At 38.8% G+C, this 288,358-nt stretch overlaps 2 protein-coding genes and 2 pseudogenes across 3 annotated transcripts; 2 read left to right on the top strand and 2 right to left on the bottom strand.

The window, feature by feature from the left end:
• Positions 1-13,949: 13,949 nt before the first annotated feature.
• On the bottom strand, positions 13,950-16,042 carry LOC123818151 (annotated as a pseudogene).
• A 5,142-nt stretch (positions 16,043-21,184) lies between these two features.
• Positions 21,185-39,182, top strand: ARL14EPL (ADP ribosylation factor like GTPase 14 effector protein like). Of its 2 annotated transcripts, none has more exons than XM_045838110.1 (4): positions 21,185-21,271; positions 32,170-32,287; positions 35,523-35,662; positions 38,568-39,182. In XM_045838110.1, the coding sequence occupies exons 2-4, from the start codon at positions 32,192-32,194 to the stop codon at positions 38,788-38,790; spliced, it is 459 nt and encodes a 152-aa protein (XP_045694066.1). In that variant the 5' UTR covers positions 21,185-21,271; positions 32,170-32,191; the 3' UTR covers positions 38,791-39,182. The 2 variants fall into 2 exon arrangements, with proteins under 2 accessions (XP_045694066.1, XP_045694065.1); XM_045838109.1 differs by having other exon boundaries at positions 21,191-21,294.
• A 17,762-nt stretch (positions 39,183-56,944) lies between these two features.
• Positions 56,945-213,130, top strand: COMMD10 (COMM domain containing 10). Its single transcript, XM_045838092.1, has 7 exons — positions 56,945-57,066; positions 58,047-58,137; positions 69,425-69,535; positions 72,133-72,288; positions 93,308-93,418; positions 211,569-211,628; positions 212,337-213,130. The coding sequence occupies exons 1-7, from the start codon at positions 57,026-57,028 to the stop codon at positions 212,373-212,375; spliced, it is 609 nt and encodes a 202-aa protein (XP_045694048.1). The 5' UTR covers positions 56,945-57,025; the 3' UTR covers positions 212,376-213,130.
• Positions 71,478-71,774, bottom strand: LOC123818147 (annotated as a pseudogene).
• Positions 213,131-288,358: the final 75,228 nt, after the last annotated feature.

Here is a 288,358-nt window from a genome sequence, read left to right on the forward strand (position 1 = left end):
GGATCCAGTCAGAAAAACAGAAACCAGATGATTTTTTGTTTGTTTTACTAAACAGATTTTAATGTTAGGGATTTGTTTAACAGCTATCAAGAAGTGAACATGCAGACGAAGACCCCTAAATTAGACACAGAAAATACTTCTCTCGCTTACAGCTGGAGAATAAAGGGCAAAGGTTGGAGTTACTAGAATGTGGAAGCTTGGACTAGGCAGCACAAGATTTTGTTTTGTCTGGTCCACCCTGATGTCCTCATTCCAAATCTCAGGATTTCATTCCTTTCCAGTCAATGCCCCAACTCTCACTGTAGAGATTTAGCAATGCTGTGAATTCAACTTACATTGTGATGATGCATTATACAGAGTAGCTACCAGAATTAAGAGATTTTTTTAGAACAGCCTTTGAAGTTCTTGGGTTCTTTATCACTTGAGATGCTTACTTTTTTTTTTTCCTGTAATTGTCCCATTCCATATCCTTGCAGTCACAGTGGTTAAACACAACAGCCAGTGGGTCCCAGAAGCCACTTGCTTAGGTAAGCTCCCCATTGTAATCAATCACAGGTGATTACCTGATTACCCAGGGGTCAGCACTGTGTCTTTAAGGACAGAGTGTGATCAGAGTCTCACCTTGAGATTCTGCTCCTTGGGAGTCAGCTGGTATCAGCCAGGGGCCAGTCAGGAAAACAGTAATCAGACCAGTTTTTTGTTTTTTTAAACTATGAGAACTTATTATAAAACATTGCTATATAAGGAACTGAAAAAGACAAAAGAGTAACACTGAGCAAACACCAAGATAGGAACTGCAAGAAATAGCTAACACTCCTAGTGTTACAGAACACAAGGGGGGCCTGGGATGATATACTATTATTGAAAGGAGGCCCCAGGTCCATTATGCCCGCTGCCCTAGGAAAGATGTCTCTCAACGCCAGAGATTCGTGAAAAGGAAAGGAAATGTTTATTTAATGCTATACTAACTTAAAGTAGTGACCTAATGTCTTTGTCAAAAATCCTAAAGTCCCTTAAAACACCCACAAACAGACACAGTCCTTCCTTCCTTCCCCCTTTGCCCAGTCCAGAGTACCATATCTCAGGAAAGGAAATAGAAGTCCATGGCTCAGGCAGTCCTCTGGTTCTTAGTTAGTCCTCCATCTTGACTGGGAGACCTCCCTGGGTTCCCAGCACCCTCAGCTGAGTTGCTGGGATCTCTGCTAAAACCAGGTGGTGGTTCCCCTTCTGAAGCTGTGGGAATCTCCACTCTGTCAAGGCCACATGGTTCTCTCTCCTAAAGCAGCATGGTTCTCCCTCTCAATGGCCGAGGTCCTCCCCATTCTGCTAAAGCCGCATGGTTCTCCCCTCTCAGGGCTGCGCATGGCTCTCCTTCCTAAAGCAGCACGGTTCTCCTCTTCCAATGGCTGAGGTCCTCTCCATTCTGCTAAGGCCGCATGGTTCCCTTTCAATGGCTGCGCATGGCTCTCCTTCCTAAAGCAGCATGGTTTTCCCTCTCTGGCTGAGGTCCTCCCCATTCTGCTAAAGCCGCATGGTTCTCTCCCTCTCTGGGATGTGGGAGTCTCCACTCTGCTAAAGACGCATGGCTCTCCTTCTCAAAGCAGCATGGTTCTCTCTCAATGGCTGAGGTCCTCCCTATTCTGCTAAAGCTACATGGTTCTCTTTCCTAATGGCCGCCAAGTCTGGGTTTTAAATCCCCGCGGCCAATCTTCCTCTGCAGCCTCATTTCCGACTCCTCCCACATTTGGCTTCACATGCCAGAATTCATATCCTTCCAGCTTTACTGGACTGCCATCATGAGTCTGGGCAGGTGTGGCCCCATGTCTTGGAGCCAATCTTTTCCGAGCTCCCACGCAGGCGCTGTAGCTTGGGGGATCTGCCCCCAGTCACGTCTTGGTGGGGAAGTTACTTCCATTCCCCTGGCTCAGATATGATCACAGCTATTTAACATATCCATGCAACCAGCCAAAGGCTATAGATATGTTAAATGACCACACCAGAGCTTAGCTGCAAGGCTGTTGCTATGCAAAATAGCTCTCAATGGCCCTGCTCCATTTGTCCCTTCCCCCAACCCACACCGTGGGGAGGCGGGGGTGGAGACATCTTAAAATCTCCTGGACACCTTAAGTTCTGGACCCCATTTCAAATGCCCATTTGGGGTCCCCCCTCTTGGCTGCACCCTGTAACACCAGGGCAGGGTCAACAAAGGGAAGGAATGGGTTATTTAAAATCTAGAAGCTGGTGCTGCTGCCTCAAAAGCTCAGAGAAAGGGGTCCAGTAGACCTTGAGGAGGGGAATGGCTTGAGTGGTGCAGATGATCCAGGAATTCAGATTATGGCTTCTTGGTGCTGGACCTGGACCTCTGAGGAGGTGGCTCTGGCAATGCGCTGTATCTGTGAAGAGACACGCTAGGTTGGGCCTGGGAGGTTGGGGGCGTTGCAGCGGTGAATCTGAGCACTGGAATCCAGCAGCCACAAGTCAGTGATAAGGGTCACTAGTGAGGTGGTGGTGCTAGAAACCGGAAGCGAGTAGCAAGTAGCCAGCACCTTCTCCCTCCTCCAGTTTTCCATTGCCCCTCCATGCCCCCTGTTGCTAAAGCGGAAATGCCGTTTGCAGCTCTCAGTCCTTACACGATGCAGTGGCGAATAAAAAGGTGCATTTGGAATCGAGAGAGTGGCTTAATAACTAGCTCAGGTCAGTATAATTATTCTGATTTTGATATGTGGAGAAACAAGAAGCTTAGGGCCAAGGCAGAAGCCAGAGTTAAGAGCCAACCTGTTTACTGCCAAACCTTATTTGCTTTGTGTATTTCTCTTACCTGTTAAATTAGGACATGGTTACGATACTATTGTATGCTGAGAAGCTTGACCTGAAAGATTTTAATCCATACACATCTATGAACCAGAACTATCAGGTGTCAAGTAAGCAGCTCTTAGAAATAACTATTCAAAACAAAATTTTCTAAGAATAATTTTATTTATTTTATTTTATTTTTTAAAGATTTTTATTTATGTTTTATTTTTTTAATTACTTTATTGTTGTTCAATTACAGTTGTCTGCATTTTCCTCCCACCCCAGCCCAAACCACCTCCCTCCCTTGCTTCCACCCTCCCCCTTGGTTTTCTCCATGTGTCCTTTACAGTAGTTCCTAAAAACCCTTCTCCCTGCTGTCCCCTCCCCTCTCCTCTCTGGCTATTGTTAGCTTGTTCTTAATTTCAATGTCTCTGCTTATATTTTGTTTGCTTTTTTCTTTTGTTGACTAGGTTCCAGTTAAAGGTGAGATCATATGGTATTTGTCCCTCACCGCCTGGCTTATTTCACTTAGCATAATGCTCTTCAGTTCTATCCATGCTGTTACAAAGGGTATAAGCTCCTTCTAAGAATAATTTTTAAAACAGACTTAAACTTGGACTTGTATTGCAAAGAAACTTGAGGTAAATTTATTTAAGTAGATTGTTGTGTCTACTGTGCAAACAGTATTTAGACAGATTTTTAAGGGACCATAAAATTAACTAGCTTCCTGCTATCAAATCACCATTTGTATAATTTATAATTGCATTTAAAAATTATAGACTATACTGGCACTACTGTCTAATGATATTTTATTGATATCCCTAGTAAAGTAAAAGTTACTGATATAAATATAACCCAAGAATATACTTATACTACTCATGAAAGCTAGCTTCAGTTAACTGCTGAGTTCTTATAGTTTTCATAAACCATATGCATAAAAAGGATTGAAATGAATCCAAAGTTTAAAAGATCAGAAGCTTAATTCAGTATAAATTCTAAATGCTCTAAATGTCAAATTGGTATTGAATTTATTGATGCATAAATAAATTTGGAATAGCTTTATTGAATTGCTTTAAAATCAATTAACTATTTTTATTTGCTTTTTATGTAGTTCTCCATTTCAAAAAGGAAGCTCTTCATCTCTCAGCATCTCTCTTAGCAGTAGTAAAGCGTAGTAAAGTGAAAGTATTACAATGCATTACAGGTTTTTCTGGGGCTTTTGGGAAGTATTTTATGGATTCCATAGGTGTTGATTCTGCCAGCCACCACAGACGTAGGAGTGTAGATTTGGGGTAAAGAGAAGGCCTAGTGTGGCTCTTGTCCAAACCCCCACTTCAATTAGATTGGCTTCAGTTTTGTTGCTTTCATATATTGGGATTTTTTAGAGAATAATATAAAAACAATGTTTGCAAACTGATGGATGATCTCCAAAGCCCTTTCCTGACACAATATCATATAACAACTACGTCTCCATTCCTCAAGATTCTTCTACACAGATCATCTTACTCTGTAGCCTCTGTAGGTCCCACACATCCATTCTTCAAAGGCCCCTTACTTACCTCTCAAGTAACTCACCTTTGATTGTACAAGAGGTCAAACCAGTTTTATTTAACAGATGTGAAATTTCTGTGGCAAATGTCCATCTTGATGGATCCTTAGACACTGAAAAACATATCCTTCACATGGCATTTTTAAAGTACTAAAGGTTATTCTTTTGAATCCTGTTTTAATTCTGAATTAGGGTATTTGCACCATCTGCCAAACATATTTACTTTGTATATATTATGAGAGAACTGTACATTTATTCTCAGAGGTATCTTTAAAATATTTATTAATATTTTTAAATTATAAAGTTTGATTCACTTTTCCCATTTCAAGTAATTTATTTTTTTAAATTTATTGTTCTTCAGTCACAGTTGTCCTGCATTTTTCCCCATTGCTCACCCCACCCCATCCCCCCTACTCGCACAGCCAATCACCACCCCCCCATCCCCCCCACCCCCCACTTGCCCATGCCCATGTGTCCTTTATTCGTGTTTCTTTGCTTGCCCCTTTCCCTTCTTTCCCCTGTTACTCTCCTTCCCCCTCCCCTCTGGTCACTGTCTGTTTGTTCTTTATTTCAGTGTCTCTGGTTATATTTTCCTCATTTGTTTGTTGTGTTGATTAGGTTCCACTTATAAGTGAGATCATATGGTACTTCTCTTTCACCACCTGGCTTATTTCACTTAGCATAATGCTCTCCAGTTCCATCCATGCTCTTGTGGAAGGTAGTGGTTCCTTTTTACTTTCTGCTGTGTAGAATTCCATTGTGTAAATGTACCATAGTTTTTTGATCCACTTATTTACTGATGGGCACTTAGGATGTTTCTAGCACTTGGTTACTGTCAATAGTGCTGCTGTGAACATTGGGGTGCATAAGTTCTTTCGAATTGGTGATTTGGGATTCTTCGGGTACAGTCCCAGCAATGGAATTGCTGGATCAAAAGGCAGTTCCAGCTTTAGTTGTTTTTTTTTTTTTTTGAGAAAATTCCATACTGTTTTCCCCAGTGGCTGCACCAGTCTGCATTCCCACCAACAGTGTCCTATTGAATTTATTGGGGTGATGTTGGTTTACAAAACCGTAAAGGTTTAAGTGTGCAACTCAACAACCATCTGCACATTGTATCATGAACCCATCACCCCAAACGAAGTCTGTTTCCATCCCCATTTATACCACCTTAGCCCACCTCTACCTATTTCAACCCCCCTTACACACTGGCAATCACCACACTGTTATCTGTGTCTGTGTGTGTATATATATGTGTGTGTGTGCATCTATATCTATACTTATACCTATATCTATCTATCTATAATGGTTTTTGCTTAATCCCTTCACCTTCTTTTATCCAGTCCCCCAATCTCCTCCCCTCTGACAGCGCTCAGCCTGTTCCATGTATCCATGCCTTTGATTCTGTTTTGTTCATGTTTATGTTTTGGTGTTCTTTGGATAAATTCCCAGAAGTGGAATCACTGGGTCATAAGACTGTTCCATTTTTACTTTTTTTGAGGTAACTCCACACTGATTTCCACAGTAGCTGCACCACTCTGCATTCCCATCAACAGTGCACCAGGGTTCTTCCCCTTTCTCCACATCCTCACCAGTACTTGTTGTTTGCTGATTTATCAATGATAGTCTTTCTAACAGATGTGAGAAAGGGTATCACATCTAGCCTTACTTTATATGTGATAGCCTTTCTATATCCCACTATAGTTTTCCCACGGTAGTTTTAATTTGCATTTCTCTGATGATTAGTGATGTTGAACATCTTTTTGTATGTCTATTGGCCACCTGTATGTTTCCCTTGGTGAAGCATCAGTTCAGATCCTTTGCCCATTTATTAATTAGATTGTTTTTTGGTGTTGAGTTTTATAAGTTTTTTATAAATTTTGGGTATTAATCTCTTATCAGATGAATTACTGGAGAATATGTTCTCCCATTCAGTGGGTTGTTTTTTCATTTTGTTGATGGATTCCTTTGCTGTGCAAAAACTTTTTAGTTTGATCTAGTCTCATTTCTTTATCTTTTCTTTTGTTTCCCTTGACTGAGGAGACATGTCAGGAAAATACTGGTATGAGAAGTGTTGCTCTGATGTGGTCTGTAGCTGTCCATGGAGTGCACAAGCTCTGGGGTTCCCAGGGTGGTACAGGCCAAGGTAAGCCTCCACCTGTGTTCTGCCTGGGGCCATCATCTACATGAGCTATAAAGCAATCAGCAGATGGCTGCTAATTGTTTTGAATGGAGGTTATCAGGCAAAGCCAAGCTGTGAACCTAGGCTGGCTGCTGCCAATGCCAGGCCTGGGGCCACTTATCAAGAGGTTCGTGGTCTGGAAGCTTGCTAAGACCCGCTGTTGCTTTTTGAGAGGCAGTTCTGAATCATGAGCCAAACAGCCATTCCTTTGGAAAAGCCACTGTTAACAGCTTAGTTTGGCCCATACATTGGGTGGGTGAGAACGTCAGAGGATCTCCAGCATGGGGCAAATAGTGTTAGCCAGGCTAGTAGAGTCTCAGATGTGGTACCCGCCAGCTGGCTCTGTGGCTCTATTGGGGGAGGGATCAGAAAAGGAACAATCGCTTCTGCCTGCCTATCTGGGAGAAATCTGTCCCCCAGCTCTTGACTTGATGCCAGACACATCAGTTCCTCCCCTTATGTCACTGGTGCCTCCCACTGGTACCTTTCATTGGTGTCACTAGTTGTTACCCTGGTGGTGAAACCCAGAGGGAGTGAGTCTGAGTAAGTTTGTGTGTGGGTTCTTTAAGAGGAACTGCTTGGGATTCCAGAAGTTTCTTCTACTGACTCAATCCCTACTGGTTTTTGCAGTGAGAACTTATGGGGACTTACCTTCCTGCCACTGGAACCATGGTCTGGGGGGCCTGGTGTGGGCCTGAAACCCCGCGCTCCCTGATATCCCTCCCAAATGTTTATCCACCACACACGGATATGGGATCAACCCACTCTGCCCCTCCTACCACTCTGGATGGATGTGGTTTCTTTAATTCCATAGTTGTCAGAATTCCACTCAATTTGATTTATGACAGTTCTGAATGATGGTTGTTCTATAGTTTCACTGTCATTTTGGTGTGCTTGTGCAAGGAGTTGAGCCATGTTTACCTATGACTACATCTTGATTGGAGGTTTACAATATAGGGTGGCCTTATATAGTAGGTGTCCTGTGGGACCCAGTGATACAATCTTCATCACCTGAGCTGGGTGTTCCAGGAATGTCCCTTATGTGGGTTATGTGGGTCCTCCTGCTGTACTTGAGTCTTGATTTCTGTTGGCCTATTTCTGCATGGTGTCAACACTCAGGCTTGCTGACAGTGAGGACTGACCCACAACTTCAGTGCATGAGCCGCTGTGCAGGTGCTTATCACAAGAAGTGAAATTTGCTTCAGCAGGGTCTGGTGCCTGTGGAGATATTCCTTTGGATATGCTGCTGTTGAAGGTAACTGGATTCTGCTCGAATGTTGTCTGAAGCTGGTCACTGAGTATGTTTGTTCTGGGGCCTCTTGGGAGGGACTCTGGTGCAGTCAAATGTCAGACTCTGCTTGTGACTGGCCCCGAGAAACCTGTTTAAAGCTACAATGTAAACTGTACTTTGTGGCTGCCTCTGCTTGGCCTGGGTGTGTGGAAAGAACCAAGCTGTACACCAAAGACAGCTTTTACTAGCACCTGGCCTGGTGGCAGGTCAGCAAATGTCCCAGGGAATCCTGAAATTTGCCTATACCTGCTTACACTCTTCAGCTGCCTATTAAGCATAGTCACCACTAGATCCTTCAGTGATACTCAAATTGCATAAGGCAGGGTCTCAGTGAGTCACTAGGTAGGGGAGATTAGTACAGATTGATACAGATTCTAACTCCATGCCAGTGCTGGTTCTGAGGCCACTCAGCAAGATCCCATGGTATACTTGTTGGGAACCGCCCTGCCTGGTATCAGAAGCTGTAACCCCTGCCTAGGCTAAGGCTAAGGGAACGCCCCTGGAACCTTAAGCCAGCAAGGAGACAAGCTCATCTCCCTGACTGGAGCAATGCTTCTGCTCCTTCATACTTCACCCTGCCTGGACCCCAATGCTTGGTCGGTTAGCCAATGACGGGTAAGATTCCCCAAGAGGGGAATGATCTAAGACAGGCACGATCACGTGGGAGGCCCCCAAAAGAGGACTTTGGGGGCTACAGCAAAAGGGGGTGATGGACTCTCGCTCTTTGGCTTTGACAAAGCCCAAGTCCTCCTGCTCTGCAAGAAAATCTCTTAATCTCTTGGCTGCCTTACTTCCCTTGCTCCACCTAAGCCTGAAACAATGACAGGGTGGTGCTGCCCTGTGCTGGAAAGGGCGGGTTCCCTGGGTGATCAGGCCTAAGAAAGAACATGTAAATTCCTGTGAAACCTTCTTTGTTTAGAATGCTCTCAGTTGAATGAGAAGGGTCCAAGGAGGAAGCTAATTTGTTCCTTAAAGCCTTACAGTTCTTTGACCCTGACTCAAAATAAACCCTCAGAGTTCCTTGTTGCCTATCTGTTTGATCCTTACTTCCTCGAAATGAGTACTGTACTTTACCTGAATTCTTATGCAAAACGAACCCAATAAAAGCCGGTTTGGATGGTAAATCAGCTCGCTCCCCACTAGAGGGGGTGGCCATTCCATCCCTACTTCTCCACAGAAATTGGTCTGTCTCTGTGCATGTTTTTTCTTGCGTTTCGACGAGCCATCCGCAGCATTCTGTGATCACTGCTGGCCGGTGACCCACACATCAGTATACTAATCAAGCTATGACCCTGGGTACTTGCATACCTTTGTGGTGGGGTAGGGTCTCAAGGAGTCTTCAAGGTGAGACCAGCAGAGTTTATCAGTCCCAAACAGACAAAGATTTGGCCTTGTGAAGGGAGGGCTTTAGAGTCCTTAGGCGTATGAAGGAAAAATGACCCCATCCTAGATCTACACAACTCAGTCTGTTCCAGATCCTGCCAGGATCTTGATCTTAGCAGGGCAGGGCCGCCAGGAGTCAGGAAGATGGGGCTAGTGCATCTCCCACGAGGGGAAGGTGTCAGTCCATCTTGCTGCAAGATGGAGGGTGTGCCCCCTTTGCAGAGCCACACTCTCAATCTGTTCCCAATTCTGCCCAGACCTTGGTGGGGCAGAACAAGCAGCAGTTGGAAGGGTGGATCTGCTGGGTGCCCAGAGAGTGGGGCTAGCAGATCTCTTATGAGAGGGAGGCACCAGTCAGATTCAAGGGACCATGGAGTGAATGGCTACCACCCCAAAGCCACACACCTCATTCACTGACACCCCTTGAGTCTGTACAGACCTCTATACCCTGGCCTAGGCAGCTGACCCCTCAGCAAGGTACAAGCTCTTCAGGGTGGAGCTATAGGGAGTCCAGAGTGTGGAGGTATGGCTTTCCCCCAGGCTATGCCATGTGGAGGGCAGTGCTTCACACCAGAAAGATGGTATTTGCAGTGTAGGAGAGACTCGGCACAAGTGTCCTGGTAGTTGTCCCTTAAGCTCTCTTTTCAGGGCCACAAACCCTAGTCTCTCCTTACATAACTCTGGTATACTCTGTGCTCCCTCCACCAGAGCCCAGGGTGAGTGGCTGTGAGTGAGATTTTGGATGTTGGCCCTTTAGGTGAGTGCCTGTATCTCTCCCTGATGGGAGTCTCAGGGAGTCCCTGAGTCAGGAGCAGACTCCTGTTGTTACAGGGTGCAGCCTAGAGGGGGGACCCCAAATGGGCATTTGAAATGGGGTCCAGAACTTAAGGTGTCCAGGAGATTTTAAGATGTCTCCATCCCCCCAACCCAGGGTGTGGGTTGGGGGGAAGGGACAAATGGAGCAGGGCCATTGAGATCTGTTTTACATAGCAACAGCCTTGCAGCTACCCTCTGGCGTGGTCATTTAACATATCTATAGCCTTTGGCTGGTCGCTTAGATATGTTAAATAGCTGTGATCATCTCCTAGCCAGGGGAATGGAAGTAACTTCCCCACCAAGATGTGACTGGGGGTAGATCCCCCAAGCTACAGCGCCTGCATGGGAGCTCAGAGAAGATTGGCTCCAGGACATGGGGCCACACCTGCCCAGACTCATGATGGCAGCCCAGTAAAGCTGGAAGGATATGAGTTCTGGCAAGTGAAGCCAAGTGTGGGAGGAGCCGGACATGAGGCTGCAGAGGAAGATTGGCCGCGGGGATTTAAAACCCAGACTTGGCGGCCATTGAGAAAGAGAACCACGCGGCTTTGGCAGAGTGGGGACTCTCCCCTTCCCGCAGCCCTGAGAGAGAGAACCACGAGGCCTGGACAGAGTGGGGACCCCCACTGCTTTAGAAGGGGAACCACCACCTGGTTTTAGCAGAGATCCCGGTGACTCAGCCGAGGTTGCCGGGAACCCAGGGAGGTCTCCCAGTCAAGATGGAGGACTAACTAAGAACCAGAGGACTGCCTGAGCCATGGACTTCTATTTCCTTTCCTGAGATACGGTACTCTAGACTGGGCAAAGGGGGAAGGAAGGAAGGACTGTGTCTGTTTGTGGGTGTTTTAAGGGACTTTAGGATTTTTGACAAAGACATTAGGTCACTCCTTTAAGTTAGTATAGCATTAAATAAACATTTCCTTTCCTTTTCATGAATCTCTGGCATTGAGAGACGTCTTGCCTCTGGCGGCGGACATAACGGACCTGGGGGCTTCTTTCAATAATAGTATATTGTCTCAGGCCCCCCTTGTTGTGTTCTGTAACACTGTCTCTCCCTGGTGGATAGAATTTCTGCTGATTTTCATATCCAGGTATTATGTGGGTGCCTCTTTTTGACTCTGGGGCTCTGGGGTGGGGTTGAGATGCTCCGCTTCTCAGGGGTGACCTCTGCAGCTGAGATATTCCTCTGGAATCTCAGCCACTGCCATGGTATTAAGGCCAGTCCTTTTCACATCTCTGCCCTTTCCACTAGTCTTGATGTGACTTCTGTAAATCCTTGGTTATAAGACTTGTCTTAAGCTAGTCTTCAGTTGGTTATTCAGGTTGATTGCTCTATATTTTAGTTTTAATTTCAGTTTGGTCCTGGAGGGAGATGAGTGTTAACATCTACCTACTCCACTGCCATCTTGCATCTTGGTTTGTGTTTTTTTTAAACATAAATTTGAGATCAACATCATGGTGATTTAGGCTGTGGCAGTAGTAAAAGGAAAGTACAAATTGCAGAGATATGACATTTATTGACATTTACTCAGTACCTGCCATGCGTGTGAACCTTATGGTTTACTTTATCTATCATACAAGGCAGAAATCTTAACACTCCAATTTCACAGGGGAGGGTAAGTGTAGAGGAGGGGTGGGGGAGTGGGTTAGAGCCTGGAAAAGTGCTTTATACTGCTCATACTCACATGAAACAGATCCCCAAGTTACCATTCCCAGTGGTAAATGAGGCATTGCTCCTTTTTGTGACTGGTGTAAAGCTCCAGTGTGCTAGTTGCTACAGCACATGCTGTAGAATGAAGAAGTCTTAGATGTTGCCTTGAACTGAGAGAAGTTCAGGAGGGGTGACAAGTGTGTAAATGACTAACTATAATACAGGCTGGACACGTGGAAACAGGGGTGCTTGTTCTGACAGGCAAGAGGGTGGGTTTGACCCTGGCAATTTTTGAAGTACATCGTGATGAGATATAAATGGGTACTGGAGGTAGGATCGTTCCTACCATTTAGTGTCAGGTTAATGGAGGGCATCAAGGACAATGAGGCTGGGAAGACAGACTTAGGTCATGTCATGAAAGGCCTGGAATATCATGTTGAGGATCACAAAGTACCAGAAAGGTTTTGGGGGAGGAAAGTGACATAATGCAACAGAACTTTAGTATGCTATAACTGTGGTAGTGATGTGTGAAGATGTGAAAGACTGAAGGCAGAGAAACCAGGTCAAGGTCCGAAGGCGACCTGGTAAATATTGGTGGGTCGGAGGGGTTGTGTGAAATAGAGATGACAATTCATTATTAATGTACCCAGAAAACAGCACAATCAGAAAACCACAATCCATGAATAATTACTGCTAACTAAAGTACAGTTTGGACTCAATTGTGAAAGAAATCTGAAAGCAAGCATATGGCCCTGTGATCTTTAACAATATGCAGAGCCTTTCAAAATTAAGTAGCACACCCCAAGAGGTCAAGCTGGAAATCCTTTTCTTGGAATTGCATACCTCAGACAGGGTTCCAGCATGCCCCTGGGGTCTGAGAGACATGATGGAATGACGGAGAAAATGAAGCAAAACTGGGCGAGTGCACAGATGAGTCACTCTTGCTGTTGGAGGGGTTTGGTGGGGCAGACAGGGTAGCAGGCAGTCAGCCCTGCAGATGCTGGTCTTGATCAGGGACAGTCCAGGCTTAATTGTAAGTCAGGTACACATGTGAGCCTTGGGTGGAGGCTTATGCCCAGAGCAGGGGGTTGGTGGGAAAATTTTCAAGTGAACATACCTCTACTTGCTCTCCCAGGTCATCCCCCCAGTCCTCTTTCCACTATCCTTCAACAAATAGCTGTTCCAGAAAGAATGGCCTCCATGTAAAGATCACAGATAATCAGAAAAGGTCAGAATGGGGCCTCAGCAAAGGCATGGGGGAGAACAACAATAAATAAGTGTTAAAGAATACATAGCAGAATAAATACACACCATAAAGCAGAAGAAAATATGAATACACTTCTCTGTGGAATAAAAACAATTTTAAAAACATTTCTTCTTTGAAATGAGATCAAATCAGAAATAGGACTTACAAGAGATATGATTTTAAAAACAGAAGATAAAAAGTTAACTGAGCTGGGAGAAATGGAACAAATGAGATCTATATCCACAAATGCTTATATTGGGGGTAAGGTAAATACTAAAAACTAACATACCCCCAAATACAAGGGCATAAAATAGAAAACAAAAATACCAGAAATAAAGAAGGAAGGAAAAAAGCTACCTGTGCTTGTTTTTGTTTTTGACGAGATGAGAACCTGTTTTTGAGAGAAGGCACAAACAGTGTTAGGAATAAGCAGGGAGACACAATTACGGGAGCGGCAGCCATCAGAGAAAACATGATGCTGTGATGAACAGATTTGTATCAATACATTTGAAAACTTGGAAGAAATGGGTGAAGTCCTAGAAAAATGTGGTTTACCAAAACTGTCTCAAGAAGAAAAAATACCCTTTAAATTGTCTAGAATATGCTTTCTTAACAATTGAGTGTGCATATCTTTCTTCTTATCAACAAAGACATTTCCACAATATCATGCTGAAGTGTTAAATTTTTATTTTCCCAGCCTAGCAACTGTATAATATACAATTAATATAAGATGTTAATTTTTTCAGAGTTTTATCTTAGAAAAAATTCCCCAAAGAGGAAATTCTAAGTCAAAATTCCTTTTTTTTTTTTTTTGAGCAAGGTCTAAGAACCCAGTAAGCACCACATTATCCTGGGCTGTAGGGGCCACTGAGGCACTGGGGCCATGGCTCCTGGCACCATGCCTTCCTCAGCCTGCAGGGAGGCAGCCTGTGTCAGAGGTAGAGATGAGGCCTTCAGGGGATACCAAAGCCAGGCAGATGCCTGGCCAAGGACAGGAAGAGCAGGGATCAAGGGTGTATGTCCCTAAGTCCAGCTGGAGCTTTATTTGCTGCCCACCATGATCTTGAGGCACTATAGGACATGTTGAGCAGCTGCGCCATGAGCTGCTTCCTTGGTGGTTGCAGAGCCATGACACATGGTGGTTGGCTGTGTGGGCAGCTCCACCAGCACTGGCAGAGCCCACTCAGGCTCAACTACTCAGTATCCAGGTAGATGACTTTGAAGGCCTGCTCCTAACAGAGATCACTGAGGACACTACACCAAGCAGGACCCAGAGCACCTAAAAAGCCCAGAGGGCACCTGAAGAGGGACAGCATCTTCTCACCAAATTTCACAGGGAATCCCAGAAGCAGCCTGGACTATGGTTCTGAAGTCCATCCACGAGGAAGCCCACACCAGTGGAGAAGTAATTATCATCAGGCTCTGCCTCATTCCCATCCCAGACATCCAGAGGCACCATGTGCACTGGAAGCAGCATTTTGGCTGCTGCATTACGCTTTGCCCGCTTTTTGGAAGTGCCATTGCCAACCTCAATGAAATGTTCCATTAGGCAGGTCATGGTAAACTCTTTGTGGTGGGCTTGTTGGGAACTGCCCTGCCTGGTATCAGAAGCTGTAACCCCCGCCCAGGCTAAGGCTAAGGGAACGCCCTTGGGACCTTAAGCCAGCAAGGAGACAAGCTCATCTCCCTGACTGGAGCAATGCTTCTGCTCCTTCATACTTCACCCTGCCTGGACCCCAATGCTTGGTCGGTTAGCCAATGACGGGTAAGATTCCCCAAGGGAGGAACGACCTAAGACAGGCACGATCACGTGGGAGGCCCCCTAAAGAGGACTTTGGGGACTATGGCAAAAGGGGGTGATGGACTCTCGCTCTTTGGCTTTGACAAAGCCCGAGTCTTCCTGCTCTGCAAAAAAATCTCTTAATCTCTTGGCTGTCTTACTTCTCTTGCTCCACCTAAGCCTGAAACAATGACAGGGTGGTGCCACCCTGTGCTGGAAAGGGCCGGTTCCCTGGGTGATCAGGCCTAAGAAAGAACATGTAAATTCCTGTGAAAACTTCTTTGTTTAGAATGCTCTCAGTTGAATGAGAAGGGCCCAAGGAGGAAGTTAGTTTGTTCCTTAAAGTCTTACAGCTCTTTGACCCTGACTCAAAATAAACCCTCAGAGTTCCTTGTTGCCTATCTGTTTGATCCTTACTTCCTCGAAATGAGTACTGTACTTTACCTGAATTCTTATGCAAAATGAACCCAATAAAAGCCGGTTTGGATGGTAAATCAGCTCGCTCCCCACTAGAGGGGGTGGCCATTCCATCCCTGCTTCTCCACAGAAATTGGTCTGTCTCTGTGCATGTTTTTTCTTGCGTTTCGACGAGCCATCCGCAGCATTCTGTGATCACTACTGGCTGGTGACCCACGCATCATGGGCTGGCCCAGACTCCAGAGTCATCCTGGGCTCAGGCAGCCACTGGCCTTTCTGCACCACCAGCTCCTTCAAAGCCCAACAGGGTTGCACTCAGACTCCTGAGGGGAGACAGGGGCTGCACCTCCATGGGGAGCTCCTGGTTGGGACAGAAGATGGAACAGGAATAGCACCCGCTGCAGCAATAAAAACTGAGACGTCCCGAGGCAGTGAGGAATCTAGAGGAAAACAAGAACTGCTGTGCTCCAGGGCCAGCACCAGGACACTCCCCGCTTTGAGGTGTTTGAGGGCCTCTCCACTGCCTTGTACTTGGCTGTCTTCTTGCTGATGCCCTGTCCTCCCCCTGTCCAAGACTGGAAATATTATACTAATTGCTGGAAGAAGAGGCCTTTATCTTTCCATGAGCTCCCCAAATCAAGCCATACCAGTCAGAACTTTTCCTGAGTCAGACCCCTTTGGTGGAGATTCTTTCTCTGTTGTACTTTCCTCTGGAAAGCCCTTTCTCTCAATAAATAGAGATGGCTGTGCAGCTGGTGTCACCAATGGTGATATGCTGGTGGGCTTGGCCCTGGCCTTTGGGAAGGTTGTACGTAAGCATCTTCCCTATCCTGGCCCCATACTCCTGAAGAAGGCTGATCGGAGTCTTGCCAGGGTTGGCTGCCAGCATTTGCTCTCTACTAGGCAGCCTATAGCCTGTGGGAGTGCTGGAGCCCTGCTCCTCTCGCTCATTCCCTTCTCCATCACCATGGGCGCCATGGTTACTTTAGCCTCCATGTGGCCCCAGTGTCCCCTGACAAGCTAGGGCGGGGCCAAGTCCTGAGTCAAGGTGCCTATTTTCAAGATTTTGTTATACAGTAACTATAAATTTTTAAAGGCATGATGGGAAGGCATTCCTGGAAGAGAGAATAACTGAAACAAGTTTAGTTGCAGCAAATATAAAATATGTCCTGAGAATGGGAAGCTATCCAAGAAAGAAGGAAGTGTACCATGACATTGGTAAATCAAATTAGTAGAGCAATATTATGCTAATGATTATAATTATGCTAACAGTAATATTAAATACTAGTGAATATATAGTAATTGTAGTAATTATAGTAAATAGTAAATGTAATAGTACTAGTAGTAAAACAATTCACTACACTTTATATACATTTATACCGATCTCTGTTCAGGTTAGAAGTTGTGTAAAATTATCTTAATGATTTTCCAAAATGGAGCTGCTGGAGAATCTGAAATTGCATAATTCTGTTTACCTTCCTCTGCTTTGGTATATTTCATTTTCCTGCCAGACACTATTTTTGTCATAGGGAATGACATTTATTAGAGTCTCTGTAAACACAGAGATGCTACTGCAGCACACTTGGGGTTCAGCCTTATCATAACCTGGAAACCCCTCCCACTCTGAATATTCTTCTGAAGTACAGCATGGGGCCAAAATAGGTTTACAGGCCCTGGCCAGGTAGCTCATTTGGTTAGGGCATCATTCGGATGTGCCATGGTGGTGGGTTTGATTCTTTGGTCAGGGTACATGCAAGAAGCAACCAATGAATGCATGAATGGGTAGAACAGCAAAGGGATGTTTCTCTCTCTCATCAATAAATTTTTTAAAAAGTAGTTTTACAATTGTGAGTATGGTAAACAGTTTACTCTTGCATTTTTATTTATTAATTATTATAATATTTTCCAGCTATTGACTGTAAACCTACTTTTGCCCCATCCTGTTTGTAGACTTCTCCTACATAAAACTCTTGTTCACAGCGGCTCTGTTCACCTAGAATGCCCTTCCCACTCCCTTTCTGACTGTCTTTCTCTGCTCACTTTTTAAGATGAACTTAACTGGCCCACTTCTTGGGGGACTTTCCTGATGCCCGCTTCCCAGGGAAAGCCTCCCGTCCCTCCACTCTCACTGCTGGCCCCCGCAGTGTTCTGAGCACTCGTGATGCACATCTTGTGTTTATTTGATTATGTGTCACCTTCTACTAGATTTTTGGGCTCTTTAAAGAGAGGAACCAAGTCTTATTTGTCTTTTAATCTTTAACACAGTGTCTGGCTGATGAAAGGTGTTTAATCAGTGCTTGCTCAGTGAATGATTCACAGTCTTGGTAATAGACATGCTTGAGCATCTCCAGGGACGGAGCCACGCTGGTCCTGGCTCAAATCACCAGCTCCCTCCACTCTGGACCACCGTGGGAATTCCCACTAGGAAGTCTGCCCTTTTCAAAGCACAACTCTTACCATTTCACAGTGTAACAGTACCTGACATTCCCACTGAATAATATATTTTAGAAGTCACTCTATATCACTTCATAGAGATCTTTCTTATCTATTTTCATAGCTGCATAGCATTCCATGTTTATGGTACATGTGAATGTACCAGTTTTTTCAACCACTCCCCTGTGTGTAGCATTCCAATATTTTACAATTGTAAACAGTATGACAATAAATAAGCTTATGAGTTGTGTTACTTTGAAGCATACAAATTTATATATGGATAGCTATAAACTGATAAAATAAGTTAATTCAACTCATAAACATAGACTGTTGCTCTCCAGAAATTAACAGGTAAGGCTGAGGGGCGTTTTAGCATGTGAATGCTTCATTTGAAAAAGAATCCAGTTCTAAATTACATTTAATGTATTCTCTAGAAAACCTGAGAACATCTGAAGAGAAAGAAATATATATTTCTTCATAAAAGTCATGTCAAAAGTATTTACTATACTTTTGGTAAATTTAGTGTGGTATTATTAACTTTGAAAAACACTTTCATCTTTTAAGATTAAATCATCTTTTAAAAACATGATGTCAAAAGTTCTGAAGATATGTCAGTCAAACGCCATTAGTTTGGAAAGCAATTAGATTTGCTTGAGAAACTTGGAAATAATACAGGATAATTACTTTATGTGATTTATTTTCTTTTTTTAAATTGAAGAATTAAGGGGAAGTATCTTTTCTGTGGTGTACTATTTCTCACCAGTTTAATTTTTTTTTTTAAGCTTTCAGTTGGGACTCTTCTTGGTTGGTCATAATCCTTATCCTTTAGAAGATTTTTTCCCCCATCCGGTGTTTAAGAGGATTACTGTCTTTGCATCTGGCCCTTGATAGGTTTGTTCTTTGATGTGCTTAGATCTGTGAAGAGTACCTTCTCCTGTTTATTGTGTAAGGACAAACTGAGACAATGGCCAAAGAATGTATTTGTAAGGCTTGATTCACTGTGGAAAGTCTGGTAGGGTTTTTACCTGCTTCAAAGTTTATCAATCCTTAATTGGCAAGATGTAATTAATAATTCTTAAATGGTAAAATGGCAAACTTTTGACAAGCAAACTATTGTGTAATCTCAAAAATATAGTAATCTCAAAAATATAGTAGTAATCTCAAAAATATAGTAGTTAATGAGTGTAAAGTTCAGATCAAATATACTTAATTCTGGTACCACCTTAAGGTTTCTTTGTTCTTTGCAACAAAAGTAATTAGGAATGAAATGGTAGTTTTTACCCTATAATTCGCACATGAACAGGATGGGCATTAACCTGCAGTAGAATGGTTTTGATGATTCCCCACATAATATCTGAGTCCTAGTGATGGAGGACAATGGTTAGAGGATTGTCATTTAAAGATGAATACATCCTAGACACAACTTACAAACATGGCTTAGTTCTCTCTTTGGACGACAGGTTTTTTTTTTCCTGAGTAGCTTTCTGGCTCAAATACGTATATATATGCTAGCAACTTGCCAGGCTATATGTATATATTATTTACACTAAATACATATATTATTTACATAATATATATGGTACATTATATAATCATATATAGTATTATACATTGTATATAATATATATTATTTACACTGAAGTATAATAATAGCCAGGGGCAGTTTGGTGTTAATATTAGTTGAACATCTGAAGTAGAGATATGGGACTGAACAGTAGAGTCAAACTTAACTCGAGATTTATTTGTTGTTGGAAATGGAAAATGAATAAGCAGAGGAATTATCGTTTCCTGATTTCATATGATTTTAGAATAGACTCATGTTGAAAGAAAGAGTTAATGATGTTTACATCTATAATCACCCCCCTCCCCAAACGCCTCTGTTTTTCCACCTTTCTGCCTCTTGGCCAATATTATTAAAGTGTTAAATTATAGAAGCACCTTAGGGGCCTATGACTTTTTCCCAAGAGGGTTATATGGTTTCTCAGCAAAACAAAGGAAACAAAGCAGTTCAGTTTCTCTTTTTTCCAGTGTCCTTTCCTTCTTTTCATCCAGCGTAAAGGTATGTGGACTTTCCCTTTACCACCTCCTGCTTCGGCTTGACAAGGCAACTCTCATTAAGAAGTAGGGAGTAATAGAACTGTGGAAGGTCATAATTAGAAAGGCACGTCTTTTTCAATGATGCATTTAAACTTGATTGCCTCTGAGTCTGGTAGAGAAAGAAGAGGCGAAAGAAAGCCACCAAATGTTAATTCTGAATATATTGCCATATTAATGTGCTGTAGTTAAGAGTGGGAGAAAATTGGTGTTCTGTTGTTGCAGTGTAGACTGAAATAAAAATGAAAGCAAAAAAAAAGTGAGCATGAAAAAGGGCCTTAGGAATCTGAAAAAAAGAACCTCCACACCTGAAACCTGGGATGAGTGGTTTTGAAGTGTTTTTATCAATATAATGCTGTATTTATCAGGATAATGTGGAGAATGGTCCAATCTTCTGGTCTCTTAAGAAAGAATGTTTTCCTTCCTGGCTTTCCATTGATGCGACAGAGGACACAGATGTGTTTCTAGGTTTTACAATCTTTAAAATTCCAAGGAAGAATGTAAATGTATAATTTGAGTCATCCCGATTATAAATAAGGTGTGAGTAGAGAGGCCCTCAGGGATGCTGATCTGTATGTTACCAGCTCAGGTGGGGGTTTGGTTTCTGAGCAATACCAGATCGCAGGATTCCCGGCGTCAGCAAAAACAACTATGTGGTCGCATTGTGTTCCACTTCTTGTCAAATGCTCTGCTGAGTGCAACTCAAATTATTTTTAAAATATTGAGCTACAGAAGTGTGTGTATGTGTGCGCAGTATATGTGTGTATTGGAATATACAGCAATGTTAATGTGCCTGAAGGAAAATGTATGTATTATAAATAAAGTTGCTTATCAAGCATTAACATTGTTTATCTAAAAACACTTTCCAAGGCTTAAATCAAAATTACTTTTAATTCTTATGGGCAAATGGCAATGAAGATTTTGTTAGAGGTTATTGAGCAGTTTTTGTGACTTGAAAACAGCTGAGGCAGCTGGGAAGGAGAAGCAAGGGAATGGCTTAACTGGTCACCTGCACACCGGGTGTTTCCCTTTACCGCCGAATGTGGACTATGCTCTGGGTGGGGTTTGACTTACCTGGCAGTTATCCCAGCAACCTGTCTTTTCTAGCAAGTATAGAAATAAAGGTCACAGACAGAATGAGATTAAAATAGCCTGACTCTCTACTGTGATTTTTTTTTTAAATAAACACTATTGGTTACATTACTACTGTATTACCCATTTGAATGTTCTCTGTCAGTGTCCATGTGTGCGTCTTTCACTTCTAAATGTGTTTTGAGGGGTGTGTTACGGATAGTGTCTTTGAATAAACCTCTTTATCTGCTACTGAATAAAAGTAGAGGCCACCTTTTGAGCTAGAATTTAAACTTAATACTTTTCTTGCTTGGTAATTTGCTGGTGTACTTAGGGAAAAAGTAGAAAAAATACTTCTTCTACATTATGCAAGACACAGTAAGCTCAACAAAATTCAACTGTCCAGTGGGAGGGGCATCCGAAGATAAGAGTGAGTGATTAAAGTTTGAGTCACTTGGCCTGAGTTTTCCTGGATGACCTAATGAGCAAGAAGATGGACAGCTGGACCTGATGGCGTTTCTATGGGACCCGGTTCCTGAGGCCTCCATGGAGTGAGCAGCATGCCAGGGTGTGTGATTCTGAGGCTTAAAGGTGAACATAACTTAACCTTGATGGCCCCTCTGAGTAAGCCAACTACTTCACCTGATGCTCAGTCTAAGAAACTAATCTATTTCAATCCTGGAGAAGTGCCTAGCCATAGGGCTAGTGCCCTGCAGCTTTTTCTGTAGGTATATTTAAGGATAATTTTGTCTATATGTGATTTTTCATGCTGATATCTGCCTCCAATCCTGAGGTCAGATGCAGTTGATGTGCCTGAATGGGCCCCCCCACCCCCACCCAGCACAGCCTTTGCGGTGTGTGCTGTGAAGGGGCAGCTGAAGGAGAAGGCAAATGTGGGATGATCTGAAGTGCATCTTCCCCTGCTCCTTCTCCAGGCGTTTTTTTTAAAAGGTTCTGTGTGGCTGGCATTGATTACATCCCATCCCTCAGCAATATCTTGTTGTAGAGATGGGGATCATCATTAAAGCAAATCTTGAACAGTGTAACATCCTGAAAGGAGCTTAGTTTGAGGAGCCGTACAAATTTGGGTTTCAAACTCAAGGGGCCAAATGGGCCTCGGTTTCCTCATCCATAAAATACAGATAATAATATCTAGTTCTGAGTGTTGTTATGGAATTAAATGAAGTAATATATGTAGAATGTTCAGCAAAGTGCTTGGCACACTATAGGTGCCTAGTAATTGACATTATTACCATAATATTCATGAGATATTCATTAAGCCCTGACTATATATAATAGTCTAGGCTTGCTGGGGAGGAGGAGTGGTAAACAAGGTGTAAGACTGATTCCAGAGTTATTGATCTAATAGAAATAGGAACTGTCATGTGAAAATTGAAGGAAAACAAGTGTTGTAGACACCATGTACTCCAGTGCTACTCAAGGTTCCTATTTATGATGAGTCAAGGGACTCGGGCCAGAATGTGATTCAATGAACTGCCCCCTCCAGGAAGATGGTCATGCTGTGAAGAAGATGTCAGGTAAACCACCCAATGTATTTAGTGAAGCAGTTGATTTCCATTCTGGCACCTTCCGTGGTCCACACTTGGAGAATTCCTGCTTTTGAAATCTATTATATCGGCCACTTGGGGGAGCCTCTTCTCTTTGTGTTGAACTATATTTAAGATTTTTCACAGGCAATCTGAGATAATGTTAGGACAAAGCAGAATTTATTAAATTGATGTCATATACTTTTTGTTCCATTAAATGCAATAATAAGCTAGGATATACCACATTGCTTCCAGCCTCATGCTTGAAGATGAGCATCTGTAGCCAGAAGCTGTTGTTTTTCAAATCTGTGATCAGATGAGGTGGTGGCAGTGGGTCCCCCTGTCTCTTTGCAGGGCTTCTTGACCATGTTTTCTTGTGTTGTGGACGTCTTTGGCCAACTATTATATCTGTGGGCCATTTCTTAGACTGATATTTTAATCATATAAAATAAAATTTGTAAGGTTACAAAGAAAACCAATTATATTGAAATACATTTATCAAAATGTTAAAAACAATTTGTAATTGTAGATGTGTTTTATTATTAACATATAACAAAACCTAGCATTGAGTCTAAAAACTACCATTATTTTGAAGAAGTGATAAGCACAAATAACATTTTGACATATCTCTAACAACTCTGATGGGTTATGAAAACCTTTGTATTCATAGGAAACAAAGTCACATGTACTGCTAATACTGTTGTGGTTTGTTGGTTACATTATAATAGAAGGAAATGACAGAATTTCAGTTAGAGGTTAGTGAAAATAAATATATATTCTTTGCTCATCCAAGTTCAAGGCCCCCTGCATTCACTCTCTGGTTAAGAACCTCTGCTGAGAGAAAGGGGAGTTCTGAACCATTGTATTGCTTTTCCTGGGAGAGATATTTTGGGCTTGTAATAAAATCCAGTTACAATTTCAGTACCTGGTGAGGTTCTATTTTAATTTTCTTTCACTTTATTTGGAATACAAAGGAGCAAATTTATCCTCTAATCTATTTGTGGAGAGCTACAATCTACAAAAGGTTTAAACAAAGGCATCTCAGGGAGAGATTTGCATAAAATACTTATTTTTCCCAGGGCAGTTAAATGGATGCCTTTTTAGGAAAAGTTCTTGCTTGCAAAGATGATCATAAAGTCAATATCTATTCAGGGTGGGAGGAGGGCAGAATTTGTTACATAAAGAAGCTAGAGGGCTACAGGGCCCCTTTGGGGGTAATTTTCTCAAGGAAGCTATAAACAGAGCCCCAGAGAAAATGGGATCTTGGAATTCTAGAGTGATAAGGAGGCATTTTGGAGCAGAAAGATAGATCAAAGGGGAAGGATTAGTTAGGTATGAGATGTGAGTTGCATTAATGGGAAGGTCTGATAGCTTTGGTCTGAGTAAAAGTATGAGGGGACCTGAGCCTAGACAGGTGGGTTGGAGGTGGTGGTGATGAATTTTCATTGATATTCCAGGGATATAGAATATTATTGGCAAAGGGAGTAAGTGAAATCTTTTAGTAAGAAAATTATAAAGAAATTTCTGATATAGGAATATCAATATGACCATATGCTTTAATTGAATTGGGTGTAGGAAGAAAATATGGACAATAGTTTTAAAATCAGATGGCGAAATGAATGGAGAAAATGATACTTTCTTTGTCTATCCCAATGTCTTTCATAATCACCTAACAATAGGATTCATGTGGAGAACTTATTTATTATACAGGTTAACAAGATTCTGCTCTGCAAATTATAACCCCAGTAGGTCTGGGACTTGTGATTTTTTTCTCTCTCTTTATTTTTATTGTTGTTAAAGTACAGTAGTCTCCATATTCTCCCCACAACTCCCACCCACCCCAGCCATCCCTACCTCCCATCCTCCATCCCAGCACCCTTTGGCTTTGTTCATGGGTCCGTATACATGTTGCTTGATGACCCTTCCCCCTTTTGCCCCCACTGTCTCCTCCCATCTCCCCTCTGATATCTATCAGTGTGTTCTTAACCCATTCATTGTTTAATAGCATGTTATTTAGTCTCCATGAGTTTGAGTGTTTTTGAGTTTTTTCCTTGGGGTTGGTTTCTAGTTTCAGGCCCTTGGGGTCTGAGAAAATGCTTGATATGATTTCAGTTTTCTTGAATTTGTTGAGGCTTGTTTTGTGTCCTACCATGTGGTCTATCTTTGAAAATGTTCCATGTGCATTTGAAAAGAATGTGTATTTTGCTTCTTTGGGATGAAAGGCTCTATATATATCAGTTAAGTCCATTTGACCTAGAACATTGTTCAATGCTGCAATATCCTTGTTGATATTTTGTTTGGAAGATCTGTCCATTTTTGACAATGGGGTGTTAAAATCCCCTAGTATAAGTGTGTTTCTGTCTGTATCTTTCTTGAAGTCCTCCAAAGTTTTCCTTATGTGTTTGGATGCTCCTATATTGCGTAAATATATGTTTATAATGTTTATATCTTCTTGATGGATTCTTTTCTTGAGTATTATTAAGTGTCCTTTTGTGTCTCCTTTACTGCCTTTGTTTTGAAGTCTTTTTTGTCTGATATAAGTATTGCTACCCCAGCTTTTTTTTTTTCCTGTCCATTTGCATGGAATATTTTTTCCAGCTCTTCACTTTCAGTCTGGGTAGGTCTTTTGTTCTGAGGTGGGTCTTTTTTAGGCAGCATGTGTGTGGGTCATGTTTTCTTATCCATTCAGTTACCTTGTATCTTTTGATTGGAGCATTTAATCCATTAACATTTAAGGTTATTATTGATGGGTACTTATTCATTGCCATTTCACTCCCTTTGTACCTTTGTTCCTTTCTCTCTCACTGTTGTTATTAAAGACCCTTTAGCATCTCTTGCAGAGCTGGTTTGGAGCAGATATATTCTTTGAGGCTTCTTTTGTTTGGGAAACTCCTTATTTAGCCTTCCATTTTAATTGAGAGCCTTGCTGGATAGAGTAGTCTTTGGTGCAGGCCTTTGCTTTTCATTACTTGGAATATGTCTTGCCATTCCCTTTTGGCTTGGAGCATTTCCATTGAGAATTCAGCTGCTAGCCTTATTGGAGCTCCCTTGTATGTTACTTCCTGTTTCTCCTTTGCTGCCTTTAAGATTCTCTCTTCATCTTTGAATTTGTTATTTTAATTATGATGTGTCTTGCAGTGGGCCTCTTTGGGTTCCTCTTGATGGGGACCCTCTGTGCTTCCTGGAATTCTGTGACTTTTTCTCTCATCAAATTAGGGAAGTTTTCCATCATTACGTTTTCAGATAGTTTTCTATCCCTTGCTCCTCTCCTTCTCTTTCTGGTGTCCCTATTATACAGATATTACTACATTTCATGTTGTCCTGCAGTTCACTTAGCCCCTTTTCATTCTTTTTGAGTCTTTTTTCCTTTTCTTGGTCTTTCTAGGAGTTTTTTTCTACCTGTCCTCCAGCTCATTGATTCTATCCTCTGCTTCATCAAGCCTGATTTTGATTCCTTCTGCTGTGTTCTTCAGTTCAGAAATTGTATTCTTCATTTCCTCTTGGCTCTTGTTGATAATTTCTATTTCCTTTTTCATGCTGGTATAATTCACAGTAAGTTCCTCATAATCTCCCTGTAGTTTTTGGTAATTCTCACTGAGCTCATTGAGCCTTCTTATAACCATTGTTTTGAACTCAATATATGATAGTTGACTTGCACCTATTTCATTTAGCATTCTTTCTGAGGATTCTTCCTTTTCTTTCTTTTGGGTGAGTATTGTTCCTTTGTCTTCCCATTATTTGTGAGACTCTTCTTGTTTGTCTCTGCTTCTTAAATTGATCTGTTTTGACTCTCTGAGTTTGTGGTGTGAACTTCTTTGGTAGGAAACCTGTGAGATTCATTGGTAGTCTCCTTGATCTACTGAACTTGATGCTCTTGGGATGCCCTTTATGCCATTTATGTTGGTTTTCTGTATGTAATTGGATTTTGATTGTTGTTGGGTCTTTCTTTCATGTGTCCTTACCTCTATGAAGTTGACTGAGGGTCACTCAGCCCACCACTTCTTGTATGCTGTTGTGCATGTCAGAGAAAATCACAAAGCCCAGGGAACAAATCCACATCCACAAAAATATCTGCCCCCACCCACATCCCACTATCAACAGCAAATGAACCAGTATTAATAAGGTTATAAAGAGATTACGACTATTACAAGAAAGAAGAGAAATAAACTATAGTATAAAATCCAGTGACTTAATATGCACAAACTTGGTGGACCAGAAATGAATGTTAAAAAGCTATACAGGAAAGAAAATACTACAAATCATGGAGAAGACAACAGCAGATTTCATCTAGGTAGCCTCTAGTATTTACCACTGTTTTGCCTTTCTGGATCTGCCTCGGGTGATGTCAGATGTTGACCCCATCTGATTTTAAGCAGAGACTGCCAGGGGTCTACAGTTTGTGGCTGTCTCCTTCAATTGTTAATCTAGTTACTCTGCACTCAGCATTCAGGCTCAAACCCCATAGTGTGGAGCAGAATCCCTCCACACTATGGCCCCTGGTGTTGGGGCTATTGTTTCTCTTCAGGCTGCTGCTGGGAGGAGGGGAGTGGTCCTCTTGAGCAGGATGGCTGCTACCATAGGGATGATGACTCAGCACTGGGATCCTGGGGGCTATTCTCTCAGTTCTCTCGCAGAAGCCTCCATCTCTTTTCTCCTCAAGCATCTCTAGTCCATTCTGCCTCCCTTTGTCATGAACCTACTCTCTGACTATCTCCTTCAGTTGTTAATCTAGTCACCCTGCACTCAGCAGTCAGGCTTAAGCACCATAGAGCCAGGGGAGAGTCTCTCCTGGGGTCAGGGCTGTTGTTTTCCTGGGATTTGTCATTTTTAAAGTGGCTCTATGTGATTAAATTTTCAGACAACCTGAAAATACTTTCAAGGAGTTAGTATGACCAGATGAAAAATCACATGTGAGGTTGTCAAAGCAAAAATTGCACTAGACAAAGGCAGTGAAGACTTATTCAATGCTATTGTAATAGGGGAGAAAAACCTGAACTTACCTCCACTTCAACAGGGAGGAAGGAAATACTAGAGTATATTACTTTATGGGAGAGAGATCAGTGGGATGTGTAGAGCACATGACTTGTTCCTGATTTTGTTAATGTTTATTCCTGTGATTTGGCCACCTGTGTTTGGTAATTGGTGCCCACCAGATAGGGATACTATCTTTCCAGTTGATTACATTTCTAAGGGATGGCTCCTAATCCTTGACGAGGACCCTGTTTGGTTGTAAAAGTATGAGAGTCTGGGAGATGATTTACATCTCAATGGGGAAGAAAAAATTTACAATTATAAGTTCTGAACTAAGTGCTGTAAGAAGAGGGAGGTCAGAGGTCTGCAATTAGAAAGAAACTTGTCTGAAGGTTAGTCAAGCTGACCAGAAAAGACACCAGAGTTCAGGTTGCCTGTCACTACCAAGCCCAATAAGCACTGACAGCGACTGAATCTTTATGGGCACTTTATTCAGATGGCCAGTGTTCTGAGAAAATGGCAGGTTCATACTCTAACAGACCATCTTAAATTCCACTTTAGAATGGCCCTTTTTATAAGGAGAACAAAGTGTAGGTAAGGGGATTGCAATTCAGGGAAAAGTTAATTGGATTAAAAAAAAAAAAAGACTTCAGCATTCTCTACCTGGGCTGTGATCATCTCACCCTGGAGTACAGTGGCTCAGATATCATCTTAATTGCTTGCAGTCCTCCTGAGGCACAAAGATGTAACTGCTTACAGTCTGCTGGAGTCAGGGTGGGTCATACCTTCAGTTCCTGAAACAAAAGCTTTTACATGTACTGATTACTAAGCTTATTAGCTATTACCTAAACTAAAATTTTCCAACTCTTAAATCCTCTATCAACAGGAACATTAAGGATTTCTTGGTCAAGGGTAAAGTATTGTCACTTATACTACTGTCTTCAGGGTGGATGACATCTGACAGAGAGTGGAAAGGAAGAATCAATATTGAGAATATAGGAGAGAAAAATCAATATACTTCCTAACCTAGTGTTGGGAATTAATTGGAGAGGGGGATACAGAAAAGTGGGTAGTTGATGTCTAGTGAGCCTAGACATAGGGATGTTGGGAACCGCCCTGCCTGGTATCAGAAGCTGTAACGCCCGCCTAGGCTAAGGCTAAGGGGACGCCCTTGGAACCTTAAGCCAGCAAGGAGACAAAAGCTTATCTCCCTGGCAGGAATGCTGCTTCTGCTGCTTCATTCAAAACTGAACCCCAAAGCTTGGTCGGTTAGCCAAAGACAGGTAAGATTCCCCAAGAGGGGAATGACCTAAGACAGGCACAATCACGTGGGAGGCCTCCCCAAAGAAGGACTCTGGGGGCTACAGCAAAAGGGGGTGATGGACCCTCACTCCTCAGCTTTGACATAGCCTGAGTTCTCTTTGTCTGGGGGAAAATCTCCTTATCTCTTGGTTGCCTTAGTTCCCTTGCTCCACCTAAGCCTAAAACAATGACAGGGTGGTGCAGCTCTGTGCTGAAAAGGGTGGATTCCTCGGGTGATCAGGCCTAAGAAAGAATATGTAAATTCCTGTGAAACCTTCTTTGTTTAGAATGCTCTCAGTTGAATGAGAAGGGTCCAAGAAGGAAGTTAGTTTGTTCCTCAAAGTCTTACAGTTCTTTGACCCTGACTCAAAATAGACCCTCAGAATTCCTTGTTATCTATTATTCTTTACTTCCCCCTAATGAGTACTGTACTTTACCTGAATTACCCTGCAAAACGAGCCCAATAAAAGCAGGTTTGGACAGTAAATCGGCACGCTCCCCACTAGAGGGGGTGGCCATTCTGTCCCTACTTCTCCACAGAAACTGGTCTGTCTCTGTGCATGTTTTTTTATCGTGTGTTTTTCAATGAGCCATCCACAGCGTTCTGTGATCACTGCTGGCCGGTGACCCACTAATCATAGGGAGAATGAAGGTGCATTGATAGAAGTGGAATTTCCTGTTGGCAGGCAGAGTATTGGTGCCAAATGACTCAGGCCAACTTAGTAAAGCATAACTTCTAGTTTCCTCCAGTAGAAACAGGACTCTGTAGCCAGTGCCAGCAGTTGCGGGGAGCAGGGAGGAGAGGGAAAGCAGCAGGGCTGTGGAAGCCTTCTCTGGAGTGTATTCTTTCCTGACAGAATCTGCAGAGCAGCCCTGATCATGCATTTGTGATTACCATCCTGTGTTAGCTTCACCTAAGTAATACCCACACACCCACACACACACATACACGGGCACCCTATATATACACTGAAATATTTCAAAGAAAATTATAGGCATTTTAGCAGCTGAGTTTTATTGAAAAGTAATGACTCCCATTTAGCACAAGCTGTATTAGAAATTTTTCAAGGGACTGAGTGAGGATGACAGTCTAGGGAATTGTTGCGTGGGTCACTGGCCAGCAGTGACCACGGAACGCTGCGGATGGCTCGACGATAAACATGCGAGAAAAAACATGCACAGAGACAAACTAGTTTCTGTGGGGAAGCAGGGACGAAATGGCCACCCCTTTTAGTGAGGAGCGCGCTGATTTACCATCCATACCTGCTTTTATTGGGCTCATTTTGCATAATAATTCAGGTAAAGTACAGTACTCATTAGGGGGAAGTAAGGAACTGTAGAAAACAAGGAACTCTGCCAGTCTATTGAGTTGGGGTCAAAGAGCTGTAAGACTTTGAGGAACAAACTAACTTCCTCCTAAGACCCTTCTCATTCAACTGAGAGCATTCTAAACAAAAAAGGTTTCACAGGAATTTACATATTCTTTCTTAGGCCTGATCACCCAGGGAACCCGCCCTTTCCAGCACAGAGGTGCACCACCCTGTCATTGTTTCAGGCTTAGGTGGAGCAAGGGAACTAAGGCAACCAAGAGATAAGGAGGTTTTCTCCCAGACAAAGAGAGCTCAGGCTATGTCAAAGCTGAGGAGCGAGGGTCCATCACCCCCTTTTGCTGCAGCCCCCCAAGTCCTTCTTTTGGGGGGCCTCCCAAAGTGACCGTGCCTGTCTTAGGTCATTCCCCCCTTGGGGAATCTTACCCATCTTTGGCTAACCGACCAAGCTTTTTGGGGGGTTCAGTTATGAATAAAGCAGCAGAAGCAGCATTCCTGCCAGGGAGATAAGCTTTTGTCTCCTTGCTGGCTTAAGGTTCCAAGGGTGTTCCCTTAGCCTTAGCCTAGGTGGGGGTTTCAGCTTCTGATACCAGTCAGGGCGGTTCCCAACAGGGAATGGTCTCCAAAGAGGAGATAACTGCAACCATGGGAGTGGTTAAGGTATCCACAAACTTACTGGGGATATAGGACATTAATGCGCCTTACCTTTCTTAAGGGAGCGTAAAGGGGGAAAGCAGGGGTGTAGAATTCACAGTCCTCTTAGATAGGAGAAGATGGTCCCAGTGTTCCCCGATCCAGCAAGGTCTGTGGTGCTGACTGTAAAAGGTACTGTTGATTTGCTGATGGAACACCAGCAAAGACAAACATCAGTAATGTGGCCTGGGAAGTGAGATACAGGATTTAAAAGTGAGTGGTAATTCAGAGAAAGAGAAATACCACATGATTTTACTTACTCGTATTTTTCGGACCATAAGATGCACCTAGGTTTTAAAGGAGGAAAATAGAGAAAAAGATTTTGAAGCAAAAAATGTAGTAAAATATTTAATAATATAAATAACATAATATTTTATCAATGTAAATGTAAACAGAACTCAACAGCAGCATTAACAACCATTATGCTTCCCAAATTTGGCGGGGGGAGTGTGTCTTATAGTCCAAAAAATATGGTATATGTGGTACCTAAAAAGCAAAATGAATGAACAAACAAACAATTAAAAAAAGTGAGGGATAAAAAAGAAACCAGGTTTGATCTCCAAAATATATAAAGAACTCACACAACTCTGCTCCAGAAAGACAAACAATCCAATTAAAAAATGGGCAAAGGACCTGAACAGATGCTTCTCCAAGGAGGACATACAGAGGGCCCAGAGACATATGAAAGGATGCTCAGCATCACTAGGCATCAGCGAGATGCAAATTAAAACCACCATGAAATACCACTTCACACTGGTCAGAATGGCCATCATAAACAAATCAACAAACAGCAAGTGCTGGCGAGGTTGTGGAGAAGAGGGAACCCTAGTACACTGTTGGTGGGAATGCAAACTGGTGTAGCCACTGTGAAAAACAGTATGGAATTTCCTCAGAAAGCTAAAAATGGAACTGCCTTTTGACCCAGCAATTCCACTGCTGGGATTATACCCTAAGAATGCTGAAACACCAATTCAAAAGAACCTATGCACCCCAATATTCATAGCAGCATAGTTTACAATAGCCAAGTGCTGGAAGCAACCTAAGTGCCCATCAGTAAATGAATGGACCAAAAAACTGTGGTACATTTACACAATGCAATACTATACAGAAGAAGGAGCTCCTACCCTTCACTACAAGGTGGATGGAACTGGAGAGCATTATGCTAAGTGAAATAAGCCAGTTGGTGAAAGACAAATACCATATGATCTCACTTATAAGTGGAACCTAATCAACAAAACAAACAAGCGAGCAAAATAGAACCAGAGACAGTGAAATACAGATCAAACTGACAGTTACCAGGGGAATGGGGGAGGGGGATAACCCGGGACAGAGGGGAATGGCCATCAGTAACATGTATAATGGACCCATGGACAAAGCCAAAAGGGGGTAGGATTGAGGGTAGGAAGTGAGGGTGGGTGGAGCAGGGGAGGGGTGGGTGGAGCAGGGGAGGGGTGAGAGGAAAGTGGAGACAACTGTGCGTGAACAACAATAAAATAAAAAGAAAGAAACTGGGAAGGCAAGTGGAAGTCTGGCTTTGAAAGAAAGATGTAGGGAGAGAGCAAGGAAGTCACAGGATAAAGTTACTGGAGATGTATATAAAATTAATGTGTTTTGCTTTTTTCTAGTTACTTTTGTTAATGGTCAGAAATGAGTGAACAATCAGAAAAAAACAATTCCACTGAAGAAGAACACACAGATCAAAGTTCTCCTGAGAAAAACTGTGAAATCGGACAAAAGCAACTGGTATGGCATATGGATACTATGATTCCATGGTATTTGGGGAGTTCCTAGCATGGGGATCTTGGAGGCTCCAGGCGTGGGAGAGAAGGTGTGCTCAGTCAAGGCTCCTCAGGAAGGACTTCTGCCTCCCCTCTTAACTGCTCACTGCTAAGCTGCCTCACTTCACCTAGCTCCTCTGTGCTTCTCAGTCTCCTGATTTTTAGCCCCGTGTACTGTGCCCTTTAGAGTAGAATATTTTGCAAAATATGCTCGAGTGTTTTTATTTAACCTTTGGGGTTTTTTTTTCCCTATTATGTGCTAGTCGTGGTCCTAAAACTTGGTATATATTAATTCATCTAATCCTTATCACAAGATACTATTGTTAACCCCATTTCACAAAAGGAGAAACTCAGCTTAGAGAAGTAGGAACTTGCTCAAGACACACCATTACCATGTGGTAGAGGTCAGATTAGAACATAGAATGGCTTACTCTGCTGTCTGTGTTTTCAAACTCTACCTATGCTGCTGAGAATAGTAATAGATGGAACTAGTGTACTCATTTCATAGCTATACCTAAATACAGAATTGTTTCATAAGGTTAAGATTGTGAAACAAATTTGTACACACACACAAATTGGAATTTTAAAAACTTTATATTATTTATATTTCTAATATATTTACATTATTTTGGACTGACCAGACTATTATTAAACTAAATAAACTTTAGAAAAGCCTGAAATTCTGTTACTAATTTGTCACGTAAAATTTATATATTGAAAGATTCTCTTTTGTTTCTAGTATAGTATTTCTTGTATGTGGGGATTGGCAAAAGTAGGTTTATGGTTCTATCTGTAAAAGAGTTTATTCTTTTATTATTATTTATTAATTGTTGTATTATCTTATTTTTTCTTTTACCATACATAGTAACAGAATTTTAATTTCTTTTTAAATTGAATTTAGTGAGGTGATATTGATTAATAAAATTAAATACATTTCAGGTGTACAACTCTATATACAACATCCATATATTGTAGTGTGTTCACCACCCCAAGTCAAATCTCTTTCATCACCATTTATCTCCCTTTACTCTCTTATACAGCCCCCTACCCCCCACTTGCCCCCCTTTTCCTCTGGTAATCACCATACTGTTGTCTGAAACTGAGGTTTTTTTTTTTTTTACTTGTGCTTAATCCTTTCACCTTTTCTACCCAGCTCTGCATACCTTCTCCCCTTCTGATGGCTGGCTGTTCTCTGTATCTCTGAATCTGTCTCTATTTTGTTTGTTAGTTTAAATTTGTTCATTAGGTTCTACATATAAGTAAAATCATATGATACTTGTCTTTTTCTGACTAGCTTATTTCACTTAGCATAATACTCACCGGGTCCATTCATGCTGTTGCAAAAAGTAAGATTCCCTTCTTTCTTATGGGTAAGTGATATTCCATTGTGTAACTGTACCACAGCTTTTTTATTCACTCATCTACTGATGGGCACTTGGACTGCTTCTCTATCTAGGTTATTTATAATAACCTTGCAATGAAAATATGGGTGTATATATTGTTTTTAACTATTTTTATTGAATTTATTGGGGTGACATAGGTTCACAAAACCTACAGGTTTCCAGTGTACAATTTAACAAAACATCATCTGCACACTGCTTCATGTACTCAAAGCCCCAAAGTTTCTTCCAATTCCTATTTATCCCCTTTGGCCACCCCTGCTACCCCTGGTCCCTTTCCCACTGGCTATCACTGCACTGTTGTCTGTGTCTGTATGTTGTATATGGGTTTTTTTCTTAATCTCTTCACCTCTTTTCATCCAGCCTTCCCAATCCCCCTTCCCTCTGATAGCTGACAGTCTGTTCCATATATTCATACCCCTATTTCTATGTTGTTCATCAGTTTCTGCTTTGGGTTCTTTGGAAATATTGGTCCATTTGGTCCAGGACTTTTGTTTGTGAGAGGTTTGTTGTTTTTTTTTTTGTTAATTACTGCTTTGATTTCACTGAGTATAATCTATTTAGATTTTCTGATTCTCCCTGATTCAGTGTTAGAAGATTGTATATTTCTGGTAATTTATCCATTTCATCCAGATTGCCAATTTGTTAGCACATACTTGTTCATAGTATTTTTTTTTTACAATCCTTTGTAATTTTGTTTTATGTCAGTTGTTACTTCTCTGTCACTTTTAACAAGCTTCCAGTTACTTCTCTGACCTTCATACCAGTCTTGATGTGACTTCTTTAAATGTTTGGTCATAAGACTTCTCTTCAGCTAGTCTTCAGATGGCTATCAGGTGGATTGCTCTGTACTTTAGTTGTAATTGCAGGTGGGTTCTGGAAGGAAGTGATGGTAACATCCACCCAGTCTACCACCACCTTGAATCTCCTCTTTGTTGTGTGTTGTATCACTGGCCATACTAACGACTGTAAACCCACTTTTCCCACCCCTTTCTATTAGCCTATATATTTTTGGGCTACTCAGGTTACTTTCTTCTAAAATCCTTCAGAAGAGCATTTCCTTCCCTCATGACATATGTGCTATGTGTTCAAAATAAGTTACCAGGATTGATTGAAGCATCTTCATTACTTGTCCTCCTGATTAGGCCCCCTTTAATTTAGAATGTCCCTAGAGACTTTTGAAAATTTGCACTAACACTCTAGAAAGCCATTCTAACAAGATTTGCTTCCTCAAATTGGAGCTTTGACTGAGAATGTAAACTTCAGTTGGCAGAGTTCTGCATCGGAGCCATGATGGAGCCCACGTTCCAGGCTAGTGAGTAGTTCTGAAATGTCCCCCAGCACTGAAGGGGAGGGCTGTGTGCACTCGGCTCCCCCTGTGACCTGACACACTTTCCCAGGGCTTCTTCAGGTGACAACTGTGAAGGGGCCTTTTCTCCCCTGTCCTTTTCCACCCTAAAGTGCTAATTCTGACTTTCATCCCCATGATATTTGAGAAGACAACTAGTGTTTTGCAGGTGTGAAAAAATTCTGTTCTTATTGGGTTGTTTTTTACATTTTATTATATAAGTTTTATACTATAGATTTTTTGTTGTTGTTCAGAAAAATAACCTAAACTGAGGAGATTTACATCATCATTTGAAACTTAATCAGATTAAGTTTCTGTTTTTTTTCTTCAGGTAATAGTGTCTATCCTTTCATGCCATTACGGTAAAAGTTACAGAAAATTTATTTTGATACAGTGTAAGACTGATTAAACCACCCAGTTCTTACTACTAATACATTTTATTTGTTTCATAGCAACAGATAGAGCGGCAGTTAAGATGCTTGGCATTTCAAAACCCCGGACCACAGGTAGCAGACTTCAATCCTGAAACTCGAGAGCAGAAAAAGAAAGCCCGGATGTCAAAGATGAATGAGTATTTTTCTGCAAAATACAAGTAAGATCCCCATTTACCATATTTGATCTGTGGGATAATAAAATGCATGCATTCTCCTTGGTAAAGTAATCGATGGTTGGTTGACCCTTGTTTATAATTTAAAAATATGTTTTCTAAAGTACAGTATCACCCCATGGTCTGGAAGCTAGTAACTTCAAGAAATAGACTGTAAGCCCAAACTAGAAATCAACTTTTTAAAAGGGTACAGAAAAAATAGGGAGGCTGCAGTGCAGAAGCCCTTGGATTAGAGTAACAACTTTAGTAGAATACAGGATAAAAGGAAGAAAGATATATTATTTGAAAGAGAAATAATGTAACTATGGGAGCAGATTCAGGTATCAAATGGACATGAAGTATCATACAATGATTACTAGTGCATCAGAAGTATAAACTAAGTAAATTATAAAGAAAAAGGTTGATAAATTCTACTACATTAAAATTAAGAATTATACCCATTAAAAGACATCCTAAAAATAATGAGACACAAGTCACAAGGTAGGAGAAGTTACTTATAATTTAAAAGGTTAGTATCCAAAATATGTAGAGAATTCTACAATGTAATAAAAAAATAAACTTCCTCTGAGAAAGATGAACTGAACAGTGAACAGGCATTTCATAGAAGAAAAGGCTAACAAACTCTCAGGATACTGTACCCCATCAATAGCATAGGGAGAAGTGCCCCACTCCCCAGACAGGCAAAGAGTTTAGTCTGATGATACCAGTGTTGATGATGCCATGGGAAATGAATTGACTGTAACATGGTACAGCGGGCCAACCCACGATACAGTGAAGCCACAATAAGTGGACTGCGATATGGCAAAGGATGACTGTATACTTCACTGGTGAGTACCATATAGAATTTTATATGTTGTTCAAGTTACGTAGGTTTAAGAGTGTAGAATGTGTTTAAGAGCATATGAAGTGTTTATAAGAGTGTGGGAAAGGTTAATAAGAGAGTGGGAAAGATTTATAGGGGTGTGGGAAGGGTTTATAAAGCCTTAAAATATATATAAATAATAAAATAAATATAACACCGCTACTTTGTGGATTTTCACATATCGCAGGGGTCTCTGAATGTAACTCCCTCGATCGATGAGGGACCACTGTATTTAAAACAGCTTGGCATTACCTATAACACTTATGGCCTAACATCTTTTTACTCATGAAAAAACTGCTATACACACATTGTACAATAGGGGACATGTTCATGAAGTTTCATAACATCACTACAATAGCAAAGAAAATAAAATAGTAATAATCCAAATGCCCATTTATAATGGAAAAGATAAGTAACTAGTATATTCATACAGTGGAATACATATAGAAGTAAAAATATTTGAATATAGCTACATGCACCATCAGAGATTCATCTCAAATCACGCAATAGAATTAAAAACTCAAATTACAAGAGGAAAAATGCAGTATGCCTGGGCATACATAGACATGTGGCATAACTAAGTAAAATAAGAAGATGGTTTTTATTACATTGAGGTGTGGCTCCTCTCGGAGGGCTGGGTGGAGGGCGGCCATGCATGGGGCATAAAGAGGACCTTGAAGGTACAACACTCATTAAACTGGGCAGTGAGCATACAAGCTGGTTTCATTTTTCTTTTTTATCTTTGTATGTATGTTTTATATACTTTTGTATGTATGATAGTTAAGAATTTTACATAAGATAGTATCAGTGGGCAGGAAACTGTAAAATCTATCTTGATGTCTGAGTTAAGACAAGGGTGTATTTGGGTTAAGGCCTAGGGAGAAGGGAAGAATCTGACTTCTCTTTTGGTTTGATGGCCTCCCACTCCCATAACTCCCGTAATAGATTTTAAATTCAGCTGACGTCTGAATATCCTGATGGGCTTGGGAGTTGGTGGGGGAGCTTCCATTCCATGGAATAAATGCTTCAAATGTAAATCCTTGTTGGAAGGCATTCCACTCAAGTGTGGTAATCAGGCAGCAAGTATACATAATGGTCCTCAACCTCCCCTGCTTTATTAGGAGGGGGAAGAGGACAGAACAGCATCACCTAACTGAAGAGGAAGGGGGGTGTTATGCCTGCTTGGGAACCCAGGATGCAGTTCATAATTTCACAGCCTTTTTTGACTTCATCTGGTAGTAATGGATACAGGCTGCACAAAGACCCTTTTGTTATTCTAAGACTTTCAAGCAGCTCAGTTTTGAAGGATTTATTTCAAATTGGTTGGTTTTGAGAGGGTGTGGGAATTCTTGTGAAAGCCTTTTGCCTCCTGGATGTATTTTAGAGGCTGACAGAGAAAATGTTGGAACCTGAAGCAAGGTGTAGACTCTGGTGCTCTCGTCGGTCCAGAATTCTTACCTCCAATCAGGGTTTACAGCGGATCCCACCACCTAGCCACCTGTTTTCTTCCTCTACACTGGTGAAAAACAGTCAGAAAGGAACAGAAGCTAAGGCACTGTTAGCTAAGGAGTTGTTTATTAATTTACTTTTGTAATGATGATGGCATAGTAACTGAGTAAGGTTCAATGCCTGACATTTAAAAATGTAATGTAGTCTATAGGGCATTTTTCTTAAGAAAGAAAAAAAAAGTACGATTTACTCGGGATAATTCCATCAAGAATGGTTATAATTTAAAGGAAAAATTGGAGCATCTATAGAAGGAATATTTAATCAGTTATTCCTCATAATTTGCTTCGATGGAATAAGTGAAATATTTATTATTCTCGGTGACAAGACTGGCTGCATTGGAAATTGATCACATATGGCGGAATTTCCCAGGACATCATTGCCATATAATGTTCTGAAGTGTTGCTGGGTAATCTCCTCCGTGTAAAAGAGTCATATTAGTGAAGTTTGCTGCACAATAATTTATCCTCAACGTTGAGGAAAATTTCGCTGTCATGTTAGTGTCACTGTTTTCCTTTGTAGAGTTGTGAGGAAGTATGACAAAAGCGGCAGGCTGATCTGCAACGACGCCGACCTGTGCGACTGCCTGGAGAAGAACTGCCTGGGCTGCTTCTACCCCTGCCCCAAGTGCAACTCCAACAAGTGCGGGCCCGAGTGCCGCTGCAGCCGCAAGTGGGTGTATGACGCCATCGTCACCGAGTCTGGAGAGGTCATCAGCATGCTGCCCTTTAACGTCCCGGACTAGGAGCTGTGACAGAGGAATTGATTCGTTTCTTCTCCTTTACATTTAAGTCAACCCCTTTCTTTTGGTGAATTCTAGGGCTGGGGGGGGGGAAATGTTGGAAAAACATACTTAAGAGGCATGTTCTCCAAGCTGTAGAATAAGGTAGCATGGGCAGTCATTCTGTAACCTTCTCACCGCGGCCTCTCGGAGTTCTTCACTTGCACCCAAAGAGGGTGACAGTGAGCGGATCTCGGTTTCTCTCACCAGTGCTCCCAGCTGCACTCTGCCCTCACACCGAAAGTCTCTTTCCTCTTCGCTGGTATCTGGAAAATGTAATTTTAAGATTTTCAGAATTCTGCAGCTGAGAGGTTTTTTTTATAACATAGAACTATAAATTTATGATCTCTAGTTACCCTGAGAATCATACACATCACTAGTTCCAAATCAGAATTGCTATTTGGATTAAAAAAAACAAAACTTGTGACTTTGCATTGTATATTCATAATCTCATTTTATTGTGATTTTAATAACATTAAAATTAAATTTGGTGATACTTGGTAATGTTTTATTAAAAATTTATATTTCACTTATAAAATTGAGAAATAATGACTTACATATCCTAAAAGCCAGTGGTTTATATTGTTTTCATTCAAGCTCAGAATTTTAGATATTTTTTTCAAAAGAAGAAAACTTATACAAAAATGTGTTTATTATATGTTTGAGAATTAAATGTCTTGCTATGCAGTTGAATAGATATATGATATATATATTTTTTTAATCTGGTACACTGTAGGAGTTTACACAAAAGAAAGTAGAACTCAGTCTTCTTGGAATTTGTTTTTATAATCCCATTTACCTCAAGTCATTGGGTCCCATACTTCAGTGTGCATCACAGTTACCTGGAAGACGTGGACCATGGATTTTACTGTCCCATATCCACATTTCATTTGGTCTGGAGCAGGGCTCACGAAGCTGCATTGCCAAGGCGATGCTGATGCTGCTGGTGTGGGGACCACACTTTGAAAACCACTTCTTTACGTTCTACTGGATACTAAATATATGGAGGAGGGAAATGGATACTTCAATAAAAGTTTTTTTTTAATTATTTATAGTATTTAATTTTAAAGTAAACTTTTCAGGGATTATTTTTCCTCCATAGTCATTTTTAAAAGCACTTATTTCTGTATAATCCACCTGTGCCTGGGAAGGTTCCTGATAATTCTGGGCTTGTTATTTGACAGTATGTTTTGAGACTAAAGTAACAAAATCTTAAAAGTCATGCAATCACTACAGCATTCCTGTATGGGTAGCAGGAGAACTCATTCCGTTTTCCACAGAGTTGACTGAGTTTCCCAGATTCCACTCACTTTTCTCACTTACACATTGTGCCACATGCTTCCACTTCATTACATTAACCATCACGGCAACTGTGAGGAAGCCAGGAAATCCAATCACCCACGCCGGGTGCTTCACCAGGAGCGTGCAACCCTGAAACCAGGGAAAGCAGTGGGGGCCTTTGGGTTTTATGTTTTGTTTTGGGAATAGTTGTTATTTTTTAAGTGGTTGACCAAATGAATTGTTTTATTACTTACTCATTTTACAACCATATAATTTTTAAAATTGAAAGTAATCTCACAGGTTGCCTAGATAGTAAATTAGTTAACAGATACTAACAAAGAGGCCGCTCTTTGCCAGGCATCAGGTTAAGGCACAGGGGACCAAGCAGTGAGCAAAACCCGGACGCTTCCTATAGTCACAGGTTTATAGACCAAAACCAGTCATTCTGTTTTGTTTCTAAAACTGAGGGAATGCAGATCCAAGGTGATAGAACTACTCCGTTAAGCACAAACAGAAGAGCTGGCAACCCCGGTGTTGTGAACTCGATGGCTAGGTCAGCATTCCCTCCACGACACCAAGCATTTCCCCTTATTCAGGTGCTTTAATAATACACGTCCCTGAGCCACATCCCAGGCCCAGGGACCACCACCGCTAGGGGTGAGACCTAGGAATCCGTACTTTTAAAATGTTTGTGCCCAGCAAAGGAGACCATCAACAAAATGAAAAGAAAGCCCACTGAATGGGAGGACATATTCACCAATGATTCATCTGATAAGAGATTAACACCCCAAATTTACAAAGAACTTAATACAACTAAACAACAGTCAGTCTTAATTTAAAAAATGGGCAAAGGACCTGAGGAGACACTTCTCCAAAGAGGACATACAGCTGGCCAATAGACATATGAAAAGATGGTCAGTGTCACTAATCATCAGAGAGATGTGAATTAAAACCACAATGAGATACCATCTCACAGCTGTCAGAATGGCTCTCATCAATAAATCAACAAACAAGTTTTGGCAAGGATGTGGAGAAAGGGAAGCACTTTTGTACTGTGGGTGGGAATGCAGATGGGACAGCCACTATGGAAAGCAGTGTGGAGTTACCTCAAAAAATTAAAAATGGACTTGCCTTATGACCCAGTGATTCCACTTCTGGGATTTATCAGAAGAAGCTAGAAACACTGATTCAAAAGACTGTAAGCACCTCTATGTTCATGGCAGTGTTATTTACAACAGCCAAGATTTGGAAGCAGCCCAAGGGTCTGTAAGTGGATGAGTGGATAAGAAAAGCTGTCATACATTTACACAATTGGATACTACTTGACTGTAAAAAAGGAAATCTTACCCCTTTGTGACATCATGGATATGAACCTAGAGAACATTATGCTAAGTGAAGTAAGCCAGTCAAAGAAAGACAAACACCATATGTGTATTTGTGGTATTACAAATGTGGACTCTCATGTGGACTCTCATGTGGACATAATACCACAAATACACACATGTGGACTCATGAGTCCACACGCATGTGAACTCTCATGTGCAAACTGAACTAACAATCAAAATAGAGACAGACTCAAAGAGTCTGACAACTGTTGGGGAAGGGTGGAGGGATTGAGCAAAAGAGAAAAGAAAGAGAAAAACTCATGAATACAGACAGCAGTGTGGTGATTGCCAGGAGTAGGCAGGACGAGGCTGGGGAGGGTATAGCAGCATTAAATGGTAACGAACAGGGACTTGATTGGGGGTGGTGAATACATACACAAGAAGTAAAAATAAATAAAGATAAATAAACACGCACCCCAGGCAAATCTCAGGAGCAAGTAAGTTTGCGAAACACTGCCTTATTGCTAGCTGTCCAATTTTCGTATTAGAAAATAATCTTGGGCAAATGAACACTAAAGCACTTTCCCCTTTTCACTCCTCTTGTCGTTCAGTCTTGAACATTAGATGAGATGATCTGGTTTAAAAGTGTGTTGGCCGATTATGTTGGTAAGTTGTCTGAGTAAGGCAATACATAAAATAAGGTAAAAAAAATGGCACACTTACTAAGCAGACACCTCATACTGCTTTCATTGAAACCTAGCAAGGCATTTCATGAAGTGCTTTTATAGAAGTCAGGTTATTTCATCCTCACCTAATGCCAATGCTAACATTTAGAAAAGCCTCCTGCTCTAAATGCTTATTACAAAAATAAATTTATGCGAATTGTCAGAAACCTATTTTGCAAGTATCTAATTTTATCACAAAGTGAACAAAGCTCTTTAGTTATTTGAACTAAATTCATATTAACAAGGAATGTGGCTGCCCTATCTGATTACATTAACTAAGGAAATTGTCATTTTATTAGGATTTTTCTCTTTCTGCTTGGTTATCTTTTAATGCTGGCAGGGTGTCTAAATGAATATGTGTAGAAATTGTAAGGAAAGCTATTTCATGAAAGGTCATTTCAATATAAAGTTATCCACTGAAGAATTTAGACAGTCATCCTGTACTGATTTACAATTGGAATGCCATGTTACATCAGTTGGCAGAATGACTTTATCAGAGTCTAATTTGTAAGAACTAAAGAATATCTATACAGTGTCCAGACAATCCCCTTGTACGTAACCCCTTTCCCCCACAGTAGCCTGGATCCATTTCAGGTATAAATCTTGGGATACGAACTCACAGAAAAATCACTTAACCTCACCTTTATATATTTCTTTGCTTTTCTGGAAGGTGAACCATGCCGGCCTGGATATTGGTGGATATCAAGACTGTGGTTCTATAACGCTGTGGAGACGCAAACATTTACAGGCGCAGGGCTGCAGTGTTTGGCCACGAAGGTTCTTTGCGAATTACATCCAGGGGGTGGTGCTTTCCATACGGGCAGCACAGCCAAGGACACGGGCTGGGGCTGCACAGCCAGGCAGCCCTGCAAGCAGGTGCCGTTCGTGTGTGGGTTTCCAGCATTCACTGACACTTAGTGTGTTCTAGGCATTGGGTGCTTTGGATTAGCTTATATTCTCATATAAAATGATGAATAGAAAATCTTTCATTCTTGCTTCTTTCTCCTTTTTTTCTTGTTTTCTTCACTCTCCTGGGGTCTATAGCAGCAAAAGACAGCTTTTGGGTTATTTGGGAAAGTGGTCCATATATCTGATCTAGCCTAAGCAGATTTCATACTTTATTTCTTTTCCAGAATCTATACTTCAATCCTAGATTTGGAATATTCTCCTCCATATTCACAGATTTCCTAAAATTCTGCTTTTCTCACAGTATTTTTCTTTACTCTGTGGAAGAAAAATGACTCTCTTATCATAGCTATCCTTGTCTAACAAGGAGCTTCTTATGTGCTTAGAGTTTTAGCAGGTTCTCTCCCCTTCCTTATGTATAGCTCTCTGTTCTCATTAAATTGGCCAATGCTTAGGTGAGATATAACAAACTGAAAGAGATTGGGGACTGAGTTTGCTTTTTCTTCAATAATGAATTCTATAGCCCTGCATGCTTAATAGATACATCACTCCATGATATTCATTCATTCACACATCAAGCACCTCCTATTTGCTACTTTATGAGGTCCTAAGAATACAATGGTTAAGGAAGAAGAAAAAAACAACAAACCCTGAGATATAGGAAGTAGAAAGGAAACCCAGGCCACTTACCATTGCATCCTTCCTGTGTCTGAGGCCCCTGTCCAGCCTGCCTTCCTCTCTCCACATTAGAGTTGTCTTATGTGCTTCATTTACAATGTCAAGCCTTTTTAGCTGTACTTACTGAGAGGAATATAAAAAAGAATGTCTTTCTGGAAGTGGAAGTCTCTTGTTGGGATTTGGTACTAAGGTTATGTGAGCCTCACAATGATTCGTCTTTTTTTCCTTTGACATCTTTCAGATGACATTATTTATCTTTTAAAAAAATATTTGTTGGAACTTGCCAGTGAGGCCATTTCAGCCTGAAGGGGTTTTGTGTTTGTTTGTTTAATAGAAGGTTTTTAAATTATGCATTCATTTATAAAAATAAGTTATAGTGTATTTTCTTCTATTCTCATATTAATTTCAGAGTTATATTTTTCTAGGAATTATCCATTTTATCTAAATTTTCAAATTTGTGAAATAAAGTTATACAAAATAAACATTATCATTTTTCATTACAAAGTATTTTCCCCAAATTTCTGTTATAAACTATTGAAAGGATAAGGCAAACCAGTATCCTTTCAATAAATTCCTTTCCCTCTTAAGTTAGTCAAAGTTGGATTCTTTTGCTTAGAAACAAAACACCCTAAGGCAAGTATCATGCAGAAAACAGAGGTGCTTACATTTAGTTGCAGCCAATGCTTTTCAACAAACTTCTACAAGAAATGCGTTCCTTCCCTTTCGTGAGAAAGAGGGTACATGCCTACCTCCTGATTCAAGAGATGTGAGCTGGAGGCCATCCTGTTTCTTCTCAGCACTGCTGGATCCAGTATGAACCAATAGGCCCCGGCAACGGGAACTGGAAAAAAGTGTTGATACAACTCACAGAATGTTGCCACTGAAATAGAATATAAATTACCCACCTTTGGGGGAGTTACTCCAGACAAGTCCCAGAGAGAGAGTGAGAAATCGGAAGCAGGAGGAATGCTTCTTCTTCGAACTAGTTGAGATTCAGAATCTCATTCTAGCTTTGAAATTTTCTATGCTGTACTTGGCAGCAGAGTAGCATTAAATTCTATGATTTCTATGGTTTTTGCATATGATCTTGGAAAGTGAGTTTCATTTGCATTTTGTAGTTTTTAATCCACTTTCCTAAAAGCTATGTAGAAATGCCCACGCATGGTTTTGGCTCCCTCTGCTGGCCATTCATAGGTACTTTAAGTTTCACACAGGAACAAAAGCAAGACATCACTATTGAAATAGATTTGATACCTTTTTGCTCCAAAATTATAACTGAAAACAAAGAATTCATTTAACAAAAATATACAGTTTAGAAGATACTTCAGATAAAATACATTACTCCCACTGCCTCTTTCTCAAGTTGTCTGTGGTGAAGTTGCCCAGGTACACAGACTGATGATCTCACCTATCCCCATGGCCGGTGGGTCCCCCTGGTTCAGTCAGTTCCTCAGCCATCCTGCACAGCTACTACTTAAATATTTGGCCTCTTTAGCTCATTACCACTTTGTCATCTCAGCAAGGTTTCTTCCTTCTTAGAAATATTAGAGTCCATCCAACCCAGGTAATTTTGACATCCTTATTATCTGCCCTGCCCCAAATCCTCATACAAATCTTACCCAAGCCTCTTCTTGCCTTTATTCCTCTAGGTTCAGAGAAACGATTTCCCTCCTGTCAAAGGCCAGTCAATTGGAATGACCTCTGGATCCCATTTCCTCTGATTCTTCAGGAGCTCTGCTGTATTAGTCTTAGTTATTTCTCCTCTTCCTTTTCTATATGTGTGCACTATTACTCTCTGTTGGGTTTTCATGATCAAGATATAGGCATGCCAATATCACTTAGGGTTTTTATCTGCAAACAGCTCTGGATAATTTAAGCGAGAGAGAGAGAGAGAGAGAGAGAGAAAGAGAGAGAGAGAGAGAGAGAGAGAGACAGGGAGAGGGAGAGAGAGAGAGAAGGCCCATCACGTGTAAGGAAATGTTAAATCCACTTTGGGAAGAACAGGTGCCAGAGCAGCTCTGTGGAGCCGGGTAGCACTGCATCGTGAACAGTTCCAGTTCTCAGGAGCTCAGCTGAGCCAGAGAGATTGAGAGCTGAGCTGTCAGGTGACAAAGTAGTTGATTAAAGCAAAGAACCAAAAGGGAAGAAGCCTTTAATCATTTACTGCCATGGTATAAGCAAGAGGCTAAAACCAGACAAAATGCCAACTCCCCCTGTTCTATTTTCCTCCATGGAGTGGGCACTGGAGGAGGGTAAGTGGATCAGCATAGACAAGGGGGCCATCTCACTGTCTAGCAGCGCTGAGCTAAAGGCTCCTGCAGTTTTATAGACCCTGAGATGGGGGAGCCCCGAGGGGTGAGTGCTAGAAGCTGAAAAGCAGTGGGTATTGAGTCTGGGTGGGGAAAGGTGTCTTTAAGATTTTTTGTCCTCCTGGCAAGGAGGCCTCAGCAGGGATGCCTGAAGAAGACCTGCTCAAGGCCTCAGTTAAGAGACCAAGAAGTGAAGCCACTGGGGCTAAGAATGCAAATATGCCAAGAGCAGGAGCCCAAGGGGGCCTGACTGTACTGTCCCCAGTCTGTAATGCATTGGCTGTGCCCCAAGCTGGTGTGGGGAGAACAGCTTTTCCCTGTGAGGCCTTCCAGGTAAAGCTTTCATAACTGCCTAGGGTCAGGCCTGAACAGTCATACATAGATTTTATAATGAGAGCTGGATAAATCAATTCTAAACTTTTTTTTTTGCCTGGTGTTAGTCATTCAAGTTTTGAAGTCCCTGGGGAGAGTGTCAGGTGGTCTTAGCACAGGTGAAGGAACCCTCCCCCTCAAGTTAGTAGTTCTGCCTACACAGCATTGAGGGTGAGAAAAGATTACTCCAAATAGAAATCAGGGGCAGTTGCAAAAAAAGGTGGAAGAGAAGCGAGGTAGGTCAACTTAGCACCCATGCACTATCCATGCTCAATCTGTCCCTTCTTAGAAAAACCAAAGCAAAACCAATTGTAGAAAAGGTGTCTCTTTGACCTGATACCTAATGCTCACCCTTATCTGAACAGCCAGGCTTCCAGATATAATACTCCACACTCACTGTGTTTGCTCCTCTGTCACTTATTCATTCATTTCCCAGCTTCCCTTACCAAGATCCCCAAGGACCTCACTGTAGTTAAGGCCCAGGGACCTCTCTCTCTCTATTTTTGTTGACCTCCTCTCCCTATTTGATTTTTCAGGCCACACTCTGCTTTTTGGAACCCTCTCAACCCTTGACTGCCCTCCTTCCTCTATGACTGTTCTTCCCAGCCTCTTATGTCGTCATTTTGTTATGAAGTTTCTGTCTTCAGCCCACTTGTACGCTCTGTTAGATCCAGTCTCTCAGCAGCACAGTGGTTAAGAGTTCTGGGTCTTGAGTTAGCGCATGGTGTTCAAATCCTGGCTTTACCCAATACTCACTCCCTGAGTGACCGTGGGAAAGCTACTCACACTCTCATGTGAGTTTCCTTATCTGTTAAAGTTGAACAGCTCTCAGGATTGTTGTGAGAGTTAATGAAATCATGCTTGTAATGCATTTAAAACAATGCCAGGCACACAGTAAGCCGGGCCTGATAAATGGTGGCTATCACTGTGTGTTCAGAGCATCCACCCTTCTCGTGCTCACATAAATCACAGCACTTTTTTTAAAGCTTTGTTTAAACTTTTAAACTTTATCTTTATCTTTTTTTTCTTGGCCTCACATTAGTTTATAAGTCCCTTATAGGGAAGTACTATGCTGTTAAAATACCAGATCCCTAGCATAGAGCTTGGCACAGGGTAGATAAAAAATACACATCGAGTGAAGGTGGAGACATCATCGATTCCATGCTGAGGGGAATGTGGGTGAAGAAGGCATGGTTATGCAAGGTCTGCTGGGTTTCCAGGGTAGTAACACATTTTTTAAATTTAAATATTTCATTATCATTTCTATTTTGTCATTCCCACTTGACAAATGTCCTGAAACCTTGTTTGAATAAAACTCAAGAGACTATCAGACACAAACTTTTCCTTCCCTTTATTATCCCATCACTACCAGCACTACTGTTATCATCACCATCATCCCTGTCTTCAGGCACCTTATACAATCATTGAATAAAAAGCTTCTTGAGCAGTTTGTCCAAGAAAAAAATCCCTGTTGCAAGTTAGATTCCATAGGAAGCAGAATCTGAGCTGACATTAGCATGCTGGAAGATAGTTAAGGGGTGCTCTTGAGTTCAAAACCTGGAAAGAGATGGGAAGGAAGCAGCATTAGGTAGAGGGAGAGGGTGGGCTGCAATGCAGTCATACTATGCATTCAGCTGGCCTCACAGGAGGCTCTGGAGTTGAAACGGTTCTTTGAAGCTGTCCTAGACTGACTTCAGGAAGACCCAGTGGTGTGCTGGAGCTGACTCCTACCAGCTCGGGAAAAGCAATTGTGTGCATCTCTTCTCAAATGTGCATTCATTGATTAAACATTAGTAGGTCGAAATGGGCTGAGGTAGGAGCATTTATACTAGAAATTGGCAAATGCTACAGATTAAGGCTTTTTTTTTTTTTTTCCTTCAGAGAGGTATCAGTAACATTACCAATGGATGGGGACAGGCTGCCCTGAGGGTGGATATGACCTTGGGCTAGGTGGTGCTCTTGAGAGGAAGCAATTCCTAAACAGTTCAGAGCTGTTAGCTAGCAACCCGCCCAGCAGCTGGGGCAATATTTCCCTCCTTCCTGAAGGGGGGGTATGGGTGAGACAGCACAGCATCCACGACGACACTGTCCCCATGATCTATTTGTGCTGCTATGAGCAAGCACAGAGATGACCGTATTTCTGATTTTTATATGGGTCATTCTGGCAGCAGTATTTCCTGTATGGCTCAAAAAGTTCCATATAATTTTTTAAAATAAACTTTATTTTTAGAACAGTTTGAGAAAATAGAAAAATTGCAAAGATAGTACAAAGGGCTCCCATAAACCCCAGCTTCCCTTATTATTAACATGGTATATTTGTTGTGTTTGGTGAACCGATAGTGATTATTATTATCTCAAATCAATATGTTATTTAGCTATATTAGTTTTTTTCCCTAATATCATTTTTTCTGTTTGAGAGTATATCACAAAGGAGAGACTCCTAGGCTCCAGATGCAGAGCTGGGACTGGGCTGGCGTGTTGTCGGAACAAGGAGGAAATAGGGTGAAGAGTTGAAAGATCTGCATGCTTACCTGTGGCTCTAATGAGGTAGGTCATGACCCGTCTGGCTGTTGGACGTGTTAGAAGGACTGCTTTCTCTTTAATAATTCTATGCTGGCTTGAGCTGAAGGAAAATAACTGTGCCCATCTTGTCAATTTACTAATCTAAGCCAAGACTTAGAGAAAACCTTTTAAAACCCCGTCTAAATAAAAGATAGTTACACTGAAGAGATAAATGAGTGCATTCTTTTCAAATGCAATAGTATTAATAATTTATTTTGGACCTTTCCTTTAACACACACAGAAATAAATTTTGGCAATGGTTAATAACTCAATATTATTTATATATTATCATGAGAGTGATATTAATATTTGGATCACCTGAAGTATATTTATTCATATGAACCTCTTTTAATACCTAATATTAAAAAGCTTGAACATATAAGTAATTTATTTTGTTTTTATTACATTTTGAATAATGACTTTACTGTTTTATAAAAATAATACGTTCTCCTATCCAAGTACTAACCAGGCCCAACCCTGCTTAACTTCCGAAATCAGGCAAGATCAGGTGTGTTCAGGGCGGTATGGCCGTAGACTACATTCTCATTATTGGAAATCCAAGCAATACAGAGAAGTACAAGCTAGAAGGTAAAAAATACAGAAAAACTTTATCAACCAGAAGTAATATTGTGAACATCAGCCAAACCAAATTCCAATAATCTCTATATGGATATGTATATCTCAACCTCAGTCTATGTGTGACATATACAACCTATACATAAATATTAAAATTATTTTATTAGACTGGATTGGAGAAGGAAGGTAAACTGAAGAAGTTGCTTTATTTTAGATAGCTGTTTCTTTAACAAATATATGTGCATTCCTAAAGTATCCCTCTAAAGTGGGGGTCACAAATTCAAGTGCCTTCAGGAGCAGTGACAATTTGATTCATGAAGCAAGCTGTAGATATTAAGTTGCTGGTATTGTTTTCAAAATAAAGATTTCTCTGATCACATTGTCTGTCATCACAGTAAGTCAAATAAGTTGGACAATATTTCCACAGCCCATGAGCCATATTCAGACTACAGTTCTGCAGATTGTTACCCTTGTAAAATTTTTTAAAGGATTAAGAAGTCATAGTCAATTTATTTTTAAAGTGATGTATTTAAGGTAGCATGAAAGATTAGGAAATTAGTACTGAAAACTTTATTTCACTTATTTTGTCCATGTTTAAATTAGTTCTCTCAGCATGTGTAAATTTTACATTATCAAATATTAAAATATATATTTAATTTCATAAACATAACTTCCATTTTAACTAAATCTTAGTTCTATATGGATTTGATATTCCCTACGTGCCACAGCACCTCCATTCCTGAGTTTTTAAAATTTTCTTTAATCTCTTAGTTGGCTTGTTTTTAACTATTGGTTTCTCTAAAAAGAACTCATGAAAATTATGAACGCAATCGTGTTTGAGAATACTTGGCTGGACATAATGCATTCTTCCTAAAAGTTGGGAGAAGTCTGAGAAGTGTTCATTCCTTTTCATCTTGTAAGTGACTTACAGTTTTTCCATAGATGCCGGAAAAAATATTTTTCTCTCTTCTGGAATTGGATAATTTTTCTGGAATTTGTCCTAGCATCATCGTTCTATATCACGGTCTTCCAGAAAACAACATGCTCTTTCAGTTTTTCCAACATTATAGGGAGATCGTCTCCTAGCACATATTTGTTGTGACCCGCACCTCCCCCCCCCAACCCCAGTATGGTTTGGCGCTGAGACTTACGATGGCGCACACGCACCACGAAGGTATGAGAAGGTTTATGACTCACAGAACCAGGCTTTCTGGGACAAGTAGGAGAGGCTGCCAAGCGGGTTCAAAAATGGCTTGAGAGAGCTGGGAAGGGTGACTGGCTTGGGATTTCATAGTGGTTAGGCTGTGGGGCTGGGAGGAAGATTCTCCCAGGTAGTCAGGGGCTTGTCGGGTTGGCACTCTTGCCAGTGCCAAAGGAGGGAGCACCTGGGCCTCCTTACCAGCTTGCCCACATGTGGAGTAGAAGGGGAGAGGGAGTGATGGGGACTTGAAAGCTGTCAGCAGTCAAACATCAAAATTGGAATTAGGTTTTCTTTGCCTTTTTTTTCCCCCTCCAACGGCCCTCCTTGTGCCCTTTAACTTGTTTCCTGGGTCCAGGCAGCCCAGCTGGCTCATGTCTTCCAGGGATCACATCTACCTCTGTGACTTTCTAAGTAAACTTTTGCTTGGGTTGGAAAAAAAATGGAGTGAGACTGCTTATGATAGTATTTGAATGTATTTTTGTGTCTATTTGTTGGGTTTTTCGCCTTGGAACAGAGTTATCTTTAGGTTGGCTTTTCTTTGTTCTCAGTATCTACTTTGTGCTTGTCTCTTTCCTTTGCACTTACCATGAATAGCCCTTCCTTTCCGTCAATAATTGTTTGCAATTGCATCATCTGTTCTAATTTATGCATTAGTTAGGAAATGGTGTGCTTTTAGTCCTCAGTTTCTTTCCCTCATTTCGCAATGGCTTTTATATCTAATTTTGTTGTTTTATCAAATTGTCTTGCAGCTCTTGTTTCACTATATTTATTCTCTTATTAAGTTCTATCATAAGGAGCATTCACATGGGATCTTCTTCTGCCTCTTAGGTTATATTTTATTCCTGGTTGATTTTTTAATCTTTTTGTGTTTTGCATGCTGTTTACCTCTATTTCATACAAAGTGTCTGAACACAAATAATGCCCCTTTGTATTACAAAATCATAAACATGTAGTTCTGTAATATAGAAATATCACACTCAAGCACACCATGTGACATTTTAGGTGACATGTTCAAATTGCTGTCCATCTCATGTGAGACATTCATGTACCCCGCCAACCACACTCAAGCAAGCCTTACTGCTGCGGGACCACATATTTTTCTGTAGGGTGATTGCATGGTTGTTGTGCCCTTCCTTCTCATCCTGCTGTGTTTAGCACGGACAGCTCTGCCCAGACCTCTATTTTCTCTGATGTAGTGCCAGAATCTCCTTAGTTCTGTTCCCTTTAACTGTGACATCTCTTTTTCCATCCAGGATGCCAGCTTGATAGCTCAATATGGCATTCTATCTACTTTTCTACAAAAGTTTCACCTCAGTCCCCAGGGGAAGCTGGGGCTGAGGGTAGCATTTGCTGGTGGATTTAATTTTCACTCACTCAACTCTGAGACTGGGTGGGGGCATGTCCAGTCCCTGAGGGTAGGTAGATACTCCACACTTCAGCTGAGCCCTTCGTTAAGTATGGCACCCAGAGCCTCGGATTTCTCCTGAGTCAGCCCTGGTTGTTCACTTCCCTATTTCATTCTCTCACTTCCACTTAGTATGGGGAAGGATCCTAGGGCCTGGGGGTTCAGCCAGTGTTCATTTAACCATGAGTTGGGGAGGTTGAGGGAAGGATTATTTCACTGTGGCTTCACTGTAACCTTTTCTGCTAGATTTTTGCTTCAGAGTCTCTTTTGTTCTTGTGCTCTTTTTTTCAAATTTCTAGATTTTTATTCATCATGTGGCATATTATATATAGTCTTATTTTTTCTGCCCACTGCTCTACTTTTCCCCTTACCTACTTTTCCCCTCACCAAAAGAGTGCCTTCACTGCATCCTGCATTGTCCCTCACAGATTTACATTCTCCAGGGATTTCCCAAGACTTCCCCTGAGCTGACTATTTACCTCCCATTCAGCTCCTCTTCAAACTTGAGGGCTCTATAGAGAGTTCTCATGGCTCTGTGGACAACTTGCAAAGGTACCTGTTTCAATAGGTTGGGAACCACCTTAGACTCCCGCTTACTAATGCAGGTAGATGAAGTTTCTTTTCTTGGCAGACATGTTTTTCAAGTGTATTATTAAGTTATACTTCTTTCCTGATTTGTTTGCTGTTGATGGATTTTTTTTTCTATTGTCTACTTCTGTTGTTTACTATTTTTATTTCCTTAAGGAAATAAAATTACCTAATTCCTTATTGGGTAAAAGAGGATCTGTAATCATGCCTCACTTGATTTGTCTCTATAGAAAGCACCATCTAATTCTTTTCAAATTGTGTTCACTGGTGAAAATTACTGAAGAAACCACTCAATATCTCTCACATCATATGCGTAAACATCAGCCCTGTTAATGGCACTGGCCTCTTGGGGGTAGAATGGAGGGAACTAGGTGTAAATTAAAATGGAGTGGTGACAATTTGAGACGGTTTTCAACTTTAAGTTTGAGAATAGATTAGAAAGGCATCTGTTCATATATCACAGAGTATATTTTTGCTACATTTTAATAAAAGTTTACCTCCTCAACACTTCCCCATCCTCCATTTGGTTAAGGGTAGGTGAACATAAATAATGTTTTTTAGGGGCAGAAGTGGTCTGAAACTTTAATGCTATTTTTTCTCCCCCCTCGTAAGCTTCTTGCTTCCTGTCCACATCACAGGCTGGTATGTAAATATCCAAAGGCTAGATTATAATCATGCATTCTTTATTCTTGATATGTCTTACATTAAATAGGAACCTTCACATAACCAACTCATAAATAAAAATATTTAATTTTAAAACTTCATTCCTCTGAGACTCTGGAGAGAAAAATGTAGAATAAACAATTAAATACTAGCCATTTAGAAGGGTGTTCTTTGTTTTTATCCCAAATGATTCTGTCATACCCACGAGGCAAGTGCTGATTACGGAGCTAAAAACAGGTGAAACACTGGCTGAGTGGTGGTGCGGAGAGCAGGAGTGGTGCACACAATTTGACAATATATATCAAAAGCTTACTTAAAGGTTACTTCAGCTGGACTGGTTTTCCGGGGCTTAGATGTTGTTCTGGTGGGTTACCCTTCCCCCCAAAATATCATTTTCACTTGTAGCTGGAATGTTGACGGGTGGATTTGGACAGGGCTTCTTGGTGCACCCAGGATTTACTTAAGGGTTGGAGGAGACTTCTGGGGAAAAAAGGCTCCGACCTTTCTGCTGAAGTGTTGGAGATATAAATCATGCCTGGGGCGGGGAGGGTGGATGCAGACTGAGGCTAAATTGCAGGAGACCATGTGGAGCCCTTGAGAAGAAACTCACCAAAAGGGAGGGGCTCCAAACAGGACCAAGGTCACACTCAGAAGGAAGTGTTAACTCTCTGGACATGGTGGAGGGCTGTCACCAACCTCACTCCAAGCTGTGCTGGGACAGACCATTTGGTAAAGCAACTGAACTGAAAAGCTACATCACTGAAGAGGTGAAGCACTTAGGACCCAAGCAACTCTTGTGTTGAGATTCCATTCAAGAAATAAAACTCTCTCCAAGTTATAAACCTGCACAGACATGCTCAGCCTCAGAACATCCCAGGCTTCAGTGGGTTGCTTCACTTTCCCAATAATGAGGCTCGTGGGAAAGAACTCTGAACTCTTCCTCTAGTCTTAAAGTCCCTGCCACTTGCTGCCACCCTTGGTAGAGGGTAGGGTAGGAGACAGCTGGCAGTGGGTATGGTTAGGGATTAGGCCATGGACTACTCTTTTCCTACAGCTCCAGGACTTGGTTCCTACTCTACCAGACTTGACGCATGGAAGCTCGAGATATCCCAGTGCTTTTTTAGAGACACCAGGTGACATATCCCAGAAGTACAGGGAAGTATGAGCCCATAGGACAAATTTTGACCAACAAGTCAGAGGAGATATGAAAGACTCTGTAGACAAATGTCCTTGCTTCACTCCTACCTCCTGGCTTTTCCAAGACAAAACAACTCAGTATAATCTCTCTGGAAATATCCTACAGTACCGAGAAATGAACTAGGTTTCAAAGTTGTAACCAGCTGAATAACACATAACCTTGTATTTGTTTTCCTTCTTTCCTTCCTTCCCTTTTGTCTTAACTTGTACTTCCCTGCAATTATAGTGCCCTGTGAAGAACTAACATGCTGTTTTCTAGAGAACCCAGACTAACATAATTTTTTTAAAAAAAGGTGGATTTGATGGAAATTTAAAATGAAGGCAAGAGTATGAAAGAATCTTTGGGGCATTCAGCATGTTTAATAGTCACAATAGATCAGGGGCAGCAGATCTAGGCTCTAGATCCATCATAAAGATGGGATGACAAATTTGGGGGTTAGGGATAAAGTGTGGTTATGGAATTATATCTCCAGGAGGTACATTTCCTGTCTTCTAGCAGGTAACAAGAGGTAAACAATTAATTATAAGGACTTTTTCATGGATACACATGCCTATATTCCAGAGAACCCAGAAATATTTTGGGTGAAGGTCTCATTTAAGGGGTAAAATTATTTACTGCATCAAGCCTTTATAGCAAGTGGCAATAAGAAATGATCACCCATCAGTGGAAATGAAAAAATAAGAATGAGAGGTCTCTGTATCCACTGGAGACTATCTTTCTAAAACCTTAGAAGCCTGTGCTTTGCTTTATAAGGGAGGGTAGAGTGTTTTTTGTACCTATACATCACTTAATTCTCACCACAGTACAGAAGAGCAGACATGGTTCTCACCCCCATTTTGCAGATCAGAAATGGGAAACAGGTTAAATGTTCCAGGTTACATGGATCCAGGACTCAACTCAGTTTGACGCACTTTTGATCAAAATCCTAGCTATGGTTTTGAAAGCAACTGAGGAAGATGGAAAACTTCACTAGAGATTCAAAAGGGTTTTAGCTGGTTAGTGCCTCTACTTCAGGCAATGAATTAAGACACGTGGGAAGTGATTCGAAAGGTGATTTAATTGGGACTCTTTTAAAGTTGTGGCAGGTAGGGTAATGTGTTTGTATCTGAACCTATAATTTATGTAGATTCAACATACACCTTTTTTGCATATTGCAGCACTGGAGAGGATGTGGAGTGTTGTGATACTAAACATATTTGTATAATTGACTCAATTATCCATGTGGGTATTATTGACATTTAATTTGCAATCTGGCTCCTCCTTTCGATTAGGATGTTTTTGGGCTGCTGTAGGAATGCCAACTAATTTAAATAATAATTTAAGTAAAACATAGTTAGGTAGGAAAATTAAATCCAATCTTTTGCCAGCTCCTGAAGATTCTACATCTGAAATGCAACTCTAATCCATCCACTATCTTTTTATTTTCCAATGCCATTTTATTACCACAGGATTTTATTGTTTTCTGTAGATTATTGCAAGTTTCTTATCTGGCTTTTTTCGTTTCCTCTTTCCAGTCCAACTATTATTCTGCTGACAGTAACCTTAAGACAAACAAATAAGCAAAAACAAAAAACCCAGCTCTCATCACAAAAATTTCTTTGCTTGAAAACATTTAATGGCTCTCATTTTTTCACCAGATTAAGTGCACATGCCACAACACGTTACTCAAGGTTTCTTCATGTCACCTGCCCTAATCCTACCTCTGATACCTTGTCACTGTTCCCACCTCCGAATTCCCTTACTGCACTGAAAGTTTTTCTCTGAGGTAAAATACTGTATTTGTGAATCCGCGTTGTCTCCCTACTTACTCTCCTGTGAGATCCTCAGTGGGAATTTTTGTGGTGTTTTATCTGCCCCACCCTGCAGTGCCCGACCCCAAAGGGGAGGGGGAGCAACAAATACTGTCCGTTTCTGCTGCGGGCAAACCCAGGAGGCAGAAATTTTGGTCTTTGGTGTCCCAAGTGCCTGGTATAGTGCTTGACACATAGTAGGCGCTCAACAGTAGGCGCTCAAAGAATACTGTTGAACAAATGAAGGTACGTACACAAACTCCACGTGGCGCCCTGCAGAGCGAGTATATAATATGCATGCATACACACGCCTAAATATACGTATGCTTATACACCCATATTACACGTATAACACATAAAAACACACATCCATACTCAAGTATATATAATTAGTAAATATATAAATATACGTAAATTATATGCGTACAGCCTGAACTCCGAACAGGCTAGAGAGGCAGGGCTGAGGATCGTGTGACAGGACCCAGCGCCGGGTCCGCAGGAGTCCGCAGGCCCAGAGGGAGCTGCGCGGCATGGCCCTTCCGGGTTTCCGTCCTCCGTGGCCGCCATTGGTTGGGCTCGAAGCAGCTGACAGGGAGCGGCTGGGCGTGTGAGCTTCGAGGATGGCGGCGTCCGGGGTACTGATCCTGCGGGAGAGCCCCAGGTAGCTGTCTGGCTGGGCACTTGCGGTAGTCGGCCCCTGGTTGGCGCGGCCGGGTCGGAGCGAGGACGCTTCTGCCGTCTGTCGCCTGGGCGCCCCGCGGGCCCACTGTAGGTCCAGAGGGGGGGGGCGGGGCTGCCCTAGTCGCAGTGCGGGTCCCGCTACAGTGCGTGGGACTGGGGTCCCGCCACCTCGCGGTGGTTCACGTGCGCGGGGTCACGGTGCGCCAGGCCGCTGAGGTCAGCGCTGCCGTCTGTGGAAGCTGTCACTGTTCGCAGGGTGTAGTGTCAGCAGTATCCAGGCCTCCCTGGAGTAATGCTGAGTAACGTGGGAAGGTGTTCCGTTTACGTTTAAATTCTCTTTCTGACCTTTTGATGATGAGAAAGGCTCCCTTTGGTGCTGGACGGTCCTGAAACCTAACACGTGTCAGTATCCCTTTTCCATCAAGACAGAATTAGACCTCAGGCCAGTCGTAATTTGAGAACATTGCTTTTGTTTTCATTTTGTTTATTTTTAGTTAATTTCTGTTTATGGTAGGTAAGATCAGCTGTCCATGGTGGTGATACAAAATTCTCTTCTAAAATAAAATTATTTAAGTAAAAATGACTCCATGCAATGAAAAGTAATTAAATCATAGTGAGTGGTATGTGGATGCTGACAATGTGCTGAAATACTGTGTTGGCCAAAAAGTCCGTTACATTTTTTTTTTGTTAGGAAGGCTCTAGTAGGGCTTAGTTGTCTTTAACTTCATTTGAAACAACTTTATTACATTGTATTGTGACAGCTGTCATATCCGTGTACATTTAAAAAAAAACGCCAGCTGTCATCTGTTTTTCTGTATTTTACTCACGCTTACCTTATAGCAATCAGAGTTGAGATGAAGACTTACAGACAACTTCAGCTATAAACAAGTGTAGCACTAGAGCAAGTACAGTTGCACTTGGAAAGCTCACTTAAAAACTTTGTTTTACTAATTTATTTAGCATGAAAAAAGCAGTGTCGCTGATAAATGCAATAGATATAGGAAGATTTCCACGATTGCTCACCCGAATTCTTCAAAAACTTCACCTGAAGGTTTGTACTTTTGCATTTCTATAATTTACAATACTTCCTTGTGATTTCACTGAAACTGTGCTTCTACTTACAGAACATTTTGCAAAGTGTAGTGTTTCCCATTGTGTCTTTGAGAACACCAGGTCTTTAGAAAGTTTGATAATGTCCCATGGTCAAAAGTTTTTATAGTAAATATTTAAGGGTGGATATCGTGTGCAAAATTTTGCAGATGTGTCTGACCTTGGAACATTTATCATGGTATACATTTTGGGACTAAGGTTCCGTGGAACATGCTTTGGGGAAAATTCTGATTTTTTATGACTTCATTATTCCTTTTAAAAATAATTCTGTGGTATCAGTCAGTATTAATCTTTCATTTAATCTTTGACTTTTATTTCAAGGGTTAGTAATTCACTGCTTGCTCACCAATCTAAGTTAACTTTTTAATCAGGTTATAAAAATTTAACTTCATCAATCACATGTTTATGGAACACCCACTAACTGTTCTGCCTGGTGCCAGGCATCACCATTAAAGAAGAACCTGGACTCTTCCCTCTTTTCTTTCTTGGCTAGGAGTTAGCCCCAAAGTCCTTTCTCCTTCTGAAATGTCTCTCAAATTCAAGTTCTCTTTATAGCCCTAGTTCAGACTCTCATTATTTCTTCTTTGGACAAAATAATGCCTTCAAACTGGCATCTTTAGTCTCTCCCTTCCTATTGCTTCTTCATAATGCTATTTCATTTATCATTTGGATAAAAATATTTATCCAAATACATTTTCCTAAAAAAGAAATGATTATATCAAAGCCATAAATGGTTTTCCTTTGCCCCATGGGAAGAAGTTCAAAATCCTTAACATTGTATTATAACAACATTATAATATAGCCATAACCTATATTCATAATCCCCTTTACAAGTGCTCCAGTCACACTGGACTGTGCTCTTTTACTAGAACGTGCCGTGAATTTTTCAGCTGTGTGTGTGTGTGTGTGTGTGTGTGTGTGTGTGTATGTATTCTCTTTCCTTTACCTACGATGTCCTCCTTCCCTTCTCTAGTGAATAAACTAGTTTTCATCTTTCAGGCATTTTACCTCACTCTCAGCAGTTCTCTCTTCTGTGCTTCTAAAACACTTGGTTCATTATCGCTCCACTTTAGTACTGCATCATCAGCATTTGTTTCATGATTGCAGGGTCTTTCTCTGACCTTGAATACCTTGAGTATTATGTTTTACTCATCTTAATCTTTCTTGTACCTAATAACAATGATACTTATACAATCAGCACTCAATAACTATTCTTGGAGTTAATTCTCTTCTTTGCTATGGGAAACACAAAACAAATGTAAGTCCTTTAAATTCCTGTCTGTAAGGAATTTGCTATTTACAGGTACATTGCTCCCTTTGTGACTGCTACCATTCTACTGGCTTTGCATTATTAGCTCACAGTGGAATTAATCCTTGTGGCAACTTTAGGAAGTAGGTACCATTTCATCTTTATTTTATTGGTGAAGACACTGAGATAGAAGCTAGTTAAATAATTTGCCCACAATCACACAGCTCACTAGTAAGGCAGTCTGTTCCAGAATCTCTCTCTTTAATCCATCACAGTAAACCTCAGAAAAGAGTATGAAATAGTATGTAAATCTGTCTAAAAGTAAATGATGAAGGCAGTTTATACAGAAGTTGTGCTTTGATTCCCTGAGCTGTTAGGTGGCTGCCTTCGTAAGCATACATATAAAACAATGTGGGTCAAACAGTTCTTATATACATCTTTTGTTCTTACTGAGGGAGGATGGAACATTTCCAGGGAAAATTGTGATGTGTATTTTGCCTTCGACCCTGTCAGTCACCTCTGGAGTTGATGATAAGTTAATATTTGTCTTGGAGTAACTGTGGGTGAAGCATTCCAGAGATGCCTGATTGTTGTGCCGTCCAAGGTAGGGGAGTGAAGATGAGGAGGTGTGGTTATTGAGAGCTGAAGCAACTGAGGACAGAAATGTATGTATGTGAGTATTTGCCTTGTGAGAGAATCTGGAAAGGTACAGTTTGGTTTTTTTCCCATGGACAGTTTCAGGGAGTGTTCTTCCAGAAGGGCTTCTGTTGTGATAAGAGCTCTTATCAAGATTTGTAGAGACATTCAGGATCTGCCAGCTTTCTTTTATTTACTTTTTGTCTGTCAGATTGGCCTTTTGCCTTCTGATGAACAGAGCCTTTAGAACAGTGAGACCTGACTAGATTGATGACGTTTAGAGATTTAGTTGCTATACTAAATGATACCAGTTTAGCATATTGATTTTAGCAATCTTACTCTGTTTATGGGCAGAGATAATCTATTTTTGTCCAGATTGGTTCCTTGGAACCGTGGTAGGAGTAAATATGAGGAAACTAAGATAGCTTAGGTATAGAATATGGGCATGCCTAAGCATGGGTCTGGGAGTCCACTTTGAACTGGCCATCTTCCTGGCCAGAGAAATGTACAGGACTGTCCTGCACAAAGAATTGTCCCATCATCCTGTTCATAGAGTCTGAATTGGGAAATACTGAGGGAAGTCAGACCAGTTGCCATAGTTGGGAACTTAGAAATAAACATTTATTGCTTCTGAGTTTCAAAAATAACAGTCACAACTCATGCAATTAAAAAAACAACTCATATACTTTGCTCCTAGGAGAGACTTTTAGCCCCTCACACAAAGCCTGTTAATGTAGCAACACTCTGAGAGGTCAGGTAGCTGGATGTCTAGCAAATGTCTAGCTCTGAGAGGTCAGGTAGCTGGATTCCTGGCATGGTGGACTAGAAACAACCAACTAAGGGTGAAGGTGCTGCTATGATGAAGCATGTAAGGCAGTTTCAGGAATTGCCTATTGATCATGGAATGAAATGGGAGAATTCTGAAAATCAGAAGAACTATAAAGGCACAGAAATCTGAGGGGTGTTTTTACTGAAGTAAAAATTATAGCTGTATCCTAGGAGTTCTTTAGGATACTTCAGCACAGAACTTTGATGCTTGTAATTATGACCTGAGTCAGCATAAGAATTAGTTTAGTCCAATATACTTTGTTTACAAAATTCTAGAGTGGATGCCATATATTTTAGAAACATTTCTTCCAAATTTTTAAAATAAAAGTTCCATTTATTTCATAGATTCATTTGTGAGTACCACTGTACTTCCCTGTGATGATAGAGAAAGGAATCTCGTTAACATACAGGACAATCCCATGTGTAAACCCCAGCATGTGGACGTCCTGAGGAGTGTTTGGTGGTTCCAGTGTGGGGGGTGCTGCTTGTGTTCAGTGCTCTGGGACCTGAAATGTCTCACCCGTGTAGGACAGTTCTTCACACAAAAAAAGTGGTCTCACCTATATGGACCAAAAAAAAAAAAAAAAAGAGGTCACTTGTCTCTGTTTTTATGTGTCTTTTGAACTAGAGTCTGGTATGCCTGAGTGTTACAGAACAGAACAAGGGGGGCCTGGGACGATATACTATTATTTAAAAGGCCCCCAGGTCCGTCATGTCTGCCGCCCGAGGAAAGACGTCTCTCAATGCCAGAGATTCGTGAAAAGGAAAGGAAATGTTTATTTAATGCTATACAAACTTAAAGTAGTGACCTAATGTCTTTATCAAAAATCCCAAAGTCCCCCCAAAACACCCACAAACAGACACAGTCCTTCCTTCCTTCCCCCTTTGCCCAGTCCAGAATACCGTATCTCAGGGAAGGAAAACAAAGTCCATGGCTCAGACAGTCCTCTGGTTCTTAGTTAGTCCTCCTTCTCGACTGGGAGACCTCCCTGGGTTCCTGGCACCCTCGGCTGAGTCGCCAGGATCTCTGCTAAAACCAGGTGGTGGTTCCCCCTTCTAAAGCTGTGCATGGCTCTCCTTCTCAGGGCTGCGCATGGCTCTACTTCTCAGGGCTGTGGGAAGGGGAGAGTCCCCACTCCGTCAAAGCCGTGTGGTTCTCTCTCCTAAAGCAGCACAGTTCTCCCTCAATGGCTGAGGTCCTCCCTATTCTGCTAAAGCCACATGGTTCTCTCTCTCAGGGCTGCGGGAAGGGGAGAGTCCCCACTCTGCCAAAGCCGCGTGGTTCTCCCTCCTAATGGCCGCCAAGTCTGGGTTTTAAATCCCCGCGGCCAATCTTCCTCTGCAGCCTCATTTCCGACTCCTCCCACACTCGGCTTCACTTGCCAGAATTCATATCCTTCCAGCTTTACTGGGCTGCCATCATGAGTCTGGGCAGGTGTGGCCCCATGTCCTGGAGCCAATCTTTTCCGAGCTCCCACGTAGGCGTAGGCGCTGTAGCTTGGGGGATCTGCCCCCAGTCACGTCTTGGTGGGGAAGTTGCTTCCATTCCCCCTGGCTCAGAGATGATCACAGCTATTTAACATGTCTAAGCGACCAGCCAAAGGCTATAGATATGTTAAATGACCACGCCAGAGGGTAGCTGCAAGGCTGTTGCTATGCAAAACAGCTCTCAATGGCCCTGCTCCATTGTCCCTTCCCCCAACCCACACTCTGGGTGGGGGGATGGAGACATCTTAAAATCTCCTGGACACCTTAAGTTCTGGACCCCATTTTAAATGCCCATTTGGGGTCCCCCCTCTTGGCTGCACCCTGTAACATGAGGACATGAATTGTCTGTGTAGCACATAATAGATACTCAGTAAATGTTTTGAATGAGTGAAGATGGAAATTACTATTAATCTTTTTTTTTGGAAATTACTATTATTGTTAACATTTTGAGGTTTTACCTTCTAGCTTTTTTTTCCTAAGTATCCATTAGTTATGGTATTTACTGTTATTTTTCACCTTCATATATTTTAAAATACTGTTTTTAAAAAATGAACTTTTTTTGGCAATGTCCAGATATTGAACTGTGCCATGATTTTGAGATATTGAAATTTATAAATGTCACAGGTGTGCACAGGTGTGCACAGGTAACCAGGTTCTTAGTGATCGAGAACAAAGAATTGAACCGAACACACAAAGTTTATAGCATAAAGAAAGAGGGGAGGTTTATTAAGTGATAGTACATACCACAGGACACGGGAGTGAGCCAGCTCTGAGCAGAGGGAAAAAAAAAGGGCACGTGGGCTGGGGGGATTCTATTCTTATAGGGGCAGAAAACCCCCTGCTAGTCTTTGGCGGGCTTTTCCTGCGCAGGTACAAGGAGTTGGATTTCAAAGCTACTGCGCATGTGTGGTTTCCCATGACTTTCTTGATTGGCTACTGGAGAAGGGAGTCCCACAATGTTATTTCATTATAATGATATTATAATGAATCAGGGGTAGCGCGCAGGCGCATTCTATGATTCAGAGTTGTCCCAGAAAACAGGAACAACCCGTCTTAGGGGGTCTTTGTCATGTATAGGTGTTTTCTACCTCAGCCCTGCGGGGGCCTCGGGAGCTTCCTTCCTGACTACCTCCTGCCTCAACTTCCCCCCTGAGAGACATGGTTCTCAAAAAATCTTTTTGGGGATTGTTGAAGGATGAAGATCCGTCTTCCATAGCTGCTTCAGGCTTAGATTGGACAGTAGACCCTGCCTATTGAGAACCACGGAACTCTCACCCTATTCTATCTAGGTAGGGGTTGAAGAGGAATTCCTGAGGCCGCCGCAGATGCTGTATGTTGGTCAGCTTCGACATCGTTCTCAGGGATTGGTTGGAAACCTTGGAGCGTCATCAGTTTGACGTGGAACTGCTTAAGTCTAGAAGAAACAAATTTAACAAGTAAATTAAATAAGGTCCTAAAAGTAGTAAAATCAGCAGTGTTATTAAGGGCCCTAAGAAGGGTAATAACCATGTTAAGCCAGGGAACCAGGAGGTCAGGGCTTCCTTAATCCCTTGGCCCTGTTGATTATACTTATGTAGCCATTCTGCCTGTTCATAAATTTTCTTTATGTTACTTTCGATCATTCCAGAGTTATTTACATAGGTGCAGCAGGTTTTATTGATAACAGCACATACCCCTCCTTGTTCTGCTAGAAGATAGTCAAGGGCAAGGCGGTTATCCATGACATTTGCCAATGAGTCTACTGATCTTGAGAGTCCAGCTAGAGTACCAGCAGTATCTTTGGAGATTTTTTCTATAATCTTAGTGAGTTCCCATAGAGTGGCCTCATGATAGGCGAAGCCTCCCCAGGGGGGCTGCAGCGGCTATAGTGGCAGCAGCTCCAGCCACTACTAGACCAAAAGCTCATTTTTTTTTCTGCTGAGAGATGGACTCCCAGGACCCATGGTTATATTTATAACGGTAAGGTCTTGGGGTGCCAAGGTCCCTAAGGTACAGTCACCCCCATGTTTAGAGTTGCTGAGATGAGTATAAGCAATAGCTTCTTGAAGTTCTGAATGATCCGTTAGCCAGTTATTGGGAGTCCCACATAGCCAGACAAGCCCTGGGGGTGCTGCAATAACTGTGGCATTAGTGGAGTTATATTTGTTAAGGAGGGCATATGGCAAGGGGGAAAGGCAGTCCTTAAAAGGGCCTAAGTTATTTCCTTGATCTTTCTCCCCTGCAGGAGGTGGTAGAAATTTTGCTAATACTCCTTGAAGAGATTGGTTTAATTTCCAAGTAACACATTTAGAAGTATCGTTTGTATCTGCATTGTGAGTTTTGTCAAAGCAACAATGGGTACTATTAGGAATACAGTTAGAATCATAATTCGGGTAGCATACTATATGTGACCAATTTAAAGGTTTGAAAATTTCTTCCTCAGAAAGATTCTCTAGAAAGCTGGAACTTGAAAGAGAAGCCAGGGCTTTAAATGGGTCAATGGCCCTTGTATGAGTATTATTATAACATGGGGTACATCCCATCATACTGTCGCACTTAAGAGAGGTGCTGGAGTAATTAAATGGCTTTAATTCTAGTGGGGTCATACGGAAACACAAAGGAGGATTTCGCTCCCATGTGACTCTTAAAGAAAAAGAGGAACACGTGTAATTGGCAGAGGAATTCAAAGCACTGATTAAGGATTCATTAGCTATTGGGTAGGCTTTTATATGAGTATTATATCTGGAAGGAGTTTCTGGGTTAGGATGACATATCCAACATTGGGCCAGGTTTTTTCCTGCTGCTAAGGTTTGAGAAGCATTCACTAAAAAATTTTTATCCCATTCCGTTACACAGGGTGCAGGCGAGTAGAGAATGGTTAATAGAAACAACAAAGACATTTTCATTTTAACTGGATTTTAACCAGTAATGCAGTCTTTGCTCTTCCAGGAATCCCTGACTCCCAAACTAGTGGGTTTACTGCATCCAGAACTGAACTTGGGATTTCTTCCTGATTTCAAACACTACTGATTATCATCACCTTACTTAACTCAAATGGCACTTCAGGGAACAACAAGATGGTTCCCATCTGAGCTAAAAGGTCCCGGCCTAACAGAGGAATAGGGCACTGAGGAACAATTAAAAAGGAGTGTTTGAATATTCGACTCTCAAATTGGCAAGTGATAGGGAATGTATAAAAAATATGCCTTAGGATTTCCTTCGACCCCCATTACCTTAACTGATTTGGAGGAAAGAGGTCCAGAGTAAGAGTTAAGGACAGAGTAAGTGGCCCCTGTATCAACAAGAAAGTCGATTTTCTTACCTGCCACATCTAGAGTTACCCAGGGCTCCTCGGTAGAGATGGGAATATGGAGTATTCCCTGGGGCCGACCTGTTCCCCTGGGCACCTTCAGTCCTCAAGAGTAGCCATGGCCTTGGGAGATGACCCCTTTCCACTATGGGAACGGGGGGCAGTCTACCTTCCAGTGCCAGGGATCAGAACTGAAGTTCTTGCATAGAGGACAGGGCCTCGGAGGTGGCTGAGTGCAGTTCTTTGACCAGTGTCCAGGGCGCTTGCACTTATAACAGGTCTGATCCTTTTGCCGCCTCCCCGAGCTCCCCTGATGGGGCTGGTTTCCGCCAATGGCACTACTAAAGGCTAGTGCAAGGAGCTCTGCTTGCCTCTCCCTTTCCTTCTTTCCCTGTTTTCTTTCCTCCAAATCCCTATTGTTAAAGACTGAAAAGGCTGTATCCATGAGCTGATCTAAGGGGGGTCTGCGGGCCCATTTGTAATTTCTGAAGCTTCCTGCGAATATCAGGGGCAGATTGAATTATAAAATGCTGCCCTATCAAGATTCGACCCTCCGGGGATGAAGGGTCCAAGTTTGTATATTTTTGGAAGGCTTCTACTAGTCTGTTTCTGAAGAGAGCTGGGTTTTCTTCCTTGCCCTGAAAGATTTCCCTAACCTTTTCATAATTCACAGGTTTCTTGATGCAGTTTCTCATTCCTGCCAGTAAGCAATCTATCATTGCATCCCTACTCCGGATCCCTGCCTGAGTATTGTATTCCCAGTTAGGTTCCTGGTCCGGGACAGCTTGGGCAGCTGGCTGGTTAGTGCCAGGGTTCTGGGTATGCAGCTGATCTGCATACTTACGAGCCTCCTCCCAGATCCGCTGTTTCTCGTCTGGGGAACAGCAGGTGGTCAGAATTATGTACAAATCCCTCCACGACATACTAAATGCTAGAGTAAGAGTCTGGAAATTACTAGTGAAACGTGAAGGGTCCTCTGAAAAACTCCCTAGCCTGTCTTTACATTGTTGTAAATCAGTTATAGAGAATGGCACTTGTACCCTTATAGCACCTTCAGGGCCTGCTACCTCCCTCAAGGGTAGGAGTGCAGGAGTGGTAGGGAGATAAGAAGCGCCACTTCTAGTATGTCCTGCAGGGCTGGGTTTTTCCTCAGCTGGTGGCTTTAGGTTACCCATAGCATAAGGTGGTGGAGAGGTCGCTCCCTCTAAGGTAGGGGCAGAGACTTCAGAACTCTGGGGTTCCCTTTAATCTCCCTTGAGAGACAGGTGGGGAGCTAAGGAGGGTATCTTCTAATTGATCAACACTTGGGCCTGTAGGTTTTGTCAGGGTGGGGCTGGAGCAAAACGAGGGATCTCGGTACAGAGCCATAAATGCCTGCACGTAAGGAACTTCAGACCATTTGCCTTCCCTCCGGCAAAATAGATCTAGCTGTAGGATAGTATTATAATTTGTGCTCCCATTCTCAGGCCATATCTCTCCACCCCCTAATTTATACTGGGGCCAAACAGTGTTACAAAAGAAAACTAATCTCTTCTTTTTTTAAATTTTTTGGGTCAAATTTATCCCAGTTGCTAAGAATGCAACCCAATGGTGATTTGGAAGGGATGGAAGATGTAGTTCCCATCTCGACTGCGGTGATCCTAAGAGAGAAGGAAAAGAAACAAAGATACTCCTTTGCAGACTAGAGGCGTCCCTCTCTTTGCTGCCCTTAGGAGATTCCTAGTGGGCCATGGGCGTCCCCTGGGATCCCACCGAACTACCAGACGTCTCTGGCGAAAGAGATTCTAGTGAGAAAGATACTCCCTTGCAATCGAGAGGCGTCCCCCCCTTTTCTTGCCTCAGGAGCTTCCTAGTGGGCCACAGGGCGTCCCCTGGGATCCCACCGAACTACCAGACGTCTCTGGCGAAAGAAATCCTAGTGAGTGTCGGCCGACAGAAATCGAAAAAGACTTGAGAGAATCACCACAGTCTACTTTTGTCTCTAACTATTGGGAAGGAACCAGTCCTGCATTCTTGAGCAATTGCCTATAATCCTGAAAATCCCAGACTCTACCCTTGTGGCCCTAGTACATTTCCATTTCTGTATTCTTCATCTACGGGGACCCTCATTTTCCTGTAAGCTTTAAGATCTGGGGCAAAGGAAGTGTCTTACTAGAAAAAAATAATTTCTGGCCCTGTAAACCATTAAGAGGAGCACCAAGATGATCTTATTATAAAATGACTCTTTTCCAGATCACAAAGAAGACCCTTAAATATTCCATGTAATTTTCTAGAGCTTTAAGAAATTGTACCTGTGTCTGAAATCTCCCAGAAGGGACCTCAACGATGTCTAAAACACCACCTTTCATACTGGAGGCGGATCTCATGGAGGGACAATGAACTGAGAGGGGAAAATTAAAATACCCTTATAGAAACAAGTAAACCACCTTAGAATTCCAAATTAAATTAAGTAGGTAAGAGTGGCTCTATGCAGCCATTCTAGTAACCAGCAACCAGCAGGCACCTGTTGTGCAGTTCTGAGCGATGTTGCTGCTTACAATGATAGTATACACGTGGCAAAGATGGGAGTGGCTCATTCCTGCAACTGTACTTAGCGCTAGCCTATCAATGACCCCAAGGTAGATATCTTAGTACAAAGACAGCAGGAACCCTTCATACATAAAAGGCAAGTGGGGTGTGAGTGAAGGTATAAAGATCAGAAGTCAGTTGGGGAGGAAAAGCATAAAAGACTGTCCGTGGGCCTGATGAAAAGAATGCAAAAGGAAGTCACAGTGCAGGTGAGGTGGTGACTGATATCCCGCTTGGAAGGTCCGACTATGCCTACTGGGGGAGTGGCCGCGGGGTGGGGGCAGTGTTTTGTGCTTTCCACAGTGTGCCTGACCGTTGTGCGGACATTTTCTTGTACCTGGCGGGGACTAAGGCTAACCCCTGCTCCGCATCCAAGTTATCCTATCACAGGAGTCTTCAAGCGGCGGGCGCCCTTGTGGCTTTTAACTGCCCGACCTGTGCCCGCAAATTAGCGGCCGACCTTCCATCACGGAACATCAGAGTCACCGAAACAGAATAGGTGATAACGGAAAAGGGCATCCCGGGTGTCAGAGCAGCAAAGGGGGCTTACCACTCCGGTGTCTTCTCCTGGCTGGCTCGCCAAAAACTGTCACAGGTGTGCACAGGTGTGCACAGGTAACCAGGTTCTTAGTGATCGAGAACAAAGAATTGAACCGAACACACAAAGTTTATAGCATAAAGAAAGAGGGGAGGTTTATTAAGTGATAGTACATACCACAGGACACGGGAGTGAGCCAGCTCTGAGCAGAGGAAAAAAAAAGGGCATGTGGGCTGGAAGATTCTATTCTTATAGGGGCAGAAAACCCCCTGCTAGTCTTTGGCGGGCTTTTCCTGCGCAGGTACAAGGAGTTGGATTTCAAAGCTACTGCGCATGCGTGGTTTCCCATGACTTTCTTGATTGGCTACTGGAGAAGGGAGTCCCACAATGTTATTTCATTATAATGATATTATAATGAATCAGGGGTAGTGCGCAGGCGCATTCTATGATTCAGAGTTGTCCCAGAAAACAGGAACAACCCGTCTTAGGGGGTCTTTGTCATGTATAGGTGTTTTCTACCTCAGCCCTGCGGGGCCTCGGGAGCTTCCTTCCTGACTACCTCCTGCCTCATTCTGAGTAGCTGAGTTTTGAATACCTGAATGTATGCTAATAGATTGCTTTTTGTACTGCAGGCTGAGAACAGTTTCAGTGAAGAAGAGGAAGAAAAACTTCAAGCTGCATTTTCTCTAGAGAAACAAGATCTTCACCTAGTTCTTGAAACAGTATCATTCATTTTAGAACAGGTATTTTTATTGCCCCAAAGTTTCTAACCATTGTTGTTTAGTATGTTTGTATTGTTTTGATATGTATACTATTTTTAAAAGTATGCAGATGGAACCTGTGAATATATTTTAATCAAGAATTTTAATGTAGTAAAAAAAAATTTGAATATGTGATTCCCCCCATCCCCACAGTCTTGCATTCTACAAAACAGTCTTAACATTGAGTAGTGTGAAGAAAGTGTTGTGACAATATGAATCAATACTTTATTTACTTGAGACATTTATAAAAGATTTTAATTCATTGTAACTTGGTATAATAACTTGGAAAAATGAATACTCTTTATTTAAACATTTTAATAAATGATTTTGGGGGATTTGACTAAGATGATAAATGGAACATTTAGAAAAGAAGTGGCTGTCAAAGGACTTTGTCATACTGTTTCTTCATACTGAGCTGCCTTTCTGCACCCCTTCTTTTCATCCAAACTCAGTTTGTTCTGCCAGTTCCCTTTAAGTCACATCTCCTTCCCCTGTAGCCTGGCCTTCTTATGCTTGCAGTCTTCTCCTATTTGGATTGCTTTTATCTTTGGCTCATCATAGTAGAGCACTTTGCCTGTCTTTCATTATTTCATGGGTATCACTGATAACTTCCTTCTGTTTTGAATTTGTGGGGGGCCAGGATCTTGTGTGTGCGCCGCATGTGCCTACACATCTTATATAAACCTAGCACATTGCTGGGCTTAAAATGGATTCTCAATAAACTGTTGATTGATTAAATAGAATACTTGTGAAATTAGATTTTAAATAGTACTGGAGCTTCATGAGCATTCTAGTGATAGAGACTGTTAAAAGGACAAGCTGCCAAGTATCTACTACATGCGCACTTACACAGATCGCAGATCATAAAGGCCCCACCCTTGGTGGGCCTTCAGGAGGAAAGGACTATCAGATAAGACAGAGCAGCATGGGGTCTGTGAAGAAGTTGTTCCAGAATAATGTAAGTAACAGAACAGATATCACTGTTAAAATTTTTACTATATTTTATTATATATTATCTAGGAAGTTGATAGAGGGAAGGTAGTTTTGAAAGTGTTTCTTGGAAAATTTTGTTGGGAAACAAAACCATTGTTCACTTTGAAATAGTTAAGTGAAATAAGGAAATGAAAATATTTTTTCTTTCATAATTGAGATTTTATTGGTTGTTCTGAGGATAAGTAAACAGATATTCTAATTTGTACACAATTCTTAACATATGTACCAAAAACCTAGTCATGTAGTTGTGATTCTTTTCTAAACAGTTATTCCAATAACTTTCCAGCTCAAAATTTGTAGGCTAATTTTTCTTAATAGAGCATCAAGTACCAGTGTCTTCAAATGTTAATACATCAAAGTCCCACTAATTCACATTTTACTGTTGTATGTATTACATAATCAAATTTTCAGTCTTTCACAGCACATCAACAAAGTTACTAGGAATACTGGGCTACTACACCAGAGATGTTACAATGTGCGCAAAATTCTGACAGGAGCTAAAATCAAGGAGTAGGTTTCTTGAGGAAACAATTTTATCAAAACACATGGGAATACAAGTAATTTAAAATGCTCAGGACATATTAAATGCATGACTGACTCCAAATTGCCATTTAACATGCTTTGTACTGTATTGTAGGATGTAAAAACTAATGGAATATTAAGCTGACACCCAAGACAATCAAAGATTCTCATATTTATTATCCCGCTGTTTTCTGGCTGTACCAATAAATAAAAAGCAAACTATTTTACCTCTTAAAAAATTTACTTTCAAAAACATGGGATGAGGTTGAATTCCCTCCTTAAAAATGTTCCTAGAACTACTAGAAATGCAAGTTTTTTAACTTGCATTTACAAAATAGTTGATAAAAATATTCCTCTAGATTGTACAAGCAGGGAGAGAGGTACCACTGATAAGGCATAGCATATGATATTAATCAGACTTGGCTTCTTTCTCTTCTGCTTCATCCGAGGCTGAACTCTCCTCAGTTTTAGACTCTGTTTTCTGCAGGTAGATCTTACTTGGGTTCAAGGTTAGCTGCTTTGGCTTGTTTTCCCTTTGCTCCCTTTTCCCTTTCTTTTGCACTTTTTTGTCTGCATATTTATTCTTCCCTGCTGCCTTTTTTGGCTTTGTGTCTACTTTTGAGGAGCAAGCTTAGCTGACAATTTTGCTGATCTGCTTCTTGGGCTCCTCCTTCGTTGCACCCTCTGCGGAACTGACTTTCCTCCTTCCCAAACCTGGGCTGCGTGGTTGCTTGGACCCACAATGGGGCTGGTGGGAGAGCCCAGGAAATAAACTTTTAATTAGGGTACCATTTACATAGCTAAATCATAGAAGTTCAGTGGATTTAGGATTGCTTACATCTCAGATAAAGCTGAAAAAGTTTAGCCTGAATAATTTAGACCACTTAATCTAAAACCTTTCCTTGGAATGGTATATTATTTGTAAAATAGTAAAACTTTTCTGCAATAGAAATGTAAAATATTCCTTTGATTTAAATTATTTAATATTAATTTTGTGTTTGATTATAGATCAAGGCCTCTGTATGAATATTTGAAAAATATGTAATTTTTTTTCTTTTTAATAGGCAGTATATTACAATGTGAAACCAGCAGCTTTGCAGCAGCAGTTAGAGAACATTCATCTTCAACAAGACAAAGCAGAAGCATTTGTCAGTGCTTGGTCTTCCATGGGTCAAGAAACAGTCGAAAAATTCAGGCAGAGGATTCTTGCTCCCCAAAAGGTATAGGTTATATTACCTCAGAGATACTTCTCAGTAATATATAGCATAGATTATTATACCTGAGGGTTTTTAGGGTGATAATATTTTGTGGAGAGGTAGAGACAGGCCAAAAAAAGTTATAGACAGCATTCCTATAAAGTGATTTTCATACATGTTTGCTACCGCAATGTGATTTAATTTTAACTTGCAGTTTAAAATATGTCTCTATTATTTCAGGATAGGAATGAAAATCTTTTTTCCCCTTGAGGCCTTGGATGGAGTTGGTTATTCTTTTAACTGTATATCTATATATAAAACTTACTGTAATTTTACTGAATTACATAATTATTTGTTTCTGTGTTAGTGCCTAGCAGAATGCCTTACATGCAGAAGGTAGTCATTATTTATTGAGTTACAAATAGTGAACAAAATGAACACTTTGGGAGAAATATAAAGCAACAAAATGGTCACAGAACTCTTTAGTTACCTGTAGTCATCCTTAATGGAGGTTAAGATGATCACATAGATTTTGCCCCTTTTTTCCTGAATTAACATACCGGTAATTGATTTTCAGATTTTCAGCCAACTTTGTATTCCTGCATTAAATCCTGGTCATGATGTGTAATCCTTTTTATGGGTTTCTGTATTTGACTTGCTAATAATTTGTTAAATATTTTTCTATCTATGTTCATGAGGAATATTGGTCTGTACTGTTCTGGTGATGTCTTGTTTCTGTCAGGGTGACACTGGCCTTGTAAAATTAGTTGGAAGGTGGTCCCTGCCCTTTTGTTTTCTGGAAGACTTTGAAGGATTGGTATTATTTTGCATTTCAGCAGCATTACAAGAGAGTTCCTGTAGATCCATATCCTTCTCAACACTTGGTATTGTCAGTTGTTTTCATTAAGATCATTGTATTAGGTTTGTAGTGGTATCTTGTGTTTTCATTTGCATTTGCCTAATAATATGTTAATTACCTTTTTATGTGCCATTTATATATTTTTTTGGTCAGGTGTCTATTCAAACATTTTGTCTAACTCTATATCCATATTATGACAAAGAAGTCCTATGGTATAATATAAAGGACTAGTACAGGTGCAAATCCCAGTGTATAGATAGAAATGAATGTGTTTTGTTTTGTTTTTTCTTTTTGGTTGTGTAGAGGGTGTTTCTTTTCTTTCTGTTGAGTTTTGTGAGTGCTTTATATAATGTAGGCATGTCCTTTGTTAGATATTTGATTTACAGATGTTTTTTCCTAGTATATTACATTTCTTTTTATTTTCTTACATGTCTTTTGCAGAGCAAAAGCTTTTAATTCTTTTTTAAAGTGTTCTATAGATTTATGTTTTATGTTTAAGTATAAGGTCCATTTCGAGGTAATTTTGTGTAAGGCGTAAGGTACAGGTCAAAGTTCTTTTTTTCTGCATATGGGTGTTCATTTTTTTCCCACATAATTTGTTGATGACATCACTTTGTCCCTGAATTGCCTTTGCTCCTTGTCAAAAATCATTTGACATTTTTGTGTGGGTCTTTTCTGGACTCTCTGTTTAGTTCCATTATTTGTCTATCTTTATGCCAGTATCACACTGCCTTAATTACTGTAGCTTTGTTAACTTTGTAGTAAGTCTTAAGATCAGGTATTGTGAGTCTGCTATGTTCTTTTTTTTCATTGTTTTGGTTCTAGTTTCTTTACATTTTCTTTTCTATTTTTTTAATCCTTACCTGATGACATTTTTTCATTGCTTTTAGAGAGAGAGGAAGGGGGAGGGGAGAGAGAAAGAAAAACATTGATGTGAGAGAGAAACATCAGTTGGTTGCCTTTCTTATGTGCCCCGACTGACTGGGATCGAACCTGCATCCTAGGTATGTGCCCTAACTGGGAATTGAACCTGATACCTTTCAGTGTACCAGATGATGCTCCAACCAACTGAGCCACACCAGCCAGGGCTCGTTGCATTTTTATATAATTTTAAAACCAGTTTTTCTATATCTCTATATCTATAAAAAATCCTGCTGGGATTTTGATTGAGATTGTTTAATTAATAGGTCACTTTGTAGAGAAATGACTTCTTAACAGTATTGAGTATATCTCTCCATATATTTAGGTCCTTTTTGATTTCTTATGTCAATGTTTTACATTCTTCAGCATACAGATCCTGCATGTATTTTGTTATATTTTACCTGAGTATTTAGTGGTGTTTTTTTTTTGAGTTGTAGATGGTACTACTTTTTTATAATTTTTGTTTTTAACTGTTTATTGCTAGTATATAGAAACAATTGATTTTTATATATTGATCTTGTATTCTATAACCTTGCTAAACTCACTAATTAGTTATTGCATTTTTGTGTGTGGATTTCTTGTGATTTTCTTTGTAGACAGTCATATTGTTCATGAATAGGGACAGTTTTATTTCTTCCTTTCCAGTCTTTTCAGTTTTTATTTGTTTTTCTTGCCTTACTGAACTGAGTAGGACTTATTTTTTTAATTAATTAATTTATTTATAGAGAGGAAAAGGGAGGGAGAAGCGAGGGAGAGAAACATCAACATGTGGTTGCCTCTTATGTTCCCCTTACTGGGGACCTGGTCAGAAAGCCATGTCTGTGCCCTGACTGTGAATCCAACAGGTAACCGTGTCTTTGGTTCACAGGCCAACACTCAGTCCACTGAGCCACACCAGCCAGGGGGGGACTTCTAATACGATGTTAAATAGGGGTGGCACATTGGAAACATCCTGCCTTATTCCCAGGGTTAGAAAGCATTCATTCTGTCATCATTAAGTAGGATATTAGCTATAGGTTTTTAGAAAATGCCCCTTTGCTTTTTATCTCTTTCCATTTCTTTTTGTTTTAACTACATTTTAAGAACTCTTAGGTGTTTTCCACATCACTGCTTCATTTTTCATTTCAGTTTCTACTTTTTTGTATATCCTGTACAGACTTTAAGTTTTCCATTTTATGTCCCTGAAATTCTTTCTTTCAGCCATCTCCATTTAAAAAATCATCACTTGCCTTTTAATATTTGCATGTTCTCTATTTAGAATTTTCTGCTATATTATAGTTATTTTTTTTTGCATTTATATAAGTACAGTTAAAAATATTTCTTTTTCTGCTACTATCAGTAAGTCATTTTTCTGTATCTTCTGGATGATAGGTTTTTTAAAGTTTTATTTCATTCTCATGTTAAGTTGTATTTGTATTAAGTTCTGTTTAAGAAGTGGTTTCCACTTCCGGCAAGATGGAGGCATAGATGGACGCACTGTACCTCCACGCACAACCAAGATTAGAACAACAACAATTTAGAGTCAGAATAACACCCAGAACTGATAGAATTTATCTGAATGGAAGTTGGACAGCCAAGAAGTTGAAGTAGACCCGTTCATCCAGACCGGTAGGAGGGGCAGCGAGGAGGAGCAGGTGTGGGTTGCGGGGCGCAGAGATGGGGAGAACTGGGCGCTTAAGGCAACTGGGAGCACGTAAGCCTTCCGGGACGCAGGACGCGCAAGATTGCAGCGGATGGACCCTGAGTACGCAAGCGGTGGCTGGCAGACCCAGTGAGGTGGCAATTGTGGAACAGGGCAGAGCACGCAACCCAGGATCCCAGGGAAGGGACTGGGGTCGCCGGAGAGTGGAGCTACCACCATTGTTTGCCCCCGCCCCGCATACAACATCACAATCTAGCGACTGGGGTGCCCAGCCCTGGTGAACACCTAAGGCTCCGCCCCTCACCGTAACAAGAGTGACCAGACCGGAAAAAAAAAAAAAAGGAGAGAGAGAGACATGTCTCCAACAGAAGAACAGATCAGTCCCTCAAAACTCATCCTTTTGAGCGACCAAGAAATAGCCAATCTATCAGATGTACAGTTCAAAACACTGGTGATCAGGAAGCTCACGGAATTGGTTAATTTTGGGCACAAATTACATGAAAAAATGCAGGTTACCATAAAAGAGATGAAGGAAGATGCACGGAGAACCAATAGTGAAGGGAAGGAAACTGGGACTCAAAATAATAGAGTGAATCAGAAGGAAGAAAAAAACAACCAAACAGGAAAGAATGGAGAAATAAGAATTCAAAAAAATGAAGAGAAGTTTAGGAACCTCCAGGACATCTTTAAACGTTCCAACATCTGAATTATAGGGGTACCAGAAGGGGAAGAGGAAAAGCAACAGATTGAGCACATATTTGAACAAATAATAAAGGAGAACTTCCCCATTTTGGCAAAGGAAATAGACTTCCAAGAAATCCAGGAAGCTCAGAGAGCCCCCAAAGAAGTTGGACCCAAGAAGAAACACACCAAGGCACATCATAATTACATTAGCCAAGGTAAAAATGAAGGAGAGAATCCTAGAAGCAGCAAGAGATAAGGGGATAGTAACCTACAAAGGAGTTCCCATCAGACTGTCAGCTGATTTCTCCAAAGAGACCTTACAGGCAAGAAGGGGCTGGAAAGAAATATTCCAAGTCATGAAAGACAAGGACCTACATCCCAGATTGCTCTATCCAGCAAAGCTCTCATTTAGAATGGAAGGACAGATAAAGTGCTTCTCGGATAAGGTCAAGTTAAAGGAGTTCATCATCACCAAGCCCTTATTTTATGAAATGGTAAAGGGACTTATCTAAGAAAAGAAGATAAAGAAAAAACATGTATAGTAAAAGGACAGCAAACTCACAATTATTAACAACCACACCTAAAGCGAAACCAAAAGAAACTAAGCAAACAACTAGGACAGGAACAGAACCACAGAAATGGAGATCACATGGAGGGTTAGCAACAGGGGAGTGGGAGGAGGAGAGAGGGGGAAAAGGTACAGAGAATAAGTAGCATAAAAGATAGGTTGAAAATAGATAGGGGGAGGATAAGAATAGTATGGGAAATGTAGAAGCTAAAGAACTTAATAGTATGACACATGGACATGACTAAAGGGGGGGATATGGGTGGGAGAGGGTGTACAGGGTGGAGGGGAGTGAAGGGGGGAAATGGGACAACTGTAATAGCATAATCAATAAAATATATTAAAAAAGTGGTTTAATCAGTTGTCATATGAAATATGCAAAAAGACGTTGGATAAACGTGATTAATTGAATATTGACCTCTTGAGAATACTGGAAATTATTTTTTGTCAACTTAGAATATTTGAAAGTATAGCTAATACATTATTTTAATGCCTTAAATGCTTAATTAAGAAAATAACAAGTATTTCTTGTGTTTATTGTTGATCAACTATTCCATTAAATGCTTTATATCTCATAAAACCCATTAATAATTCTACTTTCTAGTTAAAATAAAATCGGAGTTTAGAGAGATTATATAATTGGTCCATTGTTATGCAGCTGAGTGGCAGAGTTGAGATTTGACACAAGTAGTCACATTCCCAAGCCATCATACTGTACCACCACCTAAATGTTACCTGCAATTTTTTGTGTGCATCAGGCATTAAGAAGGGTGGTTTACATAGTTGTGTGTGGGTGGTTCATGTCTTTGAAAAGGAAGGAAATAAAACTTTAGAAAGTGTAACTTGATCATGTTAACCCAAGTAGTCCGAGATGAAGCTGAGATAGGAAACAGACCTATCTCATAAGCTTTGTTCCTTTTGTGTCATGCTAGCTCTGGCAGCTATGTTATCTTCCTTTTTTGCCCTGATAACCATTTAGAATATGGCCATGTGTGAAAATAGGTCATGTCATGTATATTGTAACAAAATAGACAGCAATGATTTCTTGTGTAATAAATAAAAGGTACATTTACAATGATTGACTTGTTTTAATGGTAGTTTAGGGGCTCACTCACTCATGTGAACTGTCTGGGCAGTGCTTACAGTGGAACATCTGTGGGTAATAATTTTAAATTCAAAGAATCAGATTTAATTAAATAAGTTAAAAAGTCAACAGATGCTTGTTTTTAATTCAGTTTTTAAAAACACCTTCTTATCTTTTATTATTTGAAAATAATCTCAATAGCTTTTTGCAGGATATGATTGAAGAAGGGATGTTTAAATTTTATCTCACTCCCTTATTTTAAAAAAATATATTTTATTTTAACCTCTTTATAGACTTGAGACTGAAATGTCACTACCACTTATTTTAATTTGTATTCTCTTTCTCTCTTTCCCTTTTTAATCAGTGTTGACTGTCAGCAGTGTCCTTGTAAAAGGGTTTTCTGTTTGATTTTTACTATAATACCTATGTGATCACAATGTTTATTAAATTATGGATACCCTTTCAGACAGAACTTTAATACTGTGTTTAATTTTACTCCTGAAATTCTGTTTCTAGTTTCTTTACATACATTTCTACTAAACTAAGTGTACAAACTTATATGTCAAATAGTATTGACATATATATCTGTTTTTTTGAGACCTTAAGGAAAATAATTGTATTTGTTTTATATATTTTTTTCTAAAATAGTTTACATTTCTAATCTAATGATATTTCTTATTTAGAATCAGATGCAATTACGAGAAGTATATGCAAGGCATCTTTAAACTCTCTGAGTAACCTCCTCTTTAAAGACTGCATGTACTGATTCCCTTTCTTAAAATGTATTTATATGTTTGTTAGGAAGCTTTTAAATATAAATGTGACAGTTATATGTGTTTTGAACTTTCAAAGTGTATTTAATGTGATTTTCGCCTGGTATGAGTATTAACTTTACCAACTACATGGCAAAGTTACTCATATCTACTCATTTCATTATATAATGACATTTCATCATATTTCCTGTAGATTCTTGAGAAACCTACATTTTAAAATGGATGGCCAATGTTCTTAAGATAATGTTCCTATAACATTCTTAAAAATATCCCCTTTAAAGCCATTATAATAAGATTAATTTTATTGTTAAGTGTAACAAATACTTGTTTGCTTCATTATTTGTTAAATACCTGTATTTTTTACGGTATTAGAAATGGGGCCCTGGCGTGTATGGCTCAGTTGATTGGGCATTGTTCTGCAAAGTGAAAGGTCTCTGTTTGGATTTCCAGTCAGGACATATGTCTGGGCTGCAGGTTCAGTCCCTGGTAGGGGCGCATATGAGAGGCAACTGATTGATGTTTCTCTCTCACATTGATGTTTCTCTCCCTCTCTTTCACCCTCCCTTCCCCTCTAAAAATATGTAAATAAATTTGTTAAAAAAAGAAATTAGAAATTTGTATTTTATATGGAGTATAAGAAATTAGAAATTTGGATTTAAATGCTTCTTAACATTATCTTCTGTATTTATAGGAAATGTATTTTATTGTAATTATATCCACATAAAACTTAAATTTTTCCCTGCTCTATTACTTTAGTTATTAGCGTGCTATAAATCAAGTCAAAGACAGTTTTCTTATGTGCTAAAATTAACTGAATATAAATGTTTGTGAGGTTTAAATAATGTTATATTTATTTACTACTTTTTAGTGAAGTATAACTTATCTGCAGTAAAATGCAGAGATTTTTAAGTGTTCAATTTGGTGGGTTTTGGAATTTATACCCATTTAATTATCCATGACCAAATATTGAATATTTTCATGACCTGGAAAGTGCCTAGTTTTTTATTTTATTTTATTTTTTATTTTATTCTTGTCTATTCTATTACAGTTGTCCCAATTTTTCCCCCTTTGCCCTCCTCCATCCTGCCCCATCTCCTACTCCCATAGTCCATCCCCCACTCCCATAGTTTAGCCCCCACTCCCGTAGTCCATCCGCATCCTGTTGTCCATGCCCATGGGTCATTCTCACATGTTTTTTGATTACTCCCTCTCCCTTTCTACCATTCCCCCCTACCCACTTCCCTCTGGCAGCTGTCAGTCTGTTCCCTGTTTCCATGTCTCTGGTACTGTTTTGCTTATTAGTTTATTTTGTTCATTATATTCCTCTTGTAAGTGATATCATATGGTATTTATGTTTTACCAACTAGCTTATCTCATTTAGCATAATCTTCTGTTCCATGGATGCTGTCACAAATGGTAGAAATTCCTTCTTTCTTTCTGCTGCATAGTGTTTCATTGTGTAAATATACCACAGTTTTTTAAGCTGCTCATCTACTGATGGGCACTTAGGCTGTTTCCAACACCTGGCTATTGTAAATAGCACTGTTCTAAACATTGGGGTACATAAATTCTTTTGAATTGGTGTCTTAGGATTCTTAGGGTATATTCCCAGCAGCAGAATCACTGGGTCATAAGGCATTTCCATTTTTAGCTTTTTGAGGAAATTCCATACTGTTTTCCATAGTGGCTGCACCAGTCTGCATTCCCACCAACAGTGCAGTAAGGTTCCTTTTTCTCCACATCCTCACTAACACTTGTTTGTTAGTTTATTAATGATACCCATTCTGACAGGTGTGAGGTGATATCTCATTGTGGTTTTAATTTGCATCTTTCTGATGGCTAGTGATGTTGAGCATATTTTCATATGCCTATGGGCCATCTGTATGTCCTCCTTGAACAGATGTCTATTCAAGTCCTCTGCCCATTTTTTGAATGGATTATTTTTCTTCCTGGTGTTGCATCCTGTGAGTTCTTTATATATTTTGGAGATTAAACCCTTGTCCAGTGTATCATTGGGAAATATGTTCTCCTACACAGTCTGTTCTCTTTTCATTTTGATGATGGCTTCCTTAGCTGTGCAGAAGCTTTTTAATTTTATGTAGTCCCATTTGTTTATTCTTTCCTTTGTGTCCTTTGCCCTAGGAGATATATCAACAAAGATATTGCTACATGGGATATCTGAAATTTTCCTGCCTGTGTTTTCCTCTAGGACTTTTATGGTATCATCACTTATATTTAAGTCTTTTATGCATTTTGAGTTTATTCTGGTGTATGGTGTAAGTTGGTGGTCTGGTTTCTTTTTTTTTTTTTTTTTTGCATGTAACAGTGCACTTCTCCCAACACCATTTATTAAAGAGGCTATTTTTATTTCCATTGTATGTTTGTTCCCCCTTTGTGAAATATTAATTGGCCATATAGAGACATGAGTTCATTTCTGGTTTCTCTATTCTGTTGCATTGATCTCTGTGTCTGTTTTTATGCCAGGACCAGACTGTTTTGATTATAGTGGACTTGTGGTATAGTTTGATATCAGGTATTGTGATCCTTCCTACTTTGTTCTCTCTAGATTGCTGTGGCTATTTGGAGTCTTTATTTGTTCCATATAAAGTTTTGAAGTATCTGTTCCACATCTGCGAAATATGCCTTTGGTATTTTAATAGGATTTGTGTTGAACCTATAGATTGCTTTGGTTAGTATGGACATTTTAATGATGTTAAATCTTCCAATGCATGAACAGGGTATATGCTTCCATTTATTTGTATTTTTCTCAATTTCTTTCTTCAGTGTTCTACAGTTTTCTGAATACAGGTCTTTTACCTCTTTGGTTAAGTTTATTCCTAGATACTTTATTTCTTTCTTTTTGCTATAGTAAATGGAATTTTTTCTTAGTTTCTGTTGCTGATATTTCATTGTTCCTGTACAGAAAGCTCATCAATTTCTGAATATTGTCTTTGTATCCTGTTACTTTGCAAATTTGCTTATTAGCTCAAGTAGTTTTTTGGTGGAGTCTATAAGATTCTCTATGTAGGCTATCATGTCTTCTGCAAATAATGACAGTTACCTGCAAGGTAATAATAATACATAATACTTTCTCTTTTCCAATTTGTATCCCTTTTATTTCTTCTTGTCTGATCACTGTGGCTAGAACTTCCAGTACTATGATAAATAAGAGTGGTGAGAGTGGACAGCCTTGTCTAGTTACTGATCATAAGGGAAACACTTTTACTTTTTGCCCATTGAATATGATACTGGCAGAAGGTTTTTTGTATATGGCCTTTATTATGTTGAGGACTGCTCCCTTTATTCCCACTTTGCTGAGTGTTTTTATCATAAATGGGTGCTGTACCTTATCAAATGCCTTTTCTGCATCTATTGATATGATCATGTGATTTTTGTCTTTCATTTTGTTTATGTGGTATATTACATTTATTGATTTGTGAATATTATACCATCCTTGCATCCCTGGGATGAATCCCACTTTATCATGGTGTATGATCTTTTTAATGTATTGTTGGATCTGATTACTACTGTTTTGTTGAAGATTTTCACATGTTTGTCCATCAGAGATATTGGCCTGCATTTTTCTTTCTTTGTTGTGTCTTTAGCTGGTTTTGGGATTAGGATAACCCTGGCCTCATAAAAAGAGTTTGGGTGTCTTTGTTTTTCTTGAATTTTTTGGAATAGTTTGTGAAGGATCAGTTTGCCATCTGGTTCAGGGCTTTTGTGTGTTGGTAGTTTTTTGATTACTGATTCAGTTTCACTAGTTGTTATTGGTCTATTCAGGTTTTTTGCTTCTTCCTGATTCAGTTTTGGAAGGTTGTATGTTTCTAGAAATTTATCAATTTCACCCAGGTTGTCCAATTTCTTGGCATATAGTTGTTCATAGTCATTTTTTACTGTCCTTTGTATTTCTGTGGTATCAGTTATTCTCTTTCATTTCTGATTTAATTTATTTGGGTCTTTTTTTTTTTTGGATGAGCCTGGTTAATGGTTTGTCAATTTTGTTTATCTTTTCCTGAATTCATTGATCTTTTGAATTGTTTTTTTAGTTTCTATTTCATTTAATTCTGTTGTGATCTTGATTATTTCCTTCCTTCTACTTTCTCTGGGCTTTGTTTGTTGTTGTTCCTCTAGTTCTTGTAGATGTAGGAAGGGTTAGGTTGTTTATTTGAAATGTTTCTGTCATTTTTAGGTAGGCGTGTATTGTTATGAACTTCTCTCTCTCAGGACTGCCTTCGCTATGTCCCATAAGTTTGGGGTTGTTGTGTGTTCACTTTTATTTGTTTCCAGATACTTTTTGGTTTCCTCATTGATCTTATTGTTAATCCATTCATTATTTAATAACCTGTTATTCAGCCTCCATGAATTGGGATGTTTTTGAGATTTTTTTCTTGAGGTTCATTTCTAGTTTCAAGCTGTTGTGATCCTAGAAGGTTCTTGATAGGATTTCAGTTTTCTTGAACTCGTTAAGGCTTGTTTCGTGTCCTACCATGTGGTCTGTCTTTGGGAATGATTCATGTGCATTCATGTGCATTTGAGAAGAAAGTGTATTTTGCTTCTTTGGGGTGAAATGTTCTAGAAGTATCAGTTAAGGCCATTTGATCTAGAGTGTCATTCAATTCCGCAATATTTTTGTTGATTTTTATTTGGATGATGTATCCATTGTTGATAGTGGGGTGCTAAAATCTCTTACAATGACTGTATTGCTGTCTACCTCTTTCTTAAAGTCCTCCAATATTTTCTTTATATATTTAGGTGCACCTATATTGGGTACATATGTGTTTACAAGAGTTATATCTTTTTGTTGCACTATTTCCTTGAGTATTATGAAGTATCCCCCTTTGTGTCTTGTTATTGCCTCTGTTTTGAAGTCTGTTTTGTCTGATATAAGTATTGCTGCCCCAGCTGTTTTTTTCATGTCCATTTGTGGGGAATATTTTTTTCTATCACTTCACTTTCAACCTGTGTGTATCTTTTGTTCTGAGGTGGGTCTTTCATGGACAACATATATGTGGGTCATGTTTTCTTATCCATTCAGCTATCCTATGTCTTTTGATAGGAGCATTTAATCCATTTACATTTAAGGTTATTTTTGAGAGGTACTTATTCATTGCCATTTTTTCCTTCTGTAGCTGTGTTCTCCCCCGCCCCCCCCACACACCTCTCCCTCCTCCTCTTCCTTCTTAAAGCAGTCCCCTTTAGCATCTCTTGCAGTGCTGGCTTGGTGGAGATGTACTCTTTTAGTGTAAGGGGAGCTGCCTCCCAGTTACATTATGGGTTTAAGTTATGCATACTTTTTTGGCTTCACTTAGACTAGTCTGCTGTTATTGACATGCAAATTAATTGTTTTTGCATGTAGGTATGGAGCAATTCTGTTATTTATATGTAAAATAATTTTTAATGGCCCTGCTTCATGTCTCCCATCCCCCAGCAAGACTTGTGTGAGGGTGAAATATTTACAGACACCCCAAGTTCTGGACCCCATTATAGATATTCTGCTTTGGGGGGCCCTGGGGCCTCCCAGCTTACATCCTGTTACAACACCATTAGCTGTTGATGAAGCAATCAATTTAAAGAGCTTTAGATCTGAGAGACCCTTGATCAGTCTTATTTGAAACAGAAATGTATTCTCTGCTTTATAAATAATTAGCTAAAACCAGAACCATTAACAAATTAAATAAAGATTTTATTAATGCCAAAGAACTGTGCTGTTAGCAAAATTACTTTTATTATGTCATAGTATTTAAAGATGTGTACTTGCTAAATAATTTTGATATACCTTTTCAGTGTTGCCAATTGTGAGAGTGTTAGTTGAATTACATTAACTTGAACTATTATCTTCATATATTCTTGGTATGTAGAGAGGTGGCAAACGGTTTGAAGGTTGATTCATTGATGTTTTTCTTCAGCACCTTATAACTTGGACATGAAGATCATGACTAGGTATTTTGGCCAAGTTTGTGCGTCAAGGAGTATAATGAAGTTCCATGTCACTCTAGCAGTAAGACTAGGTTGACTTTGTGGCATCTAAACTTGAGGGTATAATTAGTGAGCATGCTTAAATTGTGATATTTGTAGTAAAGCATTTGCACCTCTTATGATTTGGTGTAGCAGCAACATTAAAGAAGGACATTACTTCATTTACTTTTGGATTTTTGATGTCTTTTGGAGACTGCCTAATGGGTAGCCCTATGCAGTGTGATTTGTACAGTATGCTTTGTGGTGGTAGGCAGTCACCTGGGTGCAACATAACTCCAGCATTGATTAAAGAAGTTTATTTATTTGCAACTATGTGATATATGGTAATGCATACATCTATATAATATGGATACTATATTGCATAATGGTCATCTGTGAGATCCTGAAATTGTCTTTATATACTTAAAGATGTCACAGAGAGGGTTCTTTCTCTAGGATGTAGGTAGTTTGGCTTGGTCTTTGGAGGCTTATTGCCTTCTGTTCTTACCAATGACTAGAGGATGACAAAGAAAGGGATAAGTAGCAGGCACATGAAGGAAACTATTGTATCTATACATTCTTCTGTTACATCCTTTAGTATATTGTATCTTTTAAAAAAGTATATCAAATTATAATTTACTTAGTGTAATTAGTATCCTTTTAAATTGTACACTTTAATGAATTTTGATAGCTGTATACCCATGCAATCACTACCATAATCAACATACAGCATTTTCATCACCCTCAAAAATTTCCTCATGCTCCTTGGCGGTCCCCTCCTCCCCTAATCCTAGTCCCAGGATCTGCTTTCTATAAATATAAATTGTGTCTTCTAGGATTTTATAAAAAATGGAATCATGCAAGTGTGCTTTTTTTTTCTGTCTGGCTTCTTCCACTGAGTATGATTTTGAGGTTCATACATGTTGTTGAATGTATTAGTTTTTTTTAAATTCCTGGTTAGTATTTAATCATAAGGATATATCACAACTTGCTTCCATTCACATTGATGGTTTGCAGCTGTTTTGAATAAATCCGTTAACATTCATGTACATACTTTGTATAGTTATATGTTTTAATTTTTCTTGGGTAATACTTAGGGATGGACAGACAGGGTTGTAGGGTAGGTGTATTTATAAGAAACTGCCAGTTTTCTGAAGTGTTTATACTATTTTACATTCTAATCAGCAATTTCTTTATACCCTGGCCACCACTTGGTATTCCCATTCTTTTAAATAATGAGTGTAAGGATATTGAACAAAAGGATGCTGAACATCATTTTATGTGTTTATTGGCCATTTGTATATTTCTTTTGTGAGCTCTCTGTTCAAATCCTTGCCTATTTCTTTATCTTATTAATGAGTGATAAGAACTCTGTATAGTTTGGGTACAAGTCCTTTGTCAGGTATATGTATTGTGAATATTGTATCAGTCTGTGGCTTACCTTTCCTTTTTATTTTTTAAAATATATTTCCCCTGGCTGGCATAGCTCAGTGGATTGAGCATGGGCTGGGAACCAAAGTGTCCCAGGTTCGATTCCCAGCCAGGGTACATGTCTGGTTTGCAGGCCATAACCCCCAGCAACCGCACATTGATATCTCTCTCTCTCTCTCTCTCTCCCCCACTTCCCTCTCTAAAAATAAATAAATAAAAAAAATCTTAAAAAAATATATATATATTTTATTGATTATGCTATTACAATTGTCCTAATTTTTTCCCCTTTGTCTCCTTCTACCTGGTACTCCCTTTCCCTCCAGCAACTCCCCCCTCCACCTTAGTTCATGACCATGCATCATGCATATAAGTTCTTCGGCTTCTCCATTTCCCATACTATTGTTAACATCCCCTGGTCTGTTTTGTACCTACCAATTTATGCTTCTTATTCCCTGCACCTTCCCCCTGCCCCTCATTCTCTCCCTTCCTCCTCCTAGCTGATAACCCTCCAAGTGATCTCCGTATCTATGATTCTGTTCCTGTTCTGTTTGCTTCATTTGCTTTTTTTTTTTAGATTCAGCTGTTGATAGTTGTGAATTTGTTGCTATTTTAATGTTCATATTTTTTATCTTCTTTTTCTTAATAAATCCCTTTAACATTTCATATAATAATGGCTTGGTAATGATGAACTCCTTTAGCTTTAGCCTTGTCTGGGAAGCAATTTATCTGCCCTTCAAGTCTAAATGATAGCTTTGCTGCATAGAGTAATCTAGGTTGTGGGTCTTTGCTTTTCATTGCTTTAAATACTTCTTGCCTGTCCCTTCTAGCCTGCAAAGTTTCTTTTGAGAAATCAGCTGATAGTATTATGGGGGCTCCCTTGTAGATAACTAACTGCTTTTCTCTTGCTGCTTTTAAGATTCTCTTTGTCTTTAACCTTTGGCATTTTAATTATGTTGTGTCTTACAGTGGGCCTCTTTAGATTCATCTTGTTTGGGACTCTCTGTTCTTCCTGTACTTGTATGTCTATTTCCTTCACCAAGTTAGGGAAGTTTTCTATCAATTTTTTTCAAATAGGTTTTGTTTTTTGCTCTCTCTCTTCTTCTTCCAGCCCCCTCATGATGCAACTGTTGGTACACTTGAAGTTGTGCCAAAGGCTCCTAACACTATTCTCATTTTGGGGGGATTCTTTTTTTTTTTTTTTTTGCTGTTCTGATTAAAAGCTTTTTTCTTCCTTTTGTTCCAAATCATTGATCTGATACTCAGTTTCCTCCTCTTCACTGATGGTTCCCTGTAGATTTCTCTTTATTTCACTTAATGTAACCTTCATTTCTCTCTGCATCCTTTTTATGCTGTTGCTATATCAATGACTTCTTTGAGCATCCTGATATAGGTTGGTTATCTCCATATTGTTTAATTCTTTTTCGAGGCTTCTGTTCTTTCATTTGGGTCATATTTCTTTATGTCCTCAATGTGGCAGCCTCCCTGTGTGTGTTTCTGTGTATCAGGTAGAGTTGCTTTGACTCCCTGTCTTAGTAGTGTGGCCTATTGTAGAAGAGCGGACCTGTAAATTGTGTGGGGCAGGGCCTTAGGTGATGGACAGGGCAGGCCAACCTATTTCACTGCTTTGTGTGGAAGGAAGGCTCAGAGAGCAGACAGTGTTGCTGCCTGGCTTATGGAAGTTTGCCTGGGAGGAATCTGTCTTCCAGCACTTGGTCTGTTTCCAATAACCTCACTTTCTCCCCATATGCCATTTGTGCTCTCCCAACCTTTTCCCTGGTGCTGAATCTCAGAGGCAGAGAGTCTGTGTAAGTCCTAAGTCAATGCAGGCCCTTATGAGTCTCCTGATAATCTGGCAGTTTCTTCCACCATCCCAACACCCACTGGTTTTTATAGCCATAAGTTATAGGTATTTATCTTCCTGGTGCTGGATCCCTGGGCTGCTGGGTGCTCTGGTTTGGGGCTGGGATCTCTTGCTCCTGAGGTATCCCTCCCAATGTATATCCACCACACGTGAATGTGGGATCACCCATTCCTCTGCCTCATGCCACTCCCACAGCTCTGCTACTCTCTTTGCCTCTCCACCGCTCTCAGTGTCTCTGCCCCTCCTACCCATCTGGATAAATGTGACTTCTTTAAATCCTTGGTTGTTGGACTTTCTTACAGCTCGATTTTCTGACAGTTCTGGATGATATTTGTTTTGTAGGTTAGATGTAATTTTTTTCTGTAGTAGTGAGTAGGGGAAGTGTGTTTACCTATGCCTCCATCTTGGCTGGAAGGTTCCTTTTTCTTAATGGTGACTTTTGAAGAACAGACTTTTTAATTTTGATGAAGTCCAGTTTAAAATTTTTTTTATGGTTCATGATTTTAATGTTCAATCTAAAATCTTTACCTATCTCAAGATCACAAAGATTTTCTTTTGTGTTTTCTTCTAGAAGTTTGATGGTTTTAGTACTCACATTTAGGTCTGTGAAACATTTTGAGTTCATTTTGTGTTTGGTGTTAGGTAGGGGTTTTTCATTTAGTTTTTATATAGCTGTCTGGTAGTTCCAGCATCACTTACCTTGGCATCTTGTCGGGAGTCAATTGATGAGTCTATATATCTATCCTTTTGCCAGTGCCACATTGTCTTTATTGCTCTAGCTTTATAATAAATCTTACAGTTAGGTAGTGTAGCCTCTCCAACTTTAAAAAAATCACTTTGGCCTTTTTAGGTCATTTGCATTTCCATTTAAATTTTAGAATCATCTTGTCCATTTCTATAAAAAGTGCCTGCTGGGAATTTAATTGGATTGTCCTAAATCTGTAAATCACTTTTGGAAGAATTGACATCTTAACAGTATTGAAATTTTAAATTTATGAATATGGTATATCTCTCCATTTATTGATATCTTCATGTAGTGCAGGAACCCCTAAACGGAGAGCTGCTTAAGTGTTCATGATATTCCAAAAAAAAAAAAAAAAAACCCCACCACCACCAGGTGGACTACCTGATGTGAACATGCCATTTATTACTCAGATTATGGGTGTGCACGGAGGATGGGAGGTTGATATGAGAGAAACCGCATGTCCTCCAGTCTGAGGCTCATTATAAGGGGTTCCAGACAAAGGAGGCACATGTCCTATGCGTGACTCTAAACTACATTACCTCAGTGTGTACCAGCAGAAGGAGGTCAAGTGGTAGTCACAGGACAAGAAGTAGCTCCCAAAAGGAGATAAGGAGGGAGTTACAATACATTCCCAAAACAATACACATTCCTTTTGGCCAGAGGTGCTCTGGCCAGTCATCACCTTTCAAGGTCTTTGCCCATTGATGGGTGATTTATGAGTACACCTGCCCACACCATGCTGAGTGTTTAGGAGTTTATGACCAAAAACAGCATGTCCTCTGTGCCTCACCCTCCCTATTCACCCATTCTTATCCTGAGTGTCTCTTTTTGTTTCCCCCATGAAAAAAGTCCTCAAAGGGAAATGTTTTGTTGATGTGGAAGAGGTGATACAAAAACAGCAGAAGCACTAAAAGGTATCAAAATCAGAGTTCAAAAACTTTTGAGCAGTGGGAAAAAATGTCCTTCCTTTCCTTGTTCCTCCTGTCCTCCCTCCCTTCTACCCATCTTTCCTTCCTTCCTTCTTCCTTGGCAGTCACGTCTGGGCGTCGGGAATTCAATACTTTTTTTTTCTAGCCAGGGTCTGCCTGCTTGATAATTTCATTGGATGTCTGATAGGCATCTCAAACTTAACAATAAAAAAGTAAAATGCTCTTTGGATCATTCTTCTTAAAACTGTTCTTATAGTTTTTCCATATCGATTAATGGTAACTCATTTTTATTTCTCCATTTGCACAGGCCAGTCTGTATCATTTTGCCATTGTTATTTCAAATGAATAAAAAACTAGGATGAAAGTCTGATTTTACTTATAAGTGTAGGTTTCATAAACTTACTGAAATTTGCATAAGGATGGGAATCATTAGTATCCTGAAAGCACACCAGGCTTTCTCTCAAATTGAATGCTTGGTGCATTAAGGCTGATATCTATGTATAGTAAGTCTGTACTTAATATTGTCAATAGGTTCTTTTTTCAATAAATCCTATAAATGTATTTTTTCTTCTTTATGATATTCTTAGTAACATTTTCTTTTTCTAGCTTTCTTTTTTTGAGAATATAGTATATAATACATATAGCGTATGAAATGTGTTGACTGTTTATGTTATCATTAAAGCTTCTGGTCAACAGTAGGCTATTAGTAGTTAAGTTTTGGGGGATTCAAAAGTTACAGGCAGATTTTTTTACTATTCAGGGGTCAGTGCCCCTAACCTCTCTGTAGTTCGAGGGTCAGCTGTACTTGTGTTTTCAGCTTTTCTTTGTCTTTTAGGACATTGACATTTTTGAAGTATACATGCCATTTATTTTATATGACGTTTCTCCATTTTTATTTTTTTGTTGTTTCTTTATGATCAAATTTAGGTTATGTTATTTGGGTAGAAAGCTATGTAAGTAATATTGTGGTCTTTGCAGGATATCAAACCTAGAGTCATGTGATAGCCATTTGCCACTTTTTCGTGGTCTTAATTTTGATCTCTTGGTAAAGATGATGTTTCTTTTCTCCCTTGCATAATTACTTTTTTTCTTTTATAACTAAAAAATGATTGCGGGTAGATATTTGTGACTCTTCATTCCAAATCAAACTTTCACCTCTTAGGTTTAGGATCCATTGCTGATTCTTACTTGAATCAATATCTTGTAACTTTTGATTTTGATATAATTTCAAACTTAGAGAGAAGTTGCAATAATAGCATAAGGAACCTCTATATACTCTTTACTCCAATTCAGTGTTTTATACTTTACATTTTTAATCTGTAAAATGGGGATATAATAAGAGTAGCTATCTCAAGTAGTGTTGATTATGTCTCCTGATTTCACTGAAAAGAGTTTGTTTTTCTTATTGTTCTTTGTGTCTGTAAAGTATTCTTTTATAACTCTAGTTATTCTTCCTATATTTTTTCTTCATTTAAGTTACTTGAATATCAATTATTTTCTGTAAACTATTTTGTGGGTGTGCATATGTATATATGACTACATATGAGCTTAGCAATGTTATTTATTTTTTAAATTAATCTTTCATGTGGTCTTGAGAAAATTATTTTTTAAAACACAAAATTCAGTAGAAAGGCTATGAGATTAAAGAAAGCCAATCCACAAACTCATTTCAGTCATGACTCTTTAAAATTACCTTTCCTTGTGAGTGTTCTTTGATTCATTTTATTTCAACTCAATCCGTACATAAAATGCCTACTCTATTAAAAGATACTATAGAAAAAATTAGGTGATCAAATGCCTTATATTTATAATGCTTTGCAGTTTCCAGAGCACTTTGAATATACATTTTTTTACTTGATATTGTCAGTTACTCAGAAAAGTAGATCCGATAGATTTATTTCCATTTCATATGAGGAAATTGAGGGCTTAGATGTTTGTGACTTAACCAGGGTTGCATAGCTAGTGAACTATAGCTTAAGCATGAACCAAAGCACAAGCTTCAAGTTCTTAATTCTCCCACACCACCTCTCCGCAGTGACTAAGCATACATTAATGTATGCAAAGGACTGACCACAATGGGAGTATGCTTATATTCACTTAAAGCAGTATTTATCTTAAGTGCTTACAAGATAGGAATAGAATCAGTTAAATGAGATCAAAACAGTGCCTTACAGGTTCATATGAATTCCTAGAGGAATTCATATATGCTATATATATATATGCTTGTATATATGCTTATATATATGAGAGTGGTTATATCATATTTTTTTCCTGTCTTCTTGTAGGGTTTATTTTATGTGACTTGAAAATAGTGGTGGGCTGGTATTAGAGACTGTGCTTACTGTAATCAGTGTTAAAGATCAGTACACTAAAAATCGTTACTTAACATGCACTGTTGAACTGATTTTTTACTTGTGGTAGTATAGGTTATGTTTCTGCAATACCTTCCCCCATCTCACCCTGAACTTCTACAAGGTTCAGTGCCAGAGAGAACAGAACTGTATCTTTATTTTCTCATCACATCCTCTCTCAAATAGATAATACTTCCATTGCTCTCGTTCCAATTTGGCACTGCTGTGATTCTGACTGTTGAACAGGCTTTCAAGTTAGCAATTAGTATTCTGGTTAAGTAAAAATTGTTGTGAGGCTGCCATTCTTACCAATGCAACTAAGGTAGTTTTACTAAATCAATTATTAGGGTCATGTTGTCAGAGGCACATGATAATTGCATTTTGTAATACTTCCTTAATTATTGATACATGAGGTTTTCTAGGAATTAAATCTAAAATTTTGTATTCATAATTCTGAGGTTGGTGAAACCAATAATCTATCAAGTCCAATAAAGCCACATTCATGCTGTTTTAGTTTGTCTTTACTATTTTTGCCTTAGGTGATTAAAATTTGCTGTTCTGTTAATTAATAAATTCAAAGGAAATCTTCTAATTAGTTCTGTCATAACTGGGAACCATAGTAACTTAGAGTACTTTAGGAAGCACGATGGTCTATCAGATACCACCTGCTCACTAGAAGATAGCAATTCTTTTGCCTGGCTCTTTTCCAGTCTCACTAACTGTGTCTAAATGTGTGAACCTCTTACCATCTGGGTACTTCAGTTTCCCTCTAAATTAAAAAACCCCTCTGATCTGTCTTCTACCTAGTGCAAGGAGTTTTCAAAGATAATGGAAGGTTATTGAAGTGATTATGATCAATATATACTATTTACTAGTTAAAATAGATAGCTATTTAAAAATCATTGGCTTTAAAACATACTATTTTAAAATAGTAATGTACTATTTAAAAACCATTGACTCTCTTAGTGTATTTTATTGCTTAATCTTAGAACTTTTATTTTTAGAACAGATTGTATTTAAAGACCAGTTTTACTGTTGAATTTGACAAGCATGGCATGAAGCCAATATATGAGCCTAAAGGAGGACTTTGCGGAGTATGCAGGTTAAAGGAGCTCTGGAACTGACTCACCATGAAGTCCAGGCTATCCATATTCATTCCTGCTGAGTGGAGATTCACTTAAAGTTGTTTGTTTTCTTCCTTCTGTATCATCTCATTCTAATCTGCACTTGTGTTTTATAGCTAGAGACGGTCGGATGGCAGCTTAACCTTCAGATGGCTCATTCTGCTCAAGCAAAACTGAAATCTCCTCAAGCTGTGTTACAGCTAGGAGTGAGCAATGAGGATTCAAAGGTAAGACATGGCAACCCATTGAAAGGATGTATTTTTTTCACCAAGTTTTATACTTTATTGTTAGAAAGGTCTTTTTTCTCTGTATAGAAAATTTAAACACAATTCAATTAAAATTAAACAAGGCTTAACAAATGGACAGATCTTTATTTGTGACAGATTTTGATGTCACATTTACGTATCACTTTGTTATTTATTTGAAGAAATAGCTTATCTTGTAAGGTGCCTTTCTTGTAAAACCATTTCATAATGTCCTCTTTTAAATTCTGCAATGGAAAAAATTGGTAGTAGCTATATAAAATTATGATTTTAATGTCTTAGCTATTTGTGGATATTCCTGAGTATTTTGTGGTTTAGGCTGAATACACATGGTAGAGGAAATGTTGTTGTTGTTGTTCAGCCAGTACTAGTGTGTTAAGGTGACCTGAGTTGTATTTGTGCTTTTGTGGGATGTTGTATTTGTGCTTTTGTGGGATGTGTGTGCACGTTTAAATTCCAGCTCCTGCAAAATAGAATTTGGATTAATTTTGTACTGCAGAGTGATTTCTTCTTTATTATTAGTTTCAGAAAACTTGAATGTGTTATCAAAGGTTAAAGAGTTTTATGGAATACTTTTTCTAACTGTAGTATGCAGAGAAATGCATATTTCATATATCAATGAGAGCTATTTTTATATTTTTAAATTTCAATTACCTTTTTAAAAGAGAAAAGGGAGAGTGACTTTTTCTCTAAACAAATGAGACTTTCATTTTAAGACATAGAGTAGCCCTGGCTGGCGTAGCTCAGTGGATTGAGCGCGGGCTGGGAACCAAAGTGTCCCAGGTTCGATTCCCAGCCAAGGGTACATTCCTGGGTTGCAGGCCATAACCCCCAGCAACCGCACATTGATGTTTCTCTCTCTCTCTCTCTATCTCCCTCCCTTCCCTCTCTAAAAAATAAATAAATAAAATATTTAAAAAAAAAGACATAGAGTAGAGGTGAGAATGAGGTAGAAAGTTATGAGGAAGGAGAGATTTCTGTGGCTGGATGTGATCAGAGAATAATGGAAGAAACGCTATTATTTATAACATTTGAAGGATATTGAAGTTTAGAAATAGTGACTGTTTTGTTATACTTTTACTATTTGTTATATCATGCACATTTCTGTCTTCCTAAAGAACTGGGTCCAGTGCTTAGTCCAGGTCACATGTTGAGAAAATTGTAGGCAGTTAAGTTGGGTCCTTTTTTAAAATAAAAGAATTTATTAAATTTATTGAAGTGACATTGGTTAATAAAATTATATAGGTTTTTCAGGTGTACAATTCTGTAGTACATCATCTGTATATTGTATTTTGTGTTTACCACCCAAAATCAAGTCTTATTCCTTCAACATTTATCTACTCTTTACCCTCTGCTACCTCCCTCCCCTTTTCTCTCTGGTAGTCACCATACTGACGTCTTTATCTTTGAGGTTTTTTTTGTTGTTGTTGCTTAATCCCTTCACTATCTTTTTTCACCCAGCTACCGAATACGCTTCCCCTCTACAGCTTTCAGCCTGTTCTCTGTATCTGTGGATCTATTTCTGTTTTGTCTGTTTATTTTGTTCATTTCATTAGATTCCCCATATGAGTGAAATCATATGGTACTTGTCTTTCTCTGGCTATCTTATTTCACTTAGTATAATATTCTCCAGGTCCATTTATGCTGTTGCAAAGGGTAAGATTTTCTTCTTTTTCACTGCCAAGTAATATTCCATTGTGTAAATGTACCACAGCTTTTTATCTACTCATCTATTGATGGGCACTTGGGCTGCTTCCAAATCTTGGCTATTTTAAATAATGCTTCAGTGAACGTAGTAGTGCATATATTCTTTAGAATTAGTGTTTTGGGTTCTTTGGGTAAATTTCCAGAGAGTGAATTGTTGGGTCATAAGGCAGTTCCATTTTTAATTTTTCAAGGTAACTCCATACTGCTTTCCACCATGTCTGCACCAGTCTGCATTCCCACCAACAGTCCATGCGGGTTCCCATTTCTCCACATCCTTGCCAACTCCTGTTTGTTGATTTACTGATGATAGCCATTCTGACAGATATGAGGTGATAATATCTCATTGTGGCTTAATTTGCCTTTCTTTCATGACTAGTGACATTGAGCATGTTTTCATATACCTGTTGGCCATCTGTATGTCCTCTTTGGAGAAGTGTCTTCAGGTCCTTTGCCTATATTTTAATTGGATCAGTCATTTTTTTGATGTTGAGTTGTGTAAGTACTTTATAAATTTTGGATATTAACCCCTTATCAGATGAATCATTGGCGACTATGCTCTCACATTCAGTGGGTTGTCTTTTCAGGTTGTTGATGCTTTCATTTGCTGTCAAAAATGTTTTAGTTTGATTTAGTCCCATTTGTTTATATTATCTTTTGTTTTCCTTGTCTGAAGAGATATATCAAAGAAAAATACATTGCTGTGAGAAACATCCAAGATTTCACTACGTTTTCTTCTAGGATTTTTGTGGTTTCAAGTCTAACATTTAACTCTTTAATGCATTTTGAGTTTTATCTTTATGTATATAAGAAAGTGGTCTAGTTTCTTTTTTTTTCATGTATCTGTCCAATATTCACAGCAATACTTATTGAATAAACTGTTTACCCAGTTTTAGGTTTCTGCGTCCTTTGTGAGATATTGACTATAAAGGTGTGTGTTTATTTCTTGGTTCTTTATTCTCTTCCACTGTTCCACGGGTTCCTAGGTTTCCTTTCTGAGAGCTATTGGTGTATATAGCGAATTTTTTGAACCATAAGATGCACCTAGGCTTTAGAGGAGGAAGATAGGAAAAAAAATTTTGAAGCAAAACATGTGGTAAAATATTTAGTAACATAAATAACATAGGCTGCCCCCCACCCCTGTGAGCCAGGTAAGCTACATTCAGACTATAAGATGCTCCCCTTTCCTCCCAAATTTGGGGGCAAAGTGCATCTTATAGTCCAAAAAATACAGTAAATGCAACTGATTTCAGGATACTTGTTTTGTATCCTGCTACTTTACTGAGTTTATTTACCAATTCCAGTAGTTTTTTTGGTAGAATCTTTAGGGTTCTCCATATATATTATAGTGCCATCTGTAAACAATGATAGTTTTACTTCTTCCTTTTTAATTTGGATACCTTTTATTTCGTCTTCTTGTCTGATTACTGTGGCCAGGACTTAGAGTAATATGTTGAATTAGAGAGGTGAAAATGGACATCCCTGTCTTCTTCCTGATCTTAAGGGAAATGCTTTTAGTTTTTGCTCATTGAGTATGATGTTTGCTGTGGGTTAGTCATATATAGTCTTTATTATGTTGAGTTATGTTCCTTTTGTTCCCATTTTGCTGAGAGTTTTTATCATAAATGGCTGCTGGATTTTATCAATTGCTTTATCTGCATCTATTGTTTTGATCATGTAATTTTTGTCCTTAATTTTGTTTATGTGGTATATCATGGTTATTAATTTCCAGATAGTGTACCAACTTTGCATCCTTAGACTAAATCCTACTTAATCATAGTGTATGATTTTTTAAATCTATTGCTGGATCCAGTTTGCTAATTTTGGCATCTTTGTTGGTCAGGGATATTGGCCTATAATTTTCTTTGTGGTATCTTTCTCTGGTTTTGGAATTAGGATAATGGTTGGCCTCATATAATGAGCTTGGGAGTTTTCCCTCCAATTTAACTTCATGGAATAATTTGAGAAAGATAAGTGTTAGTTTTTCTTTGAGTGTTTAGTAGAACTCCCCTCTGAAGCCCTCTTTGGTATGTTGGGCATTCTTTGATTACTGCTTCAAATTCATTAGTTGTAATTGGTCTATTCAGCTTTTCTGATTATTCCTGATTCAGTTTTAGAAGATTGTATGTTTTTAGGAATTTATCCATTTTGTGCAAATTGTCTAATTTGCTGCCATGTAGTTGACACAATATTTTCTTACAATCCCTTGCATTTCCGTGAAATGCAAGAGAAGTTGTTACTTCTCTTTTATTTCTTATTTTATTTATTTGGGTCCTCTCCCTTTTTCTCTTGGTTAATCTGGTTAAAGGTTTATTCATCTTGTTTAACTTTTCTAAGAACCTGATCTTGGTTTTTATTGGTTATTTGCATTTTTTTAGACTCTATTTTGTTTATTTCTGCTCTGTACTTTATTATTTCTTTCCTTCTTTTTATTTTGGGCTTTCTTTGGTTATCTTCCTTTAAGGGTAAATTTAGATTTTTTATTTGAGATTTTCTTCTTTCTTGAGATAGGCCTGGGATGCTATGAATTTCCCTTAGGATTGCTTTCACTGTGTCCCATAGATTTGGGGTTGTTGAGTTCTCATTTTCATCTGTTTCAAGGTATCTTTTTCTTTCTTCCTTTGATCTCATTGTTAACCATTGCATTTTTTTTAGTAAAATGTTGTTTAGCCTCCATGTCCTTGTGTGTTTTTTAGTTTTATTTCTTGTGATTGATTTGTAGTTCATACCATTATAGTCAGAGAAGATGATTGATATGATTTCAGTCTTCTTAAATTTATTGAGACTTATTTTGTGTCCTAACCATCTGGTCTGTCCTAGAAAATGTTCCATGTGCACTTGAAAAGAATGTATATTCTGCTTTGGGAGTGAAATGCTCTGAAGATATCAATTAAATCCATCTGGTCAATTGTGTCATTTGAGACCACTGTTGCCTTGTTGATTTTCTTTCTGGAAGATCTATCCATTGATGTCAGTGATGTGTTAATGTTCCCTACTATGCCTATAGTAGGATATATTGTTGATCTCTCCCTTTATGTCCATCAAGATTTTCTTTATATATTTAGGTGCTCCTATGTTGGGTGCATACATATTTACAAGGGTTATATCCTTTGATGTATTGTTCCTTTTAACATTATGTAATGTCCTTTATTACTTGTTATGATTTTTTTGAAGCCTAGTTTGTCTAAGTATTGCTACTATGCCAGCCTTATTTCCTTTCTATTTGCATGAAATATCTTTTTCCATTTTTTTACTTTTAGTCTGTGTGTATTCTTTGTTCTGAGGTGGGTCTCTTGTAGATATCATAATATATCTATGTCATGTTTTCTCATTCATTCAGCTACCCTATGTCTTCTCTTTTTTTAATCCTCACCAGGGAATACATGTAATAATTTGAGAGAAAGAGGAAGGAAGAGAGAGAAAGAAACATTGATCTGAGAGAGAAGCATCAATCAGTTGCTTCCTGTACATGTCCATACAGAAGATCAAACCCACAACCTAGGTGTGTGTCCTGACCAGGGATTGAACCCAGAACCTTTAGTTATACAGGATGATGCTCCAAACAACTGAGCCACCTGAAAAAGGCTTCCCTATGTCTTTCGATTGGAGCATTCAAACCATTTACATTTAAAGTGATTATTGATAGATATGTATTTACTGCCTTTTCATTCTTTGTAACTATGTTTCTTTGTTCTTTTTCTCCTTTTTTCCTTAAAGAAGACCCTTTAACATTTCTTGTAATACTGGTTTGGTGGTAATGAACTCTTGTAGCTCTTTTCTTTGTGTGGGAAGCTCTTATTTCTCCTTCAATTTTAAATGATATCTTTGCTAGTAAAGTAGTGTTGGTTGTAGTTATTTGGTTTTCATTACTTGAATATTTCATGCCAACCCCTTCTAGCCTGAAATGTATCTGTTGAGAAATAAGTTGACAGCCTAATGGGAACTACTTGGTAGGCAACTTATCTGCTGCTGCTTTTAAGATTCTCTTTTTGTCCTTTACCTTAGCCATTTTAATTATTGTGTGTCTTGATGTGGGTAACTTTGAGGTCATGCTGCTTGGAACTCTTTGTGCTTCCTAGACTTGTGTGGGTTTTTTCCCCCCGCATAGTAGGGAGTGTTTCAGTCATCATTTCTGCCAGTAGGTTCTCAATCCCTTATTCTCTTTCTCTTTTCATTCTAGTAATTCTGTGATGTGGATGTTGTTTTGCTTTGTGTTGTCCCAAAGGTTCCTTAAACTATCCTCATTTTTTAAAATTCTTTTTTCTTTTTGCTGCTCTTATTTGGTGTTTTCTGCTACATTGTCTTCCAAGTCGTTGATTTGATCCCATACTTCATTGAACCTACTTTTTACTTCTTCTAGTATATTCTTCATTTCAGATACTGTGTTGTTCATTTTGACTGGTTCTTTTTTTATGGTTTCCATATTGTTTTTATGCTTGCTCTTTCTTTGTCGAAGTTCTCAGTAAGTTCCTTGAGCTTCCTTATAACAATTTTTTGAACTCTATTCCTGTTCAATCACTTGCCTCTATTTCATTTAACTCTTTTTCTGGAGATTCCTCCTGTCCTTTCATTTGGGGTATGTTTCTTTGTCTCCCCATTTGGGCTGCCTCTTTGTGTTTGTTTCTCTATATTAGGATGATGTGCTATGACTTCCAGTCTTGGCAAAGTGGCCTTATATAGTAGGTGTCATGTGGGACTCAGTGACGCCATCTGCTTGATCACCTGATCTGGGTGCTCCGGGAATATCCCTTGTGTGAGTTATGTGTGTCCTCCTGTTTTAATTGAGTCTTGATTGCTATTGGCACATTCATGTATGGGGTCACCCCTCAGACTTGCTGACTTGTTAGGATCTACCCCAACCTCAGTGTTCAAGTTGCTGTGCAGGTGCTGACCACATGAAGCAGAATTTGCCTCAGCAGTGTCTGGTGCCTGCTGATATCTCTTTTTGGATATGCCACTTATGAAGTTAATTGGATTCTGCTTTGATATTGTCAGAATATGACAGTATGACCACTTAGTGTGTTGGGTTTGGGGCCTTTTTAGAGGGACTCTGGTGCAGGCTCATTTCTGACACTGCCTATGACTGGGCCTGGGCTACCTGTTTGAAGCTGCAGTGTGATCCACAGTTTGTGGCTGCCTCTGTTTTGTCTGGGTGTATATAGGAAGGACCAACCTGTGCATGAAAGCTGGCTTTTTCCAGCACCGGGCCTGGGGATAGGTCAGCAAAAGTCCTAAGGCACCCTGAGGTCTGCCTCCACCTGTCTCAGCCTGCCTGCTGCCTAATAGAGTCAGACACCAAAAGAGCCTCTAGCAGTACTAGAATTGCATGAAGTAGGTTCTCAGTGAGTCACTAGGTAGGGGCAAGTGGTGTTCACCAGACTGACACAGGTTCAAACTTGACTTGGTGCTATTGCTGGGTCTGAGCCCACTCAGCAAATATCCCGGGGTATACCCTGTCTAGCTGTCACTCACTGCGTGCCCCTAGATGGTGTTGGTGTTGGGTGGGTGCTCAGTGAGTCATCAGGGTGAGGCCAGCAGTGTTCGTAGGCCCAGATGGACCAAGATTTGGCTATGTGAAGGGGGGCTCTGCCATGGTTGGGTGTGCGAGGGAAGAAATTGCCCCTGTGCGAGAGCCATACAACTCAGTCCCTCGAAGATCTGCCAGGAATCCAAGGGTGAGGCTGTCACATGTCAGGAAGGTGTGGCTAGTGGATCTCCTGTGAAAAGTAAGTGCCAGTCAGGCTTTGGGGAAGGCAGGGAGAGTGGCCCCCACCCTGGAGCCACACAATTTAGTCTGTTCTAGATTTTGCCCAGATCTTGGGGGGCAGGACACCAGGAGTCAAGAGGGTAGAACCACTGGGAGGCTGGAGTATAGGGCTAGAGTACCAGTCAGGTTCATGGGAGAGAGGGGGAAATGGCCTTCACCCCAAAGCCATAGCACTCACTGATAGCTCCTGAGTCTGCCCACACCTCTGTACTCCATCCCAGTTGTCTACTCCTCGGCACAGGGAAAGTTCTGAAGGGTGGGGTGAGAGGGAGTCCAGAGGGTGGAGCTGTTGTGTTTCCCCAGGCTGATGCCATAAGGAGAGAGTGCTCCACCTAAGAAAGATGGCATCTGCAGTGTGGGAGAGTTACTCAGCACCAGGATCATAGTGGCTGTTCCCTCAGCTCTCTTTCCAGAGCCACAAACCCCAGTCTCTCCTCAGAAGACTAAATTCCACTTTTCCCTCCCTCCACTGGAGCCCAGAATGAGTGATTGTGAACAAGATTTTGTGCTTGGCTCTTTCAAAGGGTGCCTGCTTTTCTAGTAGGCTTACATCTCTCTCTGACAGACTGAATCCCTGCTGAGTTTTACAGCTGGGTGTTATGTGGGTGCCTCTTCCCAACTCTGGTGCTCTGGGGTAGGGAGCCCAGCATGGGTTTGAGACCCTGTGGTCCTTAGGAGGAACCTTTGCAGCTGAGATATCCCCCTGGAATCTTAGCGACCATGCAAGTAATTGGGGCCAGTCCTTGTTTATGTCTCTAACCTTCTTGCCAGTCTCATTGTGACATCTTTTATCTATAAAATCTTGGTTATAAGACCAAATCTTGGTTATTCAGCTAGTCTTCATTTGGTTATTCAGGTTGATTGTTCTATATTTTAGTGGTATTCTGTTTGGTCCTTGGAGGATATAAGTATAACATTCATCTAGTTTGCTGCCATCTTGGACCTCAAATTGAGTTGAATCTTTTACAATATAATTTGTTAATATATTACAGTGCTTCAAAAGTATTATTTTATTTCACATATTTTCACCATAAAATAATATGAACTTAGTGGTTAAGAGTCAAACTGACTGGAATGTTAAATAAGTTCTGCAATTTAATAGCAGCATACTGTTGGGCGAGTTACTTAATCTTTATGAGTGTCTGTTTCTTCCTTTGTAAATGGGCATAATATTACCAGTTTCCCAGGTAATAAGTCATGTTTTTATGAAGATTAAATACTCAGTGTATGTAAACTGCTTAGTTCAATGCCTAAAATTATGGTAAATGCTCAATAAATGATGAGCTGGTACCATCTCCATCATCATCATCATAAATAAAGCTTTATTGGGCTAATAAGTAAATAAATCTCTTTGTTTTAAACCAGACCTGTCATTTGAAATTAATCTTTACTTTTTTTCTTTCTTTGCTTTCTTCCTTTTTTTCATATTTTTCATATTTTTTCTTACTGGAAGTTGGGAGGCAAAGGATAGCCTGAAAGTCCTTTTTTTTCTCTCCCTTTCTTCTGTGATAGAGAAGGCACTCCTTTAGGGTTAGGATAATAATCTGGAACTCACTGGTGTATACTGGAACTATTCCGGGTGTGAAAACACACACACGTACATACATACACGCATTCATTCTCCAAGTAGCTATATACCTTCACTGTTGAATTTCTCTTAACTACCATATGCTAAGTGTTAACTAGCTAAATGCAATTTATAGGTTGGAAGAATACTGTTTTGATCATATATTGGATATGCTTTAGGCATCATGACTTTGGCAATGTTTGACTTTGGGATGCTTAAATCCTCCCAGCAACTTTCATAACGTCTTCAAAATATGTCTATGTCTCTGTTATATTTTAGCCAGTAAGAATGAATAATGCTTCTAGTAAAAGAGTTATGTTTTTAATTCATATTACCCAGGAAATCTATACAGATGTGAGATCCAACTCATTTGAGTTATAGATTTGAGTATATGTAGGTTTTATATTTTCTGTGTTGCTTTTTTGAAATTTTGAATGGACATTTGATCACCCTTATAACTGCAGAGAAAAAGAAGCATTTTCATTAATAGACCCTCAGGAAAAGAGCAGCAGCATACAAATGTAAAAGATATTTTCATTCTGTGAGTAGATTTAAATAAACTTCTTTCTCTGTATTGCCTATGTCCCTTATAGCATTGTGTGGATTTGGTCCCTGTTTTTTCTATCTCCTAAACAATCTGCACATGTGTTGGGAACCGCCCTGACTGGTATCAGAGGCTGAAACCCCCACCTAGCTAAGGCTAAGGGAACGCCCTTGGAACCGTAAGCCGGCAAGGAGACAAAAGCTTATCTTCCTGGCAGGAATGCTGCTTCTGCTGCTTTATTCATAACTGAACCCCAAAAGCTTGGTCGGTTAGCCAAAGGCGGGTAAGATTCCCCAAGGGGGGAACGACCTAAGCCAGGCACGATCACTTTGGGAGGCCCCCCAAAAGAAGGACTGGGGGGCTGCAGCAAAAGGGGGTGATGGACCCTCGCTCCTCGGCTTTGACAAAGTCTGAGTTCTCAGCGTCTGGAAGAAAATCTCCTTATCTCTTGGTTACCTAGTTCCCTTGCTCCACCTAAGCCTGAAACAATGACAGGGTGGTGCAGCTCTGTACTGAGAAGTGCGGATTCCCCAGGGTGATCAGGCCTAAGAAAGAATATGTAAATTACTGTGAAACCTTCTTTGTTTAGAATGCTCTCAGTTGAATGACAAGGGTCTCAGGAGGAAGTTAGTTTGTTCCTCAGTCTTACAGCTCTTTGACCCCCAACTCAATAGACCGGCAGAGTTCTTTGTTTTCTATAGTTCCTTACTTCCCCTAATGAGTACTATACTTTACCTGAATTATTATGCAGCATGAGCCCAATAAAAGCAGGTATGGACCGTAAATCAGCGCGCTCCCCACTAGGGGGGGTGGCCATTCTGTCCCTACTTCCCCACAGAAACTAGTTTGTCTCTGTGCATGTGGTGTTTTTTCTCGCGTGTGTTTTGGCGAGCCATCCACAGCGTTCCGTGGTCACTGCTGGCCGGTGACCCACGCGCAACACACATGATGGAATGCATGACCATTATCAACCTGGACAGAAACATGCCACCTCCAAGGGATGTGCTGTGCCCCAGCTGTAAGGGAACAGTTAACTACTGCACCTCTGTTCTCCTCAGTAACATGCTGCCTGGGACTTTTACTTTTTTGTTTGTTTCCGTTATTCCTATTTTTATGATCTAGTAGTCTGTTCTTTGTACTTTTATTATATCTGGTTCCTGGATGTTAATTATTATGTAACTCCTCTTATTAAGGACCACATACTACTTTCCCCTAAACATTTGCTCGTTTCTGAAAATTAGAATGTGGGAAGTCTTGACAGGTTGGAATATTAGGTAAAAGTAATATGAGTATGGAGGATGTTTTAAAAAGCAACTTTGTTAAAGGAAGGGAGAGCTGTTTTTAAAAGGAAGATTAAAAGTTAATCACTGGTTAGTTTATGATTCAAACTACCATAAAGTACAAAGTTGTCATACTTATGAAATTGACACTTGTTTAAAACAGGAAGCATTAGGTAATTTTAAAGGTATATTTTACAGGATAGGTTTCTTGAAAATATACATATTTTAAAATTATTCTTAGAGTGTTATAGTCAGTGCAAATTTGTGAGAATATTTTGAAGGTATTTACTTTTGAGCTGTTGAATTGAAAACTTTGTAATTCACTGAAAAGTGTGATTTCTAAGAATCTCTTCTAATATACTTCCAACATACACACGACAAGTGTAGCCTGCGGTGAAGCTTTAATTGCTATCACATTTGATAGCATTGTTGTGCTGGTCTTCCTTCTCTGAGGACATTTCTGTCTCAAGGCTTTCCTGTTTTGCTACTAATTTTATCATGGAAACTGGGTGATTGTAGTTTTTCCTACAGTATTTGATATATATTCTAGTTGTTTTCAGTCAATTGTCTTAGTGTTTATCTGTTGCAGTTAGCAAAGTAAGATTATTTTCCTGTTCCACAGATATCTTAGAAGGAGTTTTCTGGGGTTTTTGTTTTGTTTTGTTTTTATTTATTTCATTAGGGGGCAGTAGAGCTCTGCTTTCCTAACCTCTGGCAGCAGTATTATTTGAAATAACATTCAAAATAATTTGTGAAGTCAGTAGCTGTGGGAAATGCTAAGTGTTTACATTTCTAATCTGTATATAACAATAGAATTTGCTTCTTTCCATCAACAAAATTAATGCCTATTAATCAGATATGTACAGAACAAAAAAAATGAAATCATCATGATTTCAGTGTTTAATTTGTATGTGACCATTTGCCAAGATGAAATTTATTAAAAGCCTTCTGCACTATTAACTTTTCTGTTACATTCTGTCACTTTTATTAATTTCTTTATGACAAAATAGACAAAAAATCCCCAAGATAGTTGAATGGCTGTGCTAGGTTATAGTGTAAGTAGTTCCAGGCTGATCATAGACAGTTGACATTTCTTTACTTATGGAAAATAACAGTATGTTTATATGTAGCAAATGTTGGTAATTTTGTTTTTTAAATATATTTTATTGATTATGCTATTACAGTTGTCCCATTCCCCCCTTTTTTTGAATGACAGCAAAACTTCAACTTTGAATATCCTAAAAACGCTAAAATATTTAAATTCTGCTATTAATCTTGTTTTACTGCATTTTCCCCAGAAAATTTGCTGTTTAGCACAATTATGTTTTGTTAATAAGTGATTCTAAATTCTTTTGTGCATTATTTAAGAAAGTCCTGTATTTCACTGTTTTTTTCTTCAAGTGGGTAAAATCACCTTAACATGAGAACTTTCATTTATATTAATGTTTGTTTGGATTATGCTCAGCTTACAGAAAGTACTTTATGGATGGGTAATTATGATTTCAAAAGAAGTTAAGAATTTTAAGACTATGTTTTTGAGATAAATTCTTTATTTTTATTTTCAAAATTTTATGACATTCTATGTAGAGTGAGAAAGACGGGTGGAAGGAAGCTTGTTTTAGTGCTTATTTTGTGCTAGGCATGGTATTACCTCCTTTAATATTGAAAACATCTTTGTCAGGTCTAAATACTTACTATTCTTTATAGATAGATGGAGAAATGGAAACACAAAGCGGTTATTTTCGTATGTTATATAGCTAATAAATGACAGAAAGAGGATTTGAAACTAGGCAATTTTATTTCAGAGTCCTATGCTATACTTATTGCTAGGGTACTGTATTATTTTGCTTATTTAATATGTAATATGTTTCAGAGTGTTAAAATTGTTAAAAAACTGCAATGTTTGTTTTATTGTTCTTCATAAAATTATGGTTATATGGATTCTATTTTTCTTTTTCTTTATTTGATTAAGTTGAAACAATTTTATACTTTAAGTCAATGAGAGACACTAATATACACTTTTTATAGCAAGTAAAGTTGTATGTTGTTGTCTCAGTTCAGTAGAAGCTGCGTTTATTAATATACCACAGTGTAAGGGCTGTGTGACATTATTGATGTTAATGTATTATGAACAAAGAAATAGGCTATATTATTAAAAAGAAAAAATATCCTTTGATCTACTTATGACAGATTTCTCAGTAAGAAAAAAATACATATGCTGTTCAGATCATGAATTCTTTCTTGCATTAGAAATTTAAGGTATTTAGTTTTTCTTGAAGGTAATGTTTCTAGTGCCTGATTTTGAAGGACCTTTAATTTTTCTGAGCTACTCTTAAAAACAGATGTGCATTTTACAAATGCTGTGTTGTTATTAACACAACCATTTAGTGAATATATTTTAGCATATTCTCTTAGTAATTTAAGTTTATTTTCTTGTATTATAATAGCTGTACATATTTATAATTGACATTTTTGAAAATAATGAAAAATCCATTAAAACCGAATGTAATTCTGGTACCCATAGCACTGTTATGTTTTGCTTTATGATTTTCCAGTTGTTTCTGTCCTGTGAATCTATTAAGTGATTTTTTTAATAGTGATGTTTGTTTTTGGGCATAGGAAAAAGAATTGAAATTTTTATTATAACTGTTCAATACTAGATGTGGTTATGAAGAGATAGCTCATTCATCAATCAGATTTTTTTCCTTTTTGATAAATAGCAATTACTCCTTTTTTACAATATGCTATCCTGTGATCTAAAGAGACATTTTCTATAAAGTCTTGAGTTTTTTACTAATTGATTTTGGTCAGAAATTTTATGAAACAAGCTTTGTCTCTAGCACTTCTGTGTTGAGATACTTTCATTTGTATCATTTGGGGTGGTTTTTTCAGGGTCAGAAAATTTTTAAGAAAGGTAGTGATTTTTCTTCTTAAATCAAATGATTAGTGAATATTGACTATCATCTTTTTTAACTTAGTTTATTATTTATTATGAGTTTATATGTTTATTATAGAAAACTTGAAATTATATAAATGTGGAAAGAAAACTCAGATTTACCACCAAGATGCAGCCAATCTGTTGTATCTTTTTTAGTGTTTATGCATATTTTCTTTTGAGAAACTGATCATGTGACTTCTTTGATTTTATATTCTGCATTTTTCACTTAACTCTATAACAGACCTTTTTCATATTACTTCAAACTGATCATGAATATATTTTTAATAATATATTTTATTGATTATACTATTATAGTTGTCCCATTTTACCCCCTTTATTCCCCTCTGCCCTGTACACACCCCTTACCCACATCCACCCCCTCACCCCCCCACCCCCGCTTTAGTTCATGTCCATGGGTGGTACATATAAGTTCTTTGGCTTCTACATTTCCTATACTATTATTAACCTCCCCCTGTCTATTTTCTACCTACCATTTATGCTACTTATTCTCTGTACCTTTTCCCCCTCGCTTCCCCTCCCACTCCCCTGCTGATAACTCTCCATGTGATCTCCATTTCTGTGGTTCTGTTTCTGTTCTAGTTGTTTGCTTAGTTTGTTTTTGTTTTAGCTGTGGTTGTTAATAACTGTGAGTTTGTTGTCATTTTACTGTTCATATATATTTTATCTTTTTTTCTTAGATAAATCACTTTAACATTTTATATAATAAGGGCTTGGTGATGATGAACTCCTTTAACTTGACCTTATCCAAAAAGCACTTTCTCTGCCCTTCCATTCTAAATGAAAACTGTGCTGGATATAGCCATCTTGGATGTGGGTCCTTGCCTTTCATGACTTGAATCCTTCTTTCCAGCCCCTTCTTGCCTGTAAGGTCTCTTTTGAGAAATCAGCCGACAGTCTGCTGGGAACTCCTGTGTAGGTAACTGTCTCCTTATCTCTTGCTGCTTCTAGGATTCTCTCCTTCATTTTTACCTTGGCTAATGTAATTATGATGTGCCTTGGTGTGTTCCTCCTTGGGTCCAACTTCTTTGGGGCTCTCTGAGCTTCCTGGACTTCCTGGAAGTCTCTTTCCTTTGCCAGATTGGGAAAGTTCTCCTTCATTATTTGTTCAAATAAGTTTTTGATTTCTTGGTCTTCCTCTTCTCCTTCTGGTACCCCTATGATTCGGATGTTTGGAACGTTTAAAGATGTCCTGGAGGCTCCTAAGCCACTCCTCATTTTTTTTGAATTCTTGTTTCTTCATTCTTTTCTGGTTGGATGTTTCTTTCTTCCTTCTGGTCCACACCGTTGATCTGAGTTCCAGTTTCCTTCCCATCACTGTTGGATCCCTGTGCATTTTCTTTCATTTCACTTAGTATAGCCTTCATTTTTTCATCTAATTTGCGACCAAATTCAGCCAATTCTGTGAGCATCCTGATCATTATTTTGAACTGTGCATGTGATAGGTTGGCTATCTCTTCATAGCTTAGTTGTATTATTTCTGGAGTTCTTATCTGTTTTTCCATTTGGGCCAGTTTTGTTTTTTTTTTTGTCTTGGCACACCTGAGTCATGAAAGGTTAAGTGCCTAAGGCAGGTTCTGCTGAAAGGACTGATGCACCTGACTGACTGACTCAGAATGTGCAGGTAGAAATGCTGGAGAAACTCATCCTAGTGTAAAAAGTCTACCCACATCCACACAACTGCATTTCCTTAGAAGAAAGTATATTCTCGGTGGAAGGGATGGATCATAGCCCTTTTCTTTCCAAGTTTTCCGCCTGCCTCATTCCTTCCCTCCTGATTATGAATATATTTTAAATGACTGCATCATATTTTGCTTTTGACATACAATAATTTTTAACCAATTCCTCTATTATTATTTTTAGTACTTTTATTATATCATAATAAACTTCTTTGTATAAGTCATAGGTGCTCAATAAACATTTATTGAATGATAGATGAATGAATGAATGAATGAATGAATGAAGCCTCCTTTGTGTGTAGGTTATTCCCCAAGAGTATAATTATTGGGTCAAAGGGTGTCAGGATTTAGGTTGATAAATGACTTTCCATAGTCATTTTGGGAACACACATAGAAATTCAGAGGTTATGTTCAAAGGACTTAAGATCCTCTGGAAAAAGATGTAACATTAATACTCAAAAATAGGTTCTTTAATAACTAGTTAATTAATTGGGATAATTTTAGGGGACCAGTTAGAAGACCAGGTATTTTTGTAATATTATAGAGTGCTTCTTTTTATACTTTTTTATTCCATTAATGTATAAATTAAACAAGCTTTTGTTAAATGTACTCACTATATTACAGAACATGCAGAAGCAATCTGATCAAATATTCTAGCAGTTAGAAAAAGCAGAAACAGCACTTTCTTGTTAGATAATCATCCAGATACTTCGAAAACAAAGCCTGATTCTTTAGAATCAGATATATTTAAATATTCCTAAGACTGTGTGACTCTTTTTTTCCAATTCTTAATTTTGTTTTGTATTCTTTTCCATTGTGATTGTTTTTCAATGATAGTGCGCTTCAAGGTGTTATGTTTTCTAAATAAGTGAAGTACAAGAATATCATTTCTCAATGTAGTGTATTTTTTTTAGATTTGTGATATATATGACTTTCCAAAAAATTTTATTGTACTCAGGTATACTGAAATGCTGAAATCATATTGTATAGCTCCTTAATATCACAAAGTGCCCCGAATTCCCTTGCATGTGTGTGAGTATCTGTGTGTGTAGGTAAGTTTTTCTCCATATTTTAGCTATCTCATAGAAAGTCTGCATTGATACATGATAAGACTTTATAAGGTAATAAAAATATTGCTTTAGACACTAACTTCAATCAGTGAAAACAAAACATTAATACACAATTAGAATGAGATAGAATTTAACATTTGTGTGGAGAAAATGAAAAAAGAGTACAGAAGGAGAAAAATTCTTTAAAAAATACTCTAGAAAGTTTATGCATTTCAGAGTTTTAAAATAATCTTTTTGCTAAAATTATCCTAAATTTTTTTGTGAAATTCCAAAGTAAGGAAATAAATAATATCACCCTCTCCTGTCTTTTCTAGCTTCTGAACTTTGAAGTCCACAGAAAATTAGTAATTGTAGAACTTCTGAAGTAGAAAATATTTAGAAGTACCTTTAAATTTTATTTGCTGTATTTTTGTACATTAGAATGATAATAATGTAAATGGTTTAAGTATTTTGAAATAAAAATGTTAATGAATTGGACATTTTAAAAAATAAAATGCTAGTAAGTTCAATAAAGTAAGTATGCAGTAACTTTTTAAATAGCTCAAATGCAATTCAAGAAATATTTTTTAATCATTAACTATGCATGAACTACTGGACAAGGTATTAATGATGTAGACAGGTTTTATTTTCCATCATGGCACTTATGTTCTACCAACAAATACATATAGGGGTGGGCAAAAGTAGGTTTCCAGTTGTGAGCACACAAAAGAGTTTATGCTTAGACTTCCATTCAAGATGGTGGTGTAGGTAAACACGATTCGTGTCCTCACACAACCACATCAAAATTACTAAACTATGGAATAACCATCATTCAGAACCATTAGAAATTGACCTGGATGGAAGTCCTACAAGTGCAGAATTAAAGAAGAAACTATACTGTGACTGGGAAGAGGGGAGGAGATGTGGAATGGGCTGGTCCCACACCCACATGTGGTGGATAAAATTCAGGAGGAATATGTAAGGTGTGAAGAGTCCCAGCCCCACACCAGACCCCATATCCCCCATATCCAGTGCCAGGAAGAGAAGACACCATAAATTCTGACTATAAAAACCAGCAAGCATTGAGGTCATGTAACACAGAAACAGCTGGACTTCCTGGCAGTTCCTCTTAGAGGGCCCACACACACAGCTACTCTGGAGGGGAGAAAATATTTGTAAATCATATATCTGATAAGGGATTTGTGTCTAGAATATGTAAAGAATCACAATTCAACAAAAGAAAGACAACTCAAATACATAGTGGGTAGAGGACTTGGATAGACCTTTCCTTAAAGAAGATATATAAATGGCCAAGAAGCACATAAAAATGATTACTCAAAAATGAAAAGCACATACTCAACATGATTAGTCATAACGGAAATGCAAATCAAAACCACAATTAGCTATCACTTCACACTCACTAGGATGGCTATAATTTTTTTTAAAAGAAAGAAGATAAGAGTTGATGAGGATATGGAGAAATTACAACCTTCATACATTGCTGGTGGGAATGTAAAATAGTTTTGCCACTACTGTGGGAAATAGTTTGGTAGTTCCTTAGAATTTTTAAACATAGAATGATCTGATTTAGTAATTTCACGGTTAGATATATACCCAGAAGAATTGAAAATAAGGACTCATACAAGTATGTGTACCTTATGGCAGTACCTGTCACGATAGCCCAAAGGTTGTTTTTGAAACAACTCAAATATCCATTAGTGGATGAGTGGATAAACAAATTGTGTGTGGCATAATACATTACAATAGAATATTATTGAGTCATAAAAAGGAATTAAGTGTATTGATCATGGTATGATGTAGATGAATCTCAAAAGCATTTTGCTTAATAAAAGAAGCTGGGTACAGAGTTCACATATTTTATGATTCCACTTATATAAATGACCAGATTATGTAAATCTATAGAAACAGCAAGCTAATTAGCAGTTGCCAGGGCCCTGGGGGTGTGGGTTGGTGGGAGGAGAATGAAGAGTGACAGTTTAAATGTTACGAGTTTCTTTTTGGGATAATGAAAATGTTCCAGAATTAGTGGTGATAGTGGCACTAATTGGAGGCCACTGAATTTTATACTTTAAAATTATTAAAATAATAAATTTTAGAGAGTGAGGGAGGTCAAGAGAGAGAATGGGGAAGACCGATCTTAGCAATATTTCAACCCTCTAAGTTTAGTGATGAGAACATTTAGGCCCAGTGTGAATGGTTTGTTAGCTGATTATGAGCACGGTCAGAGAGACCCTAATTTGACACAGTGGAGGGAACATTGGATATAAAGTGAGAATACTGATTTTAAATTCTTAGACTGTGGTCAAGAATCTGAATCTTTCTGTGGAAAATTTCCCAATTTGAAAAAAAAAAGTGGCTAATAATACTTGCCTCATAGGATTATTGATAGAATTAAATGATATAACGTCTGTAACATGCTTACTCTAATGATTCTCACATAGTAGGCACTTAATGTTAATTGAATTTGAATGTGTAATGCTGTAATTAAACATTGTGTTAGGAACATAAGTTGCTCAGGAAGATTGTTTTAGGAATATAGTGTATTAGAAGGTAGTTGAGTAGTGACTTAGTGGCTTATATAATAGTTTGTTCTTTAAAAAAATTATTCAGTGTTACAGTATTCTGTTTTGTAACCAGGCTATTAGAATTCAGATTGAATTGTCTTAGCCATAATTTTTTTAACAAATCATTGTTCCTTTTCTCTTAGTAGAAATGATTCTCAAATGAATATAGAGGAAGAATACCACATCCTTAATTACCAGTATTGTATCGTAAGCTACTGGAACACCCCATGGGGTTGTTTTTTCGCCCACAGTGACCTTTCAGAGAGTATGCGCTCCGACAGGACAAATCCGCAGGGGTAGTATGGCAATGTGCCAATTATAAATGTAATTTTCTATTATATTAAACCATCTTTCATTTATATCATTATTCTCAATTGTAATATTTAGTGTGTATGTAGTAGCTTTCAGCTACAGGACCTAACACTCTACAAATACTGAGTTCTTTGAGGCAGGCATGCTGTAATCATCCATTTTTTGTTCAGAGAGGAGGAAGACAGTATTATTTAGTTGTTAATGCTATAATAAGAGAAGAAATAGTCTAATAACAATATTTTGCTAGTTAGAATATGGTTTTATTTTAAAATGAGAAACCAAAAGTTATTCTGCTTCATGTTAATAATGCTCAAATTTTTACCGCCACTTAAATTTGGTTATTTTTTTCTTACCTTTCAACTAATTATATGTATATTGACTTTTGATGCTGAAGTACAAGAAAATATGAAAATGGTGAGCATGTACCTAGAGCCTTTTTACTGTATATACATAAGTAGAATAATTTATAGATTTCTTGGCTCTGGGAGTGGATATTGTATATTCATTTATGCAAAAGTTATGTAATGGTCACCTTCTCCAGTATTTTAGGTTGGCACGATGAAGACTATTTAATAATAAGACTACTGTTACATTGTACTGTGTTTTAAGCTTTTCTTTGATAATATACATTCCCTTTATGAATAAAGTACTACCTTAATCCCATGTTTTGGTTGCTATTTCTTAAGATTGGTGATCTTTGGAGATGGGAGACATTGAATAGGTTAAGGAACAGAAAAAATTTTAAATACATTTTAAAAATGAGGCCTAATTAATAATAGTTCCTTAAAAAAGATACATATTTCTCCTAATAAAATTTTGTTCCTGTTAAGAGGTAAACCTGTAAGTTGCATTGGGTCAGTGAATATGGGTCAGAACCCATTTGGAGGCTAAGGGGACATCTAATTTCTTCGTAATATAATACAAAATTTTAGGGGACTGAGATACCTCATTGTCTCTTCTGTAAGTACTGCCACCTTCTCTTCTGGAATTCTAATCAGGCTGAATGGGTGGAGCTCAGCAAAGCTGAGTAGCTTGAGAGTTGCAGTGCACAGGCAGTAACCACTATACCTGACACTTGTCATATTCAGTCAGGAAGATAATGATGATAGATAACATTTATTGACCACTTATTATGTGCCAAATATTATTTTATGTACTTTTATGCTTTGTTTTATCAGACCCTTGAAATTAATAAGCAATGAGTCACTTTTTTATTGTCTCAGAAGGGCTGAAAATTAGATACAATTTAATAAAATAGCTAACCATGCTTTTACAGTGAGTACTTTGCCATCTGCCTTCAGTGAGGTTCATGGCTAGTCCACTAAACCCTATTCTCACAATCTTTATGATTTTATCTTGCTCTTAAACATTTTGTTTTGATGGCTATGAGACTCTCCCAAGAGTAAGTGATTTATTTCAGTTTCCTAGATGTGAGGAGCGAGAGAATGACCTTGCTAGAAGATTGGACTGAGAATTGTTCCTGTTATTTTCTGGTGGGCGAAGTGTTGAAGTGCTTAGAGTACTAAAGAATCAGAGAATTTCTGGTAGTAGAATAGAGTGTATGCTGGGTTTTTCTAGAAAATAATCGACTGAACCATAAGTCAGTAACAATTAGCGAGATATTTGTTGACCCTTCGGCCCTTGGGGCAGTGTATGGGGGAACAGGAGTCCACTATCAGTCATCCAGCCTCAAGCTGCCTTGCGGCTTGACCTCAATGTAGGGTCTAAGCGTCATCAGTTTCTCTCAGTGCCAGGATGTGAGTTAGGCTCAGGAACATAATTTTCTCAGGAGTGAAAAGAAGTTCAAAATTTAAAATATTTTTAACCTAATTTTCTCTCTCCTATTGTTTAATTGCTGGTTTGATACTGAATTTGGTGCTTGACATTTATACTTGACAGCATATTGTTAACAGTGGTGACTTGCTTAAAAGGATGGACATTTCCTGACCAGTACTTGTCCACCAGTTGGTTGTGTGGGTTGACAGAGGGCACACTCGACCTGCTTTCAGAGAGCACCTCCAATATTCTTTTGGGGGAACTTTGATTTACTGATAGTTTCAGGTGATTTTTGAAGCTCTTATATAAAAATTTTTCCAGGTAGTTAAAATTTAGTTTATAATTCATTGACATTTAGCTGTCTATATAGCAACTTGGCCCAAATCTACATTCATTGTTACTTTTATTAATCTAGTCCCACACAGTTTTCCCTGTGTGAGAAAATCCTCATTTCTGCCAGCCTCTCCCACAAAACTACTTAGTTTTCTTTTTGCACATCAATGTTAAAAGAGTGATGGCTTTTTTTTTTTTACACATAGTGGAATCTCATCTTATGTAGAGACGGGTTTTAGGGTCTAACAGTGAGGAAAATGGTAATTTCATAGAGACAAGACTATCTTGGAAGGGAGAGGTAATCCCTTTGGAGAGTACCGTATTGTATCCCAGCATAACATTTCTGACTAAGTTCATTTCAGCCATGTGGTTTTTCTTAAGCATTTTGTTGGAGCAGTTTGCTGTTTCTTTAGTGAGCATTTATAGTACATGTATGCCTTTTAACACTAGGATCACCCACCACACAGGAGGCCTCAGCATGCATTGACTGAGGAAACAGCAGATTCACATTTCACATTTCACACACACTTCAGAACTTACCTTATTCAGGAAAATGGTGGACTTAATTGTCTGTATTACTTAATCATTCTATCTCCATTTTCAGAGTGTATAGTTGAATTCATATAGGTGAATTATAGTTAAATTCATGCAGATTACTCCACTGTATTAACAGATGGCTTGCATTGTTTGTGCAGTGTTCCTCTTATGTTTTACTTATTTATGCCTTCAGAATTTTCAGATTCTCATTTCTTAGAATTTAAAAGAACTCCTTAAAGAATGTGTTTATTAAGAAAGGTTCTAATCTCAGAATTTGACCCTGTTAGGAGAGAGAAATTATTATTTTTTAAAAAAGATTATTTATTTATTTATTTTTGGAGAGAGAGGAAGGGAGGGAGAAAGAGAGGGGGATAAACATCAATGTGTGGTTGCCTATCACACAGCCCTAACTGGGGACCTAACTCCACAACCCACACATGTGCCCTGACTGGAAATTGAACTAGTGACCCTTTGGTTTGCAGGCTGACAATCAATCCACTGAGTGAGCCACACCAGCTAGAGCAGAAATGGTTCTTAAATATAAACTCATTGGCATTCTGTATTTGTCCAATAAATATATTTTTTGAAATTTTTTAACTTTATTTTTATTGTTGACACTATTACAAATGTCCCCATATTCCCCTCTTTTCCCTACCTCCACCCAGCCCTCCCATCCCCTTCCTTCAGGCCATCACCACACTGTTGTCTGTGTCTATGGGTTACACATACGTATTCTTTGGATAATCCCTTCACTTTCTTTTATCCAGCTCTCCTCTCTGACAGTTGTCAGTCTCTTCCATGTACATGTTTCTGTTTTGTTCATCAGCTTATTTTGTTCATTAGATTGCACATATAAGTGAGATCATATGGTATTTGTCTTTCTCTGATTGGTTTATTTCACATAGTATAATAATCTCTTGGTCCATCCATGATGTTGAAAAGGATAAGAATTCCTTCTTTTTTACTGCTGGGTAGTATCCTATTGTGTTAGTGTACTGCAGCTTTTTTATCCACTCATCTACTGATGGGCACTTGGGCCGTTTCCAGATCTTGACTGTTGTAAATAATGCTGCTATGAGTATAGGGGTGCATATATTGTTTTGAATTGATGTTGCAGGATTCTTAGAATATATTCCCAGAAGTGGGATTGTGAAAAAATGAAACTATCCCACTTTCTTACACCATACACAAAAATAAATTCAAAGTGGGTTAAAGACTTAAATGATAGTCTTAGAACCATATAAATCCTAGAAGAAAATATGGGCAGTAAAATCTTGGACATTTCTCATAGCAGTATTTTTTTCTGATATGTCTCCTTGGGAAAAAAAAAGGGAAAATAAACAAATGGGACTCCATCAAACTAAAAGGTTTTTTTTTATGTCAGAAAAATCATATATTTTAAAAGGTGAAAAAAGAATATATGAATTACTCCACATTATTGCATCTTCTTTTTAGGACATTTATCATAGACCAATGGCAAATGTAAATACATAGTCTGACAGCTATTTTGGACAAGAGGTGAATTTGTATTTAATGGGAGAAAAGAGACACTATTTCCAAGTTCTGTTAGTCAATACTTTCTGGCCCTCTGTGAGGCAGTCAAACTAAAAGGTTTTTGCATAGCAAAGGGAATCATCAACAAAATGAAAAAGTAACCCACTGAATGGAAGAACATATTCATCAATGATATAGCTGATAAGGGGTTGATATTCAAAATTTATAAAGAATTTACACAACTTAACACCAAAAAACACAAACAATCCAATTGAAAAATGGGCAAAGGACCTGAGGAGACACTTTTCCAAAGAGGACATACAGATCGCCAATAGACATAGGAAACGATGCTCACTGTCACTATTCATCAGAGAACTGCAAATTAAAACCACAATGAGATACCATTCCATACCTGTCAGAATGGCTGTCATCAATAAACTAGCAAACAAATATTGCCGAGGATGTGGAGAAAAGAGACCCCTTGTGCACTGTTTGTGGGAGTGCAGACTGGTGCAGCCACTGTGGAAAATAGTATTGAGTTTCCTCAAAAAATTAAAAATGGATCTACCTTATGGCTCAGCAATTCTACTTCTGGGTACATGTCCAGAGAACCCTGAAACACTAATTCAATAGAATATATATACCCCTATGTTCACTGCAATGTTTTTTCAATAACCAGAATTTGGAAGCAGCCCAAGTGCCCATCAGTAGATGAGTGGATAAGAAAGCTGTGGTACATTTACCCAATGGAATACTACTCATAAAAAAAAATAAGAAAAATATTTCATTGTGTGACAACATGGATTGACTAGGAGAGTATTATGCTAAGTGAAATAATCTTGTCAGAGAATGACAAATAGCATATGATTACCATTATCTGTGGAATCTAGTGATCAAAATAGAAACAGACTCATAGATATAGAAAACAGACTATTAGTTGTCAGAGGGGGAGGAGTTTGGAGTGCTCAGTGGACGAGGCCAAAGGGGAATAAATGGTGACAAAAAGAGCCTTGATTGTGTGGTGAGTGCATGATGCAGTATGCACATAATGTGTTATAGAGTTGGTCAATTGAAACCTGTATGGTTTTATTAACCAATGTCACCCCAATAAATTCAATAAAAATAAATAAAATTAAGAAATTAGAAATGTATGAATCACCAGATAAGAGTTTTAATTATTGTGGGAATAGCGTATAGAAAATAGAATTTAGAGAGTTTATAGGCATCCTAATTTAACTTTTGTAATGAAGATATGAAAAATTAAATGAGGTATCTTCAGATTTGTAATTTTTAACCTAAGTTATTTTTAGGAATTCGTCTATTTACCAGAAACAGTCACTGACTTGATTTTTAAATATTTAGACTGTTTAAGTCCTGTAGAAATTTCATCTGTAACAGTTTTACTAGCATGCAGTATCAATAATTGTAATATAAAATCAGCATGACTTTTGGGCCTTCTAAATCCAGGTCATGAAATTTACTTACTGCAATTTTATTCAAATCCATAAGTGATGAGAACTTTAACAAAAATAATAGCAGTCACAGTGGTTTCCTGTGAAAGAAATTTTAGTAAACACAATCTAATTTAAAATTACACTCATTACTTGGTCAAGGAAAATTGTTTAACATGGCATTTCCCTCAGTTGGAAATAACATAAGCAAAGAAGTCAATTTTAAAAATATTGAAGAATTTGCTTCCATTAAAACCAGGAAAGTAAAATTATAACAAATTCTTTTGTCAATATAAGTAAATATTTAAATGTAAAACATTGTGGGTTTTAAATTTTTCATGTATATTCTGGAAAATATTAACTATTACAATGTATGTAAAACATATGAATAGGGGCACCCATTATTTTCTTTGGCCTCAGGTTCCAGGCACTGATAAGAACTTTATAATAATATATTTCCATTTCTCCTCTTCTGGCCTTTTGTTGTTTTTCATACAGTTTTCTTACATATTTTATAAATGCCACACTATACCATTATTTTTGTTTAAATATATAATCTTTTGAAGAGATAAAATTAAAGTCCCAGGTCAGTGGACTTAAACTCTGGAGATTATCTGGGTGGGCCTGACACAATCAAGTATGCTCTTTAAAAGCAAAATGGTTTTCTAGATGATATCAGAAGAAAATTTCAGAAAGATTCAGAGTGTGCAAAGGACCCCATGTGCTGCTGGTTTGAAGGGAGAGGAATCAGTGAGGAAGGATGAGGGCAACCCCGAGGAGCAGAGAGTGGCCCATAATTGACAGCGAGGAAACAGACCTTCAGCTGTAAGAATTAGAATCTGCCACCAGCCTGCTTTGAAGCAGCACTTCCCCAGAGCCTCCAGATAAGAGCCCAGCCTGACTGACACCTGATTACACCCCCGTGAGTCCCAAAGCAGAGAGGCCACCTAAGCTTCCTGTCTCAAATTCTGACCTGAAGAACCATGAACTAATAATTGGATGTTGTTTTAAGCTGCTAAGTTTGTGGTAATTGCTTATGTAACAGTTAAAAACTAATATACTTTGTAAGACCTTTTGTCAATCTGAATATTTCTATGAAGCTCTGTGTTAGACCTTTCTGAAGTCTTATATGTTCTCACAGCCCCTCTCTGGATTTGATCTTTACCTGGAAGCCATTTTATTATTTGAGAATCGTTTTGTCATCTGGAGGTTCTTGTTACTTCACATTGTTTTATTGCTTAACCCAGCAAGTCCTTGCTTCTTTAGATTTGACAGTTCATTCTTTAGCTCATCTCTTTCCTCTCATATGTTATCTTACACAGCCAGAAGAAGCCCACTGGCACTTTCAGTCAATCACTTTATTAGGAATATTTTCCATTTAAAATTTTTCTGCCAGTATCAGTGTTTCCAAACATTCTTCCAAAATAAAACAAGGATCCCCTTTGCTGCAGCTTCCAATTATACTTCTTCAGTTTCTTTTAAACCTTTATCATTAACCCTAACCTCAGTGCCCTTTAGGCTTTTAACCTGTAGCCCACGAGCCACAGTGCAGCCCAGGATGGCTATGAATGCAGCCCAACACAAAATTGTAAATTTACTTAAAACATTACTAAGTTTTATTACTTAGATAGATACATTTTCTATATTAGTGATCACAAACTTGGGACCTGTTCAGTGATTTTAAGATTTTCAAAAGGGCCGCTGCATATTTAGGATTATTATGTGAGACATTTTTTACTTATCTGTGATAGCTGATATCATGAAAATTATGCATGGACCTTTTTATTGCTCATCAATTTTCATTAGTGTTTGTGTATTTAATATGTGACCCCAAATAACTCTTCTTTTTCCATTGTGGCCCAGATATGCCAAAAGGTTGGATACTCCTGATAACTAATAGTCTCTACCTAGTTCCAGTACCAATGGAAGCTAAATTCTAAGAGTGAGCATCCTAAGGCAGAAGTGCATGATAGTTTTATGACCTAGCCTCAGAAGGCACACAGCATAATTTTGTTGTCCTCTATTGGACGAAGCAATCACAAAGGTTTGCCATGTTCAAGGGGAAGGATATTGACTCCACCTCTCTATAGGAGAAGTGTTAAATTCATATTCTAAGAGGGGTATGTGGGATACAAGATATTGTGTCTATATTTGAAGAATTAGGTATGCCACAAATCTCAATATTTTAGCTTATATTTTAAACTTTTATTTTTGTCTGATTTATAATGTTCTTTCAAAATATGATACTAACCTATAGCCCATTTCACAGTTACAGATTCATAAGAAAATTTAAAGTTTTATTTATAATAATAGTCTTATAGTATATACAATACTAACATCAGCCAACTAGTACATTCTAAATTCAAAACTGTTATATGCTGATTCAGGCTGAATTTTTTCTTGTTTAATGAGTTTACAGTTTTAAAGAAAAGTATTCTCTTAACCAAATCAATCCATAACCCTCTTTTATGCTTTTGGTTACAGATTGCAGAACCCGTAGCAATAGAATATGAAGTGGCCAAAAATGAGTTATGAATCATGACTTTTTAAAGCATTTGTTTTATAGTGGTGCCTTTTTTAAAAGAGAAAGTTCTAGTGGAATCTAGGTAATATAGCATATTATTATCTTGTGCTATAATGTCTCACCATGTACATCAGGTATATATAGTAATAGTCAGCTAGGGGACAGTACTGAAGCCTTGAGAGAGGTCAGATCTTCTGGGCTCTCAGCTTTGGTGTTTCTCTGGCAGAAAGGAACTAGGTCTTGTGCTTTTAGCTGTAGTGGGGCCAGGAGGGAGTTCTACTCAAATGTTTCCCATCACAGTAAAATGTTCACTTCTGAAGAGCAGCTAGATAAATGATAGGGGAATAATATTTTGTCAGTACTTTTTGAATTGCTATTGGACACACATCTTAAACTATTATTGAAAGTGAATGGTGTTCCTGATGAGAGACAGTAGCAGTTCGTCTCATAATGTATTACTTGAATGATTAAGCAAACACAGGGAATCCTTGTTTTCTCTTAGTCTTAAACAGGCTGACAGAATAAATCAGTGTTGCTTTAATTACATGTATTGAATAAAATCTCAGCAGAGCATATCCTTTTAAAGAAATAGTTCTATTCCAAAATGCTTATGCACCTGGACATGTTTGGTTCTTTGGCTACCACGTCTGACTTGTGGCCTCACTTATTTGCATTTGTGCACATGCTAAGTTATGCACAGAGAAGTGCAGAAAACACAGATGTGCAGTTAATCACAAAGCTAATCCCTGTGAAACTACCATCCAGCCCAAGATATAAAATATTACCAGCATGCCAGAAGTCTCCTTGGCCTCTTCTAAATAACTCCTCCTTCACTCCCCTCTCTTGTAATCTACTTTCTATGATAATATTTTCTTGGTTGTCCTTATATTTTTACCCTGAGTCTTACATTTTTAAATACCATAGTTTAGTTTTGACTTTTATTTTTCACTTTATTTTAAAAAGAATCATATTGATTATGTTCTTTCTTTCTGGCTTCTTCAAAATTATGTTTGTGATGTTCATCCTTGTTATGTATTGCTGTAGTTTGTTCATTTTTATTGCTCTGCAGTATTTTATTATATAAATAGACCACATTTTATTTTATTCATTATAATGTTGATAGGCACTGGGATTATCTCTGGTTTTTAACTAATATGAATACATTCTTGTACATGCCTGTTGTTACATGTGATCACCATTCCTGTTGGGTATCCACCTGAGAGTGGAATTGCTGCGTATTACTTTATGCCAAAAACTACACATAAATCATTTTTTAGTTGTTCCTCTTTCTCTAGACTTACTTTGGGTGTGTCAGACTGCTGTGAGACAGTTTCGTTAAGACAGTAGAAGGCCTTTTATTTAATTGAGAAGGTCTACCAGGTCCCTCCATAATTCTTTTAGAGGCATTACCAAAGGGTTTCCATCTGCTCCCTTGATTTGTTCTATAGTCTCAGACTCTGTTGTATTTGGACAATGTTTTGCTGGCTGAGAGGCTGGAGAGGAGAAGCAGTTGTATATTCCAGCTCAACAAGTCCTGGTCCTTCTTAATTCCTTCCAAATTTTGCTTGTAAACTAGTCAGTTTTTTTCCCCTTTAGTTTATTTCTTTTTTTGCCATATTATCTTATCGTAGACAGGAAGGAACAACTAACTGACTTTCAGTATTTGTTTAGAAATCTCAGGTAAATCCAAATGTTTATTAGGTAACTTGTTCATCTTCTGAGTTATCTTAGCATAATTTTGCAATTTGTTTTGTTACTACAGAACATGGTCCCTATTTTTTCAGCCTCTAATGAAAATTCTCTTACCCTTTTCCAACTTCTGCTAATAGTTTGCTCACCATTTTTCAAGTCTTAGGCCATTGTTTGATTCCAAAGCCAATACCACATTATTTTATTTTTTAAATGATGGCAGTACCTTGCTTCTAGTACCGTCAGTTAGCTGTTGCTGTGTAACAAACTACTCCAAAATTCAGTGGTTTAAATTCTTCATGAGTCTGTGAGTGGGCAAGGTAGTTTACTGACTGGGCATGGCTGATCTCAGCTGAGTTTGCTCATTGTGTTAGCAGTCTCCTGGGGGCAGGCTGGCCTAGGATGGCTTTATTCATTGTGGCACTAGGGTGGCTGGGCTTCGTGTTTCTTATCATTTCACAGGTTACCGTAGGCTTATTCACTTGATTCTGGGGGAGCCTGAAACAGCGCAAGATTTATTGAGGCCTAGGTGCAGAACTGGCATGCTGTTGTTGTTAGCACATTCTGTTGGCCAAAGTAAGTCAAGAGGTGATGGGCAGAGGGAAAGGGAGGTGGGAGCTGGGTGGAGGTGGGCAAAGGTGGGAAAATGGGGACATCTGTAATAGTGTCAACAATAACAATAAAGTTAAAAAAATTTTAGAAAGTGCTAGAAAAAAATAAAGGCCAGATTTAAGGAATAGGGAAATAGATTTTAATTATTGATAGAAGGTGCTACTGAGTCATTTCAGAGGTAATATCTTTAGGAAAAGGTGAAGAATTGGGGTCATTTTTATAATTTATTAAAGTAAAATATGTACACACACACATATATATTGGGTTGGCCAAGAAACCTGTTTCTTTTTTTCTGTATGATGACTCTAGTAGCACTCAGTTGTCTTTAACTTCATTTGAAACAATTTTGTTAGGTTATATTGTGATAGCTGTCATACCAGCATGCATTAAAAAAAACTTATCAAAACTGGTGAATTTTTGTGTAGCCATTTTAATATTGAAGATGGAAGGAAATATGTAACATTTTTGGCATATTATGCTTTATTCTTTCAATAAAAATAAAAGCACAACTGAAACACAAAAAATAGATTTGTGCAGTGTATGGAGAAGGTGCTGTGACTGACTGAATGTGTCAAAAGTGGTTTGTGAAGTTTCGTACTGGAGATTTCTCACTGGATTATGCTCCATGGTTGGGTAGACCAGTTGAAGTTGATAGTGATTAAATCAATACATTGAGAACAATCAATGTTATACCACATGGGAGATAGCTGACATACTCAAAATATCTAAATCAATGAAGTAAACTATTGGTAAAAATGAAAAACATGTCTTCTATGAAAAAACCCCATATGGACCTTTTTACCAATCTAATATGTGTGTGTATACATGCATATTACATATATGCTTAATTTTAAAGTAATTGTACAGTTTACACACAGAAACAGTGTATAAAAGTTGTGATTATTTCACATCAATACCATAACCTGGTAATCTCTTTTTAGTTTTAGCCATTGTGGTGAGTGTCCAGTGGTATTTTGTTGTGTTTTTACTATTTGTTTTCTTACTTGCTGATAAAATGGATTACCTTTACTTTTTTTAATTGGCCATTTAAATATTTACTTTTGTTAAGGAAGAAGTCAGGAATACCTCCAAAGACTGAGCTTACTCCAAAGGGCTGCTCCTGGATCCTGAATAATAAATCATTACTTTGTTGTTAGGCCTTAACATAGCCTATGAGATCCCACATAATATTACTCCCATGCCTTCAAAGAGATATTTTTTAATTTTTGTTTTTAATTGTCTTTTTGTCTAGTCTTTCTAGTTAATCCTTAGTGGGAGAGTTGGTTGTAGTCTGCTATTCCTGGAAGTGGAATAATTTATTCCTGCCTTTGTAGTTTTGCCTTTCATGAGTCTGACAGATTTGGGGATATACATTTAAAGCTTTATGGATTAATGTACATTATGGAAAGACTTTTGTAAATGAAATGTCATTTATTATGCAAGCAAATATATTTTTCCTGAGGTCTGACTAATTTGTTGGCAAACAGTTTTGTCGTGTTTGACATGTAACAGGTGCTAACATCTTTTGCAATCTTGTCACAGGGATAGAGGGTCAGGGTCACCATGTTCACTAATTAAGTTCAGGAAACTTTATTTCTCCTGTGGCTAATCATTTACATTTGACATGAGTCTGCCATCTGTGCCTTTAGTCTCCCTGCTTCTACCTTTGTTCTCTGTAGTTTATTTTTCACACAATAGTCATAACTTTTAAACATAATTCAGATTATGTTATTTCTCTGCTTAGTGTACTCTGAGGGCTTCCCTTATAGCTCAATGTAACTCCCAAAGTAAGACCCATTAGCCTATGAGATCATACATGATATAACCCCATGCCACCTCTTTAACTTTATCTGTTACCTTCCACACCCTGCCTTCCCCTGCTCGCTCTTTCTTACCACAGAAGTCACCTTGCTTTTCCTGGAATACTTCAAACATGCTCCTGCTTCATGGCCTGTGCATTTTCTCTTTCCTCTCCTAGACTGCTTCTTCCTTTCATATCCACGTGGATTGCTACTTTCCCCTCTGCTAGGTCTCTGCTCAAATAACTTATCAGAGAGAAGCCTTCCCTGAATATATTACAAATAGTTGCAGCATCCCTCCTGTGACTCTTTATCCCCCTTAACTTACTCTGTTTTTCTTCACAGAAGTATCATCCTCTAACACAAAACGTATTAGTATGTTTGCTTGTTTAATTTTTGTTCCCCTTTGCTAAAATAAATTTCATGAGAGTAGGGATATGCCTGTAACAATGCCTGGCACATAGTAGACCTTCAATTGTTATTATATTTTTAATGAGTGAATCCATGGCTACTGCAGTATTTTTATTTCACACTTAGAGACTGAAATAAAATCTGAGCTAAATAGCTAAGCTGAACAACAGTAACACATAGAAACTTTTACCAGCAGACAGGACTGAGACCTTTCTGACACAGTAGAAGAGCAGCTTTGAGCCCTGGGCACATCTGCCATGGTAATAATGTTAAAGAATTCTGCTTATACAGTGACAGTGATGACAAAGGGATTGTCTTTCTCACTTTTAAAAACTAAGAAACCCCAAATTAGGAATATATTTTAGGGATAAAATGTATTTTCTAGATCTCAGTCTTTATAAAAATTTAAAAATAATACATTATTTTAATTAAGAATTTATTGATAAGAGAACTGGCTGTATAGACAAATATTTTGTTGAATAAAATCTCTGTTGTAATGAAAATAGAAAATTTGAATTTGGCATTTTAACAAATGCAACATTTTGGCTGTTGGTAAGTGGATTTGGGAATGAAAACAAGGTTAATATATTTCATTTTGAAAATAGTGATAGCAAAGTTATCGGGGGATAGTTTTCTAATTCTGTGTACCTGTACCATATCTCCCCTGTCCTTCCACCAACAGAAACATCTCAGAATGAGGTGTTAAATGTCAGTTGTATTTTTACGAGTTACACAAGTAGTTTTTTTGGTCATTATTACCCTTACTTGTCTGAGTACCAGTGGTCTAAAGGAAGACCATAATCATCCCTGGGTCAGGGCTAAGTCTGTATCGCAGAGACAGCAGCTGCCTGTCTTCTGAATATTTAGTGTGTGCCAGTGCTTAAAATATGTTATGTAACTTACTCTTCACAATAGCTCTAGGAAACAGATAGTATTTATTATTTCTGTTCTATAAATGAAGAAACTGAGCACGATCATATGGCTAATAAGTAACTGGGCTGAGATTTGAACACAGTTCTGTTTGACCTCAATATAATAAAGCATTTAAAGAATAACTCTCCTGATTTAGAGATAAAATTATTTCAGCAATGATTTTTCCTTGTAAAATGAAAAGAAAAAGTCAGGAATGAGACGAAACATGTGGAAAACATATTGATGCTAAGGAATTATTTATATCAATTTCAACTGTAGAGTAAGGTCAAGAATTAAATTTTGCATTAGAATAATAAAACTTGGAGATGGTGATCAAATTGTAGTTTTTATATTTTAGGCAAACATAGTTATATGGAATTTCTGTTAGTAAAATGTATACTTTTATTAGAATATGAACATTTGTTTAAAACCTATTATCTGCCAACCTCTGTAACTGGTACTGAGTGGATAAAAATGCGTTTTAAGGTTCTTTGGACAGGCTCATAGCGATGTGAGGAAAAAAGGTTTGGAAAAAATGCAGTTAATTGGTGCCCAACATACTGGGTACTTACAAATGGTATCGAATTATGGAGGCTTATCCAAAGTGCAGTGTGAGCACTCAGATGTGTTTGATTGATCTTGTCTAGATCCACAGGGAAGCCTCCACAAAGGAGTACCTATTTGAATTAGGACTTAAAAATTAAGTGAAACAAAGGAATGGATAGTCTGAGGAAAAGGAAGAGTTTATGCAGTGGCTGAAATCAGTAAGGTTAAAACCTAAATAGATTGCCCAGAAAAAATGCTTAATTTACCTCCTTGGTAGCTTAAAATAAACAATTAGAAAGCATTTCATTTACAGTAAGAGTAGCTTGATCCAGTAACATTCATTGTATTATGGTCCAAAGGGAGTCAGTAACAAAATCAAGAGTATTTATTTTTATTTTATTTATCTTTGAGCAATAGAGATACATAACCTAACTATACCATGTAATCCTTAAAAGAGAGAATTTTCCAAGTATTTTGACCTAAAAGAGTTATTGCATAAAACAATAACAGAATAGCTTTTTATTGCATAAAACAATAACTCTTTTAAGTTCATTTACTTAAAACAGTGAACTTCATTTCTAAGTAATGAATTGTTGAGGTTAATTTTAAGTGCAGATGAACAGCCAACAGCAGGTTGTCTTCTGTCTATTTGCTTTCCTCCCTAGATCCTTGATCCCCTTCACTGCTAGGTAGATACTCGTAGATGAAGTCAGAAATACAGATATGGAAGAGACTGCAGTGAGTATTTAGATATGTATGTCTCAGAATTGTTGTGATTGCAGCTAGTCACTGTTTTGACGACAAACTGAATTTTTAAAATTATAAACTTATTCTGAAAACTTAGCTCAAATTTATTTATATCTTATGTTTTCTCTGGCATTGGCAGTGAGCTAATAAATTTACTGTATATTGACCGTCAAATAGTAATTTAGCATCCAAATATCAGATGCTGCATCAAAACATGAGGAAAGCAAGGTTCTTACTCTTTTTAATTAAACACAATAGAAAGGTAGAAAGACTGGTGAACAATTGAATATGGATGAATCTCTCAGGTACAAGGTAATATATCTATACTCTTTAACCACTCTTTTGATTGTATGAGACATAAATATTTTATTTGAAGAAAAAAGCCTAAAGGAGCACTGCTGTCTGTGAAAATACGAGCATGTGTAAATGGAGCAGCTGTTGGTGGGTAAACAGGAGTGCGGGAGTCCGGCATTCTTAGCCAGTTGACCTGCTTATCCCCCTGCTTCAATTCCTAGTAACCTCTCTGTTACCTTTTCCTCCTTACCACTTCCTTCGAGGTTCCAATAAGAAAAAAGGAGTCTTTGACTTAATAAGCTAAAGGGTGATAAGTGTTCACCTTAGTGAAAATTTTAAAATAATACAACAGCTAATTAGATATTAACAAATACTTTTAATATCAGAAGATAAAACTTTGTCAGTATCTCTTATCTAGAACTGCTTAGATCTTTTAAAAGCAGCTTATAAAATTTATTTTTTAAATTCTGGCCTTTTGAAAAGATTTTTTAATTAAAAAAAAAACAGACTCAAAAACCAACACAAAGAAAGTACCTTGATTATTGACTGCTAGTGAAATAAAAATGTTAAGCTGAAATAGTACCTGTATAAGTTTTAAAACATTAATTATAAAAGATAATTGTCATGGTTTAAAAATAACCACAGAGATTTTATTTTAAGGAGTTCTGGAATACTTCATTTACTTATTCATAATGTGTGAAGCAGTAAAACAGAAAGTGCAGTTCCAGGCTTTACCACTTACTGGGACTCAGTTTCACAGTTTTTGGGGAAAAAGTATAACTTCTTTCAGAGGAGTTGTGTTGTACAGAACAGATATGACATTTTATAAACAGCTACTTAATAAGCTGTAATGTGCTTTTAGCAAAATAGAATGAACAGTGGTTACACAGTGAGCCCTGGAATCTAAAGTCCTTGGATGCTGGAGTAAAACACCACTTCAAGACTTGAAAGTGAAGAAAATACTTTGCCTTCTTAGAGTTATTTTGTCTAAACACAAAATTAATCATGACCAAGATATGAAAAGTCACTGACAATGCCTATCACTTAGGCTTTCGGTTTATTAATGTATCTGAAGAAAGTGTGTGCCCCTCTGAAGCTGCTGAAGTGATCTTGTACTGCTGAAGCCCAAAAAGAGTCTTTCTTCAGGCTCTGCCAGTTCTACCAGAATAGCTTTTGGGGAGCTATTCTGCATCCCTTGTGACAAGGGATTCCACCAGAATTGGCAGTGCCTGAAGAAAGGAAATTTAACTTCTAAAGTGAATGATCTGGTTCTTTCATTGAGGGAGTGCCTATGGTAAGAAGGATATTTTAGACCATTAAAATATCCCCTGGATTTGGTTCTTGGCTCCAAGCACCAAGGAACACAGTTGACTATGTCGTGTTTTTGGTAATTGTACTTTCTTACTGTAAATTAATAATTAGCCACTCTTATAGGTCATGTGTACATAGTGTATGAGTCTGCTAGGGCTGCCTTAACAGAATACCACAGCATGGACGGCTTAAACAATAGACATTTGTTCCTCACAGTTCTGGAGGCTTGATCAGTGCCAGCAAATTCAGTTTCTGGTGAAGGCTGTCTTCCTGGCTTGTGACTGCTGCTTTCTCATGTGTCCTCAGAGTGTGTGTGCGCTCAGAGAGAGTGAGTGAGCTCTCTGGGGTCTCTTCATATAAGGACACTAATCCTGTCAGATGAGAGCTCCATCCTTATGGCCTCATTTAATCCTAATTATTTCCTTGGAGGTCCCATCCAGGTATAGCCACAGTGGGGTTAGGGCCTCAACATGTGAATTTGGGGGGCACAAGCATTCAGTCTATTCACACTTGGTTACTGTGTATCTGCTCCTAGGAAGTAGCCCCCTCTTACCCTTTTTTGATCAAATTAAGTTTGAGAGACTTGCATTGTTGCAAGTGTGTTATGGTGGCAAACTCACCAAGTGTGTTATTCTTTGGTTTTGGGGAGCTATTCTGCATCCCTTGTGGCATATATAGGCATTGTGTGGCTGATAAAGCCAGCACATTAAAATATCTCTGTAGTTTCAGTTCTTAACTCTGGCACATCTAGCTCTGTGGACTTGAGTCAGTTTCTCTGTAAAATGTCAGTAATAACTGCTCTGCAGAGCTGTTATTGGTCATGATTCTTTAAGGGAAAATATGTTGAAAACTATAAAGTAAGATGCAAAGAATAGTTATTTTTATAAAGATATATAGTGTTGTTTTATTATTATATGCAAAGTTTAAGTAGTTGAACCCACATCTTCTAATTTTAAATTTAGGACTCTATAGCTGGCCAAAAATGCCCATTTTCCCAGGGTAAATGTAAATCTATATGGGCAAGTACTCTGGGGAAAGTCCCAGCAAGTTTCATTTGCACCACTCATGCAAGCAAACCAAAATGCTGTGCTTTGTTTTGTGAATTGTATTTAAACTTTGTTTTGATTGGTGCCCCAAATAGAAGATTATGCTTAGTGATATGTCTACAGTTTACAGAAGAATAACCCAAGACTGGAAAAAGACATCTCTTAGCCCAGCCACTTTATAGATAACGTATTGAGAAATATGTAAAATGTTAAGTAAACATCTCATATATACTTACCAGCTGTTATTTTTATGAAGAGAAAAATGTCAGTTAATATCTAAGGCTGGGTGGAGGTGGGGGAGCAGAGAAAAGCTTTGGGTTATCACAGGAGTGGGAGGCTATTATTAACACCACCTCAGGGATAATGGAGCAGTAAGAGGTAGGGAAAGGAAGAGTGAGAGAGACTATATAAAGAAAAATTCTGTGCCAGTGCTAATTGTATTTTGTAGGAATATTGATGTTGCCTCTTCTTCCTCTAAATTTGCTACCCCAAATTATCAGGCACCATTAGCTTTTTGCTTCTACAAAAGCATAGGAGGAGTTCCCTCAGATTTGGAGCATTACTAATTTAATGTGCTCATTTGAAACAGAAAGGCTTTGGGTCTTGAATTCTCCATGCTTTTTAAGTTTTTGAAAAAATAGTTTAATTATATTTCAGTGTTGTTATTCTTGTAAAAATTTGAGTAATACATAGATTGCATTAGTATAAAAGGACATCTTTAATAATTTTATGTAATATAATAAAATCTTTGGTTTTTGTTTGTAAAATTTAAACTGTGTGAAATTATTGCAGCATTGGAGCTTTCATTGAGGTTTATAATAATGTGAACTAATATATATATAACCCTCTGTTTTATATTCACATTTTATTTTAATATATAATTAAAATATTTAGGCAATAAATGAGTTAAGGTCAAGTTAAGAAATGAATTAAGATTAAGATCTAGATTAATGTCATATAATCTTAACTCATCTAAAAGCTACCTCTTGTTACCCATTTATTTCATGTTTAAAGTAATTTACAAATGGAAAAAGCCTTGCATTAAACTCCATTTCTTAGAAATCAGGAAATTTCTAAGTTATACTTCCTCTAGCAGCCACAGTTCAACATTATTTCTATGAGTGTAGTAGCTTTCCATTTTCCTGTTATATATACCTTCCAAATGCTATGCAAGCCAAGGTAAACAAGTTAATAGTAGAGAAGGAGTATAAACTTCAGAACTTCCTGACTTTTAACATTTTAACTTTTTACTTTGCTTTGACATGTTGGATTATGCAATTTAATTCATATAGTTAGTATAGGTATATTATATTCAAAGAGGTAGTGGTTATTTTCAGCCTTCATACTGAATAGCTTTAAAAAATAGACTGATTTGCATCCTAGATAATGAGGTACTTGGTGTTTGTCCTTCACTTTTGGTAGCTTTCAGTTTCCACCTCTCTAGCTATGATCAGAAGTCATTCCAAAAGTTACAGTCAGTTCTTTGTTTTCAGTACAGGAGTTTTAGTTTCATAAATCATCTACCTTGTGTAGAAATATTTGTACAAATACAAATAAAATTGCATGTTCTAACTAAAGAAGCCAAAGCGCTGGGTGTTAATATCCTTGTTGAAACTTTTTGAACTGTCCCCCATTCCCAGAATGAGAACAATCAGAATACTAGTGATAGGGAGTCCTTCATTCCTTCATTCAAACATCTATTGAAAGCATACCATGTACCAGGAATCTTTAGGTATTGGGAATATGCTAGTATTTAAAGGAAAGTCCCCATCTTCTTAGTTATTTCGTTCCAAAGGTGGAGAAAGAAGATAAACAGATTGAATAAATGTATACTCTGTCACATAGTGATAAATGCTATGAAGAAACTAAGTGTAGTATGGAGACAGTGAATAATAATGGGGTACTATTTTAAATAGGGTGGTCAAGGAAGGCCTTTCTCTCTGGTAAGGCAGTACCTAACCGGAGACCTGAAAGAAGTGTGCACATCTTGAGGAAGAACAATCCAATGAGAAGAAGCAGCTAGTGAGAAGGCTCTGAGATGGAAGGGGGTTTGCAATATTCCCAAAATTAATGAGGAGGCTACTATGGTAAGAGTAAAGTGTGTGTGAGGAAGATGAGAGTTTCAGATGATAAGTTGAGAGTAATAATAATGAAGGTGGGAGGAGACAGAATCCTGTAGTGTCTTGTAGGCTTTGGTCAAAACTCTGAGTGCATGATTATGAGAGAAGAGATGCATGATCTGAATTATAGTCTGCAAGAATTACTATAGCTACTGTACTGAAAATCGATCACAGGAGAGCAATGGTAGTAGCAGAATAACCAATTAGAAGATTAGTACAGTAATTCACTCAAGAGACGATGGTTGTTTATACCCAAATGACAGTGGTAGAGGTGCTGAAAGAGGGTTCTGGAATACTTTGAAGGTAAAGATGGTGGGGTTTGTTGGTTAGACACAGAGTGTGAGAGAAAGTGAATCCTGAAGGATGACTCCAGAGTTTGCCTGGATAACTTGCCTACTGCTATGTTTTTTACAGAAACCCTTTCCTACCTACCATTCCAGTCACCACCAAAATGGTAGCTACCCTGAATCGATGTTTATCAAAATGAGCAGTCTTCTCTTAAGTCTACTGATGTGTCCCACCATAACTTCTCTATAAAGAAATGGTCAAATTCAAAATGTTTACTAAAAGTTTGAAATTCTTTTAAATGATTTAAAACAGCAGATTAACTTTTATCTTTTAAATAAGTATATGTTATAGCAGGTATGATAAAATAGAACCCGCTGATTAGAAGAAACAAAGAGCTGTGCTGGGGAGCAAGTCTGTTTTACTCATTTTGGTGTCTCACAGCTGTTTGTTTCACTTCCATCAGGCCACTTCTTAAATGTCACTATTCAGAGAGGACTTCTCTCACCACCCCATTAAAGCACCTCTGCCTTGCTATCTATCTCCTTACCTTGTTTTATTTGTTTCCATTGAATTTGTCATTATCTGACATATATTTGTTTCTTATTTGTGTCTGTGTCACCACAATGAAATATAAACCCTGAAGGGGAGTGGCATTTTTCACTGTTGTAGTCCCAGGGGCTGGAATAGTACTTAACATATTGTAGTTACTCAGTAAATAACATACGTGAATTGAAGGAATGAATACTTTTAAGTAGATGGCTTCACGTGAAAACACGGCACAGTACTACATGGCGTTAAATGGGTATTTATTAAATGGCAGATGAAAAAAGCGGTCATTCTTGTGCATTGCTGGTAGGAATGTAAAACAGTGCATCCACTGTGGAAAACAGTATTATGAATCCTCAAAAATTAAACCTAGACTATGACCCAACACAGGACGTTCCACTCCTGTGTACATCCCCAGAGGAGTGAAAGCAGGGACTCAGGTATTTGTACACTGATGTTCATAACAGCATCATTCACAGTAACCAAAAGGTGGATGCAAACCACCATGCCAAGTGTTTGTTGGCAGATGAGTGGATAAAAATACAATATACACACACAACGGAATATTATTTGGGTTTGAAAAGGAATGAAGCTCTGACATTCTATAACATGGATGAACTTTGAAGACATTATGCCAGTCAAGAAAGGACAAATATTGTATCATTCCACTAAAGTGAAGTGCCTAGAGTAGTCAAATTCATAGGGACAGAAAGTCCCTATGGTGCCTATGGTTGCCTAGGGCTGGGGGAAAGGGTTTGTTGTGTGATGGGTACAGAATTTCAGTTAGGGAAGAGGAAAGATTTCTGTCCAATAATGTGAATGTACTTAATGCCACAGAGTTATACTCTTAAAATGGTTAAAATAGTGACTTTTATGTTATGTATATTTTACTACAATAATAACAATTTTTAAAAATAGGAAGCAAATGGTCCTGAAAGCAGGCTCTTCTGAGTTTGAACCTCACGTTGACCTTGTCAGCTTTCTAGACTTTTTCACAGTTCTACTTTAGGCTTTATGAAATAGAACCTGAAGTATTTAACACAAAATTCACTGAATTGGGATCTTGACTGTATTATTCTGAGGCCTTTAATTTTGTATTTCCTCATTTCTAGGTTCTTATTAAGCTCAATAACAGCTAGCTATGGTATTTTGGGCTAGCGCTACAAAGTAGGTTAGGTTAAATAATCTCTTAATTACTTCACATATTAACATTTACATGTAAATACACTCCAACATGTTCTAATTCAAACTTACAACAGAAATATAGAAATGAATATAGTTTGTATTTAACTGTATCAAGAAAAGATATTGTGCCCTGGCTGGTGTAGCTCAGTGGATTGAGCACGGGCTGCAAACCAAAGCATCACAGGTTCGATTCCCAGTCAGGGCACATGCCTGGGTTGCAGGCCACGGCCCCCAGCAACGGCACATTGAAGTTTCTCTTTCTCTCTCTCTTTCTCCCTCCCTTCCATCTCTAAAAATAAATAAATAAAATCTTAAAAAAATGAGAAAATAAATATATGTTAAAAAAAGATATTGTAATAATTAAATTGTCTTTTTAAAAAGCTTTTTAATAAATAAACTTGCTGACCTCCAAGTCTTGTATTTTAATTAAAACAACAGCTATATGTTTTAAGCCAAATTTTCCTTTTAAATAATTTCTTTATTTCTCATACTTTATTTTATTTTATTTTTTTTGCCTATAGCTCTGTGACTTGGGTAGAATTCTAAGAGAATAATGGACTTGACCTTGCAATCGCAGAAGCAGTTTGGTAATATAGAAGCCAAATGACAATTTTTTCCCCTAAGTGTAGATCCATTGTTTGGACAGGAATCTTGAGGAGTGAGCTAACACATAATTCTGCTAGTTCACAATGGAACATTGACTCTGTTAGTTTCCAATAGCTATAATGGGAACTAACCTAGATGAATGTTGATATATACTTTGCAGTAAGTGAATAAATTTACTCAGCTAATTACTACTCATGGTGAAAGAAGTAACTTGTTCATGACCTGCCATAATCTACCCCACAATGTCAAACTTGGATTGCCTCCCAGGATTTTTTATTGCCGTATTAAACCCACTTGACTTAAAGTATACAGGCAGGAAACATTTGGAGGAGAGGGAATGGAGTTTATTTTTAAGAAATTCTGTCTGCTGGAATTACAATTAAGAGTTGATTTAGAGTAATTAGTTTTTGCCTATTTTCTACCAATAATTATGTGATTTTGGAAATATCTTTGCTGTGTTTTTTTTTTTTAATGAAGATGATGCTATCATCATTATAGTGTCATGGGGTAAACATATTTTCCACATAATTACTTTAACCATGCTTTTATGAGAATAATAAATTATATGTATTAAGGGCTCATTATATTGTTAGGGTTTATTCTAAGTGCTTGAGGCTCCACCTTCACTGTGAGAGCCAAAATGGCCAGATATGGCTAGAGTTTTGGGCACATGACTTATGCTCAACTAGTTAGAAATCTCTGTTTGAAGCTTCACATCTGAAAAAAAATGATACAAAGAAATGGGGGACAGTTAAGAATTCATCCATCTAGCTGCTGCAGCAGCACGCAGTGGAGGCTCTGGTGCCCACAGTGGTGGTGGGGCCAGTACTCTCGGCAAAGGCTTCCTGGACTGAGTTTCCCTCCAGCATGCTTTTGGTTGCGCTTCTGGCTTCCTGGTCTTTAGTTCTAGCTTGTCTCCCAAGTCTGTTTCTTCAGTTTCATCATTTTTGTGTGCTCCTCGAGTTCTTTTCTACTTGACAGAAATTGTTTCTGCTCTTTTCAACCAAGAACTCTGATTAGTATAATTATTCTTGGCAAAACATGTTATTAATTTATAGCTATTTGAAAATATATACTAAATTTTGATAGCTATAGCTGTCAAAACCCTCAATTTCAGTTAACATTATAAAAGGAACTTGAAAGGAGGAAAATATAAGTTTTCATTATTTTAGTAGTGGCACCAAAAAGAAACAATAAAAAAATCTAGTGAAGAATGCTGTTTTCAAGAAATTGTTTACAATTTCCAGCAAACTTAAAAAAACAGTTTTTATAGGTATTATTGGTTCAACATAATCTTTATTATGAAAGAAAGTAAGTTGTATCGGGCATGTATTTCTGATATTCTGAAAAACATCCCTTTATTTTCCTTTGAAGAATCCATCCCTTCCCTGCTCTTGGGGTAAGGTCATACTCACCAGCTCAGAGATGGTGTATGTCACCTGTAACTAAGCAACCTGCACAGTCCCCTTACGCACATGGATTGGCTCAGATTGGGCAACTATGTGTTAGTATACTTTGGAAGATGGGTGCAGCAGCTTTGAGTACTGCAGCCTCTCATATCACGTGGAGCTTGAGAAGGAGGCCAACACATTGGGAAATAGAATTGAGAAGAGGGTGGAGAGAGAGAAACTGAGTCCTGATGATATATTTTGAGGCCAAAATCTAGCCATGTCAGAAGCTAGCCCTACTCTTACACTTTTAATCCTATGCACCAGGACATTACCATTGTGCATATGCCAGTTTGGGTTAGGTTTTCTGTCATTAGGAGCCAAGAGTTCTAGTTTCTTTAAAACGGAAATGCTAAATCATCTTGAATTGGCATGATGCTATATTGCTACCACATTTTTAATGTTAACTTTTTATTTATATATCCACCCAACATAGGAGCACCCAAGTACATAAAGAAAATCTTGGAGGACTTCAAGAAAGATATTGACAGCAACACACTTATACTAGGGGATTTTAATACCCCACTGTCAAAAATGGACAGGTCTTCCAAACAAAATATATCTAAGCTATATGTAACTTTTGTACCTTAAATATTGAAAAGGTGAAGCAACTAATACTTGAGGGTGAAGTACTATTCCAAAAAGAGAAGAATATGAAAATTCAAATTTTAAATTTTATTAAACTTTCAGATAAGTATATTTTTATGTTCTATATGATTTAAATCTATAAAATACAACTTGGGAAACAAAAACTTGAAAAGAATACTTAAGTCATGTAAAAATGTGTTTAAAAAGTCAAATTAAACAATCATAATTTAAATACTGTATACATTTGATTTGTACTAAAGACTTTCCTACATTTTATACTCTGTTGTTGCCTTACTATATAACTTTCTACAGTTTTGACATTGTAACATTGTGCTTTTTTATCAGACACTGAGTCTGAAAATATGAGTATATAAGTATAAATAGTATTTCTAGATTTTTGTATATAGATATTTTAAGTAGGAAAATGTATCTACTAATACTGCCTTTAACTGCCACAACTTCATTCTGTATCCCTATATTTACTGTTTACAAATCACCCTTGATTTGAAATTAAAACTGATTTAACTTTTCTTTCTTACTGATCGTATTCTTGGGTGTTGAAGTGGACGAGGAAAAAAAACTAATGGAAGCACTCCTGAGAGAAGATGACCTCAAAAGCAAACTCTGAAACTTGTGTTTGTCAGGATTCTTCTGGGTGCTGGTGTCAGAGATGTAACACAAATTAAGTGAGTCACCACTGACTGGTCAAAGAGCTACGATGAAACGAGAGGTGAATTTCTGGCTTCAGTCATGGCAGGATCCAAGGGTTCAAGCAGTAACACCACAGCGTTGTCTGTGCATCCTTACCAACTTTGCTTTCCTCTGTGTTGGGTTTATTCTCTGACAGGTACTCTCCATGGGCTGGCTGCATGTATCCAGAGGTATAGTACTCTTTTTTTTTTTTTTTTTTTGATGTTATTTGTTTACATTCAGAGAGAGGAGAAGGGAGGGAGAAAGAAAGGGAGAGAAACATCAGTGTGTGAGAGATACTGGTTGCCGCTTGCACGTGCCCAACTGGGGACCTGGCCTGCAACCGAGGCATGTGCCCTGACTTGGAATTGAACTGGTGACCCTTCAGTTCACAGGCCAGCAGTCAAGCCACTGAGCCACACCAGCTAAGGCTGTATATCATTTTTATAGTACCAGATTTCAGATAAGTGTGATTGTTGTTTTCTCTGATGAATTAAAAATCTCTGGGGTGCTGGGGGAGGCAATATCAGCCTTGCTTGGTTCTCATGGCCAACAGGGGTTAGAGAAGGAAGACTGCATTATTGATAGCTATATCAGAATCACAATGAATAGGGTAGAGATATTTCCAAAAAAGAAAAGATGCCAGACAAGTATGGATGTCTCCCTCAGTAGGGTTGATCTACTTTGCTTTAGCTGTTCTGCTTGCTTTTGTTTCACTACCAAATATGCTATTCTTGAATTCAGTTAAGTTGCCTTCTTTTTAAAAGTAGTAATCCTACTGCTGCTGGTAGTATTTAGGTATTTATATCCAGTCTATGAATGGTTTCTTCTAGTATGTAGCCCAGATAACCTGTATTGATGAACTGGGGATTTGGGCTGTGGGGAGGAAAGTAGGTATTTTGAAGGTTGGCAATGTAGTAAAGTGATATATAGCATGAACTTTGGAAGTCATATGGACCTGGATATGATTTAAGCACTTCCCAGCTATCTGTCACTTTAAAATCCTGTTATAACTTGTGGCCATTTACATTGGTGGGTTGATTGACTCAATATGAGGAAATGTGTTTATAATAAACAGACAAAAATTCTCCTCTCCTCTCCTCTTCTTTTATCTCACATAGTATTGGTTATTTTGATAATTTTTTACCATATATACATACATTGCATACACAGTTTTGATTAGTTTTTAAATTAATCAAAAGTTATCCTCAGAAATGTCCTTTGTTACTCTTAAAGAGAAAGATTTAATATTAGTCACAGCTGGAGAGAGAAGAGAAACCTAGAAGGAGCAGTTTAATTATTAAGTACGTTTTCTCCTTGCCGTATGTAGAGATGGATGCTTTTAGTAGATGTTCACCTTTAGAAGCTGGTCTCTTGCCTTTGACTGATACTAAAAAGAATTCTAAATACTGTACTGATATCAGTTGGTTGCTGTGGAAATCATTGTAATTCCATAAACTGTCACCCTGACTACACAGCAGCATTAAATGAAGAAAATATAGAGTTACTCTTTGCTTTTTATTTTAAGTCTGTAAAACAAATGCTAGGGAGTTTTTTTTTTCTTCTTTTTATTTTTTTATATACCCAAAGTTACACAGTTGTAAATGACAGTAAGGGGACTAGAACCTAATAAATATTTGCACTCTCAATCAAATTCTCATTCTACTGCACTAAATTCCACTTTTCTGAAAGATAATATAATGGCTCATATAGAGAAATGTTACAATGAGGTTTAAGTTATTATTTCTTATATCATATTCATTTAGGTATTTTCCTTTCCTGCCCAACCCTTCTTTTCAGAACCTTCTTTATTAACTTCCCTTTTGGATCTGGTTCTGGATTGTGCTGAATATTCAGAATACTTGCCATTTTTGAGGAGAAAATATCTAATAATGTAGCCCTCCTTTCGCTATACTATAGGCAGAAGGGAAAGTGGAGCACAAATCTGTCTTCTCTTTTATTCATTTTAATTTACAGAATATGTTAAAATTAATTCTACTGTGCAAACAAAAACATCATGCAAGGAATCTACTTATATGTTTAATAAGAATTCAGCACTATAATTAAATTGCAAAGTTTAATATCATTGTACTCCATTTTAATGTTAATATTTGATTTTGCTTATGATGGATGTCTGCTTGTAAACTTTTTATTTACTATGAAGTTTGTAGTATAGGATATTAAAGAAGACATTCAACTAAAACTCGATTTTCCTTATGAGCTCCCAGGTTCCCATAGCAATTTTAGACAACACATGCTGTTTCACTGGAAGAGTAACTAGAGGATATAGACCGATCACTCACCACCTCCCATAGTAAGCCTTCTGTTTGTTCTGTGAATTCAGTAAAAGGTGCATGACAACACTTGCCGTCACTGTTAGATGCTGCTAAATCAGGCTGTAGTGAAGTGGTTGCCAAGCTCTAGCAGCTCTGCTTTTCATTCCAAATTAAACATTGTTTTCCTAGATGGACATACATTTGGTGTGTCCAAAACCTTCTTACTCTGAATGCACTAAAATCTACAACATAAATTTTAAATTCCAAATGAAAAGGAGGATTTAGAGTAATTGTACTTATACATAAGTAAAAACATTCCTCAAACTAATGAAAGAAAACATAAATTTTCATGGAAATTTATTTTTCTCTTTACTGACTGTTAGATGATTTTCCTAGCAATACAGAACAGTTCCCTGCAGTCCCTCCCATTTAATTGTTGAAGCAGGAAAGTACATTAAATCTTAATTAGCCATACTACCTATAGTAGCATCTGGCGTAACTGAATTTTTGCTGGCATCTAAAGGCAGTGCAGTAATCATTCCTTTCCTAGGGGGAGAGATTGCAGCATTCTGTTTCATTAGGTAATTTTTCTAGTCTTCCTTTCAGTTCCATGATTTGTTGAAAAAAAGTGTGTGTATATATATTCATATATATTAAGTTATATGATTTATTAAAAAGTATATACACATTATATACATACATGCACATTTGCATATATATGTAAATGTGTATGCATACACACATATGTATATATATGTTATGTGTTCCTTTCTATTTTGTACCTTGGAAATATATAAAATAATGAAAAAATAAGGTCAAGAAAGCTTCTTTTTAGAAACTAAGTTATTACACCAATTTCTTTCAACTTCACATCAAAGATGTTAAGAAACTTTGAGGACTTTTAATTTGGTTTAGACATATTTTTAGCATTTATTTTATATTTACTTTGTTTTCTTGGTATTCTCAGTTATATGATGTTTGCTTCCTAGTATTCTCAGTGTTTTTTATTTTTCTACAACACTGAATTCCATCTCCACTAAAATGTGAGAACCATATGGGTGAGGATTTTGTCTTTCTAATTAATCTGATGATCTCCAAATGTAGAACGATGCCTGGTATACCTTAAGTGTCAGGAAAATGAAAGTAGGAAGGCATGAGTGCTGTGCCTATAAAGCATCTCTGAGCTGGTCATTTTCACCAGTGTCAACCGTAGTACCTTGACACATTTTTTAAAAATGGGAATGAATGATTGAATGCAAAAATTAGGCTTTAGTAACCCCCTTTGGAAGACTGTCAATATCTACTAAAATTGAACATGCATATACCATATAACCCAAAAATTCTACCTCTAGGTATATACCTAACTGAAATGCAGATAGTTTGTTCACCAGAAGACATGAACAATAATGTGCATAGCATTACTATTTATGACAGTCCCAATATAGAAATATTCAAGTGCCCATGACTAGTAGAATGGATAAATAAATTGTAGCATTGTCATAAATGAAATATAACAAGGAGAATATAAGAATATAAAAGCTATATTTAATACTGTGGATGAATCACATAAATATAATGTTGAGTGAAAGAAGCTACAGTCAAAAGACACATATTGATGATCTTATATAAAGTTCAAATGTTTGTTGTTAGATGTCAGGATGGTGTTTACCCTTAAAGGGGCAGCACTAAAAGAAGACAGGAAGAATTTTTAGGGAGATCTAATGTTTTGTACCTTAAAGATATATTTTTGACTTAAAGGTATTACAACATGACAATCTCAGTGAAAGACAAATTCAAAATGATCTCACTTATATGTGAACTCTAATGAACACAATAAACTAACACACAAAATAGTAACAGAAGCATAGATGCATGGAACAGACTGACTGCTGGGGGGTGGGGGCTGCCCAGGGGACTGGTTGGAAGATGGGGAAGGGATCAACCAGAGGATGAATCATATGCATGATCCATTGACAGGGACGATGATATGGGAATTGACTGAGGGAGGGGAGAGACTGGGGCTGGATTCAGGTGGGAAAGGTGAGAAAAAGGTGGAACAACTGTAATAGCATAAACAATTTCAAAAAAAGAACTAAGTTAATGAAGGAGCAACAAAATAACATTAGGCTGAGCCAAATAAATGATGTATTAAGTGCTTTGAGTGAACAGAGAATGGAATAATTAGTTCTATTAATAGAATATAATTCTGTCTTTTGAGGAGTAGGAGTAAACGTGCCCACATATCTAAGCCAGTAGTGATGACTCTGATTGGCTGGGCTAGGACTTTTCACAAAGTGGGGCTTCCAAGGGGGCTAATGATGAGAAGTGAGGTTCCAAAGACAGGCCGTGCCAGAGGAAGGGGTGTTGGTGTGGGGCAGGGCAGAGGTGAAAGGAGAGTGTATATGGTAGGCCAGGGTGACAGGCCTATAGAACTTCTCATGTATAAAAAAATTGCCACCTATATCCTATTTTAAGAAATTACTCTTGGTCCTTTTGAAAAAAAAAAAAGGAAAAAAATGAAGAAGAAAAAAGATAAAGAGAAAAAAAGAAAAAGAAAGAAAAGAAAAAAGGAAAAGAAAAGAAAGAAAAAGAAAAAAAGGAAAAGAAAAGAAAGAAATTACTCTTGGCATTTTGTCAAAATTAGATAATGAATTCATCACATTTTATGATCCCAATCATTTTTATTTTTAAGAAAACTAACTGGATTTCTAGCAGTTTGTTTTAATGTGAGAGTGGTATATAAATTAGGATAGACTTTGAAATCTATCATCAAACCCAGGTGAGAACAATTGAAAATATTATAAATATATCTGGCATATAACTACTTTTTTTTAGGGTTACTGTAATAAAATTTTGGTCACGTGGTTCTTTGTAGTCAATATTTTCAGAAATAAATGGTGCATAATATTGAGTGTTCTCAGAAGACTGGGTCTGTATCTTCTACCTTTTATTTCTGTGAACTACACAATGGCTAGGAAGTAACTTCTATAAAATTAGGGATTCAATAAATATGTTAATAAATGACTATTTATGGAGACAATATGCTTTACCTCTTTTATTGGTTTGTTGTCTTTTATAAGGCACCTTTCTTTTAGAGAATCATTACAGAACTTGCTAGGAAGCCTTGGTCTATGAAAGCAGTATACTTTTTTTATTATGAGGTCAAAGACCTGAATATAATAATGATTACCACTAAAGCACTTATTGATAATTATTCTATTATTATCATGAGTTGTAAAGACACCAAAGTCAAACTGCGATGTGAACGCCAGGCTCCCTTGCTAGCTGGTAACCTTTTAGTTCACATCAGTCTTTCAGCTTTGTTTCAGTGTGATTCAAATGTGGGCCTCAGCAAAAGAACAAATTATCACAGGCCCTGGACCTGTCTGTCATCACAGTGAAAATACTCACTGAATATTAAGGGTCTGTGTAAGGATTCTTAACCTGTATGGGTTCTGTCTTTAGGAGGCCTCTGAAGCTCCTGAAATTGTCTGCTACATTTTGTATGTGTGTGCATATACACATTTTTTTCTGATGTCTGTAGCATTTATGAATACTGTCTAGTCTGTAACCCAAGAAACGTTAAGGACCAATATATTCGTTACCTCCTTAGAAGTCTTTTTACATTGAGTAAACATTTGCCATCTCATTTTCTTGATATACAGCACATACCTCTGCAGGAATAAAGATACCATGTATGTTTATTCAGTCTTATTTTAATTTTACAGTCTAGAAAATCTGTGGCCTTTTCCTGATACTGGTATTTTTATGTGAATTAATATTTTAGTGCAAATGCAGTGTCACTGGATGAATGTGATTGATGAAACATGAATGATCCTTTACATGGTTTTATTATTTATATACCTGAATTCATTATTAAAGGAGAAAAGAAGGAATTTCTCATATTTTATATGCATCTTTTTTTCATAGAGTATTTTAAAACAAATTTTTGATTGAATTTAAATTTTAATATTTCAGAAAATGTCTGCTTTTATGGAAGTACATAACCTTAACTCATTCTGTAGAAATAAGACTTTATCATATAGAAAGTAGTAGTACAGTATATAAAGTAGACTGAACAATGGTTGTTATGTTTGTGAATATTCTATTTGAAATGGACTTTATGATATTCAGACTTCACCTTTATTTTTTTAGTATATTTTATTGATTATGCTATTACAGCTGTGCCATTTTTTCTCCCCTTTGCTCTGTACCCCCATTCCCTTTAGCAATCCCCCCACTTAGTTCGTATCCATGGGTCATGTATATAAGTTCTTTGGCTTCCTCATTTCCTATACTGTTCTTAACATCCCCTGTCTATTTTGTATCTACCAGTTGTGCTTCTTATTCTCTGTACCTTTTCCTCCCCATTTTCTCCCCTCCACCTCCCCAGTGATAACCCTACATGTAATTTCCATTTGTGTGATTCTGTTCTTGTTCTAGTTGTTTACTTCATTTGTTTTTGTTTGTTTTCTTTTTTAGGTTCAGTTGGTGATAGTTGTGAGTTTGTTGTCATTTTACTGTTCATAGTTTTGATCTTCTTCATTAAGTTCCTTTAACATTTCATATAATAATGGCTTGGTGATGATGAACTCCTTTAACTTCACCTTATCTGGGTAGCACATGGGTAGCATGTTTTCTGCCCTTCCATTCTAAATGATAGCTTTGCTGGATAGAGTAATCTTGGATTTTATAGCCACAGGTTTTGAGGCTTTATTTTCCCAGTGCTGGAACCCTGGTTTTAATGGTCTGCCCTGGGCTAGCATTGCTCACTCCCCAGTTGTTCCTTCCAGTTTTTATCTGCTCCTGAATGTGGGATCCACCCAGCACCACCTCGCAGCATGCCCTCTCTGCCCTGGCTGCCCCTCTCCGCCCCTCCTGCCAGTTTGGATGAATGTTTCTTCTTTAATCCCTTGGTTGTTGGACTTCCATGCAGTTCTATTTTCTGGCGGTTGTTGTCTTTAGTTGTCTAGTAGTTGTTTCTGATTGTTGTCTTTAGATTGGTTGTTAAACTTCTTTTGGTTGTGCATGGAGGTGAACTGTATTTACCTATGTTTCCATTTGGCTGGAACTCTGATAGAGTCAGACTTGGTCTTTAAAGTTTTAGATCTTGCTTCCTGGACTTTTGTGTTGCCTAAGGAAAGTAAACTTCCTAGAAAGTGGACCCATAGAGTTGAAAATGAGCAAGAGAAGAATTAGGAGATGTAATTACATTCTAACATTAATTAATGTTTTTGAACTAGACAATGAATTATTTATTCCAAAATTTCAGTACCCACAGTTATGAAATTTACTATCCATATTAATGTGCAGATATGGAAGTGTTTTGCTGATTTAGGAATTAAATTTTGGAAACACAAAATATGCTGTTATCAAATAAAGGAAGCACATTGGTTATGTTAGTAAAAATATTAGAATATACAGCTATTTGTTGGGTGTTTACCCTGTTACAGTATTTTTACATATCACCTTATTTGATGTTTGTAACTATATGAGATAAATATTACTGCCATTTTGATGTAGACACCAAAACACAGAGTAACTTATTCAGGGTATTCTTTGGGACCTTGAAAAGCAATCAATAACAGGTATTCAAGATATATTAAATTGAATTGCTCTATCTGTGAATCTCTGATCCTTTTCTTTTTTAGCATTTCCATGTTCCTGTTTACCTGTGGTTAAATTATGGCCTAAGGATCACCAGACCTTGAGTCACATAACAGGGATGTGAACCAGGGAAATATGTGCCACCCTGTTAGCAAGCTTTTGTCATAATGTTTCGGAGAAATATGATTCTGTTTTATAATCCTATGTAAAAAGTAAGTGAAGTAGACTTCTTATACTTCCACTTTGGGTTATTAATCAGCAACAACAGGGCTAGAAATTAGTTGAAATATAACCGTGCACCTAATAACAACATTTTGGTCAATAACAGAGCTCATATATAATGGCGGTCACATAAGATTATAATAAAACTGAAAAATTATTATTGCCTAGTGATGTAGCCATCATAATATTATACCTCAATGAGTTATAATTGCCTGTAATATTTAGTACAGTAACATACTGTATAGGCTTGTAGCCTAGGAGCAATGGGCAATACCATATAGCCTTGGTGTGTAGTGTAGTAGGCTATACTGCTAAGTTACTGGTGTTTAATTTTGACAAAGTATGGAGAACTGCATCTCTTGACCATGGGCCCTGCATAGCTTTGAAAGTTGTATTTTTGCTTTTTGAAAGTTATATACAGGATAGCTCCTACTTTTATACAGTTGTTCTTAAATTTTGTTATATTTTCAACTTAGCAAACTATTTTTGAGGTGGCCCTGAGGAAGCCCTGCTGATTGTTTTGAATGGTATATTTCAGTTTGAGTCACCATTTTTCATTTAAATGGGTGATAAGTCAAGGAGAAAATAAGGGTGATTTGTATTCCTTTGTTTATTTTTTCAGATTTTGTCTTATTAGAGGAAGAATAGATAGATGATTGATAGATAGATAGATAGATAGATAATAGATAAAGGTAGATAAGGTAGATAGGGAAGACAGATACTTCAACCAGAAAAATAAAACCTATGTAGCAGTCCGGGAAAGATTGACTGAGTCCATTGATCTCTACATGTTCTTCAGTGACCAAGTGGCTGTGGGTGAGCTTCAGTGCATTAGCCAACATTGATGAGTGTGTGCTATATTCCAAATAAAGACAAGATGAAAGGAGGAAAAATGTTCATGTTTTCTGAGGTGTTAAGGAATGGGGGAAGGGCACAGAGCACAATTAAGAAGAAATTGTGATGTCTTACTCTCTAGTGATAGTCCAATTTAAGCCTGTTACTCTATTCTCATAAGAATATTACCAAAGTTGAAAAGGATAAATAGTAAGGCAGTTTATGTGAACCCAAAGAAAAGTTAGTTTTTACTTTTGGAATTAAATTTTAATAGTTTAATTTGGAAATCTACTCATCCTGAAATCTCTTTTGGTAAAAACATGGAAATTTGTAGTATGGTTTAGAATTATTTTGGTTAATAATTATAGTTTCTGTACCCATTAGGTTATCAAACTCTTATATTCCAAATAATATTAAATTGATTCATTGACTCATCTAGTTAAATAGAAATGTGGTTTTAGAAGTAGAATACAGTGTACTTGTAGTCATAAAGTTCACACAATGTTTTATGAGTGAATTTAATATTGTATTCAGGAACACGGGGCTGGTCAGAAAGATAATCTTACAAGAAATTATCTCAGTTATCACTTTTGACCTTTTGTTCACAAAACCAAAACTAGAATTCAAAAGAAAACAACATTTAGACTTTCTTTACATTATGGTTATTTTAGTTAGTTGATATCTGAAGATTACTCTTGATTAGACTACATAAAATATTTGCTAGTATTTTGTGTTATTTTATTTCCTTCAAGTTGATATCTTTTACTTTATTTTTGCTGTCCATCTATAAATTAGGCTTTGCAAGTCTTTATAGGGATCAGATTTATTACAAATCAAGTGATATTTTTCTTAAAAAGATAAAAAGGATAAAATATGAGGAAATTAAATCTCAGAACTACTTCAGAAACACCAGTAGGTTTCTCCTTATTCAGTGATGAGAAGTATAAAATAAATATATATGTACTCTAGAGAAGAGATTTTTATTTTTTAAAATGTCACAAATTAATTTTATTAGTAGTGGTGAAGATATTCAGTCTTTCGAAGACAAAAAAATGGAATTCAAGAAAGGTCACTTTTTCTCAAAACATGAACATTTTTGACACAGACATAAGTGAACTACTGCCAGATTCTACTTAAAATGCCCAGTTCACCTAGAGAATTGTTAGCTGGGTATTTCGGGTCACTCATTCAAGACACATTCTTCTCTGCAGTGTAGGACTTACGTCTTCATTCAGTTCTTGGGGAAAAAAAATAACAGGAAATTTCACAGGAATCAGAGCAGAGAAAATGACTATTTGCTCTTTAATTAGAGAAGAGATTTTTTGCTACATTATAATATGTGAGGCAAGAAATAATGAGTATGTTTATTTATGTTTTACCTTAACATCATTTATTCAGTAAATATTTATTAAGTTCCAAACTAGGTGCCAGAGAATTTCCTGGGCTCTGGGAATATATTTGCAAACATATTGATGAATCAGACATCATACTTATAATTAGAAATGTTAGGAATTCTAAGAAAGGGAAGCTCATGGTGCATTCAGAGTACAGTCCAAGGAGCTGTAACCTATTCCAGGGAACCTCAGGAAAGATGTAAAATGAGAGCAAAAACTGTAAGATGGAGTCAGAGTCAGAGGGAGAAAAGGGGTTTTGAGAGAATGTTATATAGGCAGTGGGAATAGACTATAATATACGGTAGGGATTTCTGAAAGGTACTCATGATCACTGGAATGGAGTGAGGTGAGGTGAAGCCAGACTGTGATGACTTAAAAGGCAACACTTGGAATCATCTGATTCAAATAAGATAGTCTTATTTGAATAAGACTTAAGCATAGCCTTAAGAATGAAGGTATTCTAGTTTGTGCTCTTTGACTAATTGCTTAAAAGCATTTTTATGTTTCTAAGTGCTGAATTCATTTTACATATTTTTAAAAGGAAAATGTGTTAGAAGTAACATTACAAATCCACAAATCCATGGAAATGGTTTTACTATTAATATCTTCTTTCATTGTGCATTTTCAAGAATAAAGCATTTTAAACTTCCATCTTCAGGTCTGTTCACTTACTTACCATATTTTCTGTCCTTAAAAGAAACTTAGTTTGAAACTTTAACTCAACTCTTTTTTATAAATTGAGCCAATATGTTTTCATTGAGAAATAGTTCATAAATCTTTCTACGTAGGTCATTATATGAGGACTTCAGTAGGGAAATTGCTTTATGTTTGTTCATTACGATTAGGAAGCCACCTGTAAGGTACAAACCATCTCTGTTTTTACTTATCATTGTATCTCCAATGCCCAACCAATTGTCTGGCATATCATTGATGTTCTGTAAATGTTTGTTAATTGAATTAATACTAAATTTTATTTTTAAGTCTTACTGAGTATGTGATGGTTCCATGATTCTGTGATAAAACCTAGGGCTAAGCTGAATCAAGTATTACATAATGATTTGAGTAATATTTTATCTATTTAAATATAGGATAGATTAGAATATTAATTTAACATTTTATATGTTACTTATGAATCTACCCTGGCTGGTGTAGCTCAGTGGATTGAGTGCTGGCCTGCGAACCAAAGGGTCACTGGTTCAATTCCCAGTTAAGGACACATGCCTGGGTTGTGGGCCAGGTCCCTAGTAGGAGGCACATGGGAGGCAACCACACATTAATATTTCTCTCCCTCTCTCCCTTCCTCCCACTGTCTCTAAAAGAAATAGATAAAATCTTTTAAAAAATGAATCTATATGTGACTCTTCATTTTGTGAGACTCCTTTTGCAATTAGAGTTTGATATTAACAAGACATGTATTGAATGACCTGGCTGGGTGGTTCACTTGGTTGGAGCATGTCCTGTACACTAAAAGGTTGTTGGTTCAATCCCCTGTTGGGGTGCTTGTGGAGGCAATCAGTCGATGTTCTTCTCTCACATTGATGATTCTCTCTTTCTGTCTCTCTCTTTCTCCCTTTCTAAAATAAATAAACATATCTTTGGATGAGGATTTAAAACAAAAGACACATATTTCTAGAAAAAAGGAATAAGAATTGCATTGTTCATGGAGTTTTATACTTTAAGTATATTGGGAATCAGATAAAGCAGTTATATATTATATGGTCTTTTGTGTTTGAACCCTTTCACTTAATATTTTTGAGGTTCATTGATGTTACAGAATATACCAATGGTTACTTTTTATTGTTTAATAATATTCTATTGTATAAATATATCCTATTTTGTTTATCCATTTAATAGTCCTAGATTTTTTCCAATCTAGGACTATTATGAATAATGCTTCTGTAACATTTGTGTGCAAGTCCTTGTACAGACATATGTTTTCATTTCTCTTATGGTAACATCTAGGAGTAGAATTGATGAGTCATATGATAAATTCATGTTTAACTTTTTAAGATATTGCTGAACTCTTCCAATGTGGCTGTACCATTTTACCTTCCCACCAGAAAAGTAGGAAACAATTTTTCTTCCTCAGTAACACTTGACATCATCAGTTTTTATGATGATAGCCATTCTAGTAGATTTATTTTGGTACCTTATTGGGATTTTAAATTTACATCTCTTTTAAGACTAGGTATGGGTATATTTTTGTGTGGTCAGTTCTCTTATATCTTAAATCAGTTTTGCAAATGTTTTCTCCCAGTCAGTGGCATATCTTTTTATTTTCTTAAGATGTCTTTTCAAGAGGAGAAGTTTTTGATTTTTATGGTCCAATTTATCAAATTTTTCTTTTATAGATTATGCTTTTAGTGTCATGTCTAGGAAATCTTTGCCTAGCCTAAGGTCTTCTTCTTTATTTTCTTCCAGAAGTTTTATTGTTTTATAGAGGAAAGATTAGTGTTCCAACATGGGATAGATAGCCATAGGGACTATCCTTTCCTCCATGTGATGCCATAGTGGCATCCAGGTCTAAAATCAATTTGTCATAAATGGAAGGGTTTATTTTGAACTTTATATTTTGCTGCATTGATTTATATGTCTGTCCTTAGACCAATATCAGTCTGTCTTGATTATTACACATTTATAGCGAGTTTTTTAACTTGAGTTTTATAATTCCTTCTACCTTGCTCTTTCAAAGTTATGTTGCCTACTTTATATTCTTAGCATTTCCATATAAGAATTAGGCTTAGCTTGTCATTTTCTCCAAAATACTTACTGGGATTTTGATGCAAATTACATTTGATATATAGATGAATTTTGAGAAATTTCCATCTTAACAATATTGAGACTAACAATTTATAAACATGGAATGTAGCCCCATTTGCTTTCATTTCCTTTATATTCTCCTACTGGTGTTCGGTAGTTTCCAGTGAATAGGTCTTGTACTTTTGTTGCTAAAGATTTCATTTTATTTAAAGCTCTTAGTGAAATTATTTTCTTAATTTCACTTTTGAATTTTTAGTAGTATATAGAAATATAGTTTATTTTTAATATTGACATTGTAACCTGTAAATTTGCTAAATGCATTTATTAGTTCAAGTGATTTTTCTCTTAATTTCTTAGGATTTTCTAGACACAGGATCATGTTGTTTGAGAATACAAACATTTTACTATTTTCATTTAACATTTTTAATTTATTTATTTATTTGTTTGTTTGTTTATTTATTTATTTATTTATTTTAGAGAGAGGAGAAGGGAGGGAGAAAGAGGAGGAGAGAAACATCGATGTGGGAGAGAAACATTAATTGGTTGACTCTCCTATGCATCCCAACCAGGGAGACCAAATCTGTAACCTAGGCATGTGGCCTGACCAGGAATCGAAATAGTGAGCTTTTCCTTTGTGGGACAACACCGAACCATCTGAGCCAAGTGTGTCAGGGCTACTATTTTTTATTCAAGTGTGTTTGCATTTCACTGTTTTTCTTGCCTTATTGCACATTCCAGAATTGTCCATACAGTGTTGAGTATAAGTGATTGGAGTATATACAATCTTGCCTTGTTTTCACACAGGGGGAAGGCACCTACTCTTGCATTATTAAGTATGGTGTTAGCTGTATGTTTTTTTATATACAGTCTCATGCCTCTTAACGGTAGGAATATGTTCTGAGGATTGCATTATTAGGCAATTCTGTAATTGTCCAAACATCATAGAGTGTACTTATACAAACCTAGATAGTATAGCCAACTACTGAATTGTGTGTGCTATACTTTTATATGACTGGCAGTGCAGGTTTGTTTATACCAGCATCACCACAAACATGTGACAAAGCATTGTGCTGTGATGTCACTAGGCAATAGAGATTTTTCAGCTCTGTTATAATCTTATGGGACCACCATAGAACATGTGATCTGTTGCTGACTAAAGTGTTGGTATACGGCATGTCTGTATGTCTTTTAAGGGAATTCTCTTTTATTATTACTTAGTTTGTTAGGTGGGGTTTTTTAAAATGATTTTGTTTAATGCTAGGTTTGCTACTATACCAAGTATTCAAAAATTAGAGTTATGGTATAATTACTAATATATTACCTTATGTTAGTAATTAAAGTTTTTATAGACTTTATTTTTAGAGCAATTTAAGGTTTACACAAATATTGAACATAAAGTGCAGAGTTCCCATCTATCCCTTCTCACTCTGTGTAGTTTCTTTTACTATTAACAACTTATTTTAGTGTGGTGTATGTGTACAATTGATGAACCAATGTTAATACATTATTATTATAATTATTGACATAAAGTTCACATAGTTATATAACTTTTGCTTTAAATAATCATATGGGTTTTTTAACTAGGAGAAGAAAGTGACATTTTATATATTCTTCATATTATGCTTATATTTACTCATACCTTTCTCTTCTATAGATCTGAGTTGCCATCTAGTGTCATTCAGACTGAAGAATTTGTTAGCATTTCTTATTATTCAGGTCAGCTGACAACAAGTTCTCTTGTTTTTGTTTTTTGAGTATGTCCTTATTTTACTTTTATTACTGAGGGAGAGACTTCATGGAAATAGAATTTTTGGTTTCTGTATTTTAAATCTATTATTTCAATTTCTTTGGCTCCCATAGTTTCTGAAGAGAATTCAACTGTCAGTCATTTTCTCCTTTATGGAATTTCCCTGGTTTCTTTCAAGATTTGTTTTCTGTTTTTGGCTTTCTGGAGTTTAACTGTGTTACTTCTAGTATAAATTTTCCTTGCATTTATCCTGCTGAGATATTACTGAATTGTTTGGCTCTAGTACTATTTTCCATCAGGTTTGGGAACTTACTGGCTATTATGTCTTTTTTTTTTTTTTAATTTCCCTTTATCCTGCTAGGATTCCAATTATATTCATGTTGGATTAGTTCATATTGTCCTACAGTGACATGACCATTTTACTTCAGTCTTTCTTCTCTCTCACTTTTGGACAGGGAAATTTCTATGAATCCAACTTCAAGGTTACTGATTCTTCTGCTGCCTCCAATTTGTTGTTGTGCTCATTTAGTGAATGTTTTGTTTTAGTTATTGTGTTTTACAGATCTAGAGTCTCCATTTTTGTTCTTTAGTTTCCATTCTCCTCTTGAGATTTTTTCTATGTTCACTCACTAATAACATGTTTTTTTGATTTTTAAAATATATTTTAATAGCTTCTTTGAATGATCTTATCTGCTAAATTCAGCATCTGAGTCCACTTAGAAATACTTTTTTATTGACTGAACTTTTTATGAATCTTAGGTGATATTTTCCAATTTTTTGCATGTCTAGAAATTTATGGTTGAGAATTGGACATTATAGATTGTATGTTGAAGTTACTCTGAGTTTTGTTATGTTCTTTTGACAACTTTGTTTTTTTGGTCTGGTAAGTAGTTAACTTGCTTGAATTAAAACTGAAATGTTGTCTCTGTGCAGTGCACAGCTTATAGCTTCCCATTGCTGGTATTTTCTATTAATTTAGTCTGAACACCTATAGGTCTCCCGTGTGCCTGCAAAATTTGTCAGTTAGCCCAAGGATTTAGGCTTTCTTTCTATTGTTTCTTTGCCTCTAAGGATTACTTCCTAATTGATAGTAACTGTGCTAACTTTGGGCTCCATACTTTGGCACTCAAGCCTGTCTAGGTCCATCTTTTTTCCCATGCAAGGTGCAAATAGGTGATGAATTAACTCATTTAATAGCATCACAAATTCAAATATCCTTTTTTCCTTTTATTCACCAGGTTCTATGAATCTCCCTTGCTCATGTGTAATTTTACTATCAGCCACACATTTGTGTAGTTTTATGCTCTGAATTTGGGTCTCATGCCTTCTCAGGTTGTCTTGCTGCCAAGATTTCCCCTTTAAATTTTCAGCCCTGCACTCCAATTTTTAGAACCTTGGCCAGCATGGATGTATTTATTTTCCTGCATTTTCTGCAGCTGTAGCTATGGAGCTTGGTTAGTGCCCTGGGACCAGTAAGCTATGAATTCTCAATTCTTACCCATTTTACTTTCATTTTTCAAAATTAAACTCTCTTTGGCCTTATGTCTGCTTTTGAATGCTTTCCAGTGTCTTTATGTAGTTTGCTTGTTTGTACTAATCTACTCCTTTATGCCCTTTATCTCTGGCATTTTGTGCAGCCAGTCATTCACCATGACCAGAAGTTAACTTGTTCATCCCTATTGATTTTCATAAGTACATTTTTTTCAAAAAGCCTATAACCATTCAATAAAATTTAAGTGAAGTATTTAGATATTAACTTATATCTAAATTCTTCCAGGTTCATGTTGACAGTTTATACTTTTTTTTTTAAAGGCAGCAAATTTGTATTTTAGCCAATGGGTCTCCTCAGTTTCTGTAAATTGTGTGTGTGTTATAGTGTAATTGAAGTCACTATTCATTCTTTACCGCTGTAATATATTTCCAGATATTTGGTCAGAGAATAGTAGTACATTGGACTTGGTGATGTTATTAGAGAACTTGGAATTCAAGCAGTGCAAATATTTTTATTCTCAAAGGAACCTACTAATTCATGCTGTGCAGTCGGACACTTTATTCCATTTTAAGTTAACCCATTTTTATGTTTTCTATAATGGCTAACAGTGAACCTAATATGCACTCAGAATTTATTAAGTTGTTCCCAGTTTAAATAAACAATATGTTATTGTCTTTTGTATTTCATGTGGACTAATACCCCTGTTCACATGTGGAAATGTGCTTTCTAATGAGACTGGGACTTTGTTTCTCCAGCTTGTCTAACATATTACCTCTATAATTATTCTAAATACAGTTTCATAACATTACTGAATTTTAGAGCTGGAAGTGAAACAAATGATTAGTACCACAACCTATTTCATTGGTGAAAAACTAAAGTATAACCAGAAAAAGTAATGTTACACTTAGTTAAATATTAATATGTTGTGTCAGAACTAGTTCTTCAACCCAACCTAAACCTTGCTTCATTACCTATTCTACTACATCTAACTCTACTCCCTCCTCAAAACTACAGTGATGTCATTTTAAAGAAACTTTCATGTCCTTTCAAGAAACCATTCCACTGAATAATTATAGTGTAAACTTTTCTTAATCTGATTAACTAGATCTGATTAGCACATATCACTTCTTTTCTTTCTTTAGGTTTCAAAGTATTTATGAGTAGTAAAATACATATTTAAAAAGTTACTTAGAATGCAACATCAGTAAGTATGTAGGTGTGGTTTTTCTAGCAACTATAAAAGTAATTATTTTCAACATGAGTTTCAATGTTACAGCATGCTTCTTTTATACAAATTATATATTAAATGGAAAATAATTCTGAGATGGACAGATAAATAACAAGAATCAGCTTAGGGAAAAAAAGAAAAAGGATCAGTTTAGATTTGTTGTGTAATACCTTATCCCATATTATAACATAAGGTTAGGGTATTGGAGTGCCTCAAAGAATGGCAGGGATTTTCACTCCTCTCCCTCCCTCTTTCTCTCCTCTTCTGTTCCCTCCCTCTCTACCTTAATTCCTCTCTCTCTTCCTTCTTTCTTCAATTAGTGGGATATTTTAAATACTTGTTCTACATCATAGCTCTTTTTCTAAATAGTCCTTTGTGTGTGCCAAATTCAGATATTTGTTTTGAAGAACTTTTGGTGTAATGTTACCTGAAAGTTACTTAAGGCAGAAACTTAGGATTCATTCCTTAATTCTTTTTTGGTGTTCTCCATGTATTCTTAGCTTATTGCCTCTCTCTTCATATTCTATCTTGAATCTTCCCTCATCTGTTTATGTTCACTGCCAACTATTTCAAAGTGTCATTATTTTTTAACTTTCCTGACTCCTACAGGAGCCTCTCTAATCCATTTTACACAGATTAAAGTTAATCCTATTGAAATGTTATTTGGATCACATCATTTCCTCAAAACACTTTTCAATGACTCTTCATTATACTTAGTAAAATATTCACACTCTTTCTTTGGTTTCTGATACCTTGTCTGATTAGCCCAACTGTGGCGCTCTCTAGCCAGGTCCTGTTCTTTGACTGCAACGACACTGATGTCTTTACAGTTCTTCAGACTCTAGTATTTTTCTGCTGTAGTTTATTTCATGTTTTGTTTTGTTTTTTTCACCTGTCTGGGACTCTTTTTCCAGGTTTGTGTGTAGTTGTCTCCTTCTCTTTCTCAACTCAAATGTTACATCCTTGGAGTATACCAGGAACACAGGATCCATCTCAGTCCATTGTTGGTTTCCTTTTCACCACTTATTATTGCTTGCAGTTATTTTGCCTGTTTTCTTATACCTTTGTCTGTCTGTCTAAAATTTAAATTTCATGAGGGTAGAAGATATTAAACACACCGTCTGGTCCATAATAAGCATTTAGTTTTTACCAGATGCTTGAATGAAAGTTACAGTTTTTTGGAAAAGTAGCTCATCTTAAGCTAGAGAGTCTGGGGAGGGGAAAAGAAAACTGTAAAACGTATTTGATTTTATTTAGTCTTGCATTTTAAATGTGAACATAAATTTACTTTGCCACCCTTAAATATGGCACTTAGGATGTAACATCATACAGTAAATGTGTCTTAAAAATTTAAGTGCTAATGTCCCAGACTACTTATCAACTGAAACGTTTTCTTGCTTAAAGGTGAAAGATTTATCATTTTTAAGTGATTGTACATAAACTACCTTGACCATTTTGCATTTGGTCTTCATATTTGTGACTTTTTTGTCATGCATGCTTATTATTTATTACTTATTTGGGGAAATTCAGGAAGTCTATTTCCTGTGGAGTGTGTGCAGAGAGTTTTTATAATTCAGTGGAAGTTTTCTAACTAACTTTTTTAAACGCTGAGTAGTGGTTGGGTCTGAGTGGATTACAGACAATTGGGTATATTAATGTGTTTAGATTATGCAAAGGATCTTAAAATTATGGGATCCATGCTCTTATTCATGAATGTGGAATGCTGAGTTCCTACAGTTTGAGGGGAAACAAGAGATCAGCCTGATAAGACATGATTTTCATTTCTTAACTGCACTCCAAGCCACTTGAATTTGAGGAAAATCATCTTATCCTGAAAAGCAATGACTTTTCTTGGTATATAGGTGGAAACACTTGGAGAATTCCAGCATATTGACGAAACACTTTATTTTTTTTGACATTTTTTTATTGTTGTTCAAGTTCCCCTGCCCCCGAGAAGTCTCCCCACCCCAGCCATCCCCACTTCCCACCCTGATCCTACCCTGCTTTGATTTTGTCCATGTGTCCTTTATACATGTTCCTGAAAACCCTTCCCCGTTTCCCCCTCATTATCCCATCCCACCTCCCCTCTGGTTACTGTCAGTTTGTTCTTAATTCCAATGTCCCTGGTTATATTTTGCTTGCTTGTTTGTTTTGTTGATTAGGTTCCACTTACAAGTGAGATCATATGGTATTTGTCTTTTGCCGCCTGGCTTATTTCACTTAGCATAATGCTCAACTGAAACACTTTAAAGTACTGTACAGGCCCTATTCAAAACACTTGAATCCTATCCCCCTGGTTGGCCTCAAGATGGAGACTGAGGACATGGGTCATTGCCATGGCTCTGTTGCTGCTTCTAGCTTTGTGTAATGATACTCTCAGGTTTCCACTTGGTGCACTCTCACAGGAGCTGCCACACAGAATGCTTCTCAAGCAGAGGTCTTGCCAAAATGTTGGTAAGCTGCTGCCACCACTTACCTTTCATGTAACCTTGGATAAATACTAAGCTCAGTTCCATTATTAATCAAGTGACGTTAATAATAGCAGCTCCTACCTCCTAACACTATAGTGATGAGAATTCAGTGAGTTAATGAATACTTGCTTTTCACAGTAGCTGTCAATAGGCAATATAATTTGTTGTGGTTGTCATCATCATTGTTAAAAAAACCTCTACCCCAACCTTAATCAACACTATTGAGAATGCTATAGAAAGAGTCATAAGGGAGAAGACTGCTTTTCTGAGCAATCTGGAATAAGTCTAACTCAGGATATGTATTATTCTCCTGACCTCCACTCTTTTCTAAATCATTCTCTCTCCCTCATCATGTCTTTCAGAATTAACATTCTCAGACGATCAAGATATAAATTACGGCTAACTTGAGTTTCTCTATACCACACCATTCTGGGGGTTCACACACAGACAAATTAATAGTAGTAACTGAATTCTATTTGTTCATGTCCTACCTGTATAAGGCTTCCACCTCCCTATACAATATACCCTTGTTTATTCTGATAGTCGTCAGTGTTATTTCGCTATGCACACAGGCCCCACGTGTTCACTGACTTTTCTCAAGCAGTTTGCACGAGGGCAGACCCTCACCACTACCTTTGTCATGTCTGTCCTGTGTAGCTCCTTCCTTGTTAGAGATGGTGTCTCTTGGTGTTCTCATGTGCATATTTGGAGCTTTCAGAGTGGCATTGCATTCACTTTAGTCATCACTGCTGTGTTTGGACACCATGCCTCACAAAGTCCTTTCTGAAAACAACTTTTGTCTACAGACCCTCCTTTCCATAGGTCCAGCTTCAGCCTTTTCTCTATTCTCCCCGCTCTGCACTCTCCAGTCAACTGCTCTTAGGTTTCCACTCCTTGTACAAGTTAGATCGTACACACAGCTGGTGGACGTTACCAGCTCTGCCATACTGTCCACCTTACTGCGGACATCCTGGCTCCTCTGAATCCAGGGTAACTTCAGCGGCACTTAAATCACGTGTTTACTCATAAAAATAGTAGTTATGATTTATTATAATCCTTAATATGCTCTTAGGAGTTTTACATATAAGCAAATTGCTGATCTTGACAGCTTAAAACATTAAACACTCTTTTTCAGACTTCTGTAACTTTGCTTTCATTTCTTACAAATTTACATTGTTTCTCTGCCCCAGGCTCAAGGTGTGGGTAAGTTTATTACTCTCATGTATGCTGTACCTAAGTCCCACTCTCTTTTGCTTTCCTGGTTTATAGGGGTGGTAAACAGGATTCTGTTACTGTTGGTACTGCAAACTCACTATCCTTGGCATAAGTTTGAGATGATCACTTAAAAAATATCACTACTTAAGTACTGGATTCAGCCTGTCGAGAGAAACTCTTTCACTTCTCTTTGTTTCAGGGCCATGAGCCTCTTACCTGGTATTTTCCTTAATGGAGCTTCATATTTTTAATCAACATGGCTTGGATTCCTTTGTCAGACATTATTATTTGTACCAATAACTTTAATAACTTTTCGGTAAATTAATTTTGATTACCCATTCTCCTTACTTTCCATCAGTTCATTTTTAGGTACTGTTTTCTTTTTTCTGTCTTTCACAGTATCTTTGAAACATCCTTTATTTTACATCATTTAACTAAAAAAATTTTTTATTCAATTCATACTTCCTGACCATTTAACACAGAATAGTACTATCTTTGAATTTCCACTTTTATGTTTTATCTTATATGCCTCCCAGCTGCCAGTCCTTTATTACTTGTGTGAAGTAGGGAACGTGGCCAGATATACTGAGACCACCAATTTAGGTGATTCCATTCCTGTATCTTCATTTCCCAAAGTATCAGCTTCAGGATATATATATATATATATATATATATATATATATATATATATATGTTTTTTTTTTTTTTACTTGCTTGTTATTACAGGGTTTAGTTTTCTTATTTGATTGGTTATGTCTAGCATTCACAGCTTTTCAGTTTCTTAGTTTGACAGCACGGAATTTTAAAAAGTCACTATCGATGCCTTTTATCAATAAAAAAAGCAAGTAGAGGAATTAGTCTCTCTCACCCAGGGATGTCAGTGTGTGTACCAGTGGGAACCAGACAGCATGTCTAGGTACAATTACTTATCACAATGCAGCTGCTTTTTCACTGTGGTAATTTTAGCTGAACAGGGTCATGTTGTAAATGTCAACAAGGCAAGAGAGGGAAGAAAATGTCATCAGAATAATGCACATATGCTTACCTTTCAATGGAGCTTAAAATCTCTTTTAGAAATCAGGATTAGCAGGGGTTTTGTTTTTTTTCTCATTGTAGCAATAAATGTGAATACAGTTACTGTCATTATAACTCTTTCTTAGGTGTTCATTTTGGCCTTTTCCCTGCTTTCCTTAAATTAGAAAAACATCTCAATTTTGCCATGGGAGATTAGCACAGATGAGAGTTTTTCAGCCAAATAGGTAACAGCCACTAATTTTAAAATATGCTTCTAATTCCCTTTAAAAGTGAGATTAGGAGAAATTAAATACTGTGTATTGTGAGCCACAAAACCACAATTTTGGTACTAATATCATTTATATTTTAGGCCACAGTTATATATTTTAAAGAAAAATTTATTGTTGATTTTGCACAACACAGATGAATTGTTAATGTTAATTTAAATTCATTTAACAAAGTTAGAGTAAGGAAAATCACATTTATTATGTCCCTACATGGTAATTTTTATGTCAAGAAAAAGAAATAAAGATATAAAAGGTCTAATAAAATAAATTTGTTAAACAACCTTTCATAGGCCACTGTGTTTTTTCCTTCAAAGTTTCAATTAAACCTGAAAAGATAATATAGTCTTGCTGTAATTTTAAATAAGTGTTTTGATGGTTGCATTAGTTTTGGTTTGTCATGAATTGTAGGATTGTGAATGACCTTTTAGCATCACTGTGACTCTCTCCTTATTAGTTTCATGTTATAACTTAGTTCTGATTAAGCAAATTTTAACTACATCTTAATTCAGTTTAATCTTTCTGCATTGGCAAAGAAAAATGTCTTCATTAAATAAGCATTGAGACAGTTTTTTGTTGAAAGTCATATTTATATTTTATTTCTTAAAGGTTTTATTTATTTTTAGAGGGGGGAAGGGAGGGAGAAAGAGAGGGAGAGCAATATCAGTGTGTGGTAGCCACTTGAAGACCCCCCACTGGGGACCTGGCCCACAACACAGGCATGTGCCCTGACTGGGAATTGAACTGGCAACTCTTTGGTTCACAGTCCAGTGCTCAATTCCCTGAGCCACACCAGCCAGGGCAAAACATTTTTTTGTATTTGGAAAATTAACTTACTATGAGAATCATATTTTTTATTTTGACTCCCATTTTGTGATAGAGTTAAGGTAGATTATTTTATCTTCTTATAAAATAGTGTAAAATAAACATCTGCCTATAGACATTACAATTTGAAGTAGAAGAATGTCACTTCAGAAGAAACGAATTTGCCTTTCCATTTGGGCATAAAAATGCCAGTATGTAGAGAACATGTACAACTTATCTACTTTAAAAATAATTGTTTTTATTATTTTCCTTTTTATTGTGCTTTTATTCTCACTCATAGAATGAAAAATATTTAAGACTGATCATTTGTTTTGAGTCAGGTGCAGACAAAAATGACCAAGTCTGATATAGTATTTGGGGTTCAATCTCTAGGTGACAGGTATTCATGTGTAATAAAACTTACCACTTGAACTGGCATTGATTGTCATTATTGTTGATAATCCTGGCAAGAGCAGCATTGATTGAATTATTGTAAAGATTGCATTTGCTTTCTTCTAGCAAGGTGGCCACAGATGCAGGCTGAAATATAAAAGCTGACAGTGCCTCAGCATTAAATCTATTCAACTGTACTTCTGAGGAAAGAAATGGCAATGATTAAGGGTATTGTTCAATTCAATAAGCATTTATTGAGCACTTCTATAGTCTAGCACTGTGTTAGGTGCTAACAGATAGAAAAGAAGACAATATGATTTGCCCTAAAGAAGTTTATCATCTAATTTGGGAGACAAATGATTCATATTTGAGAAAGCTGGAGAGCAAAATATGACAATATATAAAAGTGTGGGTTTGTTTGTGCAACAAAATACAAGCACAGTTATTTGTCCGACAAGTGAAAAGACATATCTCTATGACTTAAAATTCTGTGTGGTGACATAAAATAACATTGTCTGGGTTATTTGAGATTTTGGGTTATTTAAAATGAAAAAAAAAAGTAATTTAAAAGATGTTTATTTAAAATGAACTTTAGCGTAAACATAAACTAAATACATGATTACTTTAATATAAGAGACAGTAAATAAACTCAAGAATACTTTTTTGATGGCTCAGTCCATTGAGTATAAATTTCACTAGATTGTTTCCAATATTCTTTCTTTGCCTCTAATATACTAGATTCATTCATTCTGTTTTGTAGAAAGTCTCCTATGTATTCTAAATATAGAATACATAGTTTGTTTTTCCCATGTCCAGGTATTCTGAGTGGTGTTTGTTAGAAAGTAGGCCTCATAGAGCTTAGTTACCTACTTAGCTTAATGAGAAGAGCCCATGTGGGAAAGCAGCCTCACTACACTTTTTTTTGTCATTTTTTTCTCTGTTGCTTGCTAAGTGGTAATGGTCTAGAGGTTTCTTTCTTTTTAAATTGTGGTAAGAACAATTAACATGATTTCTATACTCTTAACAAAATTTAAGTGTATAGAACACAGTATTGTTAGTTGTAGGTACAGTGTTGTACAGCATATCTTCAGAACTTAATTATCTTACATAATTAAAACCTTATACTTATTATGTAGCAACTCACCATTTCCCCCTCCTCCTAAGCCCTGGCCATTTAGAAGAACCTAGTTCAATTTAAAAGAATGAAATTTGAAGTTTTTCTTTTTGTTAATTAGTCTTTCCTTGAATACCTGTTTCAGTTGGAACAACTGAAAATTTGCAATTTTCAGTTGCAAATTGCCCTACAGTCTGGTTTTGGCTTCTTCTAACTATGGTCTGGTAGTCTCAATCGTATCTAGAATGTCTTATGTTTCAGAATGTAGTACCAACATCTGTACTTTTCTGTAGTCACAGTGTGATCAGTATTTACCATGATTTTAAAATATAATTTTTTTCTAATTTCCATTAGGAGTACTTTTTGGATAATACAATTACTTCAGGTTGTGCCCTTAATTCCTATTTAAAGCATTATTTTATAAACATAAATGTGAGTATTAAAGGAAACATTTTAACTAGAATTTGAAAATTGAAGCTGTTTCATTCCTTCAACTTAATCAGAATTTTTTAAATTTTTATTAAGTTTATTGGGGTGACATCAATTAATAAAATTATATAGGCTTAAGTGTACAATTCTATAATATATCATCTGTATACTGCATTGTATATTCACCACCCAAAATCAGGTTACCTTTTGTTACTGTGTATTTGACCTCTTTTACCCTTTCTATCCACCCACCCCAACTTCCCTGCCATACTGTTGTCTGTGTCTGTGAATTTTTGTTTGTCTTATTTGTTGCTTTCTGTTTCATATCCCACGTATGAGTGAAATCATATGGTTCTTGACTTTTTCTGTCTGACTTATTTTGCTTAGCATGATACTGTTAAGATCCATCTATTATATCTACTTGTCAAGGTCTACCTCAAATGTACTTCTTTGAAGGCTTTCTATTTTTTTCTCTCTTCTCCATTCTGTTTTCTTATGCCTTACTAACTCTTCCTTTCTTTTTTTTTATTTCTTTCTCCATTCACATGTCTTATTTTCCCATGTTACCTCTTCCATTTCTTTTCTTATTTTCTGTACTCACCTGCATTCATTTCCTTTCTCATATTTATGTACCTTTTCACTTGCCATTGTCTTCCCTTTTTTTGAATCTAAAAAAAGACATACCCTGGCCTCATCTGGTAATCTCCTGTTATCTTCCAGTACTCCTGTCTCTGAAACAAAGTAGAAGGGAAATAAGAGTCTGAATGGGAGAAGTGGAGGTTCATTTTTTAAGAAATTGTTCTGCCCTGACCAGCATAGGTCAGTTGGTTGAGCATCATCCTGAAAAGCAGAAGGTTGCAGGTTCGATTCCCAGTCATGCCAGGGTTGCCAGTCCAGTCCCCTGTTGGGGTTCCTGTGAGAGGCAACCAATCAATGTTTCTCTCCCTCTCTTTCTCTCTCCCTTCCCTGTGTCTAAAATTAAATAAATAAAATCTTTTAAAAAATTGTTTTTAAACCTTGTTAGGATTGTTGGTTAACTGAGAATGTGTAAAAATCCACTAAGATCCTTCTGTGAAAAGAATTATGTTAATATAGCATTCTTGGTTAAAATCCATAATTTAAAATGAGTATAAACTTGTGATTGACACTTAAGCTTTGCTGTTACCTTCTCTTTAATTAAACAGATAACAGTTAAGAACATCGATCTCTTCAATAGAAGACATTTTTAAATAATCAACTTGTTGATACACTATGTTGCAATAGGATGCTAGAATTACTTTAAGCTTGAAGCAAAACCAAGAACAAAAACTTTTAAAGCTAAATGTAAAGGCTTCAAAGCAGCTTAGCATCATCAGCGGGTTAGTCTAAACAACTGAAGACATTGAACTGATCCACACTAATAAATGACAGACATGATTACTGCTATAAGTATCATCCAGTGGTGGCTTGTCAAAGCTTAGTCTCCATCACAGTGCAGTGCTTTGCTGCACTCCTGCCCTGGGGGTTTGCCCTGTATAAGGGATATGAGTTTGAGTTTTCGTATTGTTGTCAGTACTAATGGGTTTTTATGACTCAAGTAGAATTGATATTGTTCGGTTGAATATGAACTCCTGGGAAGCCTACACATTTAAAAAAATTTCAAAACCAACTGTTAGATTAATGTTGATATATACTACTAATCCTGTTATAGCATAGAGGGTACTTACTTATGAGGTTGCCAGAGCAGAACCTTGAGGTTTGATGAATAAAACTTAATGGGAATTTAAGCTGGTTTGTAACCATTAACAGATGTAACATTTAGGGAAACACTTGAAAATTACATTAAACCCATTAAACGTGGTTAGGACAATCATCAAAGATTTGAAAGTTGCCCCATATACATTCATTGAAAACTCCTGCCTTTTAACCCGTTGATCATAATGATGTCCTGTTCTTAATTGTCATCTGGTCCAGTAAATATGAGCAGTATTTTCTGTCGCACCAATGCTGTGACCAGTCAGGCTGATTGTTTCCTGATAGTGTTTTATTGTGGTGGTTACAAGGAATTCTGGAAATAGTATTTTAAGAAATGTCTCACTCACAATCATCATATCTTCCAGGAAATAGCCTTTCATATTGGTCTAAAAAGTTCAAGGATATGGTATTCTGTTGGAGCTCTGTGGTGCTGCTATTTTCAGACCTTGTCTGTGTGCAGCATGAGCCGTATTGATTTCCAGATATGAATTTATTCCAAACAGGAGATTGTAGCATTCTAGGAGCAGATTTTTTAAGTTTTATTAGATTTGCTTTGATTACAACTAAGAAATTACTTTGAAACAATTATGACATATTGTGATTCCTTAGTTTAGCTGTCATTCAATCTTTCCCAAGGTTTTTATTGGTATCCTAACTCTGTGCAGTAGAAGTTGATGGTACCAGTACAAATCAGAGATGTAAGGCTTAACCACACTGTTGACTTGCAAGAATGTAAAATGTATTCATTGCATTTTTTTCTTCAATAAATATTACCAAATGAGCTAGTAGTAATTTGACTATATAATAAAAAGCAGATTAGAGATGATAACTACTTGTATGGTTGAAATATTTTCTAAGAGTACTTCAAGCCACAAATCTTGCATATAAATTTTTCCTGTAATGCCTACATTTTATCTGCATGCTGTAGTATTGTTTTTTTTCAAAATTCCTGAGCTTACACTAGAAATATTTAAAAATAAATCCTGTAATTTTTATAGCTAGAACATTAAATTTATTATAATAAAACTACCAATCAAAGAGAAAATGCTCAAATTTATCCATTACTTTCTGACTTAGCAAAGACTTCCCATTTCACTCAGACTGAGAAATCTCTACATTAGCCTGAAATATCTTAAATGACATAGCCCCTCTTGAGGTTTCCTCTCTGATCTTATTTTAAATTATGTTTATTGATTTGAGGGGGGGAGAGGGAGAGGGAGGGAGAGAGAGAAACTGCAACCGAGGTATATGCCCTGGCTGGGGATCGAAACCACAAGCCTTTGGTTGATGGAATAACGCTCCAATCAACTGAGCCACCCAGGCAGGATTCTGATAATATTTTAAACCACTCTCTCTCCCTCATTCATTCACTTCAGCCACATTAACATTCTTACTCTTCCTCATACATGCCAGGGACTTCTGCTTTAGGGTCTTTGTACTTGTCTCTATCTGATATGTTCTTCCCTCATAGCTACATAGACTCTTCTCAGTGTTCACGTGTTAGCTTCTCAGTGAGGCCTACCTTGATTATCCTATTTAAAAATCACAGCCTGTACTGCCTCCTCACTCCAACCCTAGCATCTGAACTTCCTTACACTCAATGCTCTGCTCTTTCATTTCAATAGCATCTGTCGCCTTCTAACAAACCAAATAATATTCTTATGTTTTAAGAACATAAAATGTGAAATAAAACATGGAAGGGCGTTCAAAGATAGTGGACAGGTACAGAATGTGTGTACACTACAGACCGAAGTTAAGGAAATAATAACAAAAATGACTTAAAAATCAAAAGACCTGAAGAATGCTATTCATCTTCAAATGAAAGGGCTGAGCAAGCATCATGCAGAATGAATGAAGTACTTACATGTAAATACATACTCTTGGAGTTTCAATCCACCCAAGATAAAGAAGAAAATCCTAAGAAATTCCAAAGAGAAAAAAAATTGGTTACAAAAGAACATGGATCAAACTGGTATTAAACTTCTCATCAGCAACCCTGAATTCTAAGGCACAATGGAGAAATGTTACGTTCTGTAGAATGATTTTGAAACCAGAGGTTCATATACTGAGCCAAATTCTCCATGAAATGTGAGAGCAAACAATGACAATTCAGACAGGCAAGAACTCTGAAAGTGCATCTCCAATAAAATCACAACAGATGAAGAGGTGAGAGCCAAGAAACAGTGGCTCTAACCCAGGGGTGTATCAGGAAAGTGAAATACCTAAAATACGAAAGTGGCAACTGATTGATGTTGCAACTCCAAATTTAACAAACAAGCAGCAGTCCTACAATTAGCAGCCAACAGGAATTACAGTCTTTGTAATTCTGATTCCTGAAGAACCAAAAAGAGTCCTCAAAGGAATTAACAAACATTATCATTATCAACCGGTTCTCCATTTAATCTGTTTTTGACTGATGCACTCTTATTAGCAGCCCACACTCGCTTTTCTTAGTTGTATCAGTGTTCTTTGTTTTTGCTGTTTTTACTTTATTTTATTTTTTTAAATAGATGTGTAGATTGTCACATTTCACAAATGGAAAAAATAAGCAATAAAATATGTATTATATAAAAACACAAATCTGGAATTATAGCATACAAATGATTGATTTCTGTGTCCACTGACAACCCTCATTGTTGAAGTTCATTGGTGGGATGTAGACCGTTGGATAGGCGAGGTGGGAGTTTTCCAGCAAAATGAAAACCCTGCAGAGACTGCTCTGACTCCAGCTCTTTTTTGAATGGCTGGTTGCAGAGCTGTTGCCCTTTCCCCCCAGCACTCCTGAGGCTCCAACTCAGCTGTTTCCTGTGCTCTGCCAACCATTTATACTTTAAGGGATCTCTTCACAGGAGGGACTCTGAGACTTTTTTAAAATCAGCACTCTTTAACGTTAGAGACAAAATTATTCTATTGGGTGTGTTTTTTAGAACCCATACTATTTTTTAGCTAATTTATAACTCTATCTGTGTGTAAATTATTTACAAATGAATGCAGTTATTGCCAAACTGCCTTATTTAAATGCATCATTACTGGACACCTCAGTAGCTTTTCTATTCGAACACCGAATTTTACTTCATTTCAAATATATTTGTATAAGCAGTCTATAACATTCCTTATTCATCCATTTTACTGCATTAAAATAATAATTTTACCCATTGTTGAAGCCTTATGAATTAGATTATTACTACCATGAGGATTTATGTGTGAACTATGGCTGTTTTTCCTGTTCATGTCACCTTGTTTTAATGATTATTACAAAGTTGAAATTATTTTCCTTTCAGTGATATCCAGTATGTTTTGTTTGTTTTTAAAATAGTGTTTCAAATTTCTGATGTGTTCATTAGTTAGCAGAGCCACCCTAGTTGATTGGCAAAGCTGTCCAGTGACATTCTTGGTCTTTTCCCGTGAATATTTGGATGCAGAATTCATTATATTACTGTGATTTTGCTGTGAAATTTCCCTACCTTGTTTGGTCACTGTCACCTGGCTTCCATAATAGATGTTGATTCAGACTCCTTCTGACCACAATACCTGTGAAAATTTTAGCTTCTTTTCACTTCCTTTTATACTGCCAAGTAGAGATCCTTGCCCTTCAGACATGTTAACTTTATTGATCGTGATCCTATTTTTATTACTCTTTCCTTCTTCTATTTATGCAAAGCCCCACTTTTCTAGTTACCAAGGATTCTTCTGGATCCCTTAAGCCCCCAAATACTTTGAGGTGTTAGTTTTCTGTGCAAACCTCTCAAATGGCTTCCCATCCAAAAACAATAGCCCAAGTCCTCACCTCTACCTGTCTCAGCTAATCACATACACACATCCGTCTCCCTCTTGCTTACAGTGTTCCAGTCACACTGTCTCCTTGTTTCTTGAAGACACCATGTACACTTTCTTTCTCAGTCTGGAATGATCTACTTGTAGACATTCTCATGGTTTATCCCTTCACTTCTTTCTGGTCTTTACTCAAATGTCACCTTATTAATGAGACCTTTCTTGTCCAGCTTAGGAAATAACAATTCACCATATTTCTAGCCTGTCCCAAAACTTCAGACACACTATATCTTCTTAGACAAATTATATATTTTATTTATTTGTTTATTGCCTGTCAGCCTCCACTGGAATGTAAACTCCACAAGGGCAGAGGATTTTAGTTTTATAAACTGTAATATTCTAGGCAGCTAGAATAGTGCTCGACTTGTCATAAGTATTCACCAAATATTTGTTGAATGAGTATAAATGCTACTATGCTCCATATTTCAGTCAGGTATACATTTGAGCTATACTTGACCAATCTCATTCAGTATGAACATGGAATTACAATCCAATTGCCTGGGTTCAAATGTCATTCATGTGACTGTGCACAAGTACTTAACTTCTCTGTGTCTCATTGTGCATCTCATAGGTTGCTTCAGGATTAAATGAGTTAACATATGTAAAGCAATTTTAGCAGTATCTGAAATATATAAATAGTCTATAATATTGTGTCCAAGGAAATACTTAACACCATCTAGTTTGTTATTGTCATGTTTTTCAGCTTACTGAGCATTGTTATTTCTGAATATTTATGCCATGGTTCTTTTGAGGTATAGAGCATTGATCCCAACATTATGGATTGAATTTTTTTGAACTTACTTGCTTATCTTTTTAAATTGTGATTGTAATACTACAATAGAAAAACTTTCTTTAGGACAGAGGTATTTAACTTGTATGTCTACAAATATTATGTATACCCACTTCTGGACCCCCACTTATAACTTGTCAAAGCCCTCCATTTCTAATCAGCTGCTCTGCTTCAACCCATTTTGCATCAAGCCAGTATGCCCATGGATAAATCATAAAAGGCAAATTATTTGTTGCTGGTAACAAACCAAAGATGCAAATGTAACTTGGATGTCTGAAATAAACATACTTGCAATTCTGACATGCTGCTATTTAGTGACAGAAACAAGCCTCCTGCCCCCCACCTTGGAATGTGGCAGTGAAGTATGTATCTCTCCAGCTCCTATATAAAATTCAATTCACTATGAAGTGGTTCATTAGCTTGACACAATTTAGTACAGCTGATTTTAGACAGTCTCTCTGCCCTGCAGGTAGTATGAAATAGTGTTGTTCAATTCAGAAATAGTTGCTTTCATATGTATCTTAAATAATTCTTTAAATACAATTTAGCCTTTCATTTATGTTAAAAATACTCCATTTTATTCTGTTTACCTGTAGGTTTCTGGATTGTATTGGAAAAACTACTCCAGTATTCATATTCAACTATTAGTTTCCAGTTGATTTCTTTGAAGACTTTTAAGTTTCTAGTGACAGTTATATAAAAATTAAAATAAATAACATATTGCTAATAATGATTTTTAAAAAGGAGACCATATTATACTAAAACAATTTTACCTCCCCCTGTAGTTAGTAGGATTCTGTGAAAATTAAGAAGAAAAATCACCCATGTTTAAAATTTAATCCTTATTGTATTTATTTCCATTGTCATTTAGTCCCCTTTTATCCTCCCCCCAACAATCACTACACTGTCTTCCATGTCCATGAGTCCTTTTCCCTTTTTGCTCAATCCTGTCACCTCCTAATCTCCCCTCGCTGTCATCTGCTCTCCACCTATGAGTCTGTCTCTGTTTTGCTTGTTAGTTCAGTTTGTTCATTAGATTCCACATTTGAGTTATAGCATTTGGTATTTGGCTTCTCTGACTGGCTTATTTCACTTAGCATAATGTTCTCCAGGTCCATCCATACTGTCGCAAAGGATAAAATTTTCTTCTTTTTACTACCGAGTAGTATCCCATTGTGTCAATGTCCCATAGTTGTTTTATCCACTCATCTGCTGATGGGCACTTGGGCTGCTTCCATATCTTGGTGATTGTAAAAAACACTGCAATGAACATAGGGGTGCTTATGTTCTTTTGAATTAGTGTTTAGGGATCCTTCTGATATATTTCCAGAGGTGGGGTTGCTGGCTCAAAAGGCAGGTCCATTTTTAATTTTTTGAGATATTTCCATACTGCTTTCCACAGTGGCTGCACCAATCTGTATTCTCACCAACAGTGCACAAGGGTTCCCCTTTCTCTACATCCTCACCAGAACTTTTTTGTTGATTTATTGATGATAGCCATTCTGATAGGTGTGGGATGATAACTCATTGTGGTTTTAATTTTCATTTCTCTGATGATTAGTGATGTTAAGCATCTTTTCATATGTCTATTGTAGGGCCGTCAAACTCATTTTCATTGGGAGCTACATCAGTCTTGCAGTTGCCTTCAAAGGACTGAATGTAATTTTAGGGCTGTATAAATGTCACTACTCCTTAACTAGGGGCAAGGGACAAGTACCTCGGCGGTGCTGCCACCGGGTAGAAAGAAGGTGCTGGGCAGGATAAAACAAGAAGGAGAGCCACATTCAGCCCGCAGGCCTTGTGTTTGCCACCTGTGGTCTATTGGCTATCTGTATGTCCTCTTTGGAGAAGTGTCTATTTAGGGCCTTTGCCAATTTTTAATTGGGTTGTTTGTTTTTTTGGTGTTAAGTTTTGTATAAGTACCATATAAATTTTGGACATTAACCTCTTATCAGACGTATCGGCAAATATGTTCTCCCATTCTGTGTGTCTTTTTATTTTATTGATGATTTCCTTTGCTGTGCAAAAACTTTCTAGTTTGATGTAGTCACATTTTTTTTTCATTTCCTCTGCCCATGAAGATATGTCTGATAAAAAATTGCTATGAGCAATGTCCAAGATTTTGCTGCCTATGTTTTCTGCTAGGATTTTTATAGTTTCAGGTCTAAGATTTAAGTCTTATCCATTTTGGGTTTATTCTTGTGTGTGGTATAAAAAGGTGGGCTGGTTTCATTTTTCTGCACATATCTGTCCAATTTTCCCAGCACCATTTATTGGATAAACTATCTTTTGCCCATTTTATGTACTTTCTTCCTCTGTTGAATATTAATTGACTACAAAAGTATGGGTTTATTTCTGAGCTCTCTATTCTGTTCCATTGATCTATGTGTCTGTTTTTATGCCAGTACCATGCTGTTTTGATTACTATTTCTTTATAGTGTAGTTTGATATTAGGTAGCATGATACCTCCAACTTTGTTCTTCTTTCTAAAGATCACTTGCTATACAGGACCTTTTGTAGTTCCATATAAAGTTTTGAACTATTTGTTCTAGTTTTATGAAATAGACCATTGGATTCTTGATAGGAATTGCATTGAATCTATAGATTGCTTTATGTAATATGAACATGTTAATGATGTTAATTCTTCTGTGCATGAACACCGTATGTGCTTCCACTTACTTGTATCTTCTTCAATTTCTTAATTCAGTGTCTTAAAATTTTCAGGTACAGGTCTTTTACATCCTTGGTTAGGTTTATTCCTAGGTGTTTTATTCTTTTTGATATAATTATGAATTGGATTCTTTTCTTAATTTTCCTTTCTGTTAGTTTGTTATTGGCATAAAAAAATGCCACTGATTACTGGATTTTATTTTTGTATCCTGCTACTTTACTGATACAGTTCTAATAGTTCTTGGTGGAAATTTTGGGGTTCTGTATGTACAGCATCATGTCATCTGCAAATAATGACAGTTTTACTTCTACCATTTCAATTTGCATGACTTTTATTTCTTCTCTTTGTATGGTTGCTGTGGCTAGGACTTTCAGAACTATGTTTAATAAAAGAGGTGAAAGCAGACATCCCTGTCTTGTTTCTGATCTTAAGGGGAAGGCTTATCGTTTTTGCCCATTGAGTATAATGCTGGCAGTGGGTTTGTCATATGACCATTTTCATGTATAGGTATGTTCCCTCTATTCCCACTTTCCTGGAGTTTTTATCATAAATGGGTGCTGGATTTTATCAAATGCTTTTTCTGCATCTATTGATATGATCTCGTGGTTTTTATCCTTCATTTTATTTATGTGGTGGATCACTTTTATTGATTTTCAAATGTTGTACCAACCTTGCATTCCTGGAATAAATCCCACTTGATCGTGGTGTGTGATCTTTCTGATGAACTGCTGTATTCAGTTTGCTAATATTTTGTTGAGGAGTTTAGCATCTACCATATTTTGTGATGTATAATGTGCATCTATGTTTTTGGCCCAAACATTCAGGAAAAAAAAATCTTTTGCCTTAATATTTAATTGAGTTTTTTATTTATTTGTGTTTAGAAACAAAACTGATTATCATATTCCAGGGTATTATTTTGCATATGGACATTGCTTTCTAGAGGTACACTTTTAATGCATAAGCATAAGTAAAAGAATTAACATTCATATGGATACTGAATTGGTACTACTCATCCATAATGTGCATCCTTAATTTCCTTCAAAAATTTGGGCAGAAAAGCACACATCATACATGGCAAAATATGGCATATTCATCAAGGGCATTGACCTATAATTTTCTTTCTTTGTAGTGTTTTTATCTGGTTTTGGAATTAGGACAACACTGGCCTTATAAAAATGAGTTGGGATCCTTCCCTTCTCTTGAATTTTATGAAATAGTTTGAGAAGGAGAGATATTAGTTCTTGTCAGAATGTTTGATAAAATTCACCCGTGAAGCCATCCATTCAAGGGCTTTTGTTTTGGAGGGATTTTTGTTGATTACTGCTCCAATTTGACTAGATGTAATCTGTTTATTTAGATTCTCTGATGCTTCCAGACTCAATTTTGGATGATTGTATGTTTTTCAGAATTTATCCATTTCATCCAGATTGTCCTGTTTGTTGACATATAGTTGTTCATAATGTTTTCTTACATTTCTTTGTATTTCTTTGGTGTCAGTTGTTATTTCTCCTCTTTCATTTCTGATTTTATTTATTTGGGTCCTTTCTTCTTTTTTTGATGAGCCTGTTTAAAAGTTTGTCAGTCTTGTTTATCTTTTCTAAGAACAAGCTCTTGGATTCATTGATCTTTTGTATCATTTTTTAGGTTCTATTGCATTTATTTCGGCTCTGATCTTTATTAATTCCTTCTTTCTACTCACTTTGGGCTTCATTTGTTGTTCCTTTTCAAGTTCCTTTAAGTGTAAAGTTAGGTTGTTTATTTGAGCTTTTCCTTATTTTTTGAGATAGGCCTGTAATGCTGTGAATTTTTCCTCTTAGGATTGCTTCCCAGTGTCCCACAGATTTTGGATTGTTGTGTCTTCATTTTCATTTGTTTCATGGTATCTTTTGATTTCTTTCTTGATTTCATTGTTGAGCCATCCATTGTTTAGTAACATGTTATTTAGCTTCCATCTCTTTGCTTGTTTTTCAGTGTAATTGTGATTGATTTCTAGTTTCATAGCAGTGTGGTCAGAGAAGGTGCATGATATAATTTCAGGCTTCTTAAATTTATTGAGACTTGTTTTGTGTCCTAACATGTGGTCTATCCTAGAAAACATTCCATATGCACTTGAAAGTATGTATATTCTGCTGCTTTGGGCTGAAGATATCAATTAAGTCCATTTGATCTAGTGTGTTGTTTAAACCACTGTCTTCTTGTTGATTTTGTGTCTGAAAAATCTATCCTTTGAAGTCAATGAGATGTTAAAATCTCCGATTATGACTGTATTATTGTCAGTCTCTCCCTTTATGCCCATCCAGATTTGCTTCACATAGTTAAGTGTTCCTATGTTGGGTTCATAAATGTTTACTAGGGTTATATCCTCTTGTTGGATTGTTCCCTTTATCATTATGTAGTGTCCTTCTTTGTTTCGTACTGTAGCCTTGATTTTAAAGTCTATATTGTTGGATACACCAACTTTTTTCTTTTCAATTTGCAGGAAATATCTTTTTCCATCCTTTTACTTTTAGTCTGTGTGTATCTTTCAATATGAGATGTGTCTCTTGGAGGTAGCATATATACAGGTCTTGTTTTCTTATCCATTCAGCTACCATATGTCTTTTGGCTGGAGTGTTTAAGCAATTTACATTTAAAATGATTATTGAGAGATATGTATGTAGTCTCATTTTATTGTTAGACTGTTTTCCTCTGGGTTTTTTTCTTTCTCTTTTTCTTGATTAGCTCAACAACTAAGGCAGAAAATACAAGAAAGCTGCCAAAATGGAAAGACAAAGAAACAGACCCAAATGAAAGAATAAGAGAATTTTTCACAAGAAGAACTAGATGAAATAGAGGCAAGCAATGTATCAGATATAGAGTGTAGAGTAATGATTATAAGGATACTCAGCAGCATGAAAAAAGACATAGAAACCATAAAAAGACTGTTCAGAAATAAAGAATTAATATCAAATAAAAATACACTGGAAGAAATGAACAGTAGGTTAGATGAAGCAGAGGATTGACTCAGTATTTTGGAAGACAAGGTAGGAAAGAAATCACCTGGGCAGATCATTAAAAATAAAAGTGAATTTAAAAAATGAGGAGAGCTTAAGAAACATTTTGGACAACATGAAGCATAGAACACCCACATCATAGGAATATCAGAAGAAAAAGAGTGAGCAAGGGATCAAGAACCTATTTAAAGAAATAATGACTGAAAAGTTCCCTCTTTTGGTAAAGAAAAAAGACACACAAGTCTAGGAAGCTCAGAGAGTTTCAAGCAAGTTGGACCCAAAGAGGCCTACACTGAGACACATCATAATTAAAATGACAAGGCTTAAAGACAAGGAGAAGAAGCCTTAAAGCTGCAAGAGAAAAGCAGGTAGTTACCTACGAGAGAGCACCAGTTAGATTGGCACCTGATTACTCAACAGAAACATTTCAGGCTAGAAGGGAGTGGTGTGAGATATTGAAGGTGATGAAAAGCAAGGGTCTGTAACCAAAGTTAGTTTACCAGCAAGGCTATCATTTAAAATTTGCCCATTGTATTATATTTATACATTTCCTGATTTACACACCCCACTTTATGTCAGCCTTTTCCAGAGTCAAATAATACTTTCAAGTAAATTATTTGAACTGTCAAGTGAGAAACTTAACTCATTAATAGTTCAAGCAGAAAGCCTTTATTTGGAAATGTTTACTTGATATTAATTTCAAAAAGTACTCTATAAGGCAGAAGTTCCCCAAATTTTCACATATTATAAGTTAGGAACTACCATAGTCTCAGATAAGTTAGGCATATTACAGACACTCAGCAAATGCTTGACTTTTTAAAATGCAGATTTAACCATTTTGTTTTCCTTCTTTAAATTTTCAAATGATTTACTAAACAACAGTTCCTTACTCATACATTTATCTAAAGATTTTCTTACTTTTTGTAAGATTCGCGTAGTCAAAAGGCTTGAACTAATCATGGAAAGTTAAAAAAGAAAGTTGCACAGTTCTCTCTTCCTTTTTTTAATAGCTGAGCAAAGACTTTTGAAAAAGAATTATTCTATTTTCCATTACATAAATTTGTGCTTTATGATGACTTTAGTAACTAAGACCAATAAATATCCTCCAATTCTTTCACTCCCTCTCATAAACTCCTTCTATGTGGGATCAGCAGTCCGCAAATTAGACCATTTACATATGGTCTTTTGGAATAAAAGCACATTTATAATATCTGCTTTCTCCAGGAATTGCCATATTTTAAAAGAAATCTCTCAGCCTAAAACAAACTCAGATTTGTCTGTATTTGACTGTCCAATCTGTTCATATTTTAGACAACTTAATTTGGTGTCTTTACCAAAAATATAAAAAATAAAGGTTATTTTTGGCTCTTAATTTATTATTCTTTTAATGTATAGTATTTTTCTACATAAAAATAAAATCCTATGTACTTCTTAAAAAATCTGTATGTGAAGTGCGATCAAAAGAAACACAAATTAAAGGATATTTTAGTATTAATTAGGTTTAAAAACCATCAGGAAGGAGATAGGCTTCCTGGAATTACTTAAGCATCTGGTTTCCCAGATAACCTCCACTGTGTAGCTATTAGTTTTTAAAGGTGATTACATAGTTATCAGAAAAATTGAATTCAGATGAGATGCAATTTTAATGCTCTTGAGTTAGAATAAAAAGTTTCAGGTTTGTATATAAAGAATGAAAAACAAAGGCAAATGACTGATGTAGTTAAAATATATTGTCCTCAGTGCATTTTCTGGAGTATAATGACTTTCATTAACATGCATACATAGTCTGAAGATTGGTAAGTTATTTATGTTAGCATCATAACATCTAATAGTTATTGTGATATTCATATGATACTAAATGCAGAATGCAAAAGAAATGAGAAATTATTAAAGTAAAATAGAGTCTGTTGGGAAAGCATTGTAAGTATTTTAAAAAATGTTCAAAAACATAAAAGAGGTTGGAGACATGAATTTCAAACTGAACCGCAGTACATCGTACCATTTCTAGGCCACTTAATTTAATAAATCCAAAGGAGGGGTACTTTGCAAGACCACTACAATAGATCCCCGTAATAACTGATAAAGGTTTCCTTATCACTGAGATTGCTTTTGGCCAATAGATTAATCAAAGTTTTTTATTCCTCAGGTTTCTGAGTTACAAATCTACATATCTTTGGGTATTGAAATCTGCTAGGTATGAACTGACAGGTCTTTGAAATCACCTGCAGTCCTTTTCACCAGAACTCATGCTCTTTGTTGTATATTGTTTTTCTTAAATTCATAAAAGATCAAAACCTGAGTATTTTTTCTTATGCTTTCTACTACCATGTGCTGATATTAGAATATTCAGTAAACAGTAATCCTCTGTGACCTGAATTCCCCTTAAATAACATTTTAGAGTATATAAGTTGACTTCAGGGTAGCTTTTGGGCAACATCAAAAGTTTCAGTTCTGATATAGATGGAACTGCAAAGCAACCTGTGGGGAATAATGAGAAAAAGTATAACACAGAAGTTAGGAAGATGAACTGGAGAAAGAATGAAGATATTTACAGTGAAGACTTAAGAAAGGTAAAGGAAGACACGAGAAGGTGAAGTTGGTCTGTGCTAGGTGTGCCAGACATTAGTTTGGAATCACAGTCGCCTATGCAGGGTTTTTTAGGGCCTTTTTGATATAGTGTTGTCGTGTTAGTTTTAGTACACCAGACCTGTCATAAAGATTTATAGAATCTCTGGGAATGACCCTGGCAATAGAAAAATTTTAATAGAAGTCCTTATTGGTTCTCTTAGAGCCAAAATTGAGAACTACTGTGGCCTGGCTGTGCAGATAATCTTATTTTTCTTTACTTTCCCACCAGTCCTTAAAAACACTAAAATAAGAACCAAAACTAGTACAATATCTATTACTATAATTTTATGCTGTGTTAAGTGCCAACAATATTGTCTTTAGCAATTTCTATTGTTTTTAGTGAAAGAAAAAATATTTATTTTATTAGTTCACTTCAAAGCTTGGTTACCAGCTATACTCTTCCTTTAAAATAAGGACTCTACCATGTATTCCTTTTACCTTAGTGTACTTGGGACTTCTGTGGTCGGGGCTATTTCAAATATATAAATTATTACAAGTAACTATTTTTTATTTTAAAAATTCTTTACTTGTTGTTTATGACAGGAATTAGGGAGGTTCCCAACACAATCCCAGTGATTATTGTGGATTAGTGTTTGGGTCTTTCATTTGTCAGACACCTGGATAAATTGAATGATCTGACCATGGCAGACCACAAACTCTGATTTTCTGGTGTGAATTTGTCTTAATGTAGGGTTTTAATTTTAAACACACTTGTCTAATATATGATTTTGAAGTTATAGTGATATTAAAAGTGACATTTATTATATAAATAAAATATTAAGATATTAATAAATAATAAAGAGTTGTATGTGAAATTAACTAGAGAATTTAGAAATCGGAAGAGATAGTTGAGGTCAGTTTAGATCCTCTCTCCCCTCCCATCATGGCCCTCCTTCACTACATGAAATTTGAATTCTCAAAAATTAGAAGATGATGACAATATGGCTGAGACGTTCTGTGGGTTTATATTAAATAAGCAATATTATTTTGTAATTTAAAAAATTTTTCCCTTTCTATAGCTAAATAAAAAAAATAGTGTCTATAATACAGCACATATTTCTTTTTAAGGATTTTTATTTATTTTTAGAGAGAGGGGAAAGGAGGGAGGAAGAGAGGGAAACATTGATGTGTGGTTGCCTCTCAAGTGCCCCCACTGAGGACCTGGCCCACAACCTAGGCATGTACCCTGACTAGGAATTGAACCAGTAACACTTTGCTTTGCAGGCCGGCACTCAGTCCACAGAGCTATAGCAGCCAGGGCTACAGCACATATTTTAAGCTATCTTCATATAACTTGTGCTTCTTGTTATATTTCTGTTTCTTTGGAAATTCTTGTCTAGAGATCTGTTCCACATCTGATTTTATGACCAAATATTGAGATAATGACAGTAAAGTAATAGACATAATAATTCAATTAATTGTGATTCACAGAAATCACTTAACAGTCATATTTGTTATTCACTGGTATATTTGTCATAAAGTTAATATGTTTTCTAATTTTTAAGGATTGTACTCTCTTTATCCACATTTGATTTTATGAATAATGGTAATTTATGTTTGCTCAGACTTCCATATTTATTGTAGTTGATCCTTTTCATTCATTGCCTTCCTATAGGGAAAATTAGCAAAATTTTTACTGTTGAACATCTAGTTTTTATCTTGCAGCTAACTGATAGTCAATTGCTTAGATAATTAGAAAAATATATTTTATTGTAAGGAAACCTTTGAACTTGAAACAGAAACAACTTTTTTTGAGATTCACTGGTTGGATTAGATTTTCTTAATGACGCATTGGGTATAAATAGTAATGAGAATTTGCTCATTACTTCATGTATGAAAGTAATTGATTTCCTGTCTGTAGACAATTTATATTAAATTGAAATGCTGTGGAGTTTTGAAAATTTGTTTTCAAAATTTGAAATCTTGGAAAAGTTAGCTTTTCTATAAGTTAGCTGATAAGATTTTTGAAATCATAGTTACAGGGACTAGATGGGTAGTGTGATTAAAATTTTTAAAAAGTAATCCTGCTTGGTAAAAGAAGCCTGAGTATACACATTGACTTCTTTTCCCTCCTGAGACCTCACTGAAATAGAAACATAGAAGCACATAAAGAAATAGATCCATGCAGCAAAGAAAATCAGAGTGATGCATTAAAATTACTGGGAGAAGGGAAAATGGGAGTGAGTTGACTGATAAAACAAGCTGTGAGGGGGCTGCAGAAAAGGGGAAATGAAACGATCAGCCTGCCTGAACCAAAGAGAGCCTCCGGGTTGAGATCTGCAAGTATGAAGAGCAGGAAAATGATGCAGAGCTGAAACCGGGAGGACTAATTAAACCTTTCACGAAACTAGGACATTGGCTCCCTTACCTCACTTCTTCATCCCCAGGCTAGAAAACCAGAGCCTCATCTTAAAAGAAAGGGAATGAACCATATGGGAAGGGATAAGGTTTCTGTTGTACATCTTAGCACTCCACAGATAAGCCTACATTATTCTGGCCTTTGAGGGGTTGCAGCCTGACAGCTGGCTTCCTACCTGCTCACTACAGCTCCTACCTGAATTGAAGCTTGCTTGTGTCCAAGCCTACCCACATACACAGATCTCCTAGTTAATGCTTCCATTGAGACAAGAAGACAGATGAAACCTGCCATTATTATGCTCATGCATTATTTTTGAAGCCCTTATATTATTATAAATGCTTAATTTTCTGTTAGGTTCTTACTTTTGTTTTTATTTTTCATTAAGTGTTTGTTTCTCTTTGCACAGACTTTTCAAATTGAAGCCAATTCTACCTTCTACTGTTGGTAGCCCAATCTTAGGAATCTAGCAGAAACGACTTTTTACCTTTGAAGACACCTTCATTCACTAATATGTTGATAGGATATGATTTATGAACAATTAAGTAGTATTTACATTTTATAATCTTAGTTTGAATTTAGTGATAGCATAAGCCAATACCGATATTTAGTAATATACATACATATATGCTAACAACAAATTCAGAATTATTTAGTCTCTTCGGTTGCATCTTTTTTGCCTGTAATATGTAGAATGCTTTAGTAAAACATTGACAAAGGTTGATCTCATTAAGTGGAAGAGAAGAACATATTTCTTGTTTTTAAAACATTTAGTAATGTAGCCCTGGCTGGCGTAGCTCAGTGGATTGAGCGCGGGCTGGGAACCAAAGTGTCCCAGGTTCGATTCCCAGCCAGGGTACATGCCTGGGTTGCAGGCCATAACCCCCACCAACCGCACATTGATGTTTCTCTCTCACTCTCTCTATCTCCCTCCCTTCCCTCTCTAAAAATAAATAAATAAAATCTTAAAAAAACATTTAGTAATGTGAATTATAGTGTTTAGAAAAATTGCATTTAAAACCCAATCTTAAGTTTTTTTCATTTCCTTAAATTGTCATGGATATGCATATGGAGCTATTTTTGTATTCATTCTCAGCTAAGTAAATGAGCTCAAATATTCATGAATGAAATTACCTTATATAAAAATTTCCAAAAGCATTTGAAAAATGTCCCAAGAGTGGCAAGTCCGTATTTTACTTTATTCAAATGTTGTGCCTTGCTTCTGGGTGGACATATGGTCAAAAGAAAGAATCTGAATGTAATGAAAGTTAACCATATTGTTGTAAATTCCCAAATGATCTTGTGTCACTGAATGAGACTGACCTTAGAGACCAGTGAAAACTTTAAGTAGTAAAGTTTCTAACTTCTATTCATTTTGGAGTTATTGAGTATATGAAGAGTACTTTTCTACCTGTTTCCGAAGGTTAGTAAGCATGGACATGATTATGCTGAAGTAAATTTGGGTGTTGGTCTAAATCTGTAATAGACTTAATGTTTTGTATTTTGGGTGCTATAGAAATTACCATTCCCATGCATTCGTATGATGGTTGAGTTTGGAAGAGTCTTGATTAATGATCCTTGGATTTATGTTTCAAGAAGTAATTTCTCCCTCTCACTGACATTTCAAACAAGATATATGAGGCAAAAGCCCAGCCATTGTTAATATAATGAGAACAGTTTGCGTGACATCTGTGTTACCTGGCAGCCAAGGAGAGTGGACTGGAATGTGCATGTGTGAACAATGATGACTTCACTGTGGGGGCAGTAGGTGCCATTGAGTGAGCATGTGTACTGTGTGGCCGTCACATTCAAAATGACTAAGGAAGTAGAACAACGAATCTGCATCAAATTTTGTGTTAAGCTTGAACATTCCTCCTCAGAAACTATTCAGATGATTCAGAAGGCTGTCAGGGATGATGCAATGAGTGCAGCACAAATAAAAGTGTGGCACACATGCTTCAAAGATGGTTGAGAATCTGTTGGAAGTGATCCACATTCTGGAAGTCCTGCAACAAGCAGAACACCAGAAAGTATTGAATGTGTACAGGCTACAATCAACAAATATCAGCGACTCACAGTGTGAGAACTAGAAGCTAATCTGGGGATTCCAAAAAATTCCGTGTCTGAAATTTTGACGCAAAATCTTGACATGAAACACGTTGTGGCAAAATTTGTTCCATGGCTTCTGCTACCAGAGCAGAAGGGATATCATACTGCAGTTGCTAATGACTTGATCCAAGCCACTGCTAAGGAACCAGATTTCCTCAAGAAGGTCATAACTTTGAAGGGGACTGAGATGTCATTATCCTATGTACCATGTTTCTTGTATCTTGTATCTTCTTCAGTAAATGTCTCTATTTTGCATATTACATGGATGGATACTTGCTGGACAGACCTTGTAAACAAGTCTTAGATCTTGCACAGATCCTTTGTAGATATTTCCAATATATAACCTCTTCTTGGCGGCTGAGTGGGAAAATAGGCTGATTTTGTTTTCAGTCTACTTAATAGTTTAAACTTCTATATTATCCATTTCCAGATGTCCTGTGCTGTAGAAACATTTATTTTTATCTGAAATTTATAAAAGGAAAAAGCACAGGAAGGCATTTTTAAAATCCTCACTGAAGGATATGTTTATTGATTTTAGGAGAGAGGAAGGGGGAGAGAGAGAAACATGGATGTGAGAAACAGCGATCGGTTACCTCCCATACTGCATGCCCTGACCAGGGATCCAAACAGGACCTTTATGGTGTATGGGATGACGCTCCAACCAACTGAGCCACCCAGCCAGGGTCACAGGAGGCAGTTTAGCAAAACAATCAAAACAGCTTAGACCCTTGGTTTCCTCTTAATGAGTACATCCTAAATTGATAGGTCATTTAGACCCTCAAAATTAATTTTCATGAGTATTGTTAGCAGCAGTCCCTTTACCTAAAATCATGTCACTAGTTTATAATTTTGTGTTCTTTCTTGTAAATATATCAGTTCTTTTCAAAATTTTTCTTATTTTAAAGAAAAATAAGACATCAAACTTATTTACTAAACAAAATGAAGACTATTGTGGTGGGTTCAGGTCAATTTTAATTAGAAAATTAGCAATAGATAATTTGAAGACTCTCAAATATGGACTTTTGTATAATGTAACTCCAAGATAAAGTTTTCTAAGCATTAATACTGAAGCTTTCTGAATTACAGTTTTGTATATCTGATTTCATTATTTGGTTCCCTTCCATAGAGCATTCAAAGCCATATATTGGGTTGGCCAAAAAGTTCATATGTTTTTTTCCATAAGGTGGCTCTAGGAGCGCTTTGTTGTCTTTAACTCCATTAGAAAAAATTTTGTTAGATTGTATCACGACAGCTGTCATATCAGCGTGCATTTAAAAACAACTTGTCAAAATTGGTGGATTTTTGTGTAGCCATTTTAATATTAAAGATGGAAGAAAATATGTAATATTTTCAGCACTTTATGCTTTATTATTTCAAGAAAGGTAAAATGCAGCTCAAATGCCGAAAAAGATTTGTACAGTGTATGGAAAAGATGCTGTGACTGATTGAAGTGTCAAAAGTGGTTTGTGAAGTTTTGTGCTAGAGATTTCTCACTGGATGATGCTCCATATGGAATAAGGTAGACCAGTTGAAGTTGATAGCAATCAAATTGAGACATTAAATGAGAACAATCTACATTGTACCGAATGGGGGATAGCTGGCATACTCAAAATATCCAACTCAATGAAGTTATTGGTAAAAATGAAAAATAATTATTTTATGGAAAAACCATATAGATCTTTTGGCCAACCCAATATAATCATTTTTGTGTAATTAGTTTTAAAGAGGGCTCAGCAGCTCCAGGAACAGTATGATGGTGATGTTAACACACCAGTAAGGAGTTACCGATGTACAAATATAGGTATGGATGGAGAAAAATAAATGTATATTAAATCTGATAGCACAGAAATTGGGTCTTTTTTCTTTTTTTGTTGTTTTTACTGTTGTCAGGTATCCCTTTGTATAACTGAATATAAGGACTATTTTGAGGACATCCAAAAACTTTTCTCTTACTGAATATTAGTATTCTTTTCCACAATATCTAGAGTTTTTAGTATATATGCATTTCTTCCTCCCTGATAGTCATTCAGAAATACTTTTGTACTTTAATTTTAGATTTTTTTTTAAATAACATGCATCAATCAATAAATAGTTAAATTTAGTTTTACTAAACTTAATCTAGTAAATTTAGTTTTACTGGTTTGGGATGTCGCAATTTATTTCACATCTTCCTCACTGATTATTTTTACTAGAATTAATCATTTAGTAATTATTTTATTGTATCTGAAGGGTTTAAGCTAGTCTGAGTCTTTGTATGGCCAAAACATATATTTACTCTCTCACTTGATTGTTATTTAGGTTTGACAGAAGTCTACATTTAAATAATTTTACCTTAGAATTTTAAAGAGACAGTTCTTTTGACTTCTCTTGGTATTTGCCAAAACAAATTCTGATAGCAATATGATTTTTATAACTTTGCAGATCACCTGTTTCCTTTCCTCCATCCATCTGTCCTCACACAATCCCCCCAGAAGACTTTGAAATTCATATTCACAGAGCTCTGATAGTACACTAGGATGTGATTAAGTGTCTCTTTTTGTTAGTGTTCTTCGCGTGCCTCTGTCCCCTTTAGTCTGAAAACTTGATTCTATGTTTAGCTAAGGAAAATGTTCTTTTTTTATTTCCGTGATTTCTTTCTCACTCAGTTTTTTCTGATCCTTCTGTTAGATAGCTACGGGAGCTCTCGAATCTGTCTTCCAGTTCTCTCTATGTTTTCCTCATTTTACAGTGCACTATGGAGAATCTCTTATTCTTGTCTAGCTCAATAATTTGATCCTTAGCTGGGTCTTTTAAATATTCTGTCCATTTCTTTAGGCTTTGTTTTGTCATTATTTTATCAGGCATGTTTTTATTTTTGTAGACCTCTTTTTCAGAATAGTCTGTTCTTTTTGTTGTTGATTATGTGCTTTTTCCCTCATCTTACTGAGAATGTCAGTTATATTTAAAGTGTTCTTCCGTTTCTTTTACTCTGCCTAAATATTGTTTCTTCAGTATAAATTTAGTGTCTTACTAATTTTTTCACAAATGATCATTGAATCTTAGTTGTAGTATGTATAGCTAAAAACTGAGATTGAGTGGTTCTGTGGCTGGAGGGTATTTACTCCTCAGCCCCAATGAATCCATCCCTTTTTATTTCTTGAGGTAATAAGGTTTTTTAAAATTTGTGTTGAATTTATTAGTGTGACATTACATAGGTTTCAAGTGTACAGTTTTATAATAATACATCATTTGTATATTGCATTATATGTTCACCACTCGAAGTCAAGTCTCCTTCACCCTTTCTCCCCTCTGTACCCTCTTCTCAGGTCCCCTGCCCAACCCCCCTTTCCCTCTGGTAATCCCCATACTGTTGTCTGTGTCTCTGAGATACGCTTCTTACGGCAAAAACTTCATCCCATGACTTGCAGGGCAAAAGGAGGGCGTATGAGGAACATCTGCAACAAGGGTTTGAGACTCCCTTTTCATAAATGACCTGCCACTTTGTTTTGTTCCTTTAATCCCACTACCCACTCAGGGACTCTCCATAGTCAGAAATCACATTTGAGAAAATATACTCCTGCTTTTGTTATTTATTGACCATGAACTTAGTTTTCTCTGGGCCTCTATAGTAGCTTCTCCTTTGCTTGTTTTAGCTACAGTTTTCTCTGATTTGACTTTTTTTTCTTTAATCAAATATCTTCTGATTTTTAGTTTACAGTATTTCCTCAGATTTTCTGGTATGCACTGGTATTTTTTCTTACTTACCTGAAGTATTAATGTTTCTTCTATTTAAAAATATACTCTATGTGGCATTTAAGGGGAAAGGGAAGAAGTAAATGTATCCTCCTTTGCTGATGTGATCCATTTTCTCTTCAAGTAAAATGTAAAAGTACAGATTTTGAAATTAAGAGAAACAAAAAAGATTATGAAACCATTTAATGGAGGCTTATCAACAATTTTTAAAGGAGGAAAATGTTCTAAATATTTATAGTGCTTAATGAGTTTATAAAAGCCATTTATTTATCATTAACCTTCTTCATGCATTTTTTTTCCCACAAGAATGCATATTTAAACTACTGATTTGGGGTAAATTTCTTGCACAATGTTTACTATTAGTCATCCTATTTAAGAAGAATTTGCTTAAGTGATGTTTTTATTTTACGGTAACAAATGGATTGTTTTGATATATTTAGTGCTCAATATTGACCCATTTTACTAACTTGGCATGTTATTTTCAAAAATAGCATAACATGTCAGCTACATGTAGGTAAATTTTTACTTACCAATATTTTAAAAAAGTAAAGAGGGAATATAAAGAATTCACTAGCTTATTCTAGGCAAGATTCAATAAAAAGAGAAAATCAGGTATCATATTAATATTCATGCAAAGCAATAGCCAATCTGTACAAGTAAATTAATTATTATCTACTTAAGTGGACAGGTTGATTGGTTTATAATCTCACTAATTAATTATATTTTTTGGAAAAATGAATTAATTTAAAATTAAACCTTGGGCTTGAATTTGTCATATTTTTCACTATTGTATTTTGAAACAAAGCTTGCTGATAGGTATTTAGAATAAATTAAGGAAATAGTTCATGTAGTTCTGGTTTTTTTGTGATATAAGTATTATGTTTTTTCCATTAAATTATTCAAAAATAGGAATACATGGAACAACATAGTCTCTGTGAAAGTTATAAATTATTAATTAAATCATTAAGATTGTTTTATATATGAACTACTTCATGGAACTTACAAAATTTGATTTTATTTTCGTCTTTTACTTTTTCCTAGCAAAGCCAGTTCCTACGTTATCTGTATCCCATGGAAATTTGTTGATTTTATTTTAAAGTTGCACCTGCATCCAAAACTGATTAAAAACATACTTAAAAAGAAAACTACCATAATGAAATACATTTCTCAGTACTACCTAATTTGCCAGTATGACTAGTTTTGATTAAAAAGAAGTTGATTATAATGTTCAGACCTGTTTATTGAACAGAAAAGTTGAATGCAATCAGAAATCAGAGGTGTACCCCTGGAGATATGGAATCTGAAAATCTTGATGTGACAATTGGTTTTTACTTTTAAAGTTGTACTAATTTTGTCAGGGTAATATGAAGTTGTTCTTCTACAAATATTTGGAGGATTTTCTTGATTTTTACTGGTGGGGTGGGGGGGGAGTATGAGGTGATGTCGATGTTCCTTATGTTATTTTTATTTGTTAGTAAGGTTAGAATGATGTTGATGTACATTCTTTTCACATATTAGTAAGGTTCTTTTGTCAAATGGAGCAGTAGATATAGTTAGGTACATATAAAAATATGTTACCATGATTAGCAGTTTTCATTTTAGTGCATTTATTTGACACCGTTCTGGTTATTACTGAGCAAAATACCTGACTCCTGTCTCATTTTTTTCATTCATTTTTAAATTTTTATTTGCAGCCTTTGCATATATATGGATCTCTGGTTTACTCCTTCCTATCAACCAACACTAATTTTTAGTGTTTGCCTTTTGTTTTCATTTATAAACTTAGATTGTTCTTGTTTAAGATTTGTAGACTCACTGCTTCAGTACTGTGTCTTCTGGATCTCTTGTCAACCTCTGGTATTCTTAGTGTTTGGGCTTCAGAAATATTATTTCTCCCTTAGTTTTATAATGTATTAACTAATATTTATTGAACATTTACTTTGCGTCATTTACTATTTCAATCACTTTACATTTCATATGATCTTCACTACAATCCTGAGATAAGTTACTATTATTATTTCACTCACAGAGCAGGGGAGAGCAAGGCATAGGGAGATTAATTACTTTGTGTGAAGCCACACCACCGGTAACTGGTGAAACCGGGATTCAAGCAAAAGCAATCTGACTCAAGAGCTTTTGACTTCTGGATGCTGTACTTCTTTTTAAATCAGTGTTTCCCCCTGTCTTTTTCTGAGTCTAGATTTTTGATTCTAGGTTTGTATATTTCCATTTGGCCCACATTTACCTATTATGTTAAAATTCCTGCATCCCTCAAAACTGTCCAAGTATCAGTTAATGCAATTCTCAGTACAGTGGATGATTAATATATATATTATGGACAAATTTCTTTTTATTGCCCTTTAAAATTAAATTTAAGGAGAACCTAAGAGGATTTAGATCGACATACATATGTGTTTTTATTTTATCCAAAATTCTTCAGTTCCTTAATTGTCAATAATGTAACAAGATATAATACCTGGATTTCATCATTAACAACTAAGGTATGATTTTCTTAGGGTTGAAGACTGAACTTAGGGCCAGTTTTTTTCAATATTAATTATTTGAAAATTTATAGCTCAACTTATTATAAAATGGAATATTATCTAGGTACTATTTGTCAAGTCCTGGTATATTTATTTTCTTTTTAAAATTTTTATCAAATTTATTACAATGACATTGGTTAATGAAAAGTGTGTAGGTTTCAAGGGTACAGTACTGTAATGCATCATCTGTATGTTGTATTGTGTATTCATCATACAAAGTCCACCCTCCTGTCATTATTTACCCTCCCTTTACCCTCTTCTTACGTCCCCCTGCTTCCTTTTCCTCTGGTAATCACTGTACTATTGTCTGTCTTTGAGGTTTTTGTTTTGGGGTTGGTTTTTTTTGGCTTAATCCCTTCACCTTTTTCATATAGGCACCGAAACCCCCTCCTCCTGACAGCTGTTAGTCTGTTTTCTGTATCTATGAATCTGTTTCTATTTTCTTTGTTTATTTTGTTCATTAGATTCCACATATACGAGAAATTATACAGTATTTGTCTTTCTCTGACTGGCCTGTTTCACTTAGCATAATACTCTCCAGGTCTATCCATGTTGTCATAAAAGGTACGATTTCTTCTTTTTTATGGCCAAGTAATATTCTATTGTGTAAATATACCACAGCTTTTTTATCCACTCATTTACTGATGGGCATTTGGGCTATTACCAAATCTGGTTTAGTGTTTTGGGTTTCTTCAGATATATTCTCAAAGTGGAATCTTGGGGTCACAAGGCAGTTCCATTTTTAATTTTTTGAAGAAACTCCATACTGTTTTCCACAGTGGCTACACCAATCTGCAATCCCACCAACAGTGCACTAGGGTCTCCTTTTCTCTACGTTCTCACCAACACTTGTTGTTCATTCATTTATTGATGACAGCCCTTGTGACAGTTGTGAGGTGACATCTCATTGTGATTTTAATATGTATTTCTCTGATGATTAGTGATGTGGAACATTTTTTCATATGTCTATTGGACATCTGTCCATCCTCTTGGAGAAGTGTCTGTTCAGGTCTCATGCCTAATTTTTAATTGGATTGTTTGGTTTTTTTGGTGTTGAGTTTTATAAATTCTTTATAAATTTTGGATACTACCTCCTTATCAGGTGCATCATTGGCAAATACATTCTCCTATACAGTGAATTGTCTTTTCATTTTGTTTATGTTTTCTCTTACCTGAGAAGATATATCAGAAAACATTTTGCTATGAGAAATATCTGAGATTTTACTCCCTGTGTTTTCTTTAAGAATTTATGGTTTTCAGTCTTACATTTAAGTCTTTAATCCATTTTGAGTTTATTTTTGTGCATCGCTTAAGAAGGTGGTCTAGGTTTTCTTTTTTGCATGTATCTGTCCAACTTTCTTAACACCATTTATTGGTGTTGGTGTTATATCATGATGATATATTCAGGGGGAAAATGGCATAAGGTAGAATGTGTTTGGTGCTGCACTGCTTACCCAGAAGGAGCAATGCATTCCTGTTGGGAGATGGAGAAGACCTCATGGAAGAAGTGTTTTAGCAGACCCAGAATTTGCCATGTGGACGTTAGTTCAAGGAATATATTCTCACTGGAGGGGGCATTGGGAACAAAGGCATTGTTTGGAGAAAATATAGAAGTGTTCAAGGTTAGTAATTAGCAAATTTGTATAGCATCCATGGAGAGGTGGTAGGGAAGAGATAATTCAACTTGAATTGTGGGAGGACTGAAGTGGCAACCTCAGGCAACCTAGATTTGAACTTCTACCAGAAATGAGAAGAGTCTTTGAAAGGGTCTAAAAACTCTAGAAAAAGAAGCCCATGATCAGAATTGGATGGATTAAAGGTAGAAGGGAAGAGTGGCCCTAAGACTTGGTAAAACTTAGACACAGAGTATATTTAAGAATTGCATCGAATATTTAAAATATACTTTACTCTGTAACTAAGTGAACCTAGGGTGGCCAAAGGTAATTTGAATACATGGGGAAAAAATCTTTGTGCTTGCACAGGCCCTTCAATATAATGCATATGTTTTAATTTAAAATTCAAAACCTAAGCCCTGGCTGGCATAGCTCAGTGGATTGAGTGCAGGCTGGGAACCAAAGTATCGCAGGTTTGATTCCCAGTCAGGGTCCATGCCTGGGTTGCAGGCCATGACCCCCAGCAACCACACATTGATGTTTCTCTCTCTCTCTCTCTATCTCCCTCCCTTCCCTCTCTAAAAATAAATAAATAAATAAAATATTTTTTTAAAAAATTTGAAACCTTACCTTATTTTTGTGGTATTAGTAAATTATAAATCCAAATTATACATTATTTTAAAATTGAGTTATATTTTTCTTCTTTAGCTGTAGGAGAAAATTTCAGTGGAAAGCTATGATCTAAACTGGAATCTGGTCAAGGTCCAAAGAATTGAGATCAGTTTCTTACAAAGGTGTTATAAAATATTTTACAGATTTTAATGTTGTTCTATATCTAATCTTAGAAAACATTATCTGTAGCTGAACTAAATATGTCTGAGTTGATCTGACAAAATAAACCTATCTTCTGAAGAACTCCTATCACACCCTTTAATCTAAATATCTTGCCTTAGCATGTCAATATTTAAAGAGACAACGTTAAGGAGAGTTGCACTGACAACAGAATTTCATCTTTACTGTGATGTCAGTGGTTACATGTAAATACCTTATTTTAAAGTACTGACATAGTATTCTCTAAACGTAGTATTTCTAGAGGAAAGGTAGCCTACCAGGCCTGTCAGGGGAAAGCTGATACACTTGGAGAAATCATGGGCCACTCACTAAACCTGTGATTCGTTGCCACAATTAGTGATCTAAGTTCTACTAAGGCACAGGGGGCAAACACTAGGCCTGAGGGCTGAATCCGGCCCTCCACCTTGTTTTATCCCGTCTGGCACTTTATTTCTACCTGGTGGCAGCGCTGAGCTCTCACTTAACTGTTAAGGAGTAGTTACATTTATACAGTCCTCAAATTACATTCGGCCCTTTGAAGACAACTGAGAGGGCTGATGTGGCCCCCCACCCCTGGTGAAATGAGTTTGATACCCCTGTTCTAAGATCATTATGCAGACTGATTCCTCCCGAATTTCACATTTTACTTCATACACCTGTGAAGTTGACTTGACTTTCAGGCAGCAAGTAAGATAAAAAATCTTACTCAGTTAAAGTTAGAAAAAATTTGATTAGTCTGAGCCATATTTTTGCCTGATACTTTTTCCAGTCATTTTCATGTTAATATTTATGGCTTTATACAATGAATTATATATTTTTAATTTAGGGCTATTTAACTTTTTCTAAAAACACCATTTCCATACAATGCTGATTTTTTTTTTCAGATATTTTAGCCTCTTCCTTTTTTTTCAAATTATATTTTATTGATTGTGCTATTACAGTTGTCCTGAGTTCTCTCCCTTTGTCCCCCTCCACTCAGCAGCCCCCACTCCCTCAGGCAATCCCCCCACAATTGTTCATGCCCATGGGTCATGCATATGTTCTTTGGCTACTCCATTTCCTATGCTGTACTTTACATCCCCATGGCTATTCTGTAACTACCTATTTGTATTTCTTAATCCCTGCACCTCTTCACCCATTCCCCCACACCTTCCTGCCATTTGACAACCATCAAAATGTTCTCTGAATCCATGATTCTGCCTCTGTTCTTATTTGCTTAGTTTGCTTTTTTATATTCAATTATTGATAGATATGTATTTTTGCCATTTTATGTTCATAGTTTTGATCTTCTTTTTCTTAAATAAGTCCCTTTAACATTTCATATAATAATAGTATGGTGATGATGAAATCCTTTAGCTTTTTCTCCGAAGAATTGAGATCAGTTTCTTACCAATTTAGCTGGGAAGCAATTTAGCTGCCCTTCCATTAAAAATAATAGCTTGCTGAATAGAGCAATCTTGGCTGTAGGTCCTTGCTTTTCATGACTGAATACTTCTTGTCAATCCCTTCTAGCCTGCAAAGTTTCTTTTGAGAAACCAGATGATAGTCTTATGGGAGTCCTCTGTAGGTAACTACTTTCCTCTTGCTGCCTTTAAGATCCTCTCTTTATCTTTAAACTTTGGTGTTTTAATTATGATATGTCATGGAGAGGGCCTCTTTGCATCTATCTTGTTTGAGACTGTGCTTCCAGGACTTGCGTGCCTATTTTCTTTATCATATTTGGGAAGTTTTCTTTCATTATTTTTTCAAACAGATTTCCAATTTCTTGCTCTTTCTCCTCTCCTCTGGCACCCCTATGATGCAAATGTTGGACCTCTTAAAATTGTCCCAGCGGCTCCTTACACTGTCCTCACTTTTGGGGGGATTCTTTTTTTCTTATTGTTCTGATTTTTGCTTCCTTATGTTCCAAATCATTGACTTGATTCTCAGCTTCATCCACTCTACTGTTGTTTCCCTGTAAATTGTTCTTTATTTCAATTAGTGTATGCTTTGTTTCTGACTGGGATCTTTTTTATGCTGTTGAGGTCCTCACTGTGTTCTTTCAGCATCCTTATAACCAGTGTTTTGAACTCTGCATCTGATAGATTGCTTATCACCATTTTGTTTAGCTCTTTCTCTGGAGTTTTGTTCTGTTCTTTCATTTGGGCCATGTTTCTTTGTCTGCTCATTTTGGCAGCCTCCCTGTGTTTGTTTCTACATGTTAGGTAGAACTGCTATGGCTCCCTGTCTTGGCAGCATGGCCTAATGAACAAGGTGTCCTGTGGAGTCCAGTGGCACAGCCTCCCCTATTACCCAAGCTGGTCACTCGAAGTGTGCCCCTTGTGTGGACTGAATATACCCTCCTTTGTAATTGAGCCTTGGTTGCTGTTGGCAGATCAATGGGAGGGATTTACCTAGGCCAGTCAGCTGCAAGGATTGGGTGTGACTACTTACCACCAACCTCCGCCCTCTGTGGAGGATCAACTGTGCAGGGGCAGGGTGTTGGTGCTCCAGAGTGGTCTGTAGCTGTGTCCACTGGTTGCGATGGCCCTGGGGTTTCCCAGGTGGTGCAGGCCAAGGTCAGCCCCCATTTGTGTTTTGCTTGGAGCACCCTGCCTGAGCTATAATGCAATCTGAGATGGCTGCTACTTGTTCTGGGTTTAGAGATTCCCAGGGAAAGCCACGCTATAAATCTAGGGTGACTACTGCTAATGCCAGATCTGGGGCTCACTAAGGCCACCTGTTGCCTGTTTGACAGGAGTTAGGAAGTTGTGAAGCATGAGCCAAGACAAGCCATCATATGGAAAAGCTGCTTGGGTAGGCCTGTGAGTTGGGTGGGGCAGAGTTTCTGGGAACCTCCAAGGCAGGTTAAACAGTGTTAGCTAGGTTGATGGAGTCTCAGATATGGCACCAGCTTGTGGGCTCTGTGGGACAAAGGTTTAGAAAAGGGACAGTGGCCTCTGTTTGCCTTCATGCCAGACACTTCAGTTTCTCTGAGTATGTCCTAGTATGTGCTGTGGGTGGTGGAGCACAGAGAGAGTGAGTCTGAGTAGGTAAGTCCATGTATAGGTTCTGTAAGAGAAACTGCTTGGTGTCTTAGCAGTTTCCTCTACCAACTCAATCCCCACTGACTTTTGCTGCCATAAGTTGTGGGAACTTACCTTCCTGGCACCGGAACCCTGGGCTGGGGGACCTGGTGTGGGTCTGGGTCTCCTCACTCCCAAGATAGACCTCCCAAATTTTTATCCACTACATATGGGTGTGGGGCCAGCCCATTCTGCATCTGCACCCCTCCTACCAGACTGAATGGATGTGATTTCTTGAATTCTGTAGTTGTCATTCTTTCATTCAACTCGACTTCTGATGGTTCTGAGTGATGGTTCTTCTGTATTTTAGTTGTAATTTTGATGTGGTTGTGCAAAGAGGCAAGTCATGTCTGCCTACACTGCCATTTGACTGGAAGTCTCTAGCCTTTTCTTAAGCACCTCTTCCTACTTTTCCATGAATGTAGTTACTTGTTAAGAAATGATTTTGTCAATAATTTTGATTCCTTGGGTTGTAAGAATCTCATTTGCATATATATGTATGTTATTAAAGAAGATAATTGGCTTTCATTCCTTCTCATCTATGCGTTGCCAGTCTTATCTACCCTTTGGTAGAGGAAAAGGGGATGGAGGTTGGAAAATCAGTAAATACTCTTTACCCTGTTCCTGAATATTCGAATCCTGTCTCCGAAGACCAAGTCTAATTTTACCTCTAACACAAATTTCAAATGAAGATGAAAGAGGTGTTAATTGTCATTTTATTATTATTCTCTTATTTTCAACTTTCCAGTCTAATATTAGTAATGGGTAGCATTTAAAAAATTATTCTTCTGATCTTAGTGTAGTTAATAATTATATTTTTACATTTTAAGTCTTTTGTTTATTGTCTCTGATTTCCTTCTTTATATTTTTATTTCTAACAAGTCTTTATCCTTCTACTAAAGGGGGGGAAATGAGATGTGTGGTGGCAGATTTTAACTGTTTTCTTTAAAGGCAAAAGGTTAATATGAGGTATATCTAAGGTGTTGGGTTACATAAATATCTGTTATATTAGTGCCTGTAATTTTAACATTCTAAGTATTTTTAATTAAAAAGTAAGCAGTAGACTGGGACCTGTTTATGGAAAGCTTTGACTTCTAGGCAAAAAGAGATAGAATCTTAATTGTTGGTAATTGGAGAGATATTGACTATTTTTAGTAGAAGAGCAACCTAATGAAAGTAGCACTTTAAAAATTGAGTTGGCCATCAGTATTTAGAATGGTCTAGAAATTAATGATGAGACTAAAGAAAAGGAATTTAAGTAAATTAAGCATTCCAATTTTTGAGCAATAAGTCTTTAGAAGAGGCAGTGGCACAAGGGGTTGAAATGAAAGGGGAAGGGATACTGCTACTTTGGGTAATCATTTTGGTGAACATTCCCAAATAAAAGTTAGGGTGTATTACTAATCCTGCTCAGTGCATTTAGTATGCCTTACTACTCATCTCAAATCTAGGTCTTACCACATAAACATAAGCCCTGTGCATGAACTGGGTTAACATTCCAAATCAAGACCAATGATCATGATCAGTAATATGGTTATTACTCCTAAGCCACTATCTGGAAGATCAACTTCTAAGAACTCTGTTACCAATCATTCTGGTTTCAGGTAAGTCTGGCCCACCTACTAGGCATCTGTGTCTATTTGGAAAAGTTCTGATTTGCAGCATAGTCCTTGGCTGCTTCTACAAGTTTCTGCAAACTTTAATTTAAAACAATCTCTTTATAAATGTCTAAAAGAGAAACCCTTAAGCCATTATTTAACCCCATTTTAAACAACATTGCTTCACACAAACATTCTATTTTTTTAAATTATCATTAACTTTTTCCTACTTTATGACACAAGTGAGTAATTTTTTCATAACTATTTGGGTGAATCTCACCAACCTTACCAATTTTATATTTTCAACTCAGATCTGAGTTGAAAGTAAAAAGTACCTATAATCACCTTGGGGTTAAATACATCTAACCTGTTCTCATACAGTATGCCATTCAACTATGATATAATCTGTGTCTTAATTTCCCAGTCTATAAACCTATGATATCAAAGCCTGATGTGACCCTGTAATAAAAAATGATGTTTGATTGATGATCTCACCATTTTGTCATTTCTTTTTCTTTTCAGGACAGGAAATGTCTTTGAAACCCTTGTTTATTTTTCAGCACTATAAAAGAATGTTATAAAGTAATTTCAAGTTCAAAATTATTATTGAGAACTTCTGAATAGGATAGTGAAAGTTTTGTTTTATTAAGTTGACATCACAAAACTCACTAATATTAATGGCTATACTAGAGAGGCATTTAGCCCCTCTAATCATCAACAAATACAAAATATTAAACCAAATTGCGTAGCTTTATTATGTTGTGAGTTATTCTAGGGAAAGACCACATGTAACAAGCAAAAGCTGGACAGTCTACTTTTAATGTTTCTGATTCAAACCTTTGGCTTCTTTTTAATAGAGGTAAACTGGAGTTTTAAAACTAACAAAAAATGTTTATGGACTTCATATGAATATATGACTCATTAAAATAAAATATTTGCAACTAATCATTGAAAAAAGCACTTAAAAACTTTAGAAATGAGATAAAACTTGAGACAAAACTTATTTTAATATAAATTTTTAAATCACATTTGTATTCTCTTGAAGAAATTTATATGATGTAAGACTTTATTAATGTTTGAAAACTTATATAAATAAGAGCTGCTAAATAATGTATTCTGTTTATTCCAAAGATATGATCTAACAGCTTTGGTAGCTATCACTAGCCTTTCCTATAACATAAGAGTGCATCAGATAGTAATAAAAAGCCCTGAAATTTCAACCTTGAGATGAGTAATTACTCCATATTCAACACAGCTGACTTTACTGGCTTCCACTTATGTGTAAACAACTGGTCCTTTTTAACTAGCAAAAGTGAACAAAATGTGAAATGTGGAATGTGGATGCTTGTTAGGTCACTTTTAGTAAATAGAACTAATAATTTAAGACATTTGTCTATAGTACAGGTTGGCAAACTTTTTCTGCGAAGGCCCAATAGTAAAATATTTAAAGCTTGCAGGCAATACAGTGCTGCCCTTATAGCATGCAGTCATAGTGCGTAACAAATGAGTGTAGCTGTGTTTCAATAAACCTTTACTTACAAAAACTGACAGCAAGCCAGAATTGGCCTATAGACTGTAGTTTACCAACCCCTGGTCTATACTCAGTGGACGTTCTCACTTTATATTCACCTCTCTAATCAATTGGGGTTGGCTTCTCCCCACCATCTACCAAAAATACTTCTTCCAATGTCAGTAACATTAAATCTGAAATGAAAATGAATTAGTCCTTGTCTTAGTGGATTCTTGGAGCTTTTGACACTTGAACTCTTTTCTATTTAAAACTCTCCCTTTCCTCAAGGTCTGTGATAGCACTTTCCAGGGTTTACCCTACCTCTCAAAGCATTCCTCAGCTTTTGTTTTTGCAGAGCTCCACTATTTTATAGCCCATTCCTTAAATAATTGTGTGCATTAGGGATCTGTTTAAAATTTATATTGTTTCCAGAATAGGCAAATTTATAGGCAGAGAAAGTATATTGCTGGTTGCCTAGGACAATGGGCAAAAGCAGGGTAGGAAGATTGGTAGATGATAACTAAAGGGTATGGGGTTCCTTTTGGGAGTGATAAAAATACTTTAAAATTAATTGTAGTGACAGTTGCACAATTCTGTGAATATACTAAAACCATTGAGTTATATACTTTAAATGGGTCAGTTGTGTGGTATATTAGTATCTCCATAAATCTGTTTTTAAAATTATGTTAAATTCTCCAATGTTATTATTTTTCTTAAATTGAAAATAAAACCCATGCTCCACCATTTACTGAAGCACCATAGTACACACAGAACTGTCAACACTACCTGTGTTGAATGCATAGGGATATTCCCCAAACACTATATTTCATTTTTTATGATTTTTTTAATTGTTGTTCATTTACAGTTATCCCCATTTTCCCCCATTACTCTCCCATGCCCTACCCATCCCCACCTCCCCCATTCAATCCTCTCCCCATTGTCTTTGTCCATGGGTCCTTTATACATGTTCCTGCAAACCCTTCCCCTTCTTTCCCCGTTATCCTCCTACCCTTTCCCCTCTGGTCACTGTCAGTTTGTTCTTTATTTCCACATCTCTGGTTCTATTTTGTTCACTTGTTTGTTTTGTTGATTAGGTTCCAATTATAGGTGAGATCATATAGTACTTGTCTTTCATCACCTGGCTTATTTCACTTTGCATAATTCTCTCCAGATCCATCCATGCTACTGTGAAGGGTAGGAGCTCCTTTCTTTCTGCTGCATATCCCATTGTGTAAATGTAGCATAGTTTTTTTGATCCATTCATTTACCTATCAGCACTTAGGCTGTTCCCAGTACTTCACTCTTGTAAATGATGCTGCTATGAACATAGGTGTGCATAGGTTCTTTTGAGTTGGTGTTTCAGGGTTCTTAGGGTATACTTCCAGCAGTGGAATTGCCAGGCCAAAAGGCAGTCCCATTTTTGGTTTTTTGAGGAAATTTTCCACTGTTTTTCCCAGTGGCTGCACCAGTCTGCATTCCCACCAACAGTGCACTAGGGTGCCTTTTTCTCCACACCCTCACCAGCACTTCTTGTTTGTTGATTTATTGATAGTGGCCATTCTGACTGGTGTGAAGTGGTATCTCATTGTGGTTTTAATTTGCATCTCTCTGATGGCTAGTGATGCTAAACATCCTTTCATGTGTCTCTGGACCCTCTGTATGTCCTCCTTGGAGAAGTGTCTGTTCAGGTCCTTTGCCCATTTTTTAATTGTGTTGTTTGTCTTCCTGGAGTGGAGTCGTGTAAGTTCTTTATATATTTTGGAGATTAAACCCTTGTCTGAGGTATCATTGGCAAATATGTTTTCCCATATGGTTGGTTCTCTTTTTATTTTAATGCTGTTTTCTTTAGCCATGCCGAAGCTTTTGAATTTGATGAAGTCCCATTTGTTTATTCTTCCCTTTATGTCCCTTGCTCTAGGGATATATCATAAAAATATTGTTGTGTGGGATTTTCCTGCCTATGTTTTCCTCTAGGACTTTTATGGTGTTATGACTGATATTTAAGTCTTTATCCATCTTGAGTTTATTTTTGTGTATGGTGTCAGTTGGTGGTCTAGTTTCATTTTTCTGCATGTAGCTGTCCAGATCTCCTAACACCATTTGTTGAAGTAGCTATTTTTACTCCATTTTATGCTTCTTCCCCCTTTGTAAAATACTAATTGACCATAGGGACATGAGTTTATTTCTGGGCTCTCTATTCTGTTCCACTGATCTCTGTATCTGTTCTTATACCAGTACCAGACTGTTTTGATTACAGTGGCCTTGTAATATAGTTTGATATCAGTATTGTGATCCTTCCTACTTTGTTCTTCTTTCTCAAAATTGCTGAGGCTATTCGGGATAATTTATGGTTATTATTTTTGAAATGCCAGCCCTGGCTGGTGTGGCTCAGTGGATTGAGTGCTGGCCTGCAAACCAAAGGGTTTCCAGTTCCATTCCCAGTCAGGGCACATGCCTGGGTCCCCAGCTGGGGGCATGCAAGAAGCAACCACACACTGAGGTTTCTCTCCTTCTCTTTCTCCCTCCCTTCTCCTCTGTCTAAAAATGAATAAATAAAATCCTTAGAAACCATTTAAATTTTTGAAATGCCAAACACTGTATTTCAAATGTAAAATAAAAACTTTATTTATTAGCTCCTGATATGCTCAGGATTATTAAAAAATATCAACTCATTGGAACCAATTTGTCTTCAGAATATACATTATTAGGCCATTTGATGATTCTCAGAGGATTGTGAGAATCATAAGCTGGTAATTAGGTTAGTAGGGAACTAACTAATGTGGATTGAAAATAGAGCTCAGTCTTCATCTGTCACCATTACAAGTTAAAAATTTGTAATGGAACAACGTGATTACAAGTTAACAATTTATTTTAGACAGTCACTGCCTTAAATTAACCCCATAAGCAAATTAGTTATTATACCTCTCTGTCTTTTGAATTTTGGGTCTAATTTGTTGAGGGTAAAACAAAGGGTGTCCCATTATTATGTTGCAGGTTAACAATGGATTTTCAGGTGTCCTTTTATGTAATAAATTCAGTACCCTTCTTAACATGAAGCAGATGCTGACCTGACCCTTGTTAGTTTGCAGAAACAGAGCTTCCACTTAGAGGAAATGTAAATTATAACTAAATTGAGAAATTGATACTCATTAAGGCACACATGTTGGTCCTCTTTTCCTTGAACACTCACATGGCAGCACAAAATAGGAAAAATTAAACCAACATATGTTTTTATTACCTTTTTCTTAACACTGCAAATTATATTAGGTTATTTAATTTAGAATGCAAAATACATAGTAGCTCTTGAAACTACACACTCATCATCCAAATTTCTGTGTATGAATACAATAAAGTGATTTTATGAACAAAGGGCATGGAGCTCGTAAACTTTAAAACTATATGCTGGAAACATAATATGATTGCAATTTGGTGTTTGTGGTTTACCTGGAATTCCTCAGCTAGGATACTAACACATTTTGAGAAGTTAAGTAGTACAGCTATTCTATATCTGTAATAATAATGCTTCAGTAATCAGATAAGTATTTATAATTAAAATAAAGTATAATTTCCAGAAAAAGATAACATCACCTGTAATATTTATTACAGAAAAGAAAGCTCCATTTTTTAGCTGTCACTGCCATTCTTAACATAATTCCTCACTGTATTTAAGGAGCTTCACATTCAAAACCTCTTATCTTGTTGATTATTTTCATCAACCGTAGCTAAATATTTCAACACCAAAGCTGAAAATCATAATGACATATCAGCATACATATAATAAATTATAGTTAATGAATACTATATAGGAGGTACATTTTGATTGACTCTGAGTTTGTGATCTGCTCATGCATAGAACATTGTAATTTTTAAGAGGACAGAAAATATGGTGATGATATGACTGCCAAACACATTGTACTGTCTGTACAAGAATAAAATAATATTTTAGCCATGGCAAAAACGGCATATACAGATAACAGGTTAAATGTTTTAACAGCTGAAGTAGATCCTTTTGATTACACACTTAGTGACTATATATATTTCATGCACAGTTTTACACTATTTTTATGTTGAATAAATTTTTATGATAAAAATAGTTATGTCAGCAGTCAAAACTATTGTCTTTCAGCTAAAAATGTTCAAACCATAAATCTGCTTTCACCAGCTTAAAGCAGGGGCCTTCAAGTATAAGGAGCCATTTTTCAAGCTAACTAGGGAGTCTATACCTAGAGCTCAATTACTGTGATATTTATCCCACATATTTACTGAGTAAACAAGAGTTATGAGACCTACAGGACCACTGTCATGATTGGGGCAAATGCTATAGTATAATTGCAAAATATTGTCATCATTTAGTCAAAATCTATTTATTTTAATACCCTCCATAGGTTTTATTCTTTTCCCTATGGTGGCAAAAACATGTTTACATTCAGCAACCTCCTTTTCTTAAAATTAAGCTCAATAAACATATATTATTAGGTACTAAGGTTAAGTACTATACTAGGCTATTGGACTATAATAATGAAAATAAAGCACAGCCTCTCCCCTTGAAGAATCTAACATCTATGGTACAAAAGTAGGTAATTCCATACAGTGTAGTAGGGAAAGTCTATAATAGAGATATGCATAGGGTCCATGATGTCAGCTCAAGTGAGTATTAGGATCTAGCCAAAGGAAATGGTTGGTTCATGTACCTGTACATGTGTGTTCGTACATACACTTATAAGAGCTTTTGGGAGGACGGCTGGAAGAACACAGGGAATGGCATCAACAATGACCCAAAGGGCAGTGTGCAAAGAATCCTGGTCCTGCTGGTGCATACAGTGCATTAGGAGGATGCTAGAAGATGAGCGGTCATGGGCCAGATTTTGGAAGCCTCGAATGCCATGCTAATATGCTTGAAATATGATTTTGCTTTTTACATACTGACTATATTCTTAAATAGATAAGCATTTTGTCAAACTGTATTTTTCAAAGATTGAAAAAATATTTGGTTGCTTTACCCTGGAAAGTGTCCTTTTTGGCTTTTACTCCCTTTATTTGTGGCAGTTGTCCTTTTGTAACTTATCAAATCTTGATGTAAACTAAGGGTTTTCGGTTTGCTCACTACCCTCTTCAGACAGCAGGGCCATCCATACCTGTGAGGTCTTGGAACCTGCTGGAATCACAGGGCTTGATGGAGAAAGAGAAATCTGCTCCATGTTCAGGTGAAAGTGATTATTTCTGTGTGTAGTACCTTCACTGGGCTAACATATTTTTGTTTGTAATCACAGTTTTAAACATGACAGTGGTGTTCTGTTAACTTTTCTGAAATTTTCACAGTGGCTTTTTTAAACTAATGTAACCAAGACAAAGAGATGTGTTTTTATATGTTTTCCTGAAGTTTATTTGAGAAATTGGACTTTAACCTCACATTATATCTTTATTACTTAAAAAACTTGGCACCTCATCAGCCATAGTTATCAAAGTACTTACCCTCAGCATAGCTTTTATATATTTCCGTGTAGAATAAGTTAGAGAAGGGAAACAATTGTGCATTTTTTCTATAAATTAGCTTGATATACAGGTGAAAGTGCTGTTTGATCTTGGGTTAACATACTAATGAAATGGAAAGAACAATAATGAGTCCCACCACTACATGCTTTATGTGAGTTAGTTCATCTTTGTGGGACCAGTTTCTCATCTATTAAATAAGAGGGCTGAACTAGGTTATTGCTAAATCTTACATTTTGTAGTTCTCTACCTCAGTTCATCAGTTTTATTATATTTTCTTATGTAGGTGTGCCTTCCAACATCCCTGAGTTATAGGATTGAAAAGAACCTTGGGAAATCATGTAGTCAAGCTGCCTCTCAGAAAAGTGGAAATTTGCCCTCACCCTCTACCCAGAATGCTTTTGCTTGCACCTCTCAAGCTGGCACCTGCTGAGGCAGAGCTGTCTGTAACATCTGTCATGCATTTGGTTGCCAGGATTGATTCCATTGATCTGACAAATGAGCACAGGATCCCTTCCTTCCTACTGTTCTATGTACATTCTTCCAAAAGTTGGGAGCTTAGCTATGAAGGGCAATCTGCCTACCTAGAGAAAGACCTTTCTTAGGTCAAGGATATATTCCTCCCTAGGGTTTATTTACTTTTTTATCGGTACTCTATAAATGTGTACTGAATGAGTGAGAGAAATGACTAAGGCTTGTATGTGTGAATAGAATTTCATAGTTTTTTCAGTCTATGGTGGGAGCTTAAATTAGATCCCTAGTTTTTTTAACAGTAATTAGTAAAGATAGTCAACAAATAATAACAGCAAAGATACTGAACTATATTTACAATACAGTTATACAGAATATAATCTATAGGTATATTTATTTCATAAATGGTGCCTAATGATTTTCATCCTATAATTCATTCAGTAAAACTTGAGATATTATTTAATTTTTATCTCTGCTTTTTATTTCTACAACTTAAAAGGAGGAAGCTTCCTAGCAAGGTACCTAGCAAAGTATTTATTTTATTTTATTGTTGTTCAAGTACAGTTGTCTGCATTTCCCCCCATCACTCCCCCCTACCCCAGCCATCCCCACCTCCCACCCCTGATTCGATCCCCTCTTGGTTTTGTCCACGTGTCCTTTGTAGTTGTTCCTGGAAACCCTTCCCCCTTATTTAGATTCAACTAGGACAAGATATTAGTAGTTTTTTTCTTTTACTAGTATCCTCTACTCATAATTTTCTTGGTGACAAGTAATTGTATCATTTCTGATTCTGATATCCAATTTAAGTATAAATGATAAGCAATGTAAATTTGGTTTAATTCTTATCTAGCTTATATCAGTATTATTTACAGGATATTTCTGCTAGGATAATTTGTGAAGAGACTAATGCATTTCTCTCTTGGAAAATGTATGTATGTTCCTAATTCCTAACAAATGGGAATGCAAAGGATATTTTAACTCTCAGCATTCATCAAGTTAGACCTCTCTGAAGACCTCTAAATTCTGTTCTTACAGAAATTTTACTAATGGATATGTGCACCATTATCCAGGTACTCAAAAATAGGAGTACAAATTAAAAATTAAAAGGAATGGGTGAACAAATACATCTTCTCTTTTAAGGAATTGCCAGGATGTTAATCTTTTCACTTTAATTTTTACTTTGCAGTGTTTTCCATAGGGTGCAGAAAGTTTAAGTCTGGTATTAATGCATGAGACCAGCTTAGACATTATAAGTAATTAACTTTCTAAATGAGTTCTTAGTTGTAATCTTATATATATAAGGCAGAAGAGAGTAAATCTTCTAATCTGTATATGTTTAGTTAATAATATTAGTGACTTTAATGGGTTTCACTGGAAAATTAGACATTTTGCCTGCTAACTGATGTGTCCATCTCCAGTTTGGCCAACTGCAATTTATTTACAAGTAAAAGCCAGAATGGTTGTAAATATATTTATATTACTCTTTTTTAAAAGATTTTATTTATTTATTTTTAGGCAGAAAGGAAGGGAGAAAAAGAGAGAGAGAAACATCAATATGTGCTTGCCTATCATGTGACCCCCCTCTTGGGGACCTGGCCTGTAACCCAGACATATGCCCTGACTGAGAATTGAACTTGCTACCCTTTGGTTCACAGGGTTTGGTTGACACTCAATCCACTGAGCCACATAAGCCAGAGCTATTTGTATCATTCTTATCCTTAAAACTCTCCATTGACTTTCCACTGTTCTTAAAGATCTCTCTATCCATCCTAGAAAAAGTAATGGGATCTATATTAGTTTGCTAGGGCTACACAGACTGGTTAGCTCAAATAACAGAAATGTATTTCCTCACAGTTCTGGAGGCTAGAAGTTTGAGATCTGGGTGTTGACAGGATTGGTTTCTTCCAAGGCCTCTCTGCTTGCAGTTGGCCATCTTCCTCCAGTGTCTTCATATGGTCTTGCTTCTGTGTGTGTCCATATCCTCATCATGTTTTCTTACAAGGTTACCAGACATACTGTGTTAGGGCCTACCCTCATGACCTCATTTTATCATAATTACCTCTTTAAAGACTTTCTCCAAATACAGTTACATTCCGAGGTACTAGGGGTTTAGGGTTTCAACATAAAGAATTTGGAGGAGACACAATTCATTATGTAACAGGCTTAAACTGATGGTTTAGTAATGGAAGAGTAAGCATGTACAAAATGCACTATTGTGAATATCATCTCCATATTCCTTGTCTCCTCTGACATCTTTTATCAAAATCTTTTCATTGAAATGCCAACATATTGCCTTAAATAGATGTTGAAAAGGTGCTATAAACATTGGTTTACATCTTTTTGCATCCATGTTTTCAGTTCTTTTGGGTATACGTACTCAGGAGCGGAATTGCTGGGTCATAGGTAATTCTGGTTTAACTTTTTCAGAAACTGCTAGTGTTTTCACCAGCTGTTGTACCATTTTACATTCCCACTAGCAGTGTATGAAGATTTCAGTTTCTCTATATCCTTACCTACACTTGTTTTTCCCTCATTTAAAAAAATTATACCCTTCCTATTGGGTATAAAGTGGTGTTGAATATCTTTTCATGTGCTTACTTGCCATTTATACTGTATATCTTCTCTGGAGAAAAGTCTGTTCAGGTTCTTTGCCCATTTTTTAACTGGCTTAATTGGATTTGTCTTTTTGTTGTTGAAGTATAGGAATTATTTATAATTTTGGGTATTATACTCTTACTAGGTAATGATTTGCAAATATTTTCTTCCATTCTATGAGTTATCCACTTCTTTAAAATATTCATTCAGATGCCCCCTCTCAGTGAGACCTCTCCTGACCACCACTCCCAAGCATGTGTTCCCTATCCCTGCTTTATTTTTCTTCCTTGCACTGACCACAAACAAACATTTCTACATGCATGTAATCTATTATTATTGTTATGATTACATATCTTGTTTGCTGTCTGTATCAACTAGAATGTAGTGCCTATAATAGGCCTTGTAAACATTTAATAAATAATTATTGAATAAAATGAGTGAATTTCACACATAACAATGCTATCTTTTTTTCCTTTTTTGTTGGGGAAATATAGCACACATACAGAAAAGGAGCACAGTGATTTTTCATAAAAAGAAAACCTTTTTACCCACCACCAATATTAACAAAGAAATTGCTGCCAATTACTCAGAAGCTGTTCTTATGTCTCCTCCCAATTACTTCCTCCTCTCTCCAATCATGCAGAGATGATCGCTATTCTGATACTTCTGGTAATAACTTTGTTGCTTTACTTTGTAGTTTTACCACCTAAGTGTTTTTCTCTAAGACCTTTCTGTTATCGTTTTTTTTAAACTTCATGTAAATGAAATCAATTGGTATATGCTCTTCAGTTACTATCTCTTGACATTCAGTGTTATGTTTCTCAGCGTCATGCATGATGTTGTATTTAACTGTAGTTTATTTTAATGTCTGTATAACATTTCATTGTATTATTATACTACAATTTATTTGTATAGTTTTCTGTTGAAAGGAATTTTGGTTACTTCCAGTTTTTTGTTCTTTTGAGTAGTACACCGTCAATATTCTTGAACTGATCCTCATGGTGTCCAAATGTGTACAGTTCTGTTGAGTGCAGTATTATATTTAAGAGTGAATTTCTGAGTCATAGAGTATGCATATATTCAGCTTTATTGCCAACAAGTTTCCAGAATGGTTGTACAAATTTCCATCCCTTCCAGCAGTATGGTTTCTAATATACTTTTGTAAGTTTTGGGGCTTTTTAGACATCCTCCTCTGAAGTGTCTGTTCAAGTCTCTTCTCTTTTTTTTTTCTTTAATCAGAGCAAGTCTGTCAAATCCAGGACACTCTTGGGCGACTTGTATGTACCTCTGTCAGCTGGGGAAACTGCCAGGAAGTCTCTCAAGAGAAGGGCTGTGTCCCTAATTGCTAATTCCTACCCCTCTTGCATTCTACCACCAGCCAGGTCTCCATACCATTTACATTAGCTGGAGTCCCTTTCAACAATATGATCTGGCATGATAAGAATCTGATTGTTTTTTCCTTCTCCCCAGCCAACTACCACCACCCAGGTAGCCTTTTTTTTTTTTTTGAGATATAATTGACATGATACTGTATTAGTTTTTGGTATACAATATAATGATGTGACATATGTTCTTGTTCATTTTTTAAACTTAGCTTTGCCTCTTTCATTGATTTGTAGGGGGTTTTATGTATTCTGTATATGAGTGTCTGTGGCTACCCTTTTTACTCTGCTGATGATATGTCCTGATGAATGCAAGTTCTGAATCTGATGTATTCTAGTTTACCATTTTCTTTATAGTTAGTATATTTACTAACAGCTTATATGCTAACTAAAGATCACATAGTTAGTATATTTTCATGCCCTCTTAAAGGAGTCTCTATATACCCCCAGGTAATGGAGATACTCAGTCATATTTTCTTTTAGCATTTTGTTTTACCTTACCTGTTTAGAATCACATTCATCTGAGAGTAGGAAACCACATGAGCAAAAATAGAGAGGAAAGTGTGGGATATGTGGGAGACAGTGAGTATACCAGTTTGTTTGGAGCACAGGTTTTTGGAGGGTCTTGTGGGAAATAAAAGTAGAAAGTTAGATTAAGGAAGATAGTGTGGAACCAAGAAGACTTAAGAAAAATGTTACCCTGCTTTATTCATTCTCACATGAGCAGGTATCATTAGCAGTAGCCTCCAAAACATCTTATATAAAGGTACTTGTGTCTCAAGAGGGATCATGCAGTTGTGTGGATGACTCAGTTCAAATCAACTACCCTCTGCACGCCAACAAGACAATAACAACAACAAAACAAAATAAATCTATCATATCTGCTGACTTTATTTTTATGTTTAAAAAATTCTTCATTTATGTGGAAGGGTATGTATAGCATTATCTTGGTCTAATTAGCTATTATTAAATTACTTCTCTTTTTGCCAAATAGAATAAATGTTTCTAATGAGTTATGCTAAATAATAGCAGCATTCACTGATACTTCTGTTAAACAAGCAAGCAACAAAAAGGCCTCCCAGAAATAAATTATATTCATTATCTAGTAATTATATTTCTTTGGAAGATAATATAAACTCTCTGTTAGAATTATTCTTTCTTTAACATATTTTATTTAAAATAGTTTTCCTTGTATGAACATATCATTTGTACCTGATTACTGAAAGAATGGGGATATAATATTCTTGTAAATTTTTTTCTTAAACACTTGACTGCGTGAAAAGTGAAGTACCATACAATGTAAGGGCGTGTATGCATACATATAGACAGATGTGTAGGAGATATGTGCACATGTATGAAAATAGGTAGTTAATTTGTTTCACCAAGTAAGATTAGAGATATTTAGTTCAAGTTTAAAATAGCTTTGGTGTATGATTGACAAGATGACAATACATTTGATAACTTGCAACTGTAGTTTTATGCCACTAAGATATTTTTCTTATTTAGTATGGCATAATAGGCTACATCTTATTATCCAGACTATCTTTCTGACTCTTTGAGGGAAAAAAAATAGGACCAACTTGTTAGGTCTCATTATCTATTAACAAGGAGAGACAGGAAGTAGACACATGGATAATTAAATCCATTGTCAAGTTCAGCTTATAAAATGACTTTTGCCAGGATTTTCTACACCTTCCTCCAGAAAGCCTGTTGTTACAGTTCCTACTGGTAGCTGAGATATGGAGAGTTTGAATTTCAATTTATTTCCTCCTCTTCTTCTCTTAAAGATACTAATAAACCATGAGCTGGGTCAAAGCCCCGGAGTATATAAACTGTGGGAAGATACAGAGAGAGCCAGACAAAGGGAAACACTCGTAAATACTAATAAGTGAACTCTCATTAAACGTAATGCTTTTCTTAATCCTTGTTGGGTCTGGACTGCACTGATTTGTATCCTGACATTAAACTGAAAAGAGATTGTTTGAAAACATACTACCTTCATGGACAGAACCATCCAGACATTTTTGGAGGATTAAACAATAAAGTTAGAGAATTGATTCTGGCTTGATAAGCAGATGTGTGACTTTCTAGTATATTCCCAAGGAAAGCTAAGAGTGTTTTCCTTAAAAAGTCATGGTCTCAGGGAAGATTTTGATCAGGCCCGTTGCTAGTATTTGCAAGAGTAAAAATGGTGACCTTGGACTATATGTCTACATTTAAAATCATAAATAAAGCTAACAACCTGTTAAATAAAATTAATCTTATACTCCTTTTTGTTTGTTTTTAAGATTTTATTTATATTTTATTTATTTTTAGAGAGAGGGGAAGGGAGATAGAAAAAGAGGGAGAGAAACATCAATGTCTGGTTGCCTCTCACACACCCCCTACTGGGGTCCTAGCCAGCAACCCAGGTATGTGCCCTGACTGGGAATTGAACCTACGACCCTTTGGCTTCCAGGCCAGCACTCAATCCACTGAGTCACACTAGCCAGGGCTTATACTGCTTTCTGGATAAGATACTTTAGTAACGTACTAGAAGACCAGATTTGAATTTAAAATTTTGGACTCTGGGGTTTCAGGTCAGAGCATGACAATGTGGGGAGCTGACCAGCTCCCCTTCCCTTTTTATTGTTGTCCTAAGCTCCACTGTTACCTTCCTAAAAAAGAACTGCCCTTGGCCACTGTGTGGATGAATTTAGGTTCTCAAATTCTAAAGATAATCTCTTAAAACCACTTCCATATTCTCCCATATTCTCGTGGTCTTCCCTGTCATTGTGAGTTGAATGGGAAGTGATAATGATAACTAGGTACCAGTGATTCAGCTGGTGTAGGTTCTTTGCATATTTTATCTTGGGTATCAGCATTTTTTTCTTTTTAGAGCTAAGTATTTCAGTAAATGCAAGACATTAAATTTATACTTATACACAATTGTTTCAGCTATTGTTATTTTAAGAAGTAAATTTTCAAAGTTACTTTTCTTCTTTTTCCACAATGTAACAACATTTTAGGAAATGCTACCCTGAAACCAAGCAAAGTAAGATTCAGAAAATATCTTAGCTTGGCTGCTACCTCCAGGGGTACAGCAAATCAATTGTTGACACACTTCTTTAGTCCTCAGTACCTCCTAACTTTTCACCTGTGCAGTGATGAACTTGCCTTGCTTTTCCTTAGGGTTACACCTAGGCCTGTCGTCTCCCTTTAACCCCCAGGAGGAAACACAGCACTGCTAGATAATGCTGATCAGATTTCGGGGTTTAAAGATATGTGACAGTTAGCCAACTGGTTTTTCTAATTTGAAAACTTCATAGTTTTAAATCATTCCTAAAGGATGAGGCCTTAAAGAAGATATGCTTCTTCATTCATTTTAAAGGTTAAATACTTAGGTGTGTGTAAAAGAGAAAATGAAGTGTAGGATTTGATCCTGTGAGCTTAAGCTTCATGAAAAGCAGGTGCCACAGCTCTCTGGACTCTCTTGGGTTAGCTGGAGATAAGTCGTCATGAAAATGTTGGCTTTGTAAATAGAAATGGGGATAATTTTTGAAAAGATAGAACAAAGGAAGTCGACACAGACATGAGGACTAGAATCACTAGAATGTGGAAATGACCACAGCCAGTCAGTCAGGTGCAGAACTCAGTGCCTGCAGGAGTTCTCTGCTCCTTCAGTCCTGCGGCCTTTTTATGGTCGTGTACCCATGACAGTGTGGTCCGAGCAGGTAGCACATTCTTGTAACTTTTATTTCCCAAAGGCACCTTGAATAAAATAGACATGTTTGAACAATCTCAGAAACTAGTTTGTTTCCTCAGTTTACAAAATCAACCCAAAGCCAGTTGGAGAGAGTTGGCCTCATGGTGCGCCCCACCACACTGCCGTGCAGGCGTGCACAGTGTGGTTCAGCAGCTGTAGCATCCGTGAAGGTTTCTCTGGGTAGCATGTGAGGTAAAAGGAAGGAGCTTAAGTCCTGGCTTTGAAGCTGTTGTACTAATTGTTAATTTTTGCTGAGTGTATACGTTTAAAAAGGTAGCAATCTCAGCAGGTTCAGATCATAACTGTCAGATGCTTGGGGGCAGCAGCTGTGCTGATGTGAGACATTAATGGCTGGATGGGTTCAATCAGATATGCCGCCTCCAGTGTCTTTATGTAATGGCATTTTCTAGATTTCAAATAGACTGCTGAGAAAGATGAAATATAATCTCATGTATTATCTCCATCTTGAAAAAATAGATAATGAAATTTTCTCTTGCTGGCATATATTTTATTAACTTTTGTGGAGTCAACTTAAAGAACAGATGTCCCTATAGTGTTGGAACGTTTGCTAAAGTGGAGTGTTATTAAGTGCATTTGTGAGTTCTAGGAACAATCGTGTTAAGTAGAGCAGGTTAGTATCTTTTTTAGAACCACTCAAAATAATATGGCATATTGGGGGGCTAGCTGGAGAGAAAAAATGCTATAAAAATTGTATACAACTGAATTCTTTTTTCTTCTTTCTTACAGAGTATGGAAAAGGTTCTTGTGGAATTCAATCACAAGGAGCTGTTTGATTTCTATAACAAGGTCAGTGTTTTAAAAATAATTTCTTATAAGTAGTTTTATAATATTTCCTTCATTTTCTGAATTTTTATTTTTAAATGCCCTATTATGGAACTAAGTTCTTTAAATTTCACTTGTAAACACCTTATGTTTCACAGTAGGAAGCATTGCTGAGATGAAGAGAATCTGACAAACTAAATCTGGAGGAAAATGAAAATGGCTTTAATTAAAGCAATAAGTAATGAATTATGTGGTACCTAGCCACACTGGCACTTTACATATAAAGCAGTGTTAAATATTTTTATTTCTGTGTGTAAGGGAAAAGGGAGATGCCAGTCCTTAAAGATTTATCTTTGAGCACATTTTAAGATTCTTTCCAAAGACAAGATTCCAAGATTCTTGTAATACTGATTTTTGTAATCTAGGAAACCACCATCCCATTTTAAAATCTTATGTAGTGATCACTTAAAATGAAACAGCTGTGTGTATTTAAAAGCGTAGTATTTAGAAATCATCCTTTACAAATTTGAAAACTTAGCAAGCATAAATTCTAATATTTTCACATAAAAAGTAAAAATGTTAAGTGGTATATTTATTGCCATGTGAATGTATTTAATATGCATAATTGCCAGTGCCATTCTTTCCCCTCTGTTTGCATGTTTCTGAACAGCACTTCATGTGAATTTCTCTCTCCTCACCAGCTTCCTCTCTTTTTTTTGTCTCTGTAAATAGCTAGAGACCATACAAGCACAGCTGGATTCCCTTACATGATGCTCCTGAAGACTGGTTTCTCCCGCACACTCCTGCCACCTCATTATTTTGCTTTGAAGATAGACTGCCAGGTTGTGTTTTCTGAAGGATTCAGTAGTTTTCTTCTTGTAAATTATATGGTTTGTCACTTCTTAGACAAATAATAGCTAAGAGAAATCATTTTCTGAGGACTGAGGTTTAATATATATTCTCTAGTTCCCTGAGCCAACAGCAAGCAATTGTTAAGAGCACTTTTGCTTTTAAAAAAACAAAAGTGAATGCTATATTGTTTTTACTGTCCTATTTTGGCTTTATTGCCTAACAAGCTTTTTTTTAACATACTTGATGACACCTATACAATCCCTGGATACAAGAACTCCAGTAATTACATTAATAAAAGTAAGAAAGCAGACACATGCAATCACAGTACAGTATTTTTCCTTGAATATAATGAGTATATTTTGTTTTGGAAATAATATAGGAAAGCAATTAAAAATAGTGTATCAGGTAATTCTAGTATGGGCTTCTCTGTGCATTTTTATATTTTCTCTGAGTTTAATGATTTAATAACAGTACAGGTTTTTGTATGTTTTTCTTTGTGCTGCAGATTAATAAAGATTTGCTTCATAATATGGGGGACAGATTCAGATTATGAATAAAAAGAACTATAATAAATGCTAAATGGGTATCCTTAAAAATTTCAAAACATAACTTTTACATTCACTTTCTGTATATATGTTAATTAATTTCAGTCAATAAAATTTTTCTTAGAATTAGCACAGTAGTTTATGCTGTGAATATATATATAAATATGAGTATGTTTACCTGTAAAAATAATATCAATTGAGTTTTTATGAACAAAATATTTGTTCTGTATTGTTTTCAAAGGCACAGAGAGGGAGGGAACGAGGAAGGGAGAGAAAATGAGAGACAGATTGATTCAAACGTGGCTTTTCTTCACATTAAGGAATTTGATTTCAAACTGTTCTAAACAAACAGCCATTGATGTTAAATCATTGTTTTATATTAGATATCCAAGTAATGTTAGTGTTAAATGTTTACCAAGTAAATGTTCAATATATAGAATTTATGCCCTTCTTTATAAGTGTGTTCTATATTGTCACTTAAAAGGATTGGGAGTTTGGATTACTTCAGAAAGTAAATGTTGTATTTGCTGTCCATAGTTGATCGATTTAAAAAGTTTTTAAACTCAAACTTCCACTGACAGAATATCTGGAAAACATATTTATAATATAATGCGATTTGTTTCTATATGTGTCTTATGGGATCTCTATTTTTTATGCTCTGCTCTGCCAGACTCCAGAGGGAACTACCTACTATAAACATTTTGCAAAGTGTCACAGGTTCGATTCCCAGTCGGGGTACATGCCTGGGTTGCAGGCCATGACCCCCAGCAACCGCACATTAGTGTTTCTCTCTCTCTCTCTTTCTCCCTCCATTCCCTCTCTAAAAATAAATAAATAAAATCTTTAAAAAAACATTTTGATAAATATTATTTCAGACTTCGTATGTACAAATAAACATATATCATCTCAAGTTGATTTGTTAGGCCTTCCTGACCATATCAATAGGTAGAAGTTTTCATTGATTTAATAGACAACTGCCAATGTAGGCATCTAAATTAAATGTGACAGTTCAAAATGAAGTTTCTAATAGTAGCTCATGTTATGCCCCCTAAAAGAGCTGGCTCTATGTTCTCTAAGAGCATATCTAAACCCATAGAAAAATGTGGGAAGTAGTTTTCTCTCCACTGGTCTAGTTCAAGCAAGTCTGACCAATGGCATTGAAGAAAGGACAAGTAGAAGGTCTAATTCCAACCAAGAATATAATTTTTCCTGAACTGTATTTAATTGCAGATCATTTCATTCCCTAAGGCACCATCAGTGTTTCAATTCAGAAGCCAAAGAAGATATCATTTCCAAAAAGTATTACATGCAGGTTACTTTTTAACAGAAATAAGATGGGTGGAAGAACAAGTGGGGGCTGGAACCTACTATCTTAGCAAATAACTATGTCTTGTATGAGTGTTTGACATTACTTGTTAGAAAAGAACTGATGTACTATTCTTATACCTATTAAAATAATATCTGCTATTCTTCAGTTATAAAATATTTTTAATTAGGAAATACAAAATATTATAAGTAACCTAAATTTATAGAATCTCATCATCCAGAAATGGCTATTGATGACATTTTGGTGGATTTTATTGAAGTAGTTTTTTTTCTATCCATATACCCTTCTCTTTTTTCTCCTTTCCTAACAGATTAGAGTAACACACACCACAATACAGTTTCATACTTTGCTGTGCGTATATAACATTAGAGCATGAGCACTTATGGCCCATATTGTCTAAAACATAAGTTTAATGTATATTAAATTTGAGTGAGCTGCTGTACTTTATTTAGTTATTCAATCTATTTTTGGACATTATTTTCAATTTTTTTAAATTGAAAGAACTGAAGAACTCACTTAGTGAATATCATTATATATAAACCCTAGACCAGATCTCTTGTTATTTTATTAGTATCGATTCCTAGAGGTGGGATTGTTATGTCAAAAGTATGGAGATTTATTTATTTTTTAATCTTCACCTGAGGATATGCTTGTTGATTTTAGAAAAAGGGAGGATGAAAGAGAGGGAGAAAGAGAAACATCAGTGTAAGAGAGAAACATCAGTTCATTGCTTCTCCTATGTGTCCTGATAGGGAATCAAACCGACAACCTTTTGACATACTGGACAGCAATCCAACCAACTGAACTGCCTGGACAGGGCCATGTTCTATTTTTATCTTTAATGGAATTCTATTATAAAAATAATAATTGCCCATTGTAAAAAAAAAAGAAAAAAGTCCCTCCTCTGTTTTTACCATCTGACTCCACAGAAGTACCTACCAACTACTTAAAATATTTGGTTCACATAGTTTTAGATATCTTAAGTAAATGCCAGCATGCACACATACCTCTCTTTGTGTATGCTTTTATTTGTTTATTTTAAGGCTCTGTTTGCGTATTGATACATTGTTTCTCCAAAAGTTCATATCAGTTTATACTCTTCCCAACAATAAATGAGTATTCACATGCCTCAAACTAACTTCAGTAGCCCGTCCCTCCTATGGTATGTTTTGTTCTCAATATTCTTTTAACCTGGGCTCAGGTTTTGGGAAAAGTGTGGGGGGTGAGAGTGGGTTGAAGACTAGAACATCACTAATTACTTTGGATATGTTGTATTGCCAACTCCTGAGGAATTGAAGAGGAAACCACTTCTAAGCACAGTATTTAAGTATAAGGGCGCTGAGGTTAGACATTTGTTTTCTTAACAAATGTTCAGTGAGTTCCTATGGTACCAGGAGCTGTGTACTCGAGGCAGTATGTTAACACTGATGAGCAAAATAAATATAGTTCTTGGCTTCTTGAAGCTTACTATGTTAGTCCATTTTTTAAAAAGCAAAATATAAATAAATTATGAACAAGTATGAGATTAAAAATAATTGAATTCTATTAAGAAAATAAAAGATGGGACCTCAGGGTATCAAGGAAAGATTCTCCGAGGAAGCGAGATTTGAGCCAAGTCCTATAGCACCAGTTGGAATGAAACAATAGAGGAGCAGCGAAAAGCGCTCTAGACAAGTAGAATGGCTCAGGCAATGTCCAGCGGGAAAGGCTTACAGGGGTGTCCAGCCTTTTGGCATCTCTGAGGCACCCTGGAAGAAGAGTTGTCTTGGACCACATGTTAAATACATTGCAACACATAGTCACAAAAAGAATCTGATAATGTTTTAAGTAAATTTACGATTTTGTGTCAGGCCGCATTCACAGCCATCTTGAGCCACGTGCAGCTGGTGGGCCACAGGTTGGACACCCCTGGGCCTTAGCACTTTTCCAGGACCAAAGAAGGTCAGTGTGGCTAGAATGTAGTGCACAGGAGATAGCAGAGTATGATGTAGTCACTTCTACCACCAAAATATCTTACGAATATATCTTGAGGACACTACTGTTTCCAAGTTACCATCATCTTTGCTGTGGACCACCCTGCTTCCACTCTAGTCCCACTTCAACCCAGTCTTCACACATATCTAATATTTTTAAAACATTAGTCATACTAACTACACTATCTCCCTGCCTAAAACTCAAAGACTTCCCATTACACTTCAAATAAAATTTAAATGTCTGAACCCTCGGGACAGACAAAGAGTCATATCCTATTTCTGCCACTTTTTGTGTTATTTAATTTGCTAAAGCTTAGTTTCCTCATCTTTCTAATGGAAATAATAATCTAAATAACATGGGAATGTTATGAAGATACAATGAAGTAATTCATGTTAAATATTTAACGTAATTCTTGATATGCAATAATCTCATAATTGTTAGCTATCATTTTTGTAATCACTCTAAAAAAATGAGAAGGCTTTCTGTTGAAATTGTTCCAGGTCAGGTTTGAATTGCAGAAAGCTTGCTATGAAGCCCTTCACTTTGACTTTACTTGGAGTTCCAATAATAACTATGTCTTATGACTACTAGATTCAAACATAATGCTGATCTTTCCCACTCTTAATTTTTTATTAACAAAATAAGGTAGTGGATGTATTATGGGATGGGACCAGAATTGGAAATTTTTTTCTATAACTATCTTTCTACATAGCTCTTCTGGCTCTGAGAAATCTAACTTTTAACTGTATTCAAGGAATTTCTGTATCTTCTCACCTTAGACAATGTCTTCTTCCCCTTGTTCATTATAACAGGGACCAGCAAACTATGGCCGAGGTCCTCATTTAGCTCGTCACTTTTATGAAGTTTTGTTGGAACACAGCTCTGGTGGACAGATTCTCAATCATTCCTGCCTTTTGGTATTTACATCTAGGTATAATCCTCTCCCCTTGAGTGTGGGCAGCAAGCACTTGTTATTTGCTTCTAACCAACTGAATGTGGCAAAGATAATAAGATGTTGCTCCCATGATTATTACGTTATGTAAAATTCTTTTGCACTGCCAAATTCATTCTAGAGACTTTCTCCCTTCTTACTTTGAAGAAGCAAGCTGTCATGTTGTGAGAGGGGCTGTGGACAGACTCACTTAGCGAGGAACTGAGTGACCTCTAGGAGCTGAGGATGACCGATAGCCAGCAAGAAGCTACAGCCCCAGGCCCTCAGCCCCGCAGCCTCGAGGATGTAAATCTGCACGCGGCCAGAGTGAGACTGGAAGGGAATGCTTTCCCAGGCAAGCCCCCAGATGGGAACATAGTTCCCGCTGGTTGCGATCGCAGCCTTGTGAGATCCTCCTGCATGACAGACCCAGACTCCTGGTGCGTGGTAATTGTGAAATAACAAATATGCTCTAATTTAAACATCTGAATTTATAGTAATTTGTTATGCTGTAATAGATAACTAAAGCAACAGTCAAGCACTTTTGTTTACAATAATTATAAATGAAACCTTTTGGCATCTCTGACCCACACTAGAAGAATTTTCTTGGGCCACACATTAAATATACAAACACTAACAAAAGCTGAAGAGCAAAAAAATAGTTTTAAGTAAATTTACGATTTTGTGTTGGGATGCATTCATAGCCATCCTGTGCCTCATGCAGTGTACCAGCTGCAGGTTGGACACCCCCGTACTTTATATAGTCATGTAGTCCAGGGGTTCCCAACCGCTTAGAACAGGCTGCTACCCCTCTGTGCCCTGTTAGGAACTGACAGTGGGGGAAGCTCACCTGAGCTCCACCTCCTGTCTCCACCCCACAACCTCACCCAACCCAGTCGACGGCAGAGGGCGAGCAGCTTGTGAACAAGTGAAGCTTGCCTAAGCTCCGCCTCCTGATCCCCCAACCCAGCCTAAGCTCCTCCTCCTGTCCACACACCCCATCCCCCCACCCTGTTGGTAGAAAAATCAGCCCCTTGTGTCAAAAAGGTCGGGGCCACTGATGTGGTTTACAGTTTCTTTCGCACTACAACAGCAGAATTGAGTAGTAGCAACCAAGAGGATATGATCTAGAAAGTCTACAATATTTACTGTCTTACTCTTTACAGGAAAACTTTGCAGACTCATGCCTTATAGCATACTTCTGTGGGGCATCTCCTGGGAAATAAAGCAGTTGATATGTCATGCATAAATCTATAAGATGAATGTTGTATATACTTCTGTAGCATCACTTTTACTTTAATTTTGCCAGTCACATGGAAATTGGAAATTGTTTTCCATCCTCTGCAGCTATTGCAGCCATGTGAGTAGGCCTCACCTATGAACTGTAGGTGGAAATGATACTTACATCTTCACTTTTCTGCATTTCCCAATCTGAAACATAGATTTGGAGTTGAGTGAGCTTTGACTGAGCAGACAAGGATGATGCCTTAAGAGGTGGGGAGCAACAACATGGAAGGAAGTTGGGTTCCAGAACCTCCTCAAGGAGAAGTGCTGGCTCTTAACAAGCTGCTGTCTCCAAATTGTGGACATGAGAAGTAGAACATCTGGTTCGAGCAACTATATTTGGGGTCTTATTGATACAGCAGCCTAGCCCATAGCCTAACTAATATGGGGATGACATTATTTTAATTAGCCAATAATTTAGAGCATTTGTATTTTTACAGAGATGAATATTTTATGTCATATAGTTCAGATACATGTAAGTGCTAAAGAGAAAATGGGCAACTTCAGCCTAAATTTGCAGAGCTCCTAGGAAGATATATTCACCCTACTCCCTTGGTGTGGCTATGTGGAAGGAGAAGTTTGAGAAACCTAGGTATATATTGTAAATTCCCCCAAATCTTTACATAATCCCTTTTCCACTGTTGAAGAATAGGGCCGGGACAGTTCTGATTGGTTCAGGCTCATTAGTCAGAAGCTGCTCAGGAATTAGAATTTAAGTTTCAGATGAGTCAATTTGACTTCACTAAAACTTTTTTGTCATTATTATGCAAATAGTTCTACTCAATACACCAACCTCATTTAATGCTAAAATTAGGAACACATTAATTTAAGGGATTTTATAGTAAAGTTTAATGGCATTTATAAATTTGGAGAGTTTCAAGGATTTTAATCATTGCTCCCCCTACCTTACCCCCACTGCCCCCACCTGCACCTGCCAAATCTTTTTTAATGTCTCTTGCTTTTTTCTGAGTTGTGAGGTTGTACTGGCTGGCTGGAAGCCTATGATTCAGATTTAAGTGATGTCAGTTTTCATAGCCTGCTTTATTTGTTTTATTTGAAATGGAAAGTTGTTAGTTTTTGTTTCAAAAGCAATAGTCTGCAAAGACAAGAAAGGTGAAGCGGGGCCAGTCTATAAGTATGTAGGGAAAAGGATGCTGTAGGATTAGAGAAAATGTTTTAATCTCCATGGCAGGCAAAATAATGAATATATAATAATGTTCCCTTAGTAAAACCAGAATTCAGTCATTTTTAGCATCTTTTAATGAGAATTTGGGAATCTTACTTTATGAAAGACCTGGTTTTTTTGAAAATATTTTTTCTTCAAAAGTAAGGGAAAGTAAGGGGAAAGCAGTTAATAATAAATATAATAGTTGCATTTATTTCTGAAACTGAGTTTTAAAGAATACAATACATTCTACCTGAATTGTTTAAGGAAAAACCAGTAAGTTTTTTCTCATCTATAATGAATTTAGATTTGCTGAGAGGCATGGAGCTCAGAGATTTCTCAAGGTCTTTCCCCATATCTTCTTGCTTCTGAGGTAGATTGCCATATTTCTTTTGTGCTGTTTCTAGTCCACATTTAAGATTCTTCCTACAGGTTCAGCCAGGCTACCCATTAACAAAGCAAAAAACTGTCCTCGTTAATAGGCTGCTCTAACACTTCAATATTGGAAGCTTCAGCATCCCTTCCTGTCCAGGAATGTGGTTATGCTTTGGCAGCAGAGCACAGTAATTTTCCAAATGATTGGAGAAAGTAATGACTCATACATCCCAGACTGTGTGCTCAACTTTGTGATCCAGCCTTTCACTCTATTACATGCTGACGTAAGTAGTCCTGTGAACATCAGCGTACTTAAGAAATATTGGCTGAATGAATTAATGGAGCACATAAGTAGTTTTTCTCTCTCTGCCTCTCCTATTTGCACAGTACCATCTGAATCCTAAAAATCTGTGCCCTCATAAACCTCAGATTGACAAGAGTAGTTTTCAAACTGCTTTAGCTGAATACATTGGTAATCCGGTTAGGGAATAGCCCCATATCTTCTGGGGAGGATCTCCTGAAGTCACTGATCCTTCCGTTTGTGGAGCAAGAGATATGCATGTGGAGAATAAAAGCCTGACAACCTGCTAGAGACCCAGATTTCTCAAAGTGTGTTATGTACTTGTCTAGAATGCTGCACCCAGTGCCCTCACTGCTATGAGATTTATGGTAATCAGGAAGCTGACCTCCACATGCTTCTGGTACTAATGCTGCAAGACTGAAAACCAGTTGTGTTCTACCAAACTCAGAGGTGATTTATATGACGGGATCAAATGAAGTGCTCCAGAAAGACATCCCAATATATTGTTATGTTGAGATATATGTTAAATACATATAGTTTCTTTTGTGAACTCATTACCCAGATTTTAATTTCCTGTAGAAAAGAGTATGTCTTGATTAAAAACATACACATATATACATTGCCTACAAAGAGGTTTTTCTCACTAATGTGGGGCAATTCAATGACAAAGATTTAGAAAGAAATCTCCCCTTACAAGATTGTTCCAAGTTATCACAAATACTCAGGCTGGACAAAAATCTGAACAAGTTCATACAGATAATGCAGAATGCAAGCAAGATCCAGAGAGCCAGGCAGAAAGCTGTTCTGTGTCATTTTACTTAAAATTTTCTCTTTGTAACCAAGACCATGTTTTTAAAGAGATCTTTTAAAAATTAATTGTATTTTTTTGATTTTACAGAGAGGGGAAGTGAGGGAGAAAGAGAGGGAGAGAAGCATCAATGCGAGAGAGAAACATCTATCAGGACCAAACCTCACAATCCAAGTGTGTACCCCAACCGGAATTTGAACCAGCAACCTTTGTGTCTGTGGAACAGTACCCAGCCAACTGAGCCACACCAGCCGGGGCCAAGACCATGCCTTTAAATGTGAAGGATCCAATAGGAGAGATCAGTTTCTTCTTGATGGAATGATTTACAACACCTTTTCTACCTCATGGCAGAAAAAGGCCCCCTGTGTCTGAGTTTGGGTGCTTCATTCTGAAAATTATGTTCTATAGTTTACTTGTGTGATCTAAACTGACTAGAGTAGTAATAAAAAGTCAGCAAGTTTGGGTACATCAGCTTTCTGGCCTTGCAAATTACCCAGAGCAGGCCCAAAGGACTCTGGGAGTGGCCGCCTTTGCTATTAACCTCCCTTGTAAAGGGACATCTTACAAAGTTCTGCTGGGTAGGCTTGGATGTATTGATAGTTTCCCTGAACTGATGGACCAGTAGACTGCGACCACCACCTGCGGGGTTATTCCTTCAGGCTGACCAGATGAGAATTTGCCCAGATGTGCTGACTTTACAGTGCTATTGTTTTCCTCTACTGACTTCTAGGAACTACTCCTTCCATCTCTGATTTTTCCTGGATCATTCTCCTTGGTTAATGCCATTCCCATGAATGCATTTATACTTTTGGGCCCTTTTGATTATACTTTCAGTTAAGTCTGTTACCAGCATAATCTCAAAAATATTAAAATTGAATTTTTTCATTTATCTCTGTAGTCTGTGCTGGGGATCCAGGATTTCAAAAGTGTCTGCCCAAAATGGTTAGACCTCACAAAGTCACAATTTCTTTCTGTGGAATCATAGATTTTGAGAAGTGAAAATTTCTCCTAAAATTAAATAATTACTCCTTATTTCATCAGCTTTCTAACGCTAAATATGTATTTTATTTTACCAAAGAAGCCTCCTCTATTTTATAAGCTTATTTTTTACAAGGTTTCAAATATAATATGTTTGTAGGGAGAGGGTGAATGTTTTATAGGAGAAGGGACACTTATGTTTTTCACCCACTTTACTGTTTCTCTTTTTAGCTTCCCCATGTCTCTTAAGGGAGAATGACTTGACATTCTGTTTGGTCAATTATAAAATATTAGTTGGCCACGTTTCCTGATGGACAGAGTACTGTAAAAAGACCATGTCTGCTCTGGTGATCTTCTGTTACGCTTGTTGCTTTCAGTCCATGGATTGGAATTGCCAGTAGAATCAAGGATCCCTTAGGGCCTAGCCATCTCTGTCTGCCTCCATAATGCATCATTCTTTTAGTTTCATGACATGTGGCTGGAAGGGACTAGTTATGGTCCAGAATTTGAGGTGAAGTGAAGTGTGTGGGAGAGACGGGCAGGAGGGTCCTTCTTAGGCCCTAAGTAAACCAAGCAGTCTAAACTTAAACTTAGGTCAAGTTTCAAGCTCTTAGGTTTCAAGCTCTGAAAGGTAATAATGAACTGTCACTTTGTTTCTCATTTGTTATTAGTCTTTCTGTATGTAGCTCCCTTGGGAATGTCAAGGGCTGAGGAGTGATTGGCAGGACATGATTTGGGCGTTCGGATGTTCTTTAGTCAAGTGCCGTTGAATGCAATCACTATTTCCCCTCTTCCCTTATAGTTCTTCTTAGCAAATCTGTCTTGTCTTTCAGTGGTAAATGTGTAGAGGGCTGTGGACAAAAATATCAAAGGCATCGTTCGTAACTGTCAACTTTCAGGTGGGCGTTGAGAAAGAGGCTTTAAAATCAAAGATTCCCACTCCCTCTGAAGATCAGCTTGATACTTCTGGCCATCCATCCTAAATAAGCAAAATATCCACTTCTCTGAAAACAGAAGGGAGACATTACTAACTGAATTTCAAGGGCACATTGACTACTCACCTGCTACAATAGACCACTGAGACCACTTCCTGACAGGATGGAAATTGACCTCACACTCAAAAACCTGTACATTTCTGAGTGAGAACTTTAACTTCTCGCCAGCTCCCTTGGAAGCTAAGGAGGTATGAATGTACCTTTGGTAGCCTGACATGATTCTGTCCTTTGACCTTTTCTGAATTTGTGGAAGGAAAAGAACAATAAAAAACAACATTCCTCCTCTTTCCAGACTAAGCATTTACAATGTAACATGGCTACTTAGGAAATGGAGAAAAAGGGGGATGAGATTAACTGATCAAGTTACCCTTATGTGTTCCAGTAAGACATCCAAGCCACTTTAGGGCTACTTTTATGCCTCCTTTTCTAAATGTGTGTATTATCTGCAAGTCAGGCAGACACATCATATGAAACCCACAGGATTAGCTTTAGACAGGGGAATGAATGAAAGTCTTCTTCCATGTGTTGCCATATTTTGCCATATATACTGCACACCCACATTTTTGGCCCAAACTTTCAGGAAAAAATCTTTCATTTTAATTTTTAAATTCAATTATTTATCTATTTAGTTTTAGAAACAAAACCGATTATCATATTCCAGGGTATTGTTATTGCTTCTAGAGTTACACTTTTAACATGTAAGCATAAATAAAGTAAAAACATTTATATAGATATGGAATAGTACTACCCATATATAATATACATCCTTGTTTTCCCCTCAAGCATTTGGGTAAAAAAGTGCACATTATACACCACAAAATATGGTACTTTCATCCCCAAAATATTTAACCCATCCCAGTGTGTATCAAAAGCAAAGCAAACTGATTCTGAAATGCCATGTTGTTTCCTCAACCACTACCGTGCCCAAAGCTATGTGCTTATGGGCTGAACTTCATCCACAAAATGTGTCATAGGCAGGACAAGGAATTGTTCTCTAATTATTTGTGATGTTTAGCTTTAAAGAGTGTTTCAGTCCCCTGCAGGGAGCTTTGAAATGTCCCACGATATGTATCAGAGTGATTCAATGTGCTTGCCTTTTCCTGCCTTTCCTCCAGCACTGCCATTGTGGGGGAGGAGAGCCAGATGGCAGAGGTCTCCTGGACCCATCAGCATGTCCTCAGTTTTTGCCTCCTCCAGCCACAGCTTGTTCCCAGCTTTCTCCCTACATCAATCAGCAGCAGTCCCAGGGTGGGCAGAGTGGGGGCCCAGACCACCAGGAGCTTGCTCTTTGCGCAAAGACAGGCTTCAGAAATCAGCTTCATACCTTCAACAGCAGTGCCCAGATGCTCAGACAGAGCACTGTTATATTCTACTGTGAGGCTTCTACTGCAGAAATACAATAAATAAATGAATAAATTAGTGGTTGCTTTGCATATATGTATTGATTTCTTCATTTATTAAAAAAAGGGAAAGAAGGGAATAATGGAGAAAGAAATGGAAGAAGATTTGTGTGTATGTGTTTAAGGTGGTTATATTTAAGGAAAAATGCATTTTGGTATTCTTATGATTATCATATGCAATTAGGATGCTGGGCAAGACCTTAGCTGGACAACTCTGCTTATTTACTCATTTATTTATACCTTTATTTATTCATCAACTACTTAATAGGCCAACAGATGAGGTCCTGCCCGAACTCTCTTGTTCTGCTTGCATTGCCCCAGGACCTTAGGAGGAAGCTAATGTGGGTTGGGGTGGGGGTAGGGTGCAGGCCAGAGAAGCTCTTCCTGCTGACTCCTGCAGCAGCTTTCAGTGATGGGACGACAGGTGGGAAACCTCAGGTGGGCCACTTGTAAGGAGCTACCATTGGTCCTGGTCAGGCACAGCATTACCTTCAGCTTCAGCTCCTCAGTTAATGAGACAATCAACAAATGAGTAAAATAGTTCTGGCAGTATCACGGGCTTTCAGGGCAAAGCAAAATGTCCCCTGTCCTACCCTCCTCAAGCCATTACTGCTTCCTCTAAGGTGGTCTTACACCCCTGCATAAAGCCATTTTATCACTTTCCAACATCTGCAGTTGACTTATGTTCATGATTTTCCTTTCTCATGTTGGTTTACTTAGTAGGGCATTTGCTATTTCTGATTAGATGTTCTTCCAGGGAGCCAAGGCATGGAACCTTTTATTAAGTGGGGAGAGCCAACAGAGCCTGCTCCCCATACTCCTCTGAAGCTTCCCCAAAAGCATGACTCTAGCTGGAACCCTGCAGCGAGCGTATGGGTACATGCGACATGCTGTGTGTCATTCATTTTTCATCAACAGATGGGTTACATATGAGCCAAGGAGGAGTGTATATGAAGCAAGAGCTGCGAGGGCTACATCAAACCATGTTTAGAATGTCTTTTTTGGCTGTCATTGAGAAGGAACTCATGCTGATTAATTGATTCAGGATGCACGTACACCTCTGCAGTGGTAAGCAAGAGACACATGGGTCCAGAGAAAATAGGCCTGCCTGGGAACATCCTGGGAGAGGCCAGATGCTCTGCAAGGAGTTTTAGTGACATGAGAGTCGCATTTTACAGGCTTGTCCTGGCTGGAGATGTATCTTGTTGGGAGCTGCAGGTGCAGGGGAAATAAAATTTCCCTCACTAGGAAATCTGCTGCAGTGGGGATTGCTCTATTTGCCTGGCCCACTGAAGTCAGTGAGGAAGGACACTGCCAGGATTTCCAGACACTGACGTTGCACACCTCATAGCTCAGGCTTATTGTAAGAGCCAGTACTGAGGCACTTCCTGGCCTGGCAGTTTTCTTCAAAGCTGCTGTTTTTCTCCCTCTCCACCCCTGCCTCTCCCAGTCCTTGCATATGGACTGTTCTAGAGATCTAAGGTTTCCTCTGGGGATATTCTTTTGCTTTTGTCTCATTCATTCATTCATTCAGAGGGCACTGTGCCAAGTTCTAGTAATTCAATGGCTCTTCACGGGACCTCTTTGTTTGCCAAGAACTCATCATCATCTCCTCACACCCAGGATAGGATTCTGTAAACAGAAACATTCAGAGTAGTGGACTTCTAGACTTGTGATATCATTGAATTTGAGAGGAAGTCAGTCCCAGGGCTCTGGTCCAGCAGCTGGCGAAAGCCTGAGCCTTGGAATGTCATAGGTTGCTCCATTGCAATGCATCGTCCTGGATGTAGAGATCCAGCTAAGACTAAATTTGAAAACTAGAATTTATTTATTTTATTTTTGGTCAGTTTTGTTGAGATTTAATTTGCATACAATTATTTGTATTTATTTTAATGTATTTATTTTAATGTATTTATTTTAATACATTAAAATAAATGTATTGTATTTATTTTAATGTATTTATTTTAATTGCACATTCAATGGGTTTTCACAACTGTATACACAGATCCATGAAATCTCCCTTGAAGTCAAGGTAGAGAACATTTCCACTATCCCTAAAGCTCCCATGTATTCCATTGCAGTCAACCTCTTCCACCTTGGACCCTAGGCAGCCATTGATTTGTTTTCCACCATTGTAAACTAGTTTTGCCTCTCCTAGAATTTCATGTAAGTGGGAAGCATCCAGTATGTACTCTTTTGTGTTTGGCTTCCTTTGTTCAGCATATTTTTTAGATCTATGCATTTTACTATTACCTACCCAAAGTTTGTTCCTTTTTATTGCTGAAGAGTATTCCATTGCATGGATAAGCCACAAAATGTTTACCTGTCTTTGCGATTTTGGTCTGTTTGCAGCTTGGGGCTGTTGTGAGTAAAGCTGTTATGAACAATTGTGCTTGTCTTTAGAAGGACACATGTTTTCATTTCTCTGTGGAAATGCCTAGGAACTAGTGAGTTCTATGGAAAGTATTTGTTCTTAGCAGTGGATATGTTGTGAGCCTAGGAACACAGTCCATGCTGATTCTAGGAGGAATCTGAATCTTGCACAAGGACCAAAAACAATTGGAGCTCCTACTTCACATGTGTAAAGTATACGAGGCTTGGTAACCACATAGCCACTGTTCATCTACATGGGCCTGAGGGACTCCCAGCCAGGCATTAACACGTTTTACTCATTACAGGTGATAGATAGGTAGCAGGAAAAATGTGTCCTTGGAGAATTAGGGTGAAGTCACTGAATTTTTCTCCAAAGGCCTCAAATAAATTCAGTTCAGTTCAACAAATATGTGTGAAGCAAACCCTTACCCTGGGCCAGGCATTGTAATAGCTGCTGAGGGTAGGGCAGCACACAAAGCATGGGGCCTGTCCCAAGACCCTGTGAGATATTGTCCTCCCCAGTCCAGGAACTGGGATGCAAACAGTTTCCTCTAGGACCCCAAGCCAGGTTTCCGTTGCATGTTTATACACTACAAAGGTCAGTGACTGGCACATTGGTGAGTACAGAGAGCCAGATTGTTGTGAAGGAGTAGGAGGCTGGGAAGTCGTAGATGAATTAATGACTACAACTCTATTCCTGAACCATCTTTCCATACCTGGTGGCAGCTGAAATCACAAGAGTCCCAACACACTTCTGTTAATATCAGGTCCTGTGATAATCCTGATATTCCACTTGAGGCATGATTTTGAGCCCATTCTGACCTCTAAAACTGGAGTATGGAAGATCATATTTATCAATCATTAGACTCAAATTGCATACTGGCATGCCTGTAGGGGGTGATGGCTTGGTTTTCAGTTTAGTTCTCTTTTAGCTCCAAGTTTCTTCTAATTCCACCCAGCATGCATGATGCAGTGCTCATAGACTTGGGCTAAGTCTGCATGCAGAAGTATGCACCTTTCCCAGGTTCCCTCATTGTTCTTCAGTGGTTGTAGTCGTCCCATACTCCTTTCCCCGCTAACTCGGGGTGATAAGTTGATGGGTTTTCTTATTGGAGTCTTGGAACCTGGCTTTGTTGCCTCCACATTTGTTCAGCTCAGGGTAAAGTGATAAAAAACAAGGCATTTTTACTGTGCTGATCAATTTTCTAAGTTCAACTCCCTTCTGTGATCAGCCTGTGTTTTTCAATCTCCAGAGCCTTCAGATAGTTTTTCTTCCCTTTGTTTTGTGTTTTTTTTTTTCAGGGTGTATAGCTGTTATTTGAAGGAAAGTAGACTCATTAGCAGTTCACCCCTTCTAAACTGAAAGCAGAGCCTCTGTGATACTTACTTTGAAATTCTAAAGTGTCAATATGACTCTTTTAAAGTATGAATTCAATTTATTTCTCATAATGCCTCATTTTTCCATTCAGTATTTCCATAATTTTTTTTCTATTTTATGTTTATAGTCATCTTATTTTGAAATCCTCCTCTATAAACGTAAGTGTCTTGTTTGTTTCTAAGTCTGCTTCTATTAACTGTTTTACCTCTTGATTATCAAGAGATAATCTTGATAATTTAAACTTTCCTGCTTCTTAACTCTAGTTTTACTTCATTATATACTGAACTTCATGAATTTGAAAATTTTAAAGCTTTCAAATGATGTTTATCTTTTACCCAAGTTGATTCACCCTTTCCTTCATGAGGCTTACACTGTATCTGAGCTAAGAAAATGCTTATATGCCATTTTTGGAAGTCTGGTCTACTCTGGATGTAGTCTTCCAAATCTTCCTGGTATGGTCATTGCCCCCCCCCACCCCCGGCCTTGGTAAGCCCTGAACTCTATTCTCTGTTTCATCATTATTGTGACTACCCCAAAGTCCTTTCTACTTCCCAGCAGTTTTCTGCTTATCTTTTTACAGTCAGTGTAGCTCCAGAATCTGTCAAGTGTCTTTAGGGAAAAATGAGGTGTGTTGCAGCCACTCAGTTTTCCAGCCCTGTGAGACTGCTGGAAACTTCTGGTCTCTTACTGTGCTCAGATAGAGCCTGATTCTCAGGTTTTTGCTTTTTGGTCAAAATAACAAATGCAGTTTTGTCCAGAGGAGATGCAGTTACAGAAGGTCAGTTTACTTCTCTTAACTCTCTCCAGAATCTTGACCCCTGTAATCCCCTCAGATGTCTTGATACAAAAGATTTCTAACAAAATTATGTGGCTTTTTATTACAGATACTATCTGTTATCAGTGGGAGCCTTAGTATATTACAAACCAAAAGCCTGTCTGGGGGAAAAGTAATAGATGTACAAATAAACAAGAAAGAAACCTGAACAGACTAATTGTGATAATAGCCATGAGCAAAGGAATATCATTCACTCTAACATCTGAACTCACTCTGGACAGCTAAAACAGGAAATTAAAAATATTGGAGAGAACAGTTTCTCAACATACTATACAATCTTATCCCTCCTTACTTTGTTACATGCTGTTCCCTTTGCTGTAAGTATCCTAATTCTCAACTAAGACATGAGAATAGTTAAAAACAAGAAGAATTCACATTTTGGCCATAAATGTAAAGTGTGAGTCCTTCAGGGAACACACATCTTTGAGAAGAGAAGGTGAGAGCTCCATCCGGGTCCATTTCCTCCACTTCACCACCATTTCAGTGAGGAAAGGGTGAAAGGCACATTCCTGCTCAGAGAAAGGAGGCTCCCCGGGGTCCCCATTGGTCACATACCCATGTGCTGACCTTCTGCTCTATCGACAGGACACTAGGCACTGAGAACATAGGAATAAAATGAAACACACATCTGTGCTCCAAAAAAGCTCCCAACTCCTCAACAGAGCTCTTTCTACATTTTTGAGGACGTACCTAGCAGTTCCTAAGGGAAGAGTTTCAGTAGCGTGTTCAGAGAGGTGTGCCTTGTTTCTCTGCCCCGTCCGTGTCTTCTGCCAACTCTGTCTCTCCAGTTCATGTCAACCAGGCAGAAAGTTGTAAGCAAGAGAAATGAGAAAGTAGCATGCTTCTCATAGCTTGAGACTGACCCCACAGGTCACTGTCCTCTGCTGAACACTTGGATATCGTTCTCAGAGCCTTGGCACTGTGTTGAAAATGGGAAAGGAAAATTTTACAGGGATTTTTATACCAGCCAGATCCAGTCATGCCTGGGTCCTTTTTTGATAATGTGCATAGGGAGATTACTTTCTAATGGCTTTCAGACAGTAATAGTTCAGTTATGAATTTGTGTCCAAATAAAATGTCAACACTACTGGTGTGCAGAGATTATAGAAATATAAATAGTATCACAAGAAACAGTTCCAGTTGTGCAGCTTAAAAAATACCAAATTCTATTTGCAATTATTGCCAGAGACTTAAAAATTAAGTTTCCTTCCCTGGAGTAGTTTAACTGTTAGAATAGTTACTTCCAATACCTGCCCATCCAAAATGATTCAGTTGAATTAATCCCTTCAAAATTAGCAGATTTTCACTATGGGATTTAGGCAGGGGATTTTTCCAGCTCTGCTGATACCAACACTTAAAGTGATTATGTATAATCTATTTCCTTTCCACTATTTCATCTCAGAAAATGCTGTTTTACCAATTTTTCTGTCTTCAGCAGAAAGGAAATCAGGACCAGGTATGCTATCAGGATTCAGCTCTTGCCATTTATTGGAGAAAAGGCTGTACGAAGTGCTGTTCAGGTCTCTTTGGCAGTGGATTCTCTTTCCAAAATCATGATATGCCCCAGCCAGAGCAGTTACAGGTCGGAGAAGAGTGTTGGCTTGCTGATATAAGAAGGGTTGGATAACCCAGGTGACATTTGGAGATAATGGTCAGGGGTCTTTGTAATAATACGTTCCCTGTGAGCATTTCTGTTCAGATTGATAGGAGACAAGAGGAGGGAAGGAGAGGTATTGTTTTGTTATCCCTAAATTTTTTCAATGTCATTAGGTGGTAGGAACTAACCCAACTCCATTATAGAGATTTAAGTTTAAGCCCTATTCACAAAGGCATGGAGGACATGACAGATTTTACATAACTTCAAGAAACTGGGCTACTTAGTATGCTCAAGTAGTACTAACCCCCTTATCAGGGAATAATCACCATATGTTCCCTGATTTATGTAAAACAAAGGTCAGAAACTGATGTTGGATATAAAGCAATTTAGATATGGTCCCAAATGGCTTATTTTTAGAAATAAGGTCTAAACCTTTAAGACAAATATTTTGGTTTTGGGACATGTGAAGTAGAGAGCAAGAACAAGGTACAACATTTCTGTGTCTCCCTGCACCTCCATTAAACATTGACAGAGCTGCATCTGCTTCTCCTTCTGCCCATGAGGGACTGACTGCTCTAGAGTGTGGTAGGTATCCCTTGAGTCTCTGATTGGTTACCAATCTGTGCATGTTGTTTGCTTGAAGAACTAAAGGGAAACATGAATATAAGGAGGAGAGAAATGGAAAACATCCCACAAAGTTGAGCAAAAACAATTTAAAAGTAATTACAACTAAACTGTCAAAGAAATGATTCCCAGAGCTCATACAGGACTGCAAAGTGTTTGACTGGTGTCCATCCAGAGTGAAGAGACATCCTTAAATTGAAGGACATTCAGTAGAGACTCAAAAGGGGCAAGTCTTAGAAGTGGGGCAAAAGAGCTGTAAACAAGAGCTCCCCTAGGCCTTCTTAAAAACAGCTTTGTCAAGATATTTTGAAGGGCAAAATTAATGTTGAAAGCAACTTGACTACCTGCCAGAAAGTATTTAAAACAATTTAAAGGAATACAACAAACGAGCACTCACCAATGTTAAATTCACAATGTCTGGGTAATCGCTAAAACTTACTATATGTACAAAGAAAGAATTAGGAAAAGCAATTCATAACTGGGAGAAAAAGCATCAATAAAAATAAACCTGGGAATGATATAGATGATGAAATTAACAGGGTTTTAAAACACCTATTATAAATAGGCTCTATTCAACTAATTAAAGAACAGCACAGACATAAAAGAGGGAAATGGAAGAAGTAACAGTTAAATAGTATTTCAGACAATGACAAATACAATATCTGAAATGAAATATACTGAGTAGGTGTAAGAGCAGATTAAACAGTGCAAAAGGAAAAACCAGTGACTAGAACTTACAGAAATGCAAATCCGAATGTAGAAAAATTTACCCAAAATGAAACAGAGAAAACAGCCTAGAAAACAGCTTTGAAAACAGCAGAGCGTCTGCAAGCGTGGGGCGAAATTAAGCAGTCAAACACGTGTGTAATTGGAATCCAGAAGGAAAGGAGTTTTGGGGAGCAGACAAAAGTGAAAAAAATGGCCATTTTTTTCAAATTTGACAAAAACATTAAGCCCACAGTTCCAAAAAGCTCAATAAACCTCAAGCAAAAGAAACAGCAAAAACCACACCAAGGCACATCATAATCAAATTGCTGCAACCACTGAGAAAAAAGAAGTCGTGCAAACATCCAGGCTTCTAGTTTGGTATATAAGCAATTGGAACTCATCACTCACTCCCAACAATAATTAAAAAGTTGAACAAACTGAAAATACAACTCTTCTTAGATCTGTCAGAGAAGTGAGGTCACAGGGCAAACCACATTTCCCCAAATTGAAGAGATGCGGGTACAGAGAATCACAACCTGCTGGAGCAGAAGCTTCTGTGAGCACCAACAGCAGGTAGAAAACCTAGACTGTAATTGACAAATTCCTGGAGGCTCAGTGTTGACAAGTCTGAGAGCTAAAAACTCCAGAGCGGACAAGTACAGAGGAGCCTCCACACTTTCGCTGGGTTTTCACCTCTAGGAGCCCCCCCAGCTTTTCACGGTGAATATTGGAGGAAAACCCCCTCATGCTTTTGGTAGCGGGAGAGGGAAAGGACTGTTTTGAAATGTGCCAGAGCATTTCATTTCTTAACAAGGCCTGCCCTTAAGGCAACCTATTTTACCAGAGCCTGACCCAGTGGGGTTTTACTAGAGCCTGGGGGAAGGGGAACACCCAACTCCAGCTCTCCCTAGCCATCCTGTCCCCCTAAGAGGGGGAAACAACGGAGAAGCCCTTGTGAAGCTCCCAGCCCCGGGCACAGGCTCACTGAAAGATGAGCCCTGGTCGCAGAACTACAGAACGCCTCCCCTTTCCTCATGCCTCACCACCATACAACGAACAGCCTGTTTCCCAGAGTTCCTTTATCCAGTACAACTTTCTGGCTTTCAACAAAAAATTAAAAGGCAAACAGCACAGTTTAAAGAGACAAAGCAAACATTAGAATTAGACTCACATATGGCAGGGATGTTGGAAATATCAAAAATTAAACATTTAAAACGGTATGATTCGTATGCAAAGGGGTCTGGTGGAAAAATTAGACAGCATGCAAGAACAGATGGGGAATATAAGCAGAGAGATAGAAATTCTAAGAAAATTAAAGGGAAATTGTAGAATTCAAAAACACTAATGAAAAATTCCTTTCATGGGCTCATTAGTTGATTGGACAAAGCTAAAGAAGGAATCTCTGAGCTTGAAGATGTGAGAATAGAAATTTTTGAAATTGGAAAGCAGAGATAAAAAAAAATGGAAAAAACATGGAACAGAATATCCAAGAGCTGTGGGACAGATACAACAGAAGAGAAAGGAGCAAAAGCAATATTTGAATCAACAATAATTTCCCCAAATTAATGTTAGACAGCAAGCCACAGATCCAAAGCTTAGAAAACATCGAACAAGATAAGTTAAAAAAAAAGCTGCACCTAAGCATAAAATATTCAAACTGCAGAATTTAAAAGTTAAAGAAAAAATATTGAAAGCAGAAAGGGGATATTACCTTACCTATAGAAGAAAAAAAGATAGAATTATATCCAACATTACCCTTAGAAACAATGTAAGCAAGAAGAGAGTGGAGTGAAATATTTAAAGGAGAGAGAAAGAGAGAAACACCAGCCTATGACTCTGTGTTCCGTGAAAATATCTTGAAGAGAAAAAAAATAGACTTTTCTGAAACAAAAATTGAGAAAGTTTTTTGTCAGTGGCCCTGCCTTGCAAGAAATGTTCAAATAAGTTATTCAAAGGGAAGAAAAATGGCACAGATCAGAAACATTAGAAAGGAAGGCCACTAAGGATCTGGAGTAAAAATACACATTACATGTAGAGAAATAAAGAAATATCATGGCCATCTCCTTGGGAATACATTCAGATAACACCTCTAAAGTGCAGGGGAGAGGGAGAGGGCCGGCAATCTAGAATCCCCACCGAATGAAAACACCACTAAGAGATGAAGGTAAAATAAAGACTTTCAAACAAATGAAAGCTCAGGAAATTCATCGCAGCTGGATCTGCACTAGAAAGCATTGTTGAAGGAAGCTTTTCAGACTGAAGTGAAATGGTTTTTCTGATGGAAATTTGGAAACACACACAAAGGAAGAGTACAGGAAATGGTAAGTATGTGGGTAAATAGAAAAGAAATGCTTCTTCTAATTATTACTGCCTTTATGAATGTAATTGTTTACAACAAAAATGGTAACAATGGTCTGGGGAGCTTATAATAAATGTAGATATATGTAGAAGTAAGATATATGAGAGCAAAGGATGGGAAGAGGGAAATGGAAGCACACTGTTTTAAAAGTCTTTAACTTACACAAATTTGTGCAATATCATGTGAAGATAGACTGATAAATATGGTAAACATTAGAGAAACCTCTGAAAATAAAGGGATATAGTTAATAAGCTAATAGAAATAAAATGGAGTACTAAAAATTATTCTGTTAGTCCCCCCAAAAAGGTAGGGAAAGACGACAAAGAAAGAACAAATGTGACAAGTAGAAAATAAACAGGAACATGTTAAATATAAACCCAGCTATACTGATAATTAGATTATGTAAGTGGTCTAAGCACTGTAATTTGAAAAAAAATTATAAAAAATAAGAACCAACTTTGTAACAGTTTACAAAAGCATACTTTCAATGTGAAGAGATTCAAATAAAAGAGAAGATGTGTCATGTAAATACTGGTGAACAGAAAGCTAGAAGGACTGTATTGGTACAAGGTAATGTAAACTTCAGAGCAGGTAGTATTTCCAGGGATGAAGAAAGCCACCACATTATGATAAAGTGGTCAAAATATCAACAAGAAATAAGTGTTCTGTTTGTATGCACCTAATCCCAACCCTTCAAAACACATGAACCAAAAACTGATTCAAACAAACAAACAAAAAGACAAACCCACAATCGTTGAAGATTTCAACTGATAGAACCAGGAGGAGACTTGAGCAGCACTGTCACCAAAGTTAACCTAAGGGACACCTAGAGAATGTGCCCCTGAATGAAACACAGACCAGGAGAAGATGTTTCAACAACTTTACATATAAAAAATATTATAAAAGTACAAGAGGAAATCATATGAGGATCACCTTTACATGTTTTGATATTAGAAAAGAGAAGACCTAACTATAACTTGCCACTCAAGTAGTTTTAAAAAAGAATGATGAATGCAGTTATATAAAAGTAAAAAAATAATCTGTCATGGCAAAACCTTCATAAGTAAAGTCAAAATATAAATAAAGGAAAAATCTTTGCTATTGCAATCATAGAAGAAACAGATGATCATTATGTAAAGTGCTTTCACAAATAAGAGAAGGACCCCTACCACAATAGAAAATGAAAAGGGACATAAACAGCTCCTAGGGAAAGAAATATTCTCAAATATATGAAAGTATCCTCGCTCTCACGCACAGCAGCGTGTTCCGGTCGGGTGGCGACGAACACGTTTGCTAACGCGCTGTGTGGACAGTGCGAGAGCCGGCCGTGGGCCGCTTTTCCCAACTCCACGCACAGTGGTAGTTTCAACTCAGTCATGCTGAGGGTGTTTGGGTTGTTATGGAAATGGCAAAAGCTACAAATCATTTACCGATACACCACCAGGTGAGAGTGAGGGCCGACAGGCTTTGCATGCAAAGCAGCACACTCTCCACGTGGCATTTTGTTAAGACCTAGCAAAGCTGTTGATCCCATACACTGTGTAAAGCACCAAGTCGATTTCTAGGAACATGGCCTAGATATTTTTGCATATCTGTGAAATAGTATGTATTTTTTTCTGGTAATATTGCAAATGTTTGTTAACAGAGAATTGGTTTAAAAAACTGTACATTTTTACCTGGCTGGAGTAGCTCAGTAGATTGAGCGCAGGCTGCGAACCAAAGTGATGCAGGTTCGATTCCCAGTCAGAGCACATGCCTGGGTTGCCTGCCTCGGCCCCCAGCAACTGCACATTGATGTTTCTCTCTCTCTCTTTCTCCCTCCCTTTCCTCTCCAAAAATGGATGAATACGATCTTTAAAAAAGTTAATTAATTTAAAAAAATAAAATCTGTACATTTTTATATGATGGAATGCCATGAAGCTGTTAAAATAGATGAAAACGTGCTTTATGTCCTAAAATAGAATGAGATCCATGAAATATTTTCCACTTAAATAGGCAAGATTTTGAGGAAGAGAATATATTTACATATATTTGCCACTCTGTGCACAAAATGTCTTTGAAAGTGTCAGTTGCCTCAAGAGTGGCGGGGCCCCTGGAAGATAAGGGTCAAAGGAGAATTTCACTGAATTTAATTTTTTTGAATTTTGCATTATATACAGTATTACCCAATAAATAAATAAATTTAAAGTCTTAGCGTCATAAAAATTCTTACTAGTCTGTGGTGAGATGGGCTGTTTTATACAATGCTGATGATACAGATGGAATAATCTTTCTTGAAAGCAATTTGGTAATATGTAACAGGAATCTTTAGGTACGTTGTTCTACTCTATAATATTGCAATGACAGTTTTTGTTATCTACCCTAAAAAAAAGCAGAGATGAAAAGGAAAATGTGCACATAAGATGTTCACTGTGCTGTTATTTATAACAGTGAAAGTTTAGAATAACCTAAATGTTCAGTGAAATGGAAATAGTTAAATTCAGTTCAGTCATACATCCAAAAGTACAGCCATTAAAAATAAAGTTTTGAAACATTTTAATAACATGCTCAAAATATTAAAAATAGAAAAGTAACATGCAAAGTTTCACACATGGAATGACACTAATTTTGCGGAAAAGCTATGTGTACACATTAACATGCTTATACACACATGGAGATACAGGAAAATACACAACATTGAGGATTATCTTGGATGATAATATGGAATCTCACTTTCTCAACATGATTTTCAGTATTTCTTATAATTACCTATATTTTACAGTTTTTCTATAATAAGCATATATTGTTTTAAGTAAGCTTAAAGGGTATTTAGAAAAATTGAACTCTACTGTTTACATTGTCTTAAACCTAAAGAAGTACTTTGCATCCTATCACAGTATCCTCTCAGTCACTGTATTCGTGCACACTGTCACCAAATAAAACATGTGGAGCTGTAAAACCTTTATAAAAATAAAGACAAAAATATAACTACATCCACTCTTACCAAGTTATGCTGTAAACTGTAGGGGTTCCAGACAGAAAAGAGTTCTGTGATCAAATAAATTAAAGAAACATTAAGCTACACTTTATGGTCTTGTCCTCTTAGGGATATGTACTTGGTATTATCGTATGAAAGTTTCTGAGTGATCTTGCAGTAAAAAAAAAATTGTTTTAGCTGTGTAACATATAGTTTCTTCCTCTTCCTCCCTCCCCCTCTCTAAATATCTAAACATGGCTTAATGTTCCAAAGAACAGAGTTTAAAACATGATGAGCTCAGGAACTCTTGAGACCCCTTTTTCTAACCTTGAACCTGTTTGGTGTTAAGGACTCTGGCTCGCTGTAGCCTCAGTGACACCCAGTGTGAGGGCTGCCCTAACTGTCCTGTCCCCGCTGCCCCCGCCGCCCCCCCAGCAGCACCTTGCCCCCGATCACTTCATGGACCACTTCACTGACCTGATCACGCAGCCCCAGCAGCACGCTGTCAGTCCTTTCCTTAGCCTGCTGGAAGGAAAGGTACTAGAAAGTACTTGAATGCATATTAAAACACAGTGCACTTGTGTTTGTGATTGGACAAAAACGGTTTGCCTGTAGTTTTTCTTTTTGCCAGCATTTCCATTTCCTTTAGAAGACGAATGTGGTTTTCTAGTTTTCTCTGCTCAGTTTTTTCTCTTCCCTTACCCTCCAAGGAAGTCTGGCATTTTTACAGGTATCTTTTTGAGCTTTAGAGGTGGCAGGCAAGTTGTAGGGGGGAGTTTTGGAAGACAAATACAAGGAGGAGGGATATGGAATATATGAGAGAAGTAGAAGGAAGAGAAAAGTGAAATTTTAAGAATTGTTTCTGTGAGTATGTATTGTCTTCGTGGTGCTCAGGAAATGGTAAAGAAAAAAATGTGTGAGGAAGGAAAGAACAGAGGGAGGGGCGAGTCACTTTGGCAATTCTGGTTTGATTGCTAGGCTGAAGTTCTCTGACCATAACAGCTCTTAGATGGACCATGTGAGTCACCTCTAATGGTATAACAGGCTTAAAAGCCCACACACCATAAGTAGAAGATTGTATGGGCTTGAAAAAGACTTCTGGGCTACTGCCAATCACTCAGCTTCTGAGAGAGGAAGCGGAACAGATTCTGGAGCATAAAGAGGGTAAAGAATAGCAGCTCTGAAATTAGTGTCTTAGTCACTCAGGTAACTGCATTCTAATCAGGAAACATGATTTAGGAGAGGCTCTGAATAATCCTGCATCCTGAAGACTGCTTTCTGTGATGAAAGGGAAATTTACCCAAAATCTGAACTTTCCAGGGGACAGGCTGATGAAGAGGAAGAAAGCAGAATCAAAGCCAAGGCGGAAGAGAGGAACTGAGGCAAATAGGAATCCAGATAGTTCATTAGACAGTTCAAAAAGCACAGTTTGAAAAGAAATAATAAAAAATGGGATGCCTGTTCTTCAATGCTCAGAGCATCAAAGCAGGAAAATATTGACAAAAGTCAGTGCTTAAAAGGATGCCAGTGGATTGGCACTTTTATAAACTGAAATGCAGGCAAGAGCACCGTGTCGAAGGGATGTGGTTAGGCTGTTATTACAACTGAGCTGCACAAACAGACCAGAAGCCAGGGAATGGAAGCAGCTGACACTCACGGTCAGGAGGGGACCAAAGCAACTGAACAACAACCACACACAACTCTCATACTGAAGCCACAAGGTATCTGTGAGTAATTATGGAGAAACAAGAGACCTAGATGTTAAAATAAATATAAGGGTTTTCTGAGATCATATGTGAGAATACATGAGTTAAGAACAGTTTATGTTAGAAAGCATTTATTTGCACTGATGAATTATTATCAGTAAAATCTCACTAGGTATCCATGTTCACTGACTTCTTAGAGATTAAAAGCAGCAGAAACGTATGCTCTTGCAGTGGTTAGGAAACATTATGTGCGGTTAGAAAATGCTGTACCACTTGGCAGTGAGGGTGAGAACTCTCATTTTAGCCCCATGTTCCCTTGGCGGCAGCTTCAAACTCTGCAGGCAAATTGGGGGTTTGATGAGGACTTTTCTTGTAGAGTTTATTGCTGAAACACGGTGTTCATGTCTCGGCTTTGTAGCTCCAGTGTTTCTTCCCTATCACCTGGCCTCTGCCTCCCCCTTCCAAGTTCAGGTGGCATCATTTTCTACCTTGCGAAAACAAAGATTCCCCCTTCCAATCCATTTTAGTCAAAGAGAATTTCCTGAAACATGTCACAGTACAGGTACTTCTCACTGAGAGGCAGATAACCTGGCTAACTTGCACTCAGCAGAGGATCACAGTCCACAAACCGAAGGAGAGGGCCAGTGGGGAAACTGGCTGTGGGCTTGGCATCGGGAAAGGGGGCCGTACTTCATGGCCCGCAGTCCAGCTTTCCCGCTATCATAGGAGCCGCACACGCCAGTGGGATGGGAGGGCCCAGTATACTCGCCGTGCTGGGTGCCAAGTGGTTGCATCGTGGGTAGGGTGGCAGTGGCAAGCAGCTGTTCTTTGTTGTTTGTTGCTGCATTAGAAAGTCAGGGAAAGGCTAGGTTGGTAAGTAATTCTACTGGAACTTCCCAAACTTGGCCATTTGAGATCTCCCTCTCTCACTCACTCATGCCTGGAAAGTATCTAATACCCATTGTCTGAAGCATAACTATTTTTGTCTTATAGTTTCCAGGTGTTTCTCCTTTCATGTAGGACTTTCATGTAGGCTTTCAAGGACTTCTCCTCGCCTAAAGAAGTCAACACTCATAGTTGAGGTCTTCTCTCCACTCCTTGTACCTTATATTTTTTATCAGTTCTCCATCCTTTCCTGTACACAGCTCTGCCGCTCTGAGTTTGAAGCCCCATGGAATGGATTAAAAAATGTGTACCTGTGATGTGTCTTCCTTGGAACAGACTCACTGTTGGACTCACAGCAAACCAGAGGAGTTCAGTCTCACAAGCATAAAGCATATACTGAGCACCTCGTAGGTGCCAGGCATTGGGGCAGATCCTGGAGAAATGATCCCGGATGAGACAGCTCTCTGCTGCAGTGGTGCTTGGCCTGCTCAGCTGTTGTTCTAAAACAGGTCACAGGCTTGACAAGAGGTTTGGCAAAATTCTGCCTTCAGTCCTGGAGTGACCTAAGGACTTAGATGTGCCAGTCCAAAATACAAATGTGGCTGTGCTTTATCCAGACGGCCTAGGGTGAGGGGTGTGGGTATCAGAGGCTGAAGTACTTTAGGACCTGAGCCTCCGTCTGGCCCAGAGTCTGCCCCATGCAGGACTCTTCTACATGGTAGGGTGTGGCTCTGGGGATGGACATGCAAAAGTAGAAAACAAGTGGGAGCTTTGGGTTATTGTTATTGTTCATCAGAAAAGCCAACTTACACCTGCTTGAAGATTTATCCAGTCAGTTTTTCTTTCCTGTTGAACCCAAGCCACTGTCTAGTAGGTATGAAATCCACTCTGGGTCTCAGCCGTTTGACCCTCTAGGCTTCCTGAAGAGTGGACGTGCTCCTCCTTCCTACCATCCTGTCCCGGTTCTCGCAAAAGATTATCTATCATTCTGACCTTTTCGCTGCTGCCCAGAAGAATTATTTTGTTCCTGATTTCTGAGTAGCTGCTTTGGGGTGATTCAGGATGAGACAAAGAAGAGAAGTGCTGTCTGGCTGGCCCCTGGGCTGCAGTTTGGGTGGCCTGTTGCTGCGGATACGGAGGAGCCAGAGACAGGCAATTGCGGCTGAGCAGGGCTGTGTGGTGGGGGTGGGGCGGCGGTTAGGGACTGTGTGGACTCATGGGGGCTTGGGAGATGAAGAAACAGCCCAGTCAGTCTGGCCAGACCCTGCAAGCTTCGTCTGCGAACTCAAACTAAAGGGAAAGGGAATTCATTAGCCAGGTCCTGTACGTACTTTGCAGGACACAATCCTCCCAGAAACCCTGCTACTTACTTGACCGCTATGGGCCACTGAGGCCAAAGTGATTAAACCTCATTCCTGAGACCACACAGACTTCAAACTCAAATTCACACTTGCCTCAAATGCTAGCCTCAAATTCAAACTCATTCTGATTCTAAAGAATCCACAATCCCAAGTCCCCTTCTTGGTGGAGAAGGGCCCCTGCTCATATGCCATTCAAAACAAACCAGCAATTTGTCCTAGGACACGGACAAAAGCTGGACTCCCTGCTGCCTTTCTGTCATTCAGGGGCTGGTCTCTGGCTCCAGTTGGTACTGACTCATCTGGTCTCTGTAGGGCAGTTCATGCAGCCAGTGCGTTCATTCCCGTGCCCGGGGAACACTCCAGGACCCTGTAGACACATAGGAGACTGGTGAAAACCTCAATCTGCCAGAGCGAAGTTCATTATTACACTGTTACATTAAATCATGGAGCTTTTCTTCCTCAGCTATTGTTCTGAAACAGGTGGCAGCTGTTATAAGAGATTTGGCACAATTCTTCCTTGAGCACTGGAGTAACTTAAGGACTGAGAAGGATGTGCCAGCCCCAAATACAATGTGACTGTGCTTTATTCGGGCAATGCAGCAGGGCTGCGCTTTCTGCAGTCACTTAGGGTGAGTGATACAAAATACCAGCTCTGTGGAGTGACAGCACTTGGCCTGGTTTGCCCAGCTTTCAGCTACATGGCTCCCCGTTGAGCTCTCCCTGAGTGCTTGAGGCCCCTAGCTCCACTCAGCTCTGAGGGAGGGTTCCCGGTGTACTCTGGCTGCACTCTCGGGGTATGGGGGTGTCAGACCCATGGACAGAGGTTGTGACCATGGAGGTCAGCCAGACCAGCTCCTGGGACTGAGCCACGAAACTGAGCCCCTGCAGGATCCTGGGAAGCTTACTGTCCAGGTGGAATCCACCACTTTCATCTGGTATCATTTCTGTAACAAAGGGAGGGTAGACGGGAAAGAGGAAAGGCAGCCCTTGCCCATGAAAGGCTTGGGAAAGGGGTGGGGAGCCAGGCCAGGCATCATGCGAGGCTTTGGAGATGGAAAAGAAACAGAGCTGGGAGATAATTTCCACCACGTCTGATGCAGTACAGTGGATGTCTGCTCGGGCTGGTTTGGTTTTTAAAATAGAACACTTCCCCTGCTAATATGCTGGCAGAGCTCTGCTCCTCTTTTTATCAGAGGGTGTGGATGATGTAGTTCTATCAACACTTTCCAGTGTTTTTTTCAACTGTAGCTCTTTCATCTCCTCACACCTCTCAGCTACAGATTTATTCTTCATATTCACTGTTCTCTCTCCCACCTCCTTATTTCTATAGGTGTTTAGGTCCCTCTAATAAGCTCAGCACACAACTGCTTCTGTTTACTGAGTGCCACTGTGTGCCAGATACGCGCTCGGCGCCAGATACACGTGTATCCCACTTACTCTTCCTAGTGACTTTAGACTTACATCTCCGGTTTACAAATGAGAAAACAAGCCCAGAGGGGTTCAATAACTTGCTGAAAGTTGCACAGTTTCTTGTAGCTGTGGAACCAGGATTTGAGGTTGGGTCTGTCTGATCAGAAAGGCTGTGCTCTGTGAGATAAGAGGCAGCTCTGCACATCTCACTTTGGTATCTGTGATGCTGGTGGAGGGTGAATGAGCACTGCATTCAGCCGCTGCTTCCAGCCAGGGAGTGGCTGGACCACAGCACCTAGGGCTCTGGGTACTTGCTGTTGGCAGAAGCCCCTCCAGGCCTGCCTGATGCTCCAAGCAAGACATCAAAGATCCTGTCCTCCACCAACCATCCCTCCTCCCCCAGGGAGGCAGCTGCTATTTCTACCTCCGTGATTTGAGCAGGACTCCCAAAGAAAGGGCCTTTTCCCCTCCCTCTTCCAATGATTGCAACTCCTGGCTCTGACTGGAGGTCTAGATTGCAATATAAGGAAGGAGCGGAGCCAATTTTCTGGTCACTTCTTGGCACCATGTTCTCGTGTTTTTACAGTAGCCACAGGCCCTACATCCTTCCTGGAGACTCTAGGGTGGAACACAAGCAAACTCACATCCTCCCCCTTCCCTGGCCCCTGGCGGGGTGGCTGTCTTGGTTTGCTGTGCTCAGAGCTCCCCTTTCTGGGGTAGGGGCTTCCATATGGCCCCCATTAAAAGAGGATGGTTTTTGAGGGGCTCCTGCAAATGCGTTACAGGTGGGCTCCAGGATGCTTGGCTTGCCTGCTACGTCTTCAGCTCTGTTTGCTTTGCCTAATTGTATTTTCTCTGCTGATTTGTCTGAGTAAAGTTTTTCTTCCCCACTTTGTGCAAGGTCTACACAGTGCATCTGGTACCCATTTGGCTGGGAAGGAGGCAGAAGCAGGGTGGTGCATTGAGTGCTTGGCACAGGGCTACAAGGAGTAAACTGAGGAGAAAGGAAAGGACTGGGAGAACTTGGAGATGCAGTTGGTTGGAGCCTTTGCACAGTGCACAGACTCCACAACCTCCATCCCTTCACTTGGTTTCTGTCCAGAAACAGCCTGGAGAAGGCCAAGAGAAAGACTGTGATGGAATTCTGAAACTAGATTGTATCCTACTTCAGTGTAAGCTCTGCAGTGGCCCATGCTCCTCTTACAGCACCCCTGGCTTCTTGGTCAGTGGCCAGGGTGCCACGACCAAGTGGGACCTGTGGGGACAGGGAATGGGAAAGGCTGGAAAAGATCACAGTGTCTCCATGCTTGCATCCACCTAGTTTGGAGTCAGGCCTGTTGCTCTGCTGCAGGAATTTTGGCTCTGCACCCTGGGCTGGTTCCAGCAGGCCGAATAGAAGTAAAAACGAAGTAGCGCTTGGAATCCCCATTTCTGGCTGGGGCCCAGGCCTGGCCCAGCCACAGCAGGGGTTCTCTTTGCCTTTTTACCTGCCTGCCTGTCTTTGCCTCTGACTGAGACCAGAAAAGAGCTCGGGCCTTAGAGTCACAAAGTGTGGGTTTCAAACTGCAGCTCCTGCTCAACGTGTGCCATCCGGTAAGTGCTAACTCATTCTGGAGCCTCAGATTCCCCATGTGCACCCCTGGAAGGACTCCAGACAGATTACTTCTTTCAATCTGCATAACCCTAGGATGAAGGTCATATCATCATCACCCCCATATCCCTGTTTTATGGAGGAGGAAACTGAGGCAGAGAGATGCTAAGTGACTTGTCTCACAGCCAGGAAATGGCTGAGGTGGTAGAGCTGAGCCTCCGGACAGGGAGTCTCCTCCTAAGCACCTGCCCACCCAGGCTGTGCTCTCCAGCCCTCTGGGAAGTGAGGAAGCTCCTGGCCCCACCTGGCTGGAGAGACACACACGGAACACGAGCCGTTATTCCCACTCCCTCCCGGAGGCTGGAGCTGCTCAGAGTGTATGCTGGCTGCTGCTGGAAGAACAATGACTTGGGGGCCAGCAACCAGTACAAGCAGGAGATGTGAGGAGAGGAAGCTGGATCAGGTAGGACATTCAAGGTGCTTCCATAAGCAAGGTCAGTGGAACCCTGAAGGGTGGAGGAAGGGACAAGGGAGCTGAGGTCAGCCTGCTGCTCCAGAGTGCTCCCCTCAGGCCACAGCTGCCCTCCTCGGGCGCTCTGGAAGCCCACAAAGCCTGTTCCGAGCAGTTCTGAGCATTAGCAGGGTCTGGTCTGACAGCAGCCCTGTGCTGCGCTGCTGTCTTCTCTAAACACCTCCAGATTTAGGGCTCCCCCGCCGGACTGCTCTTCCCGCAGGCGTTGGGCACTTGCAAGTGGGCCTGGCACAGTCTGGGACTTGGCTGCTGTCCCTGCCTCTCCTTGATGAGAGAAAGCCTCTAATTTGGGTTCTGCCTGTACCCCTCCCACTCCCAGCCGCATGCTGTCAGCTGTCATAACTGCAGTGTTGCTGCTCCCAGCAGAGACCCAGCTTTCCTTATGGAAGGAGGAGGCCACAGCACTCGCTGGCTGCCCCGTGGACTTTATCCAGCCCTGCCAAAGGTGACCTACTTGGCTGTTGGGAATAGGGAAGCTCATGGGAAGAGGGTGACTTGAAGAAGAAGAAAGTTGCATTCATTAGATGTATTTGAAGAAATCACACTTCCTGGTCTGCCCAAGACATCCCACTCAGGAGAACAGGGAGAAGAGAAGCGAAGCGCCATAGTGGAGAAAGGCTGGAGGGAGCGAGCCCCCGGGGACAGTGCCGTTACACACGTCCGACCAGGCTGGGCTCTCCGGCTTTGGATGGAAGGAGTGTTCTCGTGTGCCACCTCCTCGACACGCCTTCCCAGGGCAGAGGCGTGGGGCTGCCGGGAGGCGCTCCGCAGGCAGTCCTGGGGTGAGCTCCAGCTCAGCCGTTAGTTCCCCGATCTGAGCTTCGGGTCCTCCGTATGCAAACAGGGAGAGATTTTTGTAACAAGGCCACTCGTACATGGAAACAGGTCACCTAAACTACCTGCATGTAGTAGATGCTCAGGAGAAGACAGGCCCTTCTTATGAAGTTAGTGAAGAAAGTCTTTGGCATCCCCTTTCACTCCTATTAAAAGCTTTGAAACTTCTCACCTTCTAACCTCTTGTCTTTTTACCTTTCCCCTCTCCCCTTCTGCTCAGGCCAGTGCCCTCACACTCCATGCCACACTCGGCCCCACTGCTGGGAGCGCTGCATCGCTGCATCGCTGTGGGACGCCCAGTGAGGGCTGCCAGGTCTATGTCTGAACCCGGGACCTGCAGGAGTGACTTCCAGCACGTTCTTTTCCAGTAACTATGGTAAATAGGCAGCTCAGCAACCATGACCTAATAAGGGCAAGACATTAAGGATCAGATCTCTTGGGGCATAAGTGTCTTTGTCAGTGCCTAGAGCAATCAACTTTCCCCAGCTATGTGCTGGTTGAGGATGAGGAAAACGAAGACTAGGGTAATAGAAATAGGTGATGAATATCGATTATGGCCTTAATGTCATCTGGGCAGGGGAGCCGGAGCTTGTTTCATTCACTCGCTTGTGTGAAGTCCTGGCAGAGGCTGCAGCCTGGAATAAAGACTCAGACTCAGTGGGCCCATGACAGGCATGAAGGTGCAAGCGCCCTCTCCACCCCACTCCTTCCTCTATGGCTGTTGCAGCGGCCAGAACTGAACAGGCTTCAGAACAGCTCTGCTCAGCAGCAATGTAGCAGTGTCTGCCCATGGCTTCCCTGACCCTGTTGTGCAAATGCCCACAGAATCCACTGGGCTCCCTTCAGGGACAGGCTGGAGGTGTAAGGGAGTTAGTGCAGGGGCCACCCTTGACCAATGAAAGAGAGAAACCTGTGGATAAATGCTCACCCGTTTTATTCCCTGAGCAGAGAAATCTGAGCTGCATCCCATGGAGTTCTTCAGAAGACCCCGTGGGACTGATCCCCTGTTGCTCACCGGAGCAGCCAACTCACTCATGCACATGTGCTTTTTCCGCTTCTCCCATTTCACTCCTCAGGCCCTCTCTCTGGATTCCTGGGATCACTTCCCATATAAATGACCTTCAGGTCAGTCTCTATCTCAGGCACAGTTTTTAGGGAACTCAGGCTGAGACAGCCATGTATAAAGTTTAAGGAGGAAAGGGAAGGTATGAAACAATCTTTTCACAGAATGCGAAAGGGAGCACAATAGAGAAGTATCACAAAACTGCCAAGTGTTCTGGGATCCTATTTGTGGTACACAGCAATTTATTTAAGGTTAACCCCCAGCACCTTTGCATTTTCTACCACAGCTTTGATCATCTCAGGTGTAATCACAAAACATGTGGATATAGATGTAACCTTGAATGTGTTTTCACCAGATGAATTTGATGGGAAGGGAAGGACAGGAAAAAAAGACAACTCACAAGACAGTAATTATTATATTACACCATGGGACGATGCAATACAAGAAGGCAAGTGGGAAGACAGTACAGAGTCTGCGTCTCCGTTTTGCATCCGGGAAAAGGTGCAGAGGTGGCAGGGTCAGCGGATGGGTGTCAGAGAACGGTGACGGCAGGGTTCAGGGCAGGGCACGAGAGTACGGCGGAGATGAGCTAGAGACCAAAGATTGTTGGAGGGAAGGCCGTCACAGAACTCAGAGGATGAGGTATCGAATGGGTCACCCTTCTACCAGGTTAAGTCGCCAAGAATGGTGACAGGAATAGGGGTGGAGAGCCAGGTGCTGAAGTCAACAATGAATGAAGGGAAGGTAGGTTGGTGGGTAATCGGTAGCAAATACAGATGGCAAGTGGTAAAGTCTGGCATGATTTTCAGAGGATCTGGGGGATTTCGAAGGAGAAGGGAAGATAATTGAATTGCAAGTTCAGTGGGACACCTACCCCACCCCCAAGTCCCCTAATATAGGGAGAATGGAGGTGGTATTTGCAGATGGCAGCCAAATTTCCATTAGGGCAAGATATGAAGAAACAAAACAAGGATGAAAGATAGAGAGGCACTTGCTGATGATAGACTCCCAAATGTCAAGGTATACAGTATGCAAAGGTTAGGGACTTGGACAGAAAGTGAGAAATAGAGATAATACTTGCCTTATAGGGTTACTGAAAATTTGAGAGATAATTTTATGTAAAGTGGCCAGCAGAGTGTCTGGTGACCATAATGATGGTGATGAAGGTGATGAAGGTGATTGCCAGAAGTGCGAGGATTAAAGGTGAATTACAGGTAATGTCAGAAGATGCCCTGGCCTAGGAATCAGGTGATCTTGAGTCTCATCCTACCTCCACTATGAACTAGCTGCGTGGCCTCAGACAATCGGTCATCTTTCCTCCAGGGGCCATGTTCTCCATCTACGAAATGGCGGGGTTAGGCAACACCAGCAGTGGTCAACAGTAAGGTGGCAGAGTGGTCACACAGGAAATATAGGTGGGAATTTCCTGAAACACTCAAGACGTGTATTTGCTGCCCCCTCTTCTACTCCCGCCCCCCAAGCAGGTTAATCTTATTCTCTGGGGGTAAGGACCCAGAATGTGCATTTTGGAAAAGTCCCCCAGGCAACTTAATCAATGTTCTCCAAACCCCAGTCCTGTTTTCTTTCTTCAGGGAATCGCTTCACCAAGAAGCTAGTCTTTCCTCTCCCAAATGTCATCACTCAGAAAGTGATAGTGAGGAGCATGTGCTCTGTCAGTCAGAGCTGGGTCAGAGCATTTATCAGAGGGACCAGATGCCCCGAGCTCTCTGCATGGTGGGCAGACGGCCAAAGAGCAGGCTGCATTATTTTTACAGCTTCATTCTCTGGGCATTTCCCTATTCAGATGTGTAAGAATGGGAACTGAATCAGCACAGCTCAGTTTTGTTGCTGTTTATCGTTTTTTGTTGAGTACCAGACCACACCATCCCGCTGACCAGGCTAGGCATCGGCTACCCTTGAGGAGAGTAGCCCCTCGGCCAGTCACTGGGTGACGCTCAGGAAGCACAGGTGCAGTGGCAAGGCGTGAACCCAGCACACCGAGCACAAGCCTGTGCCACAGTCGTCCTTGTGTCCCCAGCACCTAGAAATGTACTTGCCAGGTAGTAGGGACTCAACACAAAATCATTAAACTGAAATCTAAGGGAAAAAGGCAGTAGATCAAAGCAAGAGCCGCTTAGGGGAATTGATTGGTTTTCAATTGTAGGACAGAGACTGGCTGCAGAGAGCTACAATTTTATGCTCAGCCAGACTAGCATTAAAGTTGAAGGACAATATAAAAATCACTGACACACAAAGAATTGAAAGATTACCACTCACAGATCTTCTCTGAGCAGATACTCAAGCATTTCTTGCAGGAAGAAAAATGAACCTAGGAATGAACCAAGTAACAAGAAATGGTAAACCAATAAACCTATAAAATTAATAGTTAAATATGAAAAGTTTTTGATAGCACAATGTAAATAATTACTAGAACTAAAATTCCAAATGATTTAGTATGAAGGAGAAAGTAAAAGCAGCGTAATAATTGTAAATTGTATCAAATCAACAGGTAAACTTTCAGGAAAAATATACAGATATTGACAAATACCAGAGATCCATAGAAAAATATATGGTCAAATGTGTTAAAATGTAAAGATAATCACAGAAAAAAAACAGAAATAAGATGTAGAATGCCCAAACTATGGGAGGAAAGAATTCAAAAAATTCAAAGTCAATTTTAAATGGTGGCAAAGAAGAGAAAACTAATAAAGACTTTTAAAAAAGTAGGATACAGCCCTGGCTGGTGTGGTTCAGTGGATTGAGTGCCAGCCTATGAACCAAAGGCTCACCAGTTTGAGTCCCAGTCAGGGCGCATGCCTGGGCTTTGGGCCAGGTCCCTGGTGGGGGGGCATGCAAGAGGCAACCACACATTGATGTTTTTCTACCTCTCTTTCTCCCTTCCTTCCCCTCTGTCTAAAAATAAGTAAATAAAATCTTTTTAAACATTTTTAAATAAAAAAGTAAGATACATGGGTAAAATAAAATAAGGTTATAGAAATACATCCAGTCATATTAGTAATCACAATATTTATAAAGTATCAAACCTCCCCAGTTGAAAGACAGAGATTCATGTATTGGGTAAAATCTAGTGTGGGTCACGATGTGAGAAGGTTGGAAAACACCAGTTGTAGAGCATAAACCCAGGAGTTAAATTTTTGAGTCAAGGAGTATGTGCCTATCTGGTTTTACTAGATATTGCCTCACTGGTCTCTAAATTCATTGTTTTAATTTACCTTTTGACAAATGTTAGGGTTCTCACTGTGAAATTGTGATATTGTTAGACTTTGAAATTTTTTTGCTGGTATATCAGGTATAAAATTTTATCTTATTGTTATTGCATTTTGTGTTATCTTGCTTATTAATGAGGTTGTGTGTGTGTGTGTGTTAGTTTATTATGTGCATAGCCTGTTCCCATCATCACTTCTATACATGTTGGCTTGTTCTTATTGTTTTGTAAAATTTCTTTATAAATTTGGATAGTAACTTCTCATCAGCCACATGGATTACAATGTCTTCTCCTTTTTATGATTTCTCTTTACATTTTATTTATGGTATTTTTGAACTACACATGTTATAAATTTTAATGTAATCAAATTTCATGGATTGCTGTGACTTGTTGAAGAAATTATTTTGTACTCTAAAGTCATAATTAGATTCTGCTCAGCCCAAATATTATTTCCTTAGGAAGATCTCCAATCTCTCAAAATAGACTATGTCCCATTGTCATGCGCTCTTAGGATAGTTTTCTCTCTTTTTTTACACTTATCCCAGCTGTAGTTAGGCATTTATTTGTGTGATTGGCAGAATGCCTGCCTCTTGCACTACAGTGTAAGCCCCATGTAGTCTTGTCTTGTATTTTCTCTTCCATTACTTTAGCTCCAGGGCTCAACATAGTCTCCGCCATACAACAACTAACAGTTATTAAGTTCTCACTTACTGTATGCATTATTCTAGGACCTTACTGTACTCATGTAATACTCATGGCAAACATGTGAGGCAGGTACTATATTATCCATATTTTAATGACACAGAAACGGGGACACAGAGAGGCTAAGTAGTATACCCAGTATCACACAGCTAGTAGAGAGCAGAGCCAGGATTCCAACTCAGATGGTTTAACTCTACACCTTCTGCCCTTAATGTATATGTCCTCAGTGGGTAGAAACTCAACAAATGTTTACTGGATGAAATAAATGATAGATCTTCAGTTTTAGCATGGTTCTCTCAGAAATAGAAATATCATTTTATTTTTATTTTTTTATCCTCACTGTCAAGGACATGCCTTGCCAAAGACATGCTTATTGATTTGAGAGTAGGGGTGGGGAGAGGGAAAGAGAGATGGAGAAATTGATGTGAGAGAGAAACATTGACTGGTTGCCTCACATACACCCTGACTGGGGACCAAATCTACAGCCTAGGCATGTGCCCAGACTGGGAATCAAACCCACGAACTTTTGGCTTACAGGACAATGCTCCAACCAACTTGGCCACAATGGATAGGGCAGAAATAGAAGTATCATTTTTTAAAAAAGAAAAGTAGTATATTTGAATAACAAACTATAAGCTGTATATGAAAGAAAATGAAGTTATTACTAATTGAATAACATACATTCTTTCAAATACTCAAGGAGTAGTAATGAAAATCTACTATGATTCAAAGAACATATCAATAAATAGTAAGAAGCTGAATGTATTTAATACATTTACTGACCATATGAAAGAATAGTATAAATTAACAACAGAGGCAGGGAAAAAACACATTTGGTTTTCGTTGTTCTTCTTTTAAGTACAATTAACATAGTTAATGCACAAGTATTCAGTGCATGGCTCAAAGAATTTTCATGTGTACACCTACGTAGCCATCATTCAAATCAAGATCTAGAACATTTTCGTCACTTCAGAAAGAGCCCTTGTGCCCCTTTCGCGCCATGTCCCACTCAGAGACAGCCGCCGTCTGCTCTGAACTTCGTGTGTATGGTGCCATGCAGTGTGTGCTGTCTTGTGTCTGGCTTTCTTTCACTCAGCACAATGTTTTGTGAGATGTATCCGTGCAGTTTGTAGTGCATAGCAGCAGTTCATTCCAAATGTATGTATGTGTGTGTGTTAGTTCCTTAGTCCTGTCTCTTTGTATAGATATATTTCTGTCTGGTAATCCAGTTTTCAGTTTTGGGTTATTGTAAACAAAGCTAATGTAAACATTTTAGTACAAATATTTTTCTGAACACATGCATTCATTTCTTTTGCGTATATACCTAGTAATAGAATCTCTGGTTTATAAGATAGGGACATGTTTACTTTATGAAAAACTGCCAAAAATGACCATCTTTTCCAAAATAGTTATGCCAATTTGTACTTTCATCAGCAATGTACAAGAGTTTTTGCTCTATTTTCTAACCAATGTTTGATAATTTACATCTTTTAAATGGAAGCCATTTAAGCAGATGCCAAGTGGTATCTTATCATGGTTTCAATTTGCATTTCCCTAATGACTACTAATGTTGGGTATATTTTCACATTTATTGGCTATTCGAATATTTTCTTTTGTGAGCTGCCTGTTCAGTTTTTTGCCCATTTTATAATGGGTTATCTTTTCATTATTGGTTTATATGAGTTCTTTACATATTCTTAGATACATCTACAGGGAAATTGTACACAGATTTTCAATAACTCCTGTATTAAAAAGAAAAATATTTCTCAAGTTTCAAACAACTTGAGAATAAATTAAAACATGAGCAGAGTATTAACACAAAAAACTTGTGGCATTCATATAAAATGATATTCAGAGGATGTTTTATAGCTTTAAATATCTTAATTAGACAATGAAAAAGATTTTTTTAAAATAAACTAAACTTATGAATCAAGAAGCTAAACAACAAATTATAAGCAAACCCCCAAAAAAGCAGAAGGAAAGAATTAATAAACATATAAAAATGCAGAGGTTGATGAAATAAAAGCAAAAAAAATGATCAAAGCTTTGCAACTCCAATTATAAATGAGAAGGAAATTAATGAAACACCTGAAATAAGAAAGAATATATATTCTGTTAGGATATTTAAAACATAAAAATATATTATGCTCAGCTTTATTAAATAAATTTGAAAACCTAGATTTAAGAATGGGTGGTGTCCTGGTAGATATAATTTCTAAAATTGACTAGAGAGAGACAAATAATTACAGAAACATTTAAAACTTAGCCAGAGTTAGTCATAAAGCTCAGGTGACCAATGAATAGATGTTTTGGGGGTTATATCACTTTTTTGAGAACAAAGAATAAACTTGGAAGCCTCTCAACCCATTTACAAGGTTTGCACAACCATACCCCAAGACCAAGCAAAGATGTAGGGGAAAAGAAAACTATAGATCAATCACATTTATTAACAAAGATACAGAAATCCTGAGTGAAACATTAGCAAATTAATCCATTTATATACTCAAGAAACAATACAGCTAACTAAGTAGGTCTCCTCCTTGGAATGCCAGGTATTTCAACATTAGGAAATCTATTGATGTAATTCATTTGATCAAGAATTAAGAGGGGAAAATCATAACATCATCTTGATAGATTTAGAAAAAACATTAATGAATTCAACAAAGACCCATTAAATTGTTTTAAAAAACACTTAACAAAAGAGAAATTGAAAACAGCCTCATTTTAATAAAGAAAACCTACAGAAACACTCCACCAATGGTGAATCACTGGTTTGAAATCACAGAGAGAACACACTAGCACAATTATCATAAATTGTTTTTCCTTGCAGATAATACGTCTACTTAGAAAATCCATGCAAATCAACTGAAAAATTATTTAAATAAGAGAATTCAGCAATTTGGCCAGATACTGTACCCATTAGTAAGCAACTGCAAAAATGTCATGAGAAAAGATGACATTTATAAAGCTCTAAGCTACTCAGGAATAAAAAACTGTGTAAGACTTACATGGGAAAGAAATTTAAAACAATTTCTTAAAGATTTAAGAAAATCCCATGAAGAGTCGCCCAGTTATAAGTGTGAAGGGAGTCCCAAAGGGACCTGCTCGGTGAGGTGAGTCCCCGCAGGGACGCCTGGCCGGTCTGCTCCTGTGACTTCCCAACGATGCACTGTTTTTCATACAGGTTTTCCAAAATTTAACAATTCCACCAACCTGTTAAAATTAGTTCTTATTTTAGACCCTTACTCTGATGACTCCAATATATTATATTTTTTAAAAATTTGATCTATAGGCTTTGCAAAACTGAAAGCTAATTCTCAGAATGACCTCCAGTGTTGATCGGTTGGTTCAAGGTTTCACACTGTTGTGGTTTCTAGAAAGAAAGTGGGTTGGAGGGGGTGAAGACAGCTCTTGGCTGGTCTTCGGACAGCCGGGAAAGGCTGGGATCAGCTGCAGCATGATTTGGTAATGACAGTGATCAGAGCCGGGAGTTTATATTATCAAGAATCCAGGGGGTTAGAGGAATGTCTGTTTCTCTGGCTATGCTGAGATATTTTCCCAGTGTCTGTTGAGGACTGAGCTGATGTGCCATTTTCCTCTGGACAGAGGCAGGCTGGCATCCAGAGGGGCAGTTGTCAAGCTCTCCCAGGTTTCTGTGTCAGCCACCCATTTGACACGGGCCTTGCAAACTAACTAGGGTCTAATCTTTGTGTCCCAGGTGGGAACTCCAAGACATCACAACACAGGGTCTTTGGGGGTCAGTTTTCATAGGGTCTTTGGAGTTTGGGAGGAGACACAGTGAAAGAGACTGTTATGTTAAAGGCTCCTGCAGCACTGAGCATCAAGCAGCCTGAGTAAAGAGAGGCAAATGCCACCCCAAACTTTGGACCTGTCAGTATCAGGACAGAGAAGTTTCCCAAGAAGTTGGTAGCTTGTTCTGCGGTAAGAAGGAGTCATAAACACAGGCTTTTCTAGGACTGGAGTGACCTGAAAAAATAATGGTAAAATAAAACATTTTACAACTTCAGTCCTGATTCCAGGGGGAAAGTACTCGATGTGTGGTGGCAGGATTGCTCCCTTCTGCTTGTTTCTTCATTTTTGGGTTTACCCCGTGAATGTCGATCGCATGCCTACCAGGTTCTGGTCCCTGAGCACAGGCCAAGCTGATGAGCCTAGAAATAAGGTTCCGTCGGGGGAGCAAGTTACAACTGCTTAGGGGATTTGCCCCCCTCTGTTTAACCACCTTCCTCCACATCGATACTGGAGGTAAGGTGGAGCTCAAATGGTTTGCAGCTGGGGACAGGAGTTCAGGAGGGCATTGCTGACACTTACCCTTCTCTCAACTCCACTTCTCCCCAAGAGCTGAGCAGGAAATCACCTGCCTCCTGCCGTCTGGCTCCTTCTGACCTCTGGCAGATGAAGGTGGCGGTGGCGGCAGCAGCATCGATGTAGACCAATACAACATCCTGTCTGACTAAACTCGGGGAAGCGCGCCAGGTCTGGGACAGGTGGGCTGTTCGCTTTTCTCCTTGACAACAGTGAACTGGGTTTTGTGTTCTGTTCTGCAAACCCCACATCTGCTGCCTGGTTGGGTGTAGACAACAGCCCTGAATGACACCCAGGTGAAGTTCTTTCGGGACACCAGCAAGCCAGGCAGGATTTCTGCTTCACGTCAGGTTTCGCGTCTGATTTTGAGGTCATTGCTTCATTCTTCCTTTAGCATAATGGCACTCATTGTCTCTGCTTGTGTCTTGCATCCTATGGGGAACAAGGCTGAGTAAGGTAGTTTCAAAATCTGATGAACAGGTCCACGCAACAGAAGGACAAGCCACTTCTCAGCTGTCCAGGCTCCTTTTCGGTGAAAGGGAAGCCACAGCCACAACATCTCAAGTGGAAAGTTATAAACAGTTTAAAGTTATAATCACATTAAAAAACCCAATAGTTTGGCAGGAATGAGATTTTTTTTTTCAGAATTCTTATTTTGCATATGACCCTAATATGCCTACTTCACCTTCTCCTTGGAGCATACATTGTCAGACTCTTCTTGGGGTTTGACGTGAAGTTCACTTGGCCAGCCACCCGAGAAAAGGGAAGTGTTTTGTTTGGTTGATTTAGCTATTTAAAAAAAAAATCTACATTCTTTCTGGGGCATTTGGAAAGGGTACTTGAGTGGAATTGATTATATTTATAAGACTTTAAAAAATCAAATATTACAGGATGAAAAGGAAGTCCATAACAAGGAAATGCTGTTTGCATAAAACTGACACCCCCTGACTTCGCCAGATTTCGTTCCAGGGGTTAGCAACCTTCTGTTTCAAAACAGGAAAGCAGCTGAATCACAGGGAGTCACCTACACACGAGCTTTGCTAGATAATTATTCAGCTGACAGTTCGGAGAGCTTAACAAACCCCAGTCTGTGTCTCTGAAGACTGAATTCATTATGTCTTAAACAAGAAAAAAAAATTCCCATTGGGATTTTCAGATCTTAGTACTTTCTTTAAATACGTGGTTTACCTGTTTAAAGACTTGGCAAGGAGGATAAAAGTGCCTTTCTTAACAGTTACATCTCAGGCTTTAATTATTCCTATTTTTGATCTTCTAGCTATAGATCTAGAATTAAACAGTCTCCTTTAATGTGGGTAGCTGCTTTTAAAAAAAGCCTTTTCAACTTGTAGACTTCAAATTTTTTTTTTTTCTGCATGAACAGCTTGGGTGGAGAGAGAAGAGAAAGTGCCAATTCTGGCCTTTTTGTTTTACTGAGAAGCTGATGGGCAATTATTTGGGGATGTCTGAAGTGCCGTGCAGATCGGGGACGGCATGCGGAGTGTGCAGAGTTACCGTGGGGAACGGGCAGAGGGGCACAGCAAAGGTAGCTTCCACACCATGTCTGTCACCAGCCTTTCCTTCAAGGTGGTCTGTGTTCTCTGGCTGCTTTGTGAGCTCTGAGGGTCGGGGTACAGGGCAGGGAGAGAGCGTTGTCTAGGGACTGGGAACATGGTTTTTGTAACTTTCATCCAAGAGGCCAGAAAGGAGAGGTTCTTTGATTCGACTCCGCTGTTGTTGTAGCTGTTTAGAGGACTTTCGAGGGGAGCTGTGAAGGAAAACCCCAGTGGTCTCTTGGGGGCCTCCCTTGGCCGGAGGGAGTCCGTGTGGTGGCGCTGCTGCCTCTTCTCACCCGTCGTGGCCCGCGGTATGGGGCTGAGCATGGGGCCAGTTGTGGGGTTGACATATCTGGGTATTTCAACTTTTTAAAAGTTAAGTATCTATCTGTTTATAAAGTATACATTTCCCTCTGTGTAAGCGGGGAAGGGTGGATATACAGAAATGTGAGTAAACAGATATCTAGTTCCAGAAAAAAAGGAAATGTCCCAAGAACAGGATGGACCGAGCCGTTCTGAGATCACAATAAACAGGCAGAGGGAGAGTCCAACTGTGTGTTGCAATGTGATGGATTAACTCAGTGTCCCAAGTGCATTGCTGACTGGACAGTGTCTATTCCCTATTTCCTGAGAGATAAAGCCTCTCAAGAACCCTGCTAATTCTGACTTATTGCTGAGGCATACTGTGGATGCAATAATAAAACAGGCAGTAGTGCCGTGGCGTTTAAGGTGTTCCAGATGCTGTTCTGACTGCTTTTCCTGCATAAACTCACAGCAACCCTGTAAAGGAGGAGCTATAATTATCCCCATTTTGTAGTTGCAGAACCTGAGATACAGAGAGATTAAGTCACTTGTCTAAGGTCACATAAGTACCAAGAGGTAAAAAAGCATTTAACTTAGGTGGTCTGAGACAGAGTCCATGCTATTAATTACTAAAAGTTTAAAAGTGAAAAAAAAAATAAACAGTAAGGCAAGGTAGGAAATGCTGTGACCAAGACTTGAAGGACATGGGGGGGCTATGGGAAATTCCACTGGAGGGACAGGGGGCCTAGTCCAGGGAAGCGGAGAAGGAGGGGGTTTTGCTGTGTACCCCGCCCAAACCACAGTCACGCTGATGCATCCAGTCCCGACCACCTTCCAGCTGGGTGTGGACCCTCTGGAGAGGTCAGAGAGCTCTAACAGGAATCAAGTGCAAGTGGTCCTGGCTCTGTGGACTCCAGCTCGTCCCCAGACTAACACATGCGGACGACAGGGGAACACGCTGTCTTTGGGGTCGGATGTGCAGTCTCTCAAGGCCATAATATCCTTCAGTGCAAGTTGGAGGCGGGCCCCGAGGGAGGGTGAGCTGCCTGCTCATGGTTGCTGTTGATGGGGAGATAGCAACTAGTTAACAGAGTGGCCTACCTGCCGTCAGTGTCTTGGAGAGAAGCCCAGTGGACTCAGCAGTAACAAAATGTAGTTATGAAACACTGTCTCTGGCATGACCCTAGATAGGGGTTATTATTAGGCTTTTTACCTGCTCCTCCTCATAAAAGAGGAAGCATGGCCTTAGTGAGCTTCAACTACTTGCCCACAGCTATGCAGGGGGCAAGTGGCAGAGCCAGAATGAGTGACCCTTGGCTGTGCCCTTGATTCCATGGGTTCAGCCACAGGTGCCACAGTAAGACCCTGGCTACTGCTCTTTGTGTGCGAATTACATAACCTCTTCTTTTCCAATTAAGCTTGGGTACATTTGAGTGCCCAGACCTCAACTAAAAGTTATTTTATGTTTCCCATGGAACACTAATGAACATAGGTGTGACTGAAATTATCAGGGTTTGAGTAGGGTGGCAAAAATGACTCATTTCTCACCTACACCTACAAATGGCAGAGAGGTGCTTTGGGACTGAGTGCAGTGAAATCACAGGTGCAAAAAGCAGAGCTGTCGGCTCACAGGCAGTGAACGGCCTCATGCCCACCCCTAGCCCCACCCCTTTTTCCAGACGGGGCACGTAGGTCACATCGAATTTAGCTCCTGTCATACCCTGTCTTCAGGAAAGACTTTTGGGGCACAAACAAAGAAGAGTGTTTGGATCCTTGAGACACAGCAAAAACAAGAGCTACAAATTACTAACCACTTTCCATATGCTGGATACTTGGAATGAATTATCTCATTGTATTAGTACACCCACTTTATAAAGTAGGGGCTGTTGATTTTTTCATTTTCAATTACAGTTGACATTCAGTATTACTTTATGTTTGTTTCATGTATACAGCATAGTGGTTAGACATTTATATAATTTATGAAGTGATTTCCCTGATAATTCTAGTGCCCACCTGGCTCCATACATACACTGTACCTGAGGACTGTTTCTAAACCCATTTTATACATGAGGAAACCTCACCTGAAATAGTTGAAGTCACTTGTCCAAATCAGGTGACCTCAGACCCTAAGAGAGTAACCGTTAGTGACACTGTCTCTAGCACTTTGGTTACATGAGACTACACACATCTGTTGCAATGGGTTGAGTGTTGATGCAAAAGCGCTGTCTGCAATCCAAAGGGAAGCCCCTAACCCTTGCCCTCGAGGCCCTGGGAGTCCAAGAGAGGGAGCTCACTCAGCTCCAAGAGATAGGAAGCAGCTCATCATTTCCCCAAATGAAGCCTCCCACTTCCTCACTTCCAAATGGAGTTGGAAGAACTCCTGAGTTTGGTCTGGGATTAGGGTCTGGGATTAAGGTCTCAGAGACAGAAAGGAGTCTTCAGAGCTACATAATTTCAGGTCTGGTCGTGGGGGTTATCACTATGGTAAAAATGTGTATTTTATGCCAAATCTGAGGGACAGACTGGAACCTTTGAGACCTGTTTGGATCCAAAAAAGATGTGTCTGAACTAGAACTGGCACTGGCAGTGGAGTTTCCCTCAAAGGGCGAACTTGTAATGCAAAGCTTGGGATTCATTCAAAAGTATCTCCCTCTACAACTTGCCTTGAGTTTAAGGATAAAATTAAGCTAAGCATCCTCTAAGTTTTCTCTCAGAATGGTGGTACAGAATTTGGAGGTGAGACCATCTTTGGAGATAGATACTTTTATACATTAATACAAGCTCTCTGTGTTACAGCTGAGGAAAACAAGCTCTGGGATCTCCCAAGGTCATTTCTTGACTGACAAGTCTGAGACTTGAACCCATGTCTCTTGATCCCTTGTCTAAATCTCAAGACTTACATCCAATGGCTCAATCGTGCCTTTGAGTGCATGAGGCCCTGGTTGAGCTCAGGGGCTTTTGGACAAACCTCTCCTTACAGTTACTCCTCTTGGAGGAGAATGTGATGTTCAGGCTATTAAAATATAGCCTTGAAAATGATGTTTAAGATCTCAAGCATCCAATTCCCTGCTCATATGTGAACAAAATAGAAATTTCTCTTGATGCAAGTCTTTCCAAAATATTTGGAGCCACATCCATGCCTTGGTAGGTAGAGTCTAACAAGCATAACGAACGTTTCACGTGATTCAAGATGCCACAACATCTCAAGGCCACCACGCTAGAGATCTCTGTGAGTGCTTTCTAAGACAGAACGTACTGTGACATATTTAATTGATTTGTTTTTGCCATTTCACCTTTTATGTTTATAAAAGTAGCAAGTAAAATGTCTAATCGAGAAATTTGGGTTAGTTACATTCTGGTAGTTGAGGTCTTTATATTACCTGGCCTTCTCTACCTTTGTCTCCGCAGCCTCTTCAAACATATTTTGAAGAATATTTAAAGGCATAGAAACTTCATGCTATTTATAAAAATACTGTGCATTCTTCTGCTCCTAGAGCATAGTTATTGTAAGTCAAACAGAAAAAATATAAAACACCTAAGTGATTAGCACGCAGCCTAGAATAGGAATCTAATTAACCCTCCTGTAGCTGTCATCTTTTGTCAGGTTCTAAGAGGCTGAACAGGGTTGTAACCTCTTCTCGGGCCTCATCTGCTGTGGTGCCACTGTTTCTGGCCCCACCCACAGAGAGACCTGAGAGCTGCCTACCATGACTTCAGTTTCTCAAGTCTCCACACGGACAGCTGCTCTGGCGGGAGAGATCAGACACCTGTCTTTCTCCCTCTGAGGCAATCAGGTTACTCAACCTGTATAAATGGCACTGCCTTGGCTGCTTGGATCATCCTCTCTGCATCTGAGGATTGCCTCATAAAGCAGGGCTTCTGTCCTCTTTCCTTTAATCAGATAGGGTAGCAACAATTAAATGTGTTCTTAATATAGTTACTCTTTCCTTGTTGGGCCCTGAGAAATAAGTCTCCCCAAAATGTCTGCTGTTTTCTTCAGGCTTGTTTTTAAGGAAGGAATAGAGACTTGAAGCTAGCCTAAGTAAAGGGGAGTTCGTGTGAAGGTATATGTGGATCAATGAGGAAGGAGAGGAACCAAGGTATATACCTGGGTCACCTGGAAATGAAACAGAAGGATTCAGGGGGCTCTGGCAGGGCCCTCACTGAAGCACCCTGACCAAAGGCGCTTGAAGGCCAAACACCCACATTCTGCTCGATGGCCTTTCTCCCTCAGTCCCAAACATCAGAAGCTCCCTGTGCTTGCCTGTGGCCCCAGCTCACCCTTAATTTTGGTGTTTTTTCCTTCTAAGCTTACTTAATGACTTGTCAGAAGTAATTTCTTCTGCCAATAGGAAATTCTGCTTAGATCCATGGGGGGCGGGAGAGAGAGAGAGAGAGAGAGAGAGAGAGGGAATGCAGTGAGTTCAGTTCTTTCTCTTTATTTTTTTTTAAACATATGTGTCATACGTCACTGGAAAGGCAACAGCTGGTTCTGTCTGGCTTAGGTCTCCAGGCCTTGGTCCAGTGAACAGGGTGGAAGAGGTGTGGGTGGGGAGCGACAATTCAAAAGTAGGCCACCTAAACAGCAAGAACTTGAGGGGGTCTGTTTCCCTTTGAATACAGTGTGGTCCAAGCAGGTGTCAAGTACCTGCCAGTACAGCCAGCATACGTGGCCACTTGAGAATCATATTAGTAGTTACAAGCTATCCACAAGCAATCACTTCCATAGAAGACCTAGTTCTACAGGAAACCAAAGAAAAACTGGGAGAAGGTGAGGAATGAGTTATTGACGTGAACAGTCCAACACACATCTTTCAATTCAGAGACAAAGCCCTGGACGATCCGGCTATTTCAGAGTTGAATGAAAGAGGCACCTGCAGTCTCCAGACCTCACGTGCTCTCCGAGCGTCAAGCCCGGCTCTGCAAGAGAAACCACGTGGATCTTTAGCGCGTGTTTGCGCCTGAGCGCGTGCGCGTGCACGTGAGGCGCGGACACGGAGGCAGTGGCCAGAGAACAGGTGGTGGTGGGGAGGGTGTGAAACTGCCCTCTGCCTTGACCCGCAGGCGCTTGATACCCTCTCTTGTTGGCGTGAACGGAGAAGCTGGCCACAGAGCCTGCCCTTTCGACAGAAATGCCTACAGAGCTGCTATTGTTTCCCTCAGGTAACAAATGCCACAGGCCTGGGCGCTAAGCCGCCTGGAGCCCAGCTGCTTCCCCCAGCGTCCAAGGAGAAGGGCGCTTTGTTTTCATTGTCACATTTGTTGTTTGGAAGGACACTCTTTGACTATGGAGTTTTCTGGGTGACCTTTCCATAAGAACTGCATGCAAATGTCTCAGCAAAAGGTTGTGATTGGTCCGGAAAGGTTATCTCCATTCGTCCAGACTGCTGTCTTCACAAAAGAAAGTTCAGGCAAGGAGCCCGGGGTTGGGGGACAGCAGAAGAGAAAGGTCATTTGGGCTACGCCCCTCCGTTCACCGGCCCGCCTGCAGGTGGCTGCCTGCATGTGCCCCTGGCCTCCCACGTTTTACCCTGGCCTAGAATAACCCTGCCGGCTGAGGCGCCATCCCGGAGCTCTCCCGGGTTCACCTGTTTCCTCAGAACAGGCTCTCTTTGAGCAAACGTAATACATCCTCCGATTGCCTTGAGATAAGCCGGGCAGAGGAAGCACCCCTCTGAACAACTGAGGCTCTGTTAATAGGTTCATAAAGCATTTGTTGAGGGGACAACATATTAATGGTTCACCCTCCAAAAAACTCTTTTTAAATAACTGTCCTTTCTGACATGAACTTTATTTTTCCTTTGGAAAATCGGATGAGATTAACATGTCTGTTATTGCCACAGAACAGTCTGACAACCCCTTATCCCCAGTCTCAGGCTGGCAATGAGAGAGATTTAAACTGCGGAAGAAAAAGGCCTATGTGACTTATTTGTGTGTGCCCCTCTGTCCAGTCACTCCCAGTGAAGTCATACTGTTTCTTTTCCTTCTGGGGGGAAGCCGTGTGGCAGTGTAATACCTTAGAGGTTGCCTGGGGCAGGGTGGGAGAGAAGGAGGGCAGGGAGCTGGGAGCCCTTGGCTTTCGCTGGATGCTGTGCATGAGGGATAGATAGCAGGGGAGGTGAGAGAGGCGTGAGGGGATTGCACTGGAGTGCGAACTTCTAATGAATCATGTCAGCTGTTGGCTTGGGATTCACAACAAGCAGCTGCAAGTGCAGGCCTCAGCCCAGTCTTCAGGGAAACAGGTGGTGGTGATGTGGTGGCTGGCCTGTCCCAACTTGCCTCCATTAGCTGTAATTATGCTCCTGACTTCTGCTCGTGGGCAGCGAGGAGCCATCAAGGCCTGCAGAGACTACCAGAGACTCACATTTTTAGCTGCTGGTCAGTCAGCTGTAAAAATGGGCCACAGTTGGTAACAACAGAAGGACTCTGAAGCCTGAAGCAATTTTTCTTTGAAATCAGCTCTAAATTTCAAGGAGTCCAAATAAAATGACACATTTACTAGCTCGAGCTCCTTTTCCATTCCTGCTTCATTGCCTCAGCTGGGCCTCTCCTTGCTGGAGCAGTTCTGGGTGTGGAGGTTGGAGGGTAGGCTCCCACCAGCACAGGCGGGACAGGGCTCTGATCTGTTTGGAGATGGTCACGGGCCAGGTGCTTCGGTGATGATTTCTCTGTGCACACACATTTTTATTACTAATATTAATGAGTGCATTTCAACATACAAACAAAACTTTTTTTTAAAACAAAAGAACCTATAATCTACAGGGGGAAAAATCCCTATAAAATAAAAAGCAAAGTGGTACCAAGTGCTTACTCTAAGATAAATGTGTGTTGTACCACAATGTCAGCTCTCTCCAGTCCACCCTCCTGGGCACCTTTTAGGCAGCAGAATTCTCTTATAATTTAGCTGGTTTAAATTCTGGGTGTTTCCTTCCAAAATCAGAGCTCGTGTGAAATGACAGAAGAAGACCCTCATGAACTAGTATTTGCTTGGTTACTTAGCATGTACGGCCGCACCTTCGTCACCAGGATTCCCCACTGCAGGCCTCACTGGGCAGTCCTGACATGGTTAGGAAGGAATTGTCACTGGGGGGTCGACTTATCTTTTCAGGTGGAGCACTTAGGGACAGAGCTATGGGCTCGGTCATCCATTCAGATCCTTGTTAAGCCACTTACAGGCTGGGTGACCTTGGACGAGGACCTTCTTCCTTCTAAGCCTCCATCTCCTCATCTATCAATGGGGATAATAATGTCCTCCCACTCTCTACACAAAGTTAAAAGCCATCCAGGTAAGGGCCTAATGCTTTTCTGCTGCCCTAAATGGGCCTTTCGAACTTCGACTCCTGCTCCTTTGCTGTTGTCTTCCTCCTTCTCCCTCTCCTCCTTTGGGAAGCCTTTCCTGAACTGGAAACCCATAAGGATTCCTAGAGTGTTCTTTAGCACTCCCTGACTCTTACCAAATGTAATACTGATATTCATTATCTGTAGGTGAGTCATGTCACCTCTTAAGCCAGATACGTACAGTTTTGAGGGCATGAGTGGTTTGTTGTTGTTTTGTGTGTGTTTGTGTATGTGTGTTTCTTTGCATTTTCCTCAGTACCAGTCCAGTATCTGGTTCAAAACAGGTGCTCACCTAGTGCTTGTTAATTCATAGATTGGTGTAAAAATTCAAAGTAGGCATTAGACTTGTGCAAAGATCAGACCCCTGATCAGAGGTTGTTCTGATTGTCTCTGGTAGTGAGTCATTCAACCAAAATTAATTGACTGACCTTCTATAGGCACAGGAATAGGGCAGTGAGCAGAACACACAACATCCTGTTTTTATGGGCCTCAGAGTCTCATTATGGGGGTTAAGGAGTATGAATGCATTGCATTGGGATTAGCATTTCTTCCACAGGTGGGGCTGGGGAACGTGGAGGTGGAGGGTCACAGATTTTTTCAGCATTGTGGTCTTTTATACGGTAGCAACTTAGCTGACCTAGAGTTACGATCCCCTGAATTACCTTCCCGTGTGGTTCTGGGTGAGCATTGGCTATATGCGATAGTTTGAACAAAATGTGGAAAGTGGAGGAAAAGCAGGAGCAATAGTCCTTAAACTCTGCAAGTGGGTGCAGGGTGCCATGCACTGTAGCAGCTTGCACACATCAGTGCAGATCTGCTGGCTCAGTGGTCAGGACAGCTGCTGGCTCTGCAGATCTCCAATCTCCCAGCTCCTATCAGATCTCCTTCAGCCTTTCCCAGCCCTGGGCCAGGTGCTCATGTAGCTCTGTAGCATGGCATACTGGCAGGTCATCGATAGCACTGAGATGGTGAGAGACAGGTTCCAGTTTTCTCCCCAGGTTCCATGTGAGTCTCAGTTCATTGTTGCAGGTTCCAGTTTGTCCTTTCTTTCACCCACATCCCACATTCCACATACTTCTCAGATGATGGTCTGGATGGTTTATAGTAACTGCATGCCCAACACTAGATGCAGAAGCTGCAGCTTGCATAGGTGGCATCACTAGATAGTTTGTGACTTCCATTGTAGAAGATCTAACTCTTACAAATTTTAATGAATCCTGTCTAAATCATCCACAGTAGTTTTGCTTCTCTGATCAAACCCTGCCTGATCCGGTGAGTATAGCAGATAACATTTGTGGAGCCTCATTATGGGCAGGTACAGCTGGTGGTTTAAAAGAGTTCACATGTAAATGATGTGAACTTCCCATGTCAGCAGGGAGGGAGGAATAGAGGCATCCACCACTCCCTGTCTGTCCTGGGCCGTTCTGGTTGGGGTTGGGATTGATGTAGGTGAGGTGGGATTTGTGCACTTGACCACAACTTAGACTATTGTTCATCACAGAATTAGTGCTTTGAAGATGTAAATGCTGCTTCAGTGTGCCATGGCTGGGGTGACAGATGCAGCACGGTCCTTTCAGTCAGATGTTTATTGCCTGGCTCCTGTGAACTGGCAGCGGGAAGAGATACCTGGGAATCTCATTTCCCCGATCTGGGAGTGCATTTGCCTTCAAAGGGGCAGCAGCCATACCTGATCTTTGTTTTTGTTTGTTTTTAATTTTCTAAAATTTTTTTGGTTACAGTTTACATTCAGTATTATTTTGTATTGGTTTCAGATGCACAGCATAGCAGTTAGACAGTCATATACTTTACCAGGTGTTCCCCCCAATATTCCCAGTACCCACCTGGCACCATACATAGTTATCACAATATTATTGACCACACTTTCTGTGCTGTGCTTAACATCCCCATGACTGTTTTGTAGCCACCAATCTGTACTCCTTCGTCCCTTGTGCCTGATCTCTGAGTGACGCACCTCAGGGGCTAGCCGGGGCTGCAGAGTTTCCATAGGAGTGGCGTGCTGGGACGCAGTGCTGGAGAGCCACCCCTGCGCCACACAGGGACAGACACGCAGCCATCACTGAGCAGCAAGGCTGCACGGATCTGAGGGGGGACATGGTAAGGAAAAAAACATTCAAAATTGAAGTAAAATATGTGACGATGTACGTATTCACAGGAAGAAAACATGGGGATGCGGAGAAAATGTGGGGATGAGTAATGGGAACAGCACATCTCCCAAGGCGCACTTCTATGGAGCGATGAAATGAAACCTCAGTGTCTGTCACCATGCGAAGTGCCATAATTTTATCATCCTTCCCACGGAATGCTGTGCTATTTTGGGCTCTGTTATGTTTTTCCCTCTCACCTCAGTATGCCCAAGATGCTAAGATGTCTGAGAAATGAATGTATAAGCAAATGCTTTATTTTCCCCAGCACGGATGGAAAATTTATTACGGGAAGCGCCTCTTGGAGCCTGCTGCCTCCTCCATGTCGTCATGCTTTGTCCTGCAAAAGATTTCGGCTCAGAGAAGGAGCCCAGTTCATTTGCCTGATACAGCCTTGTGCCCAGGAGCTGAAACCCTGTTGCCCTTTGCTACTATGATTCCTTTCCTTAGCCACAGATCCAGACCGGACAGAAGAGAATGCCAGCCACCCTTCTGCAAAGACAGCATACTTCCCCTCTCTCTCCCACAGTGTGCCAAAGATGTCTGTGTTCTGCTTTGTCTAATTTCCTTTGTTGAAAAACAAAACAAGACAAAACGAAAAAAAAAAATACTTGGAACTCTTGAGGACAAGGAAGGAGAAGCCAGAGGAAAGAGACGCATCTGATGTTATCTTAATGCCATCTGTTCACCTAAGTTGGATGTTTAATCAAATGAACAATTGAGAGCCTGTGTAAACCAGGAGACTGGAGATCACCCTCATACACCCCACTCCTTCTCTCACGGCCCTTTCTGGCCATTTCAGGATAGCCGAAACCTTCATCACCTGTGTACACCTTCCCACTCTGGGGGAGGCTGGAGCTGCAGGCTGGGCCCAGGCAGGTCCTGCTATTGTGTCACTTCTAGACCTGTGTTGTCTGGGCTAGTGAGGTGCCAGCTCTCCTTGGTCTAAGTCAGCCTGTCTGTAACCCTGGGACTGGAACAGCTCTGAACAGAGCACCAGGGGGCACATTGGTTTGTTGTTGTTGTTGTTGTTTTTTTTTCCCCCCAGCAATGGGAGAAGCCACATTGTTTTGAGAATGGCATTTTCAGCAGTGAGACAAGCCATTAAACTTAAGGAAAGAAGCTGCCAGCCCTGTCTATCAGAGCTTGCATTGACTGAGACTCAGGGTACAGGCCATGGTCACTGACTGGTCACCAGGCAGCTTGAGCAGCCATCTGCTGAGATCAGGTCATTTCTCTTTGGAACTTGATGAGACTTCACCTTAAAAGGGGAACTGAGCCAATTTGGGGCATCAATTTGAGCATATTTTAACTATGGTAAGAAAACATATGTTTCCCTAGGAGAGTTTTGCAGCAATAGCTAAAGGGCAGCTACCTGCTTTTAATACCCCACTGCCAGGTGCCCCCAACCCCCTTCATTTTTCCCAGCACCTCCAGGCAGATGGTCCTGTATCCTGCCATTTACATGCTTCTCTGTGAGGGAATCGGACCTAAATGAGCCCTATAATGCTTGGAAGTTTTATCTTACAATATAATATGCATGACTTCCTCTCTCTAAACCAGTTTCAACCCTATATATATCACATGCTTCTCCTTTAATTCCTTAGTTGGACATTTTACTATTCTTGTGCAAGCTGTGTGTTTTTCTGTTGCTTCTAAGACCATATTGTTTCTACCTGGAAAGCTTCTCCAGTAGTTGCAGTTTTCCAAACTCATTCATTCTTGCGTGATGGAAGTATCATGGCAGCTGAGTTATACTGAAGCATTCATAGTTCTTCTCTTTCCTGATGAAAAATTTGCAATTGTTACGCTGTGGCAGAGCAAATGGAACTGTGACTTATGATCCACAATTTATGTAGTTTGACAGTTCTATCATGTTTCTCGCCAACACAAAGCTTTATTGCACTCAGCGTCATGGAGAGAAGCCTGCCGAGGTGACGGTCTCTGGGAGGGGATCCAAATAGAGCCCAGTGCAGCAGCCAGCCACCCGGGGCTTCATTTAGTCTGCTCCCAAACCCGTGACTACAGGAGACTCCTGTCGAAAGCAAATATGATTACACTGGTCTAAATAATTTAAGGACCTAGTAAAATTTCACTGAGTTGGTTGAAGTGTTAAGCACAAATGTCTCTCAAACTGGCAACTAATTGCAACCCAGATTAAAGTGGGAGTGGGGCTGTGTGGAAGACACCATGCCTGCTGTGTGCTGCAGGTGTGCACAATGGACAGGCCTGTGCCCAAGGATTCTGGGGAAGATGAGGGACTTAACTTCCCTGCCTGTGCCGGTCAATGGGAAGGGAATTGTGTTAGGGGCTGAGGTCTGCAGCAGGCCGAACACTCTATGCAGAAATAACTGTCCTGGCTAGGCCCTTTGCTCCCATGCTAGAAAGTCAAGGTTGGGTTGGGTTCAATTGGTCCTGGAAACTGCCTTCTCACAAACTGGGGGTTCCAGGTTGTGGGGGAGGGGTGCCAAGCCCCACACCATGGCTGAGGTCATCCCAAATAGTATTCTCTCTAATGGTCTGGAAGCTCCTCATCTAAGATGCAGGGCCCCCTTCTTTGACTGAAGTATTGTCACAAAGAGCCATCTCTCTGCCTAAGCAGGGACACACTGTCCCTTTTCAGGGCTAGGAATACCCTGGTCACAGGCCAACCAAGAGAAGACCCCCGACCCTGATGACCATCTCGCTCGTAGCCTAGCAGCCAGTCACATGACTCTTAGGAGGTTCCAGAAGCCATTTAAAGAGTAATTAACCTGTTTCTTACTTATTGGATGATGGGCTTAGTTGGGAATGCAAAAATGGAGGGGCATCATCTGGCAACATCTATCTGCATTTTAAAGAAATTTACCCTTTGACCTAGCAACCTCAATCCAGGCATCTGTATCCAGATATACCTGTTCAGGTATTCAGTGTATGCAGCAGAGGGCTATTCACTGTGATATTACAGTAGCCGAAGATCAGAATCAACCCAAGTATTCATAAATAGAGAATTAGGTAAAGCAATAATGGTACATCTATACAATGGAATACTATACCTCTATAAAAATAATGAAATAAATCTGTATGAATTGATATGTAACAATCTCTAGGATATATTGTAAAGTGAACAAAGCAAGGTGCAGAACAGTGTATGTTGTATACTGTTTTCTATAACAGTATTTCTCAACCCTTTTAAATTACCACCCCCCCAAGAAGCCTTTTTATGACACTTTTTTCCTAATTGCCACCCCTATGAAATTTCAATACCATGTGTATCTGTTTATGTCCTGTGTATGTAATGTATTTCTGTGATTTATACATAAAAAGAGTATTTGTCTTTTCTAAAATCCAATTTTCACCCCATTGGGGATGATATCACACACACAGACCTTGTTGAGAATACCTGCTCAATAAGAACAGGAGAAAATAGTGTATTGTATAATAAACTGGGAGGAAACATAAGGAACTTGTAAAAATGGCTGCCTTTGGGGAAGGGAGAGAATGGGGAGACGAGGGCAAAGCAAGATTTCTCCATGTACTCATTTTTATATTATGTTTTGGTTTTGAACCATGTGAATGTATTGGCTACTCAAAAAAAATTAAATGAAAAGATAAATTAATATTTTTCTAAAATCAAAAACTAAAGGACATCAGAGGAACCATGTAACAAAACAAACAAGCAAGCAAAACCTGCAGCTCTGTTAACACTGTTCTGTAAACCAAGCAGAGCCCCATGCGGAGGCTGGAAGGCCACGCCCCCATCCCACTTCCCCTGCAGAGCGCTGCATCCTGCTGCACCGCCCCGGGGACTTCCACTACTCAACAAGAGTCTTTTGTCCTCCCAGGTTTATTTTTCAGCACAAAAGGAAACTGAGAGTATATATTCTGGATCCTTATAAGGGCTCTTTGGGCATGACTTAACTTTGAAGATTGTAGCTTCTGCTTTAAAACCATCAGGGTGTTTCAAAGCTGGAGGAAGAGGCTGCACCGGAGCTGTGAGGAAGCACAGCCAGCCTTTCCCAGAGAATGTGAAGTGAAGGAGGAAATTACCCCTGCCCTCTCTTCCTCCCACGGTGCACACAGGCTCTCACCAGGAAAGGGACAGGATGGGGCAACACAGCCCTAGTCAGGAGAGGTGCAAGGGCAGAGATCCCGGGCTCACTTGGGTTCCAGGCAGCTGAAACCAGGTCAGCTTCCTCCAACAGAGTGTGTTTCCTCCTCCAGAGACACCGCTGTGGAGGAGGAAAGGCCAAGCCTAAGGTTGATTAGTAGACCAGAAATTCCATTGTGGGAGTAACAAAACAAAACAAAACAAAACAAAACAATTGGGTTCACACTTCATTGTATCGGCAACTTTAATTTGACTGTGTAATGAGGCAAGATGATAAACAAGATTTGCATGACTGTGGCCTTTACTTAAATACCAAACATTGCAATGCATATTTGGAATAAATGGCTGCCTTTGAGTGAGTTTTGTTTTTAAAATGCTCTAACATTGTAAGTTACCCAGGGAGGAGGGAGTCAGTACTTCAGGCCAAGGCCTGGTTGTTCCCCCTAAGCCCGTTTCCCCTTCAGTAGATTGGGTATGATAATGTCCACCATATCTACACAATAATGCTGTTGTAAAGAATGAATGACAGAATTTAAGAAATGTCTCATAGGAGTAATGTTACAGAGCAACAAGGGGGGTTCAAAGCAATATACCATTACCCAAAAGGAACCCCCCAGGTTCATTATGTCCACTGCCAGAGGAAAGATGTCTCTCAATGCCAGAGATTAATGAAAAGGAAAGGAAATGTTTATTTAATGCTGTACAGACTTAAAGCAGTGACCTAATGTCTTCATCAAAATCCCAAAGTCCCTTAAAATACCCACAAACACACACAGTCCTTCCTACGGTACCCCTTTGCCCAGTCTGGGGTATCGTATTTCAGGAAAAGAAATAGAAGTCCATGGCTCAGGCAGCCCCCAGTTCTTCCCAGTAATCTGTCTTGGCTGGTAGGCCTCCCTCGGTTCCCGGCACCATTAGCTGTGTTGCTGGGATCTCCACTAAAGCTGGGTGGTGGTTCCCCCTTCTAAAGCTGTGGGGGTTCCCACTCTGGCAAAGCTGTGAGGTTCTCTCTCCACTGCCCCAGCCGCATGGTCCTCTCTGCACAATGGCCTCGGGAGTCTCCACTCTGCCAAAACCGCGTGGTTCTCTCTCCTCAATGGCTGTGAGCGGGGCGGGGCGGGGGGGGGGGGGGCGTGCCATCTGCCAAAGCTAGGTGGTGGTTCTCTGCTAAAGCTGCATGGTGATTTTCTCTCGCAGGGCTGCGGGAGTCCCCACTCTGCTAAAGACCAAGTGGTTCTCTCCTCAATGGCTGCCAAGTCTTGGTTTAAATCCCCAAGCCAATCTTCCTCTGCAGCCTCATTTCTGACTCCTCCTACAATCAGTTACACCTGCCAGTACTCTCAAAGCCTTCCAGCTTTACAGGGCTGCCATCGTGAGTCTGGGCAGATGTGGCCCCATGTCATGGAGCCAATCATCTCCAAGCTCCCCGCAGGCACTGTAACTTGGTAGACCTAACCCCCAGTTACATCTTGGTGGGGGTGTTACTTCCATTCCCCTGGCTCAGAGCATGGCCATGGCTATTTTAACATATCTATGCAACCAGTTACAGGTTATGGATATGTTAAATGACCACACCAGAGGTTAGCTGCAAAGCTGTTGCTATGCAAAACAGCTCTCAAAGGCCCTGCTCCATTTGTCCCTTCCCCCAACCCACACCTGTGGGGGGTGGGTGAGGACATCCTAATATTTCCTGAACACCTTGAGTTCTGGACCCCATTCCAAATCCCTATTTGGGGTCCCCCTCTTAGCTGCACCCTGTTACAGTAAGATACTGATACTGTCATTGTTGACATTGTTATTTCTAGAAGAGGGAGAGAGTCTTGCCTTTTAGAACTCAGTAGAGGACACTCAACAGACTTGGTGAGCTGACCTGAAATGTCTCTGATCCACTGAAGGAGAGTCAACAAACATTACCATTCTGTAGTGTGGATTCACTTCTCAGTCTTTTCAGAAGCATGGCGGCCAGTGATGAGTGGGTGGTTTAGATAGCCAGGATCCTGTGTGCAAAATGGCAGCTTTTGGGTTTTGTACCCTCTTGCCACTATCTCCCCGTGGGGCCCGCAGTTTGTCACTTAACTGTTTATTCCCCTTTTTCTGTCTCTACCTATTGCTCTTTGAAGTGCACACTGGGAAATGCAACATGTCTCAGGAAGCAGAATAGCGTTTCGTTCTGCTGGGCCACACCAGTGCTGCCTTCTAGACTGAACACTGGGATGCTCCTCTCCGAATTGCCTTGTCCCCTCAGCCTCGTTTTGTATTGTAGTGAATTACCCTCACGTCCATCCACCCTGATAACATGGGTTCCTCGCAAAAGAAGCTGAGCTTTCTTGTTTTAAAGAAAAAATTGTTTATACTTATTGTAGAAAAAGCTATAGAAAGTATGCAGAAGAAAATAGACACTACTTATAATCCCACTACTTAGAGATATGGAATATTAACATCTAAATGTATAAGACATCTGTGTGTTATTTTTATATATGCATACATTTGTGTGTGCACCATGTGTGTTCATCTATCTAGACAGGCAGGTAGAGAAATAAACAGATGTATGTGTATGCGTGTGTGTATACTCATGTATATTTACTTATGTGTTTGTGTATTTAGGTTTATATAGTTTTTGTTCATTTTACTTTTGTATGTGAATGGGATTGTAATGCACGTACTGTGGTGTGGTCTGCTCTGTACCTTTAAAAAATTTTTGCAAACAGCCTTCCATGTTAATGAACATATTTCTTTTGCATTACTCCTCGCTCTCATATTTTAAAAGATTTTAATTTTTTACCATAAACTTGATGTTGTGAATATCATCACACAAACTCTTTGCTCAAAATCTTAATTCTTCCTTTAAGCTAAGTTTTAAAATGTGGACTTACCTGCTGAGTGGAAGCTCTGTACCCCACAAACAAGAGGCCGTCTCAGCTGTAATCTTACCAGCAGTACATGATGGTGCCCTTTGTCAGTATTTAATTTTGCCAAGTTGTGTTTTTAACTTTCCATTTTTATTGTGAAGTTGTACATTTCCTTAAATTATTCTTCTTTTGCAGCATGCTTAATGTTGTCCTTTGCCCATTTTTCAAAAGCCTTTGTTATTTTCCTGTTGATTTATTGTATAAGATCCCTTATTTCTTTAACAGATATGAGTTGCCCAATCCAGGACTTAACATTGACTTCCCTTTCTGGCATTTGTGTGTTCTGTATTTAGTCTAAGTACTGCTGCCAAAAGGTGCTGACTACAAAGCCAGTTATTTCCCACTGCATTATCCAAAGTGTCCTCCATGGTTTTTATAGGGTTCTGCTTCTCACCCCGACGCAATCAGAAATTTATTTCTCCCAGCCAGCTAAAGCAAGGTCATTCCTGCCTCTAAGGTTCTAATGAAATCGTTCCTGTTTCTCAAGTTCTAGCTCATATATCACCTACTCCAGGAAGTTTCCCTGATTTCTCCAGCTATCATTGCTCTTCCTTTGCCTTTTCTTTGAACTCTTGGAGAATTTACCATCTCTGTCACACATTTGATCAGTTTAAGCATACGTTCTTTTATATAATTAGTATATATATGTATGTCATGGATTGGTGAAGACCCAATATTTTTAAAATTTGGTTTTAAATTATAGTTGACATACAATATTATATGTTTCAGGTGTATAACACAGTGATTAGACATTTTTATACCTTATGAAGTAATCGCCATAATAAGTCCAATACCCATCTGGCACCATATATTCCCTTTGTTGTACTTTATAACCTCAAGATTAATTTTGTAACTAGCAGGTTGTACTTCTTTTTATTTTATTTTATTTATTTTTGGAAAGAAGGGAAGGGAGGGAGAAAGGGAGAGAACATCAATGTATGGTTGCCTCTCACATGGTCCTCACTGGGGACCTGGCCCACAACCCAGGCATGTGCCCTCACTGGGAATCGAACCAGCAACTCTTTGGTTTGCAGGCCAGCACTCAGTCCACTGAGCCACAAAGCCAGAGCTGTACTTCTTAATCTCATCACCTTTTTGACCCTCTCCCATCTATCATCCATCAGTTTGTTCTCTGTATGTGTGAATTTGTTTCTGTTTTGTTCTGTTCATTTATTTAGTTTTTTAGATTCTACATATAAGTGAAATCAATCAGTATGTCTCTTTCTCTGTTGGATTTGTTTTACTTAGCACATACCGTCTAGGTCCTTCCATGGTGTCACAAATGACAAGATTGCATTCTTTTTATGGCTGAGTAATAATGTTCCATTGTTTATGTGTACCGCATCTTCTTTATCTTTTCATCTGCTGATGGATGCCTAGGTTGCTTCCATATCTTGACTATTGTAAATAATACTTCAATGAACATATGGGTGTAGATATCTTTTCAAATTAGTGTTTTCGATTTCTTCAGATAAATGCCCGGAAGTGAGATCATTAGGTCATGTGGTATGTATTTTTTAATTTTTTGAGGAATCTAGACACTGTTTTCCACAGTGGCTATACCAACAGTGCACCAGGGTTTCCTTTTCTCCGTGTCCTCACTAATACTTATTCTTTGTTGTCTTTTTGATAATAGTCATTCTGACAAGTGCAAGACGGTACCTGATTGTGGGTTTGATTTGCATTTCCATGATTAATGATGTTGAGCATCTTTTCATGAGTCTGTGGGCCATCTCCATGTCCTTTTTGGAGAAATGTGTATTCATGACGGTCTCAGTACATCTTTCTAATAATCCTTCTAAATGTCCTTTAGGTACTGACACAGAGATGCTCAGTTGTTAATGATTGGCTAATTGATTGAGAAGGGAAGGCCAAGAGCAATATTTCTGTGCTCACAAGCAAAGCTGGAATACATAAGAATATAGGTGGTAACTGTCAGTGATGGGTTTTCTTGTGAGTCATATGCAACATCCTAGTAAACTTGAGAGCAATATGGTTTAAGAGGTTGAATGTGTTCTCCTAATTGATATCTGGTTTAGCTTCATATTGTATATGCTTCTCAGGGAACCACATGAAAGTGGGTAATGCTTTGATTTTGTCCTATTACTTGGGAGGAGATGGAGGTGCAGTCCTTTGCCAGAAAGTTTGTCCCTTCACCAATTATGAGTACTCACGAGCGCTCAAGGGCTGTGGAGGAGGGTGTGAGATGGAGCCTCCAGATGCCCAGGCAGTGAGGTCCTCAGTGTGCTGGAAGGAGACTGGGGCTCAGTTTAGTTAGAGTAAATAGTTTATTAGTGAAACAGCCTTATCTCTTGCTATTATCGACCCCCTCTAGGCAGCTTATTGTGACAATGAAGTCTGTGAATATTTGTTCTAACTTCCTGAGAAGGGCTGATGGAGGAAAGAAAGAAAAGGAAGAGGGAGGAAGAAAGCCCCATCCTACCATGGGATAAAAAAAGAATGTGTGTGGAATTTGGGGGGGGGGCTCAGGAGGCCTCGTGCAGTGATTTTGGGGGAGACCCCCAAGATACAAATTGCAGAGCCTGACTCTGCAATGGGGGTTCCGAGCAGTCTTAACCTTTTCATTCAGTGGGAAAAATAGTGGTTGTCCCTGGTACTTCACAGGGACGTGGTAAGAGTAGCATGCTGTAAGAGCATTGAGGTTTTAGAACGATGTCCATAAATGTTACTTCAGTATGGTAATGCTGTGGTTAAACTTATGATTATTTGTTTGCATAGAAAGTCCAAATGCATAAAGGCAACTATTCTCTTATTGTGGCCACCTGACACAAAGGTGGGTGCTGTTCCACCTTCTCATGTCTCAGGTTCCACAGCAGCAAAGGATGGGTAGCTTGGTCCAGACTAGAACTGGTGCTTAGGGAGGGGCCAGAGTTGTTGCTCAGACAGAGGTGGGATTCCACAGGACAGGTAAAGAAAATCTCTTCGGCTTTAAGATTCCCTAGAGCCATTGTGCTGGATACTGTGCTCCTGGGGTTGTTCAGATGGGACTAGGGGGAGCAGGGCTGCTGGGGGTCGTGAAGTGTGGTGCCCTGGGGGAGCACCTACCTGTAGAGCAAAGGGAGCAGAGCTAGCCTGGCCAGGGTGTCTTCAAAACTACTCTCTAAAAATTTGAAACAACAATTATAAATGAACATTTCATATACAAAATGCAGATTTCCTACTTCTCTTGAAAAAAACAAAACAAAACAAAGCCTCTTTGAGCCCTGGCCTAGTAGCTGAGGGGGTTAGAGTGTTGACACAATACACCAAGATTGTGGGTTCTATCCCTGGTCAGGGCACAAAGAAGAGTCAACCAATGAATGCATAAATAAGTGGAACAACAAAAATTGACGTCTCTGTCTCTCTCAAATTAATAAAAATAAATAAAAAGGAGAAGAAAGAAAAAACAGCCTATCTGATGACATCAGACTCACTTCTCATGGCAACAAGCCGCTGGGGTGGAGGGTGCTCTCCTACTCGCTTCAGTCCCACTCAGCCCGCACCAGTCACTGCCCATGCCCTCCAGAGCCTGCAGATGGAAGGGATGGTAAAAGCAGGTCCCGGAAGTCAGCAGTGCCCACTGCTGCTCCACTCCCCAACGCCCTTGAGAAGCAGAGCTGGGAGCAAAGTGCACTGTCACAAAGAGGTAGGCATTTGTGGAAAAAGTTGTTTTCCACCCCCCTACTTGTAAAGAAGCAGTTGACCAAGCTGAGGCTGTGTTGAACCTCTGTGAAGGGAGGACCTGGAAGACTCAGACATGAGTCCTGCGGGAATGGCATGGACCTGAAGCTTTTCTTAATGGCAGGGCTTATCCAGGTCTGCATCCCCAGGTGGGGCAGCAGTGCAGCTGGGATGTGCCGGGTTCCTGGGCGTGCAGGAGCACAGCTTCCTGCCGTCCTGCCTCTGCCATGAGTCTCACCGATTTTCCGGGGCCCTTGGGACATTTCTTCTGGAGAGACTGTTGAAGATGCATTCCCAGTGCCCCTTTGTGGTTCCGTTGCCTCAACCCCCCAGCTTCTAAAATATTTGTTTTCTTGCACTGGAAATATTTTGCATCTAGCCACATCCCCGTGCTGTTTTTAGCTAGCTTTTTAGGATTCTGCTATTGCCGAGTCTCTCTTTCTGATAGTTCCTGTTTACCTGTAGGGTACTGTAGCACACTCAGCTCAGTGCAAACTGTTACATTCCTTGCCTGGGGCTTAGTCATCGGCCTGCCAGTCGCAAGGAGGCTCTGGAGCCTCTGTGCAGATTATCCTAAGAAGGCTTCTGCAGGTATCTAGTTGGTACCTACTCCAGGGGGTAACAGAGTGTCTATTTCCAATATTTTAGAAAGCCACTTTATGAAAGTAAAGGGCCACAAAGGATGAGAGTGAGGGGGCACCAAGGTCCTTGTAAGAGTCAGCTAGAAAGTGCTGTTGGTTTCTGAAAAGCTAAATACCAATTCCAGAGCCACAATGGCCCATCTGCAGCTCATGCTCCAGGCAGGCAGAACAGCTCATGGAAATCTGGAAGCAAAGGGCCCTGCTTCTCAGAGAGGAAGAACAGAAGTTTATCTTCCTGGAGCAACAACAGTTCTTCCCTATTTTGGGGTCATCGATCTTAGGAAATAAAGTTACCTAGGATCCCAGTAGGGACTGACAGGGATCCTCTCTGCCACATGCACACACACATATGATGCAGACATGTCACAGACAGTTCTATTTCAGGAAGCTCATGGACCCACTGACACCAAGCCAAAGACCTGTTTGGAGTCTGGAACCCAGGAAAAATTTCTGGTTAGAGTTTTCAGTGGAGGGCAGCGCAAAGCTCTGAAGAGCAATCCTCTACCCGCAAGTTAAGCAGAAATCAGAGACCATTTTCTGGATAATTTAGGTAGAACTCCTCCTTCTTGTTCCCCAATATTCTTTATTCTTGAAATTCAACCCAAAGTCTGTGGTTTGCTAGGTCTGTGGTACCTTCTCTGCTAGCCCTAGACCTGGTCTGGTGACGGTAGCCAAGGCTCAGATCCTGCCGTGGCTTTGTGCGCAACTCCCGCTAGAGAGGATTTGGCACAGAGGGTGGACTCGCTCTGATCAACCTGGACTTACACACCAGAAAATAAATCCTGCAGCACCGACTCCGAGTTTGGTCTATGATCACAGGGCCCCTTTTGACCTTGAAGCTGGTGCCTTTGAACAGACGTATGGTGCACACTGCGGGGAGGCCCAGGTTCCCTCTGCTGCCAGAAAAAGGAAGTTTTCTTGGCATCAGTTTGGGTCATTTCTCTCGATGCAGGACAACTTCAGCGACCCACACCAAATCCCACAGCAGTGTTACTTATGGCAGCCTTGGCTCCGAGCTGTCTATCAGCATAAGTTTGGGGCCAGGACAGCAAGGACAGGATGGACACTGTGTGGGCAGTGTGAGGAAGCTGTAATCAGGGAGGGGTTCCCCAGGCTGGGCTCTCACCTGGGCGTTACATTCAGTGCTTGAGGATCAATGAGAAGGACAGCCTGGGACAGGATTCCAATCCCACGTGCTTAGGACCCAGAGGTGAGTTTATTTCTCACTCCTTCGGCATCTGTCCGGGCCACCACCTTCGACTACCCTATTGCATGCATATCCCTCCCAGTGTGGCCCAGCTGTGCCAGTTCTGTTTTTTTGCTAAGAAACTATGTTTTGCACAGCTCCTGCAATACCCTCCTCCTTTATTCAAAACACATCTGTGTTGTTGTCCTGACTGGTGTGGCTCACTTCACTGGGCATCATCCTGCAAAGTGAAGGGTCACCAGTTCGATTACCAGTCAGGGCACATGTCTGAGTTGCAGGCTCGGTCCCCAGCTGGGGCAAATACGAGAGGCAACCGAGCGATGTTTCTCCCTCACATTGATGCTTCTCTCCCTCTCCTCCCTTCTCATAAATAAACATAGATATCTATCTATCTGTCTATCTATCTTTAAAAAAACACACACCCCATTAATAAAGTCCTGACTGAAGAGTTAAGAATGTACTTTCACATCTGAGCTTCACAATGGCCCTGTGAAATGAGCAAACTCAGTACTCACGCGTGCCTACCTCTCCCCACCCTCACTCCCAGATCACAGACAGGGGACCCAAGTGTTTGAAAAGGTGGGGAATTTGTGTTTTTTAGGCAAAGGTGTGACTCCTGTGGTGCCTTGGGTTTGGGGTCAGAAGGACCTGGGTTCAAATTGAGACCCTGCCACTGGCTTGCAGGATTGCCTCATTTAGTGTGTTGGTCCATTTAAGCCTAGGTTTCCTCATAAAAAATATAAAATGGGACTAATGTAATGCATGGGGCCAATAAGAAAATGAAATGAGAACATGGTGAAAACACTGGCAACCATCTGTCCTAGGCCCATGCGCCATGTTTTGTGTTTCACTTGCTCACATACCACTCGTGTGGTGGCGCCTCTTCAGAGCCATGTTCCAATAACGATGGCCCAGTGTGAGGTTCACATGATGTGGCCAGGACATCTCACACTGTCCTCACCCTGAAATGACCTGGCCGCATTCATTTGGTTCCTGCACTATTTCCAATAGCATGGGCCCAAAGGGCCTCTCCGTTCAGATTCACTTGGGAAATCGCGTGAGCATATGACCAGGATCGCCTTGACTGCTCTGGGGTATGGGTGGGTGGTGGGACCTGTTAATACCGAGGCAGACAGAGCCAAGCTGAGGACTTCACATTTTTAAAATACAAAAAATCTTAAAGGGAGAAAACTATACTTGAACAATGATTAAAATAAAATTTTTTAAAAAATTGAAAAAAAAATCCAGCAGTATCCAAGTAAGCCCCTTATAACTCCAGTTACAGTGGGTTTGTGACTAGCAGTTCTACCTCTCACACAACCACTGTCACTGATGGTCGCTGGTCACTCGTCTCTGATTGCACACTTGGTGGCTCCTTATCACTACCAGAATCAAGCCTCAGATTTTGGCTTCTCGGTTGTACACCCATTGTGCTGGAGTATCTCACCACACGCAGGGTGCCCACTAGAGGACGCTCTTTCCTCCTGTCGTGCTTGGCCTCCCTTCCGACAGCGCACCTTCCCGGACAGAATCCCCTGTACAAAGACGTCTCTCATCCCACAGCTGGAAGCAGCCTCCCTCCCACAGCAGCCCCTAGCCCTTGTCCGTGTCTTTTATACACCACTTAGGACTTTCTGCTTTGAAGAATATTCATTTAATCTCATCTCCCTGGCTTAGCACCTCTTACCATAGAAATCTTCTTGAAGGCAAATTCCCTTCCTGATTGATCTTTATAGATACGAAGAACAGCACCTTTCACATATTTTCTAATGAATTAGTGAATTAAGTGTATAGATTAAAGTCTTTTAAGTACAGAATAAAATGATGGAAGTAGTTTGAATTATTGAGAAGTTAGAATATATTTGAAGCAATGTAGTCATATTACTATTAAGTATATATCTTCAACTAGGCTTGTCTCAAATCCTTAAGGAACCTATTTTAATGAATAATTAAATTATTATTAGTATATCAATTATTTATATGTTCTTGGTGCTTCTGAAATACTTCTCAGGTTTTTGGAAACAGCTTTTTTCCTCCCAAGTATTTTACTATTTCTACCTTGAAATCTAGTTTGCACTATTAATTTCCGTCTTATAGATGATACATAAATATGTTTCAGCTCAACTCCTGTCTGAATGACCAAAACACATTCTTGGAAACTGGGAAATACTGCATGAAAACAACATATTTTGTGGCCCAATAATTTCAGGAAGTATTGTATGCTACTCCTTACTCCCGAAGATTCCCAGCCACTGGTTCTCCATAGGAATGCCGTATTCTCTGTAGGCTTCTGCTTGAATTTGGTCACCATTTGTTGGATCTTCCACTGGGTGTCACACACCTGGAAGCAAATCGTTACCAGGCAGGTAACGTTACCAGGGCAATGGTGGTATGAGGTGGTACACAGGAATAATCCCCTCCCTCATCCACATCCACCACCCAAAGGGGCGAGGTCACTTCTGAAGGCCACACCCCCACTCTAAACTGCCTCCCCCACTATGTGGGACAGACAGTGCCCCCCTACAGCTCAGCCTTACTGTCTACAATCCTCCCCCCGCCCCGCCCTGCCACATTCGTTTCCTGCCACAGGCAAACGGCAGAGACTCCCAAGCCTTTCTATAAGGTAATGTTAGGTTAAACCAGGTGAAATTGCCAACAGTCAACCCTTTTATACCTAAAAATGTTAATTTCATATGGTTCAACTCAACACTTCTTGTTTGGCCTTTGACCCTCCGTTTGGGATGGGCTGAGGGGTTTCACTAAATGGGGCCGAAGAACTGTCTCATTTGGGCCCCTATCACTCCATCTCTCTGATAATCTTCAGCAATTCCTTCTTTGGGCCCTCAAGTGGGAGTGTTTCCCACAGCTCTGACCTCAGTGTTTGGTTACCTCTTAATACTCAAGAGTTCATCACTCACAGTTTCAACTAAGCCACTTTCTAGGGAGACACCAGAGCAAACCCCACCCAGTGTCCTGAGGTACAGACCCATATATCTCACTGCTGGAGTTGCTCCCCCTTACAGAGGGGGAGAGAGGGTGATTGCTGTGTCCCTCACCCCAGAGCAAGAATGGGCCCAGGTAAGTGGATGGACCTGCATACACCTCCCCACTGCTGGGGGCACAGCTGGGGACCCTGCCCACCTCCACTTCTGAGAGGCACCATCTGCGTCCTTCCTACAACTCCCTCTCAGCAAAGACGGTCAGGCTGAGGGCACATCTGTCTGTAAAGATGGGAGACAGAGGCACTGAGATGTTGAACACCCATCCAGTAGAGCAGACAAGAGCCCTGCTCAAAGCCAGAGCTCAGAATATCATCAGCCTGGATTTGAAAGCATGAGAAGAGAGAAGGAATTAATGGCTGTCTACTGTATGCGGTACGATGTGCAGGTCCCAGGGGACAAAGGAAGACTGTGGGCCTCACCCAGCAGAGGGGGTGAGCTCCATAACCAGGGGAGAAACCATGTCGGACACATCAGGATACATTTATGCCTTCGATGATCTGAGCCATAAAATATTCTTGTATACGTTATGGTCACATTTTATGCAACAAAATGACTTTTGAAGAGCTTGCATAATTCAGTACAAACTTTCCCATGGTAGTAAATGTAAAGTCAGGGCATGTGTTCCAGGAGAGCGTAAATCTGCAATTACTGTGTTGTCTTTTTCTCCGGCATTGTCTTTAATACTTTTGCAGAGCCCTTTTCTACATTAAACACACATCAGAGTCTGTGGGCAAGTTTCACTGTGGTATTTTACCACATCTAACTTCCCTTGCAAAGATTTTGATTTGGGGTTTTTCTTTTTTTAAGATTTTATTTATTTTTTAGAGAGAAGGGAAGGGAGGGAGACAGGGAGAGAAACATCAATGTGTGGTTGCCTCTCACACGCAACCAGCTGGGGACCTGGCTTGCAACCCAGGCATGTGACCTGACTGGGAATCGAACTGGTGACCTTTTGTTTCACCGGCTGGCACTCAATCCACTGAGCCACACCAGCCAGGGCTGGTTGTTTTGTTTTTTTTTTTTAATTTTTTATCAGCCTTAGCATGAGCATCTGCATTTAGGGATCTTATAAATGGCACTGCTACCATGGATTTTAAAAAATTAATGTTGTGTCAGTGAAGATGATTATTAACAGAACTGTTACCATGATATGAGCAAACTCTTTGATATATGTAAACAATAAGAAGCTTCACAGATTACAGATCCCGAGAAAGAAAGGCAGGCATTTCCATGGCTTGACATGTGGGAAAAGTTTAAGCTAGTCCCAAGAACTTCTGCTGGTCTCAAAATTATGCAATCCTTGATGGATTTTTAAAAAAAATTTGGGTGATTTATATTAATTCCAATTTTGTGTATAGCCTGAGACCAGTCAAGTCATACTATCTTATAGCACATGGTTTATATTTGCTGTGACCATGCTGTGATAACTGCATGGAATCCCACGTGCCTGACAATTTGTGCTGGGAATCCTGAAGGTAGAGGGGCAAGCCTGAGGAGAGGTGAGGGGAGGTGGTGAGGAGGTGGGGCTTCAGGGTAGGCTGGACCTGGGCGACAGCTGGCAGCAGCGAATGGGAAGGGGGTTTTCTACCCCAGGTGTTCTGCCCTGCCAGTTTATCTCTTTTGCCAAAGAGCAAATGGAAGCCCATTAACTGTCTCTTCTACCCCAACAGGAAAACACCGCAGGAGGATTCTCCAGGTGTGTACATTGCCTGAATGGTTCTAGGGAGGTCCTCAAAGTGTGGTCCCTGACCAATAACGTCAGCACCATCTGGAGTCTGTGGATTCTGATCCAAAGCCCCATCCTGCTGGGTGGGGCCTGAGCTTCTGCATTCAAAACACACTCCCAGGGGGTGCATGGCTGGTCCAGGGACCCCATTTTGAGTAGAAAGGCTATAGGGTGCTGTTAGAACTTATCTGTGCCCTGGCCCATCCCTTTTTACCCACTTGCAAATGCCTAAAATCCACCTTCATTATTACAACTAGAGAAAAAAGTGAAACACAGCCCAGGTGACAGTATCAGTGGAGAATTATTTCACAGGATGAGTCCACTGATAACTTGCAAAGAACTCTCCCTTTTGATGGTGGAGAGAAAATAGGGCTCTGGCTTCGACTTGGGACTGAGGATAGAAAAGGAAGTCTGGGGCGGCCAGAATCACTTTGAAGAGCAGAGTGTTCTGCACAGGGCCTCAAGGGTCCTAACAGCCTCTGCCTCTCAGAATGTCTCAGGTTTCATGCTGCTTTTGTTACTTAATATGTCTGACTTCATAGAAAGAAGCTTTGTTTAGGGGGTGAGCTAATTGAGGCATCAAGGTATATGATACAGACCTTGCCCTCCAGGAATGTAATGCAATTTTTAACTGTTTCCAGAACAAGACTTAAGCAACCCAACTCTGCACAGAAACCACTGTGATTAGTTTTCAGTTTCTAAGTATTGCTTCATTCTGGACAGAGACGCTGAAAATCATGAGTGAGTATGCTTTCTTCTCCAAAGCCACAGGTCCATTTCACGTCAGAATATATTCAGCTTCTTGGGGAAATGACATGACAACTAATTTTCACATAAAAGTCATCTTGGTGTGCACGCAAAGACCAGCAGGCAATGTGCAATTGCTGTGCACGGGATTACTGAGATTTATTTTTCTTCTTAAACATTCCTTTTACTGTGGTTTTAATGATGTGTATACAATAAAAACATTCATTTTAAAGGCCGAATAGCCTCTGAACGGTTTCTATTGTGCATTGTATTGGTAGGGGTAGAATAAGCTCATTATTCCCATACTGTCAGGAGAGCGGAAAGTGATTAAACCCTTTGATAAGAAGATAAATGATAGGAAATCCATCTGAAAGCCCGCAGTGCCCCAGTCAGAGTTTCCACACGGAACTAGCACAAAGCCTGCCTTCTGTGCGGGGTGCCCTGGGCAGCCTCGTCCTTCCAGCTGTTGTCCCGTGCTGGCTGTGGCACTGAGAGACCTCCACCTGGGGCCGCAGTGTTTCCTGAGAGCAGGGCCGGAGGCACCGTCAGGCCCCTGGTTCTGCACTCCTACTAACATTTAGTCATCGCTCTGGGAACTGTTTGCTCAGCGTGTGCTTCTGTGATGCTTTGTGCTTCCAGATGTCAGAGGCCAGGTCTCATCTGCAGCCCGGCACATGTGGGCATGGGAATATTTGTGGGATGGATGGATGGTTGGATGGAAGAAAGGAAGGATGGACAGATGGAAGAAAGGAAGGATGGACAGACGGAAGTTTGTCAGGCTTTGAAGTTACCTTCATTGAGTGCTTGGCTTGAGGCCAGACTTCTGTACAGGCAGGTAATTGAGAGGCCATGCCTAAGTCATTTATCCATCTAAGGCAGGGGTCCCCAACCTTAGGGCCATGGACAGGCACTGGTCCAGGCCTGTTAGGAACTGGGCAGCACAGCAGGAGGTGAGCTTGCATGTAGTGTGCTTAAATCGTTCTGAAACCATCCCCCGCACTCCAGTCCATGGAAAAACTGTCTTCCATGAAACTGGTCTCTGGTGCCAAAAAGGTTGGGTCTGCAGCTCTAAGTGGCAGGCTTCTCCTCGGGAAAGTCAAGGGAAGCCCATCTTTCTCAGGAATTTTGTAGACACACCATGATTTATTTTATCATGCTTTGAAAATTATATCCACTGAGCCTTATGCTTTCAAACAGCATTAACCACCTTCATTGTGTCTGCCTCAGGCACTATAACTCACATTCCCGGCCTTGAAGACCTCAAACTACATGGCCCTCCAGCTACCAATGACCTCTCACTTCGTCTCAGGTCTCGGCAGGGCAGGGCCTGGACTCCCACTCCCGGGGGTTCACGGCCCAGGAAGCAGGGGGTCCATCAGAGAGTGAGGAAACGCCGCTCTGCTTGTGTCAGAGCCCACGCACCTCCCGTTTCCGTGCTTCTGCGCTTCGAGTACAGCATTGCAGGGTTTGAATCAGTGACCAGCCCACCGCCAGCATAAATCCACTCATTTCATTGACACTTCTGAAGTCCTGTGGAGCAGGGGTGTGGATTTTTAAAAAATCAAATTGCCATTTCTCTGAAGAAAAGGGAAAACTTTCTTATGTACGAGTAAATAAACAAAAGAAAATCCCCAGACTTCACAGCAGACATCCTATTTATGCTCTTGATCTCTTGTCTGACAAATTAACACCTTTGTCACTTCCATAAAGCTTATTCAGCTCTCCTCTGTAGAATTAATTGTGATAGGTTGACAGAACTCCAGAGAGCATCGAAGAACACACTTGACTCGATTGCCAGCGTGCTCTACATTTTGTCTCCTGATGTGAAAGCGATGGCGCTTTGTAATCCTGAATCAGGAGTTTATCAAATTAGAGCTTTGCCTCGTGTCAGAGTAAATTAGAGCACAAATGATTTTCTTGAACAGTGCGAACAAAATGAGGCCAATCGTTCCACTTAGTGTCTTGTCTATGAGATGATTATTTACATGGGTTTATTTTTAGCTGGTACTTTTCCTTGGGGGGCAGGGTAAATTGAGTTTTTAGACCCCAAGTTTACCCTGCTAATACTGGCTAGTAAAATATAAAAAGAGCGGCACATCAAAGAAATTACTTTGGGTCTACAAAAGTCTTAGGTTTAGGAATTGAAAGGTCTACGTTCTAATCCTGGCTTTGACATTTACTTACTGTCTCTGTGTCCAGAGTGGACATCAGTCATTTCTGCCTGCCCATTGCCCTCATGCCTGTCTTCAAGTAACAGCAGCTCTTTCCCACTCATACATCCTGTTTTCCTTTGGGCTGATCCCACACCCCAGCCCCAGGGGGTGTATGTGCAAGGCCAGGGCATTCAGAGTCAGGTGACTAGTTCAGCACTGGGCAAGAGATTTAAACCAAGTCGACAGAATTCAAGCTGTGTTTTTTTTACTAAAACTATTGAAAAGAGTCTCTTTTTATTTTCACTGTGGTTGCCCAGTTGATAGACCACAAAGCTAGATCTTCTGGTGGCCTTTTTGGTCACCTCATAGGAATGCAAATGCATTGCTGAGAAATGGACAAAGATGCCTTTGGGACAACCTTATTTGAGCTCCTGGATACTGCCATACCTGCACAAATGGTGTTCATACTTTTCAGGTACATGAACTAGTCAGTGTTCCCCTTCTTTCCCTTTGCCCTTTTCCTCTCTCCCTTCCTCCCTCCCCTCCATTTTGTCCCCCTTCCTTCCTTCCTTCCTTCCTTCCTTCCTTCCTTCCTTCCTTCCTTCCTTCCTTCCTTCCTTCCTTCCTTCTTTCTTTCTTTCTTTCTTTCTTTCTTTCTTTCTTTCTTTCTTTCTTTCTTTCTTTCTTCTGGTTTGGTCATCATTTGCAACCAGAAGAACATTAGCAAATGCTTTAACCTCTCTGGGCTTTAGTATGTAATTGATGAAATGGGATTTCTTTTATCTAAGAGTTACTATGACCCAAACGTACATTCTAGAGGCACTAAAGCCCTTGAAGAAGTGTATTCACTCTGGGGCACCTGCTAAACATTCAGGGACTGGAAAGAGGCAGTGCATCTCCAAACCTTTCTCAGCTCTGCACCCAGCGAGCAGCGTGGCTTCACTGTCCTCATGGGTCATCTCCTATGTCCAGCTGGGTTGGCGAATGGACTGGCTGCTCTCACCAACTCAGGTCCATACCAGAGGGTGGCAACTTACCCCTTGCCAGCACACTACAGTCCCTAAAGTGTATGCACCTGGTGCAGTGAGTGACCTGAACTCGGTGGGGTGCACAAAAAACAATCTTACTCTTACTTACTGGTGACCCTTCAAACCCATCCTATTGACCAGTTTTTACCCACCTGTGGAAGAATGTTTGGGCGAGTCCCATGGTTTTTCCTGTCACTAATAGATAATAAAAAGTCTTCTGGTAGCTTTAAGTTTTAAGAATAACTTCATTTCGATAATTAAAATACCCAGTCTGCTATAATAATTAAAATCTCAAACTTAATTCAAATGTTAAAGCTACCCTCCTCTTGCTTCACCAGGCCGCTCCTGGCTCCCTCAGGGCTTGGAGAGGCAGGAAGAAGGGAAGTGATTGGTCAGGACTGGCATCCCTGTGACCCATGTTGTTGCCTCCTGGCTTGACAGGTTTATGGCAGGAGCTTTTTGTTTGTTTTTGTGGGGGACATTCTCTTCTCAAGAGCCCTCCATTGCAACAGGCACTGTTGTCCATTAAAATGCCTTTTCTCCTTCAGCCCCTGCACACTCAGTGGTCCACTGGCCCTGTCGGGTTCCATTTCCCTCTCGGTAGCCCATATGGGTCAGGTCCAAGATTCTGCCAAGCCAGTTGCCTTCCTGGGGTCGCACATCCAGGGGAACTGCTGTTTGTGGACACGTAGTCAGCCCTCAGTGTACTCCTTCACTTTGCCACGAGGCTACTTCAGCAAGCCTCCACCTGCGGACTTCTTGCAGCCTGAGTCTGACCCAGCCTCTGTCCCTAAAATACTCCAGGGGACATAG

Source organism: Phyllostomus hastatus, unplaced genomic scaffold, assembly GCF_019186645.2.
Source record: "Phyllostomus hastatus isolate PE091 unplaced genomic scaffold, TTU_PhHast_1.1 phas_contig_254, whole genome shotgun sequence".
In the NCBI taxonomy this organism is placed as follows: Eukaryota; Metazoa; Chordata; class Mammalia; order Chiroptera; family Phyllostomidae; genus Phyllostomus; species Phyllostomus hastatus.

Excerpts from the sequence above, each read along its gene's own strand:
- COMMD10 (XM_045838092.1), top strand. The coding sequence starts at position 57,026 with ATGGCGGCGTCCGGGGTACTGATCCTGCGGGAGAGCCCCAG. Across the intron at positions 69,536-72,132 it reads TATCATTCATTTTAGAACAG|GCAGTATATTACAATGTGAA; the intron begins GTATTTTTATTG and ends TCTTTTTAATAG. Across the intron at positions 72,289-93,307 it reads GGATTCTTGCTCCCCAAAAG|CTAGAGACGGTCGGATGGCA; the intron begins GTATAGGTTATA and ends TGTGTTTTATAG.
- ARL14EPL (XM_045838110.1), top strand. The coding sequence starts at position 32,192 with ATGAGTGAACAATCAGAAAAAAACAATTCCACTGAAGAAGAACACACA. Across the intron at positions 32,288-35,522 it reads AAATCGGACAAAAGCAACTG|CAACAGATAGAGCGGCAGTT; the intron begins GTATGGCATATG and ends TTTGTTTCATAG. Across the intron at positions 35,663-38,567 it reads TATTTTTCTGCAAAATACAA|AGTTGTGAGGAAGTATGACA; the intron begins GTAAGATCCCCA and ends TTTCCTTTGTAG.